Source organism: Callionymus lyra, chromosome 4 (genome assembly GCF_982586985.1).
Source record: "Callionymus lyra chromosome 4, fCalLyr1.hap1.1, whole genome shotgun sequence".
NCBI lineage: Eukaryota > Metazoa > Chordata > Actinopteri > Syngnathiformes > Callionymidae > Callionymus > Callionymus lyra.
The window spans coordinates 21,964,875-22,221,598 of NC_141821.1; the positions used below are offsets into that span (position 1 = coordinate 21,964,875).

Sequence of the window (256,724 nt, forward strand, 5' to 3'; positions counted from 1 at the left end):
AGATCTTTAATGTATGTTGGTGCTAGACCATGTAAAGCTTGATAGGTTAAGAGAAGAATTTTAAATTGTATCTAAATTTTACCGGAAGCCAATGTAAAGAGGACAACACAGGGGAAATGTGTTCGTGCCTCTTAGTCTTAGTCAGGACACGAGCTGCAGAGTTCTGAATAAACTGAAGAGTTCTGAGAGACTTTTTAGAACATCCTGACAGAAGAGAGTTACAATAGTCCAGCCTGGAGGTTACAAAAGCATGGATGAGCTTCTCAGCAGCATCTAAAGGAAGGAAGTGCCTGATTTTTGAAACGTTACAAAGGTGGAAATAGGCAGTCCGTGAGATTTGTTTTATGTGTAAGTTAAATGATAAGTCCACGTCAAAGCAGACACCCAGATTCTTTACAGTGGTGCTAGTAGCAGGAGCAAGTCCATTTTGTAAAGCTAGATCATTAGTTAAAGATTGTCTGAGATGTTGTGGGCCAACGAATGAACCTTAGTTTTGTCTGAGTTCAGTAAAAGGAAGTTTTTGGTCATCCAGGACTTGATATCTGTAATACAGGACTGTAGTTGTGTTAGCTGATTTCATCTGGCTTCATTGACAAGGAGAGTTAAGTGTCATCAGCACAACAGTAAAGGTTTATAGAGTGTCTTCTGATCGAGTCCCTTAGTGGGTGCATATAGGTTGTGAATAGTATTGGACCAAGAACCGAACCTTGTTGGACACCATAGTTGACCTTAGTGTGTGTCGATGAGAGGTGGTTGACATTTACATAGTGCTTTCCATCAGGTAGGATTTAAACCAGTTTAGAGAAGTTCCACATATGCCTTTAGGGTTTTCTAATCTAAGGATTTGGTGGAACAGTGTTAAAATGCAGCACTGAGATCTAGAAGAACAAGAACTGAAACACAGCCGTGGTCAGGGTCCATCAGCAGGTTGTTACTAACTTTTACCAGGGCGCTCTCTGTGCTGTGGTGTCACCTCGCTCAGTTTCACTAGATTTCTCCTTTGTATTTTAACTCTAGTTTTAACATAATTCAAAATGCCATTCAATTTTAGATATTAATATCTATTAATGGTTGGTCATTTTAAACAAAATTAAAATCTATTTTTGTCACTTTTTAATTCATTATTTCTTTTCTTTTGCCGTCTATCATGTCCTCCTCACATTTAAGTCATGTGTCTGGTATTTTATTAAGGTAGTTTTGAATCTTTATTATTTAAGAGTAATGTAATTCACATTATATGCCCTAAACGCAAACAAGATACTATTTCTATTAAAAGAAAAATGAATAATAAAAGTTTATTTATTGCTTGTATTAATAATGAACATATTTTATTTTATTAACATCTATTATAAGTATTTGGACAATATTTAAAGTGAAACACTAGCTTTTTGACCCCTTTCCCCATTTTAATGAAATTAAAGTGTTTCATAAAATATTTGTCCAGTTGTATATAATTAGGTGTTAAAATAAGCAAAACACTGGAAATTATTCAGTTATTTATAGATTAAGATTCATTGATCTGCATGTTTATTATTTTTTCAGAAGTGCTTTGTCGCCATATTTGATGTATTATGTGTTTTTTCTTTTGGTTGATAAAAATTGCTGAATAACATCTACTTTAAAAAAAAAATACAATTTGCCAACGAACATGTTGATTCAAACTGTATTAATCATATTTAGTTTAATAGAATGTGTTAAAAATTTGATAAAATTGACTGATATTTGTTTGTTTTTTAAGGTATTTTGGGGCAGAACAAATGTGTCATTTCCAGTTTAACTTAAAGGTGAAGACGAAGTTCAACGTCTCCACTTATCTGTCTCTGCAGGTCACTCCGGCGACTCTATTGATCCAGATTCTTGCGAGGCACAATGCTGCTGATCACACACGCTATTGATCGGAATCGGTTGCACCAGAGCGACACGCCGTCCCTCTGGAGGGGCATCTGAGTTTCTTTCCTTCGCGCCGCACAAAGCCAAAGGCCACACATGAAAGCCGAGGAATCAATTCACACTCTGATTGTCGTTTACAAAGACTCCAGTGTTGAGCAGATCTTGAGTCATCTTCCCTTTTCCTTATGAAAGTGGAAGACCCGTGGTGTGGTGAGCGACCTGAGACTCCACTGGTGGAGAGGTCAAACGCGGGTCACGCTCAGATGAATAGTGTTTATCTGTAGCAGGAAAACAATAATGGTGTTAAACATAATACTGGAGTGTGCGACTCGAAATGAGAAAGAAGTGTCGTCAGTGTTTATCTAATTGGGTGACCTTGGCAAAGAAGTGTTGGTATTGTTGTGAAACTGACCATTCTAAACTTTATTTTTAGTCTTGGAGTTTAATCTGAATGTGAAGCTGAGATTAGTGAGAAAACTATATGCAATAAAATTCAGACTCAGTTCAGCGTTAAAGCAATTATTTATAGACAGTTATAGACAATATAGAAAAAATGAATGGTTCAGCAGTTCTATATAAGACTTTATCATCATTATTTGTTTATGGACATCCTAGTACACCAAGCCTATGATGGACCTGCAAGTTCACTAAGTACGGGAAGTTCATCCTAGTTCACCAAGTTGATGATGGAAATCATAGTACACAAAGTCTATTATGGACATCCTAGTACAACAAGTCTATTACGGATATCCTACTAAACTAAGTCTATTATGGATATTCTTGTACAAAACATCTATTATGGACATCCTAGTACACCAAGTCTTCGATGGACCTGCAAGTTCACGAAGTACCGGAAGGACATCCTAGTACACCACGTTGATGATGGAAACGGTAGTACACCAAGTTGATGATGGACATCCTAGTACACCAAGTCTGTAATAGAAATCCTAGTACAAAAAGTATTTTACGGATATTCTACTAAACTAAGTCTATTATGGATATTGTTGTACAAAAAGTATATTATGGACATCCTAGAACACCAAGTCTATTATAGATATCCTACTAAACCAACTCTATTATGGACATTCTAGTACAAAAAGTCTATTATCGATATTCTAGTACAAAAGTGTTTTATAATAAATGCGTCTGTCGTTTTAATCAAAATAAATATGTTTAAATGAGTAACTATGTGTGCAAGCATGTTTTAATAGCATAATGCTGCAATAGCTTGCAGTACTAGGTACTAGGTTTAGATTTAGTTTTAACTTGAGAAAACGTAATAGTTAAAGGCAGAACTATGTTCTGTATCTCAACACTGAGCTCCACACAGCGTTTGTTGTTCAAGATCTGTATAGTGTCATAAATTAAATTTAAAACGTACTATTAACTTAGTATCTCATATGTTTATGTCCATGTTTGTGTTTCATGAGAGTATTTCAGGAAGGTCGTGTGTGAAGGACAAATCTCTTTAAAAAAAAGTGAAACCTGAAAATAGATGCGTCTTATCAGTTTGGGAATGGTCATTGCAGCAGTGAAAACAATGGCGCGGCGAGATGGGAGTTGAGCTTGACCCTAATAATGCGACTGCTCTGTCAAGGAACCTGCAGAACAGGAAGCGTGCCGTACCTCTGTCCTCCTGGATAAAGTCATAAAAATGATAAACACGGCTCTCAATTAGCCTCAGTCGGGACAATGTGCCGATGGATGGGGGTGGGGCGGGTTCTGGACCGGTGAAAGAGACCAGATGAAAGAGTCCAGTGGCGCTGACCTCGCTGTTCATTCCAGTGAGGAAACCTGGGTTTTCCCTTTCGCCTGCTTACTAATGGAGACTCATCAGTCAGTGAAGGAGAACTATTAATAGACCTCGGGTCGGCTCGATAAGAGATGAGAAAATCCAGCAAAGTATGTGAAGAGCAGATTCTCATTCTTTGAGTTTGATGTTTGAAACACTATCTATTTTAAACTGATCAAAGTGTGTAATCCTGATGAACACCTTGATGCTGTAAAGAAAGACTCATTGGTGGTGCATTTGTTTTGTGGCTCAATTTTCATGCTGCTCGACACCATGAGCATCATTTAGCTTAACATCCAACTTTAGCACACAGAGTTCAAAATTGGACTTTTGAGTTGAACCTTCAACTCTCTGTGTGTCACAGTCTGCCTGTAATTATTTAAATTGAGTACAATATTATGATTGTATTGTATTACTATTTAATTTCGTTTTAAAATAATAAATATATTAAATTCATATTTGTATATGCACTTTCATTTTCTCTTATATCTTTTCATTTTCCTTTTCTATTTAATTTCATAAAGGACACAAATTGTATTATGGATTTTCCACAATATTAACCATTTGATGTCAATTTTCTGCTAATATTTAAAATCATGTGGTAAAATCAAAACGTATATAAGTATCAGTGCCGTCAGAATATTGAATGGCCAAACATGACATTTTAAAAGTATTTAATACTTTTTTTTAAATAATGGTATTAAACTATTTCTATATATCATTTCTCAAATAATGGTAAGTGAAGCGATGCTTGAGGGAGGCAAAGGACACCTACAGGAGGAGGTTGGAGGAGAAGCTGAAGGGTCAACAAATAAGAGAGGTCTGGGATGGTGTTAAAACCATCACTGGACATAAGATCAAGTCCGCTCTGACTGCAGTGGACACAGTGGAGGAGGCGAACGGTCTAAACAACTTTTTCAACAGGTTTGAGCAGGAACTCACTGCAACCTGCTTCAGAACCTGCCCCACATTCCTCTGCCTCACTCAGCTTCACACAACCTCTTCCCAGCATCACCTCACTCCAGGTCTGGGATGTACTTCGGAGGATTCGTCCAGGGAAGGCTGCTGTTCCTGACAAGGTGTCTGCTCGACTGCTAAACACCTGCGCTGCTGATGTAAGTAAGTAAGTAAGTAAATTATATTTGTAGAGCCCTTTTCTAGACCAGGGTCACAAAGCGTTTAAACAATCAAAACAATACTCAATAAAATATATACTTAAAGATCAAGATAACACCGAGAACAACACAGAGTCTCAGAAAATCCGGGAAAAGTCTGCACAAATAAAAATGTGTTAAGATGTTTCTTTAAGGAGTCAGTAGATCATCAAACACAGAGGGAGAGGAAGATCGTTCCAAAGCTTAGGAGCAACAGTCTGGAAGGATTTCTCTCCTCTGGTCCAGAACCGTGTCCGAGGAACCATCAGTAGATTCTGATCCACAGACCTCAGAGCCCGAGCTGGGGTGTAAGGCTGGATCAGATCACTGATGTAAGGAGGAGCCTGACCATGAATAGATCTGAAAGTAAGAACCAGAATTTTAGAGTTGATCCTGAAAGAAACTGGAAGCCAGTGAAGACATTTAAGGATCAGAGATATGTGAGTTCTTCTACTAGAGCAGGTCAGAATTCTCGCAAAGTTCTGTATCTATCAATCCTTTTGCCTTCCGTCCGTCTATCTTTCAACATTTTAACAAAATAGATTAAAAGTATCAACATTTTAACTGTTAGTTCATACTTCCATAAAAAAAATCCTCAATTGACCTCTGTGTTTGTTGATCATAATAAGTCAGAGTTTAGTTTGTTTTATTCTTCAAGTAGCTTCAAGTTCTTTTTTACAATTATATTAATTAACGTTTCAATTGTCAACTGCATGTCCACGATCCAGACTCCAGCACCACAGGAAAGACACTGATTATTTGACTCTGGTGCTTCCGCTGGACCCTCGGCTCACTCTTGGCAGCGTGCGAACTCCCGGGTCACCAAACATCCTCATGTTAGCATGACTTAAGTCCTATTTTACAGTTTTCTTGGAGCCAGACTGAAGTGTGAGTGGAGGAGATAAGACTGACCCAAACAAACAAGGGTTTTTATCGAGGGTGCATCTTCGGCGGGGAGTGATAACGCGGGGGTCGAGCAGGTTGAAGATGCCGGGACCTCCTCCTCAGTCTTCTGCTCGTGGAATGTCGCGCTCAATAAACACAAGGGGGACAAGAAGATTCCCACCTGATTCCCTGACAGATTAACGCCTCCAGAACAATGACAAGAGACTGTGTCAACTCAGCCGACGAGGCCGGTGAGGGACGGACTGTTTCATTTGCCGTCCATGAGCTAAAAAGTGTAGTGTGAGGAGGGGGCCTCACATCTTCATCCACCTTACATCAACATGTGACCTCAGCTTCATCTGTCACCAAAGACTCAATAATGATTCTTTGACAGCCTGACACATCTTGTTAGAACCTCTGGGGAAAGAAAGGTGTGAAATCTATAAAGAGAATTCTGTTTAAAAAACACTTGTGTGACCTCCCCCTCTAAACCCCCTCATCCAGCAGGTGTTGGAGACACAGGTTAATTAAATAAAGGTTTGTGACGATGAAGATGAAAGTGACAGTTTTAGATACATTTTCTTTTGTCGCTTTTCAGTTGGCAACCGAGGATTAAAGCAGTGTTATTTCAATCTCCACCGGGAAGGGATTGAGGCTGAAAAACAAGCAGACATTCTTGTTTCCAGACAAATTCCCTCTTACCGTACCTTACGCACTATAAGGCGCACTTAAAAGCCTTTAAATTTCTCAAAAAACGACAGTGCGCCTTATAATCCGGAGCGCCTTATATATGAACATTACCTGGTGGGTGACTTGTTTACAAACAATTTCCTGACTCTGCGCCGACTGAGCCGATACGCTGCGAGCGGGATTACGTCATTGCATCATCACGGGTCGGGATTGACGACGCACGTCACATCATGGCGGATGTTTCTGTGGAGTGATATTACTGCCACCAGTTTGAGAGAGTGTGTCTTGGTTGTTGTACACTCAAATACACTCTGCTGCGCGTTCAACCAGTCATACACGTGCGTTCAACATGTCATACACGCGCTCTAGCCGTCATAAATGGGCTCAACTTCACTGCTGCTCGCTCAACATTTGTTTGCTCACAACCCCAGTCTCACGAGCTGCTGTTTGAAGCCTTTTAAACATCATTTGAACATCGTTACGATTGGAGTGAAAGGAGTTGTCAGAACACTTAATAAAGTTTGACTTTATCTGACTGTTTTGTCGACATTCCCTTTAGCACAGCTTTATCTAGTGGATGCATAACGAAACCTCAGTCAAGCGTTTGACTGTATTTTTTATAATCTGGTGCACCCTATTAATGATAACTGTTCTAAAATAGGCCATTTATTGAAGGTGCGCCTTATAATCCGGTGCGCCTAATAGTGCGGAAAATACGATCATTTGTTTGTTCGACACTGAGTTTTGGAATCACAGTTACTGCTGAAAGTTTTAAATCATAGTTTAATGATAATTTAGATATCATTATAATTTTTTATTATTCTAACTGAAATATGAAGTGCTTTATTTTGATGCATTTCTTTCTTTTAATGGAAGACCTTCTATACATGTTTTCTACAATTAAAAAAAAATAAATACTAGATTTTTAATTGTATCTTTTTACTTTTGTTTCTACACACATACTGTACCTGTATATGTGTATAAAGGGAGACATTAAATATTATGGAAATGACAATAAAAGACAGGAACTGGCATAACCGTTTAAACAAATACAACATTACATTATAAAGAAGTAGTTGTAACAAGTAGTGCTAGTTATGTTTGTTTAATGTAGATTGTTTACCATTTAATTTCTGCTCCCAAAGATTCATCGATGGAAAAAAATCCTGTCTCCAAGTGCATGTTGCAGACTGATGTTTATTTGAAACTGAAATGACCTTCACTAAAATTCAAGCTGCTTGACGGGGGGGTTCGATAATTGGCTGTTTTTTGTGTTCTTTTTTAATTGGTGTTATGAAGTTTAATAATAAACTTTTTCCCGTAATTTACATAAATCATTAAGTAATAGTTATTTGTAAAGCACCTTTCTAGACCAGGGTAACAAAGTGCTTTAACAATCGAAAACAATACAGAGTTAAAATATATACTTAAAAGGCCAAGACACATAAGACAAACACTGGAGTCCCAGAAAATCAGGGAAAAGCCTGAACAAATAAAAATGTCTTGAGATGTTTCTTGAAGGAGTCAGTAGATCATCAAACACAGAGGGAGATGAAGATCGTTCCAAAGCTTAGGAGCAACAGCCTGGAAGGATTTCTCTCCTCTGGTCCAGAAGCGTGTTCAGGAACCATCAGTAGATTCTGATCCACAGACCTCAGAGCCCGAGCTGGGGTGTAAGGCTGGATCAGATCAGTGATGTAAGGAGGAGCCTGACCATGAATAGATCTGAAAGTAAGAACCAGAATTTTAAAGTTGATCCTGAAAGAAACTGGCAGCCAGTGAAGAGTTTTAAGGATCAGAGAAATGTGAGTTCTCCTACTAGACTTGCCAGCTTAGCGAGTCACTAGCAGAGCTAGCTTCTCAGATTGAGGGGACATGTACCAGGCCTTAACACTTTTTATTTTTATTTAATTTGACTTTTGGAATCAAAATTCTGTAAAACCACGATTTAGATCAGGGGTCCCCAACCATTTCTGTACTGTGGTCCAGGTGAAGTGTTATATTCACATACCGACGTTCAGATAGAAAAAAGTAAGAATACAATAGCATGACCTGCAAAAAAACTACAATTAATTGCATGATCAGCAAGAGCTCTGGGCTGGTTACGACAGGATGTTTGTGTATTTGCATACATGGTATGTTTGATTGTATGTGGATGATGGTGCTCTGTATGTATGGGTCTGCTAGTCTTTAGAGGTCTTGTGTTAATGTGTGATCATGTTTCTATATGCAGTATATGGAATGAAGACTCTAAATCAGAAGTTTTGTCTCCACAGTTTATGTTTAACTCTTTTCACTGGTTAAACATGAATGTTATTTTAGAGAAGTAATGTTTTCTTTTACTAAATGAAACACCTTTTAGGAAACAATTTTTTTTTTTCCTGTGCGGCCCAGTAACAAATGTTTCAAACCCAGGATTGAGGACCACTGATTTGTATAAAGCTTTGACTTGACAGAATGACAGAAAAAACATTGAAATAAATTGAAATAAATAAATTCATTATTTGTCCTTCTTGCATATATGTTATTATTATTATTATATTGAGGGATTTGTAATTAAGGTGGGAATATATCTTGTGTATATATGTTGTAAGCATTGAATTCAACTTCCAGTCCGGGACAAACTATTGTTAGAACTATTGGTTGAGAGCTTTTAAACTCCTCATTAGCAGGCGAGCTCGACTGTCTTTGTAGAGCAGCGAGCGTCTCGAGGCGGTCCAGGGGGATCGACCCGTACACACCTTCCGTCCCTGTGATTTAAACCAACACCAGCGCCTCGCATGGCGGCACAAAGGAGCCGGCAAACACATTGTCCAATTCCCAAGAAAGCCACCCACAGACATTTACACAGCGAGCCGGGCGGCCCGCCGCTTCGCTCCGCTCTCGCTGCTTTCGGGAGGCGGACAGTTTTGTGCTGCAGCGCCAAGGACAGGAAGTGCTTGCGGAGGGACAGGAAGTGCTCACCGCTGCAGTAGCTGAGGCTGGAACTGAGATAATGCCATTGTGTAAGCAAGCCCAGTGACCTCTCCCTCAGCGCCGAAGTCCAGAGGCCTGGCGTCGGGAGCCCTGACCCCCGCCCAGCTCCAGACTCCCAAGACACGGGGTGGGGGACTCGAAAGATGGAGGGGGGAGGCGGGTGAGGCATGTCACTTGTCCCCCCCTCATCCCACCCGCCAGCAGCACATCCCCTCCTCTGGGTCGACGCTGAGCCTCACCTTGTGGAGGAAATGTGGCTGCGACTCCAGACTTTATGACTTCTCCCTTCAAACGACAGGATTTCACTCCCATCCACACACACACACGCACATGCACACACACACACACACACACACACACACACACACACACACACCCACACTTCTCACTCATTCTCTATCATCACCAGGTCATCGGTTGTAAAATAGATGATGACAGCATTACAGTTCAGATCCCGGCCCCCCCAGGCTGGACCGCCATCCCAACAGCCCCCCCGAGGGTCAGCAGTCCCCTCAGACAAAAAGTTGCATAATCATCGCTCATATTTCTGTCAACCCTCTTTGACGTGCCGGAGGAAAAAAAATAAGCCCACGCTCTATAATCGGACCAGAGACCAGAACACGATGCCGATTGTCCCAGAAAAAGACGGAGCTGACAGGTTGGGTGTCTGCGGGGGCCAGATAAGGAGCAGCCGGTGGGGCCGTGTTTGGATTTCTGACCCGCGGGGCCTGAGCTGAGTCAACAGGGGAGTTCGGTGGCTGCAGGTGGCTCTGACCTTTGACCCCGGTTTTCAGCAGAGGTCAAAGCCCAGGTCCAGAAGTCTCCAACATTCGTGTCGTTGAGTCGTGAACCGAGAACTCTGGTGAAGTTTGTTTATTTCACTGTTTATTTCCCTTCTTTTGATGGTTTCTCCTTCAAAGAGGCGCGAACGAGCCGCTCGTTGACTTCAAAACCTTGAGCGATTGAAACACCGAAGCCTAATACACACTCCAGTCTCTGGTTCAACTCACGGTTTCTACTGCTCAGAACGACTTCATGAAGAGTCATCATATCTTTTGATGTAGAGTCATTCAATCCGCTGCTGTCGAGAGGAATTGAATCAAACCTGAATATGATGAGAAACGTCTTTTTATAAAGAACAGTTTTAGGGATCAAAGGGATTGAAGCCAAAAAATATGTTTTTGAGGAAAAAAACGTATATCCTACGCAGAAAATAAATACAGTCCAGTTGCAAGAAGAATAAATAAAAACGTTATTTATCTTCCTTAATATTCAAAATATAATAGAAGTATATATAGTTAATGTTTTTTTCAACATGAATATTTAAATAGATTATTTAAAACGTATCAGTGTTATCAATAATATTCATATTTAAAAAACAAATAAGCGTTTTTTTATTTTTTAACTTATAAAAGTACCTCAAAATAATGTAATTAAATACATTCCAGTCGACAGAAGAATAAATGAATGTATGAGAGTCAAAATATATTAAAAGAAACACATTAAATATTGTTTATTTTCCTTCAAAATTAATATTTGTATTAATTATTTCAAAAATATTTCCCAATTGTATTCATTATTGTCTGAATTTGGGGAAATATAATAAAGCATCATTGTAGATTTCCGTTGATGTTAAAAAGAAAATGTCCAAAAATAAATAAGATGAACAAAAAAGACAAAACACATCTTGACTAAAGAGTCAATGTGTGTTAATGTTAGTGTGAAGTAAGATTCCAGACATTAATAATAGTTTGAAACCCTGTGTGACCTCACCTGAAGTCCACCTTTGACTGGTCATTCAGAAACAAAGTGAGATGAATTTCAGCGTCTAGTAAACTCTGAAGATGCTTCTGAACTTTACTTCATTCAACTTTGAGTCTTCTAACTTGTATGAACTAAACATCCTGAGACACGACTGTCCGCTAACTCACTATTTTCACCTGTTCCACCCTTACCTCACTCTCTTCTTCACCTGCTCTTTCACTGTCCATCACTCGTTTCACTGTTGGATTGTTGATCTTCATCCTCTTCACTCTCATTTACACACATGTATTCTGACCCACATCTCTTCCTCTTCTCCCCAACAGAACAACAACAAGAACTGTATGACTTCAGTTACTATCCATTAAACTCCAACGTATGAATCTTCAAGGATATGAGCAAACAATAAGATTCAAGCCACATGCGTCTGGGATTATATGACCTTGTTTTTCTTTCTCTCAATGTTCTTTTTATTGAGTTTCTGTTCATTAGAAAATTAAAACTGTCACCAATGACAAAATAAAACCAACAAAAAACTAAAGAACAATATATAAGATGAATCAAATAAAAGAAGAATAAAACAGAAGCCTGGTTAACATAAGATAATTTAAAATAAAATAATAATAAGATGAGCGTGAATACCAATTAATATAAAGAAGCATCATAACCTTGATTAACACATTCTTAACTTGTCACTTACTATCGCTGTTGGTTAAAGTTAAGAAAGATTCACCACATTAAACACAGTATTAAATGAAAATATATGCTGACGGTGACACAAGACTATAAAAGTCTAAAATGTGAGTTTTATATTTTAAAATAAAGTTTCCTCCGACTTTTTAGGTGATTTAAACCCTGTGACGTCATCCAACTGAACCGTTTTATCAATATTTAAAGTTGTGTTTAACTTCTGGTTCCTTCTCTCAGCGGGTTACTCTGCAGGTTTGCAGTCTCTCCCCGGGGGTCACCCAAACAAGGGCGTCAGTAGGGGGGGGTGACCCGGGCTCTCTTTCACACCTTTGTGGCTGTGGCCACGCCCCCTCCTCGCGCCGATTGGCTGCCGCTGCGTTTATAGAGCGCGCGCGACATCTCTCTCCGCTGACCAGTCGTTCGAACTCGTGGACGCGATCGTTCCAGAAGAACTTTTTTTGTCAAAAGTGTCGACTCGGTTCTCTGGAGAGTTGGAACTGTTTGTGACTCTTGCCTGGCGGTTCCGAAGCGACCCGAGATGAGCAGTCCGGATGCGGGTTACGCCAGCGACGATCAGAACCAGGCAAGGTGCGCGATGTCAGTCATGATGCCTGGAGTGGGTCACTGTCAGTGGGCCGAACCCCTCAGTCCGCTCGGGGACCCCAAAGTCAAGAGCGAACCTGCGAGCTCGTCGTCCGGCGGACAGAACCGAGGCAAGAGCGAGCCCAGGATCCGCAGGCCCATGAACGCGTTCATGGTCTGGGCCAAAGATGAGCGCAAGAGGCTCGCGCAGCAGAACCCGGACCTGCACAACGCCGAGCTCAGCAAGATGTTGGGTGAGTTCCGAGTCCAGCTTCACTTGTGGACCGCTTTTAAAACCTCTAGACTACTGTTTTATACCTTTTATTTTCGTTCTAAATATAGTTTTTAATTCCAATAAAACACAAATTTCGTTCATTCTAAAAAAATAATTCTGAAATGATTCAAGTTAAAGACGCGGAATTAAATTCGTAATGACTTTATGAAAAACAAAATGAGTTTAATACTGGTTTAAAACAAACCTTTATTTAATTTTGTAATAAACAAATTACAGACAGTAAAACACACAGTTGTGTTTATAACTTGAGAAAGTATACAGTTAAATACGTAGAAGAAATACGTTTATTTTCAGAAGAAGAACATCAGCATTCAAATAATATCTAAAGTGAAACAAATTTATATTTAATAAAGTTAAATCTAAAATAATATACGATTATGTATGAGTCATATTTTAAAATAAAAATAACAGTTTGATAAAAGTACAAATTATATTTCTCATTCTAAAACGTTTGTATTTATATGAAGATATTAAACTATAAAGTAAAACAACAACAACTGGGATTCGCCCTCGAGGGACAAATAAAGTGTCTTTTCTTGTCCTAAAATTGTAAAAACATAAACACAAGCAAAATAAAATAATGATAAAATTAATGATTTTAAATATTTTGACAAATTTAACTTTAGTTTGTTTGTGTTAAATGCAGATTAAACCTGAAAAATAAAATATATCTGATGCATTATTAATAATCTTGACGGTCTTCGGATCAGAACTATGTTCAACCATGAAATAGTTTCGTGACCTTTTGACCCTCAACCCGCGCCCCTGGTCGTTAACGCTCGCCCCCCTCTTGACCCGCAGGGAAGTCGTGGAAGAGTCTTCCGGTGGTGGAGAAGCAGCCGTTCGTGGAGGAGGCCGAGCGCCTGAGGGTCCAGCACATGCAGGACCACCCCAACTACAAGTACCGGCCGCGCCGGCGGAAGCAGGTGAAGAGGATTAAGAGGCTGGACCCGGGCTTCCTGGTCCACGGGGACCACCAGGGGGGCTCCATGTCCGGAGACGGGCGGGTGTGCGTGGACGGTCTCGGTCTGGGGTACCACGACTACCAGCTGCCCCCGCATCATCATCATCAGCAGCAGCAGCAGCCGCTGGGCCACTACCGGGACGGTCTGGGCGGACCCTCGTACGAGGCCTACAGCCTGCCCACCCCCGACACGTCCCCCCTGGACGCCGTGGAGTCCGACTCCATGTTCTTCCCGCCTCACTCTCAGGACGACGCGTGTCAGATGATGCCCGGGTACTTGTACCACCCGGCCGAGTACCAGGACCTCCACCCGGGCCTGCACCGGCACCCGGCCTCGGACCCTCCTCCGCCCGCCTACATGGGATGCCCCAACCCTTTGTCCATGTACTACGCTCAACACTGCGGTCACCCGAAGCGACACCCGGGGGGGGCGGGTCAGCTCTCCCCTCCGCCGGACTCCCACCCGGCAGACGGCGTGGATCACATGCACCCGTCCGAGCTGCTGAGCGAGGTGGACCGCAGCGAGTTCGAGCAGTATTTAACTTCCTCGTCGGCACGTGCCGACGTGTACCCGCCACACGACGCTGGCATGCAAGGACCCGAGAGCCTCATATCATCGGTTCTGTCAGACGCCAGCACAGCTGTGTATTACCACGGCTACAACAACTCCTAAACCCCCCTCAAGGACAGCGGACCTCGCCCCTGTTGCTAAATCTGAACAAAAGTCTTTCTACTTTCTTAAAGCCACTGCTGTATTTGTTGAAGATTCTTTTCAGAGACGATTTTTATTTAGCATTTCCTCTGTCCCTCTATGCAAGTGAGTGTCTTCACTTGAGAACAAAATCAGCCTTACTGGTCGACATCATTTGAGGCTAAAACACAGTTTCTAAAGCAAGATTTCTATCTTTGAAACATCTTTTTTGACTTATTGTAAATGTTTATTTAAAGAGCAATCATGGACGACACCGAAGCATTTTTATGTTTTTTACCAACTGTAGCTCAAGTTCTGAATCTTTTGAGAAAACATTTTCTGTTGTCAATTAGTGACCGACAGGAGTGTCCCCTGCTTCTCACCCCGAGTAGCTAGGACAGAAAATCCCTCAGAAAATTGTAATTTAATTCTGGGTTTTTTCTTTATTAACCAAATGAAATTCAAACAATTAAACAAGTACATTTTAATAATAATCTCGACATGAAGATTCTTTTTTCCCTGAAAAATTATAGATATTTTCAAATCTGCCAAAAGATATAAATACATATTGTTTTGTCGGAATTAGCAAACACTATTATCTCATTCTTCAGCATGTTTAAAATGGAAAGAGAAACTGATTATATATAAATATAATCAATTGTTATTGTAATTTGCTTTTTGCAAATTTCTTCATCTGTTGGAATATTTATTTATAAATCCACCTGCAAACCTTCATAAATTATGAACAAAATATATATTTTAAGTACAATCTTTATCTTCTTGGTTGAAAAAAAATCCAACTTGATAAAAAAAAGAATTGAAAATTACCACATCTAGCAAAAAGTTGTTTGACTTTGGGCAGAAGTTTTGATCTGCTGGACTCTTACCTTAGATTTAACAAAGCGATCTTTTCAGCTGATGTTTGATCTCAAGTGAACACAACAAAACCATGAGTTAATTTTCTTTTAGTCAATATTGTACAGTCGGCATTTTGTACAAATGAAGTGTTTTTTTTTTTACTTTTGCACTTTTGAAAAATAAATTCTTCCAAAAATTAATGTTGTCATTCCGTGTTTCATTCAATTACAACTTTGCTTTTCTTTGTCATGTAATCCTGCGGTAGTTACGGATTAAAGTTACAATACGTGAGTACTTTTCCTACGTTGCTAACTAAACACAAATAAATGATGAAAAAGTTTGAAATTAAATTTGCAATACTAGGTGTTGACGTATGGTTTGTTTTTGTTGTAGATTTGCACAATACAAACTTTATTTATTTTTAAACTATCAAGATATTGGTAGAAGGAAGAAAAACATTTTATTAATTTCAACTGTAGGATTTTTATAGTTTATTTCAGTTGGGTTAACACTTATCTCAGGGTCAAGGTGACCCGCTGCCAACACAAGGGTTAAATAAATATAGCTTTATTTTAAAGCATATTACACACATTAAGCACCAACTCTCAACATTTGACTCATTAATTTACTTCAACTAAATAAAGTTTTATTTTGTTCTGAAAAAAGTAAATTAAAAAAAAGTTAAATCTTAATTTAATTGTATGTAATTACATATAAGCAACATTGAATACATTTATTTCATCTGAATAAGTATAAAACATATATATTAAAACTTATTGTACACATTAAAAGTGTTTAGGTTATTAAAATGTTTAAATTATAAATATTTTCCATGTTGAACTTTCATACACTGTATGTGTACTTTATTTACACAAAAAATAGTCTCCTGAATGATGTTTAACCAGCATGCACTGCTGCAGCAAGAGCACCTGGAAGCCGGGTCCGACCCTTGACCCCCTCATCCTGGCTCCTCGACACTCAAAGCGGCGTCTCGCTCGACAGTGACGTTCCTGCGACTTCCTTCTGCCGAACGTTCTTGTCGACCTGCGAGCGCTTCGTGGCGTCAACAGGCAGCTGCTCCAAACACGATGACATCAGCGTTTATTCTGGGCTCGCTCAACCGCTCCGTCGGCTAATTCTCTCCATTGTTTTCCGATGTATTTAATTGATCAGGTAACTGCTCACACGCCGACACGCTATAAATAAGCGCTCCTTCTATTTCGGGAGATCGAGGGTCTTCCCTGGACGAGGTCAATCACCTTGACCCCGGGCGGCCATTTTTAGCTGGATGAGGAAACACTGTTTGTTCTTCGCTTCGTTGAAATTAATGTGAGTGGATACGGACGACTGTTCCCACAGATACCGTCTCTTACGCTTGGACTCCAGACGTTCTCTAGCAGAAGAGTCTGTTTATATCGCAGAATGATGTTTTTTTCATTAAAAAACTATTAATAGTACTTTTCTGCACAAGTTTTTCACACAAAAAAAACGATTTTAGCATCACTTTTTGAACTGTTCTCACCGAGGGACAAATAAATGTCACTTAAGTTGTATCTTGAAAAGCAGGCCTTTGTGCTGTGGGGTCTAAAGTGAGTGGAAAGTCAAAATGGCGGATCGGAAGGACAGATTTGTGTGAAAAACACAAGAAGCAAATATTTTAAAGACAAAAAAACAGGGAGTTTAAAATCTCTGTTGTCCACCAGCGACACATAGCCACATTCCCGCCTCTGACTATTATCTTCATCAACATCTTTTAATTTTCCAGTTTAATTGTTGATATTTATAATCCTCACTTGGTAGCATCGTAGAAAAAATGCTGTCCCTGTGTTCATAATACCAGCATTTAGTGAAGGTTATCTAGTTAAATCAAAAGGTTTTATCATTTTGAGTCTCCTCAGAGGGTTCTGCAGGCCGAGAACTTAAAGGTAAATTATTGAATATATTTAATCATAGTTTGACGTCATCATCAGTGTTCAAGAACTTAAAGGTAAATTATTGAATATATTTAATCATAGTTTGACGTCATCATCAGTGTTCAAGAACTTAAAGGTAAATTATTGAATATATTTAATCATAGTTTGACGCCATCATAAGTGTTCAAGAACTTAAAGATAAATTATTGAATATGTAGTAAAAACACCAAACGCTCGCCAAGAAAGTTAAAAAAAAAAATTCATGTTATGTTGAACTGTGTTGATTTATTTCTAATTTAATTATTTGCCACGGATTGTTTCCTTTAGTCACGACATCAACCGAGTCTTGCCTCTGGCAAAATATCCCACCCCATGCTGTGAACCCGACCACCGCCTCAGGAACCCCCTGAAGCTCCACCCATAACAAGTTTTTTTTACTGTATTGATGATTCTCCTTGTGCTCGATCAGGTTTACTCTCGGCACTATGATTTCACATTTTCTGAAGGTGTGTTGGCCTCTCTCGGGGGAGACTCCATTTTGAATCCAGAGAAGAAGTCGCGCAGGAACAGAACCTCAGTAAGAAATGGCAACAACGCAGCTGTCTTTTAAGAATGGATTGTGATCATAATTGAAGATCCTGCCAGAGCTCCCCTCCTCTTCCTCCTCCTCTTCTTCCTCCTCTTCTTCCTCCTCCTCCTCTTCATCAGTCAGCAGATGTTTTCTCCTCCAGGGCGTGGAAGAATCCGCCTAATTGGAGTGAGTGTGTGTCTGAGTGTGTGTGTGTGTCTGAGTGTGTGTGTGTGTGTGAGTGGCGGCTTTATCCCCGATGCTGCTGCTAATAGGTGCATAACAACAGGCTCAGACCCTGAGCCCCCCCACAGGCTACAGCCAGGTGGGGGGCGGGGAGGGGTCACCTGTGCAGACCTGTGGTCCGGCAGACCCCCCATGTGAGCCGCGATGATATCTCCTCATCAACTGATCCGAGCTAATTGAGGAGGAAGGAGACGACGGCGAGAGAGAGACACACCTGCAGATCCAGGTCCTCATGGAGCGTCAAAGTAGAATCTGAAATAAGTTCAGTCTCAACATCTATATATAGAATTAAAAGAGAGAAGATAAAATCATATCTTTTGGTATTTCTAATAGTAATTTCAATTAAATATCAATAAAAAACTAAAACAATTTATGTTGGTTACATGTTGCTTAAATTATAATTAACTACAAGTCTTTTATCAAATAAAAAACATTAAATATAAATACATCAAATATAAGTGATTAAATTAGTGGAGTATTAAAACAATTATAATAAATAGTTTAAACATGTTAAGAATAGAATCTACAAAGTATCTTTAATGTATCAAGATAACTGAAATATACACATAATGGCCACAATAAATTAGGCTCAATATAGTCGACGGTTATTTATCAACGATTTAAATACATTTCATGAAGTCAAATAAAATAGACATTTTTATAAAAAAACATTTATGAGAATGAAAGATAATTGTGAGTATAATGAGAAAAACCAAATGACTTGTTAACGATTGATTACCGTTTGAAATAAAATGAACAAATCTCAACCGTCAAAATTATGTTTGACATTTTCAAATGATAGATTTTTTATAACTTGTTAACTATTTTAAATTTTAAATGATTAATCGTCACTGCAGGTCAATATTTAACCGGTGACATGTTCATTGAGATTCTGGAGTTTGAAAGAGGATTGAGTCCCGACAGTGAACTTCAAGAGCTTCCACTGGAGATCCTCAAAGTTCTATTTCCAGTCAGACACTGACCACTGTGGGAAAATGTTACAAAAACTACCAGAAAGTCGTAGGAATCCAATAGAGCAGGAAGGTGGTCATAATGTTTAGTGATTGTGTTGGAAATATTGAGTAACTCTGTGTGTGTGTGTGTGTGTGTGTGTGTGTGTGTGTGTGTGTGTGTGTGTGTGTGTGTGTGTGTGTGTGTGTGTGGGGGTGTGTGTGTGTGTGTGTGTGTGTGTGTGTGTGTGTGCGTGTGTGTGTGTGTGTACGTGTGTGTGTGTGTGTGTGTGTGTGTACGTGTGTGTGTGTGTGTGTGTGTGTGTGTGTGTGTGTGTGTGTGTGTGTGTGTGCGTGCGTGCGTGCGTGCGTGCGTGCGTGCGTGCGTGCGTGCGTGCGTGCGTGCGTGCGTGCGTGCGTGTGTGTGTGTGTGTGTGTGTGTGTGTGTGTGTGTGTGTGTGTGTGTGTGTGTTTGTGTTCCGGGCCCGGGCGGCTGCAGATTACAGCAGGTCGACTACGTTAACGCAGCATCTGTTAATCTGTGGTTTAATCTGATCTCAGGTGTCTGCCTTCTACAAACATCTTCCTCCAGGAACCTCCTGAGTACACTCTGGTCCGACTCCCTCGTGGGATCATCGTCCATCAATTGTTCCATGAACTTCTCCAGAAAATGTTTAAAAAATGTAATAATATAGACCAGTTCCTTAAAACTCAGTTACATGTGTGGCATCAAACTGGTCAGTGAGTTAATAATGTTTTGGCAGAAAAAAAATCTGTATATCTCTATTATTATTATGTATGTAATTATAATAAAAGTAGAAAAAGTTAGTAAAAAATAAAGGCAATCTTCTAAAATGATTGAAAAAAGTTGACATTTAAAAAATAAGAGGTTAAAAATAAAATAAAGTATCAAGTGAATAAAAGAAGAAAATAAATTAAAGAAAGTTAACAGTGAAAAGTAAGATAGATTTAAATGTTTGGAAATAAATATAAATATCTACATATTGAAGAATAACAAATACAAAAAACGTGACAGTGAAAAAGTTTAAATATACAAGTAAGAATAATTTGAACGATTTAAAATTGGAAATAGTAAAGAAAAAACACTAAATGAAATTGATAATTGAAAAAAATAAACTGTATGAAGTTGAAAAAAACAATCAAGCAAAAACAAATAAATAAACTGGAAGTGAAAAAAGAAAAACACAAACAAATAGTTGATCAAGAATCAAAAATACTCAAAGAAATGAAGCCCAAATAAAAGTGATAATGATGGATTGAGAGGAGAAGCTTGTGGACTTCAACGGTGAACGTTCTCTTGAGCAACACATCGTAGTGTTTCGTCTATTTACAGTCGCAATACAGGAGAAACCATTAGGCACCTGTCGGCCCGTGCTTCTGTGGTATTCCTGTCTCTGCTGGACTCCCCTTCATTCAAAGGTCAGGTGAGGTCGGACCTGGTGTCAACCCCTGCTCTCCTGAGAGGCCTGCAGAACCGGTTGGGTCCGGTTTGGGCCGAAGAGTCGGCGCGGAGACAGCGAGGCTGCGAGGGCGCTGGTGAAGTGCAGGATGGGAGATGGCGGGGCAGCATGCGGGACAGCTGCAGGAGCGGGTGTGGCGCTCCACTCCGGCGTAATCCCAGGCATATGCTGTCCCGCTCCGGCCCGACGGCTTTTATGGTCCAAGCCTGGAGCGTCCAGTTGTGCTGCAACTATTTATAGTTTGACAGTTTCCAGTCGTTCTCCGGCGATGTTTGTCACGACCGAGCGTCACGTGACTTCGTCAAGGCGCCATCGTTCTGGTCCCTGAAGTCTGAGAGAGTTTCTGGAGAGATGTTTGATGGTTTCTCTTCTCTAGCTTCCATCACCAGTGCAGCCACTCGGCACATTCCAGCGTCCATCAGCGTAATCCTGCTGCAGGAGCCAAACATTTGTCCGGCACAAACACTGCTGTCAGCGCTAAAAACAGGCCACCTTAGATCCACGCAGCTCCGGGCTGCGGCTCGCATGAGAGGTACGACTCCTCCTGTTGCATTCTGGGTACATGCTCGTCCATGTTCGTCCTCCAGACGTCATGTTGCTGTGATGGACGCGAGAGCAGGAACAAGAAGTCACTCAGAGAAGAACTGACGCTGAAAATGAGGACAGAACTTGATGATTAGAATCAAAAGATCCAGAGAAAAATAAAAAGAATAACAATGATGAGGGGAAAATATTGTTGACAACAAAAAAGGAGAGATTGATGAAAAAAAGATACACGTACATTCAACAAGATTTTTATAATTACATGACAGAAGTAAAATGGTGAGAGTAGTAGTAAAATTGAATGAGAAAAGGAGAAAATACGACAATGGACAAAGACTGTGGACGAAAAGGGAAATAGTGGATAAAGAAAAAATAACAGTAGAAAAAAGGTGACATTGAATAAAGAAAGAAATAGCAGCTAAAAAAAAGATGAGATTAGATAAGGAAAAAAATGACAGTGAAAAGAAGATGGCAGTAGATAAATAAAAAAATGACAGTGGAACAAAAGAAGACAGTAGATAAAGAAAACAGGACAGTGGGAAAAAAAATAGAAGACAGTAGATACAAAAAAAATGACAGTGGACAAAAAGACTACAGTAGATACAAAAAAAATGACAGTGGACAAAAAGACTACAGTAGATACAAAACAAAATCACAGTGGACAAAAAGACTACAGTAGATACAAAAAAAAATTACAGTGGACAAAAAGACTACAGTAGATACAAAAAAAAATGACAGTGGACAAAAAGACTACAGTAGATACAAAACAAAATCACAGTGGACAAAAAGACTACAGTAGATACAAAAAAAAATTACAGTGGACAAAAAGACTACAGTAGATACAAAAAAAAATTACAGTGGACAAAAAGACTACAGTAGATACAAAAAAAAATTACAGTGGACAAAAAGACTACAGTAGATACAAAAAAAAATTACAGTGGACAAAAAGACTACAGTAGATACAAAAAAAAATTACAGTGGACAAAAGACTACAGTAGATACAAAAAAAAATTACAGTGGACAAAAAGACTACAGTAGATACAAAAAAAAATGACAGTGGACAAAAAGACTACAGTAGATACAAAACAAAATCACAGTGGACAAAAAGACTACAGTAGATACAAAAAAAAATTACAGTGGACAAAAAGACTACAGTAGATACAAAAAAAAATTACAGTGGACAAAAAGACTACAGTAGATACAAAAAAAAATTACAGTGGACAAAAAGACTACAGTAGATACAAAAAAAAATTACAGTGGACAAAAAGACTACAGTAGATACAAAAAAAAATCACAGTGGACAAAAAGACTACAGTAGATACAAAAAAAATTACAGTGGACAAAAAGACTACAGTAGATACAAAAAAAAATACAGTGGACAAAAAGACTACAGTAGATACAAAAAAAAATCACAGTGGACAAAAAGACTACAGTAGATACAAAAAAAAATTACAGTGGACAAAAAGACTACAGTAGATACAAAAAAAATTACAGTGGACAAAAGACTACAGTAGATACAAAAAAAAAATTACAGTGGACAAAAAGACTACAGTAGATACAAAAAAAAATCACAGTGGACAAAAAGACTACAGTAGATACAAAAAAAAATTACAGTGGACAAAAAGACTACAGTAGATACAAAAAAAATTACAGTGGACAAAAAGACTACAGTAGATTCAAAAAAAAATACAGTGGACAAAAAGACTACAGTAGATACAAAAAAAAATCACTGTGGACAAAAAGACTACAGTAGATACAAAAAAAAATCACAGTGGACAAAAAGACTACAGTAGATACAAAAAAAATTACAGTGGACAAAAAGACTACAGTAGATACAAAAAAAATCACAGTGGACAAAAAGACTACAGTAGATACAAAAAAAAATTACAGTGGACAAAAGACTACAGTAGATACAAAAAAAAATTACAGTGGACAAAAAGACTACAGTAGATACAAAAAAAAATCACAGTGGACAAAAAGACTACAGTAGATACAAAAAAAAAATACAGTGGACAAAAAGACTACAGTAGATACAAAAAAATTACAGTGGACAAAAAGACTACAGTAGATACACAAAAAATACAGTGGACAAAAAGACTACAGTAGATACAAAAAAAAATCACAGTGGACAAAAAGACTACAGTAGATACAAAAAAAAATCACAGTGAACAAAAAGACTACAGTAGATACAAAAAAAAATTACAGTGGACAAAAAGACTACAGTAGATACAAAAAAAAATTACAGTGGACAAAAAGACTACAGTAGATACAAAAAAAATTACAGTGGACAAAAAGAAGACAGTAGATAAAAAAAGAAAATTACAGTGGACAAAAAGAAGACAGTAGATAAAAAAAGAAAATTACAGTGGACAAAAAGAAGACAGTAGATAAAAAAAGAAAATTACAGTGGACAAAAAGAAGACAGTAGATAAAAAAAGAAAATTACAGTGGACAAAAATAAGACAGTAGATAAAAAAAGAAAATGACAGTGGACAAAAAGACTACAGTAGATTAAAAAAAAAATTACAGTGGACAAAAAGAAGACAGTAGATAAAAAAAGAAAATTACAGTGGACAAAAAGAAGACAGTAGATAAAAAAAGAAAATTACAGTGGACAAAAAGAAGACAGTAGATAAAAAAAGAAAATTACAGTGGACAAAAAGAAGACAGTAGATAAAAAAAGAAAATTACAGTGGACAAAAATAAGACAGTAGATAAAAAAAGAAAATGACAGTGGACAAAAAGACTACAGTAGATTAAAAAAAAAATTACAGTGGACAAAAAGAAGACAGTAGATAAAAAAAGAAAATGACAGTGGAAAAAAAGACTACAGTAGATACACAAAAAAAATTACAGTGGACAAAAAGACTACAGTAGATACAAAAAAAAATTACAGTGGACAAAAAGACTACAGTAGATACAAAAAAAATTTACAGTGGACAAAAAGACTACAGTAGATACAAAAAAAAAATCACAGTGGACAAAAAGACTACAGTAGATACAAAAAAAATTACAGTGGACAAAAAGACTACAGTAGATACAAAAAAAATTACAGTGGACAAAAAGAAGACAGTAGATAAAAAAAGAAAATTACAGTGGACAAAAAGAAGACAGTAGATAAAAAAAGAAAATTACAGTGGACAAAAAGAAGACAGTAGATAAAAAAAGAAAATTACAGTGGACAAAAAGAAGACAGTAGATAAAAAAAGAAAATGACAGTGGACAAAAATAAGACAGTAGATAAAAAAAGAAAATGACAGTGGACAAAAAGACTACAGTAGATTAAAAAAAAATTTACAGTGGACAAAAAGAAGACAGTAGATAAAAAAAGAAAATTACAGTGGACAAAAAGACTACAGTAGATTAAAAAAAAAATTACAGTGGACAAAAAGAAGACAGTAGATTAAAAAAAAGACAGTGGACAAAAAGACTACAGTAGATTAAAAATAAATGACAGTGGACAAAAAGAAGACAGTCGATAAAAAAAAAATTACAGTGGAAAAAAAGACAGCAGTAGATAAAGAAAAAAATTACAGTGGAAAAAAAGACGGCAGTAGATAAAGAAAAAAATTATAGTGGAAAAAAAGACTACAGTAGATTAAAAAAAAAGACAGTGGACAAAAAGACTACAGTAGATACAGAAAAATAACAGTGGACAAAAAGACTACAGTAGATTAAAAAATGTTTTACAGTGGACAAAAAGAAGACAGTAGATAAAAAAAAAATAACAGTGGAAAAAAAGACGGCAGTAGATAAAGAAAAAAATTATAGTGGAAAAAATGAAGACAGTAGATAAAGAAAATAAATGACAGTGGAACAAAAGAAGACAGTAGATAAAGAAAACAGGACAGTGGGAAAAAAATAGAAGACAGTAGATAAAGAAAAAAAATGACAGCGGACAAAAAGACTACAGTAGATAAAAAAAATAATGACAGTGGACAAAAAGAAGAGAGTATATACAAAAAAAATGACAGCGGACAAAAAGAAGAGAGTAGATTAAACAAAAATAACAGTGGACAAAAAGAAGAGAGTAGATTAAAAAAATAACAGTGGACAAATAGAAGAGAGTATATACAAAAAAAAAGACAGTGGACAAAAAGAAGAGAGAATATACAAAAAAAATGACAGTGGACAAAAAGAAGAGAGTATATACAAAAAAAATGACAGTGGACAAAAAGAAGAGAGTATATACAAAAAAAATGACAGCAGACAAAAAGAAGAGAATAGATTAAACAAAAATAACAGTGGACACAAAGAAGAGAGTAGATTAAAAAAATAACAGTGGACAAAAAGAAGAGAGTATATACAAAAAAAATGACAGTGGACAAAAAGAAGAGAGTATATACAAGAAAAATGACAGCAGACAAAAAGAAGAGAGTAGATTAAACAAAAATAACAGTGGACAAAAAGAAAAGAGTAGATTAAAAAAATAACAGTGGACAAAAAGAAGAGAGTATATACAAAAAAATGACAGCAGACAAAAAGAAGAGAGTAGATTAAACAAAAATAACAGTGGACAAAAAGAACACAGTAGATTAAAAAAAATAACAGTGGACAAAAAGAAGAGAGTAGATTAAACAAAAATAACAGTGGACAAAAAGAACACAGTAGATTAAAAAAAATAACAGTGGACAAAAAGAAGAGAGTAGATTAAAAAAATAACAGTGGACAAAAAGAACACAGTAGATTAAAAAAAAATGACAGTGGACAAAAAGAACACAGTAGATTAAAAAAAATAACAGTGGACAAAAAGAAGAGAGTAGATTAAAAAAATAACAGTGGACAAAAAGAAGACAGTAGATTAAAAAAAAATGACAGTGGACAAAAAGAACACAGTAGATTAAAAAAAATAACAGTGGACAAAAAGAAGAGAGTAGATTAAACAAAAATAACAGTGGACAAAAAGAACACAGTAGATTAAAAAAAATAACAGTGGACAAAAAGAAGAGAGTAGATTAAAAAAATAACAGTGGACAAAAAGAAGAGAGTATATACAAAAAAATGACAGCAGACAAAAAGAAGAGAGTAGATTAAACAAAAATAACAGTGGACAAAAAGAACACAGTAGATTAAAAAAAATAACAGTGGACAAAAAGAAGAGAGTAGATTAAAAAAATAACAGTGGACAAAAAGAAGAGAGTATATACAAAAAAAATGACAGTGGACAAAAAGAAGAGAGTATATACAAAAAAAATGACAGTGGACAAAAAGAAGAGAGTAGATTAAACAAAAATAACAGTGGACAAAAAGAAGAGAGTAGATTAAAAAAATAGCAGTGGACAAAAAGAAGAGAGTATATACAAAAAAAATGACAGTGGACAAAAAGAAGAGAGTATATACAAAAAAAATGACAGTGGACAAAAAGAAGAGAGTAGATTAAACAAAAATAACAGTGGACAAAAAGAAAAGAGTAGATTAAAAAAATAACAGTGGACAAAAAGAAGAGAGTAGATTAAAAAAATAACAGTGGACAAAAAGAAGAGAGTATATACAAAAAAAATGACAGTGGACAAAAAGAAGAGAGTAGATTAAACAAAAATAACAGTGGAAAAAAAGAAAAGAGTAGATTAAAAAAATAACAGTGGACAAAAAGAAGAGAGTATATACAAAAAAAAGACAGTGGACAAAAAGAAGAGAGTATATACAAAAAAAAAATGACAGTGGACAAAAAGAAGAGAGTATATACAAAAAAGATGACAGTGGACAAAAAGAAGAGAGTATATACAAAAAAAATGACAGTGGACAAAAAGAAGAGAGTAGATTAAAAAAATAACAGTGGACAAAAAGAAGAGAGTATATACAAAAAAAAAGACAGTGGACAAAAAGAAAAGAGTAGATTAAAAAAATAACAGTGGACAAAAAGAAGAGAGTATATACAAAAAAAAAGACAGTGGACAAAAAGAAGAGAGTATATACAAAAAAAAATGACAGTGGACAAAAAGAAGAGAGTATATACAAAAAAGATGACAGTGGACAAAAAGAAGAGAGTATATACAAAAAAAATGACAGCAGACAAAAAGAAGAAAGTAGATTAAACAAAAATAACAGTGGACAAAAAGAAGAGAGTAGATTAAAAAAAGAATGACAGTGGACAAAAAGAAGACAGTAGATTAAAAGAAGAATTACAGTGGACAAAAAGACGACAGTAGTTAACTCAGTGAGCTCTGATAAAGCTCACTGAGTTAAAAAAAGAAAAAATGTCGAAATTTTATTTAAATGTTTCATAGCGTTTTTTCAATGATGCATGAACAACGAGCAAACCTCTTCTTCCGTTTACTTTTTATTCAATAAAAACTGTTACAGAAAGACGTATCTTCGCTGATATAAGAACAACATCTTTCTTCACGATCATCAGAACTCTGACTCCTCGCTCACCTGTCTCACTCTTAAAGGAACAGTGACACGCAAAACAATCGTATTATCGTTATCGTTTTAATTGTTCAAAAATGTAATTTCAAATTTGTTCAGACCTGAAAAAACGTGGTTTATTATAATTTCTTTCTGCCTACATAGAAAATATTAAATATTTTTCAGCAAGTCAATCAGTTACAAAGGTGTACGTTACTTTAAAATAGGTTTAGTTTGATATCAAATAGTTTCGTTTTCAATGTCCATTTATTTTGTATTCTGCATTGTTGAAATGATAGTAGTAATAATGATATAATAATGATGGTAAAATTATTATGATATATATAATAGTATATTAATAGTATATTAATGTATATAAAACCCTCTAGAGTCACATATTGCTCTACATAAGAAAAGAAAACAACAACCATGACTCAGTTAAACAACTGCAGTAAATATACAAAACATTGTTATGATAATTATCAACGCTTAAAGTGATTAAATTCAATTTTCACCCTCATGTCAACTGAGAGTTGGGATTATTTTCAGAGTAATCTGTTCTTTTTAAGAGTTATAGTTTTTATTTTTATGTAGCGACTGGAGCTCATCTTCGTCTTCATCTTCGTCCAAAAAGACACCTAACAACATCCAAGTACCTCCATACTGCTCGACTGCCTGACTGACAACCTAGTATCATCCACTCAAAACAAGCCTAAAATATAGACTTGCTTAAGTATTATTCTGAAGAATTCCTCATGTCGAGGCTTCAATACAAGATACATTACAGACGAGCACGATGGAGGTATTTGGATGTTCTTAAGTGTATTTTAGGATGAAGACTAGGACGAAGCTTCAGTTGCCACATTAAAATGAACAAAAATGTTTGCCTATTACTCAAAAAGGGTGCAGATTACTCTGAAAATAGTGAAGTTTGAATTTTGAGATCACTAACTAACGTTTTGTATAAAGTTTATTTATATATAGCATAAAGGCAATAAGAGAAAGTGAACATTACATGGAATTATATTCAATTTTAAAATCAAAAGGGTTTTGCGGCTCCCAGGGTTTTTTTCCTCGTCAGAACGGGTCCAAATGGCTCTTTGAGTGGTAAAGGTTGCCGAACCCTGCAGTGGATAAAGAAAAAAATGACAGTGGACAAAAAGAAGACAGTAGGTAAAGAAAAAAGTGACAGTGAAAAAAAAGAAGACAGTAGATAAAAAAAAAAGAAAATGGAAAAAAAAGAAGAAAGCAGATAAAGAAAATAAAAGACAGTGAACAAAAAGAAGACAGTAGGTAAAGAAAAAAGTGACAGTGAAAAAAGACGACAGTAGATAAAGAAAAATGACAGTGGCCAAAAAGACGACAGTAGATACAGAAAAAAATGACATTAGAAAAAAAGAAGATAGTAGATTTTAAAAAAAAATGACAGTGGAAAAAAGACGACCGTAGATAAAGAAAAAAAAGATATTGGATAAAAAGACGAGAGTAGATAAAGAAAAAAATTACAGTGAAAAAAAACGACAGTGCACGAAGAAAAAAAAAAGCCTGAAAAAAGACGACAGTAGATAAAGAAAAAAATGACAGTGAAAAAGGACAACAGTGCAAGAAGAAAAAAAAAAGCCTGAAAAAAGACGACAGTAGATAAAGAAAAAAATGACATTAGAAAAATAGAAGATAGTAGATTTTTTTTTTAAATGACAGTGGAAAAAAGACGACCGTAGATAAAGAAAAAAATTACAGTGAAAAAGGACGACAGTGCAAGAAGAAAAAAAAAAGCCTGAAAAAAAGACGACAGTAGATAAAGAAAATAATTACAGTGAAAAAGGACGACAGTGCAAGAAGAAAAAAAAAAGCCTGAAGAAAGACGACAGTAGATAAAGAAAAAAATGACAGTGGACAAAAAGACGACAGTAGATACAGAAAAAATATATATTGGGAAAAAAGAAGAGAGTAGATAAAGAAAAAAAAGGTATTGGAAAAAAAGAAGAGAGGAGATAAAGAAAAAAAATGACAGTGAAAAAAGACGACAGTAGATACAGAAAAAATATATATTGGGAAAAAAGAAGAGAGTAGATAAAGAAAAAAAAAGGTATTGGAAAAAAAGAAGAGAGGAGATAAAGAAAAAAATGACAGTGGACAAAAAGACGACAGTAGATAGAGAAAAAATATATATTGGGAAAAAAGAAGAGAGTAGATAAAGAAAAAAAAAGGTATTGGAAAAAAAGAAGAGAGGAGATAAAGAAAAAAATGACAGTGAAAAAAGACGACAGTAGATAAAAAGAAAAGAAATGAAAGTTGAAAAAAGACGACAGTAGATAAAGAAAAGAAATGAAAGTTGAAAAAAATCTCTCTGAATATAAATGAATGACAGTGTTCAAGTGTTGACTGTGGTAAACGGGGAAACAAAGACTTGAAAACCAAAGTTGACTGATCCAGGGAGTCCCCGCCTCTGACCCGAGTGACCTCGATGTTAAACTGACTCACATGTGTGACTTGAAGTTGAATCATTTCCCTGGAAGTCTGAGAGACGTCGACTCAGAGTCAGAGATGACTGTTCATCGGTCGCACGTCAGAGTCGAGGAAACCTCAAAAGTTGAGGCGTCAAACCTCTTCATTGTTCTAGATTGACCGTCAAAATTCTTCACCTGATCCAGGATCACCTGACACTTCACTGCAGCTCCGCTCTGAGTCTCTCACGGGTGGCTCCTCTTTGACTTATTAGACCCACCATCTAAGATCTGATCCGTTAAACACAACAGGTGTTCTGGAGAGAGTGTAGTTAAAAAAATAATTTTAAATGAAGGGACGATCAGAAGAGGACAGTGAAGAAGAAGAATCTTCTCCACGTCACAGCTGGACGACAAATCTGGACTATTGTTTTTCCTTCTTTCCTTTCTTCTTCCGTGGATCTTTGAGTCCGGGGGGCGCACCTGCCGCCACTTCCTGGTTCCGACGACTCCTGTTTGCTCCATGAGAGATTATCTGGGAACATCCTCTGTGGGCCGGAAACTGGGCTCTGTGAAATTCACACTGTCGGGATCAGCAACAGGACTTCCTAAGAACCACATAAAAAAAATCGTCTCTAAATAAAGCAGCAGGGGTCGGAGTGTCACGACCTGGGCCTCTTTGTTGTCGTACCGACGTGTGTGTGTGTGTGTGCGTCGCTTTTGTGTTGTTTAGAACAAGTACAAAGAAAATGTTACTTAATGAAAGAAAAGTTGATTTTTGACTTTCATCCCTGGAATAAGACGTCCACCACAGGACACACACACAGCGCCAATCCACCTCAGACTACTTGTTGTTGTTTGTGTTCTCATGGTCATGTGGACAGCAGTTCAAGGCCCAGACTTTCTTCTGAGGTGTCCAAGCAAGAGACATAGTCCTGGGTCTGTCCCAAGGTCTCCTCCGAGTAGGACATGCCAGGAACACCTCCAGTGGGCGCTGTTTTCCCGACTGAAATGAGTGGTTTGTCATACAGATTTATTTGTATATTCTCCAATTTTTATTTTAACCTCTATTCATAAATAGTAAGGAAGTCAGTAATTAGTAATTATAGAGCGCTTTACAAGACCAGGGTCACAAAGCGCTTAAACAATCAAAGAATTAGTACCAAGATGCAAAGTGTTACGGGATGGTAAGTGTCTGACTTCAGTTAGCAACGTTAGCTATGTTTCAACTTTGTAGTCTGTGCTACAGGGTGGTATGTTTCTAACTAGAGCTAGCAAAGTTAGCCACATTTTTACTTTGTAGTCTGTGTTACAGGGTGGTACGTTTCTAACTAGAGCTAGCAAAGTTAGCCACATTTTTACTTTGTAGTCTGTGTTACAGGGTGGTACGTTTCTAACTAGAGCTAGCAAAGTTAGCCACATTTTTACTTTGTAGTCTGTGTTACAGGGTGGTACGTTTCTAACTAGAGCTAGCAAAGTTAGCCACATTTTTACTTTGTAGTCTGTGTTACGGGGTGGTAAGTTTCTAACTAAAGCTAGCAAAGCTAGCCACATTTTTACTTTCTAGTCTGTGTTACGGGGTGTTAAGTTTCTGACCACACCTAGCTAAGCCACTTTTTTATTTTGTAGCCTGTGCTATGGTGTGGTAAGTTTCCTACTGCAGTTAGCAATGTTAGTCATATTTCAACTTTCTAGTCTGTGTTTTAGGGTGGTAGGTTTATAACCACAGCTAGTAAAGTTAGCCACCTTTTTATTTTCTAGTCCCTGTTACGGGGTGGTAAGTTTCTATGTACATTTAGCAAAGTTAGTCACAGTTTTACTTTCTAGTCTGTGTTTACGGGGTGGTAAGTTTCTAACTAAGGCTAACACAGTTAGCCACAATTTTAATTTTTAGTCTGTGTTACGGGGTGGTAAGTTTAGGTTAACAATTATCTAGCTACTAAATGGCTGCTGGAGACCTTGGCTCCTTCAAGACTTATTTAATTTACTGTACACAAAACAGTGTCTTTGTAACAGCAAGAAAATGCAGGTGTCACAGGGTGGTAAAACATGAAACATTCCTGAAGAAGTTAAACTTTTTTTCTTTTTTTTTAATGTAAAGTTTAGTAAGACATAACATGGGAAACTTCCGGACATGATCCTCTTCTTGGTCTTTGTGACAAGAAGTTGTCTCTGTTTTTCAATGATTGATTTGTTATTAGTTTGTGTTTGTTTGTAGTGTGGAGCGAGAAGGTTTGTGTTTGAGGGTGAGGAGGAGGATCAGCACCTCTGAAAGTGTTGAATATAAAGTTGATAAAGTACGAGGACACGACTCCTCCAAACACTGAACAATGTCTAGACTCTTCTACAAGCAGGATTGTCGGGGGTCTGGCTCCACAGGAAGACCTGTCCTTACAAAACAACTTCAAATACCTTCAAACACGTTTTTGCTAAAACAGCAAACAAATGATTTCCAGTTCCCTGAGATGGAGCTTCCTCTGCGTCCTGGTCCGGCCAGCAACGATCATGGCAGCACTGGAGAGGAAAACTGGGAACACTTGTGAGGAATTTTACTTAGCATGGTAATGGATGGTGGCAGTTCTCAATGTGGCCGCCAGGGGTCAGCTGTGCACAGAGACAAGCAGACATATACCCACTGGTTTACTCCAATTTTCAGTTTAACAATTGAAATATTGTTTTAAAGCATATAAGAAATGTACTAGCATGTACCCTGTACTTTTGTCAGTGTAATAATAAAAATGTAATTGGTTAAACTATTTAAAAAGTATTAATATTAGTAATAGATGTTGCAATAAGAAGCAAATCCAAAGTAGTCCTGACATATATAATGAGGAGGACTAGAGCAAGCAAATAATAATAATAAGGCAGAGATTTAACAGATAACTATAAAAAAAAAATAGCAACAATAAAACCTTATGCTACTTTTAATACAGAATATACATTTTAATTTTTTTTAAAAGTTAAGTTTCTGTATTAACAGGTACATTTTATATTAAACAATGTTTCTAATGGCCAAAAACAAAACTAAATAAATCACTTTACAAATAAAGCTCACTTACTAACTTCCTCAAGGTGGTGACAGAGTATTTATAGAATGTAAAAATAAAGGAAGGACATGTGATTTTTTTTCCGAGTACCACAGATCCAGGTGAGGTGGTGTGACCCGTTAATCCTCGCTCAGAGTCCTGCTGTGATCACGCAGCGTCTTAATCTCTGGACTGGCTGCTAAGAACATGTGATAAGCAGAGGAAGCAGCAGATTCTCTTTGTGTTCGAAATGTTTGGAAAGATTTGTTGACCAGGTTCACTGCATAGACTCCAGAGTCCAACACGGGCTTGAGACGCTTCAGTTTTCAGTACATTTGCAGTTAAAGGAGGGAGCAGGAAACTACGATGTTCAATCTTCCGTAGTGCTGCTTTACGCTCCGAAATATTTGAGTTTTAATATTCAGATAAAGGTGGTGCCAAAAATATTAAATTCAACTTTATTGAAAGTGACAATTAAAACAGAGTTATCTTAAGACACATTAAAGTTAAGATAACTATAAAAGAGAAGAGAAAAACAGGTCTTAGTGGATCACAATAAACCTTAGTGTTGAAGGAAAACCTTTCAACAGGTAGAAACTTGGAGCAGAACCAGACTCACACACGTAAATGATCTTTTGTGTAATGTTTTTTTTTATTACTGTATTCTGTGTTGTTCTATGAAGTGCAACAATCTACAAGGTTTGTTTCAAAGCTTCTTTAGATCATCTTTGTCGCTCTTGTGTTTTTCAACAAATTATTTAATGCAAACCTTTAAACTGTTGTTTTGATGTGAATCTACTTGTGTCTAAAGGGGGTCTAGAGTTAGTGGAAAGTCAAAATGGTGGATCAGATTTTTAAAATTGGTTCTAATGTGTGAAGTGTAAAAAATATATATAATAAGATGCGTGTGTGAACTCCTCTGAGTTTATTTATCAGCTCAGTGAGTTTCATTCTGTTGCTGACGTCCTGCGTTTGATGCTACAGATGTTGACTGAGACATGTCGTAGCAAAGCATTGAACCTCAGTCACATGACCCGCTCCAATTATGGAACTCAGCGGTTTGTTAAACAAAATAGGGCTTCTTTTAATTACATAATTAATATGTCAAATGTATATAGTTGTAATAGTAAGTGTAAAAGTATAAAGTCATATTAAATAAATATCAAGTAATACTGAAAATGAAGGGATATCTAAAAAATCATTTTCATTTAAAATATGAAAAAGTTTGTCTTTAAAGAAGATTCAGTGGAAAAAATATCCCGTAGATCAGATACATTTTTGAAAGTTTAAATGATTTAAAACATGTAAATAATAAATGGATTTTAAATTTGAACTGATGAACCTTTTAATTTTGTAGCTTTTAATTATGTATTTGAATATTTAATTTCAATAATATTATTTTTGGCTATAAAGGTGTTGTTGTTGTTTTTTTCAAATAATTAAACAAAAAATAAAATCGGATTATTTGTAAAATGTTTTTTTTTTTTTCTAAATCAAATAGTTAGATATTTAAATTCCAATAAATAAATTGTTCTAATTTCAATATTTTTTAAAGTCGTAGCCTTTTAAATACGATATAAAAGTCTTAGTATAATGTAACCAGGTGAGCACATAGTCACATGCACTTCGCACTCTTTTAGATTTTAATATTGAATTTGAAAGGCTACAAATAAAAAACAAACAATTTAGAATATTTGTTTATGAATTATTTCAATAAGAATACTCTATGTTTTAGATTAAATTCATTCATGGTGACTGAATTCTATTTCTAATTATTGTATTCATGTATTTAAATAACAAAAACCTTCAACCATTCAGTATTCTGTCGACACTGATCTACCTCCATAGTTTACGCACACAAAACCAACACGAGCTCCATCAGTGAAGGGAAGTCACCCGCTAGTGAACCCTGCTGCCAGGAACTGTGATCATGAATGAGGCGAAAAAGACGAGTCGAACCGTCGGCGACTCAGATTCACTGCATCCTTTACCCGCCGGGTCAACAGCGAGTCAAGGCCAAGTCAATAACTCTCGTGTGTGTGTGTGTGTGTGTGTGTGTGGTTCAGAGCGAGAGGACACATTCCTGCACACATATATGTGTTTCACGGCGTGGAAAGTCTGGATCAGGATGCCAGCGTCACCCTCGCCCAGGCCGCCTGTCTCGCCTCCCGCTCACTCGCTGACCCTTCATCGGAGGAAGGTTGTCTGATACGAGCACAGACGGATAAATCACTCCTCACCCCCCACTGCTATCTGGGCACTGGTAGCCAGGTTGTCCCGTCAGAGGACTGGCCCGCTGCCCGGACTCTCCGAGGTTGAGAGCCATGTGGTGAGAGCGGGTCCGGTGAGGAGGAGCGTGGCCCCTCTGGAGAATAATAGCAGGCATTCTGGGCATATCGGTACTTATATTAACCCGGGTCGACCCGTTTGATGAGGCAGCCTCGCGTTCCGCAGACTTCCCAACAACTTTCCCTGTAACGATTTATCTCACAGTGACGGATTCACGGGGTTACGTCACCGTTTGGTATTTCTGCCGAGATTCTAATCTGACATCAATGGCAAACGAAGGTTGATACAGTAAAGCAAAGCTACACAAAATATTTACTGTGTAACTTCAACAGGGTCCCCAACTTCCTTAGCATCTTGGACCAGTTCGATGTCGTTTAATTATATTCAGGACCGACCTTGAAAATAAAAAAGTAAGAACAGATCATCTAGAGATCATGTCTTGACATGTCAACAATCACAGGTTGATGTTACTTCAGAGGAAATACCAACGTTTGTCAAAACAGAACATCTTTAAATAATTAATTCCCTTATTTTCCCAATAGATTTATTCAATTCCATCCATCCATGCATTCACTGATTCATCTGTCCATCCATCCATCCATCACACAAATGCCTCACGGACCATGAGTTTGAGACTCACTGTACAAAACAATGACTCTGTGACCACCACGCTACTCTATAGCAATAGCTCACAATTGGCAATTGCATTCATTTCCATAACCTTGAATTAGTGAGAGGACTTTTAAAAGATAACGGAATTTCTTTATTTTTTATTCTCAATTTGTGAAACACATATGCAGACAGTCGGGACTGGAGACACTTCAGTTTTCCAAACAGTTGCAATGACTGTACAACAATGATGTTGTCGTGCTGCTTTAACATGATTGACCATCAACCCGAACACTGAGGTTCGGTTTATCTTTTCAATCTTTTCCTTTGCTGTTTAATTCCTTATGGCGGTTGCGGGGGGCCGGAGCATATCCCAGCTTCATCGTGTCGCAGGGCACAGAAAGACAAGTTCCTCAAGTTCTCAATCAACCTCTGTATGTTTTCAGACTGTGGGAGGAAACCAGAGTGCCCGGAGTAAACCCCAACACAGGGAGAACATACCAACTCCGCACAGAAAGGTCACACGTTCGCTCCATTCCCACCAGGAGGTGAACCGGCAACCTTTTTTCTGTGAGGCGATCCCGCTCCCCACTGCACCCCTGTGTGCCTTATGTGTATTTATTTGGTTAAGAAAACCAGGTTAAGCCAATATGAGATAGTTTTGTCTTGCTAATGGCTACGTTCAAGAAACAAGAATCGTCAACATACTCTTCTTGTTCTTCTTTTCTTTTTTTGCATTTCCCATCAGGAGTTGCAACAAAATGTCATTTTTATCCTGATCATCCTTCCTTATAAACTGTGTGGCACTTGTACTAATGTTTATTGTTGTTGTTACATCTATTATTATGTTATGTATTCTTGTTTTTGATGTTATTTTATCATGTATACTGAATGATTAATCTGTATGTTTCATCTTTTTTGTGATTTTTTAAGCTGTGCCAAATCATATTTCCCCACTCTGGGAAGAATAAAGATGTATCTTAACTCAAAAACACACATATTCACTATTAACCTCAAACCCAAGTTATTTTTATCACAGAGGAACAAGCTAACGCTAAAGTTAGCATAACAACACACAGTAAACATGAAATTGACTCGGATGTTTTTTCATTCGTTCCTAACAGTACAAGTTCTTCTCACTTTTGCTGTTTTCTCTGCCACTGCAATAAAACACATGATCCACGGACCACCGAAGACCGATTTAGACGAATAAAAAGTTTGTGTCGCGATCAGAATAAACATTAAGCAGAGTGAGAAGTGGCCTACAGCAAAGTGTTTGGTGTGTGTTCGCCTGCGACATAATTGAATATTAGCAGTATCAGTGAAGGAGAGCGAGAGCGCGGAGAGATTTACCGAGCAGAGGAGCGTGCAGGAAACACTGGGATGTCACCGGGCAGATTAAAAGCTTGGCACAGCTGATGCAGAGCTCTCAAAATGGACGGGGTGGGGAGCTCTGGCTGCCGTGTTGTTCCTTTCTCCGTTAACAAAAAAGAAGGAGGGAGGAGGGAGAGAACGGTTGTAGCGTGACCTTACGAGTCCTGTCGGGCAGGAATTCATTTCGGGAACGAAAGGAATTCTGAAGAGCCAGCAGATTGTAGAGAAGTTTGAGTGATGGAAGGGATGAAAAAGTGACCTTCATGATCTGAGTTGATGGACAGCTGAGCGAGGAACATGTTTCTTCTCTCACATCAGCTGCTGAGTTTGTAATTAATTGGACTCTCTAGGCTGCATGTTGAGCTTAAACAGCTGCCGGAGTTTGGAATCCCGATTAGAGAGATATCAAACAGTTTGACACAAAAAGTCATGTCTGCGTGGAGGACGTGACGTGGAGCATCAGGCAGACGGAGGCGAGATGGGAACACTGGGGGTCTGGAGGAGCAGCTGCGAGGGGCCAAATATAGAACGGGGGGACGAGGGCCAAAACATATCACACATTTTTTCCCATTAACAGCATAGGTTTGAATCTAACTCGGCGCCAATTAGTTGCCGTATAGGACTTAAAAATAGCCTGGCAGCAGTCTTGGCAGTGCAGCAGGAACGCATATCTGCGCGACTTCACGTGTGATCATGTGAGGGAAAAATAACAGCCTCAGAATCACCATCTGGTTGGTCGTGACGTGGAAGTGACAAAAGCTGGCGCTGTTATCTCACATTAGAACGGCAGGATATTTCTGATCGAGCTGATCGAGGAGTCTAGCAGCTTTTTCTTTTCTTTTTTTTTTCCACTCTCTTATCTCAGTAGCAGAGGGTGGGACGAGGGGCACGCAGGCCCCGGGGCCTACCTGTTTACTTTGAGGGCTTCCTCCATTGTTCCCTGCTACTTCCTTTTGAGGATTTTTCACATTTTTGCGCACTCTCTTGTTTTGGGAAATGTTTAGCGAGTCTCTTGAGACATTCCAAACTGACATCAGCAGGAATTCTTTCCTACAACACCTCAGTGCATCGTCGGGTCCATTTTTACGATATTTTTCTTTCTGTTGTGATGCTAACAATGCTAACAATGCTAACTGGTAGTAACTGGATCGACTCAATCAGGAGAAGTTGAATCTCTGTCCAGAGAATGTAAAATATATTGGAATTTAGCTTTACTTTCTTTTTACGGTTTTAAAGCTTTCAGTCAAAGAGAAAATCTGATCAATGACAAGAGATATCGTTAGTTATTAAGTTTTTTATCGATTATTCTGTCATGGTTGATAAACTTAACCATCTTAACTTAGCATTGCACTATTATTACTGTAGTTACGGTAGCCCCCAGCACCCTTGCAGGAAACAGACCAGATTAAACCTTGCTCGTGGGTCAAGAGTCCCACGGGCTTCTGGGTAAAAAGGCTCCTGGAAGATCAATTTAAAAAAGCAAAACGATATGCATGTCTACAGAAAATGTAAAATTCTCAACATACTCAACCTCAATACTGAGTTCATCCAGGGGGAGTGAGAGTTGTTTTTTTTTACAGTATTTTCTAAAGAAGGTCATATTTTTTAGTTGAAAGACCATTGACACTGTGTCACTCTCCATTTAGGAATTCTTATCACCTAACAACTATAATTTAAATTGTTATTACAGTCAGATTTCATTTATTCATTTTCTACTGCTTTATCCCTTGTGGGGGTCGCAGGGAGACTGGAGCCTATCCCAGTTTCATTGGGCTGGAGGCAGGGGACACCCTGGACAGGACGCCAGTCTGTCGCAGGGCACACACCAAGACAGACAACCATTCACTCAATCAAACTCTGTATGGTTCTGGACTTTGGGAGGAAACCGGAGTGCCCGGAGTAAACCCACGCAACACAGGGAGAACATACAAACTCCACACAGAAAGGTCACAAGTTGGCTTGGCCTGAAAGCGAACCAGCAACCTTCTTACCGTGAGGCGACCACGCGAACCACTGCGCCCCAGTCAGAATTCACCATGTTGTAAAAGCCACAAATATTGAAAAATAAATTAAATCAAAATAAACTCATCTGTATTATTTTAAAAGTAATAATCATAACTTGGACTCCGTTTATTCTATCTCCTCAAACGGTTGTTTCTTTCCAAAACACTACCCTCTAATATCAAACCATGGATGTGGTGGTGATAACTATTTTAGGAATGTCAAATTTGAACAGAAGAAAAGTTTTTTTTAAATCTGGTGTCAACAACATGTTCACCCCATTTATAACAAAAACAAAAAAAACGAAATATGTTTTGACATTACTACCATCACCTGTGACAGAGAGAAAGTTTGTTGCTGAACAAATGTGACCACTTTTTATGAACTAAACTTCAAACTATATCTGGACATTTTAGGAATTACTCTCATTGGTAATTGTTCCAAAAAAAAACCCTATATTTTAAACATTTTTAGCGGAAGATCTCATTCCATTCAATCTTGCAATTTGTTTCAGTGAAGATAAACTTGTAGCTGCGGCTGAGAAACTGGGACCTTCTGCTGAAAATATAGAACTTTTTGACAAAGATGAAGACAAGTGAGCATTAGTCACTACATTCTAATAAACATACACTTTTGCGTATAATTCTAAAAAGAACAAATTACTCAAAATAATCCCAACCCTTAGTTGACATAGGCTGAGCAGAAAATGAGTGAATATTGGGTGAACTATCACTTGTTTGGTGAAATCTCTCTTCTGAATGCGTCCGTATGTCTTTTCGTGGACTTCTGACCTGTCCAGCGTTTCCCACCTCCAGCCTGGTAAAGCTGGGATTGGCTCCAACACGACCCCTCGCTGCTGGGATAAGCGGAAAATGATTGAGTGAGGCGTGTGTCAGAAGATCAAGGTGCTGCCACGGTGAGAATCTGTGAACTTCCTCAGACCAGCACGTAGTTTCTCTTTTTAATATGTTTTTATTCTGGCAACTCTGGTTTCCTCCCACAATCTGATGTTACTCCTAATCTTTTGTCTTTATGTGCCTTGTCCAGGGTGTCGTACTGCCTCCCCCCCTATGTAGCTGGGACAGTAGCCACACCCACTTCTAAGCAGAAGAGTCGCTGACCGACTGCTTTAAAGTCACCTTGTCCAAGAGGAAGCTAATTTTCCTAGTGTGGCATCAGAACCCCATGACTTCTGAAAGTGTCCAGAAATAGAGTTTCAGTTTTGGTAGTTGTTATGCAACGTGTGATAGTCGAGTGGTGAAGCGTATGGATGGCTCACTAATCCTGCGTAATTGGACTACACCTTAGCCCAATCTACTACACTCCACTGCCCCTATGGACTTAATAGTCTTCCAGGGACACAAATGTATAAATGTAGTCAAAATCATTCAGGATTGATGGGAATTTGTCACCAGGAACACAAACTGGATTAAAACAGATCTAAATGATCAGACCATCAGTGAAGTCTAAAGAGTTGAATCAAGATCATCACTCTTTTCACAGGAGTCTCTCCACCACAGTGGGGGAGGGGAAATACTTCCAGGAGGGTCCTGCGAGTGAGGAGACCCTTAATCCTTTTAATCCGAAGAAACCCTCAATGAGATTACAGGCACACACACAAACTCAACGTTAAATGAACAAATCACTTTTACTCATTTTACTTTTAACACCAATGAATTCAAATTATTTCAACATCAATTACTGTATATAGTGAAGGACTTCACGAATACATGCATCACCTTCACCTGCAACATTTTAGCTGCTGCTTCTTAATGGAGAGGATGGATTATACACTGTTTGTTGCAGTAATCTGGATTAAAGGTGTGTCCGAACAACAGGTTTAATGTTCATGCTTCCATTAAACCGAATTTTACCAACTTTTTGGTTTACTGTTATTGTAATAGCAAAAGAAAGATTAACAAGAGAGGGTAGAAACCTTGAGAGCCGGACTTGGTGGAACACTGTACTGGTCAATTAAAACATTACGAATTCCTTTCATTATACAAAAGTGTTTCCCTTAACATAGCGGTTCCAAGACGATATATGTTGTATCAGCATCAGTGAAGAGACGTAGACTGTCTCCTCCATCTCTGCTCTTTCCACTTGTATGTTCTGTCCCTGGACCTCCTCCCTCTTTGATATGCCCGTTATAAGTAAGTAAGTAAGTAATTTTTATTTATATAGCGCTTTTCTCTTATCCATTCCTTAGTACTGCTTTTTAGGATCACGACTTACATGCAAATAAAAAAAAAATCGTACCCAACTTTTTATTCCATTTTTTGGCTATTCACCAAATTCCTTGGGGTTGGAGACGGTGCTCGAATTTATTACTATAATACAAATACTGAAATACCTTTTGAAAAGTATAGTAGGAGAAAACAGGAAATGGACCAAACAAGTACATTTTTCTAGTTTGGATGAACAAATGCACCTACAGTCAGATGGAGTTTTCAAGAGCGTTGTAATGATACTGGACTAAAACTTGGACGTTCAATTTTCTTTATAATTGACACTTTGAATTCAGTTCGTTTAAGACAACTTTCACCTTTAGAGGTTACAATATTCTGTATTTATTAAAGAGCGTATGAAGGTTTGACTGACTGATCTTAATGTCTTGTTGTTATTGTCAAAATGATCACCTCTCTTTACTTAGCTTTCGTTTACTTAGTCAACAGAGATAAAGTGGCTACTTTGAAGAAACTAGAATATAAGTTTTCTGTTATAATTCTGCGTGTGTTCATTCATAGTTCTGATGCCTTCAGTGATAAACTATAATGTTATTCATGAGAACAAAGAAAAATAATTGACTGAGAAGGTGTATGAAAACTTTTGGCCTGTATTTTATATATAACGTAGGCCTGGCAATATTGGTTATTACCAGTTTATTTCACTAAGACATAGACATAATTGGTCGACTTTTAAATACCAGTTCCAATTTCAGAATTGAATTACACTTTTCATGTAGTTGTGTTGCCATAGTTCCACAGTGCTCAGGCCGATCACTAAAGTGTACAAAAAAATATTTTAGTGAACCTTATTCATCCAACTTACATAAAGCTTTCTGCCTTGTCTTACAAAAAGTAAATATGAGCTGCTCTATTATCACTAGGGTTGAACGATTAATCGCATTTGCGATATAATCGGGTTATTCAAAAATACGTTTATAATATCGCAGAGGTTGCGATTTTATTTAATGTTCATTTAATTTTCGAATCGTCAAAATGACTTGCGAGCGACGCTGAGCGCAGCAAGAGGAGAGAGAAGCTTTAACCTGTTGATCAGTGACGTCTAGAGAAGATGAAGCAGCATAAGAAACAAACTACAATTGTTTTCAACAACTTTACATCCTGACATCGGTTTCGCACATTTGAATCGAGACGTGCGTCTGCAGACATGTCTGTCTGTGTGCGCGCGCTGCTCTCGTCTCTACCTGTGCGCGTGCGTGTGCTCGTCAAAGTTACCTTATGCAATCACACAATTCAAATTGTGTAAATGATAATAGATTATTGTGTATGAAAGAAAATGCACTTAAACACACGAGAAACTGTGCAAAAATATGCAGGAAGAAAATGAAAGAGACTGACGTGTTTTCACTTTTCTTTACTCTGCACTTAAGTTTGTATGATTTATTATTGACTCATAAATATAAATGTGTACTTTTTTGGCACGTTTTTACAGTTATTTGCAGTGAATGTGTTATGATTGTTTACAAGTGTAACTAGAGTAACTAAATAAACCTTCTCCCTTTATTATAAGGTATGCTTAATTTGACTTTATCATTAAAATAAGTTAATAACTTTAACTTGAGAATTAAAGAGAAATACATTTTAATGTAAAGTTAATCATAAATTGTATTTGATTAAAAAAATGCATAAAAAAGATAAAATAATCGCATAAATAATCGCAATCACAATATATTTCGGAAAATAATGGCAATTATATTTTCTTTCAGCCCTATTATTAACTCAGTTCAATAGTGACAATTTCAGACTTATAACTTTATTTATTTCATTTTAAAAATTCGACAATTTCAACCAAACAAACTCTTAGAACAATGAATATATGTTCTGTTGTGTTATCAGTTTTATCTTGATCTTTAAAGTATATACTTTATTGAATATTGTTTTGATTGTTTAAGCGCTTTGTGACCCTGGTCTGGAAAAGCACTATACAAATAAAAATGACTTACTTACTTACTTACTATTATAATTATTATATTACATACATTACAATACTATAAAAATGTGTTTTCACTTCATCAGAACATTTATTGTTAAAACTCACAAAACATAATTACAATTATTAATTTTATCATAATAATAATAATAATAAAAAAGAAAAGTAACATAGATAAATTACATTGAAAGTTGAACTACCACTATACTATATTATAGCATCATAATACTGTCAAAGGGCCGCATGTTGCTCGTGGGTCATGCTTTGCCAAGGCTCGACCCAAAGCGTTATTTCCTGCCAAAGAAAAAATATTCTGAGGCGATGAACAGTTTATAATTTAGTAATATAGATCGTCAAACTGGTTCTCCAGCAGCTCTCCTTGCTGAGAAGGATTTCAGAGCGCCACAGTTGCTGCGCAGATTAACTCTCAGTAAAGATTAAGCAAATTGACTGGGATGGAGTCTCTAGAAATAAACTCCTGCCGAGTTGCTTCCTCAGTAGCTGGCAGGATGTAGAGCAGAGAATATCGCTTTATGTGCTTCTCACAAAACAAGTCGTGATCTGTACAAGAGGTGAGTGTGTTTTCAATTCTGGTATTTGATGATGAAGGATTTGTGGGGCTGATCCGCATCGAGGGCTGTCACTTTTTAATCGTTGTACGCTAGTTTTAATTATTATTTTAAAGTTATTTTATTGACAGAAGCAGGAGAGAGAGAATTAAAATATATTTGTTGAGAGAGAATATAAAAGTTCAAATGCAGTGAAAATGATTTTATAGAAAAAAAAAAGTACTGGTTGCAGTGTTGGAAACTTGACGTGAAGGTTATCGCAAACTTTCTTTCTGGCTAAACTGGGCTACGCTAGCATGGTTCAGCTATTCCCATTCTTATATTTAATTCAACATTTTTATATTTAATTCAACACAAAACTCTTTGTTAATGGAGCTAGAATACAAACAGTGCCGTGTGTAGTAGCGTAGAGCTGAGCTGTCTTTAATCAGGCTAAGAAACGAACCGATGGCTGATTTCCCAGAACTTGGATCTTCCTTCAATTTGGCTCGAAAGAACATTTGTGTGACACGGCATTTAGCTACTGGCACTTCCTAAATGACCAGATGTGAGTGATGAGCGTGTGTTGAAGGATAAACAGAGGATAAGTGTCGCATTTGTTTAAGGGTAACCTAGAAAGGTACTTAGAGAACACAGACCTCGGACACTTTTCTAACAGTTATTTAATCTATTTGATGCTCAAGCATTACAAAATATTCCCAACTGCTATGAGCTCAACAGGTCAGTAGGTGGGAGTAACATTCCCAAGCGTCCAGGAGGAACAATTCTTTCTCCACACAAAGTAAATAATCCTTCAAAAATGTGTGGATCTACGAATAAAAAGAAAGTACTTTCCGTGAAACCAGAGAATTAATAGTGATTTATTCACTTTCAGCTTTCAGCAACAATGCATGGGTCGGGCCAACGTCGGACTAACCCTGACCAAATGTCAGGGAGCCTGAACACTATTGGGACCACTCGCCACTCAAGCATCACCAACCCCATCCTCTCAAAGAGAGTCTGCTTCTACAAAAATGGGGACCCTCAGTTCGGTGGACTCCGCATGGTCATCAACAACCGAACCTTTAAAACGTTTGATGCTCTCCTGGACAGCCTGTCTAAAAAGGTTCCCCTTCCGTTTGGGGTAAGGAACATCACCACGCCTCGAGGTGTTCATGGGATCTCTACTCTGGAGGAGCTGGAGGATGGAAAATCCTATATCTGTTCGGACAGACAGAGGGTAAAACCCATGAATCTGGCACTTGCAAGAAAAAAGCCAAAACCTTGGTACCACGCCAGACCAGCAAGCTCACGGCGACACACTGTGCAGCAGGCAAGAGTGTTTCCTGGACAAAGTGCCCACAGGAAGGAGCCAGTCGCGGTCCGGACACCAAAAAGGTTACTGGTTTTTCGTAATGGTGACCCCTCAGTCAAACACACAGTGGTGCTTCAAAGAAGGACGACACCAACGTTTCAATCTATTCTGGAATATATATCCGAGCTACTGCAGAGCCCCGTGATAAAGCTGTACACATCTGACGGAAGACGTGTAAGTAAACTCTTACTGAAGATGTTTTCTAGGAGTTTTCAGTGTTGAATATACCTGATGTCACAAGCATAATACCCAGTCAGGACTGATAAAGACCTTGGATGACACCTAAGAGGTGAAAGTGTTAATCTTCTTCAGCTACTCATACTAATCCCACCTAAAGCACAGCAAATGCTTCAAACCCAAGTTGGGTCAAACTCATATATATATGGTTTTAAATCTAAATTATTAGACATTTTAAGTTCTCCTAAGACTAGAAAGATTCTATTGCATGGTAATCAAAGAGAGACTTCATACACGACAATAAACTTGTAACCAATGTAGACAAAAAGGAGTTTGAAAGATGGGAAAGCAAATGTAGGTTTTAAACCAGAATAGCTGAGTGAGATAAGTTACAAGGTGGGGTTCATAGATACAAAGTACAATGTCTCAAAGGTGCATGTTATTGCTCTGGGTTTTTTATTGTATTTCACATCAATGTTCAGATGCTAGATTACTACAAGTTGCATTCTAAATAAACTTGTTGTTTCTGCAGGTTGACGGTCTCTCAAGCTTGGTTTTATGCTCCGGGATCGTGATAGCAGCTGGAAGGGAAGCATTTTGGCCAGCAAACTACACTGAGCAAAAACCCACCCCACCAAAGAAGAAGCCTACTAATAGAGTGACCATCAGACGACTGAAGGCTCTAAACCGTGAGTGAACACCATTGCTACAGTGTTAGAGCTACATAAGATGATTCAGAGGAGCCTCGGGCACAGACAGTAATCCATACCCAGCTCCACTGGGATAAAGGCTGAGAAAGTGCTGATGCGATAATATCATTCGTAACACCATAGATGACCTACATACTCTGTCTCACCTGTTTTGGCTTTGCGACAGTCCTAACTTGTTCTTCATCTCTTTCTTTTGTGCAAAGGCAAAAAGAAGTCTCTGCCGTTTGCATCAGAATCCAGAAACTTCTCCCCCTCATCACAAAAGTACATCGTGAACCAGATTCATCAGACCATGGGAAAGAGATCCAGTGACAATACGAGCTACCAAACCAACTCGAGGGATCTGGAGTCCAGTCACTTGCTGTCCGTTGCAGAGATGGAAAGTTTGAACCACGAAAGTGAGGAGATAAATGGCCTGGTTCCCTCTGAGGAAGACATTGAAAAGTCCTTCAGAGTGAACCAGGATGGCAGCATGACGGTGGAAATGAAGGTGCGGCTAACCATTAAGGAAGAGGAAACCCTTCATTGGACGACCACTGTGAGCCGCTCCACTTTGACGAACCAGCTAAATGTGGATTCTCTACCTGATATTGAGCTGGAGAAGCAGGTAAACATCCCAGCCTCAGACTCAGACTACTCAGTGGATCCCACAAATCCATATAAAACAAAAGATGACTTCGATGATGACCCTCCGCCACTGGCAAACAGAGTTGTCACCCAAAATGATTATGAAGAGGAGAGCATTAAGATGCAAATGAGTCCGGAACCCTCAATGAGAACAGCAAGCCCAGGTCTCAGGCATGTCAGAAAAAAGCAGGCTTCTATTGAAAGTATCCGGTCGATGACGGCAGATGGGATTTATGAGGACACAGTGGGCTCCTACTCTTACTCAGAACAGACAGAAGACGGAAACAGGACAGAGCAGTACTGTATGGTCAGGCAGAGTAGCACCAGGCCGGTTCCCAAACCCAGAAGAATTGACTCTTTTGACGCCCACAGTGCGAACAGAGCGTTTAAATCAGGGGAGATGATACAAACTGATTCCAGCAGGGAGGATGTGACTGAAACAGTTTTACAAATCTACGAGCAACGGCCCTGTCAGGATAACTTCCTAGCAAACATTTGTAAAGACGATGGGTCCATGTCTGGCATGTCTTATTGTCGAACTTCCACCTCAGACACAGGGAAGCTTTCCTCAACAGACTATGAAACTACTAGTACATGGAAGAATGATAACTTATCGCTCGCGTCTGAATTCACCATTCCGACACTCCAGAATGGCGCAGTGGTAGTAGTTTCAAAAAAGCACAAGGCCTCTAAGAACAGTCCGGTAAGCGAAGAAAAGTCTAGAAAGAAAGCCCTCAAAAACAATAGGATACCTCCCAAACCTAAAAAGGTCAAGAAACAAATAAGACGTCTTAGATCGCCAATGCTGAGACAGAAAGGGAATCCGATAAAAACATTCTCCAGTGCTGGGTTCATCAGGGGGATTTATGGGAATAAAGCTAAACCGAAACGCAAGAAGAAGAAAGCAACACAAAATCAAAATAGTAACATGGAAAACAAATCACAGAACGGCACAAAGCAAGTCAAAAACCTCCATGAGCATTTGTTGGAAGAAGAAACCAAGATGGAGATATCTGAAACTAGTCAGCCAAGAACAACTCTGAAACGACAAACATCACTACATCGGGACACGGCACAGAAAACGATGATTGATATTAATCAGAAAATGCCTGTGCAGGATTGTACTTCATCTAACAACGTCAGTGACGAGTATGTTAAAAACTGGATCAACAATGTTGAACTTGGCTCCAACGACATGGAGATAACAGAAAGTGGAAAGTTAGGGTATAGTGAGAACTTGTTAAATGTTTCTCAAGGAGTGAAGTGTTTAGAGGAGAATATCAAGTCCAACAATTCTTTCAAAGTTTCCCTTCCACCCCAGAATCTTACAGAAACTTCAGTCAAACAAAGAATCAAGTCTTTTGAGTACAAGTTAACTCCTGTAAATCAGAGCGCAGCAGTTAAACCGTGTTTGAATGGCATGTCAAAAACAAATGACACAGAAAATGACGAAGAGTTTCCTCCACCACCTGCTGAAACTCTTTTTGAGGAAAAAATGACAGACTCACTTGGAGAAAACTGCCACTTGTCGCACACTTTATCAGTCGCTCCAAACTCTGATGTGACTTTGACTCCCAATGTTCAAAACTCAGAATTGAAAAAAGAGAAGTGTGACACTGAACCTGCACTATCAAGATCAACGTCAATTAAACGAGTCCCACTGGTCAGTAATCAGTCACTTGAAAGAAAAATGTCACTTAGAAAAGCCTGTTTAGATAAAGGGTTAGATGGTGACGTTCAGTTAGAAGTTGCTACCACTCATTCTGAACCAACAGAAAGTAATGTTATGGTTAATGGTATCTCAAGAGAGGAAGAAAAAATGAAAGCCGACAGCAGAGAGTCGTCATCCTCAGATCAAACTAGCAGCCGGTCCTGCACTTCTATGTCTCCCTCAAGTCAAATATCTGATGACTGTGCATCTTCAGTAAGCTTAGTATCAAGTGAGCCTTCCATTTTTAAAAACACTCCCAAGAAAATATTATCACCCAAAAAAAGCAGACCTGAAAAAAGTCCCTCTTCAGAGAGGAAACTTAAAAATGATTCCTCAAATGTTACTGAATTCACACTTCCTAAAAGTCTTGTATCGCATAAATCCCCAAATCCAAGCCCATCAACAAAGAAAAAGAAGACGCTTTCAAAATCCAAACAACCATCACCTTATTCTCAGTCTCTGGACATGACATCGCCTCCTGCCAGAAAGAATCCAGGACTTTCCAGAACTCTCTCTTCAGGTGGTTCATCTGATCACTCGAAGGAGGAGCAGGGCAAAACAAAGTCCACAGAAGGCTCAGAAACAACAAATGTAGGAACAAAGATTACTGTGGATGAAGAGCATCCAAAGAACCAAGTCACAAAACCTGTTCTTGACAGAATATGCCGCTCTATCAACGCAGTTCAACAGGGCTATCAGTCATGTGGTCCATCTGATTTCTCTTCCCATGTGGAGACCACTTTTGGTTCTTCATCTCAAGTCCTCCTGACATTTCTCTCCATTATGACTCTAAAAGACAGCCTGACCAAAAAACATGTTGAAGAACTCAACACAAGAAATGTCAGTTCTACAGAGGCTTTCAAGATGATCTGCTCTCTAGGCCAAATGTCAGCCATCGAAGACTCAAGTCAATTAAAAGAAAACATGCTTGAGCTCCAAATGGGTGCATCCGGGCAGTTAATGGAAAACTGGAAGGAATTCTGCAGCAAAAATAGAGGTGAGATTATTACCCAGCTCGATTTACCCGAGTCTCTAATGGAGGAACTGGCTTCTCTTGACAGTAAAGTAAACAATAACTACCCAAATAAGTCAGTCGATATCAGGTATGATTCTCAACAAGTACCTGGCGCAGAAAATAAGCAGCTTGAAATAAAGGGAGATGATTTGAAAAGTGTATCCAACAGATTGGTAGGAGGAGGAGAGGAAGGCCTTTATCGGCAGAGTAGTGACTCAAACCTTCCTCCAATCATGCCTAATGCTGAGAGGAGTTCTAAAGAAAGAGAAGAGGCCAAAGGTCCCAAACAGTTATGTAGGAAGGAAGTTAATGACAGCAGTGAAGGAGCAGAAACACAACCTGAATTGAAAAGTGACCTCATATCCAATACATCAGATTTTGTGTTCAAAGGACGGATGAATCATGGTAGACGTGGTTCAGGAGAAATTCTCAAGGGCATGTACGATGAGGATAGTAGTTCAGATTCTACCTATGACAAATCAGGGTCAGAGGATGGCGGGCGTTTGATCAAATCAGAGCATGAAACAAGTTGTATGGGAAGAGAGGATGTGGAGAGAACAGAAGTTGAGTGTGGGGAGGCAGAACAGAATGACATAGAGGGAAACGTTTCATGTCCTGTAAGTCCCTCTGAGGAGGAAGAGCATGATTACCTCAGGCTGAATGCCAACAGGAAAGAAAGCGTCAGGGATAAAGAACATCATTTGTTAGTGGGGCCACAAAACATAGAAAACAGACGGATAAATGAATGTATAAATGAAGTTGAACTAGAGCTGGCAATGACTTCATGTAATAAACTCAATGTAATAATCGAGGAAACCTTGTGTGGAAAAGAAGAAGAGCAGGATCAGAATGAAATCCTCCATCAGTATTGCAAAAAAGACAATGTTGCAGAAGAAGTTGACAAAGAAAAGAACCCTCAGGAGATGAGTCGGTTGGAAAACCAGGATCAAGACAGTTTTTCTCAAAGTGGTTCTGACGCTGAAGACAGTGGCAATGACCACAGAAGCGGCGAAGAACAAATAGTGAACCACCACGTTGAAGCAGAGCACATAAGAAGCTCACCTGAAGAAGAAACTAGCGCTTATGGGGAAGAGTGCAGGTCAGATGAAGAAGCAGTCGTCTTAGAAATCCACAAAGACATAACAAAACCAGAGGAGAAACCAAAAGAAACTGAAGACATCATCACCCAAACTGTTGCAGAGAGGGTCAACATTCTGGAGAAGCAGGTTGCCGAAGCCAAGAGGAAGTTAAGTACGACTGAAAGTTTTCGATCTTATGCACAAAGGAATGGCAATCTTGTGTCCGACACCCGTTCCATTCCTCCATCTTCTTTGTCCTTTAGCTATGACTCAAGTGGAGTCATCACTACAGAGCCAGAGAGCAACAAGGTCAGGTCAATCCGTGAAATGTTTCTTGCCAGGACTTCCAATGAAATTGCGGAGATACATAAGAAATCTGCAAACACAATGACTATGTCTGACTTCAGAACGGATACGTCCGCTAGTGCCGGATATCAGTCCCAAACATCAAGCGAGTTATCCAGTGGAGAGGAAGAAGTGGCCACAAAGTCAATCTCTAAAGGGTTTGTACGCAGAACGATTGAAAGGCTTTATGGTAGAACAAATACTCACCATGATGATGACGAAAAGGACAGACCTAAATCAGCAACCAAACAGAAAACGGACCATTCCAGCACTTTTTCACCTTTCCACGCAGCTCGAACTATGCCTGAAATGTCTTATTTTAATTCTACTAATGTACTGAACACCTTAACTGAGGCAACAGGGTGCTTTGCTTTCAACGTTCAAGTGGAGCCGGCACATCATATAGATGCAGACGGATGGCTGGCCCGAGAGAACAGTCTCATTAGGAAGTCGGTTTCGGACCCGATCGGCATCAGCAAGAACGTCGCGAACAGAAGCGAGACATCTCAGAATCTAGAGGAGACGCCGCATTCTAACTCCGAGCCAGAGGACAATCAGCAGTCGCAGTATAGAAAGTGCACCTACTTTTCTTTGCCTCACATGAGTGACTCGGACACTGTTCAGGACGAGGCGAGCGGGAGCAAAAGAACCATGAATGGTGACGTCGTTTCAGAGGCGAAGCCAAAAACTCAAGTGTGTCCAGAGAAGAAAGCCGCTCACGCTGGTGACTTCAAGAAGAAGGACAACAAAGTGCACCCGCTTGTCGAAGCGCACGGTGAGGTTGTTGTGAAACAGCCAGTAAAAGAGCAAACTGTAGCCAACAGGCACATTCATGACCCTGATATGTTGGATTTTATATACAACTTTTGTGGTGAAAATTGTCCCATCCTATAGGTACTTGCCATGTAACACTCAGGGAACTCAATTGTCTATGTTAAGACTAAAAGGCTACCCTTATTTCTGTGTTTGGTGCCTATTTTATATGTTGTACTGTACATTAACCTGTACATTATCTTGTCCAAAAACGGCTGTTGATGCTTATGACAATCTCTCCCAACATATCTGCCATGCACACTTCAAAGCAGCTTTTTCTTTTGATAGGTTGCCTGTCAACGGCGCACAAGAGTATTACCTTAATCTTGTTTCTAAAACCTCTTAGAAAAGATCAAGTCACAGCAGATGTCAGGCAACAAGGCCAATCCCTTCTGCTCACAGCGGGCAGGTCAATTTATGGACACGGCTCAAATGAGGTGACGCTCGAACAAAGTAGATCCGAGTTGTTGACAGTCACTGTCACGCACACCTTGTGTCAGTAGCTCCTGTTTTAAGTGTAAATACGTTTTATTTTTAAGATAGTTTGTAGCTTAACTTATCTAGTCTGACTGGTTTTCAATATGGCAGCTGTAAAAACTTTTCAAGATTGTGTTAAATAAATGAGTTTATGGATAAAGTGAACTTGTGTCTTATGTTTTGTTTGTTTACTTGTGTGTCTTTTGGATTGATTTTCCAGGAAACTAACGTGTTCGTTTAAGTGTCTCCTAAATTAATCTATTCTAGCCCCACCCATCGAAAACACTTTTTCTGGAGGTGAAATCCTGTTCACCATAACCACACCCACTCTGCTGTGATTGTGAAAGCATCAGGGTTTGTCACTGCGCGTCATCTATCCCAGACGTCTCCACCTCCAAGGGATTCGTTTTATAAATAAAGCGTGCGTGATTAAAGCTTGCGGGAGGAGAAGTGAATCCATATTACACCATAATGGACTCTGCTCTCGTAACCTCTCGTTCGCCCAGATTTCAGACGGGGGAGAACTTTATAAAGTAATAACTTTAAAACATGGTTAAGATGAGGAACTTACTGCATCTTGGAGAGGAAGACTAACATTTGAAACATGTGAGTGAGTCAGGAGACTTGGTTTGTTACATTAGTTGCCATTTAGGGGGTAAATGTTGCCGGGGGTACAATATTCTTTAAAATGTTAGGAGCATTTTATATTTAAAAGTCCACAGAAATGTTTCAATTTATTTAATTGACTACACTATGAACGGTGTTTTAAGCAGTATAGTAAATCCAGGTTAAACCTGTAAATTAAAGTCATACGGTTGCTAGAATGATTCGCAGCCGGATGAGAATGAGCTGCTCTGAATTCAAGACCCTGGACACAGATGTTTTGTCAAGGCTGGAGATGAGATTAATTCCCAGTCTCAGGAGTTCAAGTTTCCTGGTTAAAGGAAGCATATAATTAATATATGGATTGGTGCAGCGTGTTCAGACTTTTTCGGTGAGGAATGGTGAATAAATATCTGATTGAAGTCTTTCGTTTACTACTCTCAAGGTCTATGTAGTCATTAAATGAGCAAGAGAAGTTTTTGATTTTCTAGGACCTGATATTTGTAGTACAGGACTCAACTTGGGCTTAAAATTAATTCATTACACAATAGTTTATTACCAACATATGATTTCACAAGCAGATTTTGTTTGACTTTACTTCTGAAATGATTTAAAAAAAAAAAAAAAAAAACCCTCTTATTTGGTGAAATATTTTGCAAAAATCCAAAGACACGCCCAAATTGAAAAATGAATCTTTTTCTCTATCTCTTTATATTTATACACAGTCCAGATCAATTTTTTTTTATTGGAAACAGCCTTTCATTCAATGTGCTATCTTTATTTTAATCAAAATTATGAATGAACCCAAGTTGAATTATGTTCTCAACAATAATATAATTATTTCTTAAAATGTAGTTTCTTCAAAATAGCCACTTTTTTCAAATTAGTTATTTGAAGATGTTAGCTTTCTCTTGATGATGATGACGGGTTTGTCATGTCTGGGAAAAGTTTGCAAAAACTTTGAATGGACCCGTTTAGTGTGCCCAAACTTTTGGCCTGTACTGTACAAATTCCAAGTGTTACATACAGTAATTAAATATAACTGTATATTAGCGCAACATGCTGTGCCATGACAATGAAGACTCTTGAACCCTGAGTTGGCAGTAATGTCTCAGAACATTTCCAACTTGCATCTGTAGAACCAAGCCAAAGGACTAATACATCATCCTAATTTAGTGGAGACAAGGCACTGGTGAGTGTTGATGGAAAAGCCAAGGGGCAGGGTAGAGAAGAGGACATTCATTTGTTGTGTTGTCTGTTGTGCCCTTAACGTCTCTTCTCCTAGTCGAACAAGCCTATGTGATTGGTCTGAGGATCAATTTGGTTTTGTCTTGGTCCCCTTTAGTTTTTAATATTACTGCATATTTGGACTTTCAAATGATTGAATAAAAGTTCAACTCTCTGGAACTCTATCCCCCCGGCCAACATTCGTAATGCTGACTCACTACCACCTTTCAAAAATCACCCTTAAAACCTCATTTTTTCAAAATCACTTTCAACCCCTGATAACACATTCATCAGGTATTCTCATAATCTTAATTTTTTTTGGTTTATGAAAAGTGTCTGTGAACTTTGAAAAGTGCTATAGAAAATATTGTTATTGAAAATTTCTTATTTTTTTTAAAAATCCCAGATTATTTGTATTCATCTGCTGCCTTTATAAATGTGCTCCCAAATGTATTCTCACCAACCACTTATGACCACCCACCAAAGGATTGTTGACATCTAAACCGTTAAACTTTCAATCTGCCAGATATTTATTTCAGGTCGGGATCTAAATATACCAAAGGTGTATTTTTAACACCTAACGCAGCTTTTCTGTCAGCGGCCTGTTTAGTAATCTGTGTCGAGTGTTGCGCTAAAGATACCTCAGCAGGCTCAGCTCCGTTGTTTACTGCCGCTGATCGGTATCGGCCCTCTGAGGTGAGGCGGAGACTCCTGTTTTCTCACTCTCGGCTTGAGGAAGTATCCCTGTTTTTCTAAGCTTGTTTTGTTTCTCAGACGTTGCCACTGAGCAGGTCCGTGTTGTGACAGGAGCGTCGAGGAATGCACGGCGGGTGTTTACATCTGCAACTACAAACAGAACAAGTCAAAGAGGCAACAGTTAACCTTTACATCAGTAAAAATAAATAAGAGTTTGCCATGAAAAGGAAAAGTTACATTTTCCCAGGCGAGCTGGGATCCAGAAAAAAAAAAAAAAGATTTAAATGTTTATTATTTAAATAAATATTTACATTACAGTTTTGTATAAATCATTTTTAGACAACACATTTGTCTGAAAGCAATCGTTAAAATGAAAAATATTGTGAGGACTGCAGGGAATATAGAAATAGGTGACACAAATCAAAGTGAGATTATAGTTAACGAAACAAAAAATGTTAAGGTAATAAAAAGCGGTGTGCAAGAATCTACATGACAAGATATACAAGTACTGTGGTGTCACTAACAAGGTTAAAAAACAGAAAAAAAGCTTTACACAACATATGGCCATCAAATAATTTCGCGTCACACATTGATTCAGGCACGAACGAAGAAGACAGCTATGGTGAGAAATAACAGTACATGCTCTGATAACCAGGATATGGTTCAGGGAGAAAATAAAGCACATGATTAATGCCCACGCTACGAAGCTAACCCACATTTCTTCAGTCGGGCAAATGTTACAATAAAATGATGACAGAAGATAAGTTTTTAAATGTTTGTTGCTTCAACACAACAACGACAGGTTCAATGTCATGGTTTATATAAAGAGGGTAAGTGGGGTGATTTTAAAATCAATACAAAATAATACAGACACAATAATAAAGGATAAGTAAATCAGAAAGGCTGCATCAGCTGAACAACAACATTTTGTTGTTTTCATCCTGAGATTTGAACCAATTTGTAGACATATGTTTATTCTAATTTAAGTGTAGGCCATTCTTAGTCCGTGGAGCTTCATCATCATCATCATCTCTGGAGGACTGTCATACTGAAGCTGTTTTTGGTGCGGGGGACTTGGTTCCGCTCACAAAGTTATACACCAAAAATTGAGAAGTTCCAAAGTATTGTGTGGCGAACAATTTCCCGTCTGGCGTGGGATCGGAGAAGGCGACCTCATCCTTGCTCAGGTAGGAACCGTAAATGAAGTTGTTCCTGCGGATCAGAACAAAGGATTTGTGCTCAGTCTTTATTTCACCTGGTTGAGAAAAGATGAACCTTGCACACTGACCTGAGACACTCCAGTAAGCGCGAGGCGATGCCCTTACGCCTCATAACGCTGACCACCCAGATGCGGCTGATGCCACAGATCGCTGGCTCGGGTTTGACGGAGCAGCACCAGGCTCGCTGGCGTTCGAACATCACCTTCTCTCTCTCAGAGCCCTCTGGTGCAGGATCCTCTATCACCCTGTGACCCTGAGGGCACATGGAAGACTTTTCTAGCCAATATGTAATAGTCAAATAAAAACAAAGACCAATAGGTCGTTATGGCCCACCAAAGACTTTTGATACAATCCTAGACCTTTTTGGGATAATCTTCATGCCCAATGTTTCTGTCAGCATTGTGATCCATGAACTTTACAGTACTTTACTGTCCATACCTTTTAACCAAAATGAAATGATTCGTTCTGGAACTACAAACTTGTCATTATTTATCGCTCATATAACAAAAGAGATTTAGTTTGGCTTTTGATTTTGTTGAAAGGCTACGACTCAGTTGCTTTGTATACTATAATTTATTTTTCAATGAAAGCATATTTAATAACATTTTGGACCTTTTAAATTTCAAGGTATTTAAGATATTGGATGAGATTTTAAAGTCCTTTGAATGTCATTTCTAAAGACGTTTCTTTACTTTTAATATTAGGGTTCCTACAGTTTAAGATACAGTAAGTTCATGACTTATTTTTTAACCATTTTTAATAATTTCTTTATACCATTTAAAAATTATACACAAGACCAACTTGACAATCAGACAAAATAAAAAATAAAAACCCTAAATCTAATTCCCATCGAAATACACTTCTCATGTTGCTTGAAGCAAAAGTCTCTATGAACCAGATTTATGAAAGAAACTAAAATCTGACTTATAATGTGTGACATTGTTTAGATTTTGGAAAATCTTATTAAGGCCTTTTTTAAATTTTAGATTCATGAATTTTATTCTTATGGATCCAGGAACCCTGAATATGCATTTTTAAATAATTTGAAGCAAACTAAAAACTCAAAGCATTGTGGGTCATGCAGAGTTCAAGGGAAGATTTTAAATTATTAAACTTTACCAACAATAAATCTGGAAATGCCCCCAAAAAATGAGAAATTGATGCAGAAAGTCTGTGTGTTCAGGTGGAAGTGCTACAGTGTTATAAGGTGCTCGATGATTTATGCTAGTCATGGTCTGATGAGGCTTCATGAAGCAGTGTCATGTTGTTTAGACGTCAGTAGGTGGCGCCATCAGTTTGAAAATGATTTGATGGCTCATTAGAACAGTTGTACAAAACAAAGATAAATAGTGCAGAGACCGCCATCAAGTGGTGACACATACAGGTGAAATAAGTGACACTGTTTCATGAAGCTTCATCAGACCATCACTACTTTATGCTTTAATTAGCTCCCAATAATGTAGCAGAGACCAAATCTGTCTAAACAAATCTTCTTAAACTAGTGCAAGGTGTGAACTTCTTAGTTCTGCTTACGCTGATATCGTATGTTGTCTTATTTCTTCTATTTGATAATGTCACCACAAAAAAATCTTTAAAACACTGGCAATTAAAGTTTCTGATTCTAAATTAAGCACAGGCACAATAACCACCATAGACTCACAGCAGTAGTTATAGTGTATGTACAAACATTTTCATAAATGTTTCTAAGCCCATTGTGAAGTTCTGGTCAATCCTATATTAGTCAGAAAGTTGATTTAAAAAAATGTGAAATAATTGTACTGTGAACTTTTATGCTTTTTCCAACACAAAAATAGTTAAAAAAGCAACATATAAAAATTTCTGAGAAGAAGTTAGAGCGAATGGAGTGACTCACCTCTTGAATATGCTCTGCTATTAGACAGCCGGCCACTTTCTTGTCATTAGAGATGAAGAGGAAGGTTTTGGTCTTAGAGGGGCACTTGGTCTCCACCTGCTGGAAACCGAGGTCATTGTCCACCATCTCTCGGATCTCTTCAACCTATCAATCAAAGAGTTCATGGCGTTATTTGTGTCCAATGAATGGACACTCTGACCACACAGAAATCAAAAGGCAATCGTTTTTCTCATTTGACAAAAAGAGAACTTGGTGTACCTTCTTCAAGGCATACTTAGGATCATCTGGCAGCACAAGAATGATTTTCCCATCAGGAAACTCATTCAGTATTCTTTCTTTTTTCCACCCCTAAAAACAAAATTCACATTAGAACTATTCATGTCTACCATCTGGATCTGCAAAGAGAAATTCACTTTTCTTACAATGTATTTTACGGCGCTGACGAACTGGTTGTGAAATAGCAAATGTTGAGATTCATCTTCAGGGTTTGCGGCCGAGTAGAGCATCCCACATACATTGCAGGCCACAGCGCCGAAGTGCTTCTGTCCAGCATCCTGAGACCAGAAATACAAATTAATCCTGTAGCATAATCATCTGGTTGAATGACGCGTTAAGTTAACGTCTAATTCCGACATCTGTTTTTTGTTCAACATCTAATCCATCATTTCAATTAAGGTCAGAGTAACTCATCCACTTACGATAATTGTTTGGGAGCTGTCTTTATCGGCTTCTTTTAATTTCCTGACTTCCTTTTGTAGTGCAGCGTCCGAGATGGGAGTCTCTGCATCTTGTGTTTTTGTTGTTGCACTTTTACTGAACACAAACATATGATATTGAACACTGGAGAGTTTGAATAGTCATTTTAGGTTATGGTAGTGGCGAGTCTTACAGTTCATCAGAGGTGTCAGATGTCTTCTCTGGTTTCTGGTGTGTTTCCGCTGGTGACGCAGCATCAGAGGCTGTAAGAAAAGTCCATTTCAAAAGTCATACTGGCAAAAACAAACTAAATAATATTACACGTTTCCCCCCCCCGACAGTTTATATTGTAATCAGAGATTTAAAGTGACAACACATTTTCTTATGAATATACATTTTAAAGCATCAAACTGAGTCAAATGCACCAATAAGTAAAAAACAAAGAGTCTGTAGAAATCATCTGCTAAGAAAATTTTTCAGGGGTTTTAAGCATCATGAGCATGATAAAGGTTGACATGCTTGAGTATTTACTTTCTCTATTGTTGTCAAATTTGTTTGGTATTTCCTTTTTCACATTCACATCAACCATTTAATGTGAATGTTTGCTTGCATAAGAAAAAAACATTCACATCAAGATTGTTCAGTTTGTTTACGCAGAAAAAAGTGTACATTTGAATGTAAATCACAGATATTTGCTAATTGATGAAAACCAAGACTAGATTGAAATCAATCCATCAATTTAATAAATAAGTATTTATCAAAATAATGGTCCTAAAAAACACAAATGTAAAGTATTGGTTTAGAACCATTTATGAGCATGCATGGTGGCGGCAAACATCTGTGTAAAGAAAGCAGCTGCATCATTATATTTACAAAAGAAAACGAGATGAAAGGTTGTTGTATATAATTATAGCGTTAAACAAATGATGGTGTAAATGCCCTTTGAAAAGGTTTTTACATTCTACTAATACTAATAATCTTATAATATAATAATAATAACTGCCGGATATAAAAATGTAATTTATCTTGGAAAAAAGGAAAAAAAAAAAAAAGCTCATTGCACATTTTCTGACAAATTCACTGCCATACTATATCAATTAAACTACCTGCATAAGAAAAATATATAAATGTTAATTCTAATGAATAACAAACCTCACCTGTTAAGACACCTTCTTGTTTTAGGGTATTTTCAGGTAACTCTGAGACGTCTGTTGAGGTCAGGGGCAATGGAGGACCTGAAGCATGTGGTTTATCCTAAACAAAACAACAAAAGGATGATTTATTGTGATGACTCTTTAATTTAGTGGATAATAAAATGAAAGAGTATTTGAGCTTGTGAGTACCTTGTTTCCACCAGCCTCTGACGACAGGGGTGTTTCTTGTGGAGTTGAAGCAACGCTGGACTCAGCAGCAGTTGGTTTCTGCTCAGACGCAGATTGCTTAGCCGTCTTTTCAGATGTTGCCGGGGTTGTTCTGGAAGAAGCACTCAACTGTGTTGAAGCAGGAGCTGGGTTCTTAGTGGGAGCAGGACTCGCAGTAGGCTTTATCTGATCAGGTGACCTTAGCGGAGGCAAAGCAGTTGTTGCCATGACAGCCGGAGCTGCTACATTAGAGGTTCTGTTCGGGATTGTTGAGGCAACTGGCTTTGTCTGGACAGTGGCTGCCGTCGTCTTCGCTTTGATTTGTCCAGCATGACCCGTCTGAGGCACAACCTTGGACAGATTTTGCGTGGTCGATGGAGAGAACGTCGGAGGCCGAGTCGTTGCGGTCAACTGGGTTCTTTGTGGTGTTGATGTGGACACACGAGTGGGCTTCACAGGTAGAGGGTCATCATCCAGTTCAAAATCATCAAATGAGTACTTGGGTCGAGGCCTGTACGGTTTGTATTCTATTGGTCCAGTTTTCTTAGCGTTTACTCCATTAGGCATGGGAGGAGGAACTGCAGGAAGTGTTCTTTTACCTGACCCTCGGGTAACTTTCGGGGCAGGCTTTGAAGGAGCCGGTTTAGGTGGAGACGAAGAAGGAGGAGTGCTCTTTGCAGTTTGTGATCTTGTACTTTGTCTTGTCGTTCTTGTGGTTTGGGCAACTGGTGATGCAGCTTCAGTTTTGTCTGGCTCTACTTTCAAAGGATCGGTTTTAGGAGGTGGTTCTTTGGAGCTTTCAGGGGCAGCAGGTGCAGATTGAGGGACTACAGTTTGAGGCGTTTCTATTTTAGCAGGCTCTGAGGTCTCAGGCTCTTCCTGCTTCTGAACTGCAGGCTTGCTGTTAGTGGGAGGTGGTAAAGTTGGTGGCAGACTTGTCGTTGATTTCACGGTATTGGCCGTGAAGGGAGAGGGTACAGTAAGGGGCAACTGCCAGTCCATATCAGCAAACATCTGATTGGCTTGGTCTGATTTTAGCTTCTTCATGCGTGCCCATGACATCTTCTCTCTCTGAAGTTCGACCTGCCTAAGCCGCTGGTATCTTGTCAGTTTTTTTTTCTCGTGCACCTTCAGCGGCACAGAGACCTGGCTGATGAAGAAACGTCTTTTCGGGGTGTCTGCGGCAGGCTTAGGTTCGGCCAAGTCAGCGGTCGAGGGTTGTACGACGGGAGCCTCTTCAGCGGGAGGTTGAACCACCTGGCTGGTTTCTGGAGAAGCAGTGGGTAAAACACTGACGCTGGCTAGTTCCTGTGTGATAACAGGTTCCGCTTTCTTGATGCCTTCAGTCTTGCCTGCAGCCCTCTTCTCCTCCTCTATTTTCTTCAACAGCATGCTGTCCGTTGCAATGTCCTCGGCGATCTCCTCACAAAGAGCCAGGAGGTTCAGTTGCTGGCGGCTGGTAGTTTTCTTTGAGGCAGCAGCCTTCTGCTCGGCTAGAGCTGCCAGGCGAGCTTTTGTTTTGGCTTGCGTGTTCATTTCTTGTTTTTTGGGTTTTATCGCTACAGGTGCCTTTTTCTCAACTTCAGTGACTGAACTGTGTTCTGATTTCGGACAAACAGCTTCACCCTTTGTGTCTATGATCTTTTCTTCAGGCTTTTCTGCAGGTATGGCATCAGGTGCTGGCTCAGGTCGTTTTTCTATCACCATTATGTCACCGTCTTCCTGTTGGTCTTCCTCTGCAACTACAATCTCACGACCGATCTCGATGTCCTCCATCATCTGCACCTCTTCTTGTTGCACCTCTACATTCATTGTTTGGCCATTGTCGGCAATAGCAGAGGCAGAAATTGTGATTGGTGCCTCTTCACTCTGAGGACCTGTCGTCTCCTCAGCATCACCTGTGGCTTGATGTTGCTGACCTTCACACTCTTGGACAAACGTTTGTTGTAACTCGTCCATAGCCACGACAGACTCACTCTCAGCATTTAACTCATCAGACAGACCGGACTCAGCTGCAGCTTGAGTGATGATGTCAAAGTGGATTTCACTGGTCAGAACTGGTTCCAATACAACATACTGCTCAGAGGTGGCGTTGGGTAATATTTGTGTTGTTTCGCTATGGTCCTGAAGTTGTTCGGAAACATCAGGAGGGTAAATATACTGACACAAATCACTCTTTCCTAACAGATCAGTTGATTCAACCAACTTGTTTGGACTGTTTAGTGTAACTTCTCCAACTTCTAGAGGTGCAGAAGTTGTCCCCATCTGTGCAAGTGATTGACTCTCTGGAAGGGTGGTGGACTCAATCTCCACAAGTTCTTGGGATTTCCTCTCTGCATGGTCTATCATGATACCCTGCTTGTCTTCGGTTATCAGGCCCTTTTCCATTTGCTGCAACTGAGTTGTCGTTTCTTGTTTGGGCTCAAGAGCTGTGAAATCCAAGTTGAGCGCCTCCTTTTGGTCCAATGATTCATGCTCTATCACATGCATCTCTCTTGATGTTTCTTGGTTAAACTGCTGGCCCTCAATAGATACATCTCCATTTAGTATATCCGTTGAAGAATCTTCAGTTCTCTGATGCAACTCCACTGTGGAGCTCTGGGTCATTAGCTCCAGTGCCAAATCTCCAGTGTTTAATTCCCCATCCATGTTTGGTAAAGGGGATACATCTGATATCTGCAGCACATCAGTTGCTGGATCACTGTTTACTTGCTGCATATCAGGTGTGAGGTGAGTTGCATTCTGCTGCATCTCATAAGTTGAATTTTCATTCATGCCCTGCAGCTGATTTGTCAGATCCTCACCGCCCTCAGCTGCGTGGTACGAGTTGACTGGCAGCAAATCATTCGTTAGTTCTTGGTTTGTTTGGTGCATCTCAGTTATTGACTCCATCGTCTCCTGTACGCTGGCTTGAGCACCTAATGATAGCTGTGTCCCAGTTGTTGATACATCATTTACCAGCTGTAGCTGTGAATATACCTCACTCGTAGGACCTTCGGTCATCTGCTGCAGCTCACTCGTAGGACCTTCGATCATCTGCTGCACCTCACTCGTAGTGCCTTCAATCATTTGTTGCACCTCACTCGTAGGACCTTCGGTCAACTGCTGCATCTCACTCGTAGGACCTTCGGTCAACTGCTGCATCTCACTCGTAGGACCTTCGGTCAACTGCTGCATCTCACTCGTAGGACCTTCGGTCATCTGCTGCACCTCACTCGTAGGACCTTCGATCATCTGCTGCACCTCACTCATAGGACCTTCGATCATCTGCTGCACCTCACTCGTAGGACCTTCGATCATCTGCTGCACCTCTCTCGTAGGACCTTCGGTCATCTGCTGCACCTCACTCGTAGGACCTTCGGTCATCTGCTGCACCTCACTCGTAGGAGCTTCGATCATCTGCTGCACCTCACTCGTAGGACCATCGATCATCTGTTGCACCTCACTCGTAGGACCTTCGATCATGTGTTGCATCTCACTCGTAGGACCTTCGATCATGTGTTGCATCTCACTCGTAGGACCTTCGATCATCTGCTGCACCTCACTCGTAGGACCTTCGATCCCCTGTTGCACCTCACTCGTAGGACCTTCGATCATCTGCTGCATCTCACTTGTAGGACCTTCGATCATCCGTTGCACTTCACTCGTAGGAGCTTCGATCACCTGCTGCACCTCACTCGTAGGACCTTCGATCATCCGTTGCACTTCACTCGTAGGACCTTCGATCATCTGTTGCACTTCACTCGTAGGACCTTCGGTCATCTGTTGCACTTGACTCGTAGGACCTTCGATCATCCGTTGCACTTCACTCGTAGGACCTTCGATCATCTGCTGCATCTCACTTGTAGGACCTTCGGTCATCTGTTGCACTTCACTCGTAGTGCCTTCGATCATTTGCTGTACCTCACTCGTAGGACCTTCAATCATCTGTTGCACCTCACTCGTAGGACCTTCGATCATCTGTTGCACCTCACTCGTAGTGCCTTCGATCATTTGCTGTACCTCACTCGTCGGACCTTTAATCATCTGCTGTATCTCACTCGTAGTGCCTTCCATCATCTGCTGCACCTCACAAGTAGGACCTTCAATCAACTGTTGAACCTCAGCTGGACACTTTTCAATCATACTTTCCACCTCAGTAGCCGGACCTTTGCTGATCTGCTGTACCTCAGTTGTAGACCCTTCAAACTCTTGCACTTCAGTTGTAGGACCTTCAATCATATTTTGCACTTCATTTATAGGAGTTAAAATAATCTGCTGTACCTTACTCGTTGTCCCTTTAATAAACAGTGGCCCTTTGGGAGTGGGACTTTCGATCATCTGTTGCACTTCAGTCGTAGGACTTGGAATGATCTGCTGTACCTCACTTCTAATCCCTTCATTTATCTGATGCACGTCAGCTGTAGTACCTTCAATTGTCCTCTCCACCTCATACTCTGGACCGTCAATCATTTGTTGCACCTCAGTTGTAGGACCTTCAATTGTCCTCTCCACCTCAGTCTCTGGACCTTCAATCATTTGTTGCACCTCAGTTGTAGGACCTTCAATTGTGCTCTCCACGTCAGTCTCTGGACCTTTGATTATTTGTTGCACCTCAGTTGTAGACCCTTCGATCATCTGTTGCACCTCAGTTGTAGAGCCTTCGATCATCTGTTGCACCTCAGTTGTAGAGCCTTCGATCATCTGTTGCACCCCAATTGTAGAGCCTTCGATCATCTGTTGCACCGCAGTTGTAGAGCCTTCGGTCATCTGGTGAACCTCAGTTGTAGAGCCTTCGATCATCTGGTGCACCTCAGTTGTAAGCCCTTCAATCATCTGTTGCAATTCACTTGTAGACCCTTCAATCATCTTTAGCACTTCAGTCTTTGGACTTGGAATTATCTGCTGTACCTCACTTGTAGTCCCTTCATCCATCTGATGCACAGCAGTTGTAGGACCATCAATTGTCCTCTCCACCCCAGTCTCTAGACCTTCGATCATCTGTTGCACACGAGTTGTAGGACCTTCAATTTTCCTCTCCACCTCAGTCTCTGGACCTTCGATCATCTGCTGCACCTCAGTTGTAGACCCTTCAGTCCTCTGTTGCACCTCAGTTGAAGAACTTTCTGTGATCTGCTGCATTTCAGGTGTTAATTCTTTATTAACCTGCTGCTCACTGCTGATCAGCTGTTTTTCAACTCTGGAATCATTAGTACCCTTCTGTACGTCAACAGCTGAATCAAACGCTACATGCTCTGCCTCAGCTGTTGAATGCTGGAATATTGGTTCCATTGCAAAGACCACATTTTGAATTCCACAAATTGGCTTTTGTGTTTGTATCTCTGTTGATAATGCTTTGATCATCGCGTGGGTCTTAGTAGAGTCGTACAATGTATGCTGCATCTCATTTGTTGAATCTTGGTTCATCAGTGGAATCTCAGTTGTGGAGTGTTGGTTTAACTGCTCAGCCTCTTCTCGCGTTTCCTGTTGAGACTCCTGCATCCGACTTGTTGAGTCAGAGTTTCTCTCTTGCACATTATACACTGAATCTTGATACATTTTCTGCAGTTCTCCAGTTAAATCCTGTTGCTTTTGCTCCATGCCACTTGTTGAATTTTGATTGTTCTCACCTTCATGCATCTTCTGAAGACTTGTACTCTGAATGTCCAGAAAAGACACATTAAGATGCCTATTAATATATGTTGGACCATCGTCGTCTTTATCGCATTCTGGACTACTTATAGGCTCGTAGACCATTTGGTGCTCAAGGGTATCAAACGTAGATTGATTATGGATCTTTCTTTCCTCCTCTAGAAGTTGAGATTGTTTTTGACTGACAAATGCTTCTTTTGTAGTTCCTTCACCTTGTTTCACTTGTTCTTTGATATTTTCATTATGCACTTCTTTATAGGTGACGGAAGTATCTTTGTTTTCATGCATGGCTGAACAAGCATCACTTCTACCAACTTCCATGGGTGAAGGTGCAACAGCTGAATCGTTATCAGCTATGGTAACTTTCTCACAGACATCTGGCATCACAAGTTCTTTGTCAACAGAAAAAATCTCAAAGGGTACTGAAGAAATATCTTCATTATCTCTCAAGGCCTCACATTTCACATCTGTGCTTCCCAGACTGCTTGAGTGTTCCAGTAGAGCTCTAGTCTTGGGCTGGCAAACAATATCCACCTTAGTGCTTTCTTGACTACAAGATGAGACAACTTCTGGTAGAGCAGCAGGCCCCATATTTTTTTCATCCTGAAGAGCTTGCTCACTGAATCTTTCAAGGCTTTTTGTACTCGTCTGATCATTTTCAGGCCCTCGGTCTGAGGCAATCTCAGTTAAAACTTTAATATCATCAATTTTCTGTCCTGGGGAGCAATTTACATCCTGGTTGACAGCCAGTTCTATATATACTCCATCAACATTTTCAATGACGTCACTCTCAGAAATCCTGGTGGACACTTGTACAGTTTCAACATCCTGGGTGGGTTCTATGGCACCCTTAAGTGTTTTCCGTCCATCTGAATAAGATGCAATCTCCAGAGTCCGTCTCACATGTTTGGTGTCTTCAATATCTCCACTGGCTGAACTAGATGACACGAGTTCCATATCACAACTCATTGTATTTCCATGGATCTGATGGATTTCTTTTTGACAGGAAGGTGCGGCTAGAGTGTCATCCAAGCATGTTTTTTCCTGTTCACTTTCAACTTCAACACTAGAAGTGACTTCCTCAATTTGATTTTCTGTGTCTGCAGTCATTTTGTTGTCACTCTTAGAATGATGCGCCTCATTTGGGGTAGTTTCCAATTGAACATGAAGCGCATGATCAACGACAAGTAGACAAACTTCATCCAACCGATTTACGGGACTCATGATCACTTGATCAATTTTTGCAGTTACAACCATGTTTTCTTCCTCTGTGCTGGGAACTTCATTAGAACTTGGCAGCTTCTCCATGTTTCCTTGAGCCTCACGTTCAACATCACTGTAGATATTTGCGGAGTCCGGTTCAACTGTGTCATTCTGTAATACAGCACAACTAGATTGTTCAGTCATCTCCTGTATTGGTATATCAACGGAAGGATTCTCATTTAAAACTGCCTTCGTCACAGGAATAACCTCCATCTCTACGTAGGAAACGGCCATCTCTGTGATGACCTGCTCCCTGATTTTTAAGTCTCCACTCACAACGCTGTTTTTTTGGTTTTCCTCATAAGTCATTGAATCCAAAGACACTCTTGTAGTTTGGAAACCAATTTCTGGTTCGTTCAGAGGTGCATCCAAATGATCCTGACAGTCACTGGTGGCACTTTTATGAGATTCAACACCTGATGTATTTGATGAAGGATCCGGCTGTAGCAGATTTCCTTGTGATTCAGCGGAAGATGTGATTGTCGACCACTCTGATGTTGACTGCAGAGAATATTCCTTGTCATCTTCATTAAGAGAAGAATTTTCTTTTTGTTTTATTGCATGATCAACTTCCACTGAATTTCTGGCAACACACATTTCCCGATGTTGATTTTCTGATGAGAAATGAGAAGAGAGTGTTGTTGAATTCCCACTTTCGGATTTGGGGTTGATTAGATCATTTTGTGTGGCTGTTCGTTCATGGCCAGATCCAGTAATTTCAACCAATGTGTCTCGGTCTTTCTGGCCTTTCAAAAGCTCTTTGCAGTCACCTTCTTCTGTAACTGTTGTTGATATGCTGGTGCCAACTTGGTGGCTGTGAGATAACTGACATGACGTCTCACTTCCAGTTGGGGTAACGGTGACAAAGCTTTCATTCGCTTTAATGAATTGATCCTTAAACTCTTCACCGCCCTCATCATGTGGATTCAATGTTGCTTTCATTTCTTTTCCATCCTGAGGAGCAGCGTCACATGCCGTCACAATCCGATTTTCTTTTGCATCGACCTGCTCTTCATCAGTTATGTTCAAACAGCGTTTGTTTACAACTTGACTTTCCTTAACCTGCACATTCAAAGCTCTAACTTGGTCGTTTTCTGTTGGAATCATCCTGAGAATTTCATCTTTAGTTTCGCTCTCTGGTTCACAGGCATGTTCAGAGTGTCCTTTTACAACTTTTACACCATCGATATGCCCTGTGGGTTTGTCCATAGAATTTCCAATTACCATGTGGGTTTGTATCTCAAGTGAGTTATGAAGAGACAATACTTTTTCACCATTAGAAGAAATGGCTTCTTCTAATGTCTTAGTGTCCTCTGAAGTTTTTGGAAACTCAAACCCAACATCTGTGTCTTTATGCGTTACTTTTGTGGCGTCGGTTAGATTGGACTCGTCCCCTGTGTTTACATGAATTGTTGGTAAATTTTCATCAGCACACATTTGTTTTTGACTTATCGCCTCATTACGTCCTTCCACATTCTCAAAGTTATCAATTTTACTACTTGTAGCTTTCCAAAGCGTACTCTCATTTAGACCCTCTGGTTGTCTTTCAAAGTCTTTTGTTGTTACGTGAGCCACAGAACTTACTGAGGACTTGAACTGTAAAGAGAGCAGATTTTCATTCATCTGCTTATCTTTCGTCACATCATTTGCAACGTTCTCCAGGGCCCCGTATGCAAAATCTTTTGTGTCCGTAACAGAATCCAACATTGCCCTGTCTTTGGGGTTTTTAGTTGACTTCAATGCTGCATTTTCCTCACTGTGATTTTCTGGGTTGCAGCTTCCCTCCACCACATCAACATCATTCCGACATACCAATACTCCCTCACTCTCTAGACATTCTTCTGTTTTGGTATCCTGATCACAAGGCGTTTCATTTTGCTGAGTCATTCCATTTTCTGGTCCGTTGATGTCAAAATGTCTGTCTTTCGTTCTTTCACTTTCAGGTCTCGGACAATTTGTTTCCCCTGACGATGAATAAATCTCACCTTTGACATCTTCCGTATATCGTTCTTTTGATAACGCTTCATTGGAATTGGACACCATTTGACCTGCTTTCTTAGACTTCTCATCCGTTGATGCGTCAGTGTTCATAGTTTCAGACACAACATTTGATTCCGTTCTGTTATTACAGCTGACTTGTCTCTGTGCTTCAGGCTGAGGTCCTTCTTTTATTTCACTCCGATTCCATGTGTCACCTGAAGGAGCAGCTGACAAATCGCCACTCTCCACTTGCACATCCAACTCTTCGGCTTTACGTTTGATTTGAACCTGGCTTGAATAGATACAATGATCAACATCATCCTTCACAGTGACAGGGCTAACTCCACCATCAACCCTTATTAACTTATCTTCAGATGCTGAGAAGGTGTTTGCTTGAGCTTCACCATGAGAGGCACTTGCGGCTTTAAGGAGCTTGGCTTTTTTGTGAGGCGGATACGAAATGGATTTGCTGGAATCATTGGTAGGGAGAGGCTGATTTGATGAATTGGCAGGTTCACTTAATTCTTCTGACAGTTTTTTCTTGACACGAGGAACTGCAGTCATATCTTGCATACTGGCTTCATTGAGAGACTCACTGATGGCGGCTGGTGCTGTGTTAGATTGTAGAACATCCCCATCGTCTTCCAACCTTGGAATCTTGGGCTGAGAATCCAGTGGAGATGATGGTCTCTTTGGGGCTGGCATTCTGTATGTGAAGGAAGACAGTGGGTTTATGTAAAAAGCCATGGCATTACACCTTTTAAACACATAAAGCTGCATCTTCACTTCATCATGAGTCACTATACATCTTTAACATGCACACAAACGTCTGTAGCACATATCTTTACCTCTCTGGCAAATATAAAAATATACCCAAATGATCAAAACATTACATACAAATTAAATAATTTATTTATACCACAACTTTTCATTAAATTGACCTCTTAAAATGTCTTGATTATACCAAGAGTGATAAGATAAGGTGGGAAAGTTTTGAATTTATGTTTACACATTACACATGGATGAACTTCACTAACTATTTATTGCCAACTTTTTTTTTTTTACCAAATAAAGTCAATGCAAAAGAGCTATTTGATATATTTTTTATAAATACCACACTAAGCAGAAGGCCATCTAAAAAAATGTAACTTCCATAAAACTGATATATATTGCACATGCTAACTTTCAAGAATATTGGTTGGTCATTCTATAGTTTAAATCATAAAGCAATTTATTATTGATAGTTGAAATCTCAGAAATGTGGGAAAAAATTCACAACACAAACAACAAATTTATGCCACAAATCATTTTAAAGAAGATCGTCGTTTTCACTTAAAACAAAAGTTTTACTATACATTAGTTTTATCTTCATAGATTTCCTACAGAGGACCTGAGATATGTGCAAGTTTCCTCTTGCCTAAAGAAGATGAAAATTACCAATACCAAGAATATAAGAAGGAATGGATGATTGGTTCAAACATAGTTATTATTTATTTACAGTTATACACCCGTTAACAGTTTAAAAAAAGCAGGCAGTCAATAAAAGTGAGGAAAAACTATTTGCAGCTAAGAAATCTGGGTCGATCATAATAAAAGCTAATTTAGGCAAAGTGACTACTATAGCAAATGTTGATCCAAAAACACATATAACGAACTAAATAGGTTATTCGTTGTTCAGATAACGGCAATACACTAAAAATAACGATTCCCTAAATATTGTTATTGACGAAATGCATTTGGCGAATGAACTTGTGACTCTGATTTCTCAGTTCAAGAGCATCTTGTAAAAAAGCTAGTTTGAAGCAACAAAAAGCTAGCAAAAAAATCAAAGAGAACGCTTTAAGAGGAAGTTTGGTTCCGAACGAACGAGTGGAACTACGCAAGAAAGGCACGATACGACTTTAAAATCGATCCCAGTCGTCAGGCGTCATCGGTGCTGCTCGCTTGTTGACACTAGTTGTGGATGTTCGGAGGAGAGTAGCAGCTAACGTTAGCAGCACCAACTCGGACGACATACGCCGCTGAAGCGAGCTCCAAACGCATTCAAACGGGAGCCGCAGACAGAGGCTACAGCCACGATAGATGCAGATGACTCGAAATAACTCTACGTGCGTGAATTATACTCACTTTGACGTTTTCTTTTTCCCAACAACAGCTGTTTTCTCTTCTTGTTCCTGTGAATAAAAATGAACTGTACTTCCGGAGAACGGCACCGGACGTGACGTAGAGGCGCTAAAGGTAGCGAAAAGTAAATGTGTTATTATTTATTATAGTTTATGAGTTACATTCTAACATTTTTTATTATTATTAAGGATTATTTAACTTGTATCTGATCGCACTCCAATCCCGCTGAATTCGTCGTCGTTTATTTATTTTTATATTAACTAAGCTATATTTTTGTGGTAAGTAATCTTTGTCTAACTTTCTTTGGTACAATAAATATACTATAATTACACACAACACAGTCATGAACAACATAATGTAGCTTAATATCATTCATTGTTTTTAAGGGCTATCAAGGCTATCTTTAGAAACATTTTACATCAGATTATTTTCTACATGCAAAATTGGTCAGAATATGCTGTAAAAACATCAAATAAATACTAAATAAAATAAATAATAGTAATCATTGTACTTAGATAAAAGTGATATCAAACACGTCTATTTTTATATTACATTAAAAATAATACTTCCATTACTTCCGTTTTCAAAATAGAAAAGTGATGATTGTCAAAACAGTTGTGAAATATTAACTTCAAAAAAAAAAAGTTTAAAAAAAATATGAAATCATCAACCTATCTTGAACTTTAACACAAAACAAAATACTGCTTATAAGAGTGTAGCATCAACTGGAGTATATATAAAAAAGACTTGAGATATAATACTCTATTTTATGCCTTTTGAGAGAACATAAAGACACAACCAAGTTGTGGAGACGTTTGGAAAAAAATTTAGTAGCTTAAAATGTCAAATAGTTATTTTACTGACACCTATTCCCTTATTGGGGTTCTGGAGCCTATCCCGGCTCCTGGGGGCGGGAAGTGGGGCTCATCACGTTCAAGTTACATACATCAGGCCACACAGAGACACAAAAACATCCCACCTTAAGACAATTTAGACTCATCAACCTCTGTATGATTTTGAACTGTGGGAGAAAACCGGGCCGAACATACTCCACATATAAAAGACACCAATGTTGGAAAAAATATTATGAAGACAACTTTAAAGAAAAACCACCAAAGTAAATTTTAAGACATTTTATTTATTTCTCAGCATTAGCTGAACGCAGCCTCGTGGCAAAATACAATAGATGTACAAAGAAAAATCCAGTTTTGTCCTTCAAAGTAAAAGTATTTAACGTGTTGTGAACATCATGTTAGGCAAAGCAGTTGATCCTGATAATTAGTAATAATACAATATACATGATCAGAGCTTATTTGAAGCATAAGTAATGTTTTAGCACATTAAAGGCGAAACATTGAACAAACGAAGCTAAAGTCCATTTTACTTTTTCATCTCCAGGATACCACATCCTGGTCCTCTCTTCTTTGCACTGCAGATGTTGCAAAACTGCAAGCTGGGAATCTAAAAGAGAAGAACAGGTTTTCTAAACACAACATGGACATAAGAGGCATCTTAGCTCTGCAGCTTCAGAGCATGATGGTCATCACCACGCATATGAAAAAAATACATTTTAAATGTAACTATACTAATATTTCTGGAACATTTACAGATTTATTTATTTTATCTTCATCCATCACCCCCCCTACCCTTGATGTAAAGCCCCCTCATCATCGCCAGGTATTCAGATGAACATATCATACATCTCATATAAAAACAGACTTGACTGGATTATTTGCTGATTTTTTTCATTTTCTAAACATCTTCATGCAAAAATATGAACTCATCAATCTTCTCACGTTCTTGATATAACTACTGTTATACAGTTGACTTCACTAAACGTTGATTAAGTGCAGCACTTGCAACACGTGATGGTCTGATGAAGCTTCATGAGTTTCATTATTGTCAGAGTCCACTAGATGGCGGTCTCTGCACTATTTTCCTTTATTTTGAGCAACTGTTCTAATGAAACGTCACATCATTTTAAAACTAATGGCGCCACCTACTGACCTCTAAACATCATGACACTGCTTCGTGAAGCTCCATCAGCCCAGCACTACTTGCAACTTGTTTAACTAAGTTCCTGCTTAGTGGAATCTGAGAAAAGTATCTAATAAAATGGTCTTACTGTTCCTGCGGATGCTAGACACTCCTTGTGGAACATGTGTCTGCAGTGGAACACCACCACACTGAAGGGCTTCGCCATGTCTAGAGCACAAGGCAGACACACACAAAAAGTCTGTCAGAACTTTACCCAAAAGCAGCCAGATCCACGGCAGACAGAGGAGAGGGTGTCTAAGGTATGATGAAATGCCACAAAAATCTCTCACTTCAATCAAAATTTCAAATTGACACCCACCTGTCGGTAAGATCGCTGCATGGCAGGATTCACAAATGTTCTCCTCTGAAAGTTAAAAACAAGTTTGTATTGGAGTTAGATTCCTATAAGATAATACTGACTGTTTAGAAAAACATGAGAAACGCTGACAAACCGTCGACTCTGACTCCCTTCATCTGTGTCCGGTGCATCTTCTGCAGCAGAGACAGCGAGTCGGCCACCAGGATCTTCTTGCAGCCTTCTCTTAGCAGAATCTTCAAATACAGGTAACAGATAAATAACTTTCTGATAGATACTGATTGATTTTTGTAGTGAACACCAATCAATGCAGTAAATATTTATTCATTTTCGCTTCTGCAGTGGCCACTGTATTGAACTATATCAGGATATTAAATGCTTGTTATAAGCGTTTCAAATGTTGAAACTTTTTTTTTTGGAATTGAATTATACTTTGGAATTAATGAATTGTAGATTTTTTATAGTGAAAGGTTTTATTTTTTCCTTCTTTTTGATCGAGTATTTATTTATTTATTCATTTTTTACTATTTTTAGGTACAGGTGTTTATATTATATTAATGTTTGTCTAACCTTTGAAAATTTAAATGGAAGGTATTTAAATAAAAGATGTTTCACCAAAAATAAATAAAACACAATCAATTCCAATTAAGGCTTAATTAAATTAATAATATCCTTTTGTTTATACATATATAGTAAGTAAGTAAGCAATTAATATTTGTATAGTGCTTTTCTAGATCAGGGTCACAAAGCGCTTAAACAATCAATACAATTATATTATATAATGTTTCCATCCAAGGCTATTTTTCCTTCACTGTTTTTTTTGTTTATAATGTTTTTTTAAACTGAAATATGTCCAAAAATCATCACCATTTAAAGTAAAGTTATTTTACTTCATGTGAAAATTACACCAACTGCCTCTAAATGTAAATTAAAAAGATACAATTTATTTTCTACAAACCTGCAGATTGTAGTCCTGAAGGATCTTCACCAAAGAGTCTCTCAGATTGGGGATCTCCATTCCCTCTTTGATACGATGAATGAGCAGAATTGGATCGACATGCGTTCCAATGTTGTTGAGAAGCCCGGTGATGAAGGCTGAAGACGTGAAACATTAAGACGTTAAAAAAAAAAAAGGTGGTTTGTAAATGTAAAAGGATGGAGTGAATTCATACGTGGCTTATCTATGGAGTAAGAGATGAGATCTTCCCAGAGTTCTGCATCGTCCTGCTCTTTAGCAAAGTCTATGGCCTTGTCCACATCCCCAAGCTCCTCCATGATCATCTGCAGCGCCCGTCTGCAGTTCCCCATCCTGCCTGCAGATGTCAGGCTTGGTTAGTTTTTACCTATAAACACTCGAGTGCAGCCTTGTACTCACTCAGTAAGAAGACGGTCTCTTCAACAAAGTTCCTCTGTTGACAAATCTCCAGTGCCTGAGAGAAGAGACTGTGACTAAAGCGTCTTCTTGACACGCTTATCTGAGAAGAAGAGTCAATCATGTCGTACCTTCTCCAGCGGGCAGTGAGTGCTGTCTCTCAGGAAAGGCAGAAGATTTGGACGGTCGTACTCGGCGTAGAGGCCGATCTGCCGCTCGTGGTATCTCTGCCCCTTGTGGTGGTCCCGCTTGAACAGCTTATGCAGATACTGAAGTTGGACAAGGAGAAGATAGTTCGTAAGGAAACACGCTTCTTTTTAATAACATCTCTCTCAGAAAGAACAGTCGACCGAGTAAAGAGTAACAAGAATAAAAGTTGAAAAAATGTTTTCATCATCCAAGCAGTTTCAACTTCTAATGAAAGATGGAAGAATGATGAGACTGAAAGTCTGAGGCTTTATTTATGAGGAAGATAAATATATAACTGTACATTATGTAAAAACACGGATGCAGATTATACTGTAGAAACAGAGACGTGTCACTGTTGTTGTTGATAAGGTAAGGTAAGGTAAGGTAAGGTAAAACTTTATTGATCCCTCAGGAGGTCTCCTTTGGGAAATTGTTTTTTACCAATAGCCAGCAATTTTTCATAAACAATAAAAAATAATACATAAAAAATAAAATAAGAAGAACATAAAGAGGAAGAACAAGATGACACAATCTAAGTCTAAAGACAAAGACAAAGGACATAGGTCAAGGAAAGAAAAACAACAAAGACAAAGATACAAAGACTAACATGGAACAGAACATCCAGATACTTTCACTCCACTCCTGCCCCCGAACTCAGAATTGTACAATTTAATAGCCCGAGGGATGAATGAGTCCCTGAGTCTATTTGTTTTGCACCTGGGTAGGAGCATTCGTGCACTCATTCTGCTTCTCTGCTCACTGATGACAGTGTTCAGAGGATGACTGTCATCATCCATGATGGACAGTAGTTTGTTCAATGATCTCCTCTCAGCAACTGTCACCAGTGAGTCCAGCTTCATTCCAACCACAGAACCAGCCCTCCTGATCAACCTGTCCAACCTGTTGACACTCCTCTTGGACACATTTCCACCCCAACACACCACAGCATAGAACAGGACACTGGCCACCACAGACTGGTAGAACATGCAGAGGAGCTTCTTGCAGATGTTAAATGATCGAAGCCTCCTCAGAAAGTACAGTCTACTCTGCACCTTCTTATACACATGGTCTGTGTTGCAGGACCAGTCCAGTTTACTGTCCATCCACACACCTAGGTACTTATAGTTGTCCACTATCTCCACCTCGTCGCCTCTGATGGACACTGGACGTGGCTTTGTCCTGGACCTCCCGAAATCCAAGACCAGCTCCTTGGTTTTTGAGGTGTTCAGCTGCAAGTGGTTCCTATCACTCCAGTCCACAAAGTCACGTATCAGACTCCTGTACTCGTCTTCGCTGTTGTCCCTGATGCATCCAACAATGGCAGTGTCGTCAGCATACTTCTGGACGAGACTCAGCTCTGAGTTGTAGCAGAAGTCTGAAGTGTAGATGGTGAAGAGGAGAGGGGCCAGTACTGTCCCCTGAGGTGCTCCTGTACTGCACACCATAGTGTCAGACTTGATGTCCTTCAGCCTGACATACTGTGGTCGATCAGTAAGGTAGTCCGTAATCCAGGAGACCAGACCAGGGTCCACATGCATCTTAGTCAGTTTGTCCTGCAGCAGAGTGGGTTGGATAGTGTTGAAGGCACTAGAAAAGTCCAGGAACAGGATCCTCACTGAACCGCTTCCTTTATCCAAGTGGGAGTAGGTCCGATGCAGGAGGTGAAGGATGGCATCTTCCACACCAACTGCTGGCTGGTAGGCAAACTGCAGGGGGTCTTGCGCGTGCTGGACTTGTGGCGTGAGATGTTTGAGGACCAGCCGCTCCAGTGTCTTCATCATCATACAGGAAGTCTTCCACAGAGTTGGTACTTTCCCCAGCCGTAGACTGAGGTTGAAGACATGCTGGAGTGGCTCAGCTAGTTCAGCAGCGCAGGTCTTTAGCAGTCGAGCAGACACCTTATCAGGACCAGCAGCCTTCCCTGGACGAATCCTCCGAAGTACATCCTGTACCTGGAGTGAGGTGAAGCTGGGAAGTGGTTCTGTGGAGCTGGGGGGGGGCACAAGAAGGTGGGGCAGGTCCTGAGGCGGGCAGCAGTGAGGGTGAGGTGACCTGCTCAAACCTGTTGAAAAAGTTGTTCAGTCCATTTGCCTCATCCACCGTGTCCACTGCAGTCAGAGAGGCCTTGGTCTTGTGTCCAGTGATGGTTTTAACACCATCCCAGACCTCTCTTATTTCTTCTCGGCTCAGCTTCTCCTCCAACCTCCTCCTGTAGGTGTCCTTTGCCTCCTTCAAGCATCGCTTCACCTCCTGCTGAGCTGACCTCATGGCGTCCCTGTCTCTGCTCCTGAATGCCACTTTCTTCCTGTTAAGGACATCCTTGACCTCCTTTGTTACCCACGGTTTATTATTAGGGTAACAGCGGACAGTCTTAGTAGGGGCGACCACGTCCAAGCAGAAATTTAAATAATCTGTTAGACAGTGTGTCTGTCCCTCGATGTCCTCACCATGAGACCTCAGCAGCACATCCCAGTCTGTTGTTTCAAAGCAGTCTCTGATGGCGTCCTCCACAGCTGGTGTCCACTTTCTGATTGTCTTAGTGGTCACAGTCTGTCTCTGCACCAGAGGAGTGTACTGTGACTGAAGGTGGACCAGGTTGTGATCGGACCTTCCAAGTGGAGGAAGAGGTTTGGCTCTGTAGGCGTCCTTCAAGTTGGAATAAAGAAGGTCAATTGTCCTGTTATTCCTGGTGGGACAATCCACGGCCTGATATTACTGATCGTACTATTACTAATAGTATCAGCAGTATCATTCATTTGTTATCACTGTGATTTACAAACCTTTCACAACTCTTTGACAGAAAAGCCTTAAAATAGCAAGTTGACTTAATCTTTTTAAATATCCTACAACTTGCATTTCTACGATTTTAAACCTGCCACAACATGTGGATCCTCATCCACAGCTGAGACACTGCTTGGCTGCATCCCCACTCATTCTCCTTGCTTCCAGGGTCAAATTCCAGAAATGTTCTTCAAGCCCAAATGTTTTGATTTCGACATAAAGCCTGGGACCTTTTTCACCAACGACAAGAACATTTTTTATTTGTTGAACTAAAGTGACTTCAATTGTCAGTTGTTGGGAGAACACAAGCAAAGACTTAAGTGCACGTTCAAGTAAATACAATATAAGTCAGGGGACATTTTTTGTGAGTGTCTTCATCTACTGTAAAACATATAAATGTTCTCTGTAGTTTCTTTATTTGTGTGTATTTTTTAATATAAATCATGTATTTTTGTCAGCTTTAAACAAAATCAAAGAAGATACATATGGCAGATACTGAGCATGTATTGGCTTTTTGGTCTTAGTTGTTTAAATGATTAGTTTGAAAATTTAGGGATACTCAACGAGAAACCTGTTTATGTATTTGCCCACAGAAATGATTTTGGAAAGAAGGCCGGAATCATTCATTTTCAAGTTGCCCCCCCACTTGATTCATTGTTGAAAGTTATCAACAGTTGTCTAAATTATTGAAGTCATCTTCAGTTGCAGCATTAGTCCATATTTATCCAGGACGACGTGTTGACTCACCACATGAAGAAGTTCAGGTCTCTCTGTCAGTTCCTCCACCACCCTGTCTGTCTGTTATTCAACGATATATACATATTATAACATATGTACATAACATTAAAACTAAACATCAGGCGTGCACTCACAGATATCTTGTCTTCGTTGTCAAGGAGCATATCCACAGCTTTCTGCAAGTAACAAAAGTAAATGGCTGATGACTCTACACAAAAATGTCAAAAGTAACTACGTCTTTAGATCTACAGTGTAGCAAAGTACACGTTGTCACACAAACACAGATACAAATAAAGAAACTTCCACAGAAACATTATTGCTTTAGATTAAATCCATCTATTAAAGAGTAATCTAGGAATAAACACAACACTAAGCAATGCATTATCTGAATAAGCAAGATGGAAATGTCCTGACGATACTATACATTATTAAATACTATATATTGAAATAAATATGAAAACTATTTTCTAAAAAGCCTCTCCATCAATCCATCATCCTCCATCAATGATTATAATAATGACAAATTGTGAAACATTCCTTTTTTCAAACGGTGTTTTTTTAAATAAACAATCTAAATAAATTAAATCCCTTCATATTATTTTTACTCAATAGGGTATTTATTACGCCTACCTCGACATTGTATCAATGTAGCTGAGGACACCAGAAACAAAACTAAAACAAAGATTTCCAGAGGCAGAATAAAGTCATTTTTCCCACCTCTTTATCAAAGTCCATGAGCAGAACGATCTTGTCCTCGATGGAAGAGAACAAGTTGTGTTTGTGGATGAGCTGGTAAACATCTTTGTGCCTCAGTCGCAGGTAGATCTCTAAGGCTCGGTCGTATCGCTGGTCGTACGTGTATCTGGAACAAGACACAAGAGGAACTCACACATTGATCTAAGATGCTGTGTTCGGACAGTGATTCTTCTGGAAATGATATCTCTCACAGTTCAGCTAGCGTGGTGAGAAGCGTGCTGTTAGTGGGGTCTCTCTTCAGGTGATCGTTGACGGCCTGGACGATGGCCATGTTGTTGTACAGCTCTCCAGGCCATTCTCGGATCAGCATGGCGAAACCCTTTCAGTCAAATCAGAAGAAAACCATGAGGTGACATGAGTTGGACACAGAACGTCGTGTCGGCGAAAATACCTCAAAATCAGTCTTGAGGAATTCGTGAAGAATCATTTCGTAGATGGCCGGTCGAAGTCGCAGATCTCCTCTGGGTAAATACTGACTTATGGCCTGAAGAAGACACGGTGTGACAAAATGAAGCCATCCTTGAGAGCTTGAATAGAGTCCTCACCTTCAACTGTCCAATTGTCTTGAACCGGTAAACCTCGTTTTCCCAAAGTTCCATGTTCTTGCCGAGCACCTTTTGACACTTACTGTTGTGCAAAGAAAACACAATATACTGGAGGATTGTGATAAGAGTTGACTTGAAAAGCTAGAGAGAGTCGGCCATGACTTGCTGAACAGCAGCAGGTATCAGTGGAGAAAATGACTGAAAACAACTCACTACAGACTCAGACATTTTTTCAGTTTTTGGAAGTTTGTAATATTTTCTTTCCATTAAACAGGTAAAACTTTAAATCAGTGTGTATTTTTTGTATTATAAAGCTCTTGTGGGCCACACAAAACTAGTCGACGGGCCGAATTTGCCCCCTGGGTTTTGAGTTTGAGACATGTGATCTAAACCTTTAAGTTAAATGTTGACTGTATTTTACAACAATAGGCCTGCCTACATTTTTGGCTCTAATGGAATCATTAAGCTTGTTCAGTTTCACCTCTTATTTCCTAATTTAATTTTAGATTACTATTTATTTCTTAATTTAAATTGCTTAAAGTAATTGTTTTCTAAATTGTAAGGTTGTTTTCAACAGATTTTTACTATTTCACTTATTAAGAAGAATGAAGGCTAATGATAAAGACTAAATGGTCCCTTTTTTTTAAACGTAAAAGGTTTCATTCAAATCCCATTTTTCAGGGTTTTTCACGTGCTTGTACAAGCTGAACAAAAGATCTTACCTCATAAATACGATGCAACATTGTCATATAACGGCGAGTGTTCTTCATATCCATGTGATATAACAACATGTGATCTTTATTCAATCATGTTGGGATGTTATAAGGAGCTATTCTCATAACAGCAGAGCATTGATAACGCTACGCAAAGGCAGACCTTGCAGCGTTGTTGTACTCTCCATTCTCCACCAGGTGATTGATGTACGCCATCCCAATCTTCTGAACATCGTGTCTTTTGATGTTTTTGAAGCTGATCTCGGCGGCCATCAGAGCTTCCTGTCGCAGTTCAATCAGATCACAGCATTAAAACCCGAGTACCGGCAGCCTGTGACCTTTTCCCGTGACCACAAACCTCATATTTCTTCTTTTCCAACAGCCAATCAATATGGTCGTCTTGGTCTCGCTCTTTAGCCACGACGATGTCTTTTGGACTGATGATGTAGAACAAGGACTCCCCTTCAGAATGCTCTGTTAATGAAAATGCATTCATGCCTCCATGTTTCGTGCATTTACGCTGACATTTGATAGCAGAGGTTTGATCGAATCAGAGAAGGCCCGCGTGACATTTATGCTCTCACCAAGACGGTAATCTCTGCACTCGTTCCCCTGGTAGTTGCGGACGGTCAGAGCGTCCGAGGAAATCTCCTCACAGCCCTCTGGCAGCGGCTGGATGATGTCCAGTCTCGGTCGAGCCAGAAAATCTTCATCCTAGAAGAACAAATTTGACTTCAAACCAATATCTTGGACAAATGTAAATTTATGGACTTATTTCCACATCAACTGTGTATTATTATTTTTCAGTCAATATTCCTACAGTAGTATTTGATGAAATTTTTATAAAACAAGTACCATTTGATCAGCGTTCTCCTTCACAAAGAATAACGTGACCAGTTGATCAGCCAGAGGAGCCAAGCCGCTGATGAAAAACTCGGCCTCGAATGCAGAAACTGTTGGAAAAAAAAGAAAAAGGAAATGAGAATTCTATTCTGTTAGATGAACAAGGAATTCACCAGTTGGTGGCTGCATTCCTTAGAAACGCAAGTTTCTCCACAGAGGCTAAAAGTATGGCCGTAGATTTCCTTTTGCTGATCCTTGTGATAACCTCACTGTGAATCTTACAAGAGCAGACTCTAAGGTATGGCCTCATGATGTCACAGATATCAAACTGATCATCAATTTCAGAGTTTTTTTTATTTTATTTTAAACTTATTTTCAGTATTAATGAGCAGTAAATTGTAAAATATTACAAACTCCTATCCTTTTTTGGAGAAAGAGAATATGGAGGAGAGAAAAAAATAAGAAAAAAGAGGAAGCAGGGGAGGAGATAGATAAAGAGACAAAGGAGAAGTAAGAGGAGAAGAGGTAGAAGACCGAAAAGAAGCATAGGGAAAAGAATTAGACAGTGACGCATGAGGTGAAGAAAGAGAAGGCAAATAAGGAAATGAAAAGTAGGAAAAAGGAAGGGAAGGAAGAGAGGCAGAGTAGGAAAAGCAGGAGGTGAATAAAGAAAGAGGGAAGAAGGTGAAAACCGAAAAGATGGGAAGCAGATGAGGAGAAGGAAAATGAAAAGGAGGGGTAGGAGGAGAATCAGTGAGAAAAGAAGAAGCAGGTGAAAGAAAAAGGAAGATGAGAAGAAGGATAAAGATTAGAAGTAGGTGAGGCAAAATAAGAAAAATGAATGGGATGAGAAGGGAAAAGAGGAAGCAGAAGAGGGAGAAGTACAAGATATATATTAAGAAAAGGGAGAAGCAGATGCAGGAATGAGGAGTGAAAAAGGAGAGATAGAGGATTAGAAGGAGAAAAAACAGAAAATAGTGATTATAAATATCAGAACACAGTGTTTGCAAGGTAACGTAACACATATGAACCAATAATATGAATTAAATCCGTAAACAACACAAAGTAAATCAGGAGCACTCGTCTCACCTATCTCCACGTAGCGACTGGGCAGGTCTCTCATCTCAGTGAGGTTTCTCTCCTTCACAACACAAATCTGAAGAGCGAAAAAACAGCGACACCAGAGTCAGAAGTGAGAGATCCTGTTGACGCAGGTGCGACCCACCTTGATAGAAGTCCCCCAGCCCACTATGAGAGTGGCGTCGTCTTTCCAGCAGAGGCTGCACGGATACATGTCGGGCCTCAGACTGACGTTGTCTCTCAGCACATTGGTGATGCGCTGCTTTGTGCTGATGTCGTAGATTTTCACTCCCTGGCAGAAGAATAAACCACGATCAATATTCAGCCCAGCAACCAGGATCGTACAGCTATTTCAGAACAATGACATTAGTGACATTCCTAAAGTTTCCATCTCTATATTCTGGAAAAATAGTGAAGATTGAAATGATGTCCCTAAATAGGTTGTTTTAAGTACTTTAAGGTAGAGCAGTACAGTTTTTCCTGAATAACTTGTTTCTTTTAAAAGTATTGGGTGCAGCTGCAACATTTTAAACATCACCCGCCCACCTTTAAAGTTTGTTGCCACACTTATTTTTGCGTCTCTTTGGTAGAGATCTGATTCAAACGCATATTATACCTAGTTTACTTTGGAAGTGCTTTAGAGAACAGAAAGTTATCCATCACCATCTTTAACTCCTCTTTTGTGGAAACTATCTCCAAGTACTAGTTCAAGAATACATTTTTTTTGTATTGTCATTCCATTCCATTCCTATTCAAGAATGGAAAAGAATGAGTGTATTGAACAATACAAAACGCGTAAACAATAATTACTACAATGACATAATAATAATCCACGGCCCAGTATTTTGCAGGATGAAGACATTTCTTATTACCACATTGTTGGCCCAGGCGATGAGGTTTGCTCGCCACTGGACATTGGTGATGGTTCCCTCGCCTTCGTGCAGAACTGCCGTCTTCCAGCGGTTCAGCCAGTTCTTGTCATACAGAAGAAGCTGCAAGAGACAAATCTTTGAAGACTCACAACTCAAGTGCAGATGCGCTGCAGCGCCAACAGAGGGAAGCAGATGAACAGTTGTCAAATAAGCTTTTTCTTTTTCGTTCGTCCTGAAAAGAGAATTTAAGGATCGAGACCAACCTCTACAGCGTTAAGACAAGAACTTTCATTAGACAATCGATGAAAAGATTCACATTAAATGAGGATTTGGGAAATTTTTACTACAGATAAATGTAGGGTTTCACTTAAACATGTACATATTGAAGATAATTCAAAGATAAACTGAGCATGTTTAAGATGTTTGTACAACCTACCGATAGTAATGAACAGTTAAGAGTTGTTCAGACTGCATGATTGAAACAACCTTTGCCTCTTATTTTAACTTTACCATCCTAATAAAACCATTTATAAATACACAAGAGTCCAATATGAACTGCAAAAGTAGGGATGACTAGACAAGTGCTTCTGAAGATAATTCCTCATTTATTTAGAAATGCAACAAAATACAATCGTATTTCTGTTTAACATAATGAAATCTAATGTATGTTGCACTTTAAAATCATCCAGACATGGTAAAGGGGTGGCTTTGACTGTAGTAAAGTCAAAGTAAAACCACTATAACAAAGAAATGTTTCTGATATCTAATGACTTTAGATTTCCCTTTTTTGCACTAAATAGATTTTACATGATAATTAAATCCTTTAAAAAAAAATCAACTAGAGTCCACAATGATTTAATCAAAATATACAACAACATTCCAAACCACATTAAAAATATATATTTTTTAAGTTTTCCCATTGTAATTTCATAGTTATTTTCTTCATTCCCTTAATCTTTCAAGACTGGATGGCCCCTCACAATAGTCACGGCCCCTAGTGACGTTTAACTGTAGAACAGTGTTCCCCAACCTTTTTTTGTATCCTCAGATTCACCCACAAATATGTACTCATGTTTATCAAATGGTAATGTTAACAATATTACCTTTTCTATTAGAACTAATATTGAAATATATTCTTGTATTTACCTTATGACATTTGCTTTTATTATTCACAAACTAAGGTTGAACCATATTACTTTTAACATCATGTATTCAAATGTGTGATCAGTGTGTGTATTGAAAGTGTGTGAACTCTGTGACCCCGAATGTTTTTCTGTTCTAACATTCTCAACAACTTGAGCCAAGGAGGGACCATCTGCGTGGGTTCTGCTATTCAGTGTTAGTCGTAAAAGATATAGGATGAAAACAGGTTTGTTTGAAGATTTGAGATTTACTGAGTGAAGGGGCAACTGCTTAGAAAAGTATGTCACATCTTAGATTGTTAAGATTATCTCCGCTTGTTAAAATGTTAAAAACCCAGAAGATAATGCATTTCTCTGGTAATCATCACTGGTTAAAGTGACAAACACAAGATAAGGCTAAGGTTGAAGACGGACTAATCAGATAATTTATAGTCGTATCAGTAAGGGTTGACAAGAAGAGAAAACAGACAAAACATGTAAAGAGGAAATAACAGCTTTGTTGTATTTAGAGACGGAACTAGAAAGGAAAATATACCTTCTCTTACCCAGCTACAGCGTGATGGTCATAAATCACCTGAAGAAAATGGGCTATAGAGGTGTATGTAAGAAAAGCAAATTCAAAATTTCGGGGCCACTCTCTGATAGAATCTAGTGGATTCACTCAAACTTCCGGTATTTTTGAATATGCTGCAATTTTGTTAACTTTGGGTCTTGATTTTTGTAATAGTGCCTAAGGTCTTGATTGGCCTATTTTTATAATTATTTTAATCTTCATAAATTCACCGTTTTAATTCTAAATTTCACTTTTTCTTGGATCAAACAAATGCGCTGGGCTCGATAGAGAAATAGAGTTCTTCAATACACCATAGATGGGTTAAATCTATCGTCAAATTACAATTCTAGGACTGACCTTCAGATAAAAACAGTAAAAATGAATCATATAGTAGGTTTTTCTACATGTTTTCACTAGTTAACAGGTTTATTTTTGGAGTAAACTTAACCCAACGAGCGTCTTGTCGATCACAGGCTAATGTTACTGCAGTGAAAATGCAATTTACTTTCAAACCAAAACACCTTTCATAATAATCAATAGAACAGAAATGATATCAATCCTTTTTTCTGTCTGTCTGACCAGGTAACAAAGGTCTCGTGGACCAGTACCAGGGGATGGGAATCCCTGCTGGAGGCCAAAAGTGCAAGTTTGATGAATCACATCTACTTTTTTGACCGGATCATGTAGCGACATCAGGAACAGCGTAACTTACCAGTGAGTAGGAGAATTTACTCCTGAATAATTGGAATGACTGCATGTATATTGATACATTAGACCGGACCGATGGACTTCATCGATTCATGTCCGTCTCCCACATGCATGTAAACACCGAGATTACGAGATGCTTAAAAACAAACCACCCACATGCACGAGCGTCTTACACAATATCGTATGAGTGAATTAATGTGGGCATGTGTGGAGGCCTGCGGAGACAAAAAAAAAGCCACCAAGGCTCCCACAGCATTCATCTGCAGCTGAATGTCAGCTGAAGGACTTGGCTTGACCTTCGTATTCTTTTGCCATAAACAAAGCATTCTGCTCCCGCGAAAAGTCTCTTTAATTCAACAGTTGTTAATAAACACTAAAAAGGAATAATATGACAAAAGAACAGTGAGCGCAAAATTGAATTTCCTTTGACGGAGCACAGGCCCCGTCGAAGCTCATTGATTTTCCAGGCATGTGGAGGCCTTCACGACTTTTGACTTGAATCAGTGGCGACTGAAGGAAGCAACATGACAATGGAGCCTGATGAAGATAATAGAAATAAGCTCCAACATTGTCATCTGACCATCAAATAGTTTCGTCAGGGTCTCTACACGTTCCAATAAGTCAAAACTTCAGACATCCGTTGTAAATATTTTACAAACAAAAAAGACATGACGGAAACTCTTAGACCTGAAATTACTTGCAACAAGTCTATAGATTAATAAAAAAACAACTCAAAAATAACCTTTAGTAAATACCACCGCTTTTATTGTGGGTATGGAACTGAACACTATCGAGGGATCAATTTTTCAAAGTTGGACTGAAGTTGACAAATTTGATTTTTTATAAAAGTAGCATTAGGTGTGTTTTTTTCAGAACGCTCTATTGATATTCAACAGAAAAACTTTTTTTTATATTGCTTCAAATCCTATTTAACGGTTTAACATTGTTATTTAAACGATGACCGTTCATTTAGGTGTGTTTAAAATGAAATCATTTGATATTAAAACTAATGTGTGGATTAAAGTGTGTTGATCTTGAACCTCTATTGTATCATCAATATGTATCTGCCAGATACCATCGTATCGTATCGCCAGATACTTGCCAATACACACTCCTAAGTAGCATTTATACATGTTAAACCATCAAAAATATACATTTGCTGAGAGGGATTAAGATAATCTGAGTCTTGCTATAAAGCGGTAAAGTTAGAAAAAAAGATTCAAGCACAGATCTTGAAAACTCTGAGAACTTCTATTCTCAATAATAACATCTATTTTTGCTGTTGTCGAGCAGCAATGCTTTTCTAACAGCACTTGTGGAAATGGGCATCTTCTCTTTCTCGCCGCAAAAGACACAGAGAAGCTTTTACGTCAAACAAAAGTCGTAGTTAGTCATCACAAAGTGAAGAGGTTCGCAATACGTTGAGCGGGAAACAATCATGGTGAATTATCGGGGCAGCAGAGAGCTTTGAATTGGGTAAAACTGTAAGTAATGTCTCCGCTATTCAATCGTACCTTGTTGCCTCCTGTGACAAACTGTTTGTAGTTAGACCTGGAGAACTGCGGGTGCAACGCCACCACCTAAATAACACACAGAGCAGAGTAGACCATTACTGTCGGCATCATTCGGAAAAGTGAAATTTTGATGTGTGACAACACTTGCAAACACGAGCTAACAAATGAAAAAATAACCGATTCCATAAGCCAAACGACAGAGCCAGTCATCTTGTGTGTTTCTAGAGACGTTTCTCTTGTGTGTGTGAGTCTTTGTGTGTCCATGTTATGTGTCCTAAAAGATTGTTCTCTGAGTATTGTTTGGTCCTGAATTGATCTTTTTCTTTTTGTCCCTTTTGTGTAGATTGAAGTGTCCTTGTTTGTGTGTGCGCTCATATCTGTGTGTATATCCATGTACACGAAGATATTCACTTTTATTTAATTTGTATATGCTTCTGATTTCGACTAAGAAATAGATCTTGAAGTTTGTGTATGTTTGTAATACATTTGTACACATTATTATGGACTAGATAAGATAGATAAAACTGTACTGATCCCTCCTGCAAGATCAACCTCAGCTCTGGATAGGATCGTGTTCTTGTGTCCCAATCTAGATTGCACGTCACGGTGAACTGGCACGCTGGGCCGCAGCCTACTCCCATCAGAATGTGATTGTGTGTGTGTGTGCATGGGACGAAATAATTTCTGTATGTAGCTTTGGCGAAGGTAAATGTAAATGTAACCTTTCAGACAGTGATAACAGACACAACACAATGTGCAGAAACATTCATGCTTAACGCATCCAGTACATTTCTTTTTGATGCCAGTTAAAGAAACAGTGTCTATGTAATAGTGAGTGTAACTATCTGTTGTGCTGTAGTATTTAAAACTGCAACCCTTGAGTTCTATTGACAAAATGATACTCTTAAAAAACTTGAATTAACAGTTTTGAAACTTTAAAATGCTGTTTAACACATTTTTATACGGTTAAAACTGGACAGGCATCCATAGCGGAACATTTTCCAAATTTAAAACAAGTGCAAAACGTAGAAAAGGCAGCCTCACTTTGACGGGACAGTCGAAGCTTTCATGGAAGCCCTCTCTTGTATACAGACCGAACACTTGAACCTGCAACAAAGGAGAGAAAAAAGAAGGTAAATATCTCAATGTTTCTACTTTAATTGCTGCCTCTGAAACTATCGCCGGCCAGCCGGGGGACATTGTGGTCCGGAAAGACTTTGATTGGCTGCCTGCGTCTCCGCTGGGTCGCCAATTAGTGGTCACCTTGATTCTTCCAACCCTACAGGGTTTAAAAGTCCTAATCTTGGACCCGAGCACCACCTCGGCCAATTTCTGTACCATTGGAGAAACACTCAGCTGCCATTAGAGTGACACTCCTTTATCTGGGCAGACAAGTTTGGGAATAACAGGAGACTCTGATGCCATCTCGGCTTTCTTAAACTGCTTGGGTTATAAGGGATTAGATCAGGCAGGATTAGCATCCAGCGGACTCGGTTGATTGTAGCTGATTTTGATTGTGTGCTTCACTGTTTGTAGACAAGATCTGATGCTTAATCACCTAAATATGAGCCTAGGTGTGTGTGTGTGTGTGTGTATCTGTCAACTTATCTCAACTGTGAAATCAGAGAAGGATCTTGGTAATGACGTTAGAAACCCAGATAAGAGTATAAGCATGTAAAGAGATGCTTTTATGACTACAATTACACACACGTGACATGGATTTAGGTAGATTTTATGGGCCTGAAATGATACATGTAAAAAACTGCTTAAAAGTTAAATCAGACAATTTAGAATTTAAGTTTTACGACAGTTATTCTTAATATGAGCCATTGGAGAATATTTTTGTTTCTTTTCCAAAGGTAAATTACATTTTTTAATATTATTTATTAAACATCACATAGATATTGTCCACTTCATAACATGGGAAGAACTCTAAAATTACAATAACAAGCTAAATTACATCACAAAAATAAACTATTTGAGATACTACTGGACAATTCATGTCTTTTGCCAATGTCTAGGAGTTTTTAGCTAGTGTGGTAGGACTTGAAACATTTCCCGAACATAAACAAACGTTATTTTGAGTGTAAAAAAAAAGTGAAACTTTCTAACTAAATCAAAAACGATTTCTGACTCAGTTTTCTAAATGCCGAATCAGCCATTTTGCACGATGAAAATAAAGGTTTTGATGGAGGTTTTTGAGGTTCTTTCGATAGGGATTATTCTATTTCCGGTTGTTCCACAAAGACTGTTTTGTTGAGTCAGCCCTGACACTTGTTGTAGGTTTGTTTGATCAAACTTTAAAATGATTTGTGTTTATCTTCAAGTCTCAATTATTTAAAATGATTAATTCGTTGATAGTAGAATTGTTTTTTTGGGGGGTTTTGCTACTTGTTAATGTTTGTCAGCATTGATCTAAAAATACATTTTATAAATTAAATTTTGAGAGTTTGTAATTCGAGTCATGTAAGTCAGTAGAAATGATTTTGAATAAATGATCTCCTTATCAGCGCCCAGGGTTGCAGCAAGAACACAGATCCATTATTCAAGAATGAACAATCCAACTTCCCACGGCTCACCTTCCCGTCCTCGGAGCAGATGCCCACGAACTCTCCACTCTCGTCCAAACTGATCTGGTTGATCTTCACGGAACTCTGAGAAGGAGACACGTGAAAACATTTTCTCGTGACGGAGTCACTGAAAGTTCCTGCTCTTGTCAATGATGTTTCAGATGCTAATACAGGTAGGATGAATGTAGAGAAACAATGATGGGGGTCTTAGCAGCCCAGTGGAAGTGTATAAAAATGTTAAACAAATTTGCTGCAAATTTGCTGCAAGGTAGAAGATGCAAAGCAGTTGGAGGACATGGAAAGACCTCTCCACTTGATGTCGGGCCCTTACGTTTAACAGGTTTGTCTTTTGTCTCCAGTCATTTGGGTATTATGGGGTAAGACGATGGCCATTAGCCTGACCCATGGAATAAAGGAAGTTAGCTGGCTGACAGTTAAAGACAGAGGAACTTTGAATTCCAGGGACATTTTTGAAGACTTGTTCACAGAGAAATTAGCATAGCTGAATGTTTTTAGAATGTTAGTAAATATTGAATTATCAATGAACAACCACAGGCTCCTCTCCATGCACTGCAGAACGGAACGCTTTAAGACGTCCTTTGTTCCTTCTGCCATAAGGTGATACAATAGATCTCTCTCATGCTTGATATGAACCATTTACTTTTAGTTGGCAACTTTTGAATTGTTTATGCATGTTATTTAATATTTTTTGTACGCATTTATTGCATTGCATTGTATTTATTTATTTGATTGTTTTTTTTCTATATATGGATGTTTGTTTGGATGGATTTGTTATTGCTGCTGGACAAAAAAAATAGTCAATAATCAATATGTTTCTATGGATCCATCTATGAATTTTTAAAAGCATTTGTGCCTCTGCTTTATCATATTAGAATCATTTTTAAATGTAAAAAGAAAAGTTTGGAATCTATCCAGATAAAAGAGATGTAAGGCAATAATATTGGTGTGAAAAGACTATAAGCACTGATCACTCTTTTCAGTTAAATCTGTCATCTTGATGATACAAGTGTTAATATAAAAATCATATTAACTTTTTAGAAACTTAACATGCAAACCACAAACCAACCCAAAAAATGTATTTTAAGCATTTAGTGATTTAACCTTTTTTTCCCCTTAATATACTCACTATCTCAAACTTCTGCGTGACATTCCCCTGGACATCCAACAGGAAGACTTTGCCGAAATGTGTTCCAAGGGCAAGGAACTGGAAAGGAAACGCACAAAAAAATTAATGAAATAAAACACAAATATTCTAATGTGACTTCACAATAATCTCACAGGCAGCTAAAAATGTATTTGAGGAATCTCCTGAGCGACGTGGGCAGAGAGGGATTGGGTGGGCTTCGAGGCAAAGCTGTGAAATTGCCAGTTTTTGGGGGGGTGAAAAAAAAAAGTCCTATTTATTAAGGCAGACAGTGTGAAATAGCATTTTTTTCTCCACAAATTAAAATGCTTAAGCATAATAAATGCAGGGTACAGCTGACTTCAATCACCCGCTGCCCGGCTGAACTCTGAACACAGCTATTATTTCCACTGAGCAGCAACTGGTTTGTGCCTCAGCAGAAACATGTGTGTATGAGTGTGTACGAGCCTTAGTGTGTGCGTTTAACGTGTGTGATCAAGAATGCATAGTTTACTTGTCTGCAATGAAATAACTTCTATGCGGTAAATTAAACAATATAAATATATAAAATTACATATAAATATCTTTAATTGTCATCCTAGAAAATAAAAAATAATGCATTAAAAAGCCTTGGGAAAACCCAACAGTGGTTTTCATATAAATAATGTTTTGGGTTTCTTGATGAAGTGGTGAACAATCCGGTCTGACCCAGGTCTCCCACCCTTTAATGAGCTCCAGCCTTCACGCAATCCCATTAAAAGTGCAAGATAATGATGTATTTAAAACACAAAAATAGGGGAAAGTTATGAAAAATTACTATAAATGACAAAATGTGTAACAATTGCACTCATTTTGTTTCGGTCGAGTGTGCGCATTAACGGTGTGTTAATGTGCGTCTTCACCGTGTGATAAAATAGAGGAAATGGGTGCTTTCAGCATTAGATTAAGTGTCTGTTCTTCCTCCCCGGCCTCAGCTTCTAATCCCCCTCCCCTCTCGACCAGCCTGTGGAAGTGCGGCGGGCCCACCATGCTTCACTGCGGCCCATAATGAAATGCTTATATTTACAGGCACAGCTGAGCGTGTCAGACAGAGCCCTCTGCAATCTCCCCCAAATAAAATAAGCAGAAATAAATAAATAAAGGGTTCAACCTTGTGAGGCGGAGCGACTCTTAAAGGGATTTATCGGGATGGAATTGTTCAAATGAAATTCCGATTCAAACACTTAAAATATGAGGCGACATACGGTGGGGAGACGTGCCGTCGCCCGGCCCCTGTTGGTCGTGTGAATTTGACACGGCGGCGTGAGCCGGTGTGACCGGTAGATGTGGGAGATAGAAGGAAGTCAGATTAAAAATAGAGGGTTTTGGTGTGACGATTTTGAGCCGCCAACAAAAAAAAAAAAAGAAAAAGAAAGGAAAAGTCACAAAGAAAAATGGAAGGGAGGTCGGAAAATATTGTGAGGTCTTTCCAACCGAAGGAAGAAAGTTTAAGAAAAGAGACTCAATATGTTGGAAAAAAGGTTTTTCATTATGATTAATTATTTAATTATGACATACTATTATGAACAATATTTATCTAAATAAAATATTTTCTTTACTTGTTCTTATTTTATGAATAATTGCTGTATTGCTGTGTCTAATTGGCAAAACAATTTCATCCTCAATAAATTTCTACCTAACCTAAATAAAATAAAACAGCACTTGACACCATGTATCTACATCTTTCCAATTTACTTTTATTTTAAGGGACAAGATGAAATACAAGTCTAACATAATGAAAAATAAATATTATGTATAACTATAGAACGTAGAGAAATACTGGATAAACATTAAATAGGGGAAAAGGGCACTTCAAAATATAGCAACAGGATGAAAAACATTACAAAAAGTAATAATTGTGAAAAATGAAAGGGAGGTCTGAAAATTTAAATATCAAAACAAAAAAATTAGATAATAAATTAAACAGAAATGTTTTTTAACCCTCTATAGCCGGTGATATTCACACTTGTACACACTTGACTTCAGCCTCACTTTTATGAAAGTTTTTCAAGATGAGGAAATTACTTTTCAAATGCGATGAGGAGACGCAGACAAGGTCTCAAAATGCAGATATAAATGTGCTGATTCACAGTGAATCAACACGAGTCAACATGAAATTGATTACGGCGTCTTCGGGGCTTCAGTGCTCAGCAGCAGGAGGAACGTTGATTTATGGTCTCATGTACAGATCTGGGTACATTTAATGTGCAAGTCTGGGCACAACACACAACAGGAAAAAATCCCGCTGCTGAGGCGCCAAAAATAAAGATAAAAAACACACATATTGTTGCCAAATAATAAAATATTCTAAAACAAATTACACACTTCAGTCACTTTTGGAACACTTTGTCTTTTTTCCGAGTCAAGGTGACCCGAAAGGCCTGAAACAAATGTGTTTGTTGTAACCCTTGTGTTGTCTCTAAATCAAAGTGACCTAAAGGAACAAAAACAAATGTGTTTGTGGTATCCCTTGTGTTGTCTCTGAGTCAAGGTGACCCAAAGGACTGGAAACAAATGTGTTTGTGGTATCCCTTGTGTTGTCTTTGAGTCAAGGTGACCCGAAGGCCCGAAAACAAATATGTTTGAGGTATCCCTTGTGTTTTCTCTGTGTCTAAGGTGAACAACCTCACTTGATTCCATAAATACATGTGCAGTGGTGGAGGTCATTCACCTTGACCTAGAGACAACACAAAGGATACCTCAAACATATTTGTTTTTTGCAGGGATGTGCTGATGAAGCGTCATGAAGCAGTGTCATTATTTTCAGAGTCCACTAGATGGCGGTCTCTGCACTATTTTCCGTTGTTTTGAACAACTGTTCTAATGAAACATCACATCATTTTTAAACTGATGGTGCCACCTACTGACCTCTAAACATCAACATGTTTTTTTCCAAGAGGGGATCTGGAACAGCTTTTTTAAGGAGGGCCAGGTTCCGAGCTCCTACCTTGTCATGGACGGTCATACAGCTCGCGGCATCGTTCTGCAGGATCTCCGTCACACCGTTAGAAAGTCTTTCATACTTCAGCTTGGGCTCCTCCTCGCTGTCATCCTCCTTGTGGGAAAGAAGACTCGTCAATGGAGCCCTAATTATCGTGAGAAGTCAGGTTAAAAGACAAATTGGTAGTGGTTGGTTTGTGGCCGAAGAAGTTGAGGGGTTCAATCACAGCTCAATGAGATTGTGGCGTTGTGTCCCTGAGCAAGACACTTCACCGTGATTGCCTCTTCAGCTGGCATGCTGCGTCACAGCCTACTCCCATCACTGTGTGATTGTTTGTGCCAATGGGTTAATGTGTAACTTAGCGTAAACGCTTTGGGTTCATAGAAAAGCACTGTATAATAAAGAAACATTTACTATTTAAAATCCAGCTCGATAAAGCTTTTGCTTTAGGATATTTAAACCAATAGTACAGGGAGTCAAACTCATTCATGCAATTGGACTAATTATTTAAACTCAGTCCAAGTTGCTGCCAAACAACACACACACACGTACTGTTTATAAGAATAATATAATAACTAGTAAGTCTCTACTTTAATGTAGAACACATTGTCTATGTTCTTTATTAAATCAAATACAAAGAGACAAACTTTTTTTTCCTCTTTAAATACCCTTTCCAAACATTCTCATGCTGAGATATTCCCGGGCCAGAGTTGAGTTTTAATATCTCCACTTGAGAGAGTAAAAGTGTAGCAAGGAGGCTGGTTTAAAGTATTCATTCTGGCTACTAAGTAAAGGAGAATCACCATCTTCTACGGAAGTACAGTCTATCAGTGCCATCAGATTATTGAATCTTTGAAAAATAATTTTATATGTTTGTTTTATCTTTTTATTGAAATGTTTTTCTTTATTAGGCATTTTATTTTATTTTAAATAAGGTAAGGTAAGGTAAGGTAAAACTTTATTGATCCCTCAGGAGGTGTCCTTCGGGAAATAGTTTTTTTCCAATAGCCAATACATACAGCAATTGTTTTATAAAAAATAAATCAAAATAAAATAAGAACAAGAGAATTAAAGAGAAAGAGAAGAGAGAGAATTCAAATTGAATTCAATAATTTGTATATTGAAAGGTTGAATTTGTTTTATCTTCAAAAAACGTTCAATTTTTTTTTTTTAATTCAAAGCCTTACGAATGAAAAATAAAAAAGTTGGTACATTAGTGTAACCATGATTGGCTGAAAAGTTGATTAGTACTTTTTTAGTGTTTTCTGGTGGCACTCTTTTTTTCATTGAATTTGAAAGGGTTAATACATATTTTTGTTGGGTCTAAATATATCCCATGTATTGTTGGGAGTTAAAATATAAATAATGAATTTTTAAGTTCAAATATTAAAAAAAATAAAAATAAAAGCTTTAATATATATATTCAATAATTAATTTAAACAAAAAAAAAAAACTTTCAATACAAAAATTATTGAATTCAATTATTATAAAAATGTAATGCACATATTAAATAATAATGATAAAGGTTTCAACATTCCTAAATGTTAAATTCAACCATCCCTATATAATATTCTAATATATTTCCTTACTCTGCTCCGAGTCCCTTTGTAAGGTCTAAGCACTTACTTTTAAGTGCACCCCTCGTGTTCGACACATCCCAGGCAGAGCCACCATCCGCGGCCAGAATACGACTCCTAATTCAGTTTATAACCGATGCGGCACAGTCTGTGACTGCCCAGAAGGCGCATCAACTCAAAACATTGTCTGCCATTATGTGCTGGTGGCTTGGAAGTGGAGGGACACAGCGTGGAGAAAATGTTATTTTCAAAAACAATCCTTATCCACTCAACAGCAACACATCCAAGCCATTTCCTGTGTATTCTGCTTGTGAGATTTCTCATACGAGGGCATTTGTCACGCCGTTCAAACGGGCGTATCAAACAACAAACTTCCTTCTCTGCAGAGAGGAACATTGTTTAAAGTTTTCTATCGTGTGTTGTATCGGCTTTTCAGTAGGTCGTCAGTGGTGTCGCTGCAGATATTGCTTTAAAAAAATAAGCCAATGATGTATGAGTATCAAGCAGTTGAGAAGAATGTGGAGCTTCAGACACTTTGTTAATGTATAGAAAAACAAGAAAGGCTATAGTGCCATGCAATCATCTGGATCGGCTCGGTACATCAAAAATAGTGCAAGGTCGAGTTGTATTCCTGCTTCCTGAAATAAAACTTCTCTGTAAGATGAAATCCCCCCAAAAATTGTCACATAACAAGAAACAAAATTATTAGATTTGGTTTTCAAAAAGTTCATTAACTGCGTGACCCTGTAAACATGTGATGAAAATGTTTTTTAGTTTTTTTTATTAAATTTAAAAATACATTTTAGTTATAGATTTTTAAAATAAATCTTGAATTTGTAAATGTTTTTAAACTGACTTAAGGAAAACATAATTATATTGTATTTATTTTTTATAATTTTGAGTGTGAATAATCATTAACCCTTGTGTTGTCTCAGGGTCCGGGTGACCCAAAGGTCTGAAAACAAATGTGTTTGTGGTATCCCTTGTGTTGTCTCTGGGTCAAGGTGAATGACCTTCCTGGCCTCCACAAAAACGTATGCAATGCATTTGACCCAGAGACAACACTAGGGTCAATAAAACCTTTTTTATACAATTTGACTAGACAATTGCAAATTGCTGCCTGCAAAGCAAAATATAAACTTAAAAACATGAATAACAAAAGGAAAAAGATTTAAAAACTCTAAAATGATGACATGGGCAGGCTATCTTTTGAAATTGAGATAAAAATGTACCTTTAAAAAGGTAATTTTAGGTACGGCTATGCTCTCAGAAATAATGATCTCATCTTGATTCTTAATCCATAAAAACATAAAAACAAATGTCGACACAAGATGAAACACCGGGTGTAGCACAATCTTGTCATCAGCCGCTTCGTTGTTTTGTTTGTTTGAGAACAACTTAAAACTGATGGAAGTATTTGAAGATTGGCTTGACATTAATTTATGAATGATTCGATTTTGGGAGCCTCCTGTAGTGTAATCTAGATTAAGGAAAGTCTCAAGGTTTTGTGAGTCATTTGTATGGCTCTAAAGTGCTGTTGCATGTGTAGTTGGCGTCAGCAAGTATTGCATAATCCCGAAAACGAAACACAAATCAAACACTAAAATAATTAAACTTTCATGTGACAATAGTTACAAACTGTGCAATTATTGTTTATTTCACATATAATGACTCTGAATTACAGCAGAGATGAAACATACTTTGAAAAGTTCAACACATTTATTGTAAGTGTATTTCATTGTATTCTTTCTTATCCAGGGACCAGTTTAATGTGGGCATTATATTCATGGGAGGACCTTCATATAAAATTGTTCTACTTGTTTAGAGATTTATTATTTTTGAGTAAACTTGACTGAAATGAGTGTGACTACTTCAGAGAAAATACATTCAAAACAAAACACCTTTAAGACAGTTATAATCAATAAAACATCAATTTGTTTTTCTTTCTTTTCTGTAACAATTGCCTCACGGACGGGCACTGGCCCCCGGACCGGGGCTTAGGGACCACTGCTCTATTCGATTAAAGTCATTAAATGAGCTTCTTATGCACTAGTTTCATGTGTTACTTATTTAGATTTTTTGAATTTGTTCTCTGCTTTTTGGTTCTACAAATCAATCCATTTGTGTGAAAATAAAGTTTACAAATGACTAGTATATAAAAGAGAAAAATATTGCTCCGATGCCTTTAATGCCAGAAACACAATCAGCAGTGTTTCTTCTAAATAACACAAACCATACGATGCTCTTTTCCTCAAATATAACATCTCACTTAATCACAATTACCAGAACCTATATTCTTACAGACCCACTAGTGCTTAATGGAAGTTTGGATCTACTGCTGTTTGATGCATCTGCCTTTTTGATGGTGGGCCATATGCTATTCATGAGAACTTGACACCTATCAGAACCTGAGAAGAACCTTCGGGGGGGAGAAGAAGTATTATAGTCCCAAGTGTCAGCAGCAAGATCCACATGAGTAGAAGAACATCATCAGAATGACAGAAGCCTGGACACCCTGACATCTACTGTATGCAGCAACGGATTGACATGCTGGTGCAACAACGTGACATTATTTGCTTCTTATACACACATTGACAACATTTCGCTGCTCGTGATGGACATATTCAGAAGAAGTTCTGGTTGAATATTCTTACCTCTGACTCGTCTGTGAACTCCTCACTCGATTTTCTCTCCTATAAAACAACAACAAACATTCAAATGCCTTAAACGGAATTTGTTGAAACTAAATAAACGATTAAAAAAACACAATTAAAGTATTGGCAATATTCATTTGTGTAGTAACTCTAGTACGCTTTATTTAATGTATTTATACGCCATTATAGTGACATTTACATAGGGTTAGCATGCTAGTACACACCTTCTCCTCCACTTCCGCCATTGTTATCCCTGTAGTCCGCTCGGGATGTTTCTCATTCGAATATATTCTTATAATCTGAGTAAAAATACATAAACTTAGACTCGCTTTTTGGTTAAAAAGCGACCACAAACCGGCCAGCTGATGTTTGTTGTCGATGTCTGGCCGGTTGAGTGAGATCACATGACCGAAGCACGCGCTGTGGCATCATGGGTATTGTAGTCTTCTTTTAACCTGAAGCATGCGTATTTCAAACGTCCATGTTTTGAATGAGAGATGACGAAACTAGACTGATTTTAAATGAATAAATGCAACTTTAAAACTCTTTTGACGAGTTAACATCACGCATGATTCGTCGTTGGAATATATTACGACCCAAATGAACCAAATGTGCGAGTTATTTTTAAGGTAAGTTATGTTTTGAATTTCGTATATAAACTCGTATCCTTTTTTTTTAGGTCATCCAAAAGTATTACCATTTTTTTCTACAAGTGTCATTTTGTCCACTTAACTAACATTCATTTTTGTATTGTTATTGATATTTCCTTTGCATCATATTTTCATTTATAGTTTGTGTGTGTAGGTGCGTGTCAAGTTCACACCAATTCTTCATTTAAATATATTTTCAATATATGTGTTGTATTTCCAAGGTTATCGTTGTATAATCTTTTATTAGCCTTTTCTTATTCAAAATGTGTATATGTTTTGTGATCAAAACATTAGATAGAATGTTTAGAACAATTTCTTTGTATATTGCTGGCCCGAAACACTAAAAGTTGTGATATTGACAACATGTATAATTCCAGGTTGACTTATATAATTCACCCTTGGGAAGAAATATCTTTCTGTTAGAACAACACCAAAATGAGAATAAATATATTTGTAATACATTTATAAATAATGTATTTTTTTATGGAAATTGCATTTTTTAATATTCTGAAATTATATCCTATCACAGTATCTCATAGGAGGTTCTTCAGACTTCCATGATCATAGTGAACATTCCTGTCAAGTCACCGGGCTGACAGCTGCTGGTCCGAGTCCAGATGAATGGCAAAGGTATGATTTGCCTGTTCTTTATTGAGAATGTCTCCCCCTCCCTCCTCCCCTTACCCGTCCTCCGGAGAATCCTAATGCACTGATACCAAGGGGAATATTCCTCTTTTTTTTCTTTACAATCTACTTAGCAATGATTTATTGATTGTGGCTTCCACCCTCACAGAGAATTACCGATCCTTTTTGGGAAATCAGATTTTCACACCTTTCATGAGTGTGTATGTGCTGCTGGTCTCTGGGGATGATGTGTGAGGGGAAACTGACTTTGAGAAGCAGCCGTGTGTGAATCTCTGCAGTGTCAATCCTCGCCTGCCACAGTGGACGACCCCGGGATTCACGCTCTGCTCCCAATATTTTGAGACAAAAATCCATCGATAAGAAGTGTGTTTAGGCTTTAACAATAAAATGTTATATTATACAAGAGTTAATAGAGTGAAATAATATTTTTGTTCAAGATGTCTTACATCTGCCAAGGAGGTAATGTGATTTTCTTTGTTTATCTTTTTGTAAAAGTAAAATAACTTAATTTTAGTGGTTCAAATTGACCACATGGATCCAAGAAACATTGAAGTCTCTCCCTGCCACACAAAGTTTTGTTTGTATTTCAAATGCCAAGAAATGTAGATATTAAATAGATATAAAAATGTAGTGCGAGGGTTTTTGGGGGGATTTAAAAAAAACACAACATGATTCTCCAGGGGCAGCTTGTGTGTGCCTTTCTCGTGAGGTGTTTTATATATTAGTTTTTTCCTTATTAAGATATTTTTAAAATATATTTAAAATCATGCTTGAAGACAGTCATGAAAAGGTTCTCGTCAATTATCTGGCATAACTGAAGCTTTTTACAATTTAGATGTTTAATTGAAAATTTATATTTTTGAGGGTCTTCGCAAATCCAAATAAAAACAATTTAGTATGACAAATGTTTGTGATATTTTAGATATTATATGAAATGAAATCAATTCATATAACATGTATTTTAGCTTAATTCATCTTGATGAAGATGTTTTTTGTTTAAAAACATGTTCAATATGTAAATTAAATGATAAATATATAAAAGTGCTTGCTGATAAAACAAAAAAACAAATGTATTGATGGACAGGAAATGAGGCTTGTCTTGATGTGGTGTTAAAGTAGAATCCAGGCAGCCAAAAATATACACGTGTTAAGAAAACATTTCTACTCACCTGGCAGAGCCTCTCAATCTGTCAGCTATGCACACAGTTTAAAATAATACTGACAGAACCTTACACAGACAAGATCCCCGTTTCCCACATTTGTTAGGCAGCTTTCTAGTGAACATCTTCTCTGAAAGAAGAGGTGTTACTAGAGTCGCTCTTAGCTTAAGCAGATCTTACACAAAGAAGGAAATGGAAGATTGAACTGACCCATGTTTAAGCTTTGTCAGGTAAAAGTATATCCTCAACTTTTCAAAATAATAGTGCGCTGATAAAGTTGCCAAAGTCCACGTGTGTGCTGTCAGTCACTTATGTGATGATAAAGAGGTGGGTGATTGATTTGCCTGGCATCGATTGATTCAGTTTCAGCACCACCCAGATGGACAGCTCCCTATAAGAGCCTTTGGTTGATCTTAATGTTCTCCAAAGAAGGCACTTACAATGCTTCTCGGAAACACCCGTATCATAGTACTCCTTAGCCAAACTCTTCTTAAGAGCCTTCTTAAGACCTTCAAGGTCATCTAATGTGTTGATTTAAGTGTGTTTTAAATAAGTAAGTATATCTTGGAGCTCTGTTGTCTCATCAGTACGTGTCTGTTTGTGCGAAACTCTCTTTCAATTGAAATATTTAAAATCTGCTTAAGCCCCGCCCACTGAAAATGCTTTATTTTTCTGGAGATTAAATCTGTTTTACCTTGACCACACCCACTCTGCTGTGGTTGGTCAAGCATCAAGGTTTGTCAATGCCAGCATCAATCCCAGAAGTCTCAACCTCCAAGGGAGTCGTTGTTTAAACAAAGTGGGCGTGATTACGCCTGGCTGGAGGAGGAGTGAAGCCATTAGTACGTCGTAATGGACTTGGCTCTCGTAACCTCTTGTTCGCTGAGATTTCATTGTCGGGGGACAACTTTATAAAATAATAACTTCAAAACATGGTCATGATGAGACAAAAACAAAAAATCTTGGATAGAAATAAATTGAAAGGTGAGTCAGGAGAGTTGGGTTTTCACATTAGTTGCACTTTAAGAACGATCAAATCTGAAAACTTGGCCAATGTCTGTAACAGCCAAAATCGATCAAAATAAGTTAAAGTTTGAACATTTAATGTAATAGTTGTATTGTTTTGAAAGAAAAGTTGTTTCTTTCCTTTTTTAGCACTATTCAAACAACCTTAGTGTTTTCAAACTCTTACACAATTAAAAAAATATAGAATTCTACGTTGGGGGCCAAAAACAAACCCAACTGATAAATCTGATATTATCTTTCTATTCTTAGAGGTTCAATCTCTCTCTGTATTTGCCATCCAATGCCTTTCCTTCGACACCAGTTCTTTATAGTTTCTTCATCAATTTTTGATTTTTTTTCTATCATTTCATATATTTTGTCAGTCTTTCTTGCACAGCTTTGCCACTTTAAGTGGAAACGTGTGGCTGCCCCTCTGAGCCAGGAAGAAAGCGAAACTAATAAAAACAACCCCTGCCCTCATAGGAGGAGTCAGATTAGTGCACTGAAAGCTTTGATGCTCCAGAATGTCAGCTCTGTGGATCGATCCAGCAAAAACACACACACACACACCTGACCAATCAGAGGCGTCTCTCTTTTCTAGACCTGCTGGGCACTGTGGTTTACAAGCTTCAAAGAGCTCCTTTTAATACTGCGCTTTGATAGCCCTCAGCCTTCACTGACCCACCGCCCGTCCACCGGGGAGCGATTTAGCAAAGGAGAGCGAGGGAGCTTGTGATCATATTAATGATTTGAAAAAAAACCCTGAATGCTGCCTGATGACAACACGACACTGAGGTTTGATAATTACAATGATATTCCAATATTACGAATATTCAACAGAACAGACAATGAGAAGTCAATGGGCGACACATTCTGTTAACGGTTGGCATCTCTGCCTGTTTGAACAAGATTCCTGATCTACTTGTTGCTAGCAGAAGAACATATATCTGTCATTGGTCTGTGATAAAGTCAACAGGGAGATGGGATCACGGATGACGAGGGGTAGAAGTGGATCTTGATCATGAGTCACATACGTTAGCGGTCTTCAGTTAATAGCATGGACTAGTTGGGGGGAGATGTTAAGGGAGCGGGAGTAGTGTCTGTCAATAAAGTTTTTGTTGGTGCAGGAGTCCAATAAGACACCAACAGAAGTGGAAGTCTGGGCACAGGCCAGAGTTGCCGTCAGCATAATTCTATGGGAAGAGTTGGTGAGTGTGGGTTATTTAGTGCAGGTGTTGTTCACTGTTTTTTTCGGCCAAGGTGCGTTAGAATACTCCAAAGACTTGACCCTGCTTGTTCTTACTAGCTTTTCTTTCTGTTGAATTTAATTGAAAGAATGATTTAGAGTCCTATAATAGACACAGCATTCTGTTTGAAACAGTGGTTGAGACTAGTCAAAGGCTGGTCCAAAACCCATATTCATCTCAACACCGACAGGAGGATTTCAGTGAGGCAGGAGGATGAGGAAGAGAACAGAAGAGAAGTTATTTTTCCTGTTTCTGTAACCTTTTCCTGTGGCCTCACATATAAGCAGCAAATAAGTTAGAGATCTTTAGGACATCTGATCACGTTCAGTACGATTGGATTGGGCGGATTATTGGTTTTAATTCACCTCCCGTAGTGTTCTTTTACACTTGCCCATCGTTTACATGATTCCAACAGGATCCCATTGAATTTAACTTTCACTGGCCCAGAGCTGAATAACCTCTTGTCTGTTGCTTGTCCACTGAGGACATTTTAAATGTCCCCTGAAAAAACACACTAAAATCAAATCAGCAAAACAAGTTGTTTCAACTAAATCTCCCAAAAGAAAAGATTATTATTAAATCATGATTATAATAACATTAAATCAGTTTATGATAGCCGTAGCATATTACTGGGAAATATACCAGATTGTGCTTGAAGTTGCCCAATAATTACTATTTTATTTCAACTGGAATTGCGATTTTGACACATCACTGATAATTCTGGGGATTGAAAACTAAACTAAAATTCCATTTCTAAGTGGCTCCTAGTAGAGTTTTAGACCGAAGACTTAAGCTTTTTCTTATGGCTTCAGCCTAATTTCTGTTCTTTGGGGTCAAAAACTCGAGGCCTGGGCGCCGATTTCGGACCACAAACTCATTCTGTGCTGAATTTAAATGAATATAGTTTGTTAAAATTAATTTCATAAATAACAATTCATTGAAACTAGATGACATTTTGATAATGTGTTTTCTTATTAGTCCACAATAAATGTGGACAGTGTTTCTTCTGATGTGACTTGTCATGTGTGTGTTAATGCTTAATTTAGCTCGGAATAATTATAATAAAGAGATTGATATCACACTCCAAGGCTGTTTAGTAACATTTTGTACTTAAGCGTGTGTCATCATCAGTGAGTCACATGAGTAATTTGCAGCACCGCAACTTGTCTGGCACAAAATGTTTCCCCAAAATGATATTGACAGAACATAACCAAAATGTTCCTTTAACAGAAATTTTTCATTGTAGGCCACGCACCATTTAAACACCATTTCGAAAAGTACCAGTCCTACACCAGTCTCCAATAATGCCTCAATAATTCACATCACTATTTTCACTATAGTCCACTTTGTAATCAAGTTAAACAGAAGAAAATAAACTTCAAACATTAAGATGTAATTTGTTGAAAACCAACAAATGCTTCTGGTGTTTAGTAATTCAAGGGAAAAGACAAATTTAGGTTACGATAACCAAGTACAGTTGATGAGTAAAAATCTCAAAATTTCATTCTGATCGGATTATATAAAGATCAAAGCTCAAGATAAGTGAATTCATTAACTATTTATGTTTCCATTTTTGGTTTGAACAATATCATTTTCTTCTCTATTGAATCACTTCTGCAGAACATTATCCGAAAACACAAATAATTTTGTACAGAATAATAGATTTATCATTAAAACATGGACCACGAGAAGATACTACAGCAGCAACACGAGCACAGATTGACTCAAACTGGGAAGGAAAGGAATGTTGGCTCCTAGAATTCCAGGCGTAAATCTCACATCCATGTGACTCATTTGATGAAATGATTGCAAATAGTGGGATCTCCCTCCGTTTTGTGATGAATTAATTAACGGGCCGGTCTGATGGTGAGAGATGTGTCGCACCCTCAGCCCGGAGCCTCGGAGGCCAGAAGAAGATTAGAGCTCTGATCTCATTCCCGGCACTTGTTTGGAGTCTGTCAGGAAGAGAAATGCCAGCATTAGAGAGGTAGCGCCAAACTCCTGATATGATGAAATAAGGAGAAAAGGGGAAAGGAAAAAAAAAAAGATGGAGGGATGGACAGAAAGGACCCCTGCCCTTCTCTGAAGTGTCACTAGCTTGTTTATTCTATTTTTCATCATAGCTGCTGGGGCAACGATTCTCTTCTTTATCCTTTTCCACCTTCTAACAAAAAACTATCGCTCTGCTTTGTGTGTGTGTGTGTGTGTGTGTAAACTCACATGCCCCGGTGAAAATTACATTGTGAAAACGATAGAAATTTCAGAGCTCTGTCGTCCTTTTCTGAGCCTTCAAGCAGTCAACAGACCGTGAAGAATAAATAATAAAAAACTATTGATTATTTTGATGACTGCAAGATTCAATTAGGTATTAATTTTGCCCTCCAGTGGACCTATCAAGCGTCTCAAAGGCGAGGAGGTGGGAGGTGCGGAGGGGGTTAACCCCGGCGCATGCAGAGTGCGTCCGGGCTCAGACAGAGGGGGAAATGTGTTTACCTCCGCGGGCGAAGAGGTGCATCGATGCGCAGTGTCCCACTTTTAAGTGCTCCACAAATGAAGCGACAACGACTAGTGACTTTGTTGAGTATTGACCAGTCGGCCTTTTTTCGGGGGTTTTAGCGACAGCTTAAACTATTTCTATTGATTAACATTTTCATAGATTATCACGTGTCATATCAAAACAGGCTGATTCCCAGGGAAGAGCACATTAAAAAAAAAATCCCCCCGTGGGCAGGAACGCATTGACCACCCTGATAGTGGCCGGTGAAGGGTGTGTGTGTGTGTGTGTGTGTGAGGGGGGGGGGGGGGGGTGTTGACTTGGCTCAAGATTAAACTCCCCTTTTTTTTTTTTTCTTCCTGTGCATATATGTAGTGGTCATCTGTCATCCCCTCAGACATATTTAGGTTCATAAATAAGGAAAGGGGGCTGTAGTCCCGCTGCCTTGTGTCTGTGTGGTAGAGCCCGAGGTGGAGGACGACTGTCTGAGGAGCTCTCCAGTCAGGAGACACAAGGGGGAAGAGACAGAGTGAGGAGGAGGTGGGAGGGAGTGTGCGAGGAAGAGAGAGAAAGAGAGGGACGAGGGTGACATCTCCAGTGTTTTGTCTGAGGAGGCAAAACCTTAAACCTGCGCCGGTCATTCTCCGAAGGTTCAAGAGGCTTTGTTGCGAGCCAACATGTTGTAGCCGCTCCTGTTGCCGCTTCCTTGGACTTTGTCAAACAATCCACTTTTTTTTCTCCACGGATATTTCATTTGGTAAGTGACTTTTTGAGCAACACCTTTGAAAGTTTGATGTGAGCGCTGTTGATGTCACTCTCAACTGAGGGAGCAGAAAGTCTATGTAAAATGTGTGTGTGTTTTATTTTGAGTGATGATTTTATTATTATATCGTTCTTTACTTTCTGTTACTTAGTGTTCACAGTTCTGTCTGTGATCACTGTGTACTTAAATATACTCACATGTATTTAATCACCTTTTGAAATTATTTATTTAAAAATATACATTATTTTTAAAATTTTTGTTCATGAGGTTTTCTGTTTGAAAATACATGGTAGATTTTAAGCAAACTTTACTTTTTTATAATAACAGTTATTATTATTATAATTACTGTAATATTATTTTAAACAACAATTTAAAATGCCTGAGAGAAGTTGAAACTTCAGCAAAATGTCTAAGAAGTTAGTTCTTTGGTTTTTAAAGCATAATAGTTAAAAACAAACCCTAAATCATTTCCAGGAATTTTTTTTTTTTATTAAGTTCACATGTAAAATGAAAATTTAAAACGGGCTGTACTTGATATTTAGTGTGGAAGTTGTGCAAAGTTTTATCCTTTTATACTATAACTAGCGAGGACCATCAAACTATTAGCTTTCTGTTAGCAAAACTGTGTAGCATTTTACTGTTTAAATTGATCTACTCACCTTTTCAAAAGTACACCAAGCGTTCCAAATAACTATTTTAGATAACCTTCTTAACTTACGCATATTGTTTATGTTAAAGAGAAGAACTTCTTTTAATTTCTTATTCTGTTAGCATTCGTGTTTTAGCCTTCAGTGTATCTGTCAACGTTTCCACTTCACCGTAACCTGGGATTCAAAGTTGTTGTTTTTTAAATCAGAGAAATACAAAGTTGGTGTTTTGATAAGATACGTATATAATATAAACTAACAAAAAAGGCTAAAGTGAAATATAACTTGAAAGGATTTTGTAGTAAAATCAGTGGATTAATTGTTAAAACTAGTCATTACCAATTGTTTTTATTCAACAATTTGTTTTAAACCTTATATAATTGTTGAATTAAGAAAGAAAAACAGTGGAAAATATTCAACATGAAAAATCTATGATTATATATTGAAAGTGATTTGAAAAATACATTCACACTCTTATTTTAGCTCTTATATAAATATTTATTAATATATTATTGTGTTAATGACATTATAATGTTTTTAAATGTTTGAGTAACAGTTTTATATTAAGGCAAGTGCACATTACTGTTTTGTTTTGGTCACACACTACATAGTATTTGATGTTTTTATGTACTATATCACTTTTCAATTCACATTTGGCAATTCAAAATTGAACGTTGTGTTATTCTCAGTGTAGAATTTCAATGGCAAATGCGTAACATTTTCCTTTTGGGTAAAAAAAGTATCATTTATTTTTATTGATGTTGGCAAATGTATTTAATAAAAAGAAGTTAGTGACGTAGAGTTTGTTGAGTAACATCACACAAGAGTGAACGTTGAATAAAAATCAATGTCCAGGAGATTCAGGGATTGAGCAAATATAAATAATTGGAGAAAAAAAAATTTTGGAAAGCGCCAGAAGCTGTATAAGTACGTCCAGGTCTGCGACGTGTCACCATTGATCTGTTTCCACGTCCCCAACATACACCCAAATCGGTGTAATCGCTGGTGCGCATCACATCACCTCAATTTGACGTGTGGAATTAAATTTATTGAATTTATCGGTTCGCCCTCGCAGAAGACGTCAGGTCCTAATGAGCCCTCAGAGATGGTGCGACGGTGAAGCCACGCGCTCTCTAACACGGCCAGTATCAGCGGGAAGCACCAGCTCTGGATAAAAGAGGGAGCAGGAGGGAGAGAGAGGGAGGAGGAGGAGGAGAGAGAGAGGGAGAGTGATGAGTGAGCGATAGAAAGGGGAGAGGGGAGAGAGTGAGACATCGAGACGGTTAGGGTGAGAGACGAACGCACATCTAACCAGAGGTTTTTTTTTTTCCCCCTGCTCGGCTCCTCGTCTCCCACCCGGGGTCCAGCTCCTTCCAGGATCCGATGATTACAGGGCAGCTCAGCAAGCCGCTGCTCTCCCTGCGCAGCGACATGAGCGCGGCAGAACTCCGGGCGGACGACAAAGTGGCCTCACCGGACAGCGATCTGAACGACGAGCACCTGCTCCTGCCCTCCGACGCCGCCTCCGACCGAGAGGGGACTCCAGCCAAGCTGTACGGTGAGTCAACCCCACTTTTCTCCCACACCACCACCACCCCGACCCCCCCGGGCCCTGCAGGGAGGAGGACTCCTCTGCCGGGACAGGTGTCAAAAAAGTTACTTCAACTGCTGAGCACAACTTTATCTGCAGGTACAGACAACTTTGCTCTACTTTAAAAGGCCATTTCTACACCTCAGAAATGAACTTCTTGACTGCTTTGAAAGACACTTTTCATCTTCACAGAGCTGCGCAGAATAGTTTTTAATTCAAAAGCATCATTTGATAATTTGCTTCTCAGAGAACTAGTTGCTAATTCTGTTTCTTCATGAAGCAGATTTGGGATAAATACATGTTTTTATCAATGAGAATATTCTCACAGTGCTTCTTAAATATATTCAAATAATATCTTGAACTCAACAGATTTATTTATATTATATTATTTCATGTCTGTGTTATAAAAATAGTGAATTCCTCCTTGATAACAAGCAGCTGTACTGTATTTATTTAATTTAAATTCAAGTTCACTTCTGATTATTTATTTTAATGTTTTACTCGCTCACACTCTTTTTATTTATTAAAAAAACAACAAATACAACAATGATACAACAAATCCGTATATATAAAAGTAAAATGTATGAAATCACCTTTTTATACATATTAAATTGATCTTTTTTAACTCTTCAATTTAAATCATTTATCGTTAATAAGAATCAGAAACCTTTACTGCCAGTTTTGTAAACACAACAACGTGATTATTTTGTGGTGGCATTAAAGAATAAAACAATTAAATGATATGAATACAGTAAAAAGAGGTTTATAAAATATTTGTCTTACATATTGTCCACGATTATCAATTTAATTCTCTTTAATTCAATTTTCAAATGTATTTTAAATCCACACACTGATAAACATCGCAGCCAAACGTGTGTTACTTCTAACGACTCTGCGTTATCCTAAATCTTTAATGCCGAGCATTGGTAGGGTTTGATGTGAGGTCCAGTGTGAGGAGGAGAAAATAAGAATTCAGAGGAGGGTGAACCAAATCTTACTTTCAGACCTAATCAGTGCGATTTCTTCAGACGTTTGAGTCCTGACCTCAGAAATAACCAGCAGCTTGTGGAGCATCCAAGTCAGGATTACGTCTTGAAACTGAGGTAGAATTTGGATTAATAAGCATCAAGTCTTATTGTTTTGAAAATTTAAAATGTATTTATTACAGATGCAAACAGATGATGAACTAGCAGTGACAGTTAAGCTTCGTTAGAAATGTGTTTCGTATGGTGTGTGTATCCTAGTTATAGTCATTGTATTTTGAATTGAAAGCAGAAATAAACGACAAAAACATAAACAAAATCTTAAATACGGATTTCTAACTAGAGACTTGTATCTTGCTTCACAATTTAAAATATTCAAGACGCTATGTAGTAATAATGTTTTCACACATTTAGAAAAAAAGATAAAAATGTTGGATCTGAACTTGAAATGTGAGAGAAAAAAACTCTATAATATTCGAAGTATACATATTTAAGAATTGCTTGAATTATCATATTTCTCATAAAGTAAAATGTTTTACAATATCTCTTTTTTTATTTGATCAGATGTTTTCATTCATATTCTAAATAAAAAGAAAATGGTAATTTTTTTTGAGCATCGAACTATATTTTTTAACATCAGTGAATAAAGAAGTGTCACATGTAAGGAGACCTTAAGGGCCCTTTCGTCACACATGACCTACAACATGCTCCTCAGTGTAGCTGCCCTTTAGAAAATCAAAGAATTCTGAATTGTACAGTGTTTTTTTTTAGGTGCCTCACTAAATGTAACCTAATGCTAGTAATAACCTGAATTATATTGTTTTAACTAATTTAACTTATAGCTTAAATTAGTAGTTTAATGATATTAACAAAGATATATTCTCAGTGGAAACGTCTGTTTTTTTTCTTCACACAAAACACGACATCTAAAGCTGAAAACAAGGCGATGATGTTCCTCTTTCACACCGCTCTGGTCAGTCGCCATGTGGATTGTAGGTCTCTGGCCGGTGGCGCAGCCAGCAGCGTCGCTGGCGGCAGGTTTAGTTCAGGCCGCTGGCTGCGCCAGGAGCTCTTGGTCCTGTCTGAAGCTCCGTCTGAAGCTCCGTCTGAAGCTCCGTCTGAAGCTCCGTCTGAAGCTCCGTCTGAACACGACACACAGCAGTTACCTCCGGCAGGGCCGTGGTCGCAGAGAAACGCCTCCTCTCTCCATGTTTAATGCAGGATATCCTTGAGATTTCCATGTTTTCGTTGATTGTTTCATTTGCCACTCATTGGAGTCGTATCGATCTATCAAGTGCTTAATGTGCTCAGCTCAACAACGCGGTTCTCTTAAACTGCAGAGATCAGCCGAGGCTTCACGCTCGAGTAAATAGGTTATAGTTTGAAAACAGTGTTACCCATTATAGCTGCTGACAGACAAAATCAGTTTAAATGCGAGCGAGAAAAGTCACTTAAAAAGGCCTCTGCTCGGTGTTTGATTCCACTCCGGTGAGCCTCCCGCTGCGCTGAAGCAACAGATGAAGGTGAAAGTCAAGTTCAGATCCTCGGCTGTTAAAGCGATAACTTGGCGGGTTTTATGTCTCTTAGTTTTGCATAATTTCTCTAATAAGGCGCCCCAATTTTTGTGATTGACAGCAGGTTCTCAGGAAAAGAATGAAGGCACCATTAGTTATCCTGGAAGACGAATTGAACTGGAGTCTTTCTTTACTTTCCTTAATGCTAGAAAAGGGTTTCTAAAATTGGCAATGATCAGAACTCCTTACCCATCTGCCACTTGGCCGTCAGGGAATACATCATGAAGGAAGTAGGTTGATATTAAAGAGAGATGCATATTTTATAAAAGTTTATAAATTACCTATCAACTTAAAACTTCTGGTGAGTTCATGTTACAACTATATATTGTCTTAAAGTCCGTAAATCAACTTTCCTTTGTAACCCAAGTCAGCTCAAACTGAGTTGTTTTCTCTTGAGAATCGATAAAGTGATTCTAATTCTAAAATTCAGGGAAAGTCTTGAATTTTCAAATATAATCTCCAGGCCTTCCAAATGTTTTGGTGAAGATACTGTTGAGACTAAGATCACAATAGACGAATATGTTTGGAATAGAACAATTAGGATCAAATACTATAATTAGGGATACGATGAATACAATAGGCTGAAAATATATACCTTTGATAATTTTTTATTTTGTTAGATTTATTTCTTATTTTCTTTTTAACTATGGGCAGAAAATGTTCATTGTTTATATTAAAAATGTATTTGTCATTTTATTTTGTGAGAAGAAGGATAGGGAATGAAATATAATAATAAAAAATGAAAAATAATCATTACAGTTGATAATGTTTAAATGTCTAGAACAACTCAATTTCTCAAATTGCCTGCTTTTAAATTCTTCATCTGTTTTTCGAGTTTTCTTGATATTCTGAAATTAAAAAAAAGAAAAGATTTACTGACACGGTGGTGGAGAAGTCACAAGCTCAGCATTTGGGACTCAGAGTAGAGCTTCTGTTCTAGTTAATGCAGCATCACTATGAAGAGTCGTCGCTAGCTTTGGTTTCTCAGATGTATTTGTACTTGCTTTAACTGGTGACCAAAAAAAGATTTGACTGAGAACACACTTCATTTAGCAACCATCAGTGGATTCTTGACCATTATCATTCAACCTATACACCACTGCTTATCAAGACGTAAAATAATAATTTTAGCTGCTTTGAATCTTGCTGAGAATATACTGGAATGGTAAAATGCTATTGGTATAAACTAGATTAGTAGTTCTTCTTTCAGTCACAAATTGTTTAAGGATTTAAAGAACTTTTTCCTTAAAGTCAACTTTGACACTTTGTAGGCCACTAAATTCAAAACCCTTTAGGATGATTCAGGTCACAGTAGTGTTTGATCAGACAAGAAAAAAGATGTTTAACCAGAGACATGGTCTAAGAGGCGTAGACTTGTTCATGCATTAGTTGAAACGATACAAAACTTGGTGAAAGTTAGAATTCAGTGACTAAACTGTTCAAACTATCGTGACACATAAAAGTCTCGTCCACCATGTGATGTGAAAGCTTCACCAGACGAAGGCTGGTCTGAACAGTTAGTGTGGGTTTGCTGTGATCCAAACAGCATGGATCAACCAGCAGGCTGTTCAACCTCAATAGAAAGGTCAGCTCATGATGACCACATCCACCAGTGAAAGGCACATTATATAAGTGACCAGATCATTTTTCATGGTCACGTTTACCTATATAATGTATTATTTCATTATTAAATTGATGGCCCTGATCAAACACTATATTAAAATAAATGTCTTTCTCAAATAAAAACTGTTTATGAAGGTAAGGTTTTCATATATTTAAGGATCTGTGAAGTTTAACCTAATCCCCCCCATAACACATATAAGATTGGCAGTTGCTAGCTTAAATAGATGATAAAATTGCTAGATTTGATTATCATTCTTTCTATCACTTTGAATCTAAATTCTAACCGTTAAAATATTAATTATTTCTAATTGTAAATTCTGGATTTTATTTATGAAAGGAAAACATTGAATGTTTGAAGGAAAGTGGATGTGTTATGTTTAAGTTTGATCTGTTATGGTAACGATAAATTCATCTTCTTCTATCAGTAGAAGTTGAAATGTGTGTAAAAATCATCATTCTTGGAGGAAATATGAGTTTATATAACACGGTTATGGGTTGCACTGGAACAGGGCCACAGGTCGAACCAAATTCTTTTCATTCTTAAATGTATATTTATTATTTTTGTGTTACTTCTCCTTCAATAAACAAGATTATTTCCTTCAATATCAATGTTACCCTAATGGTTGACCTCCATCTATGTCCCTTATCTTATCACTATATCTTTATAGGTCACTAACATGAATCTACTTTGATTTGAGAAAAAGTCTATACATCTCTGTGTATCTATATATATATATATATATATATAAATATATATATATATATATATATATATATATATATATGTATATGTATATATGTATATATATATATACAGTATATATAGATATATAGATATATAACTATATATATATACATTCTATCCAAACAAGTTGTTGCGTCTCATTGTGTGTTGATAGGACTTTGTGTCAATATTAGAAGTAAGTGGGCGGCGATGACAGTTGTGGTCATGTTTGTCCACAGTAAATTGTCCACCTGCTACACCCACCGCGCGTCGAGCGCAACATGGAAAAGGGTCGTTCTCGTCCTAAAAGCTCGTCTGTGCAAATAGTCTTCCACTTCAGCTAACAGGGGCTATGAGGCACCACAAACATCCTGCTGCCATGTGTTTATTCCAAGTAGAAGTGCACATGAGGTGGGAAAGCTGTGGTTAGTAGGGCAAGCAATTTCTCCTCATCCAGAGGACAAGATGGTGTTGGCTGCGTACAGTTTCTGTCTTCTCTCCTCCAGTAAATCTCCCCCTTTCAGACATCAACAGACAAGATAATAAGACACTCAGAGCACAATTCCGTATTATATTCGGCAACCAAAGGCTCATCTCTTGTCAGTTTGCATTTACTCTCCCAAGGATGTGACGCTTCTATCATCATGCTGTCAAAGAGAGCCCGGCCGGAACGACAGGAGCACTCATTTCACACACTTACTGTCTTCACCAAATGGTCTGCACTTATACAGATTCTGCCAAAATGGTGGAACATTTTCACAAAGGTCACCTACAGAACCCCCCCCACCCCCCCATCCCTCCACCCCCGACCCAAAAGTGCAAAATGAATCTTTCATTGATTCCTGGCGTTGGAGGTCACGGAGAAAATAAGACCATACGTTTGATGGTGAGTCCGAATGTGGATTCTTTTGTTTTTGTTTTCCTTTTCGCGTTTTCTTGAAGAGTACAGAATATATTTCTGCCCAAAATTCTAGTTTGGATTGGAATATAGAATATATGTTGATGATTTTATGAAGCCTAAAAATTATACCGGAAAAGATTTGATATGGATACGCAAAGTTGACAAAATGAATAAAGTAAAAAACAAAAAATCGAATTCGGACAGGTGAACAGTAAGTATTGTTACTTTCTATTGTAATGTTGTATTTTACATTAGTATTGTATTTTAATTTTCTTAAATATTACAAAACTATGTAATTGTTTTCCCAATCGTCCAGAACTTTAATAATTAGTTGCTATTATTTAATTTACAATTTGAATCATCTTTCAACACCTTCTTTATTGACTAAATTATATTCTAATAATTCAGTCTGATTGTTTTGAGATACCTTTTTTTTAATCTTTTTTTCTCAAAATACTACAATATGTTTGTATGGTTGTATGTTTATATATATGAATTGTGTGTGTGTGAAAATGAATTATTTTCTCTATCTATATTCATAGTATTTTAATAAACATAGATAAAAAAAATTTAAATCTAAGAAAATCCCTGATTTCAAATAAATAACTGTTTAAACAAGACTTTGAAATAAATCATATCATGTGAGATTTATAAGTTTAATAATCAATCTAAACTTATTTTCAAAAGTTAATCTTATAATTCATCATAAATGGTATGTTTATCTAAATATACTCATAAACCCAGAGTTGGAAATATTTATTTTAACACGTTACATCTCTGGTATTCCTTTCTGAACATTTCTTTATTTTTACGTCTTTCCCTGTAATCCTCCATCGCCATGAGCTTTTTGTTTTTGTTTTTCGGCCGAAAACATTTGCCCCGTCAGTTTTTATTGACACTCTCCAGACCTAGAATTGTGTTTTGTGTGCACAAACAAGTGAAGTGCATTAATTTTACATGCACACCCACTAATGTTCTCTCATAATGTACACGAAGTACAAAACATGTTCTCCTTCCATTTCCCCTCACAAATGCACGTGGACACACAAAGACACGTTTATGCACACACCGCTGGAGGCAGGAGTTCTTATTATTTTTGTGTAATCTGCTTAGTGAGCAGGAAGTATGGCGGGGCGGGCTGCTTGCTGATGCAAAGAGCCTCGTAATGTTGTGTGGCGAGGTTAAGTAATAAAGTGGCACGAACCTTGTGTTGAATGGGCTGAGTAAATAAGATGAGCATAAAGGAGCGCGAGGGGGAACAAGGTTCTTCCCTGGAGGAGGATCTCATTACGGAGGATTTCAGTGATCTGCGTAAACTTGACAAGGAGCCTGACATACGCCTGTAAAGCAGGTGTCGTACATTAGTAACATAACCTCAGTGTCGACGCGACATTAGGCAGCAGATGAAAGTGTACGTGCTGAAGCGAAGGGGAGGAGGAAGTTGTTATTTCCATTTACAACATTCATGTCAAATGCAGCTTGCTCACGACGTTTTAAGGAGCATCTATTCCACCTCTTGGGAAGTTGTATTGTGTTGCTTTTTATTTGCACATTTTGACACATGGCTGTTATTATATTTCGTGATTATCTTGTGATTATATTTGAAGAATGTAAAAATTAGACCAGGATCAGATGATTATATTATGGTGGTGTTCTCGGTACCATCTGGATCCAAGGATTTTTTCACTCTCTGTGGTGTGTAGCTGCTCCCACAAATGCGACAAATCCGACAACGTGTTAGATGTGTAGTTCAATTCTGTAATGGCACTGCCCGCTCGTGCTCTTTGATATCAAAAATATTACAGCTATTATATAATGGTTAAAGTAAATAAACTTTGAAGCTATAAAGTAAACAGTAAACTCAAATTTTGGGTGGGCTTCAGCAAACTTGGCACTTGTCTTCACTCTGCTTAATTTAATGTATGTTTTATATTCCACTCAAGTTCTGATCATCCAGCTTTATTTTAGGATATTCCGAAAACAAAGAAAGATTCTAAAATGTTGCTAAGGGTGATGTTTGCTAACTGGCCACTATCGACTTGAAGAAGGTCATAGCGTAAGATGGGTTAATGATAATATGGTGCTTCATCAAACGTTTATTTGTCCTACAGTATTCAATCTGTCGCTCAAAACTGACCATCAACTCACATGCCTTTTTTAGGTTTTATTTAATGCTTGTCGTCTACATTAACCTCTTGAGACGTCGTGTTCTCATGTGACCTTTGGTTTTAAGTACCATGATTTTCTTTTTTTCTCCATGGTCTTTTTACTTTGCCCCGCTATACTTAGCAACACTCTCCACCTCTATTTGTAAAAAAAATAAATGTTTAAACATACATTTTGTTAATTAAGTTACACAAATAATAGTAATTATGAAAACACCACATGTCAATCATCTGTTGGAGCACATGTGTCAAATTCAAGGCCAGCCCAATTTAAATTATATTCATGTTCATATTGAATCGCAACTTTTGTATTTACGAGATGATCTTTTGATCTGATAAAAGAGTATATCTTTCATCTAGACGGATACCTGGATTGTTCCCAATCAGGAAACACATCCTGTTCCTTTCTATCTTGGATTAATTCAGGGGCAAAACAGCATGTTTATAACAATGTCCTTCCTTATGTATGTGAAGCCATCTTGACGACGGAAGATCTCAAGCTAGCGTCCGGGTCATCGGGCCTCCTGGATTTTTGAAGGTGTCGATATGACCAGATGTGATTATTTCCCTCAAAGAAAAGTCAAGATCTGTGGGAGAAAAAACACATTTATTTTAGCAGTACACTTTATTTAAGTTGGGAAGTCATTAGAAAAAAGCCCATGCAGAAAACCAATATCAATAAACCTTTCATGTCAAGCTAACAAAGAGACATGGCATCCTCTGACTGCTGCTGCCGAGGCGTAATTGAAGCTGCAAGGGTCACATTTTTCGGAATCGAAATTACAGTCTTGTCTTTGACTTGTGTGGCATGAACCAGAGATGCATCCCACAGCCCTGGTGTCCTTCACAAGCCTTTATTATTTATAACACTCACTCTTTGAGCAATGACCAGTACTAATGCATAACCTTCTGTCCTACTGGCTGATTCGCCTCCTTTGAAACCAAAGATTGAGGCAGGAGAAGTGGGTGTAAGGCAGGGGTGTGGGCGGGAGATGGGGGACGGGGGGGACGGGGCGGGGGGTGTAGGGCATCTTAGAACCAGGCTTTCCAGAAGTTATTATGTTCTTCCCTTTATATCTGAGGATGTGAAATAACACTGTGATGCTTCTTCTCCCACAGAATAGAGTTGCAGGCTTCAAAGCAGCACTATTCCCCGGCATACCTCCTCCCCTCGCTGTTGATCCGCTCCGCCGAATAATGCGCTTCTTTCCCCGCGTGATTATTTACCTACTCAGTTGTGTAAATAAGGAGGAAATGTAGTGGCGGCGCTGAGGTCGGAGCACATCTCGGTGTGAAGTCAGCGGAGCTAATATTGGCGCTGGTGCTGGAGTTATCAGACGATGTTATCTCGCGGAGATTGATGCAGGAGCGCTGGTGTGATCTATTGTCATTATAAGTCAATGACAGACAATAGGATGGAGGGGGTTTGGGGGTGAAAAAGTGGGACATAAGCAGTATTAGGGTTTGAGCGCCTCAGGGGTTCAGGCTGATGTGCCAAAGATGACATGTGAGTGTCTAACCCACCACGTCCAGCCCGACACACACACACACACACACACCGAACACACACACACACAGCTCCTTAAAAACAGGGACGATAAAGCCAACTGTTTTTATAAAATAAAACCATGTCTGGACAAGGTTGAGCTGCAAATACATTGATATGACATGAAAGCATGTCGGGCCTGAAACAAGTCTTTTATATTCACAAACAAAATATTTAGTTGTGAAGTATGGAACTCGAAAATATTTAATAATTATTATTAAGTTATTTTTTTAGATTTGGTTTCCTTATTTCATTGGCACTTTAAATGGAAGATTGTTGGATTTGTAAACTGCTTTTCATACCTTCTTTATCCACTTAACATAAAAAAACATCCTTTTTTCTAATCATGATATAAAACAATGTTTTCTATAATGAAATAAGCATTGTGTCTAAACAGTTTTCTACCAATTGATATAACCAAATGTTCTTGAACCCTCGTAAAACACAGTGGTTTACAATTTTACTTTTAAAAGTTTTATTATAGTATCTATTCCAGCATACCATTAAAACAAAATCAGTTCCCAACATAACTTTTATACGGTCTTTTATGTAAGCATAAAACGCCGACAAAACAAAGTTGAACCTGTTCTTATTAGGTTAAATGATCCAGCAGTTTTTTTTTAACCAAAATGTTTTTAATGTGGTCATATGTTGTCTTCTGAGTAAAACAGCAAACATTTTTTTATCCTTATTGAATAATTTTATTTCCTCATTGTGGAAATAAAAATGTAAATTTAATATTTTATATTATTCATTTAATATTTAATTTAAAAAAACATAAAAACATTGATAAACATTTTTAACATTTATTTAATTTAAAGTATTTTCCTTCCCTGTTAAAGTTTTTCTCATTTTTTAATAGAAAAAAAATATCGGAAAACAACAAATATATATTTTCTCTCTTTGTTTCTTAAATGAGTTGTGTTCATTTTCTCGAAATTAATTTCATACATAGTTTGCAGGAACAAACTCTTTAAAAGCCACACAGTGCACCTGCTAGATGCTCAAGTCTGCCAAAGTCTAAGTAACAAACCAGGGCTCAGGTTTTTTGACAACAGCATCTGTTTAACTGGTTTCATTTGATCATTTTTGATCAAATCTCCAGGATTAATACACTTAGAGTAAAGCTGATTCATGGAGTGCGAGGCCTTTGGTCAGCAAGAGACCTGCTGGCTGGACGCTGCAAAATCCTATTTAGAGGAAATTTGGTTTAAGTATTTTCAGGAGGAGGAGCCGCCGTGTCCTAAAAGGCTTAGAGCTCTTTTAAAGGCATCTTCACGTCACGTGCCGCCGTAAAAGGATGAAGAACTTTGGATTGTTATTTGCCTCTTTTAACCCTGAGCTAATCAGGTTGACATTGCTTGTGGAATGAGGAGGACACGCCCTGGCAGATGTGCAAAGTCTCCCCCCCAACACCACCACCACCACCACAACAGCCCACTTCTCCAGCCCCATCATCCCCTCTGCGCCGGCCTCTTCATCACACTCTCCTTCTTGACCTTTGGAACGGCCTTTCGCCTCTTCTCGCCAATTTACCTCCCTCCGGTCCCTCTTGTTCTGCTCGCCGTCTGCACTCAGGCGCCGGGGGAGAGACAGGTAAGAGCAGCAGCCTCTCGTGTGTGATGGCGAGGACCTGTGGCCACCAGAGAGAGCGTAAGTGCCGCTGCCCCGGTCGCTCTCAGCGTCGTTTACATGCAGATTCCACATCCAGTCTTGGTTCACCCGGACAGCAAGTGTACTATTTTGCCCGCTGTTCACATTTAAAGACCGACCAGTGCAGACATCTATTACCACATGTGTCTCCTCTTGGCCCGTCCTCTCCTCCCTCTGTCCTCTGGACCTGACCTCTTCTTGCTGCGTGATATTAGGGAACCTTTTATAGCTGATAACATGCTTGGGAAAGTATCTCCTGCTTGATCGCCGATGTTGACTATAAGTAACCAGAGGAGTCTATGTTGTCTCTGGTTGCTTCTGTAGATAAATAACTTTCTTGTAAATGTCTGGTACCGTACCTCGGACACTGGGATCAATATGTTCTTCCTGGGTCGCTTAGTTTTGTAGAAGGAGCCGACTTCATTCAGGGTCTTCTCTGGTAGCTTTTGAAAGGAACCTCTGCTGAGGATTTGGTTTGTTTTGTTTGTTACTTATCAAAGTTCAGAGCCGGTTTCGATTCAACTTTTAGAAAATGTTGACAATAGTACAATGATCATTATTGTATGTTGCTGGTGATGGATTACCATCTGGATCCACAAATATTTCAAGGTTTTATCACTTGTTGCAGTGAGCTGCATTTCAAGAACTAAACACTTGTATTAACCAATTATAATTGTGAAATATTTTTAAAATACAAAATAACATGATTGTGTAGTGATACTACTTTTTTTTTAAGAAAGCGATTCCAAAGTTAAAAAGTTGTGTCTGATGAGTTTATCACACATAAGGTCTTTGAAAAACCGCTAACCCACACAAATACTTATTTGTACACGTCAACTAGATTCTTCAAATAAGTAAAGTATGGCCACCCACATTTCTTTGAAAACCATTTGTTAAAAGAGTTTAAAATTTAATTTTTTCATCTTTACCTTTTTCTTCCCACACACAATTTTATTATAGAACGTCGATGAGGAGGTACGGTATTTTCTGTCTCTTTCTGGATTCATATACTTCATCTAAATTCACAAACAGAAGCAGAAAAGAAGGGACAATTTAAGAGGTTATTATGTTAGAGTGAATTTATTTAATCACATGAAATCAGACTCGTGTCTCAACTCATTTGTTTGTTTTTTTGCTTTTTCTCGGGTTGAGTCTGTTTTTTCCGTGTTAATAATGAGAAATCGCTCTGTTTGGTGTAACATCCTCTCAGTACCACGTCCTCCATGATTCCTTTACTCTTCATCTAATCTAATAGATGAAGAATTTCTCCTCGGCCCTCGTACACTCGAGGAAGGATTTAATGTCCAAGGCTCGGGGAGATGGCCTCGCGTCCCTCGTGTCCCGCCGACGCTCTTAATTAGGTAAATGACTCTCCTCTCAGCAGCGCCAACAGTCGCCGTAATGTGGCTAATAGTGTTACAAACAGCTGCTGGGAAGTCCATCTGTGGACATTTTCTTCTCCCAGAAACACTATTGACCCACAGCTTCTCCGCCCCAGACTCCACGCAGGAGTATTTCCCCCCCGTGCTCCGGTGGGAGCCATCTCACTAAGAGCACCTGGAGTTATTGGCAGCAGATTATTCTCTCAGTTATTGTTAAGGGCTTTGGAGGTAGAAATGAAACTCTCAGTTAAATTAGCCACGAGTTTGGGCCACCTCCATTCAACATGGGATATAAATCGCTATAAAACTTGGGAAGCATATTAAAGGAAGTGAACTAATGGAGAAACGGTTTCTCGTGTTGTAAATTAAAATAATGCTGATGAAAACCATCTTCAATTTTTTCAGCTGCATATATTTGTATTAGGCTAGATTTCTGATGAATTTCTCATCAAGAGCAGACTTTAACAAACTGGTCTGGGGGCCATGTTGGTCTGCATTAATGTGGCCCTCATGAGGTCAGAGTAGAACTTTAAAACTGTTCGTTAAAAATGTTTCTTAAAGTTTATATTGTTCTAATAATGTTCAATATCAATTGAGTCTAAGTTTAAATTAAATTAAATGATTTAGACTTGTTGTTTTTCTTTCCCTTTAAATGAATAAATATACAAATATTAAATATATTTCAATATTTCGTCACACTTATTATATCCAGGATATTTTTTCTTGGTCCCTTCTTTCTAACAACTTGATGGCGCCTCACTACAGTATCAATATAAAATATTATTCTTATAAGAATAATAAACTTTTTATTATTCTTATTCTTTTCTTTTCTCTTCTATTCGTTTGTTAATTGGTCAGTCAGGCAGAAAGTTTTTTTTTTTTTTGTCTCATAGTTTAATAATTATGTTATACTGTGTTTTTATTTAATTTCATAATATGTTATGTTTTATATTATATGATATATTTAACAAACTGTATCAGGAAATATGAGTCTGATTGTGATTTTCTCTTAATTCTTGGAGGCTCGATATTAGTAATTACCCCTTCTTTTGTCCTCTCAACACTCTTATCATAATTCTTTCTCTTCAACATCAGTTTTATTTTTTATTTGTATTACTGGATGTCCCTGTATCCTCTTTGTGAGCTTAAAGATCTGTACAGGAGGGTAGTGATACACAAATCTCATGATAAGATACGATATATTCAGCTCATCATACGATGGAATACAATATAATCAGCTCATTATACGATTCGATAAGATATACTCAGCTGATATTCAACTCATGATACGATATATTCAGCTCATTGTACGATAAAATACAATATTTTCAGCTCAACGTATGATTCGATATGATACATTCAGATCATGACACAACTTGATGCGATTTAATTTGAAACAAATTGCATAATTTTAGGTACAATCTTAGGAGATACCTTGTGATCGTTGAATATAAATACAGTAACATACAGTAAAATAATCTATATATATATATCGGTGTATTGATTTTTTTTCTCACACCCTAACTGTATGTTACAATATCAACATGAACATGAATCTACTTTAAACCAAAAGTCCAGTGGGCTACCTTAAATTTGATGGTCCGGCCTTGATTCTGGCACAATTGTCTTTATCTTCGGACTGCTGTGAACTCTGACCCCGGTCACCCGCCACCTCCTGTTGTGAGGCAGACCACTTTACTCCACCGCCCCGCCGCACTAATGCAACTTAAACTTTCCGTGGCACTGTGAACCGAATCAATCCAGAAACAATCTGGGACAATTGGTGGTGTATCGATGGAATCAACCGTCGTGTGTATCCTTTATGCTCCAGCAGATGTCCATAAACAAATCACTACAGCGCAGATCAATCTGACAAAAGCCTGCACTTAATACATTTTCTTTACCGCGAGTCCATTTATTAGAGCAAAATATTCCCCTACTTTTGTGGCATGGATTATATTTCAGTGTTAAAATGATTGACACCATCTTAATAGCCAAAAGAATGCACTCAGCCAGACGTGTTTCAAAGGAGCCATTATAAAAAAAATAGGTTCGGCTGTTTCGCTGTGAATAGACTGAATCGTTACCAGGCCGCCGTCGTACATTTGACAACTTACATAATGCATTTGCACTAAAATAGCTTAAGTGTTGCGGGCTTCTGTTATGGGCAAAAATTGATTCATAAATGCAGCGATGCGAACGCTAACACGAGCACAAAGCCTTCAATAACACCCATTTTATTTCAGACTGTCAATGTATGAAGCGCTTGCATTAGACGAGGTGCCATGCTGATTGCTTTATGAAATCCAGGCTAATTGTTTTGTGGTGAAAGTCCTTGGGGCACCTTGCATTAAGACGGCCTGGATGAAGTCAAATGAATAAAAGCCCCCCCGGCACCCCTCCCTCGTCCCCTCGGCCTCTAACCACCAGCTCTCGCGCACAGACGGGCCGAGCTTTGAAAGTCTCACAGCAGTGGCCACTTTGGAGATCGATGACACAGAATTTATATAATAGTGGATCTCGGATATATTCTACTTTACACAAGTCGTGATAAGTTATAATCTGACTTCTCAATCAAATTAAAACTATTGGAATTCCACCCGTGATCTCCGGAAGAGAATGTGTGCGTTTCCGTGACTCGACAATTAAAGGTCATATATTTTCATTTTAAAAAACATTAGTTATCTCAATATTTGCAGCACACACTTGGCACTTAGGAGTTTTCCAGCTCAATGATGTTATCTTCTGCATACTTTTTTCAAATGTGGAAAGTGATGATGTACTACAACAAGAATAACAAGTAGTGCCAATCGAAACACTCAACACACAATTAAGGAAGGAGGAACGAATCCTTGTTGTTGTCAATTGTCTGTGAAAATGATGCCACACGGACACACACTGGTCACAGGTATTATGTGTCGAGCGAAGATTCAACAAATCTTTATAATCACCTCATGTATGAGTCATTTGTTACGCAATACTTGTAGGTTTTAACGTTTAATTATTTCACATGTTTCTGCTTGTCTGTTATCTTTGCTTTTTTATTGTTAATCTTAATGAGAGATATTTATGGTTAATTAAAGATTAAATTAATATAATAAATAAACAACATGAGCGACATTTTTTTTTATCATTTTTCATTGAGAATAAAAAGTGTAATTTATTTAATTAAATAAAAACCCTTTTTATTAAGTATTCATGTATTGATGAAGACGCATACGGTTATTATTCTTCATTTATTCAATCATTTCTGTCTCAAGTTATGATGTAACAATGCAGCAAATAACAAAAAATGTGAAAACATTGGATAAATTGGTGAAACTATAGTAGTATTATAGCACTGAGAAAGTACATACCTCCACCAAGGACAACATGTTACAAAACTTCATAATTTACATGGAATCAATTATCTTAATTGTGTTGGCAAAACTATTTTTGTTTCCTGATCTGGAATTAAACCTTACGTGAAAGCACGGCATCTTCACTACACTCAAGTCATGTCACAAGTACATCAGATAATATCCCACTTTGTATCCATAGTCACTGTCAAGACGATTTTTTTTATTGTTAGCCGAGTTGTATAAAATCTTGTTTTCCTGTTTCTACTGGTTATTAACCTCCTACCTGTAAATCTAGATACAGTTGTGTTATGTTATGAAGCTTATTGAGTTTTCTTCTTCTTTACAAATAAACCGCAGCAAGAAAATAAAAAACTTTGAGGAAAAAAGCAGTGTCGCCCATAGCTTAGGTCACAGATAATAATAATAATTAATAATAATAATGATAATAGCAAACAGAATAATAATCTTCTATTCATCGTCCATCTTTGGGTTAATACTGAGCCTAATCGCTTAAATGACATCACATATTTTGAGATATAATATAACATTTGAGAGAACTCTGGCAGGCATGACCATCATATGAATGGCGAGCTAACATGTTTGCCTGTTGGCCGTTCTCTTTCATCTCTCAATACATCCACTCCTTCCATTTGATCCCTGATGTGACCTGCATTTAATCCACACATCAAAGCATTTTGTTGGTTTTTATACAGCATTATTCTCAGTCTCCCAATATGTGGTTTTAATAATTCATTAAGGACAGTCTAATGGCTGGAGGTTGACAACCGACGGTGTGAGAAATGCATAGATCTATTTCGACACCAACACGTTGGGTGAGAAATCCCATAAAAGGGTCTGAAAACATGAAAAGAGATTCAGGTAATAACTGGTAATTGAAGATTGACTCACTGGATATCTCCCCTGTCATCTGTTTGATTCAGTTTAAGAGATCACTCAGATCCTTCTGGGGATTAGATGTGAATTTGTATTTATTTAGGATCGATTCTCACGCCGCCATAAACATGTTACAAATATCGTCGAGGGGCTGAAGTTATTGTGAAGTGATGGAATAAAGGGTATGGAGGAGAAATGGAATTGAGTTGGTCGCCCCCACTGTTTATCAGAAGGAATGTATTATTCACAACCGATATATTAACCGTGATCATCATCTGCGCTGAATCGATCCTGTTATGAAGTCCTTCATTATGAGTTTATCTTCATTTTAATAATAGACTCTGTAATTGTCTGCACATTATTAGATTCTGCTGCAACACAGCCAGCAAATGTGTTTGTTAATGGCTACTAATGTGGAGGAATTGATCCGTGAAGATGTGAAAACAGACGCGCAATTACATCACGATATGAAAACTCTTTTATTCCTTTGCTTTAACTGGCTTACTGGGAATTTAAACAATATAAATGCTTCCAATTCGGAACTATTGCAAAGTCAATTTTCAGAAAGATCTTCCCCTTTTCTTAAACTTGTTTACTGATTTCAATGTGACGGTGTGTTAAGTACCGGACTGATGACTGAGTTGATTCCTGATGAGTTCAGAGGACTTTGAGACAGAAACAGAAGTTTGTGTTTTGTTCTTTCACAGACAAGTCGGGAAAATAGCATATGAGTCTGATTGACATGTCACCATCTAATCATTTCAAATTAGCCACTAAAATGTTTTTTTATGTATTGTATCTTTCACAAGTGACTAAATTGTTTAGTTATAGGTTAAAACAATGTTTAAAAATGGTGTACCCTACTTTAAATCACAGCCTCCTTATTCATATCATACCTGGAAACACATATTGCAAAGTGTTAACGCTGTACTTTTGCTCTTCTTTCAATTTTGAAATGTTTAAAAAACGAATTCAGGGAATCAGAAAACCTTTTCTTAGCAATATATTGATCACTAATGAGGATTTCCAGTGTCTTTAGAAACCGAACAGTATTTGCTGCACAAAGCTTTATTTATTAAAGAGTTCAATTGTCACTTATTTTACATGAAATATAATTTAAACCAGAAATAAAAGAATCTATGTTTCCAACAGTCTTTCATCAAATTATACTGGAGGTTTCTTGATGAACTGTTGACATTTGCAATCTTAACTTCACTAATATTGGTCATGATATAGATGTTTATTGGATCTCAGTAATCTATGTTTAAGTACACTTGGATTTAGTTCTACAAACACTTAATATATAGTAACTTAGCAGGTCAAATGTAATGATGATGGTCTGGTTTAGGCCCAGGTACTTGACACGTTTACACTTTATTTTCAGGATTTATTATGTGGTTAGTTAAAGAATATGTTAAGACGTTCCTAAGAGAAGGAATTTTGTTTTTTATTATTTCTGCTGTGAGTAAATAACCAAAACGGAGACATGTAGGCTATGAAACTGAATTACACATTGTGAAGTCCTCTTTCATCTTTCTATTGATCCTTATTCAAGATACTGAGCACAGAGGTGGGGGCCGTGCACAATAATGGCTGAAATAATTGGCAAAAAGAGACTGACCTGTCAAAATATCTAGAGTGTAGTGATGTTGATAAGCGAGAGGATGTAGATCTTTCGTGGAAGAAGTAGGCCCAGTCAGCGTGAGGTAGAAACCAGCTAGGAAAGCAGGCTTCCCCCTCGAGCTTTCACATCAACTGTCAAACGCTTGAGGTTCATTTGTTAGGTCATGCCATTCACCAATTATTTGGATTTTATGTAAAGATGAAATGATGTTGTTTGGCGGCCGGTGGTTTAAGATGTAATGCATGAATATACTTGACAGGCAATGAGATCACGCGGGAGGAGCTTTTCTATGGTACTTTCTTAGAAAAAAGACTGACAGGAACATTAGTACTTTTATTTTCAAGAGGATTCAAAAGGATGTATCACTTTGAACAGAACCTTTCAGTGCTTTCCATTCATGAACCTATATTTAGAATGTGCTCACTATAGGCTGTATAGGCTATAGGCCTTCAGAGGTTGATATCAGGAACATCAACATAAAACTAACCCTTCACACGACAAATCAAAAAGACCTAAAACAGGTAAATGTTTTTGTCTTTTTGGGCCGCCTGACAACAAAAACCTTACAGATTGATTCAGTTAACATTAGGCCCATGTATCTGAAACACAAGTACTACTATCTATATGTAGTATTGCCTAAGTACTTGACTCTGGTGTTGCTGAATTTACAGACCATGTGACTCCTGAAAAAGTTGTTACTGCTTTCATTTGTTTTGGAACCAAAATAAATGAAAATAAAGCAGCTGGAGTCAACGGTATCCTCTTGTCCTCAGTCTACGCCTGGATCTCACAGGATCTCAATGTTCCTTAAGTTTATTTGCAACCCAAAAATAATCGCAAATATTTGTATTTTAATTGTAAAAACATTTTTTAAACTGCATTATTTTATTTAACATGCACTTAAAAAAACATAGAAGCACTATGTTAATGCACATAATATGATTTGCCAAAATAAAAATAAAAATCAATACAGTGCTGTCAAATATAGATAAAGTATGTTGTAAAAAAAATATGGCAATATATAGCCATATTGATATTCTCTGACATTTCTACTGCTGTAGCTGCTTTGTATAAAAAAGCTGTCCTGATATCAACACTAGGAGACAGTTAGAATTAATTTACTAAACAACCAGATCAACAGCTTTCTGATAACCAGGACTTAACTATTCTTCCTGCTTTCCTTTCTGAAGGTCAAGCACCAATCCTGCTTCTACTGATTCTATTTCCCACTTTATCTTTAGATCTTCAAGACAATCCACCTTAAAAGTCTGCCTTGAATAACCTTTTATCAGCATAACCTGTGACATCATCATGTTCTCATTACAATTCAGGCCAAAGCTTGAGGGTCTTTACCGCCCCCATCACTGTTGTCCACACCGTCCCCCCTGCAGGGAGATCACACGAGATACAATATTCAGTCATCAGTCTCTATATTTCCCCCGCAGCCATCAGCGAGCTTATTATCGTGTCCCTGTCTGCTGCCCTCGCAGCAAACAGGTCTAATTGTGTCTCATCGCTGAGGGGCGAGGGGGGCGAGTGGGTTTAGATGAGTGATACTCACTGATGTAAATGGCTGAATAATATGGCCCCGGCGTTTGTGGCCGAGCTCCATTTCTCAGCAGTAATCTAGGCCATCAGGGACCCGCCAGTATGCATCACCCCCCCCCCCCATGAGTCTCCGCAGGTCGGTAATTTATTCAGCGCTACAGCTGTTATTGATAAAGTCAGACTTAAATACTCATCTCCCCTCCGCCCCACGGCCCTCAGCGCTTCCTTTGTATGTCATTATCTGCTGTATGTTTATGGACCTTTGTTCAACTTACTGCATTTGTCTTACAGGGACACGCGACGGCTCGGTCCAGTCCGACATCAGCAGCAGTCCTTCCGAGCAGAGTCAGCTGGGTCAGTCTCACCCAGGATACCCCATGGGCCCCCAGGTAAGAAGAACGAAAACTAGCTGTCGGGGTAAGGTTATGGTAACGATTAGGGATAAGGTTGCATTAGGGTTAGGGTTAGGGTTAGGGTTAGGGTTAGGGTTAAGGTTAAGGTTAGGGTTAAGGTTAGGGTGAGGGTTAAGCCTGGGTAAAGCAATAGAGTTGGAGTCAAGGTTAGGATTAGGGTTATGGTTTTGGGTCGGGGTTGAGGTCAGGGGTTAGAGTAAGGGTCAAGGTTAGGTTATACTCGAGGATCAGGGATTGGATTAGGGTTTTCTCAATTCCCCTTTTCCTGATATATTTTAAGATTTCTTCAGAGTGGTGTTGGAATAAGTTTTTTAAAAATACTTTTAAAGAGATGTTGAGTTAATAAGCAAGTAGGGAGCGGGTTTTATTTGACTTAGAAGCATAGAAAGGAAGTTATTTCACATTTTCGTGCAGGCTTTTCCTTGATTTTCTGAGACTCCTTTGTTTGTCTCGGTGTTGTCTTGACCTTTTAAGTATATCTTTTATTGAGTATTGTTTTGATTGTTTAAGCACTTTGTGACCCTGGTCTACATTTTAATTAGCTTACTGTGCTAGCTTGGTTGGAATTTACTAGGCTACTGCCACTGGCATTAGGGGGCGCTGTGGCTTTATTCTGCCTTCTTGGCATTAATTTGGTTGAAGGTTGACTCCTTTCGTCACCCAGTGTCAGCACTTTCATTTGATGACACAAAAAACGGCAAAATTAGGCAATTAGTGTCTTTTCCGGTTCTTTGAATTTTTGTAAACATTTTTAATAAGTCACTCCATGTGAGTCCAAACTAATTTTGAAGTCAAATGTTGTAAATTGAGTTGTTTACTTTAATTAACAGGAGGAATATTACTCAGATAGTCTTGTTCCGTGTAGAAAACCACAACACAATTACACACTAAGCGTCTGCAAGAGTGTTGACGGCTCAATCGTACGCTCTGATTGATTTCTTGGCTCATTAGCAACGGCGATGTTAAATTAACCTTTATCTCATTTTGCCATTTAGCCAAAATTCAATGACTGTCTACCTTCATCATGATGAACATGAGAGGATGATGGCCGTTTAGTTAGTAACGTGAGAAATCCCCCAGTGAGGAAGTCAATCAGCAGCTGGCGCGAATAACAAACCATCTTTAATGAACGTCTAGGAGATTACACGCTCATAGATAAACAGACAAACACCGCCGGAGAGCCTCAGCAGGCTCCTCTCAGCAGTCGCCGTCTAATATATTAATGCTGTCAGAACAGTCACCGTGAAGCTCACACTTCACCCAAAACAAAGGCGGCTCGGCATGCCATACCCAATGCTCTCGTTCCAGGATCAATATGTTTTGATAGATTCTCGCTCCAGAGCCGGATATTGTTCCAACAACCATTATCCGATGGTAGTTTACCCAACATGAATCCACCTTCATTCTGTTTCCACTCGCAGTTAGGATGACAAAAGTCTGCTATCCGGGTGATTACTGGCAATTGCTCAGTGCCAGAGCTGCCAGGAAAGAGAAGCAGCCCGCTGGCCCCTGATGGGCAGCCATGCTAGGTACCACGGCCAGTCCGGAGTGGGTCCACTTACCCTTCCATGGTCCAGCTCAGTGGCCCTATAGGAGTCCACTTGATATCAGTCGGGTCTATAAAGAACCTGCAGGTGATAAAACTGAACCTTCCTGGTGTTCAAAATAATTATTTTAGGTCTACCTTGTCAATCGAGTCAATATAAGACGATTCAGGTGGTTTGAAGAGTTGACGGGGATAAGTTTTCTGTTAATCTGACGTCAATAAGCTTTGGATATGGCAACCGACCAAATATTGGAAAACATATAATCCAATGGAGAGAGAAGAAACGGATGAGATCGTATCCTTAGTTTAGTAAATTAGCTCCATGAGAAACCTGCACTGTAAGAGGAATTTTAATCTGGGTTGCAAAATGGAATTTAAAATTGGAATGATTGATTTTTTACAGGGTCCTGCCGTAGTTATTTGGTTTAGAAGTATACACTAACTATTTTGTGTGTGTGTGTTGAATAAACATTAACTTTGCTTGCTAATATTCACTCTGCATTTTAAGCCTTATTTAACATACTGTACAATTAGATTGTTTGCCTATAAACCTGGAAAGTTACGTAGTAAAGAACATTAAAAATATTGTTTTTTAACTATGTTAATGTTAAAATCACAGCAACAAATATGTTTCTATGCACTGTGATGTCACTCCACGAAAACGTCTTTTTAAACACTGGCCACGTTTTCTGTAAATGTTGTTTGGACTCAGGTTTACCAGGTCAAGTCCTTATTTGCAGAAGAACATGGAAAGAAATGATGAAACACATGTTTATTGTATTAAATCAAGATTTATTTTTCAAGGATATTTTATTGACAGTTTATATTATATACTGAAATTTTACTCCCAAAATTCATGTTATTTGCCTTAAAACTTTTTTTTTATTTAAATCAGTTGAGTGAGATTTCCTTATTCAATGGAAATGTAGTGCTTTTTAACTTAATATTAATATAACTATTGTTAAATATACTACTTATATACCATTTACACGCACACGCTGGGCAAGTTTATGGGTCAAACTGGGTCTTTTCATTCATGATGTGGTTATAAGTAACATATGAGAGACGTGTGGACTCATGAGGGAACAGTCTTAATCACCACGTCTGCTGCAAACAAACCTAAAGATTGAAAGAGCTCGCCATCTTGAAAAAAACATGCACGAGTCTGATCTTCTGTGCAGCAGCAGCAGCCCGAGCCTCTCAAGCTGCCTGTAATGATAAATAAATCAGGCCTACATCTGATAATTGTGGGATTGTCTTTTAATGCTATTCCCTTCCATGTGCGTCCGTCTCCGCTGTCAAGCTCGGAATTCTCATTTTGTTTGACTCGGAGATGAGATGTTCAAAGAGCGTCTTTGATTATATGCCGCTTCGATTCCAGATTACATTTAGTTTTAGAAACGCAGAGATTAAACACATGTCACCAGCCGCTAACAAACGGCTCGCCTTTGTTTCCCTCCTCCGAGGGTTGTCGAAGCTCTCCAATTATTAATTGGTTTTTAATGGCAAACGCCTTCAGGGAGCGTCGGAGTATCAAAGCAAATGTTGAGAAAGAATCATAGATGTGTGTGTTTTTTTACGTCTAACACACGTCAACACAAACACACAAACAAAGGTGTGCGCACGTGTTTCCAGCAGATACTGCTCTCCGTGCTTCAAACCCATGTGACCTCAGATTTTTTTGTATTTTCTTCCTTGGAAATGATGGCATGTACGTCGGAGCGAGCTCGGGCTTTCCGCACCTCACCGGGTTATCACAGTGACGGGCCTGTCAGCTACATGCAGCAGGCTCCGGAGCACGCCGGGGTCTTCGCACCAGTCAGTGCGAGCCGCGGACGCACCATGTGCAAGTGAAGCAGAAAGCTGACAATTGGAGTTAAAGGCTGGTGAACTTTGGTCACATTGGTGGAGTCAAGTCGGTGCCGTGGAGGAGAGTCGACTGCACGAGAGGAGACCTGTGGAGGTTTATATCACCTTAAGATGAGGTTCCATTCTCCTTCATCAGCACTTCATATATTTATCTTTATCGTGGGTGAAACTGCTGCATTTAAGAGATCTGAATAAATATACAGGCTGAGCCATGCAAGGCTTACGTCTGAGGTGCTTTTTCAACCAATCAAAACATTTGCCCTGAACATACAACACGCAAATTGTCTTTTGATTATGAAGTGTTGGATTGTACCTGAACACACTACCTGTGACCTCTGAGTCAACCTGGCTGTTTGCATTGTTATAGTAGTTAGTTTTCTTCACACAGGAAAAACATCAAAAGGATTAGGCCAACAGTCCTGCCATGATAGATTCTGCTGCAAAAAAAATAAAAATAAAATAATTAAAAATGATGAACCTTCATCAAGTATGGATTTAGAGTCAAAAAGAAAAAATAGCTCTGATTGCCTGAAGTGTTGAGCAAATAATACATATTAAAAAGTGAAAAAAAGGACGGAAATAAACAATAAATAATAATAATAATATAATAATAATCCCAGGCCATGGCCTAATGGAGTTTGGGAACCCCTATTTTAGAGCAGTGGACCCAACTCTCCTGACTCACTCACATGTTTCAAATGTTGAAGTCATCCTCTCCAAGTTCCTCATCATAACCATGTTTTGAATTTATTATTTCTTAAGTTCTCCCCCGTCTGAAATCTTAGCGAACGAAAGGTTAGAAAAACCGAGTCCATTATGACGTAATAATGGCTTCACTTCCCCTGCAGCAGCTGTAATCACGCTTTGTTTATACAACGAGTCCTTTGGAGGTGGAGACTTCTGGGATTGTTGAGACATGTTGACAAATATTGATGTTTGACCAATTGCAGCAGAGTGGGCGTGGTTTTGGTAAACATGATTTAATCTTCAGAAAAACAGTCTTTTCTGTGGGCAGGGCTTAAGTACATTTTGTAATATAATTATTTCAATGAAAAGAGAGTTTTGTACAAACAGACACATACTGATGAGTACAATAGGTCCAATATATATTTAAGACACACTTAAATCAACACATAAAAAAAGATTTTATTTATTGATTATTCATGTCAAATATTTGTCAGTAAACTAGTGAAAAGAAGTCGAATTTAAACTCAGTTTTACCAGCCATTGAGATTTTATATGTTTTCAACATTTTCTTTATTTGCCCGACATGATGTTTTATTTTGGCTGTTTTTATCTGAAGGTCGCTCTGTCAATATAACGAAATAGAACCCTGCTTTAGAAAAACAAAACATATCTTAATACATTAATAGGTTATTAACATGTTTTGTAGTCAAACATAAGAAGGTCAGGAACCCTCCAGTACATAGATTAGAACAAAGATCCTCTAGATGACACTGATTGAAGACTGTCTTCCATTGCTTTGGTCTGAAAATATTCGTTCTTCAAGCATGAGATATTTGTGCCTCATTGGTTGATTCTGCAGCCAGAGTGAAGACAATGAACTAGTATTCTTTCTATTCAAGCTCTAATTCACTGTCCTGCGCAGCAAATCCTCCTTGACACTGTTTTAAAACTGAGTGGATCGTGTTAAATCAGATTCAAGATGACATTCTGGGCTAACTCGTAGGTTTCCTTCCCGCCTCGAACTGGAAGCTCTTCCGTGAGAATAGCTTTGCTAAACTTCCGAAGCCACTTGCTGACAAAAAAAATAACACATTTGAAAACATCTCAGAGCAACTATACTTCTGATAACATATCTTTTCCTCCGCGGGGATGACGGCGCCGATTCCACTTTAACAAATATGAATGAAGGGCTCCATGAAGCAGTCGAGAGTGATGCGTTCTATTCCTCATCAAAAGAGCAAAGTAGCGCTCTGTCTTCTTCGCCTCGCCGTGTGTTTCAGGCACATTTCCACGCTGCCGGGACTCGTTCAAGGGAAAGAAACATAAGTCGTCTCTGTGAAAGTAAAGATTTGATGTTTGTTAGTGTGTTTCCACTGACAGAGCACACATTTCCTCCATCGCTACTTATTGATCAGTGATGTCGTTGAATTGACCTACTGTCGATTGATCCAGTCGATTAACAAACACTGGATATTCAACGACAATTAGGTCCAACTTCACTTTTCACTTTGGTCCATCTTATAGTGTGAAAACATGGTAAATGAAGCATAAAGAAATAATACAAATTACAGTAAAATATTAAATTTTAGTTGGGGATTTCATTTTTTAATTATTTAGATATGAATATTTTTGTTATAAATGTTTTATCCAGTGTCTCATAAATATGTTTGAATGTATTAAAACTTCAGTTTCTTTATTTCAAATAGTCCTTTTGAAAATGTACTTTCTCTAAATTCTCTTGAAAATGTTTCCAAATCAATTCATTTATATATATACATTTCTGTAAGTTTAGCTAATAAAATCATACATTTAAATACATTTATACATTATTTTAAATACATAACTTTTAAGTCAGCAGGTGATCTTAAAATGTTTATTTGTATTGACATAAAACATGTATTTATCAAAGATTATGAATTTAAATAATAGATAATGAAAAATATGATACACAATATAACATTTCTGAACAAAATCTGTGAAGAACTACAAAAATGATATATTTTAGATTTTGCACTAAAGTCAGTCTCGTCTGAATCTTGCTCCACAGTCTCTCCTGGTGGCTCAGCAGTTGGCCAACGCTGTGGGTGGAGTGATGTCTGGAGCAGCGTCCGGTATGAACCAGCCCATCCTGATCCCCTTCAACGCTGGGGGTCACCTGGGGGGTCAGCAGGGTCTGGTCCTCTCCCTGCCCACGACCAACCTCCAGAGCCTGGTGGCGGCTGCTGCTGCGGGGGGCATCATGACCCTCCCCCTTCAGAACCTGCAAGGTAAGACACACCCCTGACATCCGTGAGAGTCGCTGTGTAGTTGTGGCTGGTTTGGAGTTTCAAACATGATCCATCAAATTTGTCAATTCTATTCTTGCCTTCCCTCCAGTTGTCAATTAAACACATCATGTGTGCAAACTCACAATTTAATTTTTCTGGTATTTTCAACTGGTATTGTGAACAAATTGTGTGGTTTGGATTTTTTAATCATACAAATATGGAGTAGTTTTAAGTTAGAGGTGGCTTTAATGTCATTAAACCATTTTCTAAAATATATTTTTTTAACAGTATTGCAACATATATATGCCAAATTCACAATTTATATTTAGATAAACAGTTTTCTACATATCTTCAGAGAGTAATTCATGTTTTTATTGCATTAATCTTAACTTTTTTTAGTGTCGCTTGAGTTGTTGTGGTGAAAACAATGGTCAGTCACATCCAGTATATATTAATTTGGGGAATAGTATAATATTTGCTTTTGTATGTGTTAACTTAACAGCACTTTTAATTACTTTTTTTTATCTAATGAGTAATACAAGTCTGTTCACGACAATACATTGCTTTATGCTTTGTAGCTGAGGACTTTTCTAAGCTTTTTTTAGGCAAGATTGATATAACTTTAATATCTTTACAGCACTAATACATTTTTGATAAATATTGTAATGTATTTTTCAATGAATTTATGGAGATCTTATATTGATATAAGCCCATCATGTAATAATTCATATTTCCATATCTTAATACTTCACAGTAAGGATATGAATGTCAGGATAGAGAGTGTTACATTTATTTATATTAGTTTCACTGTTCAATGCTTTACACTCATCAAAATGTGCAAAAAACTAAATATAACAATACAAAACTAGGAATAAGTACTGAGTTATGATGACGTGGACATTAGTGACCAGAATAAACACGGTTTTATATGATTTATTTTGGTTACAGTTTTATTTCCTGAATACAAAAATTAATTTCACATACTGGTTTTGCTATCACTTTTGACAATTCTGTGTTTTTTTAAATTCCATAATCACCTTAAATGATTTGACATCTTGCATGATTCAGGTCACATGACCAGTTCACGTGTGACTCATATCACTAGCATGTAGCAGGTTGATCTATCTTTCTACAAGTTGAGATTACAAAAAAACGCGTTTAACGGGAACATATTTGTGATATTTTGTGTATTCGTTCAACGAGAGTGTATGGAAGGAAGAGTGTATAACATGTCACGCCACATGTTGTTTTTCTTGTCTGAAAGATGCTCTACAAAGCTTCTAAGCAGGTAAGAATCCTCCTGGGCTTCGCAGCCCATAAAGCTGCAATCCTGAACCCGCCTCTAGGAAGAGCCGTATTTATTACAGGTCAACGTTTTGCCGCGCAAAAGCACTTTATCCCTCTTTCCTCCGCATAAAAGTGCGCAAGAGCTTCACTTTTTCTTTTTTTTTTCCAGCTCATCTGTCCATCCACGAGCCGTGCTTATCCGGGCCTCTTTAAACTTTAATGCCCGAGTGTTCTCTTCTGATCATAGTTGTAAATGGTTTTCATTTTAATGTTTAAAACATTGTCTCTTTTATACCATTAGATGGAAAGATGGATGGGGGGGGACCGTCAGTCATGAATCTTGGATGAGCGAGCGGCACTAATGTAAAAAGATGCCAGGCGTCATGTAAAGCAGTGTGTTTTTCGGATGGCGATTACAATAATGCCGGAGCAGCACAAAGTGCAGGGGAGGAGGAAGGAGATGGACGGATGCCCTGAGTGAGGAAATGTGGACGAGGGAGGCTAATGGACACAAACATGCATAAATAACAGCAGCTGTTGCTTTGGGCAGAGCTTTTAATAAACCTGCGTCTCTCCAGCCGGAGCGGCCCTTCAATGTCTGCGTCAGAGCCGGACGATAATGGGCCCAGCAGGCCCGTCTGACTCACACTTCGACAGATCTTCTTCTGCGGTTCACGCCGGGGCGACCCAGGGGCCCGTGTGATTGGGCCGACTGATGGACCAACACATTGTCAGGGTGTCAAAACAAACACCTCTCAGTCATCCCTATTGTCCGCCAAACAAATCAAGCGTCTGGAATTTTCGGACGTGCCGTTAAAAACTCGTCGGACGGAGCAAAAAAACCCGAAGTGAAGAAATGCCTCAGTGGCAGATCTTTTTTTAAAGTGTTCCGACTGACAGACTGCCTGTTCGCACATCCTCCCCTCTGAAGAGGGGGGGGGGGGTTGAAGGGACCTCCGTGGAGAGAAAGTGACACAAGTCACGAGTGAAGCTAAATGTCTTGACTGTGTCCAGACCCCTCTGGCCACGTGGCGCTCCTCCACTCCGCGCTGTCGGACTTCATCACGGCCCGGCTGAATGAGGCCTGCTGGCACAGCACCTCTGTCAGACAACTGCAGCTCTGCCCTCTGCCCCGACACCCCCTCTCTCCTCGCCTCTCCTCCCCGGCCTTCGGGGGGCCCCCAGCCTGATTAATCGCACACATAATATAACGTCGCTGTCGCCGCCGAGCTGCCGGCTCACTTGGCCAGCGCTGTGTTTTACAACACTCACGCTGCTAAGTCATTAGCATCAGATCAGACAAGTGCGAGCCGTAATGAGACTCTGGAGCGGTCAGTGTTTAAAGCTAATGATGCGGCTAATGACCCTCTAATAAGGCTGTGCTGGAGGGAGGAGGGGTTGTTGAGATAATACCAGCCAGTGTTTGTCGGCCTCGGGCTGAAACCCTGTTATTATTACATGACTTAATTTCAATTACTAAAGCAAATCAGTACATACAGTAATGCTCTCCTTCTTTTTACGCTCAATTGTAGATTAAAGGTGGGGTAGATGTTCTTCAAAACGTTGTGATCAAGCTGTATGAAAAGGGGCATCTAAAGACAGCAGTCGGATTAATGTCAACATTTTTGAACGGACCAATTAAAATGATTGGTTCTTAATTAGAGGCGAAAAGATTTGGAAGGGGGGGGTCAAATCAAGGCTTTTCTTTGACCAATGTTTCTTTTTTTTTGTAATGGTATACAAGTTATTGTATAAGTAAGTAAGTAAGTCATTTTTATTTGTATAGCGTTTTTCCAGACCAGGGTCACAAAGCGCTTAAACAATCAAAACAATATTCAATAAAGTATATACTTTAAAGGGCAACAACAAGAGTTCCAGAAAATCAAGGAAAAGCCTGAACAAATAAAAACGTCTTAAGATGTTTCTTAAAGGAGTCAGTAGATCATCAAACTCAAAGAGAGAGGAAGATTGTTCCAAAGCTTAGGACAGGCAATAGCATCGACATAGAACTCATTTCCCGTCGGCCAGTTCTGCATCACATGATATGAGATGAATTGATCGCTGCATAAATTTGTTTCATTTCACTAAATAACTTTTTTTGACTCCGAAATAAAAACCTTAAATAACACAGCGCTGCACAACACACCTGGAATGGACAACGTGTAACAAATCGTTATAAATTTAAGACAATTTAGAGAAAACTAATCTGAATACAAATCAAATACTCGTCTCGGTCCGCTTTTGTTTCTGCAGCCGCCTACTGTGAAGTCTGTTTAAATGTTTCTGCTTTTCTATGTGAATCGAAAAAAAATCCTTAACTGGTCTTAATTGTATCAAACCGTATGTACCAAGGTTTGCTAACATGTTTTATTTGTTACAACACAAAACATTTATACAGGTGTAAAGTTTGAGAAAAAAACAATGTAACTTGGAAAAGAACAAAACAACGCAATAGTTCTGATTCCATCTTCACACTGTTGGATGACATAGAGACGCATTTAAAGTCATATGACCTTATTTTAATCAATAATAACTGATTTAGGCTACATGTCGTTATCATCATATCATGATTGTTTAAAATCATCACTTCCTGTCCAGGATTGTAGGGGGTGCGCGTCAACTTGATCAGGTCAAGGGTAAGGAAAGCATAGTGGCTGGCTAGAGTGAAAACTCAAATAGGCCCATTTTCATTTAAATTTAAACCACACATCTAATACATAAGAAACATTCCCAGAATTTCATCTTCATTTCTTAATTGTAAAGTAGTTTTTTTTCTGGTCTCATTTCATCTTTTGTTATTAGGGTTATTTGGTTTTCAAGTGTATTTTATATATTCCAGGGCATGGCGGTGTATTTCAGCGAGTATAAATATACAAATGCATTTTTTGGACTCCTTGACATGCCAGTGTCACCAAGCTTGTAGAGGTTTAATAAAGGTCCCTAAAAGGTTCCCCAAACCCATGATTCCCAGACTGGTGCATCACAATGGAAATACGCCCCTAATTTTGGCCAACGCCAGCATTAGAGGAGATCAAGTGAGAAGGTCTTGGCGAGGTTGGGGTCATCACACCACAGTGTTGATGGTAGAAGAAGAAAGTTCATCAGTAGAAACTCTTCAGTTCTTGAGCAGCTCCAGCCCTGCGACCGTGATGAATAACTATCATGTAATGGGCTTGTTCTATAATGTGGGGGCCGCTTGCTTAAATAGAAGAGAGCAGCTTTTTTCGTGGAGGATTCTGTAAACACCGGCACCAGCGTAACTGGTTATTTGTCAGAATGATTTATGCCGGCAAAACGCGCCGTAAAAACAAATTCCCAATGAAACTAAACAAGGGAGAAAGTTATCTCTTCTGACAGAGCGAGCACGATTCCCGCTGACTTCACAGAGGGAAATCTAGGTTGGGTCATGCTTGAGTCTTTACATTTGACAGTCGGTGTATGGGAAAGCGGAGAAATTAAGCGTGTACTCTCGACTGCTTTTTCAGACACGATGTTACTTTTTGGTGTTTCTATAACAAGCCTGATTAGCGGTAAAAGCAGCCGTATCAAAAGGCGTAATGCTCGGCGGATGCTCTCTTGTCTCCGTGACGCTCTCAAAGGTAATACAAGACGCAAGTTTACTGGAGCCCTTTCATATTAATAAGCACATCCCCATCTTATTTGCTCTCAGCAGAAAAGCAGGCACGCCGCACATCAGAGAGCCGAGTTTTTAATGGTGAGGCGAGAGCATTGTTCCTCTGTACTCGTCCACAGGAAGCACAAAACAGCACTCAAGCTTCCCGATAAAGGTCGGCAGCCCACTCACCTGCGGTAACGAGACCCGGTGTCAGCGCCAATCAAAGCCGCGGCTGGCGTTTTGATGAAAACTCTCGGCGGTGTCGTCCTGAGGTTGCCCGTGTTTGGAGTGATACAAATTAGGGAAATCACTGTGCTCATTACAGGCACCAAAGGGCGGGATCCTGAGGGAAGAGGCGGATGTTTCCGCACTAGTTAGACGTGTCAGACTTGATCTGCGCCGCCAGCTCTGACTGCAGCTGTTCCTTTAAGAGGTGAGAGCGCCAGGCAGCCTGCGATTTAACCTCTTTACGCCGAGGAGGCTCTACCTGTTGTGGGAGACCAGGCAGGATGGGATTTAGGGAGGGTGTCTGGTCCTGCATGGCACAGTAGATTAGGTTGAGATGTCACAGTGAGAGGCCTCAAGATTCATCCTGTTCATCAGAAATCACCTCCTGCAATCTGCTGAATAAAAATGTTAATTTAAAATAAATGTTTTCCAGACAATTGTTCAGGGTTTAAAATTGGAATCACAGTTCCATGATATGACTTATATTGGTTTTTAATTGGTTTAATTTAATTTTACGACCATGAAGTTGAATACAAAATTGATTAACCGTCAGGATGTTCTATTTAATGAATCTGATGGTCCCGTAAGCTAGGTAGATCCCAGCTACATAGGGTGAAAGGCAAGGGGAAACCAGGACAGAACTCTGGTCCATCACTGGACAAATGTTAAAAGACAAGCAATTCAAGGCAAAGAAAATTCAAGAGGCGTCAATGAACTTTTAGACTGTGTGAGGAAACTAGAGAATAATCAAGGAGTATTTAAGTAAGTAAATAAATGTATGATTGATATGTATTGAAATTAATTAAATAATCAGTTAATTTTTTTTAACCTTTATTTGAATAACTCGGCTCAAGATTGCTTAATTTAAGAAAGTTGATATAATTACAATTAAATAGAATTTAAACACATTTTTAGTATAAACTTTGAAATAAAATATTAATATAAAATATAAACTAAATATGAATAAACATGGCAAAATTAAATCAAGTAAAATGTTATAAACATTTACATTAAACATATAAATAAATACAAAAATATATACATACCATTTAAATTAGAAATGAAATTAATCATGTATATACTGTATATATATATATTTTCGTGCACTTGTTTGAATGGGCAGACAAAAATTACACATATTACATTCTTTGCATAACAGCAGCGTACGTTTGCAACAAATGTTCACTTTTGACAATTGTGATATCTGCACCTCAGGAACCATTTTAAGTTCCTAGGATGCTTCTCTAAGACTTGCTAAAACCATCCCAAAAAAAAAACACAACACCGTCTAGAGCCGGGACTTTTTCTTCGCCGTCCTTGTTGTTGCGCCGCTTTAATGTTTGAACCGTGCGGCTAGGACGCTGGGAGAGAGGCGCAGCGCTAAATAAATAACAGTGATAAAATGTAGCCCCTCATACATTTCAAAGCTAATGCAAGCGGCGGTGCAACAGCAGCAGCTGCACACAGTCCTCCAGCGGTAATTTGATTGATTTGTTGTGACAGCGGGCGAATAATTGAGAGTGAGAGGTGCTGGCGGAGATGAGGCGCGAACAGAAGCGGGTTTTTTTCGCTCGGCAGTCCCGACAGCGTTCTCATCCCTGCCATTGATATCTGCCTGTAGTTCATTGTTTGTCTTGAATAAGCAGCATCGGTGACGCTCTGCAGGAGTAAAAAAAAACAAAACAATCACCAATCAGGAAGTACAGAGGAGCATCGAGGGGGCTGGAATCAAACAGCTATTTACACTCGTGCACCAGATTACTGTACAAGCACACATGAGCTGGGAGACCTGCCCCCCTAGAGACGCCGCGATTTATACTCTGATGTCTGTTTTGAAGCTCCGGCGTACGTAAATTTTACCCCCGGTGTTTCCACTTGTTGCAGACGTGTTAATGATTTGTTACAGAGTCACATAAGCGTGGAGCGTAAACAGGGAGCAGCCTGTTCATGTGATATTGAATGATATGTTTCCTTTCTTTTTCGTCTCTGAAGACGTCTAGCCTCTCTTGTAAATACTAAGAAAGTGTTGTTTTTTTCTTCATCTCTTAGAGCTGTAAATAAAGAGTGATCTCCTCAGAATGTCCTCGGTGTCCACAATGGGAAAAAACCTTTTTGGAGATTTTGCTTAAGTTTAATTTTTGATCGAGGCTGGAGAAGCTACATTTGCAATCGGATCGGTTGTTTAAAAGCTAACACGGGATGCTTCAGTGTGGGAACACATTGGGTGGTGCAGAAGAACGGTTCCAGAACCACTGGTTCAGTGGGTAATGCCTCACAAGATTCAGATCCAACTCTGATTTAGGGTCCTCTTCGTGTAGGGTTTGCATATTCTCCTTGTCCCTACATAGGTTTTCTCCAGCTGCTCCATTTTCCTCCCAAAAGGCCAAAAAGATAAAGGGGGGAGGTAACTACTGGACCTATCAGTCCATGACACATAATTGTCATAAAAAAAGTACTTGCAAAAAAAAAAAAAGGCCGGGGCTCCCACGGATTCATCGTCGTATGATACCTATAATCAACCGGTCAAAAAAGGTTGGGGGCCGCTGCTCTCAAGTGTCCGAAGATGTGAGTGGGGGGTATTTTTCTGCACTGTTCCCAGTGTCTCCGGACTCAAACACTTTTTAGCTAAGAGCCAGAAGTTCGGAATTGGAAAGATCTGTGAAGGAAAGGTAGGAAAAAAAAAGGGAAGATTTATAGGACATTTGTAAAAAAGAAAGAACTTCCATTTTGTACAGTAGCTCTTACAAACAGACAAGAAGCCAAGTTAGAAGAGCCCAAGTTTAAAAGGGGAGTTCTACCATAGAGTCTCACCAAAGATTGTCTGAAATACTTTGCCGCCTGGCAAATGAAAATGATGCTCGTCCATCAGATGACAACTTGGATTTGTTTCTTTTTTATCGTCATCATGTCACGGCGGAGACGTCGATAGAATCATTCAGGCAAGAAATTAGTGATTAAAGTAAAACTTGCCTGGTGAATTTTCCAAACAAAAGATTACTTGCAGAGGTTCATTTCATTTGAATTCATACTGTTTCTTCGTATCTTTTGCAGTGAACCAACACTTTCATGAGGATGGTTTAGCTTCAAATCCAATCAGCTGGATCGTCACAAACATTGCTTACATGACGTGTCACTAACGGTGAAAATGTACTTATATTAACAAGATAGAATACCAAATATAAAGATCAAATAATGACATTTCTATTTTTAGTGAAACCATGACGCGTTTAGCCTCATCACTCTGTACAGAAAATAGATTTTAGTGCGAGTCTCCACAATGCGGATTCTGTCCAGAGATTTATTTAAGTGTGTCAATGTTCTCGCAAAATTGTTCACACGGTTCCACACAGGATCGTTGAAGCCACAGCGCTCTTGGTGTGACCACATCGAGCTCTGTGAGTCCGGGGTTAGATGGAGTGAGGAAGGCTCAGATGGTTTTGAGAAGAGACGATGTGTTGAATGAGGACATAAGGAGGATAGTTGGGATAAGGGAGGTAATTTAGATTAATTTGGAAAAGACTGATTTGTTGTAGCGACCTCTGATGGGAGTTGAAGGCAAAGAAAAAGTGACTAATAATAATATTTTATCAAAGTATGACCCAAAAAAAGTTAATTTCCCATCTGTCTCTTCCTCGTCCTCATGTACCATATCCATTAATGTGATTGGTTCTTCTTTCTTTATCTCCAACATTCTTTATTCAACACTGTCTCTGCCAGTTGCTGGTGAAATATCAAGATAGTCAACGGTGAATGCACGACATACACAGAGTCAGAGGTCTCAACAATCCTGCTGTGCTTTTCTAGCCTTAATGCGAGTCATATATGAAAGCTTAGGCAGTAGATTCGGATTAACGTCATCTTCATATTACAGTGGGCGGTCACTTCATGCGTGGGTTTTACTCAACAGTGGATTTAAGTACCATCTGAATAATTTTTGGGGAAAAAAGAAGTCGATATTTCTAACAGCTTCAGGAGAAAAACATAACTAAACAAGATCGATTAAATTTGCGTTAATGTTGACTTCTTATTTTCCCATTACTGGTCCTGTGGATTACAAGTCCGAATAAATGAGGAAGTATTGAATCTTATTAATAAAGAAAATAATGAAGAAAAAAAGAACGAGCCGGGAGAGGCTGTATTGCCACGCTGTTGTTTTCCCAATACAATTGCCTCCAGTAAATGCCTTGACCAATTGGCCCCGAGTTGTTTCAACAAAATTACATCCTTTTTTTTTTCCGACTGTTTCCGTAAGATTCTCCGACAGTCTTCCACGTGGCTGCAGCTCCGGACCTTTCAGCAGCAATCTGTAGTGGAGCATTCTAAATGAAAATTGATTTGTGATTTACATGGCAAGTGAGGGGAAAATGAACTTATGAAATGTTGTAAATGAAATATTAGACAAGGTGCAGTGGGACCGAGCAGACAGAGATGCTAATCTTGTGGAACTGGAATTCCCGCCTGGCAGAACTGGCTGACATTTTACATTTATCTATGTTCCGCCTGAGCTGTAATGTTAATGGTAATTTTATGGGACTGAACTGGAAAGAAAGTGGTCTTATCTTACCTGGCTGTAAGTGAAGGAATTTGTAAAATAGCACAACTGCATCTTTTATTACTCGTTCTCAACTAATGTGAGCGATTTCTCTGCTGTTCTTGCTGAGGGTTGTACTCCGGTAGATTTTTCATTTACATTAATGATGGGAGGTCTTTTTTGGTTGCACATTTGGAGAGGGATGAGGCGAATTAGTAAAGCACTGAGGCGACCCATACATCCGCCAAGGAAGTTATTGGAAATTACTTTTTAAGTAGCAACACACTTGTGTCCTAGCACTTTCGATTCTGCACCACAAAGAGTCATCTTTAACTGATGGATCCAGATGTTAATTTGGACCAACATTGAATCACATGTTTCTTGTCCTCGAACAATGATGTCCAACTGTATTTCATCTATTAGCAGTCGAGGTTAAAGGCTGAACAAAATGTATATTTACCAAACTCTCATTGGCTCGATATCTATTAATGATCTCTGTGCCTTTACTTAATACATTGTTTTACTCTTACGAGAAATTGCGGTGAGATTCTTGACATTCATAATCTATGACCCTTATCTTAGCTTAAACACTGACATCTTTAGGTCACAATATCAACATGAACATTAATCTGCTTTGTTTTCTGGTCACATAAAATGACTTGAGTTTGACACGTGTCCCTGTATCATCATTACCTGCAAATTTTCGCTATGAAAAAATACACTGACAAACAGATTACCTTTATAATAAAGCTAAGATAGGCAATACACTGACTTACATACTGAAGGTATATAGATTTCCTGCCACTTTTTAAACATCTCTATGCACGACTAATGCAAACTAGCATGTTATTAATGTGTATCTATTATGGGCTTGATAAAACAGGCAAATCAATGTGGCATTATGGTCAAATCAATAGTCTTTACACTCGCCGCTGATGTTCTAATTTTGATCAATAGTCTGTGCAGCGAATGTTTCCCACTGCTGCCTTGTGTAGCGCTGTATGGATTTTTGTGGCGCTCGCTCGAAAAAGAAGAAGAAAAAAATACATTTTCAAAAGAACAAACAGCAGAAAGGTTTCTGGGAGTCATTCGGGATCACACAGAGGTCATTTTTAAAAGTGCCTCTCCGGTTCCCAGTTGGTGAAACCAAAGAGCCCACCGTGACTTTTGTCAGCAGATGCGAGGGAACCGAACTCCTCATGGGCGGCGACGTCTGAGCCGCGGCTAAAAGCTATCTGTGGTTACTAATTGCCGGCCGCGGCCTCATTACCTTAATTAATGGCCACTGTATCTGGGGGCCAGATTTGCGGGGGCTTTTATCAGTATCAGTGCCGCTTAAAAGGTCCCGCGGGACGTCTAAGGAGCGTGTTGGTCCCACGGGTGCTATTTCAGGACTAACTGCAGACACATCACAGATGGATCCTGTGGCAGGATTACAGAGGACCTTGTTTAGGAGGAGACATCTGACTGATATATCACAGGAGTTTACAGAGAAAGTTTAATGGGATTTTTAACATACATTCCTGGCAATGAAGAACAAAGGTCTTTATTATCTTTCTTTGTTTCTTTTTCTTTCTGTAACTTAAAATTAATTAATTCAAAAATTAATCTTTTCTGTGTGGATTTGGGGTTTTTCATCTTATGGTGCTTCAAGGTCATGAAGGTTTTCCTGGTACTCCTTGACTTGTCTACTCCAAATATTCTAAAAAAAAAAGGGTTCAGATTGAAGAAGGAAGGAAGGGAAGGAAAGAAAGAAAGAAGGTTGGAGAAAAGAAGGATGGTTGGTTGGATGTAATGGATGAATAAAATCAATAAAAATGGATAAATCTTCCTTGAAGAAAAACTTTTTATGTGATGTTCTATAGATCGTATTTAATAAGACACTGTGTTGTCACTTAAGAGGAGCAGGTTTGATTCCCGGTCCAGCAGCTTTTATCGTGAGCCAACACAATTCTTCAAATATAGAAGTTGTTGATTTGATCACATCGTTGGGTTTTAGAAAGCCACGTTAAAATAGGTTCCTAAGCAGAGGTCTTTTTTTTTTTGGCCATCGGAAAGAACAGTTCACCTCTGCAATAAAACTAAAACAAATGTGTTTATATTATTTATAACTCCCAAAACATATATCTATGCCCTGTTTGCCAACTGAAATCTTTATTTAATACATCTTTTATGTGCCGACTGAAATGCTCCAGTAGAACCAAAGTAGTATCAAACTATACTATATTGTTTTTCGGTGCCAAGTTGTGGTACCTGTGCAGGTAATTGGCTGTAAGGTACAAGTTATTGCCTTATGCATGTGAAATAAGTGGTTACTGGAGTTGTTGTTGTGATATTTATCACAATGTTGCCGCGATGTTTTTCTACCCACCTGTAACGGGGGCGAAAGATGTCATTTTAGTAACTTAGTTCCACTTTAAGTCTTGTTCACCTAAAATAAAACTCAAATTAATTGGTCACTTGTTTAAGTCTGTTCTTTTGCACTGGGAATTATTTGTTATTTATTTTTTATATAGGAAGAAAAGCTAGGGGTGGGAAAGTGAGACTCGTGATTTTGACTATGTGCAATTACATTTAGAATTGATCTCATAAAATACTGTATGTATTTTAAAAAGTATCCTTCAGGAACTGGTATCAAAGTGAAGTTATAGACTAGTGATGGTCTGATGAAGCTTCATGAAGCAGTGTCATTATTTAAAGAGTCCACTAGATGGTAGTCTCTGCACTATTTTCCTTTGTTTTTAACAACTGTTCTAACGAAACATCACATTTTTTAAGCTGACGGCGCCACCTACTGACCACTAAAAAGCTTTATGAAGCTATATCATCCCATCACTAGTATAGACCCAAACAGTTTTTGTAATGTGTGTTTGTTATTAAAAGGAATACAAATGGTTTATTTGAATGTGATGCATGAATTATGATGCATCGCAAAAAAAGCCCTTCAAAACTAGCATCAGTCTTCGTTCACTGCTAACTTCTGTGTCAAGCAACCTCTTCTTATCAAACACAACATCCACTGTGTTCTTTTTTTTACTGCAGTACCGACTGGACTTTGCATTTCAGCACGACAACTGTAAATAAAAGGGAGGATAGGACTCCTTACAAAGACAAAGTCAGCCCCCCACACCCTCTCTGAAGACGGTGGTTCGGTGGGCTGTCACTGTGAAATTAGCTCCGGCGCTCTCATTTTCCGGCTGCAGTGAAATGGTTAAAAGACACAGATCAGCCAGTATGAAAATAGAACTGATTCGACAAAATAACTGCATCCCCCCCTCGCCTCCCTCTGCGTCCCCCCTCGCATCCTCAGCCCTCCTCTGCTCCGTCAGGCACCTTGTCCTCTTCTCAAGCCGCCGTGTAAGTTTCGCGGTGCATACATTTCTTTTGATGATATATTGTCCCGCCGCGGAATTTCATTTACTGCCGCTGCCCTTTGCTGAACCTGTTGCTAGTCAGCGAGCACGATAAGCGTATAAGTAGCAATGCTACTTCATTCATCATACATCGTCCGGGGCCTTCTCCGATACTCATATACGATTCAGGAAGAAACCACTAAAGCGGCAAAAAAAGGATCCCACCAGGATCAAGCCAGGCTCCGTTAAACAACGGCGAACAACACTTGTTATCAAATTTCTCTTAGCGTCTCTGCAACATTAGCAGTTGCCAGAATGTGTAGGACATAATTCCATTTGCATTGTGTTTGGAACGCTGGCTGTTCCTCCATCTGTTTTCCCTCCTCGATCACAGTGGCGCCTCTGTGTTGTATTAAAGAGCATTAATAATCACAAGAGGCTCAGTGTCACTCAGAAGCCTCCACATCAGTGAGGCAGACAGTGTTGTGCTGCCGGGCATGTTGTGCTGCGTGAAAGTGCTTACACGCTCCCTCAGACAAGCAAAGGGAATAATTAAAGACAGAAGATGGAGGCAGAAGAATGGAAAGCAAATCCCATTGTTTGGGCTTATTTCATCCCACTGAATTTCTTTTTTCACTTTCTTCTCCCATTCCTGCCCAAATGCACTCTGGGTATGTGGCGCTCTATCAAACGCATATGTACGGCAAAGCAGAACAAAAGCCCTGTGATGTCCTCCTCATTCTCGCGCTCGCTTTTGATTATTTTACAATTATTTCACGGCGGCGGCGGGTCGCTATAATGGAGGCAGGCGACGCTGGAACTTCCAAAATACAAATATTTGGCATCATCGTACACTGGTTCTGGTTCAAGTGGTTATGATGGAGTGTAGGTCTGTTGTCACCAACAAAAATCTTCTAGATGTCCTTGAAACACTTTTCATGCTACAAAACTTAAACGATGAATTAATCGTTCATGAATTTCTCATTGTTTAGAACATAAGTTTCAAAAGAGTTTGATGAGTTGATGGACAAACACAGAGAAAGAATTCAAACTCTATTTTGTAATCAGACTCATCCTTCCTCTTGGTGAATATATCCATTTTGTTCGGACCACTACAAGAGTTTTGGCCCCTTGTGTGATTCTTTAGAATTATGGGAATATAACATATTTTGGTGATGGATCCATTTAATTGATAATTAAAATAGATTTGTATTATTTTTATATTCACCAATAGAACTTGATAGCAGCAAGAAATAGTGTTTGTTTGCAAAAAATGCATGAAACCATTTTTTTTGGCAACCAGCAGTTAAGCTGGCACAATTAAATGTATGTCAGCACATGAAGCCGGGGCCCGTCACTATCCTTGGGAGCGCCCCCTATAATCTGCAGAAAAAAGGATCCACACTTACTAGTACTTTCTATTTTATACATTCAGCTAGTAGTTTTATTTTTAATCTGTAAAAAAAAAGAGTTATTTAGGAAATGTGATATATATTATGTATAATTTAAGTAATTTTAATCTTTTTTTAATCCCCAATATTTAGAAATGTTTAATGTTTTTAAATGAATTTGTATGAGAATGCGTGTGTGTGTTGTGTGTGTATATATATATAAAAAATATAAGCAGGGTTCTCACCAGGATTTTTTGACAGCGTAGGGGGACCCCTGCACGGTGCGAGTACTGTATGGGGGTCCAGGGTCATCCCCCCCCTGGGAAATTTAGACACTCACACTATTTATTGCATTTTGAAGGCCACTTTTTCTGAAATAAAGTCAGGTAGGATTAGGACACGATTCATAAAATGGAAAACAAAAGAAAATCCCCCCTACTCTGCTTCAGTCACAGCGTCGGGACCCAATTCACACCGTAGGGGATGAAAATCACAGCGTAGGGGCCCCTATGCTGAATGGTGCTGCTGAGAACACTGTTAAGTTACTTTTTAGTCACACTTGATTTCTATTAAGTTTTCTTTCACCTTTATTTTTCTTCTTTTTACGTATTACTATTTATTCATGTATTGATTTATTTTAAAACTGATGATTTCGGATTTTTTGTCTTACTTGTAAACTAGAAAACACATATCAATACAAATAAATGAAGTCACAGACGTGGAATGCGTTAAAATGCTCTCACTAAAGCACCTGAAGAAGAGCTTTCAAAGTTTCTGTCGTGTCATCTTAATATAAAGGTTAATACATGTAATAATTGTTTGTCTAGAGGCCAGGCTTAACATTTAACTTCTTTTTTCTTTCTAAGAAGATCCTGAGCTTTTATGTAATACTGCTGATCCCTGAAGGGTCACTCGCTCTGTCCTTCCTCGTCTAGAAGGTGGAGGGTTTCCTCCTCCCCGGACCTGCCTGGCCCGGCACTGAGGGGGTGGGGGTTATTACAGCTTGTTCTCGGGCCCATCATGTGTCGCCGGAGCTAAGCTAAGGCCCGGAGTAAAAGCCTCATGCAAAATTTATGTTCATGCGGCTGCTTCAGTGGGAGGAAAATCAATATCGGGGGGGGGGTGCGGGGGGGCGGTGTTCAGAGATGACTGAGTGCTCTGTGACTGACAGTAAAAGCTGGAAGAGAATGAGGGGCTACATTTACTGCTGGAGGAACGCAGTGGAGGAGAGTCGGCGTAATCGTCAGCTTGGACTCAAATTTGAATGTTATCTGGGATTAGGTTTGGCAGGAAATGGATCAAAAAGTCAATCCAGAAGTTCAGTGTTACCATGAGGTGCTTTTTTTTTTTTGATTTTTGTTCCTGATTCCTCTTTTTAGCCACTGCCTTTTCACCTTTAAACTTCTTTAATTCGAACCACTAGGTGAGAGAATTTTTTTTAACTAAGTGAGAAAAAGCTAGCCGTCGACAGAAACTTGAGCTGATGTGGCAGAGAAGGAATCGTTGACAAAACCAGTGAATAAAAGCGTTTGACAGAAGCACAGTGGGATTGATCAGAGTTCAGAAACATATATATTTATATATATATACACATACATATAAAAGCGTCAAAGCCTCGGGATTTTCTTTGGACTAAACCACGTCGCCGGAGGGATCTGGTGATAATGCTTTTCACTTTGTGATGCAAGGCAACATCAAGCTGCGTGGTACAATTCTCACTCTGGGGGAAGCATTTCAAAGAATCCAATCCTCTCCATGGAGATGTAACACACACAAGAAAAATCCCTCAGCATTCGGTAATGTTGCCCTTTTGGTGTTGCCTATGCTCGGCTATCGATCGACAAAGTGTGGTCCGAGGTCCGCCGGGGCTCTTTAGAAATATTCCGGGGGGTCAGCTGTGAAAGAAGAGCGCAATTAATGCCAGAACATTTTGTTTTGAGGGGATATTTGTTTGGTTAAATAATGTTTTTTTTCCCTGAAACACATTCTTTTCTTTATAGTTTTTCATTGAAATGTATCACCCACTACTGAGATCATTGAATCTTTTGTATGTTACACAGAATTTTTTTTATATGATCACAAAGTGTTTTCTTAACCCTTACATTATCTCTGGGTCATTGTGACCCGTCGCCCCAAAGACCAAGAGGCATTACAAGGGATACCACAAACATATTTGTTTTCAGGTCAACTTGACCCTGAGATAACACAATCCTGAATTATGACATGGCAAGCTCCTTTCCTGTCCTTATGACTGGCTTGTCCAGTTCCTCTAGCCCTTTCAAGTCATTTGGTTCTGGTTTCTTTAAGGTACTCTAGTTTCCTCCCACAGTCAACAGACATACAGGCGATTATTATTTACGCCAAATTGTGTGTTATGTACACTATGGTGGACTGGTAAATTGTTTGGGGTCTTACTTACCCTGTGTTTCTGGGATGGACTCTGATCCCATCAAGAAAGTGAAAGAATAAAATCAAGTCATTGGTGATAATGACCTCATTTTGCCCAAATCTGTCCAAACTGCTGGGTCTATATTGGATTAAAAAAAACAATAATGCTTCACGCATCAAGAACAAAACTTTTAAGTTCATGAAGTGCGATCATCAGTCCCAATGAGGATTAAATATTACATACATACATTTTAATATAAACTAATAGAGTAAGTAAGTAATAAAAGTAGAAATCTGCAAAGTAAATGAAGGTTTTTCTATTGTGCTAAACTCTCCAAGAGTTTCCAAATCCGCTACCTTTTTCCCCCGGCAGAGCAGAAGTGACCTTGTCCTCGCCACCTCCATAATGACCAGATCTCTGGGAGTCTAAATCTCTTTACCTCCAGTGCAGTAATTATCCGCGTGACTCACTGAAAAGGCAATTGAGACGGTGGTTTATGGACTTCAGCTCGGGAACGTGAGGCGGAGCGATAATTCGCCGCTTGTTTGTCTTCACTCACCTCTCTCTCCGCTGGCAGCTGTGTTTGGACACGAGCGGTTCCTAAAATACCGACCCGGGTCGCGCCGGACAATTTCATTAACTGCCAGCGAGGTTCCCGCGCCGCCGATGATTAGCTCTTAATTTACCGCGCGACCAAATGACGCCAGACACATTCTGCCAGTCGTTATTATTTAAACCTCGCCCTTAGTGTTACGACGAACACGTTTCATCATCCAACATCTTGAGGTTGGTTACGACAGAAAAGTGATTTAATTTTAATAGAGCTTCCTGTTCAGTTGAGTCTAACTAACACCGTGAGGCTCTTCACACATTCTTCAGAACACAATGTAATTCCGCCAGAGGAGTTCTGGTGTCCTGGGGTCTTATTTGAGTCGGAAAGATTGATCATTGAGTAAGAACATGTCGAACTGATGACCTATTAAGCATTGATTTTTCCGAGGTGGATAAGCAGGGTATTCTCTGGACCTGTGCAAGCATCTTATCAGAGGGGACATAAAGTGATAGTTCCCCCCGAATTCAACCTTCACTCATTTTCTACTCACCCTCATATTAAATAAGGGTTGGGATTATTTTCAAAGTAATCGGTTTCTTTTTAGTGTTATAGGGTCAGTTGTCTTCAATACAATTTCTCAAACTCCTGTTGTGTTCTCAGTATTATCTTGATCTTTAAAGTATGTACTTTTTTGAGTATTGTTTTGATTGTTTAAGCGCTTTGTGACCCTGGTCTCGAAAAGCGCTATATAAATAAATATTACTTACTTACTTACTTACAAGAACAAAGTTACAACTGTATGGAGGTATTTGGATGTTTTTAAGTGTGTCTTTTTGGACAACTGAGCTCCAGTTGCTACGTTAAAATGAACAAACATTTGTGACTATAATTCTAAAAAGAAACAGATTACTCAGAAAATAATCCCCACCCATAGTCGACATGAGGCATTGTTAATTGAACTCACTATCACTTTAACAGGAAGAGCTGATGTGTGGCTCCACAATGGTGGTTGAGCTTCTCCGATCAACATTCCGTTCACACTCACCCTTGGTCATGACCCCCGGGGTCATTTAAAAGACATTCAAAAAGAAAGTCACAACTCGCTGATGTGCCAGATTGTCTTGACTAATGGCCTGGTCGGATTACACAATATCAGCCTGACTTTGCCCCCAAAATTTGTCTTAAATGACAAATTTACGGCATCGTATCTGATTTCAAACCGACACTGTCGGAGAGATCGTCTTACAATGTGAGACCTTTTAGCACATCCCGGACAAAGGTTTCGGTCTGACAAATTGTGCAGTTGAGGTCACGAACAACTTCCCAGGGAACCACTCGCTGCTGCTGCCCGGACCAGACCATTACCGTAGGAAGGAGTCCAAGAGTGATGGAAAGGTGAAGCCAGTATTCATTGTACTGTGGCACCAGAACTTGATTGATACTTTCGCCACGACAACGTGACCCGAGCAAGACACAACTTTCATTGTTAAGTGTCGGATTCACATTCAACGGCAGACGTCCCAGAAGTCTGACAAACCTAAAGTAACATTTTAAAAAAAATACCTGATGTTTCTTTATGTCAAAGTTGGGTCACATTGAAGGAATCAGATCTGGTTTAAAGACACACATGTACTGCAGTTGTTCATGCTCTTTCAGATCAGAAGGTCGTGACATATTTGAGGTTAAGAGCTAAGCCTAAACCTAAATCATTTAGTTACAGGACTAAATCTAATTTGCTCAGCAATGAGGCGATGAAGTCGACCATTGCCACTGAAAGACACGGAAGTTCTATCCACGTTCAGCTGATTATAGTCAAGTATATAATGTCATTCTGTCTCATTTAAAAGCGACATGTGTTAGTTTACTTTAGCATTGCATCATCAGTGTCGACATGTCCCTGCCTTGCAAACAACGCTTAAAATAAGCATGTAATTAAGACTTGACATGTTTTATTGTTCAGTAAGTTATGCATGATCCAAACTTGATAATGTGTAGAATTTTTGAAAAGAAAACTGACAAAGGAAGTGAACATAAGCTTGATTTGTCACTTGTTAGAAAGTGTTCTTTTGTCCTGGAAATAATTTCTTATTTATCTTTTGCTGAAAGAAAATCGTGTGGAGTAAGAAATGTACCAAAGATGAAAATTAACCTCATAATTTATAATTGATCTTATGATATTGGTATCGAAACAACAACATCGTTCAGAAACGGATATCGAAGGAATGGTATTGATCAACTCCCAGCCCTCCATGTAATACTGATTTACCTATTTTTATTTATTGGAAATAATGTCTTATTTGGATAGTAATGCTTACCATGGTTGATCAATGTAAAGTTAGTAGACAAATGCAAACTTATGATGGATAAAAACTATCATTGAACATCTTATTGTTTGTTCCTGTTTTTTTGATCTCTAGCTTTTTTGTATTTTGGTAGTTCACTATGTACCATAGCTTAATATCTAAAACTGTTTTCTATTCAAGATAACAAATGTGAATTAAACTTTAGTTTTATTCCGATTTTTAAGAATCTAAGACCATCAATTGTTGGAGTACAGTCTGTGACTTGAGGATGACTTTTTTTTTTACAAAACTGTACCATTATATTGATAAAATACATTGTTTCATGGGTTATTTCATTCATGGGTCATGTTTATTTTCATAACAAGGGGCTGGATTTGTGTCTCAGTATCTCAGTTGTCTGAGGTAGATAATTTGTTCATATATACTTAAGAATGTAGATTTTGAGTTAAAATGTTTGCCAGTACTTTAAATGTGCATGTTATGGATTAAATTGTAATAAAGAAAAACATCACTGCAAAATCTAATCTCTGTTGTTAATGATATGTAGATAATCTAGTCAATTCTGGAAGTACGCTCTTATAAAAGATTCCTACGCATTCTTTATCCAGCGAAAAGTGCTTCAAAATGCAATAAAAAAAAGAGAGAGAGTTAATTCATTGATGCAAACAGATGTTTAAAATTGAAAACACAGGAGTGTTCATCAAGTGTTCAGGTTAACAGCGACTGGACCGGTAATGAGAGACAGTGTCTCCTCTAACACAGGGGAAACAAAAATAGCATTTTGTCTGATGAATGGCCGAGCTTTGACCTACCCTCCAGACCTCTGACAATCAGTCTTGTGTCGTCCTCCAGTACTTCACGAGACGGGTCGGGACAGTCAAGATAAGGCTTGATTTTTTTTTTTCACCGAACCTATGCTTCTAAGAGCTCTGAGACTTCTATTCGCAGTCGTGTCTAAAAAGAGCGATAACTGTCCAGCTAAACGTCTTTTCTCTCGGACAAAACTCACTTAAAAGAGAACAGCTTTCATCCATCTTAAATAGTGTGTATTTGTCCACCTGCTAATTAGATATTAAATAAATTAACTTTAGTGATGGGACTTGGTGGAGGTTTTCGCTGCACTGATACTTTTTTATGGTATCAAGGTCCATCATCTTTGCTTTATGGTGTAAAACATTTCTTTAAGTATACATATTTGACCTTTAAAGGGGGTCAGATGTTGTGGTCTGAATCGTGGCTATGATGTTTGACTAGTTAGAGTACGGTGAAACTTGAGAATGGACACTGTCTGTTGAGATATATATCATTCATCCCAGACCTCATTGACTCGCGTCACACTATGTCTTAAAGCAGAAAATCAAATCAAGAATGACTTTTTAGATGTTTTAAAACACAAGACTAATATAATCAGGAAGTAAAACAACATGTTGAAAGTAGAAAGACGTGTCATAAATATGATTGGTAAAGACAATAAATACCATCAACTCTTTACACGAAAATATATATATATATATCTATCTCTATATATATACAGTATATATATATATATATCTATATATATAGATATATATAACAGTTGTCAATAACCCAACCTAACTGATGAAAATGTGGTGAGAATTGACCTTGACCCTTCCCATATTTTCAGTTTACGCCTAAAATAATCACATTTTGGAAGAAATTACTTTGAGACATCTTTACTTGAAACTACATAAATGGATGAAAATCACTTCTGGACTTCAACAGATGGAATTGCTCAGGCACAGAATAAGAACTGCTGCGAGACAAGACTAATGGTTGACTGAATGACTATTTAAACTCTGTCTGACTGTGTTAAAAAAAAACGTCTGTAGGAAACAAGAATCCAACCCTTTATCTATATTTTGTTATAAATAACAAATACATTTATTTTTATTTTTAGAGATCGCTTCAGATGGTTAATATATTTTACGATGGAAAGAAAGTTGCCATCAGTTTGAAGTTGTTTTTTTATTTATTTATGTGACTCTACAGTATAGGTAGAAGGTTTACCAGAGGACTGGTGAGTAATTTCGAACCCAGTCATTATCGTCGACGGGTGAGTTAAGAGGCACTCGTTTCTTGACCTCTCGGTAAGTCGGCAGACGCTCCGCGGCAGTTGCAGTGCGAGTGAATATGAAGCACAACAAAGAGACAGTGGGAGATATAATGAGCTCTACAGAAGCGCAGCACTCTCCCAGCCTCACTCCATCAAGCTCTCATCTTCGGCCCCGTGTCTGCTGGAGAAAAGAGCGCAAACAATTAGTCGAGACAAGCTGTTAGGATTATGTGTTCAACCAAAGCCGCGCTTTAAAGAATGGCTTGAAAACGGCAGTTGGCCAGTTAGAGATGAAGGGAGGGTCAGTGGTCCTGACAGCCTTAACAAGATGACAGAATTTATAAAGCACTGCTGTTAAAGCATATAGTTACCTGCGGTGTAGCCCTTATAATAAGGCCACATGGGGCTTCTTCCATATTCCCTCTGTATTTGTTTTCTTTTGCCTCATATTCTTTTGTTGTTCCTCTTGTTCCTCGGCGTAATGCGGGCGCTGGAGGAAATTCTCCGATCCTCTTTGATCTCGGGCCTGTTTCGATAATTTCTTTGACAAAAAAAATCTCGTCGAGGACGCCTTTTGTTTTGTTTTTTTTGTTTGTTTCTTCCCTATTATGAAGCGCCGCTTTTTGTCGTGGAGAAGTTGGAGAGTTCCGTCAGAGGCGCCAGGACTCCGTTGCCGCTTCACGATTTATAATTCATGGCTGCACTGTGAGATAGGTGTCAACGTGTCAGGAGGCAGAAGGAATCTAAGTGTGCTGTTTACTGGTCCAGAGATGCTGGCGCTTCCTTCGCCGAGCTTCAGCGGGGGTGAGGGGAAAAAAAAAAAGAGAGACGGGTCTTCATCAAATGTGCATCTGCCGCCCGGTCCTGAAGTCCTAGTGGCCGCAGTAATCAAAGACTCGTCTGGGCTGATGTTTTATTCATATTTTATGAGACAACTGGACTTAAATTATTTAGTGGCATCGATTCTGAATGTAAACACGCTTGTCTATGCCTGTGATCACAAGTGCTGGAACTGCACCATCAATAATTGCTCACAAAAGCGCCCACTATTGTTTGGTAAAGTGTTGAAATCCAATGTAAGGGCAACAGGATTCAGGGTATTGTTCTATGTAGGTCAACAAAGCCATCAGATTTGACTCAAATGCTTCACTTTAAGTGCTTAAGAGTGTTTTGCGTTTCTTTATCGACTCCATCCTTGTACGTCACATGTTTCAAACCCATGGTCCAGAGGCCGGATCCATCCCGCCAACTCATTTTATATGGTCGACTGAATGGTCGGCTCAAAATCCACGTAGATTCATGTTCACAGTGATATGGTGACATTGTGACCCTGGTCTGGAAAAGCGCTATATAAATAAATATTACTTACTTACTTACTTACTTACATATGAATATGTCAGTGTTTAAGATAAGGGACAGAGATTATGGATGGTAACAATACTGGAATGTGTTTGGTAACGAAGGGCAAACGAAATATAGATAAGACAGAGATAATTAAGATAAATTAAGTCTCAATGAATGGAAATACAATAGTACTATTTTAGACTCCTGTTAGGTAAATATACATTTTTGGTAGTCCAGTGACTAGATTTTGTCCCCTTGAGTGATTGAGTTTAACACATGTTCTACACCATTATTACAGTAATGCTCAAACACCACGGACTGTAACAGGTATGAACTTCTGTGACGTCACACGTCTTTTTAGTGAAACACAATTTTGAAGCCAATCTTCTGTTGCAGCGATCTTCTATTTTAGCCAAACTCTAGAACAGAGATTTCTGGCAGATTGGGTTAAGTAACCACACCCATTAGGTTAAACCTAGTGTAATCTCAGGGTCAAGTTGACCCAAAGGCACGAAAACAAACGTAATTGTTTTACTGCTTGTGTTGCCTGAGGGTCAAAGGTGACCTCCACCTCCACCTCCACCGCTGCATATGTTTTTATGGAAGCCAGGGAGGTCGTTCACCTTGACTCCAGAGGCAACAAAAGGGATACCGCAAACACATTTGTTTTCAGGGCTTTGGGTCACCTTGACCCTGATATGACACTAGGGTTAAGGCTATTTGGCCAAACGTGTGGGACAGTAGCCAGAGCACACATTCATGTTTCACCATTTTTTGGTGAAAACAAGATGACATAATGTCAGCAAAAGACTTCTATAGCAGCAGCCAGAAGTTTAGTTTAACCATCGAGCCTGATAAGTAATGAACAAATAAGTAAGCCTATGGTCAATAAGCAAGGACGTTCCTTTTTTTCTTTCCCAAAAATACTATTTTAAAAACACAAAGTTGAATTATAATATATATAAATCTTCAATATTCCAGACAGCAAAAAGAAATGAAAATAAATAGAGCAAAATGTATCCCAAGAGTTTATTTTTCTCTCTTGTTCTGACAGAATTGTGTAAGAACTCTGATCGATAGATGTCTGTGACATGCCACAAGGACATGCTGTGAGGGATTCATCTGCTTAATTTATCATATAAAAGTTCTTTGTCGGTGTAGCTCGAGCCTAAGTGCTCGCTTCTTCTTCTTTCATTTTTTTTAAACAGCATAAAAATGTAGCACCATTTAAATGTTGAAATGAGCTTCTAATGGCGAGCCGTTATTGGATTCAATTAGTTAATGGGTTTATTTCAGAAGTCATTCACAGAAGATGGATGTCTCCATCCTGTGAGGATTTAAGCCATTAAACCAAATATTCTGACGTTGTCTTGAGCGAGAAAGGAAGACTTTTGGCACCGGGGAGAACAATTATATCAGTTCGGTTTGATAGCTTTGTCCTCCAAATTAAATCCTCCATCAGCGAAGAACCCGCAGGACCTTGTTGTGACACCACGCAATTCACTGTCTCTCACCAATCATCCTCCACATCTGCGTGTGTGCATGTTCCTCACAGTCCTGTGTGTGATCATCAGAAGGTGTTGTGTGGTTTTTCGTGGTGGAATAATAAAAAAGCTCACGGTTGTGGTCTGACCTGCAGCTACCTCGTCGCTGAACTCCCAGCTCCAGCACCTGCAGCAGCTCCAGCAGATGCAGCAGCATCACCACCACCAGCAGCAGCAGCAGCAGCAGCAGCAGAACCAGCTGTCGTCGCAGCATCACATGACTTCACCCAGCCAGCAGCACTCCTCGGTGCCGTCGCCGGGGTCAGCCTGCTCCTCCACCTCCGGACCCCCGCATCAGTCGCCGCCTCACCGGCCCAACCAGTCCCCGGCCCGGAGCCTCCCCTCGCCCGTCACACCGCCCATGACCATGTCGGTGAGTCAAAACCTTCATGTTTCAACCAGAAATGTTATATTTACATAGTAAAAACATTGTATTTTCTTTCTTTTTTTAAGAAAATTCAAACTTTTGGCTTCTACCCAAAACCAAAAGCAGATCTGTTCCCTGAATTTGTTTGTTTAAAAGAGATTGTATGCAGTTAGACAGAGCACTTTGCTCTTTTATGGTTTGCTCATTAGAAAATAACCATTTTTTAAACTTTTTTGAACACAGAAAAATATTAAAGCAACCCAAAAATAAAACGTTCAGAGAGTTAGTGTCAGAGACAACCTGCAATTCATGCAGGTGGTTCTGTCTTCAGGATTCTATATTTGTGCCACTGCTAGTTTGATTCCTGTTACCATGTTTTCCTTTTTGCCGAACCCGAACTTTGTTTTGTCGGACCGAAGTTTGTTGTAACGATTTTCTGAAATGTTTATGTTAGTTATGAAACACAACATTGTCCTCATTCATCACAGACTCACAAGTGACAACTTGAATGTCAAATGAAGTGAAAAATATCTATCAAATTCGGACTTCAAACATTGCCATTAAAGTAACATTATGTAACACTGGACATATTTTGTCCCCCCCAGTGTAACAACAGTGTAATAGCAGGTTTGTGGCTTAGATTTATTGATGTTTTTGTAGTAAGTTATGAAACCTAATATTGTCTTCGGTCATCACTTGTTCAGAGGTCAGTAGGTGGCAAGAGGGCAGGAAATAAGTGAAAGAGGACTCTGTATCATGAAACCTCAACAAGCAATCACTGCTTGCTAGTATTTAAGAACATAAAACATGGGTGTTGAACGTTCAATGTGGTGCTTGTGTAAAGAAAAGCATGTTTTATTTATTTTAAATTATATTAGTTACTTAGGTTATGAAGTAAAAATCCACACTCTTTTCTTGATCTTGGACCTGAATCCTGAAGGTTATTTTCTTCCTGGTCAACCTTCCTTTTCAGTCACCTGCCGTGTCCATCCATCTCGGGCCCCTCCGTCCGTCCGTCTGTCACAGTGTAACGATAATAACCTATTTTATATCCCTGTGGTTTCATTTCGAGTGGATTCTTGCTGGGGTCGCCTCACCGTCCCCGGTCACATTCATCAGCGTCAGGACCTTATTGGGTTGTGGTGCAACCTTCTTTATGGCTAAGATGAGTCGGGCTATTTGTTTCCCCCTCCCCGCCCGCATCCTCTTCGCGCTCTGTCATGGACCAGCGAGACTCAGCAGGAAAAAACATCTTCTGGATTTAATGGGCTGCAAAAGCTGCTGTGGCTCATTGTCCAGAGCTGCCGACTAACAATTGTCCCTCATCGTTTACTTGTGGAATCTTTTTACACCATTAATATATGTTGTTAATTTGATGCATATATTGACATGAATCACAGTTAAACAAGGAGTCCTCCCTCAGTCTGTGATTGACCAGAGTCCTGTCCAGGGTGTCCCATGTCTCCCACTCCAACTAGCTGAAAAGGGCCCAGCGACCCTTTGATCTCCAATAAATAAACTATGATTATTAGTTCTTTACCTTAACATCTTAAGACATTTCTATTTGTTCAGGCTTTTCCTTGATTTTCTGGAACTCCTGTGTTGTTCTCAGTATTATCTTGATCTTTAAAGTATATACTTTTTTGAGTATTGTTTTGATTGTTAAAGCGCTTTGTGACCCTGGTCTGGAAAAGCACTATATAAATATTACTTACTTACTTACCTTACATGCACTGTATGTAGCCATTAGCACACCTATGTTTTCAGGGTGTTGTTGTATATCTAGAGTTCTAAGAGATGTAATAGAATATAAAATAATAATATATCTATATTTTGTTTTTATTGAGCGACAACGAGTTCTAAGAGAGGTAATAGAATATAAAATAATACTATATCTATATATTTTTTTCATTGACCAACAACAAATGGAAATAAAAAAAACATTTCTACATGATTTACAGTTTAACTGTGAAGTCTTGGTGGGTCCAGTGATTACAGGTAAAGGGCTGCGAAGGTAAGACGAAGCTAACACATGGTTTAATGGACGGGCTCTTTTCATCAGGATACTTTGAAATGAAAAAGGTCAAAGTCAATATAGTCAGAATCTTTCAAAAGGAATTCAGAGGCTTCTCTGAGGAGAAGTCTTGGGTCAAAATGGAGACATCATCCGAACATTTAAACCTAAAAAACCGCGATAGCAAATGTTCTGAAAGCGTTCTAAAGACCCTCCTTACGGCCACTTTGATACCATTAAAGTCGCACACGCCAGGGAGAGGATTATTCCTGCGCTGACCTTTTCTTACAACGCGTGTTTGTGTAGAAAAGTGCCTCCTTTAGCCAAACTGATTATGTCGGGCCGAGGGCGGGGGCCTCCGCCGAGGGGCCGAGCAAAAGAGGCCCCATCAGGTGTCATTAGGATATTGGCTCATCAAATAGGATTATGAGACGTGTGGTGGACGTAAGGGGTTTACTTTCCCTCCTCGTCCCAAGGACAGGCCTCGCAACGGGATGAGAGGCTAGCGTTAGCTTCTCACGGCTCAGATCAATGATTGGATTTTACGTCTGTGACAAACAAAAGAGCATTTGTGTCCCGTCGTCGTGGTCCCCGGTCCCCCTTCATTATCACCATAATGCAATTAAGTAGATCTCGCCCTCGGACTTAACCGGCCGCGACTCGGCCCGAAATTAAAGCTAGCAACAGATACTCATTACGTTCCAAGTCATAGTCTTAATTCAGTCCTCCAGAGAGCGTTTTTGTAAACGGTGCAAATCCTCTGTAATAATGATGTCCCTGGTGTTTCTAGCCTCCACACAAAGTTCATTATTCAGCCCGTTATCGTCAGAATGCAAACCCACAGAGTCATGGAGCCTCAACAAGAAAACATTCTAATGAAGAGTTCAAGTTAAGGATGTCGCCGGGTCGTGAGAGCAGGAATCACTGATGACGATTCCAGCTTGAGTTTGTATTCCTTCCTTCGCCAACCTGTTTGCTTTTAAATTGAATTATCGCCCAGAAGAGTGATTGTGATTGTATTTTTCCAAGGTAGCTGGGATTGGCGCGGGGAAGTAAATACATTGAAAAATTAAATTAGGAATTTTCCAAATTAATATAAGAATTACAAACATATAATAAAAAACCTGTGGTTTGTTAAAACTATCATTTATATATAATTTAAAATAATATAATATAAAATCTATATGTAATTTATAATGAGGCACCAGAAAACCATTCACACCGAGTCTGGTTCTGCTTGAGGTTTCTGCCCATTTTAAAAGAAGTTCTTTGTCTTATCTTATGAGATTTTTAACATGAGATTTCATTGTTTTGATTTGATATTTTAAAAATGTAACTGAATTGAATAGTATACAGTTGGGACATCTTGGGAGAAAATGAAAACACAAAGTAAAGATATAAATATCAGAATTCACCTTTTTACTGAGCGGCTGCAGCAGAGACTAATATTGGTTGGTTGTCACTCATCGTTAACAACTCCTCATCAATAAGTAAATGATGATAAATGTTTTACATATTACAGGGAATCCCTAGTGGAGTAAATAAAGTACTATTTGTTGAACATATTCTGTAACATTTCTACAAATACAGAACTTTGTTTTTATTTTAATATTAAGTTATTTTTGTGTTGATCCCAAATTTAATTTCTACTTGTAATTCTATATTTATGTACAACACAAACATGGAGAAGATTTAAAAACTCTTGTTATGGAACTATAAATGAAAAGTAATTTTTTGGGAAATAATCCACTTATTTTCTTCCCTCTTTGGTTCCATCAAGATCCAGGAAAGTCATTAATAATTCCTCATTCGTGTGTATGGCCATAAGACTCTGTTTAGAACAAAACAAAAAACCTACCCTTACCCTGACCAGTCTGGGTAGGTCTTGGGTATATTCAAGTAGTTACCAATATTAAGGTGTTTCCACCTCCAAATTCCCATTAATTAACTGATCCAGTGTTAACATGATACACCAAAATATCGTTTCTGAAAATGATCATTAAAAACCAACATCTGTTTTTAAAGATTTTTTCTATCACAGGAAATAAGCTCCTTGGCAGAGGTATGTCCTCCCAGAGTGCTTTTCTAGTGAGCTAGTGCTTCCCTGCAATACTAACTAAGATTTATAAAAGCAATAATCTTTTTAAAAAAAGAGGTTTTAAATAGATTAAATGTCAGTAGGTATGTACATGCATTACTCATTTCATATTGACTAATACTCATTTCTGTAATCCGGGCTCTTGAGCGCCCTCTCCAGACCGGTGTGTGCCGGTGGCAGTGACTAATACAGTGAGAGGCCTGGACGCGCCACCACTGCGATGACAAATAGACTGGCAGAGATTATGAAATTTGCTTAAGTGTGTTAATGTGCTGATTGTGGACGCTCGCCGCTTTTTTGCCGGGAGTTGATTGATTAGAGCCGCGGGTTTTCTCCACGCCGGGAGAGCTCGGGGATTTGACGGGGGTGGGTGGTGGTGGTGGGGGGGTGCGAAGGCGCTCGCCAAGACTGTTACACCGGAATTGATCTTAATTAGATCTGAAAGACCTGCCACAGCAGAATGGTCGCGGCGATTAAAATGAAAAACAGGAGAAATTACTGATCAAATTAATCATAATGTCGGGCTACAGCTGTAGGTCTGGTGTAATTTGCCACTCCAGTGAGTTACATCAGCCGCGGCTCCGGGGAGGAGAGTCGCTACATACTGATCCGTGGCAGCGGGAAGCTTAGGCCAGACTATCAGCCTCTTATTCCGGTTTATACGCCGGCAGCCTCCTGACCCGCCGCGCCACCCACAGCTGCGCAATTAGACGCTTCTTTTTTGCCTTCCTGATCTGTTTATCTGAGCCTCAAACAGCTGGCAAGGGTGACATTATGAACCCAATCCTGAAGTGCTGAGTAAGACCTCACGCCTGATGATGCCTCTGTTTTCATTAACAACTTCCAACCCCTTTTTATTGAAGCCTTTTCTACTACTGTACCTTATTGACGCATTTTCTTGTTGGTATTTTTAAGTGGTTAGGGTTAGATATAAACAGAAGTCACCAGACCATAAGGTCATATTTCAGTGCTTTATATTGGGTATTATTTTTTTTCCCTAAATAATGTCTAATAGTCTATGTATCTATATAAATAAATAATATGTGTATATATATATAGAGAGAGAGAGAGAGAGAGAGAGAGAGAGAGAGAGAGAGAGAGAGAGATACACTAAAATGAGAGAGACACTAAAATGTGTCCCAATGAATTACATTTAAAGCTGTACTTTGTCTTTTTTTTTTTTTTTAAAGAAAATAAGTTTATTTTGCAAAACTTCTTCCATAGAACCTCTAATAAAAGTATATTGACCCCTTAAAAACATGAAATCTTGAAATATTGTTGAACAAATGACTCAAAAAATGGAAGTTGAATCAACTTCTTAAATTCAGATTTATTTTCCGATCATTATGACAATAGGTTATGTCGTTTTTATTGTCCAGATATGTTGTGTTTGTATACTTTACAAGCACAGAATGGAGAAAATTAAAACACTACCAATCATACACTTTTACCTACTGTACCCCATTCTCTGTGTGACCACTTGACTTTTATTTTTGAAATCAGGAATACAGTTAAAATTAAATTAAAATAAAATATAGAAGAAGGAAATAAAGTTATTTTAGTTCTTGTGTTTCAATATTGATCCAAGTTGTTTTGTACTGATGTTCTTGCATCATAATTAATGCGATTAATGTGGAAAATTAACATTTTGATTATAATTGTTTCAATTAATCAGTTGATTAACATGTTAACTGACGCGTCACGTCGAGTATTCAAGCCTCCAAAGGTGCAGAGCAGTCTCTGCCCAAGTTTAACTTCTATCCAGTCATTACAATAAGCTGTGACTTCCGCTCCTGGATCATGTACTGTAAGGGTTTTTTTTTTTACTTCTTAAAACTCATTCCTGTCTCTGTGTTCGTCTTCCCATCTCTCTGGCTGTTGGAGAAGACAAATGGTTGTTGGTACTAGATTTTAATTTGGTGTTATACCGAAAGGTCATGTGTCCCGAGACATTTATGGATTTTTTTACTTACGATTTTCTTTAGAATGTGGGGGGGGGGTTTACTTAGTAAAACGCCTTTAAATTGTAGAATCTTGTCAAATTCGTCCCAAAAATGGAAAGAAAGATTTGAGTTCCATTTACTGCTTTCAAAAAAAGAATGTGGAATGTGTAAGAACTGATATTGTATCCACACATACTTACAAATCTATTCATACGTCAAACCAATTTAGGGATGTATTTTGACATTTAGAACATTCTGGATGAATTTTGAGAAGCCAAAAAAAAGATCCGCCAGTTGAGGTGACATCGACAAGAAATTGGACTTTAAAGAAGAAGCAGACCAGAGTGTGATCTCCGGCTCCTCCTCTCAGATCATGTGACGCCTTCGGGGGAAAACAGGGAGCTCAGGGATTGAAACCCTCGTTTATCTACTGATCCGAGTTGTCGACTAATTGAGGAAGACAATCGTTTTCAGCGTCTTCTGCCACGACCGTCCTGTCGTCGGTGTGCTCTATCGCCCTCTGACCTCGCGAGGAGATGTCCCGTCTCCCTGCTCCGTCACCTCCTGTCTGTCTGCGTGTCCGTCTCAACTCCCCTTTTTGCAGTCGGAGCGAGGCCCTCTCTCCACTCTCCGTCCACTCTCGTGAGGGTAATCACAGCCTCCGGGGCGAGCCTTCCCCCCCCCAACAATTTACTGTCCGCGGACATCTCTCTCCTCCTCCGACTGAACCCCAACATCCCAACAAGTGCTGCAATTACCTCAACCGTCGGCTTCACCTTCCTGCCTTCACTCTCGCTCACCATTCCTCAGCAATCGGCTTTCATTAGAAGCCTCAAGGTCAGCGGGTGTAAACCACGCCGGCCTTTAGAGGGACCCTCACCCGCTCCCTCACCCGCTCCCTCACCCGCTCCCTCACCCCCTTCCAGCCGAGGCCTCTTCACACATCGGTGTCACCGTTTTCCGCCGCAGTGCACTCTCGTCGACGTCACCCGCCCCGAAAAAAAAAAAATCCACTCCCCGCCATTCTATTAAGACGGCTATTAAAGGAGCCGCGAGCGTGGATTAATTGATTTTCCAGATCAGCTACACTTATGTCTACTTTAGAGGAACAGCCGTCATCGCCGACGTTCAATCACGGTCACTCTGATGTGGCCCGAGGAGAAAGGATTGTTGTCTTTCACTGTCCTCTATGGTCTTTTAATAAAGATCACTTAAATCAAGTACATTGATTAAAAAAATGACATATATTGTCGTTTTTTTTTTTCATCTAAAGTAGTCAATAACATGAGACATTCCTGTCAAAACTCTGACAAACCAAGATGCATTTTACTTATTATTAATGTAAATAAAATCATATTGATTTCTGTTTTTGTAGAGAAGTTTTTATTTGTTCAGGAAGTTATTCAGTAAATAATTTATAGTACGTGGAGTTTTTTCTTCATGATTAGATGTTTTCCAAAAAGTATTTAGTTATTTAAATATTTTCAATATAAAACAAAAAAGTTTAATCATTTAAGTCTTTTTTTTAAAAGATTGGGTCCAAGAAACTCACAAATGAAGACATTGGAATAAAAGTTTTTAAGTGTAGCGTAAATCGAACCATCACTTAAAAGCTAATATTTATTTTAAGATTATTAACATAATTTTATAAAATATATATATATATATATTTTTTAAATCAATAAAAGGAATTTGAAAGAGTTTTAAATATTTGATATGTAACTTAAATCACAAAGAGTTGCGATTTTGATTAAATATATTTCTTTAGTAATTAAGTGACACTTTTTCCTTTTTCGTTGTGGCAACAACACACTTTAAAAAAAACACAAGTACACAGCTTTAAAAAAAAAAAATTAGCAAGAGAGAAAACTGTGATAATAGAAGTCATGTAGGTTATTATGCCCCGATATTCATCTAATGAATACATTGGGATGAAGTTCTCAAAGTTCCAGCTACAGTTGAATATTTCTGACTTTAGATTTTCCCTGTATTTAAAAACAAAAATAGTCCCACAACTGCTGTGTTGGGTTGGTTCTAATGATTAGATTCTCTGAAGTCAAGCACCTGCTCTGAAACATCCCAGCATAATTGCTGCGTGTGAGCAGTTTGTCTGGTCGACTGCTGGTCCTAAAGCTCCTGCAGGCCTCGGGCTCAGCCTCTCATTAATGTGCAGGAGATCGGGCTCTTAAGAAGGCAGAAAATTGCCTTACATAACAAGCTCTGCACAATTTAGAAATACAAATGTGCACTGTTGACTGAAGCAGAAAATAAGACTGTTGCCCATCAACAGCAGCACATTTCATATGAATAATTGTAACGCTGGAGAGCAGAATGAGGAAAACAACCTGACCATGACAGCTCTACCACTTTTATTTACTCCAAATGAGGGATTAGGCAGAAGGGAAATCTACAGACTTAAGGACCAACGATGAGCCATGAATATATAATCAGGCGAGCGACTTCAATTCACCTCATGTCAGAGTAATCATTTGGAAAATTGTCTTTAAAGAGAAACATACGGATGTGGAAGCTATTTTTCTATTTAAATACGTCACCTGTCATGTCACCAATGTCACACTCACTCTGTGACACCTTCGTGAGATTATTCATAGAGTCCAGATGATGTGAAATGTGGCGGAATTAAGACGTCATTTGAAGGTCAAATTGTATTGTAAAGTAGAAAGTAGGCCTGGCATGTGCACTGCATCTCCTAATGTTTAGACTTAATAGTAATTACTATCAACGACATGACCTAAAACTTACCACTAAAGCGTTTGTCTGCTTGTTTTGTTAAGAAAACGACTAAAAACGATTCCAATAACACTTTCAGGAGATGATAATGAGATGTAGATTTGGAGTTCCCTCTGGATTTTGATCTGTATATCTATCTATCTTTCTATACGTTTATCCACCTCTCTATCCTTTGCATCCATTCATTTTCTATACATACATCTATCACCTTATCTATACAACTATTCCGCCCACCATTCATCCATTTCTCAATTTGTAGGTTTTTGTCCATCCATCCATCTTGCATTTCATAGATCCATTCGTTCCTTCATCCATCCATCCATCCATCCATCCATCCATCCATCCATCCATCCATCCATCCATCCATCCATCCATCCATCCATCCATCCATCCATCCATCAATCCATCAATTCACCCATCCATTTATCCATCTATACATCTATTTACATACTAATCCATCCATCTGTCTGTTTGTCCATCCTTCCATCTGTTCACCAATCCCCCTATCTATCAACCTATCCATCCATTCATCCATCCATCTAACTACATATCCATCCATCACTGTCCGTCCGTCAATCAATCTATCTGTCTACCCACCCATTCACCCATCCATCAGTCAATCTATCAATCCATATATATACCTATTATCCATCCATTCATCCATACATCTATACATCTATTTACATACTAATCCATCCATCTGTCTGTTTGTCCATCCTTCCATCTGTTCACCAATCCCCCTATCTATCAACCTATCCATCCATTCATCCATCCATCTAACTACATATCCATCCATCACTGTCCGTCCATCAATCAATCTATCCGTCTACCTACCCATTCATCCATTCATCAGTTAATCTATCAATCCATATATATACCTATTATCCATCCATTCATCCATCCATCCATCCAACATCCATCTATCTACCTATCCATCCTTCCATTCGTCAATCCATCTATCCTTCCGTCTATTCATCCATTTGTATATTCATTCATCTTTAAATCCTTAATTTGTCCATGCATACATCCGTCCATCCATCCATCCTGTCTTTCTGTCTATTTTTCTATCCTCCATCCGTCCGTCTACCCATCCACCTATCTGTTTTTCCACTTGTCAGATTGTCTGTCGGTCTATACATCTATACATCTATTCATCTATACATCTATACATCTATACATCAATGAGATCACCTATTTCTTGAAGTGAAAATATATATTTTTTAAAAGGTTCCTGGCCTTAACTAGTGAAAAGATGTATTTTTTTTTTCATTTAGAATATCACCCACAACACGTTTGACTCTTTTGGTCCGACTCGGTTTCGAGACGCTCCCGCATTGATTCTTCCTTTTCATCCGGAGGTATGATCTCCTCCTCGACCAGGCCGGGTTATTCTCCAGGCAGGCAGCAGAAAGACTGCCCACGTGACCACGCTCGGGCCAGCGTGCATTAGTCGCCCACACCGGAGCCCTGAGACGGCTCGCCAAACGAGGGCTCGACTATCAGTGGATAAGGAATAGGGTTTCTTTAATTATGAGTCAGGGTTGTGACATTGAGTTCCCCCCTTCCTCCTCCGGCAGCCTCCCAGACACCGTCTAAGTGCTCCGCTCCGCTGAGGAGGCCAGTCCCCCCGCGGGGCGCGATTCCACTGCCTGTAATTTTCTGATGGCCATTAGTGACCGCAAACAGAGCACTGGTCTCACACAAGGAACACAACCGTGCAGAGCTGCCACGCTGGAAAAGAAAGATCCTTTTAATGCAATGTTATTGCATTATGCCCTCCTCATAGACCCAGTCAAAAGTCCCTGCAGAATATCAGCGGAAAAAAAATTCCTCTTCGGCCCTTTCAGTCGTGTCGAGAAAAGACACGACCCTTTTGTAATGAATGGAGCCTGTTTAGACGGCTCTGCCTCGCCGCTCTGTGAGGAACGTTTTGCATGACTGTGATACGGCCAAAGTGATGGTTTAAAGGACACATGAAGAGACTTTTTTTTGGCCACCATCGGGAGTCCAAACTTGCCGGATCAATCGAACATATTGCCGTGAATGACATCGATTCATCAGTCCGCTTATGCTGATCTGGCTTGTGCCAAGCAGTGTATATTTTTAAAGCAAGAAGGAGACAGTGAAGCAGAGAGACAAGGGAGGGAGGGCGGGAGGGAAGAGGGAGGGTTTATCGATCAAGGGTGACCACATCGTAGCCACAGAGCCCCTCTCGTCGTGATTAATCTTCAGGCCCACAGTTGGCCAATGACACATGACAGGCCTCCCCCTCAAACTCCTCCATTTCTCTTCATTACTGACCATATTTTTGGACACCACGGTGAAGAGTAATCATTTACCTTTATTGTGTTTATAAAGCTGCGGCAAAGGATGACCCTTCCTATATTGAATTGAGGACATCAAAAGATCACTGGACATTGATTAGAAGGATATTAAAGTCATTCAAATCCTGTTTTTATATGTCAAACAACAGCACCGTGAAAAGAGATGCCATTTCCTCCCAAATGAAAACTAATGGTTGGAGTGGACCCCGACTGATGATTAAGTTCTGCAAGCAAGACATTTGTTTTTTGTTTTACCGGGTTTAGCGTTTGACAGCAGGGAGCTCAAGATAACACTGAAGATCTGAAGTGGACAAGTACATCTTCATAAGGGCTTCTTTCAAAAGTTACTTTAGTTATTACTTTTTTTTTACTTGTTACTTTAAAAGTACAGAAACTCTAGTCCTGAGTTAAGCAGTAAGTAATGAGTAACAAACCATTTTTAAATTGAAGTAATGATAAACTACAGTATACAAAAAAATGGTAAGCAGATGCCAGGGATGAGGATCAGAACCCCCTGATTCTGTGACAGAGAGTCAACCGAAAAAAGAATAGACCCCATCCTAGGGTGAGGGACTAGGGACTGAGCTTGAAGTAGTATGGTACATTGAAAATGTAACTGCAACAAAACAGTCCTAACTAGCTATCAGTTAATAAACTAGCTCAAACTGTTTTTACTTCCATGACTCTGGATGAAACTTTGCACATGAAGCTTGATTCAATCCTTTTTCTCTGTCGGCATTCTGTCGGTACTCTTTGGACCCACAAATGAGGTTGGTGACCTTAGACGTGTGTCACACAAAGGTCCACATTTTAGCTGTCGCGAGCCAAACAAAATGTATATTTACCAATCTGTTCGAAAAAGTAATGACAAGCCTGGAAGAATTTTTTGAATACTCAATATATCTTATTTATGTTTGTATTCGTCCTCCTCTATGGAATACTCACCAAAAAATATTTCCTTTCAACATAGATAAGCTACTGTATGTTATGAGCTTATATTATACACTGTCATTATATCAACATGAACATTAAATAAAAAGAGCCAACCATTCAGAGAGCCACATAAAATGACTTGGTCCCCAGGCTACCAGTTCAACTGTTAACGGGCCTTAGATGAATATGTGGCCCCTCTCTTACTGTACGTTCACATGCAAAGCGAATTTCCACGCTATGTCGTGCTGCAATCTCCCCAGTAAATGCTTGGATATTGACCTCACACCAGCATCACGCTTCATAGCGTAGGATAGCTAAGTAAGTAAGTAACAATTATTTGTAAAGCCCCTTTCCTAGACCAGGGTCACAAAGTGCTTAAACAATCAAAAACAATACACAGTTAAAATATATACTTTCAAAAGGACAAGACACATAAGACGAACACAGCAGTCACAAGAAAGTTAAGAAAAAGCCTGCAAAAATAAGAATGTCTTAAGATGTTTCTTGAAGGAGTCAGTAGATCATCAAACACAGAGAGAGAGGAAGATCGTTCCAAAGCTTAAGAGCAACAGTCTGGAAAGATTTCTCTCCTCTGGTCCTGAACTGTGTTCAGGAACCATCAGTAGATTCTGATCCACAGACCTCAGAGCCCGAGCTGGGGTGTAAGGCTGGATCAGATCACTGATGTAAGGAAGAGTCTGACCATGAATAGCTCTGAAAGTAAGAACCAGAATTTTAAAATGGATCTTGAAAGAAACTGGCAGCCAGTGAAGAGTTTTAAGGATCGGGGAAATGTAAGTTCTTCTACTAGAGAAGGTCAGAATTCTCGCTGCTCAGTTTTGTATTAACTGCAGGCGAGACAGCTCCTTCTTGTTAAGACATAAAAATAAACTGTTACAATAGTCCAAACGAGAAGAAACAAATGCATGGATTACAAGCTCCAGATCGGGTGCTAATAGCAGGATGATATTTGCACCAGGCAGGATGTTTTCTGTTGAAGTAACATTACGGGTTATATAACAAGGGGAATTGATAGGTTAAAAGTCTGAAAATCTTTATTATGTCCATATTTATTTTTATCTAAGCTTTAGATGTCGGAGTTGTTGCATTTCCCTGTAATGCTGCTGTTTCCCACGTCTGTGAACGTACCCCAGAGACTGTCGGGCTGGTGTGTCGGACTTGATCCGCCAAGCGGCCAAACTCTTTGAACAGTTTGAGTGATTGCAAACAAATCTTTGAGGCTTAATCTTATTTATCTTTCCTTCAACATCAGTTTTATTAATAAAAATAACTGTATAATTGTAGACATCCACAACCTCTGGTCCTTACTTTATCTTTAACACTGTAATCTGTATAGTTAACCATATTTACATGAATATTAATTTTCTATCTAATAATCAATCCAGCGGGGCCACATATAATGACTTGGTGGGCCCCGAGTTTGATCTTTTCGGGCCCTGATCTTTTCGTCTAAACATTTGCGTTAAACCATGGCTTTAGATGAACACACTCTCTCTTCATAATTCCTCGTGGCCTTGACTTTGTGGCTCCTGAGGTTTTATTTCAAATCTCCTCACGGGACCAAAGTGCGAGGCGACTCGTGGAGTCCTGAAAAGCATCCGTAGATTTACTGCGACTCATCGTTCACTGGTACAGAAATAACTGCACCAGATGTGTCAGATCACGAGCCGGAGCGGTCAGCACTTTCCTCCGGACACTTAATCACCCTGCGCTTTCACATTTAATACAACGGGAAACAGCTAAATATTATACATCATTCTGGGGGGAAGAAAAAAAAATCCTGAGAGGAATGTCATATAACTTTTTACTCGCGTGTCCCGAGGAAATATAGTGCGGTGATGGATGACAAAGAACCCCCTCTGAACCTCCCCGACTCACAATTATCAACAAATGGGTTGAAGCAGATTTTATGTAATGATTAAAGCTGCTGTTAATTCCACATGAAGGTAATGAGCGGGGAGATTGACGGCCACTGTCCGGCACTCCATCATCCCTTTATAGTTAGTTTCAACGTTTTCACGACTCTTTTCCTCCTTCATTTGCATTTCGCCTCATTAGATATAGGCCATTCCTGCGACATCCATTTCCTGGACTTAATGCATTTCATTTGATCAGCCAAACCTCCTCCGTTTAACCAGCTGTCATTCTGGCATTTCACATGACATCACTCCATTAGCGCTCACGTCGCTCCGGACACCTTCGCCGCCGCCTTTAAGCAATTACGTTGACCGACCCTCAGCGGACGTGAACGTTATTGTGTTTCGTGGGGTCTTATCTTCCCTAGTCGTTCTGTCTGTTGTTCACTTCCCGATACTTTTCTTTTTATTTCTCAAATGCCACTGTTTCTAGTCTTTGTCTGCACCGGAGCAGAGGCCCAGTGGTGAGAAATCATCGGAGCCCGACGGGCTCAGAGTGCACGACCATGAACCAGGCCCCCGCCAACCAAGGGACCGGAGGTGTTTTTGAGGGCCTAATGGCATTTTGATGTTCATAAGCACAGTGGGCGTGAGTTAGGGGAGGCAGGGAGGTGGACAGGAGGCCGATTTCGGGGGGGGGAGGAGAGTCAGCGGAGGACTGTCGGGGAAAGAAGCCTGACAGATACACAATGTGTTTTCTCATGTCACAGCTGATTACATTCAGTCCAGCGTGGCAAAGGAGCAGGACGACACGGAGGTGTGAGGTCACAGCAGACACCAGAGACTTCTAATAGAAAGGACTTTAAGCAGTAGAATCTGTAAACTTCTCAGGGTTCCATTCATTGTCCACAGACTTTTAGAGCCAGTGAGAGGAACAGAAAAATCCACTTTGTGTATATTTTAGCGGACGACATGTATGAGACAAAATTCCAATAAAACAAACAAAAGTAATGTAATTAATTATTATGTATTTTTATATTGATGAAGTCTTGAATAAAATATCTTAGAAACACTTTTTTTTTTTTTAAACAATACACAATTCAAAAATGTTTTCCTTCCTGTAAACCCAGACAAACAATAAACAAAGAAAAATATGATTAAATTAAATCAGATCTACATTATTAAATCGAATTTATTTGAAGTTTAAAATCATCGCACTCGTCCCAAGACACCAGCGATTCACATTGAGTCACAGAAACCTTGAGCACAACCTGACTCTGTGTTAATGGTATTCTTTTTTACCTGCTGGGAGGGAGAGAAGAGAGACATGGGGATGGAGGGAGAGGGGGAAGAGTGGCAGGAAGAGAAGTAAGAACACTTAGAAAGAGATCAGGGTCTTCCAGATACATTTTTTTAATATATAGCATCGCAAAAATCCTTAAAAAGGTTTCTATATCTGAGGCATCTCAGATTTTATTTGTACTGGTATAATTGCTGAAAGAGATTAAATTGGTTCCTTAACTTATCTTAAACATTGGTGTCTTTAAAGGTAACTATATCAACATTAACCTCAACTTTTACAACTAAAACAGTAAGGTGTAAGGTACATTAAATGTCTCCAGGGGCCAGATGTGTCCCTTGTGCATTGTGTTAAAATGGGGGTTGAGGGTTTGAATCCGGTTTGATGCCACCTCAGGTCTACCCTTCAAAGACTCCAAACAGTTGTGCATATATGTGTATGTGAGTGTTCTGACTATATGTGACCTGTCAAGAAAATGATAATATTTAAGACCCAGAACCAGTTTTGGACAGAGCAACTCCCCACTATCTTAGGACCCCTCAAACACCTCAGTAAAGTACTTTAGAATGTAGAAGAAGCTCTGCTGTATAATGTGTCGCTCGATAGTGTTTCATCAGTTGAGTCGCCGGTATATTCGCTGTCGTTATTCTCACACTTCCATGTTCAACCTTAGAGAAAAATAACTCGAAGACCCGACTGAAGCGACTAATCTCCAGACCTCCGATGTCGTCGCTTTGACCGCTCATCTTTGCTCTTGTTGTGAGAACCTCCGAGGGGGCAGAGAGGCGACTCTGCTTTTAACAGCCACATGGAAAGAAAAAAAATAAACTGCTTCGTTTGAGTCGAGACATTTTTAAGGTTGGCACAGCAGCTCAGTTCATCCACTCAATTCTAGAAATTACACGGGTCGGCGCTTCAGGTGATCTTGGGGGTCAAACCGGCGACAGAGTTTTTATTCTGCAGCGTTGATATTCTAAGCAGAGGGAAATCAGGTTAAACCATTTTAGCGGCCTGGTCATAAACATTTATTTCTTCTTAAGGTCGCTGGCCTGGATGATGTGCAGTTAATGGAAAGAAGAGTTGTTTTTTTTAAATGATGTCCCGAGTTTTATCCGCAAACTGTGTAACTTATGTGATGCGATCAGTATCACAGTGTATCGTTATATCTCTTTAAGTTAAGAGGATACCATAAAAAAAAGTATTGAATATTTAGGGTTCTATTATGATGTTATTCTTTTTTAAAGAAAGCAATAACACAAAATGTTTACAGAGAAGAAAGAAGATAAACTTAGTTGAATATTTTCCGAGCAGAAAGAGAAGAAGAAGAATTGCTAATGCACTGAAATAGTTGTTCACAATCACAATTATATAAAAACAATGGTTACACTTTGTATGGATGTCTTATCTAATGCATTAGAAGCCTATTCATTTTACATTATAAAGAAATTATAGGGTCTTATAGAAGAGTATAAGACCCTTTATAATCATGTATGGTAACTTAAACCAAAGGTTTGTTCCCTATTTCATGTGGTGGATTTAAGGAGCTTTAGGTAAAAGGGAAACATGTTTGTATGTTATTTTAAATACATTTATTCTGAATAGATGTTTCAATTGTGAATTGACTCAATACAGTGTTGATACTTTATACTGTTGCACTGTGAAACATAATTTTTTAAACCCTTTCTGCGATATCGGACTGTTAAAATTTAGAACAATTTTATAGCAGTCCGATATTGCTGTTAACATGATAAAGGTGGACCACTGGACGAGAACTTCTTGAGACCATACCATCATTTGTTTTGTTTTTTATTCTGCTTAAAATACACTTAAAATCCAATGACATCAAAACCAAAAAAGCACTGAGACAAGACATACCCCCTCCAACGTCCTTATTTCACATGTACTTGACAGCAAAAATCATCAAACAAATAAATTAAAATTGTTTTGGCTAAAAGTAGAAATTGTGAATTACACTATTTGGAATTCAGCCAAAAACCAAAAGGGGTTCGACACAACTTTTGTTCACCACATTATAAACCATCTTATAGAAACCCTAAAACGATTTGGTTTGTCAATGATGCATTTTGCCACTGCAGTCACATGGAAGCTGTTTTTTTACACTGATTTGAACGTTTTAAATTAGAACTACAAAGCTACAATTTTCAGGGTTTTTGACAAGTGAATAGTTCGCCTGGATCCAGAGAAATGCAGACCACCACTGAAATTACATTATCTCATTTTTACCCCATGATCAATATCTTGAGAAATACTTAAGGTGCTTTGTTAACCAACCAACAAAAACATGTAACTAATGGTAATAAAGCTTCATTAAAGAAAAGCTTGATGCCGACAAAGACATGTCATAAAAGAGAGAAGTGTTGCAGCGGTTCGATTGAATGCAGCAAATTGGTTCGATAGCTTAAATGGTCTGCTTGTCGGGGTTGTTTGTGAGGCGTTTGCTCTCCCTTTTCTCTCAGAGATTGAAAAGAAGCCAACACAATGGCTAACATGCGCCCTCTGCAAACTCGAAGATCACTGTTTATCTCCTCCAACACATGCAATCAGTACAAATGCTCGGCCAGCTCTGTCATTTCGTGCCTCCTGCCGCGGCCTTGAAGAGGAGTCACCGTGGCGGAAAATCACCTGTTTAGGTGTCGAACACAGCCTCGCTTCTCTTTAGTCCTGGCTCTCCGTCCAACTGGGCGCCGCATTACCCCGCGGCCGAGAGATTCAGCCCTCTTTTTTTTTTCTCCGGGAGATTTGTCGGGAATAACACGGCATCTGGAAGGTCTGTCATCGAACGGAGCACAATGATAATCTTTCAAATACATCTAAAAGCTTCTCTAACCGTCTATCAGGCACAAAATGACCTCGCCGAGTGGATCACATTATCGGTCTTGATCTATAGCCTCAGTTTTACTCGCCTCCAGTCCCAAAGTACTATTTCCACATGAATGGATAGATAGAAACAAAAGTTTAGACTGAGATGAGGAGTGCGCAGACGTCAACCCTTTCATCCACTGTGTTCACCACACTGCTTGGTGCAAAAATAACATTTAAAGTCAAAAGCAAGACAGAGGAAATTAGATGCAACACAACAATTCTATTCCTCATTTGTAAGAGACCTTTGACTTAAAAATAAATATTGAACTATCCAATATTTGTCCAATTTCTTCACAGTTTTCTTGACCCATTGTGCTCTCCACGAAGTATCTAAAACTTAGAGGGTTAAGCTAATGTCTAATGTGTGTCAAGACATTTTAAAAATCAGTTTCAAGCGCAAAAGACATGTAGTTATGATGCTATATCTTCTTTTTTTTGGCTCTTTCTATTATCAGGAATTACCACAACAAGTTTGCCTTCTCCACCATTTGCTATCTTCTTGGTCCTATATCTTTTTGACATGGTCTTCATTCAATGATACAGGCAGTCTTTCTAAATCCATTAAATTGCATTAGACCATTGTGGTTGTAACCCAGTGAGAAAATCAGCTGCCAAAATATCTCTACTTACCACAATCCATGGATTAGCATTCTCTGTTAGACAAGTGGTGGTTCATTTTTGTCTTGACTCCACATTTGTTCTCATAATCAGGGCGCACAAATTTATTTGCCATACTTTGTTGTCGACCATCTTTTCTCATACGTCATACACAGAGAAATGATGAAAATGGGGTGGCAGCCAAGCAGTGTCTAAGCACGGCAAAAGACACAACATGACACGTATGAAATGGTCAAAATATTACATGACTGTCTTCAAAGAACATATTTTAAGAATTTTCAACAAAGTATGGAATTTATCTTGAATTAATTTAGTTAAAGATGTTTATTCTATGACAGATAATATCTCCCATTCACACACATAGCGACAGCTATTTACAATTACCAATTACCCTCTGCATGTTTTGTGGGGGGGAACGATCGGAGGGAAAACCCCCCCAAAGAGCTGAGAGTTGCTTCAATATGAACTTTGCTGCTGTGAGACTCCAGCACTAACCACAACCCCGGTGCTGCTTGTTTAGACTCTAATCTAATCCTGAAGCCCTTATTGACTCAGATTTTGTTACATTCTAACCTCAAATGTTAAACTTCATCCAGGTTTGGAGACCTTAAGATCTCCTGAAGGACGAGCGATGGACATATAAAAGACAATTCTGCGATTATCGAAGAAAAAACTGGATGACTTTCAGACGTCGGGAGGCAATATCAATCACGGCCAATTTGAGGCCACCAACATGAAATATGATTTCATAAGACAAATGCAGTGTCATTCTTAATGTGCTTAACCTTTACTGTCAATGAAAAAGTATTGATCGCACGGTGGCATTTTTTCATCATTTGATTTTAGAAAGTGTAATAATATATGGTGGTGCGGTAAAAGATAAAAGACGAATGGCAGCTGAGTGATCTCGCCTGAAGAATTCCCCGCAGAGAGCCCGGGAAAAGTTTACTTTTTCTGCTGGTTTTAACAGGTTTTTTTTGCACTTTTATTTTGACTTTAAATGTGGTGTTTAAGTAGCAGTATAAGCAGCACAGAACAGGAGGTCAGCTTTGTGTGTCTGAGTCCTTCAGTCTGTTGAGTAATTGGGAAGATTCATCTCTTCTCCGTCTTTTATCTACTCACTCAACCTAATAAGACTTTGCTCTGCTGCAGTACAACCAAATCAGCAGTGCATTTTCGGAGCCCTAATAAGAGGTTCGCTTGATTTATTTGTGTAATCTCAGCAATGTGGCAGAGCTCCACATCCACTCACAACCACAGGCCAGACCAGACGAGCGCATTAATGCCGCGGTAGAGACGCGATCCTAACCTCCCTCGACTTGTGTGCGGTATCAGTGTTCCCGCGGAGTGTGAGGCCGGAGGATCACGTAGGTATGGCGTATTAAAGCGGTTGATGATACAGTGATGCATGGCCACATTTCTGAGGCCCATTGTGAGAGCTGATGCTGTACGTCCACTTTTGCCGGTAGAAAGACTTTGCCCGGGGAGCCACCGGGGACCCCAGGAAGCACTTACAGTGGTAAAATGGCCACTTATTCACAGCGCTCGGTTCTCGCCGCTTTTCCCTTCCCGGGCTTGCCACTGGGTTTCCGAAACGCAGACCTTTGGGATGTCTATGATGGACTGCACAGACCGCACTGCAGATAGCCAAAGAAGGAACACATACCCAGCTGCCAAGATCAACAGGAGCCCTTCAAAATAAAGTTGGTACGGATTTGAAGTTTCGCTTAAAAATAAATTTCAACCAAATATTTTCAAATGAGAAAATCGAACAAGTCAATCTACCATTGGCTGGTACAGTATTTAAAATAAGAAGCCGTTGAATGGAATCAACTGGATTTTTAGAATCTAAATGCTGAAGAAATATCACAAATTATACGTCACAAGGTGTAACATACATGACCAGAGCCGTACGACAACTTGGCACGCCTAGATTTGATAGAAGAGACTTTTCTTTTTCACATGAAAATATTTCTGCCATTTTAGACTGTAAACAACAAGGTTTTGAGGTCCCATGTTTTGAGTGAGTTTCAGAGGTATTATGGTGGTGCCGAGAACGACCTTTCAAACCTTTCTCTATCTAACATCATGGCTTTTCAAGACGTCTGTATATCAGAGAGAATTAACCCTTTAAAATATAATGTGATTTTTTTTTACCTTATACAAAAAAGCTGAATAAAATATAGGTCATTTCAAAAAGAAAGAAAGGGTCCAGACAGAATCACAACCCAAAGACAATCAAATGTTTACCCCAATAAAAGGTCAAGAAAAGCCTGAAAAGTGGTGATACGATCAACCAAAGAAACACTCGTGAAGGATTTTTAACTCCATCACTGTTGTGTTTTGGACACCAGGTGTCGAAGCTGAAAAGTGACGTCTGTGAAAATGTTGTCTTAACTCTTAACTCTAAGGTTTAGTGATCTCATGAATGGTTGTTTTTGTTGTTGTACAGATGAATCCTCTGGCCAGTCAGGCGGCAGCAGCAGCAGCAGCGATGGGTTCCATCGCCAGCTCCCAAGTGTTTAGCAACACCTTGTCCAACCTGCAGGGGGCGACTGGACAACTGGTCACCAACGCACAGGGCCAGGTGAGTCTCAGACCAACAGCATGCTTAAGAAAAAAAGTCAGGACTGTTGAATGTCGTGGAATAGAAGCGTTGCACAATAATGGGAGATCAATACTTTAGTACAGCATTTATTACATATTACATACTAGTACTTTTCACCTCAAAATTACAACCAAACTCTGTTAGCAACTAGCTATGCTTATGCACAGTTGGGAAAAAAACTTTCTCTAGCTATCATATGTCACGTGATGGTCAAGTTAAGCTAAACCGACTACATCTTACCCTTTCAAAAATCTTTAAATTGCTTGAGACCTCGGCTCCTGCTAGTGATATCAGTGTCACGTAGATCTAAAATATGTAATTGTCATGGTGTTAGATGTTAAACAGAAAAATATTATTATTTTTACTTAACAAATGTGACTGTTATGTTATATATATTAGTATGTAGTACATTAAGCATCAAGGTCACAATTGTAATAATGAAATATTACAGATATTAATTTTTATGCAAAACTTTGTTCATATTCTTGGTGAATATTCTTGAATTACCATTCTGATCCTGATGTTCTCAGTGCTGCTGGTCGGTCTGTTAACAGTGGGTTCATCAGAGCTTTTGAGGCGGAGTTGATGGTTTGCTTGAAACCGAGTGGCCGCTCCAACATATATTAAGCTTGTGGGGGAATAAACAAAAAGCCCTTCTCCGTCTTATCCACATGTGCCTGTCGCTGCAAAAACGCTGACCTTGTCATATTTACTGGGTGGCTGCAGAATTGTTCCATCAGTAGCCAAAGGCTTGAACGATGACGCTTGTCATTGTGGGTCGCTATCTAATGAATCATCTCATTGAAGCATTCACACTGCAACATATTAGAGAGAAGCCCACCGAGCCCTAGTACTCCCTCCCTCTACTTACTTACAGTATGTCCTTCTCACTGTTAAAATACTGCGTTAAAGTCTGAGTTACAGCACAAGTATTATTGTAGAAAAAATAGATTAAAAACTAATGTCAATGAACACATTTTATGTTGAGTTATAGGTATTTTCTATGTAGCATTTACATATCCAAATTCACTTTTTCAATTTATTATTTTTTCTTATTTTACTTTTAATAGCCTCGTCTTGTCTTCTGTCTTTTATCCGGGGTCGGGTCGCAGGGGCAGCAACGTTAGCAGAGAAGCCCAACAGATTGACTCATGCTTCTCACTCGACCTCCAGGAGAGTCCAGCTAGCCTGTGGAGAAAGCTAATGTCCGCCCACTTGTACCTGCGATCTTGTTATTTCAGTAACTACCTGTTCACTGTTTGTGGCCATTTGCGTTGCCTCTTGGCTTAGCTCTCTTTTTACCACCACCGATCGGGGGGAGCGTCTGCTGTATTCTTCCCTCACTAGTGATACTTGATCTCCTCCAGTCAAATCTTATCTCAAACATAAATAGGGCACCTCAACTTATTCCCACTGAAAACCCTGAAAAAGATAAAAAATGACCAAAAATATTATTTGGAAAAAAAAACAGGTTTATTAACATATTGTAAATGTGTTTCGTCCATAGTAGTTTTCTATAAGCAATGCATCAGATGCCATGGAATAATTGTCCCAAAGCATTTGATTTTATTATTGTATTTTTCCCTGTAACTAGTAGGGAACGTGGCTCCCCCAGGAAATGTATCCACTGTGATGTTTAAGTCAAATGTTTCATGTTTTGCCACAAAAGCGGGCGTATGTGACACTACATTAAATCAGTTCTTTAATAGATTAAATGACAATGTAGTGCCTTATCAAGTACACAATAACTACATTGCGGCACATTCACCCCTTAAAGACGTACAGTACCAGTCCATCTATGCACCAGTAAATTAGACGTCCTGCTCCTGGGATAACACCCACGAGGTTCCACCACCAGTGTGAGTCGGTTCCACTGGTTTGATGCTAAACGCGGCTAATGAGACAGTATGGACGTTCCTGGCTCAAAAGGTGCCTGCAGCGTTGGGGACAGATCACTGTGGATGTGGTCTTGATGGGATGCTCTGTGCTTTTGTTGTGTCTTGGCGGCTGACACTCCCTGACATAATCAGGTCACGGAGACGGTCAAAGCCCAGGGCTACATCCTTTGCTCCCCGCCTCATTATTCCACAGCATTATTCAGACTCAGGGTTCTGAAACATGCACTACCCTATCAGTAGGTCTGCCCCCCCCCCCCCCCCCAACCACTTCTTTTTACCCAAACACATTGAGATCACACCGCCTTACCATCTCCGACTGGATCTCAAGGAAGAAGGTCCAACGAATGGACAGAAATCTCCTTCACTCGCTGTCCTTTCTGTCTCTTGTTCAGGCGACGGTCTCACTCACGACTCACGTCTCCTTCAGATTTAAAACATGGCTCGCTGTCGTACGACCTTTCTAATTTCCTGACAATTCTGTCAAAAGACCTTTTTTTTTATGAAGTGATCTGCAGGGACCTTGAAAAGTGGCAGGCTTGATGGATGTTTGGAGTCCAATATGTTTTTAAAGCTTAATTATATCGGCCGGAGCCTCTTTAGTCTCCAAGGAGAATCAATGAGATTCTTTTATCTTGGCCTCGTCTGCCGCGGTAATTAAAACGCTGGATAAAAGCCAGAATGTTGTTAAGGTATAGATTTTTCTCAAAACACTTCATATTCGGTATTAAATCTGGCTTTTATTTGAGGCGCTAACGTGGGCTATGAAATGCAATACTCTTTTGTGGTGTGGAAAAAATCCACACTCCAGTCCGCCCACAGCACCCACACCCAACCCCCATCACACCTTTTCACTGCCATTAGCCCCCGGTTGTGGGCTCGATACCCTTAGGACGCTGCTAGTGCGGGCCAACAAGTGAAGACCCATAGGAGCGCTGCAAGTTCAATACAAGCCCCACTAAAGAGGTACAACTGGGGTTCTTATCTTTGGTATTGTAAATGTATTACTTTTTCAGGATTGTACTTAATAGGAATTTTGGTCAACAGTCGCTACAGCATTCGTCTATGATCGTCTTTGGATGTCCACTGTCTCTCCTTCCTACACCACTGTGAGCCTGACTTAGTCTGAAGCTCAATTCACTTCACTCAATACAATACAATACTGAGTCGTTCCCCCCCGCCTACACTCTCTTCTCTACCTCTTTATCCATGAATTACTGACCAAATACTACAACTATTCGTCTATTCTGTCCTGATTCTACTTGCTTCTCTGCATCCTTCATACTACCAAACTTCTCCTGAAGACATGATGAAGTGTTAATATGCTGCTAGATGTAAACGATCACACCAACAGTTATCTCATACAGAAGATCACAATATAAAGTGTCTATATTTTTAACCAGTTCAACACAAAACTGATAACTTTGTCACAGACTTTTCAGTATTTAGGAAATTTCATTTACTTCTTCACTTTGTGCTGTTTTCAATTGACTCATGGGATCTTTTCGTAGAAGCCTTGTGTGATATTAAAAAGGTTATAATGGAGATCAAAGATTGTTTTATGAAAATACCCTAAGTCCATCTTCTGGCCTGTCTTGGCTTATAGAAAAAACGTTAACATGATGTTTGTTGTAAAGTATTATGTTAAAGGTTCTTGATAGACGGAGCAACGCAATAAACCCGTACTTCAGTCCAAATCTTCTGTATTTTAGTGTTCAAATAGAAAAAAGAGTTTTGTTTTTGTGTGTCTCAAATCGCCGTGTAAGAGGGAGAAGGCACTGTTGGCAGAGGTGTTTGGCGGCTACCGTGGCTAAAGACACGGATTTGCCCCGGCTGGAGGGATGAGATGACTTCTCGCTGGAAACAAGAGCAGCATAATCTTAATGAGTTCTGCTGGGGCGAGAACGCAGAGGGCAGTTCGACTCCGGAGCTTTTAGCGGCGGCGGGAAACACAGACTTTGTTGCTGTTTGTAGAAAAAAAATACAAGGTTGAAAACAAATCACCAGAGGAAAGTTTAAACACTGTAACCTATTTCCAAAACACTGAAAACACTTTTCATTGTAAGAATTGGTCATTGTAAAAATGTATCGATTCTTCTTCTTCTTTTCCAATTCAACGAGTTTTCATTTTTATATCCTCTTCTGTCTTTTTTAATTGCAAATTAAAGTTATTTTCCGTTTTAAAAACAGGAGTTCAGTTCAGGAGTGAGGCTTTGAAAATGGCTCAGTTCAGTGTTGGTTGTGGTGAAAGAAAAAGCTAAAAGGAAAATAATCCCAATTTTGGGACCAACTTAGAGTTGTTCCTGAAAGAAGAAGAGTTTCTCCACCAGGGCAGGACACATAGAGGGACTTTGTCTCTTGTTGGTCCAGAAGAGCTAGAAGAGGTTTCTGAGGGGAGTAAAGAATGGGCAGAGAGTTAAAATTCATAAAAACTTATAAAATATTACCATTGAACTTCTGGTTGTGAAGGAAAAATCTGCTTGAGGGTCTAAAGTTAGTGGAAGGTCAAATAGCAGAGGCAGAAATGGACCTAATGGAAATGGTTGTCTAATGTCGAAGAATATTTTTTTTAAAAATGGATAGACGGATGGGTAAATGAATAATACATTGTATTAAAATATATTTACAGATGGCAGAGTTTAACCAACAACTCCCCATCAAGTCTTGCACACTCTGTCCTCCCTGTCATGAGAAGTCTGCTGTCTTAAAATATCCACCCTAAGTGAGTTTTGTAGTCCCGCCGCAGAAAACCTAGATGGCTCCCTTAGATCAGGATTATTTGGTTGAACCGAAGGCGATCCTGACGTCTCCTCGGCGAGCGACTCTTGGCTCCGTGGAGACGAGGACCAGAGCGAAGCTGTCACACTCCTGCTCCTCTATTATGCTTATAGAACAACCACTTAGTGCGATGATGATGAATAATTGAGCGGAACAAGTTCCCCCGCCGTGGTGGCATGCAAAGCAGGATCAGTGGGACTCTGGAGACTCGGGCGTCAGGCCGGGCAATAAAATATGCTAAGTGGCAGCAGAACATTACAGGCGCCGAGAGAGAGATAAATTATCTCTTCCCTAATGCGAGGCAAGGTAAGCAAATGAGCCGTGGCAGGGATGAATTACAGATTGCCGGCGAACCTTTCTGTCGCTGATCGTTCCCTATTATGTCAAAGAGACAAGGGAGGGGATGTAGGGGGGGGGGGTGTAATACCCTCAGCAGAGACCAGGGAGTCGAGTAATGCTGCGCTTATTTGTTGATGGCTGCCGTGACCACTTAGCTATTTAATATACTGTATTTCACTCGCGCACTCTCCCGGTGGCCTGAAATATGAGATGAATTATTCTGCCAGTAGTTTATGCGGAGCTTTAAGATGTCAGACAAAAGGTCCAGCGGCCTCGAGAGAATTAAACACATATCGCTAGGTAAGAAATTATGAATACTTTTGAACTTTTGAAGAAGATTGGATGTTAATTCAATGAAAGATGGGGAAGCATATGTGTGGTGAGATGAACTTGGTGTTAAAACCACAGCGATGCTTAATCAATAACTCAATAATAGACTTATATAACATCCTGTTAACAATTCCTGTTCAAAAAGGGCCATTTAAAAGCATTTAATTATTGTGAACGGCTCTTCTTCGGGTGCATAAATGAAATTATCTTCTACTTCTTCTGCTGTTCTTCTACAGTTATTTTATTTATATATATATACCAAATATCTTATCTATGTATTACTTATTTGGTTAACTGTACCCAAAAATGTAATATTTAAATTTCCTGTTAAGGTTTTAAAACAGTTACAATATAGTTATAATAAGATATCACTCCAAAAGACTATAGCATTTTGCATTTCGCTTTTTTTTTGTCCAAAAATGTTTGCAATTGAAAATCTTAATATCACATACTTGAAAATTTAACATTTGCTCAGTGATTGAAAGTACCTGACAGGAGAAAACACAGATACTTTTTGTTACAAAAGATCACAAAAGAAGGACAATTATAGTTTTTTATCTTTTTTTTAATTGCCTTAGAAAAATGTGTGGCCCTGTTTAAGTACCAGGACCGTATCTAAAAACCTTGGTCCTAATGTGTGATGGTACCAAAACAATACCCACTGCTAACCAGGATGGACAGTGTTGCGCTGCTTCGTGACCTTAAATGACCAGTTGTATTAAGAAGAATAAATACATTTTAAGTCTACAGTTCTAGTGGAGAACAAGAAACACATCCCCTGTCTATTTCACAGCACTCTTTGGCTCCCAGAATTCCTCCGTTTGTACCCAAACAAAAACATCTGAACTGCGATTGCAACAGAACGACACATGGTTACAACAACATGTACATTATGTCCATTTCCCACCGTCCTACAGTCTTGTCTCGATACTGAAGTTGAAAAATATTTATATCAAAGACGAAATTTGGAGGCCGAGCAAGAGAATTTGCAATGACGGGTGTTGAGTTCTCTCTGGTGTAATGAGGCTCGGTGGAGGACCAGTGTCAGCGGGGGGGTCGGTCGGTGGCGGGGGGGGCGACTCAGGATGACATTAACCTTCATCATGGTGAAGAGGCGCTAAGTCCCCCCTAAAGCTGCACTCGTGGCAGCTCTGAGAGCTAAAACGCTGCAGTGACACTCCGCCGCCACCTTTGATCTGCCTTTCCTGATTACAGCCACTGAGGAGGAGAGAGTCGGCCGACGGAGGGGAGCCTTTAAGTACCCCTGGGACCCTGAGAGTCGAATCTGAAGCTCCTGTCTCTCATGCTCTTCCTTCTCATTGTTTTCTTCTGCGTCCACTTCCTCCCACACGTGTGTGTGCGTGCATGTGTGTGTGTGTGTGTGTGTGTGTGTGTGTGTGTGTGTGTGTGTGTGTGTGTGTGTGTGTGTGTGTGTGTGTGTGTGTGTGTGTGTGTGTGTGTGTGTGTGTGTGTGAGAAAGCGGGTGAAATCAGGGTCTCCCAGCACTCTGTGAGCGTCTCAGCAGAGACAAACAAAGACACTTAAGCACACACCGCACACTTGAGCGGAGACACACTCTCGTCCCGGTCCTGGCCCTGCTGATGGATAATACAGTCAGTGGTGTGCACCATCACACACACAGGTATTGGGCGCTGACCTTTGCCGGGTGCTCGCAGCGGTCTGCCGGGGCTTCACCGGGTTCAGCCTGAATGATGATCACTGCAAACTACTGCGTACAAAGCACTCTTAATAACATATTTAATTTGACTCCCGGTGATGTTTTTATATTTACATCTCTCACTGCAGTCAGACACCAAACATTTGGATGTGAAGGAGTTTTATTTGTAGGTTTTTTTAATTAATCTGGATGAAAAAACTATTATTTTAAATAGATTATTAGAATATTTGTTCAGAGCTGCTGTCTCTTATGTAACACTCTCATTTAAAATTGAATTTAAAGTTAATTTAAGAGTGTTTATTTATTGTGTTAAATGAATAATTGAAATCAGAAATTATTGTTTAAAAAAATAAATGACATGAATCCTTATATCTTATTTGGGTTCATTGAGATATACTAAGCAACCTAAAGAGTTCCCCTAGAATGAAACTACTTTTAAAAATGTGGTCAAATTAACTGTCTCGCATCGTTTGTTTGTGGTGAGTGTGTCTTTTGTCTTACAAACTGATGCTAATACAGAAACACATCCACATGAATATGGTCATTAGATCCCATTTATTGTCCCAAAGGTTTTAATATGAGTCTCGTGATATTGCCTTTTTATTTTGAAGACACAATCTATCTTAATGATCTCCATGTTTGTCCCCCGACAAAAATCTTATTCTTTCCATCAGTTTTAGTGTCAATATCTTATTTTAAACACCGGTATTTTTCTAGGTCTCGATAACCAATAAACATCATTGATTTTGAGTCAACCATTGGTGCCAGATGTACTAACTAGATGTAGATCTTCACCGTTCATCCTGGGTAGAGTTTTACCTTTCTTATTTAAAGGTGGCAACTTATGTATTTATTTAAGTTTATCTTAAATAGATGTTGGACATTAGACATTAGAAAATATGCTTAAGTTCCGCCCACTGAAAACTCTTTTTTTTTCTAAAGCTAAAATTGTGTTTACCATAACCACGCCCACTCTGCTGTGATTGGTAAAGTAAGTAAGTAAGTAAGTAATATTTATTTATATAGCGCTTTTCGAGACCAGGGTCACAAAGCAAGCATCTGTTTATCATGCAGCGTCTTGAATCCAAGGAGTCTCCTAGGGATATGTATTGAGAAAGAAGCAGCGGGGGGCCAAGCCCATTATTACATCATAATTTACTCTGCTCTCGAAACCACTCATTCGCTGAGATTTAAGACGGTGGAGAACTTTACAAAGTAATAAGTTCAAAACATGGTCATGATGAGAGAATTACTGTATTTTGGAGAAGAAGACTTCAACAAAAAAATTCAAACATGAGAGTGAGTCAGGAGAGTTGGGTTTTCACATTAGTTGCTCTTTTTAGAAATAAAAATGACTTACTTTTGCTTTTTGTGTCTGATTTTTTTTTTTCACAATGAAGATTTATTCAAATTTTCTAAATTTCTTTCTAAAACTAAAGTTGTTTAAGTTGTTTTGCTGAAATGTATATAAATTGACTTTGACTTGAAAAATCTGTTATAATCGAGCCGCGCAATATTGATAGAAGAGTTACGGTAATTTTTTCCATCACACATTGTAATATATGACATACTAAGTTATGTATTTAGTTTTGATGGAAAAATACATTTAGACTATTACCTTTTTTATTAGCTCTAAATTTCTTTTAGACTTTGTTTTTAAACACAATGTCCAATAAAGTCACTATTTCACGTGAAGCATTCATTTAAAGACTTTTTACTTCAATTTCAGTTCTGGTTTCCATTCACCAGGTCCTTTTCTTTCCTGTGTTATTTCAAAAAACAACCTTTTCAATCACAAATCTGAAATGTATCATGTTGTATTATACTGTAATAAATGATTTCTGGTCCTTGAGATATCTGCAGGTAACTGTCTAAACTGTGTTTTTTCTTGTATCGTATTCCCTCCCACGAGCAGGTCATTCAGACACAGAGGTTCAGATCATTAAAACAGACAGCTTCTGCATTTAGCCTCACGGCTCCTTCTTCTCTTCTTCTCTTTTTTTTCCCCGTCTGATTTCATCTTCTTTCCGCCCCCCTTTGTAGATAATTGGAACGATCCCACTGATGCCCAACTCTGCAGGGCCCTCCAACCAATCAGGGGGTGGTAACCCGGCACTACAGGTACAGCCAATTACACCTCAGCTTCTGACCAACGCTCAAGGCCAGATCATCGCCACGGTGATCGGCAATCAGATCCTGCCCGTCATCAACACCCAGGGAATCACGCTGTCGCCAATCAAGCCCGGACAGCAGGTACGAAACGCACGAGAAGACGCCGAAAATGAACTCTGTCCAAACAAAAAAACTTCTGATATGAATCATCGAGCAACTTTTTTTTTGTTGGATGGTTTTTGTGGATGTTAACGGGACACTCTTCATCAAGTGTTTGGCCCCTGCTGAGGGGAAACACTCCCCAAAAATCACTTCATCACCACACTTCAAAAACCGAGACACTTAAGACTTTTTGTCCTCCTAAATTTTCCTTCCATCTCCAATCAAAGACTCTCTTCAGCTTCACCGATCCAGCGACAGCAGTCATTTCTTTAGGCTTCAGGAGAGAGAAGAGTCTACATTTGAGATGGTTGGGCATGAAGGAGGAGGACGGTTGGAGGGGTTTTCTTTTGTTTAGCTTGATTTCTGACCCTTCTTGACTGACTAGGACATCGACCAGAGACACTCTGGAAGTTAGTGTTTGGACGGCACCGCTCTTGTTGTCACAAAGTTTCATTTTAGCAGCATCAGAGTGAAGTTAAACTTCACTCATATTTCAATATAAAAAACATTGATCTTATATCTTCTAGTCAGGTGTTGAAGTAAGTACACCACCTCCAACTAAACCCTTATTTTAAAAATGCTGTCGACAATATTTGACATCCTAATTTCACTGAAAATGTAAAAGGTTTATCCTAAATCAAGCAACAACGAAATTCAAACTCCACAGATGATGAACCTGTGATGCACTCATACAAGGGTCATTACGGTAACGGCTGTGACCCATATGGACTGGATTCACCTGCTCAGTAAACCAGACTTTTTTAGGGAGATTAAAAAAAAGGCACACCTGATCAGCGATGGGTTCACTGAGAGGGAGTGAGAAGAGGTTTGGAAAGAAAAGTTTGTATTGTTTTTTGAGCCTGAAAATTATCTCATTCAAAAGTCAAAACCATATCCACGCATAAAACAATATTCAGTGAGAAAAAATGGATATATATTGAGAAACAAAAATCAATTATCAATTAATTCAACAAAGAAAAGAAAATAAAAAAGATGCGAAAAACTGCAGGAAAAAACGAAATCCTGAGAGATCCCGATAATGACTGAGGACGAGAGGATACAGTAGACTCCAGCAGCTGACTATTGGACATACTTTGTCTTTCAGTTCCAATAATTCAACCAGGAGAGTGGAACAATCACAAGATGTCTCTAAAATTCAGTGTCCTACTAAAATCATTCCAAAAGAATGCAAATGTATGGAAATATATCGCATCGTAAGCTGAATATATCGGATCGAATCGTATCGTGAGCTACCTCTCTCTTTGCGCTTGATGGATCTACTGACTCCTTTAAGAAACATCTTAAGACGTTTCTATTTGTTCAGGCTTTTCCTTGATTTTCTGGAACTCCTGTGTTGTTCTCAGTATTATCTTGATCTTTAAAGTATGTACTTTTTTGAGTATTGTTTTGATTGTTTAAGCGCTTTGTGACCCTGGTCTGGAAAAGCGCTATATAAATAAATATTACTTACTTACTTACTTATTTACCGATTTATCACATCGTAAGCTGAGTTTATCATATGGTGAGATTAGTGTATCGCTACAGCCCGTCCAACCCATGAATGTAGTCATTTTAGTGAGCTCCTAATACCTGTCACGTGTAGAAGACGCTACTAAGAAATACAACTATTCAGCCGAAAAGCTTCGTGACTCCACATCATCTGTAGTAACTGTTATATTTAGCATTTTTTTGAGTTGTATCACAAGAAACAATTCTTCGAGGTTCTCAGTCGTTCATTACAGACTTGGATCAGAACCTCTATTGCTTCCTCTCATAGGAAGAAGGCAGTTCAATCGGTTGTTAAGTCCACTCTTGTCCAGAGAACTGAGAGAAGTTCAAATGGTCCACTCTGGTTAAGGAACACGCCTGGATACGATAGTCGTCAGCACCTCCATCGCTCTTTAACGATGACATCACCATCACCGAGTCCCAGACTCCTGTGGACGAGTGAACTCGGACTGATCTTCTTCTTCTTCTCCTCCCCACGAATGATCACATTTGCAAATAGTGTTTACGGTGCCGTCTCCGAGCGAACACATTGTCCCCGGCATAATTTACGGTTGTCAGGAGTCTACAGTCTGGAACATTTCCAGTGAAGCCAGATAATTCTCCGAGCCTGTCAACGGTCCTGACGGAGCGCTCGGCGCCGGTGACACCCTCCGCCATCCAAAACAAACACATGCCACGGAGAAAATAATTAATAGCAGAGAAGGAGCCGTCCACGCTCACGGGGACGCCCCTGCAGCTCAGCCATCTTGATCGTGTAAACGCAAATCAAATGTGCATAAAACATGAAAATACATTGTTCCGTGGCGTCGGAGCGCGAGTGTGTGTGCAGTGTTTGATGTGCAGAGACTGCTGGGTCCACACTTTTATTTACTCTCCGCTGATTAGTCTGCTCGCCCGTCTGTGGAGGGGAGAGAGAGTCGTCTAATTGTCGTGAGCTGTTCTCTTCACACTCGTCCACCTGAGTTTCCTGCGTCGATTCTCGCGATCGAAAGCTACTTCCTGCTGCAGCCGCCTGCTCTCTTTTTAGGGAAGCAGTTTTCGGTGAATTGTCTAAATGTTTGTCACTCTAATCGTCAACATACAGTTAGAGTTCAACACATACATGAGATTATTATTTATTTATAATCATCCATATTGTTATTCTTTGTCAAATACTTTTTTTTTCTCTATCAATTTATTGATTTGTTTATTATTGTTAAGAATATTGTTATATATTTATGTATATGTTGTGCTTGCTTCACATTTTTCACACATTTTCTTCTCCCTCACATTTATTTACTTTTGTTAAAATGATTGATACATATGTAAAATTGTAGCATCTATTCAGATTTTTCCTCTTCCTGAAAATCATTGTTTTTCCTTCTTGAAAAATCTTGTTTTATTTTAATTTAATTAAATGACTTCAGATTGTTATTGGTATTTATTATTAACTTTGTGCTATCTTTAATTTCAGTTAAATACAATTTTAAGTATTTTTTATTTATTTTGTTTTTATCTTGTTTATTATTATCTTATTATTATTATTTTAATTTGATTAACTCTCAATTAAATCTCAATTTTTTTTTTTGTTATTTGTTCTCACATGTATATTTTTATTCTAAGTTAAATACAATTTAAGTAGTTTTTATTCCTTTATTAATATTATCATTATTTAAATATGATTCAATAACTTTTGATCACTTTTCTCATTATTTTTGTTCTTTCTTGTCAGTTAAATACAATTGTAAGTAGTTTTTATTATTTTTTTCAATCTTGTAAATTATTATTTAAATACATTTCAATAACTTTTGGAACTTTTTTTTTTACTAAAAACGTTATTGTTCTTTTGTTGTTTTTGATTTTAAATGAACAGTCATTAAATCCAACATAATAATCATTTTTAAACACATTGTATGTATTTCTTCATACAGTCACATGACACTCATTATTAGTCAATTGAACCTCAAATGTTTGTATTTCTGACCATGAGCTCGACGATTCATCTCCAGTGCAGCAGGGATGACGGGTGCTAGTGTTTGATCGACGTCCCTGTGCTTGTGTGCAGCTGCCTCCAGCCCAGCAGGGTCAGACGGGTCCGACCTCCGCTCAACCAAACCTGCTCCACATGCCTCACAGACAGAGTCCTCTCCACCAGGCCTCGTCCTCGTCCTCCACCTCCTCCTCGTCCTCGGCGCTCAGCGTGGGGCAGCTGGTCAGCAGTAAGTCATGACGTCTTTTACCGTCTCTTCCTCAATCTGTTCAGATGTTTCTACCCTAATGTGAAGAATAAATCATTAACATTACACAAAAAGACGCAACTAAAAAAAAGAGTGATATCTCAAAACTAGTATTAAACTTGTAATATTAAAAAAAACATAAAAGTATTTTTTCATAATTGTAAATGTTGAAAATTAAACGGAAAAAAATCTAAATATATATTCAATATACAATGATTATTTTAAAAATTATTATTTTATATTTAAGTGTCTTAACTTCCTGTAAAAGTTACTCATAAGCCGTGTTAGCAATGTTAGCTTTGTTAGCTATTTTAGCGGTTTATCAGTAATCTTAATTTTTATCTTAAAGTGAGCGACATTGCTTGTCTAAGGTTTTAAAATATATACAATTATTTGTAATTCCATCAAAAGTAGTAAAGTTTCAACTACATCAGTGGTTATTCTGGATCTAAGTCACACTAGCATACTTGCTAATGCTAGTGTTTTTCTTTGGCTAAATATGAGTCTGAATTTTACTCCAGATAACAATGTGGAGAAATGTATTCATATTAATGTTGGAAAAAAAACACACATACTGTAGGTACTGTACCTATACCTCAGAGGGAAGTAAAACCTTTATCTGTCTGTGAGAAAAATTTATGAAGGGATCCTGTAAATTTCTGAGGTATTGTCGATAAAAAGAAAAATATTGTATTGTTTTAAATCACCATCTGGATTCTTCACTGTCTGTCAACTGTGTAGTGCTAGCATGTTCCATAGGCTTCTGTCATATTAAGCTCTTTGTTTAATAACATTTCAAATGCTAAAAAATTTGACAAATGACAAATTTTGGACAATTTTAGTGGATAAAACAATGACAATAGTAGCTGCTTGGAGGAGTTCTGCGCTCTCTCATGGCCTATATATGGATTTCTTTCAGTATAAAATGAAATAAAATTATTTGAGGTTTATTAATTCACTTAACTTGACCTATAAGAACAACAAACTACGTATGTTTATTATTAAATCATTGTGATAATTCCATGAAGTTCGTATGGACACAGCAACAGAGACGTTCCAGGAAGAGTCCGGAGAAAAGCTCTTCCTGGATGAAGCATTTATATTTATTTATATTCCAAATCTTGGGAGCAGTTGAGGTGAAGAAGTGGTTTACCGTAACATGACAGCCTCCAGTACCGACGTGTGGACAGTGCCTGACTGATACGCCTCCTGCAATTGTTTTATTCTGTCACATCGCTGCTTTATTCGACGATTCAAAGTGGCGTCCGCTGCGTATAATAAACATAAATTCCGCTCACGAGCCCGCGGAGGAGCCGTATAAATCACCGGGTCACGGCCTGTCAACGTGCAGCTATAGCCTTTAAAAACTCTCAAATAAATTTCATTTGTCAGAGCCAATTCACCGAAACGCCATGTAAACGTATTTCCAAAGCAGCCACAAAAAGCAGCCGAATTTAATCATAAAGCTCAGTCGCTATTGATCAGCCGATGGTAAACATGGTGTTTATGTACGAGCGCTCGCCTGGGAAAGATCTCGCCGAACCGCTCGGAGAACTGCACCGAATCAAGAGGGCAAATGGAATTAATGCTTTATGCTGAGTACGGAACGCATCACTTCCTCTCAGTGTCACTTACAGAGGAAATAGAGGGAAAACACTCCTGACAGAGTCGGTCGTCCGCCAGAGAGAGATGATGGAATGTCACAACTGGACACAAACAGAGGAAACTGATTAAAAAAAGCAGTGAGTCTCTGAAAGCGTCATCGTATTATGAGACGCTCAGTTGTCCATCAAAGTAAAAAACAAAAACGTTTAAAAAAAAAAAAATCAATTTCTGAGGTGTAAATATATCCATGACCCACATTATTGTGTAGTTATCTATTTTCTAGGGGTGTGTATTGTCAAGATGTTGGCTATACGATACATATCATGATACAGGGACAAAGATACAATATATCCTGATACTGTAGGAACAAGGATATATTCGTAGTATTGTCGAGTACTTGATCTCTGGTGTTGCAGAATTTTCAAACCATATGAATCATGACAAAGTCGTAACTGCTTTAATTTATTTGAAACCTAAATATGTCCAAACGTCAGCTTTAAAAGTTGCTGGAGTCGACTGTATCCTCTCATCCTCAGTCATTGCTAGGATTTTCTTGTTGCTTTATCTGCGGACGACATAATGACTGCTGCCATCTATCGGCCGGAAATTTAATTGAACAACAGAAGAAAAACATAAAAACAAACACTAAAAAAATGGAATTAATTTAATTTAAACACTTTTTTGAACTGTAAACCATTACAGAACTATCGTGGAAAATAAAAAGCCTAAATAAAATAATCGACAGTACTAATATCAATACAGTGTCGTGAAAAATATATTATTATTATTACTATTATTATTATTAGCATTAGTATTATTATTATTGTTATTATTATTATTATATCACCATATAGATTTTTAATAACACCACTAATATTTTTCTAATATAATACTTAAATGTAGGTAGGTAGGTAGAACTTTATTGATCCCTCAGGAGGCCTCTTTTGGGAATTTTTTTTCCGATTATCCACAACAAATACAGCAATTTTTAATTAAAAATAGCAAAATAAAATAAGAACAAGAACAAAGAGAAATAAAGAGAAAGAACAAGATGATACAAACTAAGTCTAAAGATAAAGAATATAGATCAAAGAAAAACAACAAAGACAAAGGATACAAAGACTAACATAGAACAGAACATCATGATACTTTTACTCCACTCCTTTTGTGGTTTCAAACTAGCTCAAGATTTTCATTTGAAAAAGATTATTTCAGAAATATTTCAATTTGTTAAAACTGCCTCCATATCTAAAAGCTTCTTTAGGTCTGAATGGATTTTTTTTTTTAAAGATTAAAAGAAAACTCTGAGGAACAAGCAGTGTCTTACATACCTTTGTAGAGATACACCAAATATTCCTGTGTCTAATAATCAAAATAAGTATTTTCTTCACGTAAACATTAAAATGTAAGAACTTGATAAGGTTATTATTATCAAGTTCTTACATTTCACTAATTTCATCAAGTCAATTTGACAGTCATGTTGTATTCGTATTATAAATCACTCAGAAAAGGTCATGTTATAGTGCATTTATTTGATATAGGACGTTTAATCGAACCCTAACAATACTGGAGACTAATATTGAAGACATGTGGTCTTGATCAACTTAACCAGACTTTAGAGTTGATCAACTTAACCAGACTTGCTACTAAACTCATCTCAGCTTCTTATCGTGTTAATGCAGTTTAGGACGCGACATATTCCAGGAGTATAAACATCTAACGTGACCTGCGAGAGTCCAGGAACACAAATGGACGAGGAGTCCGAGCCAGAGGAGAAGCATTAGCGCGAGTCCGCGGGGACTGATGCAGAGATGCTCAGAGATGCTCAGAGATGCTCAGAGATGCTCAGAGATGCTCATCAATGTGGAGATGATGGGAGCTGAAGCCCAGAGTGCTCATCCCTCCCATTTAGTCGCTCCTGACTCTCCACTCTCTCATCTTGCGAGTGTTCACACGTCGGGAACACGCCGCATACGCTACACGTCACTCATGATGCACGAGGAGATGGCAGCCCATAGATTTTTGCTTAAATACGCTTGGAGGATTCCTTTAATAATTCATTGATAATGACCAGGATGAATAATTCAGAGGCACAAACTTTGCTTTGGTAAGCAGGATGCCGGAGCACCTGACATTGATGTACAACGTGAAATCACTTTTTATTAGCCGCCAAATTCTTCAAAATGATTCACTGATGTTTCTTCCTTTCATTTGCTCAAATGCAGAGTTTCTTTCTACAAAGACTTTCTTCTTCTTCTTTGCAACAACTCAGCGTTTGTTTGTTTGTTTGTTTGTTTGTTTGTTTTTGTACAGTTGTGGTCAAAGGTTTACACGTCATCTTGTGATGACTTTCTAATTATTATGATATTTCCTATGAGACGCTTTTTTAAAGGTATTTTCCCACAACTTGCCCATCTTTTTAATTGATTTATATATCTTTCAGGGTATTTTACTCATTATGTTTTAGATTGTCATGTTTATTTGTTTTTGGCACATATTTATTTAACTTGTGTTATTACTAAAATGTGTATTTTATCAAAGTAATAGATATATTTCATCAAATGTTTGTGGTAGTGGATTAATACATTTGACCAAATCCTTCTTGTTTTTTTTAACATCTTCATATTTGAATTAAATGTGATTCCCCTTTTATTTTTTATTTTTTTCATTCTCTTAATAGTAATCTTTAGAGGAGATAAATGTTTTCATTCATTTTAAGTCGTTCCCACCCTCACTTTATTTTAAATAATACATTTATTTAATTGGGGTTAGGACCCAGAAGTGGTTCTCATTCTCAGTCAGTCACAGGCCTGTCCTGGGGTTATTTGCTCTTATTGTGAAAGGAATGGACTTTAACACACAGTAATCGGGGTTTTAAGAAAATTATATTACTTTTAATGGCTGGTATGACAATTATCCTAAACCTTCTCCAGAAGGTAAGGTAAGGTAAGGTAAAACTTTATTGATCCCTCAGGAGGTCTCCTTTGGGAAATTGTCAGAAGTGAGTTATATTTTATCATATCTCACTTATATAAAAACTGCTTGTTTTCTCTTTTCTACCTTATAACGCATCATAGATTCATTCATCGGACAAAATAATTGGCATTTGATTATGTTTTAACATGGTTTATAATTAGGTTTATCAAGTATTACAAATGGAAGTAATTCATTTTATTCAAAATAATTTACATTATCATAATATCCAAATTAAAACGTTGATCTAGTTGCAAGACTCGAACAATTGTTCAGACATTATTCATTCTTAGTTTCTTAAATCAAATAATGTGAGTATAGGATACATTTAACTTGCAACATTGTTTTGTGTCATAAAAAATATTTTTTTCAGTTTATTTACAATTGCAAAACATTTATTTTAAATGTTTTTTGATGAAGGTATTATGTTATGATAATCACTGGTAGATAAAAGCACATTTAAAGGACCATCTATTTAGTGTTGAATAAGTCCAACATGTGCTGAGAGGGAAGGAAAAGGTCATGGGTTTTAAGAGGCGTAGATAAGTCTGAAATCTCTTTAATGTTGAGGTGATCTGGATTAATGGGAGGAGACCTGGGTCGGACCAAGGATATTGTGGAGAGATCTTCTATTAGTTTCATGCAGTTTTTTGAAAGATGGAATCTGGGCTTCTTGACTTAAACTGCTGCACCTGCGATACAACCGATCGGATGTCTTCTAGAAATATAGAAACAGTGACTGAAGTTGTTCACTCTGAGCCAGAGACAACACAGGGGATACCACAAGCACTGTTTACAGGCCTTTGGGCCCTGAGATAACACAAGGGTTTAATAAAACTTATAATACTACATTCTGGTAAAGACTTTTCCTCCTGAAGCTTTAATTATCGGTTATTTTTTTGGTCATCTGGGATATATGGGATATATTTCACCAAAAATTCAAATTCATTTTCTACTCCCGCTCATGTCGACTAAGAGTTGGGATTATTTTTTTTAGAGTAATCTGTTCCTTTTTAGAGTTTTAGAGAAAAATGTTTGTTCATTTTAATGTAGTGACTGGAGTTCAGTTGTCTTTGTCTTCGTCCAAAAATACACTTAAAAACATCCAAATACCTCCATACTGCTCGCCTGTAACGTCCCTCTTGTATTGAAGCCTTGACATGAGGAATTGTTCAGAAAAAAGTATTAATTCTGTATATTTTCGGTTAGTTTTTAGCAGAAGCTGCTCGGCCATCAGCGTAAATCTTGAGTATGCAAACATACAGTATGTTTAAATGAGGATGAACTTGTAGCAGGAACTGAGAGAGAAATAACTTCCACTAAATAAACGTCTGCGTCTTTGTCTTTTTGGACGTAGATGAAGACCAAAACCACTGAGCTCCAGTCGCTACATTAAAATGAACATACATTTTTACCTATAACTCTAAAAAAAGAACAGATTACTCTAAAAAAAAATCCAACATTTAGTCGACATTAGGGTGAGTAGAAAATGAAGTTTGAATTTCCGATGAACCATCACTTTAAGTCACAAAATATTGTCTAAAATCTCCTGCTGAATGAATATGACCGTGTTGTCTCGTGATCCAGACCCGCAGACGGCCCAGAGCGAGGTGGACGGAGTCAACCTGGAGGAGATCCGAGAGTTCGCCAAAGCGTTCAAGATCCGCCGCCTGTCGCTGGGCCTGACCCAGACGCAGGTGGGCCAGGCGCTCAGCGCGGCCGAGGGTCCGGCCTACAGCCAGTCCGCCATCTGCAGGTAAGATGCAGCCGATGGCGTCTCCCCCCCTTCCGGGCGGGCGTGTCCCAGTTCTGTCACATCCGCCTCGTCGTCTGGTGCCCGTCATGTATTTTTCATCCTCTCACATTATAGAGACATTAAAATACATAATTGACTATTACAAACGAAGCATGTCTGCGCTCTGTCCCGGCGCTCGCCGACATGACAGCGCCGGCGTCTCTTATGCCAAATACATGCAGCAGGATTACAGGCAGCACTTAAAGCACTTAATTATTACTAAGGTCTCTTCGTCTCGGATGAGCGGCGAGCAACATGACGGTGATGATCCGGTAATGAGATTGGCGTGTTTAGTGCTCGGCGCGAGGACCGTTTAGACGTAAACGCCGCATCATATATTCATGAGATGATCAGACGGTTTAAGTCGGTCCCGGAGGTCTTTGAACGTTCACCTGTTTCTCATCCACGCCCTCATGACGTCCACTCTTTGTTAACTCAAGTCAACACTTTCGTTCGTTATGTTATGTTAGTCGTATTTTAACTTTGTGTCGATAGAAACTGCATTATTATATTATTATTTTAATCTTTAATAATCACACTCGTGCTTATTATGTTGTTGAATAATACATGTATTTCTTATTTATATATATTTATTCACCAACAAATGCAGCAAAAACACAGTTCTTATCAAAATAGGACAATTATATTAATGAAATGATGAAGAATTAAACTATAAAATATGTTTATGTATCTCGTGAACATTCATTTTAGAACATTAACAAATGTAAGAATGCTGACCGCTTCCTAAATGTATTTAATGATGATTAAAGTCAAATAATTTTGATTAATCTAATCTTAATCTATTTATATGATTAACATTCATTTCATTATTTTAATGGATTTTTATTTTTGTTCGCTATTTGTTGGTGTTTTTTTGTATATTTTATTGTAAAATATTGACTTTTATTCATTTGTTTAACTCATTTTATTTATTTATTTTATACAATCAAATCACCTTTTAATATTCTTAAAAAAGAAAAAGGCCTAAATCATATTTGAACCCAACAATCCAACGTTACGTGTATTATAATTATATTGTTTTGTATTGTTAATACTTGCCTAAGAACACGACGTATTTCCACCAACTTTTAATATCTGCTGTACTTGTCACAGAATTCCACCCGAGACTTTTTAAATTTTCATCCCATCAACATCAAACAGCCGATAAAATGTGAAGCGGTTCCGAGTCGGGTTCTTATGCGGCCCGGCTCGACTAATGTTGCAAAGTCTTCAAATCCCACATCAAAAATGCACAGCCTGCATAATTGAAATATTTATACCATACATTAAAATCCATTAGCGTCAAAAATAAACACGCAAGAGCCGCTGACATGACACGCTGATGTTTTAAGTAGCGGCGCAACTTCACGCGCTTGAGTTAAGTTAGCATCACGGCAGACGTGAAGTTGGAGGATGTCGCCGCAGCTCTGGGGGCGCCGGTGCTGAAGCTGGACGCTCAACACGCACTGACAGATGCCTCCATCTTGTCTCCTCGCATTGCTCAGCGGCTCAGACGCTTCATTAGCTCCGACAAACTCCTGCTAGTTTGGCTGCGTTTACCAACAAAACTGCAGCTGCTTTGTTAACATCTGAGGGTCAGCGTCCAACAAACTAGCTGCAACTACTGTCAGCAACAGAGTCTGAAATAGAACAGAGTATATTTATATTTATATACTGTATATTATATGGAGAAATAATATAATATATTATAAGCTTTTGTGACCAAATAAATTTTACAAAAATCATCTTAAATGTTGAGTAAAAAATGTGTTATTTCACTCAAAGTCAGTCAAATTCATTTCTTTAAATGAATGTATTGCAATAGTTAGAAGAAAAAAAAGTTGTGTTTGTCAAAAGCCAAATTATGTGGAGTGTGATTGATTTACAGAAGTAGTAAAATGATAAAACTAGGCAAAAATGCTATTTTTTCAGACAAAAAAGCAGATCTTGTCACTTAAAATAGTTCATCATCACACTGGTCTAAATGAGCCACATTTGTAACATCATTTTTATTAAATTTATTGCATTTTTTTTGTTTGATTTTGTTATTCATGTTTTTCTGTGTCCATGTGAAAGTGCACATCCTGACTTTATAGTAGTGACATGGAACAAATTTCAATTCAAATGCACAATGTTCAGCTTCAACATTGTATACATGAATGGTCAAAAAAGTTGTTTTCTCGTTGAAGAAAATGATAAATATTTATTTATTTATTCAACTGTGTTTATAAAGCAAAGTTTACATCAGTAATAAATGTATTGACTCTAAAATAGACTTTATGGACAGTTTATTTCTTTTTACTAGTCTTTGAGTGTCATTTATTTTCCTCTAAAAGCTTTTTTAAATATTTGAGTTATTCTCCTTGAAGTGTAGCAGAGCAGGTGATGCGTTCAGGGCCTCTGGGGTTCCAGCAAAGGAGCTATCGTTCCCTTTTTTCATGTCTCAGCTCCTCGACTTCATATCTGGCCACAGTACCTGTGGATCGATGATGTGACCGGACGTCTGGCCCGAGGGTCCGGCTCCCCCCCCCCCCGGCTCACCGCTGTCCTTCCATCACACCTATGGCGGCCGTGGTCGCGTCGCACTAAAAGCTACTGATCATGTCAAGCTAGTGTTTGTCTCGCCAGAGCAGCTCCTGACCCTTTTAACCTCCCGTCGTTCTCTTCTTATTCAAAGTTCCCGGGGGGCGGTTTTCCCGTCGCATTCATCCTCATACTTGCATTTGTAATCAATCAACAAAACTTGCACCAGGTGGCGACGTTGAGTAAAAAAAAGAAATTATCGTTAACAAACATTAGCATCTAATGCTGAATAAGTGCGTTTGAGAATTTATTAAATGTACATTTGCTGAATAATTCAAGATGTGAATAAAAAGATGACGTAGTATTTAACTGCATGCATTAGTACAATTCTGTTTTAACTAAATATTTGGGAGATACTTTGTTTTTTGGGTGGTATTCGCGTGCTTGAGTGACTGGAGTTATAAATATTCTCTCCTTGCTCTGCGATTGCCAGGTCGGGCTGAAAGTCCAAGTGAAAAAGTAGTTACTCTCGGACTCGTCCACACTACTACGATGTCGTGTGAATATGAAATACACATTTTTCTAGTTTGGGTCCATTTGTTCTCCCACTGCTGCTGAAATGAGGGTCAAAGATCGCAGCTGACATTTAAAAAAAACATTTTTGAACATTTTTGAATGTTTTTTTAGAAATAACTTAGCGACGTCATTTACCAGATATTCAGAGTAGAGCAGCTGCTTGTACACAGCGGTCGATCGAGGCGTGAGAAAGCCATGCATAGGTTATAAATTAAACTAATTCTCTTTAGTTTTTATGTGTTTATGTCTTGTCATCATTATTTATTATTCATCTAAATTGAATTTATGTCAAATGATGTCTATTTGTCATGTTTGTTTTCACTGTGGTTCATTAGCGTTTATTTTCCTTTGTTAATTCCCTTTTTTGTGAGGAAATAAAATTATTCTTCTATTGTCTTTTAACACTGTGTCCATTGTCCTTAGAATTAAGGCTTTTTGTATTTTTAGTAATTAAAAAATAACAATTTCAACTTAACAATTTTATTTATAAGTCATATTTTAAGATACAGTTTTAATGTAACTTTTTTCAGTCTTTGGTTTTATTTGTATTTAATTTTGTTTTTATATAATAAATAGAGTAAAGGTCAAACTGATATTTACATTATTTAAAACACCAGGATAAGACGCAACATGAAGAGATTTGATGCCACTGACCGCTGCAGTTGGTCATAATGTTTCAGCGGAGTCATGTCAGTGGTAAAACGAAGAGGGGTAACTTGTCGGGGGGGTTGCGTCAGTGCAGGGAGTCGGGGGGGGTCGTAGTAGTGTGGAAGAGTCTCAGAGCCCGTGGCATTCTGGGTGAGGAGACTAGAATCAGGTTATGGTTGTTCTGGCAGCGACACCAAAGTAAGATTCTTTTTTCTCAATTCTCCCCAGACACACCATCCTGAGAAGCCACTTTTTCCTACCACAGGAAGCCCAAGAGAACTCTGTAGGTAGCAGTCTGACTGGCAAACTGAACCCTGGCCTTTTATATCCTGCCAGGTTTGAGAAGTTGGACATCACCCCTAAAAGCGCCCAGAAGATTAAGCCCGTTCTGGAGCGCTGGATGGCCGAGGCGGAAGCCCGCCACCGGTCCGGCATGCAGAACCTGACTGAGTTTATCGGCAGCGAGCCTTCCAAAAAACGCAAGCGGAGGACCTCGTTCACCCCACAGGCGCTGGAGATCCTCAACAGCCACTTTGAGAAGAACACGCACCCGTCCGGACAGGAAATGACGGAGATAGCCGAGAAACTCAACTACGACAGGGAGGTGGTCCGGGTCTGGTTCTGCAACAAGAGGCAGGCCTTGAAAAACACCATCAAGCGTTTGAAACAGCCCGAAATGGGCGGCGGCCTCGGCATGGACCCTCTCACCGACCCCCTGGAGGACATCCCCAAATAAACCCCCCCCTCCCACACACACACCCCCGGAGGAGGAACCGCCTCCATCAGCCTGTGTTGTCAGTGTGATTCTGTAAATGACCTCGATGAAACCAAAAAAAAAAAAAAAAACTAAAAAAAAAGAGAGTAATATCAGAGAATTATGTACAAAAGACTTTAAAATTGAGTTTTACATTCTTCAACGAGCAGATTCATCCAAAATTCCGGCGGAAGGGATTTAGTCGAGAAACCAAATGGAAACACTATCTACCAAAGTCTGTTGCATCGCAGAATAATTTTCTAATGTAAATGTGCTCTAAATTTTTACATTTGTACGAGCAAATCTACGTGTGAGTCCACGTTCTCTCGCTTTTCATTTCACCCTTTTGTCTGTAAATATATTTAAAAAAAGGAAGAAACGCGGTTTGAAGTCAGAGCGCTCGGGCGATCCATCCCATCACCTCTGGACAGAAGAAGCTGTGAAACAACTTGAGTTGTGTCGTTGTGTTTGTTTTTCTCCCGCCACGGTGTGACCAGTGATGTTGATGATGATGATGATGATGATGAAGATGATGGTGGTTGTGAGTCTGTGATCGCAGCTTTGTTTTTTGGTTTCTCTCGCTCATTCTGTTGCCAAAGCCTGATAGCCAAAGAACACATACACGTCCGCTCAAGGATTCGACAAGACTTTTCATTTTTGACACATTTTTCTAACGTATTTTAATCAACTTTAACAGATAAGAAAACAACGAAAAAAAATCATGTCAAACAAAAATGTCATCATGGATTTCAAAGATATGCTTTGTATATTTCAGCTTTTCCAAAAAAAAAAGGTTCAAAAATTGCTTTAATTATGATTTTATTTTTCCAACAAGCAGACCTTTAATTATAATGTACAAAGATAAAACATTTGTTTGAGGCTTTATGTGTTTGTTTTACTTGTGATTTGACTTCGTCGACACACACGTGGCTCTTTGGCGAACTGAGGTCATCGAGGTCATGAAACTCAAGACTTGAACCTGAAGCTTTTCTGACATAAAACAGCTTTATCTGAGTGTAACATGTGATATGTTTCTGTGTTTGTGATAAATTATTCAATAATACGACGAATTTTATCCAAAAGTGAGACCCTATTAAAAAAAACGTTTTTTTTAAGGCCTGTGAAGATTTCTTTTGTATATTTACATTATGCTAACAGTTAGCGACAACTATTAAGTTCCTTAATGCAAAGCAACATTGCATTTTTTTTTTGATAATGTAGAAAAATATTTTCCTCATCAAAAACTATAAGACTGTGTCAAACACACAAAAACATTATGAGTTGAAAGTTTAGTTGAAAGAGGACGAGTCAGGTCAAAATAAACCAAAGAGAAGCTAAATGCTAATGTTAGCTTCTCACAATTAAAGCAAAGATGGATTTAAAGTGCAAGTCAAGGACATTAAATACAAACTGCTTTGGCCTGTGTTTACAACTGTAACAAATAAAAACTTACTTGAACGACAAATTACACAAAACTGAATAAAATCAATATTATAAAACAAATAAGTTTGTCAGTTGCAGGGTAAAATAACTGTTCGAAACTGAACATCACAATTTGTTTTTTGTTTTTTTTAATCATCATTTTAAAAACAAGTCTTTAAACAAAAACAAAAAAAGTTGAGAAAAACACATTTGTTTATTGAATTATGAAAAAATTACAAAATAATATAATTTTTTTTAAAGCTTTACAAGGCCCGGACACAGATTTTCCCAAATGAACATGAAATTGTTTATTACAAAAGGCAGAAATGTGTAATACATGTTGCTTTCAGGGTATTTATAACATCAAGTGTATTATTTATGATGCTAACAGATTCTTAATGTGATGGTTGCAATAAAAAAAAAAAACTTGTCTGAACTGAACATTTTGTAAACCAAATTGTTATTTATTTATTTACTTTCCATTTAAGTTTATTTATTCCTGAATATTTACTTTGTGTTTATGTGATTGTAAGAACTGAAATGTGGGTTTATCATTAAAAAAGCCAACACTCCGTGTCTGCCTGCAAGAGAACGTTGGGAATTCATGGTGGAACATCAATAATCCAGCGCTCGGCGCCTCGTCCGAACCCCCCAAGAGCAAAAACAAAAACGAGGTGACTGCTGAGAAGGAGTGTCACATGTCAGAACGAGTCAACTGAAATTGACACGAGGTGAAATGTGATGCAATTTATTCTGAGTCATGTGTCTGTTTTATTTCCGTGTCCGCGCGTCACGTCACTCGTCTTCAGACGTTCTCTCTGTAAATCGATAGAAAAAAAAGGACTTTATAAGAAAATAATGTTGATCTCTTTTGATGTGAGTCATGATGTCACCGTGAGTTAAGACGAGTCTTTTTTCGAGACACTGTTTTATTTCTCATGTTAAACTTGTTCCAACATCGTTGCAGCCATTTTATTATGTCTTCTGTGTTGGGCCAGTCAGAGGCGATAATGGTTTCATATATTGAAAGTAGCATCTGGAAATATGTTTTCCTGACCTCCCTTCAATTAATTAATTTCCTATCAGCTTGGTTAATAAAACTATCAAACCAGTTTAACTGCCAGCAAACTTATAACCCACCTCTCTCCTGCGTCTCTTTAGCAGAATAGCCACTAGGAATTCTTTAAAAATGTTGTAATAGATTACGCGAATTAAGGGAAGACTTCGAGAGATTGAACATATTTGTTTTGGGCTCCCCTTACTGTTAGAACTGTGTAATTGCAACTGTGAAAACTGAAAGGTCTCCAGTCCTGCCTCAAGAGTCTGTCTAGATTCTGTTGCGTCACTTTCCCATTTTTTTTCTGCCTGAAAACTTCAAAAGTACTTGCAGTACCACAGCCATGATAAACATAAAGAGACCCACTGCCACCGGTTCGTGTGGCGAAACGTTACGCAGTGAAAAGCATTTGTTAAAATAACTAAAGTAGATGAATGAATAACATTTTAATATTAATACACATAGAAGTGCAACCACTTGACTCATTCCAAAACTTGGGAATTCTCCCGACTGCTTGCACCGAACCGTAGAAACACTTCTACGATTCTGTAGTAGCATCAAATTGGACGAAATATGTGGAGAAATATCTAACAAAGCAGTTGCGAAATACGGTGGTTCAGACTATAGAAAATGTCAACATCTACTTTCCTTATTTTGAGAGACTTTGTAAGCACTGCTTATCCTCGCTCTACAGTTTTAACTCACAATCCACCTCCGCCCCAGATTCTACTTCACAATCATTCGTGGCTAAGATGCCACGAATGGCGAGAAGTTGCCGATTACTTTTGTCGCCCAGATGGCTTGAGTGTCTGATTCAGATTGGCCAATACAAACCCACCTCCTTGTCGCCTCATTACTTTTATTTATTTTTGTGTAGTATAGAATTTAAAAAATCCAGCACAGGCAGGAGTGTTTTTAGCGTCTGTTTTGTAGCATCCGCACACACGTGAACGACCACAGCTTCTCTCTGTTGTTTTGTTTTACAGACGAAAAAAAAAACTATCTGGACCAACCACTTTTCAAGCCTCAGAGCTGAATCTGAAACTCTACGAACCAAAAATGTTGGGGCGACGACAGCCTTCCTTGGCTCGCCCCGTCAAAGCTGGACCAAAGCTCTATAGATATGCACATTGTACAGAAGACTAGATCATCGATGTTGACAATCCTGAGACTCATCACATGTACAGTCATTCAGAGAAACCTCACTTCCAACCGACAAGAAGAACCTGTGTCTTTTCTTTTTTTTTTAAACTGTGTGACACACGATTGTTTTGTCTCCTTCATTCATATTATTTCCTCACAGAGTCCTGTATAGAATCATGTTGGGAGAAGATGTTTGCTCTTTACTAGTAGACCATTATTGCCGAGTCATCAAATTTTACTAACAACTTGGTTGTTTTTTTTTCCTTAAAAACACGAAACCAAAGTCGAGGTTTTTTTGTTTTTTGGACTGAAACTGTAAAATTTAGAGCAATATCTGTTTGGTCAGTGGAGCAGCACTTTGTGTATTTCTTAAAAACAAGAGAAAATAAACTTCAAGTCTTTCACATTGATTTGTGCCATGATTAGTAATAAACAATTGTTTGACATGAACTGTTCCGCGTCGGTTGTTTATGACACACACACACACACACACACACACACACATACACTCTCACACACACGCACACACACACACACACACACACACTCACACACACACACAAAAGCTCTTTTTTGTGGGGGTCTGGTGAGGTTAGAAAGGAGCCACCGTGGATGATTATGTTTGCAGATGATGTAGTGATGTGTAGTGATGATAAAATGCAATGAAAACATCAATTAAAACTGTATTAAAATTTTATAGTTCTTTTAAAATATTTTTTTGACATTGATCACACTGTTGTAAAGGAGTTCAGACAAGTGTAAATGTTTATATTTGACATACATTAACGCAAATACTTTATTAAAAGAGACGATCTTTTTTGAAACCTCTTGAGAGGAAGTTTAACAAAATCACCTTCAAACCTACTTGAACGTTGACATGTGTATCTACTCACGTTCTCATAGATCACGAGGCTCTGAGGTTCGAACCTGAGACTTTTAAAGACAATACATTTTTTCACAGAACAAACGTTATAAAGAGAGTCAGTCTCACCAGATATGAGCTCATTCTAAAACATGACATCGCACGACAAAAGTTCTAGAGTAGGTTTTAAACCCGCGACTCCAAAAGATAAGATCTCACATTAACTCACTCAGTTAAATAAATAAATAAAATATTGAATTTAAAATGCTTCGTATTTTTTAATATTGAATTTAAAATGCTTTGTATTTTTTAATATTGAATTTTAAATGCTTCAAAACTAATTATATTGCATGTAAAACACTATGAATTAAAAATATTGAATAATTTAAATTATAATGTAACAAATATTGAATAATTGATATTAAAATATAACAAATATTAAATAGTTGATATTAAAATATAACAAATATTGAATAATTTAAATTAATTCAACCTGATGTTTACCGACACAGCAGAACTTGACTTTGGAGAGAATAAACAACATTAGCAAAAAAAAAGGTAAATATGTTACAAATACACATTAAAGAACCACTTTGGTCTCCTTATCAACCGTCGGCAGGCACTGGATTCTCTGGAACAACCTCTTTGTCTCTCTCTCACCTCATGTTACCAAGCGGGCATTTCTGGTCGTAAATGTAACCTTTTCTGCCTTTTGACACTCACGCGGAAAGGAACAAGTTCAACTTCCGGTTAAAGGTTTTCAAAATAACAGAAAACGTAACAAAATAAAAGCATTCAAAATCCTTGCATTTACAAGTGTAGAAATTCTTTTTGGCTTTTGCTCAGAAAGACATTTAGAAACATCCACTGTGTTCTCTTGTCAAATACATCATTATTGAATTGAAGCAGTTGGTGATGTGATCAGAATGGAGATTAAAAAGGAGATTATTGACCACCTTGTGTTCTGGAGAAAATATTTGAAAAAAGACATGAAGAGACATCATTCAGAAACATGTAGAGAACCAGACTGAGGAGCAGAAAGAAGGACAACAGGAAGAAAAAAGGCAGAATAATATCTGACGTACACTTGAGTCGTTGACTTCATCTCTACAGACAGGAAACTGGAGTCTTTTATTCAAGGTCAATGGTTAAACTTTATTAACACCAAAGAGGAAACAAGAGTCACAATGATTACAAACAAACAGTGATGTCAAAGAAAAGCAGATTCATCCAAACACAAGTGGATCATGTTGAAGCCTCAGAGAGTCTCTGGCTGAACATCTGCTGGAGACAGATCAAACATCTCCACTTCCTCCACAGGTACTGGGAGCTGCTCTCCACTCCTGCTCCTCAGGACCACAACAACAACAACAACAATACACATCATGAAGATCACAACACTGAGCATCACAGACCGTACTAGATGGTGATCAACCTCTGGCTCTCCGAACATTACAAGGGTCTTAGATGTGAACACACAACGTTTGTCTTTCATTTTCACACACCAGAACTCTCCACTGTCTTCCAGAGAGATGTTAGTGATCACCAGGCTCGTGTCGGAGAGAAAGATTATGTAGTTTTGTCTTAGATATAATACAAGTGATGGTCTTCCTTCAGTTCTGTTTGTCTTCATGAACCAGATAATCTCATCAGAATCTTTCCAGTCGCCACATTGTAGAGTCACGTTTTCTCCTCCAGTGAAGAACACATCGGCAGGCGGGTCGGACTCGGGACACACAAACAGGTAGTGATAATCCTCCTGATCACTGCGAGCACAGATGTATCTACCTGTGTGGTTCAAGGTCACTGATGGAAACATCAGAGTGTAGTTTTGACTCTCTTCATCTTTCGTCACTGATTCAATCCTCCACACGTGTGGTTTGTTTCCACTGATGCCAGAGCAGTTCAGCTCCAGACTCTCTCCCACCCAGCTGTGAATGTAATTTGGCTGAATAGAACCATAAAACCCTTTCAGTACTTCACAGCTCTGATGGTTCTTCTCCAGACAGTAATAATAGAAGTTACCAGAACCTACGTCAAATGTTACTAGAAGAGATGTTTTGTTCTTCACTTGCTGTAGTTTGTACATTGAAAATCTTTCATCATCGATTAAAGCTAATTCAACATTTCCTGTTTTGTGGTCATCATGACCGAAAGCCCACTGGACACTCTGGTTTGGTCCTGCACCGTCACAATCCAGCTCCAGCGTCTGTCCAACATAAGGGTTCAAGTAGTGACGTCTTTTCTTTTTTCCGTCACAAACCAGGAGAGTGGAGTTCCTCTCGTGCGTCACGTTGTTCTGGGTCCAGCACTGTTCTTGGTACAGACCCGAGTCTGAAACCTCCAGGGGGGATATTTCATAAGAATCTTCCGTCTGCAGACCGGAGTCGTGATGCTGTGAAGAGTTCCACAGAAGTTTCTTCTCCTCACCGATCCATCTTGAGATCAAGCAGACGTCATCAGCTGATTTGTTCAGGATGAAGCGATGAGAGTCTCCATCCATCTTGAGGATTTCAGCGTGGATGTTGTTGGCGAAGAACGCCACCAGCAGCAGGATCTGTGCAGCCATGTCTTCGTCTGTGACTGTGAGTCAACTCTGCTGCGACTTCATGATGTCAATCTCTTCACCATCAGCAGCTTCTCGCCTACGATTGGTGGACGATATCATCAGCAGGATGCTGTGCATGCTACTTCCTGTTTATCAGGTGTGAAGGGTCAACAGAAACTGTTGTGAACTCATATGATTCACACTATTTTAATGCAGTTCAGCTAAAAACATAATTATTGCTTCATTTAATTTACTTTTTCACTTTTTATCAGTTAATTTTCTCGCAAAACCTGGCATATTAACATCACATTGGCATAGTTTAAAGGCATATAATAGCAGAAAAGTCCTCCGAGGTTTTTTAACTTATTTTAAAAATGATCGGCAAGTCGTCTCCGAAACAAACCAAAGTGAATCAAGAGGAGTGAGGGATAAAAAGAAAAAGATCAAATATCAATTTCACAAAAGTGACCTCACTATTAGCTGGTGTTTTGCTCAGCAATCTATTCGGTCCAAGCTAAAGTGGAGTCTGGCGGAAACTACATTAACTTTTCATTACTTTTGAATTAAAGAGGCTTCTCATTTTTTAATATTGTATTTAAAATGCTTCAAAGAAAATGTATATTGAATTTTATATAGAATTTAAAAGGCTACGAAATAAAATAAAAAAATCATAATAAATGAATAATTTAAATTAAAATATAACAAATACTTTCAATATTTGAAAAAAATAATACTGATCTACTTCCGTACCAACGCCTCTGGTTTAATCAGATCCTTCAGTGGAATTACCAGTTCATTGCATTACATTCCAGTTCTTTAACTCTCTGTATTCATCAAAGTAAGATCTGGACTCTCATTGGTTCTCTGACACGGAGACTCTGACACAGCAACTGTCACTCGAAACATATTGAATTTGCAACCTTTGAGACCAGAACACTCCATTATTGTAACGTTTGTCTCTTAAAATAACACTTCTACATTGACTATAATTAAATCAGTCTGTCTTGTCAAAAGTATTGATACTCAAAAAAAGTATTGATACTACGATTTTGTATCTGGATACGATACGTATTTTCAAAAGTATCGACTCTTCTGTGTTTGACCAACCGCGGAAATATGATACCAAGTACCCAGGAACTATGACAATTAAAACCTTTAAATCTAAACTTGTTTAAACTAACCCTAACATATGCTCTTCCCTCAATTTTCTTATTGTTTACTTTATTTTATTTTTTTTCACCAAAAATAATTTAGATGTCTTTTTTTTATACGGTATTGGTAAATCAGGTAAAACATGTTAATATCGTGATTACTACTTATTCAAATTTCAAGCACCTGCCTCATATACTCACTTCACTTTACATACTTAATAATCCATTAAACCTTGTGTTGTCTCTGGGTCAAGGTGACCCAAAGGCATGAAAACAAATGTGTTTGTGGTACCCCTTGTGTTGTCTCTGGGTCAAGGAGAACGACTTATCTAGCTTTCATTAACACATATGTAATAAACACATTTGTTTTTGAGCCTTTGGGTCACCTTGACCCTGATATAGCGCATGAATTAAATAACCGATACCTGGCAACTTACCTCGTCTACCTATCCATCCATCATGCATCTGGAGCCCCTGACGCCTGTTGTGAAATCCTTTCAGAAAAATGGGAAAGATCAAAAATAGTGATAATCTTGATTAAAAGAAATGGTTTAGTTTTTAACAAGAAGGTCTTCTTGTCCTCGGGAGGTTCGTAGATACATATTTCTGGTTTCCAGACATGTTCAAATGTGCTGATACGGCAATAAACCCTCAGCTTCACTTCCTGTGTCCTTCTGACACGTTTCCTGTCCGAACCTCAAGTCTGGATTTACACCAGAACCCGATTTTCAAGGTCATTTTAATGAGTGATGAGGCCCCTGAAGTCGCCGCGGAGAGAACTTATTTATGTTTCCTCCGGGGTCAGCGCAGAAGAATACACGTCAAGTTTGCTTCTCATCAAAGCGTCATCTGTTTGCTTCTCCAAAATAACAAGTCGACAAGTGTTAAGACGCAGAAATATATAAATAAAATCCATCTGAGAAGAAGCCTTTTGAAACTGAACTCAAAAGTTTGATGCAGCTTCCCTGTCCACGGTGCCTTTGAAAAAGCAGCCTCAGAAGAGAAAGTAGTAAATAAATAAATAATAATAATAAAAAGCACAGAGAAGATAAATTATTAACATTAGACTGAGAACTGATGCTTTTTTCCTCTCAGCTCTTCCTCTCGCAGAGCTGGATGTATTTTTGATGGCTGAGGTATTTGATATTCTTTTGTTTCGTCTTCCTGTCGCTGCCATCTACATCCTCGCCGCCATTAACGGCGTAATTGCAGCTTCTGACCCACATCTGTTCCCCCAACTGTTTGTTTGCTGATAAAAGTTGAAGCCGCTGAATAAAGAATGTCGACGCAGGCGGCGGCTTTTTTTTATGAAGAATGTCGTTCTTGGAGAGCGTATCAATCATCCTCACCGCGATAACAAAGGAAGAGGAAGAAAAGTTTTTACTCCTGTTCACGTCAAAGATGCTGCTGAGTAAAAGTAAATATTGGAAAGTGTCTCCTAATGATGGTTTGGACCTTCAAACAGAAGTAGAACTGCATCCATGAACCTTTTCTCTTGTTTCTTAATTCTGACGGAAAATCATTGAATTTTTGGTGATTATTTTTATTTTACTGTGTTTTTATAGTGCATTTTATAGTATTATTTTCAGTGTATGGTACATTATTTATGGATTGATAGTTTGCTATATTCAAAAATAAATGCTTATTATCTTGTTGTCAGTTTTGAGATTGTCAATAATTGAATTTGTTACTTGTCTGTTTTTGTGACTTTCTTCACTCTATTATATTTTCAAACTAATGATTTATTATGGATCTAGTTTCCAACACGTTAAATATATCCATCAATTCCTGGTTTATTTTGCAGTAAATGGTCCAGACATTTTATTATATACATTTAACAAACTTTAATTTAATTCAAAGCAGATGTGTTTTTGTTTTGTGTTGAATTAGCTTCAGAGTTAGTGTTATCTTCCAATATGATTAGTGGTTAGAATTATAGGTTATTGTTGGGTTACCAGGGTTAAGACAGAGTTATGTTACAGCTTCAAAAACAAAAAAAACAACTAAAAAATAAATAAATATAATTTAAAAAAAATCTCTGAATCAAACAAAAGATGAACTCTTGTGTTATCTCAGGGTCAAGTTGACCCGAAGTCCCTAAAACCATCGTAATTGTTTTATCCCTTGTGTTTCTTTTGGGTCAAGGTCAACGACCTGATGCAACACAAGGGTTAAGAACAGGTAAATTAACCTAAATAATAAATAAGAAAAGGGTCTAAAATCAATCAATCACTCAGATCAGCACTTAAAAATTGTATCAAATAAATAAAAGGGGGTAAAATGTGTTTTTTTTAAAATAGAAACTGAATCTACCGGAACAGCAATCCATTGAATGTTAAAAAAAAAAAGAATAAGATAAATATAAAAGAAAGTAAAAAGAAAGTATTACTGAATAATTATACAATAAATATTTGTACAAGTTTAGAATGAAAACACAAAAATTAAACCCAAATGAAGCAATTACATTTTCAAAAAATTATTTCTGGAGAAAAACAGGTAAAAGACTCGTCACACAGTGTTTATTGTACAAAAACAACTTAACAAAGTGTAGAATGAAAACATTTTAATCCAAAAACTGTGAGGAAAACTGCTTCTCGAAGATTCATCACATTTTGAAGAGTTGCTGAGATTATTCAATAAACAACTTTCCTGCGTTTAGAATCAACATTTATTTTAGAAAATATCTAAAGAGCAAATTGTAAATAGAAAAATGCGTCTTTTGGGAAAAACTCTATCAACTACTTCACAAAGTCTAAAGTCAACTTTAAAAAGGCGTAAATGCCAGATTTCCCAGGACAAAAAAAGGAAGGCCTTGAGCAACAAAAGCGACTCCGAAAGGCTCCTCGTACGTTAAAACCTCACGTCTCTCTCCGTATCCTGTGTCGGCTGGATTTTTGTACATTAGAAAACAAATCACAGCTCACCTGCTTGACTTGTTGATGCCGAACACTCACAAGCTTTCACCTGAAATTGTCCTGAACGCGGCGAGAGAGATATGATGACACGTCGACGGCCCAAATGGATTATGTTTCAATATCAGTCAGCATGCAGCGGTGCGGGGGGGTGGGGGGGGGGGGCGGCACGTGTTGGATGTAGATGCCTTTAAATTGCTGCCTTTGTTTTCCATCAGCCATGAAACATCCACTTCCCTTATCTCTCAGCCGCCCGATGTTCCGGGGTAAACGAACTGTCGGTACATCGCTCAGCCTCTCCCTCGTCTCCTCCTCACTTCCTCCTCAAGGTTGACGCCGGAGCTGCTCGGGCGTCGCACACTTTGATGCTTCGCACACTCAGATGCTCCTCGTCGTGCAATTACCGATCCTGGCGTGCCATCTGCGCCGCTCATGCATATGATCCTCGTTGTTCGGCTTTTTTTTTTTTTTGTTCCCCGCCGCATTATTAGCGGTGACACGGCGTGAGGTGTTAGCAGGTGGAGGAGCTAATGGCCCGGCTGGCGGCGCCGACACCTGTCCGGCTCGTGTCGGCTCAATTTAACTTTTACCGACGCTGTCGTCCGCCAACGTCTTTGTTTCTTCTGCCCGTACATCGTCTCTCCGCACAATCCTCTTCAATCGATAGAAGTACACACTTCATCCCAAAAGGTCAAAGGTTAGGAGACCCTCATTCCGGAACACAGATGATATTCAGCCACACAGGAAGTTTAGCAAACATTTCTTATAATTATTAGACACAATTTTGTCTTTAAATTGATGTAAAAAATGAAATTAAAGATTGTAATAATTATCTCACGTTCAAGATTCTCGAACTGGTGGGTCAGAACCCCAAAAGGTGAAGCTATTGAAAACAGTGTCTTTGTAATAGCCCTCACATGTAGGTGTCGCTGGGTGAAATGTTCAACTGCAAGAAGGTCAGAATATATTAAATATATAAAGAAAAATCCTCATTTTTATCTTTTAAATGTGTAATTCATGGACATCGTTTGGATAATGAAAATGTATTTAAACAATCAATTAAAAAATGTATTTAAAAGTGAAGCTCAATAGCTCAAACCTGACCTTTTGTCATTCTTAACTCTTTATTTAACAGTTTTTGATCCGTTCATGTACGATCTAACATATTTTGGAAAAGACCAAACTAACTTTGACCCAATTGGGCTTTGAACCTGCTTCCATTAAAGGTTGTTTGAATCTCATCCCGGGAGACTCGGGCAGCAGGAACACTCAAAATCTTGTTTACTAATACATCAGTCTACAGCATGAACTAGATACCAGTTTGTCTGTTTTCAAACTCAACACTGAGTCATCGAGATGTTTACCATGGAAATGTTCATGAACTATTTAGTTGAAATATCATGTAGAACTGTTGACCCGTGTCCACATATAAGCCTCATTAACTGTGATTTAGGGTGATTTCACCCTAATATGTGACGTGTCTTTGAACGCATCACCAGTGTCTAGACCTCGTTTATAAAACTGCTTTTATCAACATCTTAAGGATTTCTATCCTGATCAATGTGGTACAGTAAACAGAAAATTAACTCTTTCTGTGCAAAAACTAAAATGGTTTCTTTTTCAGTGACCTTTGCGCTAAAGAAAGCCAAACTGTAGCTCTCAAGCTAGCAATAGCCTCAGAGGTTGAATCTAGTAGTAGTTTGTGAAGGAATCAATCGCATAATAATAGTTGAGAAACTATTAAAATGTTTAGTCTCTCATTCAAGTGCTTCACAACATAGGAATAAATCAAAACGATCGCTTTACATGAGAAAAACTTGATCAATCATAAAGATAAAAATTGTGCAAAGTCATTGTCCAATTTAAGGCAAAAAAGAAAACAGAAACAGAAAATGAGTGAAGAGATGGAATGATACATAGTTATCTCCCGCAACGTTTTACACACATCACAAAATAATTCATGAACACAATAAAATATATTATAATATATTATTATCGAAAATAATAACGGGGGCAGTGTTCTTTATCAACGATCTTGTATTTGATCAAATATTGTACGATAAAATAAATGTCTGTGTTAATAGTTTGACGATAATACATGATAATAACATGTTAACTTGCCTAGAACTAAATAATAAAGATAATTACTTATGGAAATAAACCTACATTTCAATCAAATCTAGCCACTCCCAAATGTGACTTATCTTGTCAACTAGTCAACCAAACGTTAGCATCTGATCTGCTAACTGGAATTAGCTTCCTGGCCCACAGAACTCCACAACAGTAACACTGTTGAGATGTTGAAAAAATGATTTAGGTTTCTTCAAGGTTACCAAACATTTGTGCACCCGAAAAAAACAGTGGATGAACTTGACTGATGAGGATGAAATTAAAAATAAATGTGATTTAACAATTAGGTGTGTGATAATATATTTTATTTATATTTTAGTACTTTTATCGGTTATATTTTTACATTTCAATAAAAATGTATATAAGATAAAATAATTAGATTTGTCTTATTATTATTATTATTATTATTAATACTATTATTTTCAATTAACATGCAAATATTCACGGCGTTTGTTCATTTTTCTGTTGCAATTAAACTTCAGGCCCGTAGATGGCAGCAGTCATTACGTCTTCCGGAGCTAAATAAACAATGAAATCCTGCGAGATCCCAGCGATGACTGAGGACGAGAGGATACAGTCGACTCGAGCTGCTTTTAAAGCTGATCTTTTGACATATTTTAGTCTCAAAACAAAAGAAAACAGTTACGACTTCATCAAGAGTCATGTGGTCTGTAAACACCAAAGTCAAGTACTCGACAATACTACAAATATATCTTGTTCCTACAGTATCACGATATATCACAAATTATTGTGTTACATATTAGCATCTCTCTATGTAACTAAGTCATGTAGCTGACACGAGAAAAAAGGTTGGAGATCCCTGGAGTTCATATAAAAAGGCAACTTAACTGAAACACCCTCAACTTTTAACCTCCGACAACCCCTTGTTGTGTTCGTCTCCTGCTGATTTCAAAAGTTCCTGAGTTGATTGTAGCAAACATCTCCAAACTGTGAAGAAGGGAGTGATGGACGCCGAACGATCTTCCACGGAAATTGAAACTCTTTGACTTCACGTCTGTGTTTTTTAAAAGCAGCGGTTCGGGTGGAAGCGCTGGCCCTCGGGGGGCCGAGAGCCGCTCTCCTTCAGACGGGTCATTGTAGCTTTAAGAGCTGGAGAGAAAACACACAGCCTTTTCCCTCCATCATCCTCTCATCCCGCTGACCTCGGCGTACAGTAGCTCGCCGGCGCCAGAGAATGATTGCATATCTGAAGGCGTCACAAGAGCAGATATGGATGAGAGGCGAGTGACACGCTCGGACACGTCTTTGCTTTCTTATTAGCCGGGGCCAGCACTTTGGGCCTCTTTTTTTTTTTTTTTATGGGGTGCCATGATGAAACCCCCTCACCGAGCGTCTGCGGAAAATGGCCGCGGGAAATCAGAGCTGAGAATCACTCAAAGACAGGGAGATGTCAACAGGCCCATAATGATAGCTGATGGCTCCAGAACACTCTCCGAATCACCTGGTCCCCCCCAAACATAATTAGGGGTAAAAACTCAACGTTGGGTGCTTTCTATAAGCAATGTTCTTTTGTTTAATACATCAGGGAGTCCTTTTTCCTTCCTCCCAATCTATCTTTCCGTGCACAAAGAGGAGGAGGAGAGCTCCCCTCTGTGACATGCCAAGGTGCTCCCGGTCCATTGTGCTGCTGGCTGTCAGGTTAAATTAGGGAGTACAGGCTCTGTGAGTGTAAAAAAATCAATACTTGATGGAAGATTGCTCCCCGGAAAATCTGTTTTGATTCCAGGATTAATTCTTGACCAAAGCCTTTGCGAAATGACATGCCATTAGGCCCGGGAATGAACACATTCTGGGGTGGAAATTGGATGAAAATGTGCCAGGTGATTGCACGCGTTTGGGGGGGCGGCCCGGGCCGGGAGGCCCCTCTCGGGGGCCGTTCCAGATGCACTCCAGCTCGGAGCGATGTCGCACCGTCTCTCCGGTGACCTCGGAGAGTGAGAAACCCCCCCCTGAAAACGAGGGGATTCTCGTCCCCCTCGACGAGGGCGGCTGCATTATTGATGAGCGAATAATGTGTTTGTCAACACGGGCGGCATTTTCCTCTTTGAAAAGTTAAACAGGAAGCTGCTGCGGCGGCTCACCGGACGCTGATGTGAAAGGTCCGAGCGTTCAGGCGGCACTAAACGTTTGTTTCATGGGAGCGAAATCACACTGGAGTCGAGCTCTCACCAGATTTTTTATGTTTATTTTATGATTTACATATCAAATTATTAAAGTACTTTGTGGTGACCTGACATCAGAACATGAAAGATACACAGAAATGACACTGATGTCAAATCAAATTATTGTTGATCATAAGGTTACATTTCTGCTTGAGTGGTTGACCAGTCGTACTTTAAAGAGGTTTATTGTTTTAAGTCTTAAATGTATGTTTAAATATATTTTTTAATTCTATATTTTTATCATCTGTTTTTAAATTTTTTGTATAACTTTTTTGTATGTTTCTTCAGTCTGTATTTTTTATCTGCTTGTCTTTTCATGTCTTTGCAGCAAACTTATTTTCTACGATGAGTAAATTTGCTTATTTTCTGTTATATTGCTTTATATTAACAGTTGAAGAAGCTCATTTTGTTAGAAACTGATAGAAAACATCAAAGAGAATATATATATATATATATATATATATATATATCACCTAAGACAACTCTTTAAAACATGTTTTCATTATCAAATATTTGTGTTTAATTAAATCAACGAGTCATTATCAATTGGGAATCTTGATAGTTTAAAAATTGAGTTTATATTATGTATAACAAGGCTGTCGATTTTTAAATATACCGGAATAATGAGTCAAATTATTATCCTTTCAAACGATGAGTTATGTTTTGTGTTTTGGCGCCCTCTATAGACTGAACTGAACAACAACAGGGATTTCAACTACTGTTACTAAAATAATACTTGGAACAATAAATGAAAAATACAATATCATTGTTTTTGTATCGTACAGCCTAAAATAGCCACAAATAGATGTGTATAAATGTGTTTAAATATAAACATGTCATGTTTTTTGTAAGATAAGTGCAGGGGGCCTCAAATTCAGCTATTCAGTTAATTCACTTTGTATCATATCGTATAGTATGACGTAATAACCTGTAATGTCCTCGTTTATTATTACTTTTGTTATATTAAATGTTTATGGGCATTTTCAAGCGCACACCCAACTACATAAATCAAAACTCACATGCTCTTTTACAACAACCCAGCCTTGGACAGACAAGGGAAACAACAGTTAATTTATAATAATAAAAAAGAAAAACGTAAATAATTCGTATTTTAACCATCTTTGTCTTGACTGTCATTTCAAGACTTTATAATTAAATCGAGTAATGTTTAATACTAATTTATAAATGTATTTATAACTAATAATATCCAATCTCTACAAGTAAATTCACAATTATTTTAACATCGAATGTGCTTTATTTTGAAATCAGACCTAGAGCGGAAGTGAGTTTTTACTGAAGCGCCGCGTCACTCCAGCAGGTGGCAGTGTCTGAGCTCATCATTCAACGAAGAAGAATAACTTCCGTCATGTGGATGTCGTCCACACATCACCGACACAGATCCAGTCCAACATGTCGTGGGTTCAGTCGGTTCCCGGCAGCGGGGACGACGTGTTCGACGAGAATGGAGACGAAATGCATCTGTTGAGTAAAGAATGGACGTCCAGCATGAAGAGACGCACCAGGGTGAGCAGCTGTCCGTCTTCTTGACGTGTCTTTAAAAGTCCAAGTTAACTCTGCTGGTTCTTCGTGGAAGGACGGGTTCGTGGATGGTGCTGACCTGGGGGAGGAGGCCTCGCTGCAGGTGGGCTTCAACCAGGGTTTCCAGGACGGAGCGGCTCGGACTGTTGCGGTGGGTCAACTGAAAGGCATCGTCAGGTAACAAACTATTCTTTTAAATGAATAAGATGTTTCAGTTTGTCGTTCAATCATTTGAGACTTTTTAATTCATTTTCTATAAATACCTAATTCCTGATCTTGGAAACACAATTCTGATTTAATTAAAAATATTTATTTTAAAATGTTTTTTCTTGGTCATATCTTGCCCTGGACTGATCTTTAATCTGATACAATTTTATTTTTATGACTTAATATTTATAGTAATAATACAAATGTTGTTTTTTTTATGTTATTCTATTTATCTAATCTCAAGGGGCTACACAAAAAAAAGAAGGAAATACTGCAGTTAAATATATATATATATACGTATACATGTACCTGTATCAAAAGAGTATATGGGTAAATAAAAACTATATATCATGTTATTAAATATAACATGAAAACAAGCTTTTTAAGAAAGGATAATTTAAAGTATAGATTCTCCTATATTTCATCTTGAAGGTTTTGACAAAGTCTATGGATTTTTCTAATAATTAGAATGAAAATGACATGAAAATAAACCCTTCTCCTCATTGGCCACATCAATGGAATCAAATCAAGTTGAGAAACTCGACACCTTCATGAACACATGCGAGAAAATAATGACTTGCAAACACTTTAGAAATTTCACACCACCGGGAAAAGTAACACATTTTTTTTGCAAAACTAGACCTGGTGCATGCTCTTGTATAAGTTGTTTTTCTTTAGGTAAGTCAATGAAAGCATCTATCCCTCATAGTATTTATTTATATACTTATTCCTGTTTATTATTATTTTTAACTTCTATTAACATTTTAACCAAAACTATTCATTTCTTCCAAACTGCTTCTACTGGCAGTAAGAATTTATTCATATTATGTTCATAATGATGTGTAAACAGTAATGCAGGTTTTTTAAACATACAGCAGATTTCTAAAGTATTTTCTGTAACAGAAATCTACAAACTCATAGTCACTGTTGTCCCCTTCTAATGCCCCTCAGCGCCCTCTGCTGCTGGATCCAGATGCAGCATCCAGGAAGCCCCGTCCCTGCCTCTGTAGCCGAGCTCCTGCAGCAGATTTCCAAGCATGAAGAACAAATCAGGGACAACATCAAGAAGGCTCTGGAGAATCCTGCTCCCAGTGTGAGCGAGGTGTCGGACATCATGGAGGTGCTGGAAGTGGACCAGAAGGACCCGGGTTGTTGTGCGGGGGAAGGATGTGCAGAGGAAAGTTGTTGTCAAAGTAGGAACTCCAAGAGTCCAGAATCCCAGACTTGGACTTCAGGATCTAAGGACTGGTCGGCCGGTTTAAAAGAAAGCTTTGAGGTTCTTCTAAATCGATGCTTGGACCTGGTATCAGAACTTGGTGTTCCACAGGAGTTGGTGACCCACATAGAGAAGCTGCGAGACACACCAGTCTAACTCTGATCGGAAATGGATTTTAACACATCCTCTGTAAATAATGTAAAATATCATTTTACAATTGTGTATATCATGAAACCCGTATAATGCCTCATCATTGCTGCAAACGTATGTAAATTGTGCTATTTATTTGACCATCATTAACGAATAATAATTAAATTGTCTTGTCTAATCAAACAATCCACTTCATAAAATGTGTTGCTCAATTATGTTGTTATACTATGTTGTTTGCATTTATATATAATGTGTGAAACATAGTATAACATATGTTGATGTTTCTTTCTTTATTGAGAGTACAGATGTGTTTTTTCAAATGTAAAATGTGTTCATTTTATAATAAAATAGTTGATGTCAATCTATGTTGTCATTGTTAAGTATATAGTAGCTGTAATATATATATATATATATATATATATATATATATATAGTACGTCCTTTCTTACATCAATACTGTCAATATGTCCGTTTACCTCAGTTTCTTCTATAAATAATATTTATGCTCTTGAGAATTATTAAAATAAAGTTGTTTTTGTATACTTTTTGACAATCCAGATACATATTTTATAATTCTCTAGAAATAATTTTATTTGTTATATTGCATCACAAGTTACACATTTAATAGCATTCAGATTAATTTAATAAAAATGAAATACTAATTTACTGCGTAGTAGTTGTCAAGTAGAATATTCACGTTTTTCGGGACGAATTAAATGAATGTTATATTAATACGATTAAAATAACATGAACTTTAATTTAATATGGATATTCAATGGCATTTTTTAAAGGAAATATAAGTTATTAAATAAATACTTATGTTTTTAATTAAATTAATTTTATATACAGTGAACCATCTACGTGAGGCGAATCACTTTTAATTCCCGAGTCGTACTTGAACGCAGCACAACAAATCTCATCGTACACGACGATGACGTCATGCGCGCAGACCGAGCCATGACCCTGCTGCTCTCGGTAAGCTAGAGGTTCTTCGCTCCAACAGATGTTCCGCTTCAGTTCCTCACACTATCCGCACATTATGACACGTTTTTTTACTTAAAACCGGAGCATAGACGTCTTTTCAAGTCCGTCGGTGCGTCAGCGGGACGACAGGAAGCGCATGTTTCCGTTTGAAGTTTACACTGCTAGCATGCTAAGCTAGCTCACTAAAGCCCATTTTCAGGTGATGACAAACAGGTTTTACCTTCTCGCAGGTACACGAGTGAACACTTTGAGTCCCTGGAAGGTCAGCCGAGGTGTGTGAAGCTCATGTCACGGTTTCTTTATGTTTAACTGTAACTCGACTTCCTTGTGTGTCACTGTAAGCAGGTGCATAAATACAACGACAATTCAGAAAAATAACAGTATTATTGGTCAAATATTCACTTTGCACTCACAACATTGTCCTTTTAAAAAAAATCTGTAGATATTAATATTTGTTTTATATAAATAAAAAATGTAATTAATAATATTTAAATAGAAGTTATATGTAACTTACTAACAGCACTCAGTTTAAATGGTAATAACTTAAACTTGTCATGATTTTTGTTTATTCACTCCAGGTCCGAACCTTCAGCGCCGTAACTTCTCGCCATCATGGAGTCGTGAAGGCTCATATTTTCAGCGACTCATCACGTCGCTCGAATTTACTTTGGACCCCCAGGTCACCGTTTGGCCTTCATCCCAGGAGTGCGACTCCCTGAAGCCCATGGGGAACTGTTGTCGCCCTGCGAGTCCCTGTGGCAGCGCGGAGGAGACCAGTGTTCTGCTGAAGGACGACTCCAAAAGCCAGGTCACCTCAGGCGGGGCGGTGGGAACTTGTGGTCCCGAAGGAGACGAGAAGTAAGTGTTGTCGTTGTGTGATACTCGATCATGTTTTGTTTTGTTTGTCTCCTCACGGGACGGGCTTCACTCAAATTTCCCCAATTTCGGAATAAAGGTATCGTCGTCATTATTAACCTGAGATCTCGTCATTTGCACCAAACAATTAGAATCAAAGATTCAAAGTCCGTCCTTGACTTGGCAAGATTATTTATTAGCGACTGTACCACTATTTTGCAAGTCCTAATGAATCGTGTGAAACTGATCCTGATTTTATTAATTGTCTCTTTATTACTCAAGTCAAGGGATTTTTTTAGGGTTGGTAGTAGATCAGTGGTGTCCAAAGTGTTTCACAAAGGGCCGCAGGTTTTTGTTTTAACCAATCAAAAGGAAACATTTTGACCAATCGGGAGTCTTAGGAGTGTAATCAGTGGTCTGTCAGTCTGGTGTTGCTTGTTTCAGCTGAAACCTCATTGGTTAAACTGTACATGCTGGATCGATTGGTACAAAAACCTGCATCCACTGCGGCCCTTGAGGACCGGTTTGTAGACCCCTGTAGTAGAGCTCAGTCAAAATTCTAAAATGTAAAATTTCCAAATAATGACCATTGTTCAAGATGAGACAAACCTTTATTCGTCCCTCATTGGGGGAAATGGTTCATTATCAGCAGCACAGATGACACGTTACATAAAAAAAGAGCCCATATTTAGTGAGGTGCTTATTTCACAATGCATCACAGTTAATAAAAAAAATATATCATAACAACCAAAAATAATAATCATATATATATATATATATATATATATATATATATATATACTACAACAATATACAGAAGTATGCACAAGAAAATGCACAGAACCAAGTATGCACTGGAGAAGGGAGTGGAAACACAAATTCCTTCATAAGAAGTGCAGAGGTTCAATAACCAGTGAGTCATGGTACTTATTTTTATCCTGTGACCTGCCCACAGTGGGCATGAAGCAGTCAATGGGTCTGCTATGGAAGATCATGCCCACTTCCTCCACTGTGTCACGTTGCAATGAGTTAAAATTACTGCAGAAACTATTAGTTATTTAATACTAAACTTCTACACTACCTGGAGCTTCGAAGATTCCTTTTAAAAGCACAAAAATCAGGTGGAAATCTCTGCAGAGGGAGAGGATTGTGTCGGCATGAAAAGGTCTCACTCTAATCTGGCACGAGCAAGTTCACGGGAAAACAAGCTGGGACTCAACATGTCAAGTGTGAAGTCACAAGTTGAAATGACTGACGAGTATTGAATGCAAGTGAAAGAATGTTCTATGAGTCAACATGTCTGGTGTTGGAGAGCGATTCACAAATCTCTTTATAGAAGTACGCCTACGTGTTGAACTGTCTCAGAAAAAAACATGATCACGTATTTGTTGTTTAATTGCAAAACAATTAAAGCTTAAAAATAGTATGTATGTTGATCAATCTTGAGGAGACGCTGCTATTGAAATCTCAGAGAAAAGGTTTCCATGTCAGATCCATAGATTAAATATTTGAACCTTATGAAACTTGAGCTTCTGTCGGGTGTTTTATTCTCTACTCTCTGGATAAGAAGTACTTGATAGATGTACTAATATTATTATATATTAGAATATTATAATAGTATTTTAGTTACTATTGTGTTTTCACACAAATCGAACTCAGAAAGTTCATACAGTATAGTTATAGATCAGACTAACTTTAGATTCTTTGTTTTTAATGTTAAGATTATTAACTCTTATTGTATTTGAGTAGTAACATGAGTAGTACGAAAGTAAAAAGACCACACAAGCTAAAAAGTTATTGGTCTCGCTGTAGAATCATAGTTATACTTTGAGTCATCGGGCGTGTGTTTATGTGTCAGGAGTCTGACTAACAGCTTTATATAATCAAGTTTCCACAATGTTTTTCACATGCACAAGATGAAAATAACAAAAGTGCACTTTTATATTTAAGAAAGGGTGGATTTTTATGTATATTTGAATGGATTCATTTCAGATTCAGATTGAAATGGAATGTCTTATGAGCAAATGAAATGAATGCAACTCTTGAGTGTATTAAGTGTTCACATGTTTTGTATTTGTGCAGGCAAATAGTCGGCGACAAGAAGGAAGCTTTAAAGACAGAAGAAACGTTGGAGTGCATGCAGCCAAAACCAAGTCCTATAAAAGCAGAGACCAACACAGCTCAGGAAAATGGACATTTGCAAAAGAAAGAAACGAGTACTGATGCGGTTTCTCCCTGTCATGAGCCTCCGCTGGACGGTATAACCTGTGGAGCAAAAGAGGACGATGAGAAACCAGACAATGATGGGGAGAAGGATCTTCTGCAGTGCAACTCTCCAGATAAACCTAAGCCTGCAGCTGATTTAGAAGTTTTGACCTCGATAAAAGCAGAAGAGATACCAGCGTCAGTGCCAAACTTCAAAGTCTCAGAAATCATCTTGACATCGGACGGCGACAAAAGCAGCCATCGGGAAGATTCGTCCACGATATCAGATCCTCGTCATGAAGGAGAGAAAGAACCGTGTCCTGATGTCGCACACATGCCTGTGAAGTGGGAGGAATCTGTGCCAAACATCACAGCTGTCGTCGCTCAGGAAGTGAAGTCTAGCAAGTAAGACTCGCCTCTTTTACTCGCTTTGATTTAATGTTTATGTCACTATGGTGTCTGACGAGAGGCAGAAACATATCTATGCATTAAAATGCACTTGTGTGTAATATAAGAGTTGAGGTCAACACTTTTGAAAAGTAATAAAATACTTCTTATAATGGGTTTAAATTACCTGCGACCACAAAACTTTACACATGCTTGTCCAAGAATATTATATATTTACTTACTTTAAGAGTTTTACACAAGAGTTGAACAACCAGATGGACGGGTCTCTCTTGTTGTATCACTGGGTAGAATTCATCATACAATCAAATTAGCTTTAGATGCATGATGGTTTCTCGACTTTTTGTCTTGGTGAGCATACTGGATGTGTTTGCTGTCTCGATAACACAACATTTACTAGAAAATAATCCTGGATCTAAGAGTTTTAATGAATTTTATGGTTTTGTTTTACTTTCGAATTGACAGTCACTTATACCACATTAGATCTTTCAAACTCCCATTTATTTCTTATCTTTAACTTGGTAGATAAACATGAATGTAGTGTGGAGATAAGTGATTTTATTGACCAATAAATAAGATATCTGGTGACTCTTGACACTACTGGCTGTTTAGCTTATTACCTTGGCTTCTTTGGTTTTTATTTGTTATTCCTAATGTTCACTCCTGCCACACCTACAGCTACGAGTTCATACTTTATGTTCATTAAAACTTACATTTTTTCCCTTAGAACACTTTAAATGTCATACAAAGCTTTATTGATGGAAAATAAATGCTCTTTTCACATGATTTTATTAAAACATTCATTCGATCAGATAAGTAAAATGACTTCCATTGCATTGGATCTAAGCAACGTCGTTCAGTCTGACTTAAGTCTCTTAAAACGCCATTTAGTGACTCACCACAGTCACACATTTATTTATTCAGTCATTTGTTTCTAAGCTTTGTTTTTATGATTTACTGCTTATAATGTTAAGATGTTAACATGTATCGTCCGAGGCCACTTGAGGCATTTCTGATGAAGAAAGATAATCTCTTTTTTTCTTTTCCATTTAAATTACAACATGTCATCATTGTTTATATTTAGCAACTGGGTTTCAAAGACCGTCATGTCCACTGTAATTGTTGGTGGTGAAGTCTTGAGGAGTGAGCAATATTTACTGCCACAGATTTTTCCATTTCTTTACTATAATGTTGGAGATTTTCTGTATAAGAGATGAGTGCAATAATTGTGTTTAGTGGAGACTTTTGTTAAATGAAAAGATGATTGTAGTAGCTGTGTGTGTGTGTGTGTGTGTGTGTGTGTGTGTGTGTGTGAGGGAGAGAGTTTAAAACGAATGTTTGCCTGTTTGAGCATAGATAAGAAAACAGTTCACAAAAGAAGTAAAAAAAAAAAAAAAAACTGCAATAAAAGGTCACACAGGGATCCAGTTATTGTCCACATTCAATAACTCAACAAATGTTCAGACTGGACTCTTTAATTAATATTAATGACTACTAACTATCTAGTGTTTTTGTTTCAATTTAAATTTCTCTTATGTTTTTGCCCATTTGTTAAATTCGTATTTACAACTTCAAAACAGAAGGACAATATATTTTGAATCATACTGCTAATTATAAAAGTATCAAACCTAACCCATACATTTTCTTATTTCTTTGTTATCTAACAACAACCTATAATGGTCAACAACACAACTTCAAACAACTTAAAAAGATGTTTTTTTTTTAATGCTTTAAAATATCTCCAACAACTATGTTTACATTGAGAAATACAATGTTTTCCTGTAAACTAAAAATTGCAAACTATAAACCAGATTATTTATTGGTGGATTCATTTATATTTGAATATAATGAGATGATTTACATCTGTTTTTTCAATCTCCTCCTGCTTTTTTTAGTGTGTCGGCTGTATCCTGGGAAAAGGGCGACGCTTCCGTGTGTGAGGAGGAGAATCTTAAAACCGGCAGGGATGACATCATCCAAGAATTTCCTGCATCTGAGGCTGATGAATTCACAGATGAAGGAACCTCCAGCTTCGCTGACGATTCGTTGACCGAAACTCCTCCTGACACAGAGCAGAGGTCAGCAGTTCTCAAAGCTAGTGCAGGCTTGTTTACTTCCAGAACCGACCGCATGGGGGCGTCAGGCACTTTTATTTAGAGATTAACTCTTTGTTTGTCTCATTGTTTCTCTTCTTTAATTCACCGTCTTCAGCCCGAAACGCACTCAGGATGACGAAGCTGCTCCTGCCTGTTCACACAGCACCACACAAGTGGCCACTTCCTCAGATGAAGCCAGACAGGATGTTTCAGATCCAGAGCAAACCACATGGGAGGAGCAGGATAATGATGGCGAGGATCCAAAATCTTTGGAATGCGAGGGGATTGAGGAGGAGGAGGAAGAGACTGGGCTCCAGAATGAGGAGGAGATTAAAGAAAATTTTAAGGAGGTGCAGTTGGTCGAAGATGCTGCAGAGATGAAAGATGAAGTTAGTTTGGAAAACAGGTTTGTGTGATTATTCCTGCACATTATCTCTTCTGCATTCATGTCTGCTCAGTGTTGAAACATAGAGGCCACATTTTAACAGAAAGAAATATAACATGGATATTATTGTTGGCAGCCAACTGTGTCGATTATTTTGACTACATAAAACCCATTTATTTGTTTATTGTAGTTTAAGTATCAACTGCCTCCTGACACGAGGAATTTAATGTGTCAACAGTGAAGAAGACCTGTACAGAGGTGCAGACGAGCTGTCAACATCACAAAGCTCTGGACCTCCATCACTGATCGATTCGTCTGGTGAGTTTGCATTCATTTCACCTATAAACTCTGACAAATTAAAATTAATTCATAACTTAATGTTCTTTCGCAAACTTCACTTAAAATAATGTAAAGGCCTGTTACTGACTTATTGAAGAGTAGAACAATATTCTTTACCCGCATTGCCGTTAAGCTCGTTCGTTTTATCTTCTCACAAACATTTACTGGACATAATGCTGAATAAAAATTAAATAATGTTAAAGAGTTATTTTGGTCACAGTATTATTGTACCATCAAGAAATAAGTTTTATTGCAACAGAAGTTGCTGCACGAGAGGCTCAGGTGCCGGCGGCTCCAGACATATTCTGTTTTTTAGCCACTCCTTAATCATCATCTGTTACATTAAATAACTGCTGGATCTGAGGCTCCCGGAAGTCTACTGCTCAGTTCATATTAGTTTCCTGCGTCGATAACAATGTTTCCACTGATCAGATTCTTACACCAGACAAGATGGTTGCATCTAAAATGATTGTATCATTGGAGAGTAAAGGCTTTGGTTATTTTAATTGTATTGATTCAGGAGTTATTTTTCTGAGAATTCGAAAGGATCATTAAAAGTATTCATCATGAGCATCCTTTTAATGTATGTATTTACTTGTAAAACAGATTGCAGATGCACAGAAATACACATACACGTGTACAGGAACACCAACAAAACATAACACATTTGCACACCTGATATTGTATCAGAGGTGAGTTATAAAGAAACGTGGATAAATCTAGAAGGCGAGAGACACTCGATCATTCATTAAAATGGAAAAAAGGTGCGAAGATGACCTGAAACACGTACACAGATGTGTTCAAACACTCGATCGTCATGATCTCTGTGCTCCTCATCCACAGTTCTGAAGTCGGAGAGCCGATGCAGTCTGGCTCCAGCAGTGGACATTCTGTCTTACAGCGAGCAGGAGTGGAAAGGCAACACGGCCAAGAGTGCTCTGATAAGGAAGGTGAGTGTTAGGACCTCCAGAGAGCCACTGAAGAGTTCATTAACTCACTTTCTGTCTCTGCTGCAGGGTTACAAACTCATGTCCGACAGCTTCAGCGGCCTGAGGAGAGTGAGAGGAGACAATTACTGTGCCCTGAGGGCCACACTGTTCCAGGCTCTGTCCCACAGCAGCCAGCTGCCTTCCTGGCTTCAGGATGACATCAGCCTGGTGAGTTCTTCCTGAGTCATGCTGCGGAGACAAGAATCACTGTGAAGCAATAATCCAACATGATGATGTTTAGTCTTCTCACTCAGTGTCGAACTCTTGGTGACCTTTTATAGAATTAATAATTTAATACAAGGATGAGAACTTTAGTTAAGAATTGGTTTTAAATGATTTAGTAAAAACCTGCAAGTTATTTTAATACAACTGAAGAACTAAAAGTGCTATGGTCAGATAGAAATCCTTTTGGTTGTGAAAAAAATATAGTTTTCTACACATCTGAGTGATTGTTATCATGTTTATTTTCATCAACAAGGGGGCGTAATAACAAACAATGACGTTTCTGATGGAGTTTCCTGATGCTGGGGAAACACGGCAGTAAAACGGCAACAAGGAAGCAAGATTGTGGAAGGATGTTTATAAGTAAAGGCTGAAGCTCTTCAGCAAACTATTAGTGGTTAACTTATTTGCATGGGCTGCGGTGGATAAGAGTTACGCAACTTTGGGTTCTTATTCAAGCAATCATTTTAAACGAAACATCTGGCAGCACCTGAATGCATCATGAGTTTTGAGAAGGTGTGGAAGATGGATTTTGCAACAAAGAGTTTCGTCAAAATACACAGTGTTTTTAAAGGACCATCATTTTTTGCAGCTGCCGGAGGAACTGGAGGAGCAGGAAGGTCTGATCAGCCAGTGGAGATTTCCTGGAGATTGTCTTCGGGGAGATGGGACGAGGGAAGTCGTGCAGCAGCTTAAAGGCTACATGAAGCTCCTACAAGATAAGGTAAACCTCAAAATATAATTTCAAATTAGATTTGAAAAGGTCCGGACAGAACACCTGTGTTGCCATCAGTAGCTGCGGTTTGATCACATTTGGAATCTAAATATAAAAGGTGCAATTCAATAACTAGTCCCCAAAAAAAACACCAAAACACCTGAACTCGGCTGATAAAACCCCTTGCAGACATAATCACACACACTTTTACCACTAAACAATACTGAGCTTAAATGCTGAACTAATCAAGGCTGTTAACACATTTACTGTGTATTTAATTAAGTATGTAGAATTTCCCTCTTATGAACAAATATATGACTGTAATTGTAGACATGTCAAATTTCTTTTCACTGTACATATCGTCCACCAGAGGGTGCTGTCGCGTGCAAAACAACTTATCAACTTTCATGTTGTAAACGCAGACAAGTGGTTCATTATAAGTCATGAAATGTTCTGAGGAGCCAAGAACAGTCCGATACTTGTCTTGAATTTATCTTCAGTGTTATTCATTCCATCACAAACACATTGGATGCATGATCTAGAATCCCTTCTAATACATTCACAGCCATTGATATTTCTATGGCAACCAGCCTTCATCTGATGAACTGTAATGTTTATCTTCTCCTCGTTTGGTCATTTCTTCCTTCAGATTGCACCGCAAATCAGCTTCTCTTCCAACTCGATCATCCTCGTCCAAAAAATCATTTGAGCCGACATTTCCCATCACCCTGTCCACCCTGCCTGCACTCTCTTCTTACTTCTTGAACCATTGACACTCTTATTCCCTGACCTGCAAACAGAGGGTCTTAATTATTATGATAATCGATGCAAAAACAAATTGATGAAATTGATTATTAACTAATGGTAATGTAATCATTATTGAACGGGTGTGTCTCGTGCCTCTAAAGCCAGTAACTAATGCCTCTTTCAAACTGAAAACACTGAAATGACTCTTTTCATCGCTCTTTAAAAGATCTAAATGGATCTAAATTATAATTTGTTTAAACCATTTTAACTCTGGGAGGGATTTATGATGAGAACAGACCCGCAGAAGTGACCGTGTCCAAGAAAATCCCGGGTAGATCCATTGATGACTTTAATTATGACGTGTCTCCAAACAACATTAGAGATAATCACATTTGTTTCGTCCTCGCTCTCTCTTTCCTCCGTGAACCTTTCCACTCCAGACGCATCAATCCTAATCTGATGCATTGATTAGTCTTCGATGGCTCATGATGTCCAGACTGCCAGTTAAGTCTCTCGTTCATCGTGTGGTCGTACTGTATGTTCAAGGCCCCTCGGGTCTATTTAAGTGTGGACACTGCAAGTATTAATATTCTCCCGCTGAGATCACTTCCACATGTGGAAGGACGCCTGCCTGCTCTCACTGTCATTAAGTCTGGGGGGGGGATCTGAACCCCCAGTTTTAAAGGAACGGCTCGAGCAGTTAAAAGCTAACCCTGACGGCTAGAGGCTCCTTGACACATTTTTATAGTCGCTGGCTGCCATCGTCAGCTCCGCCAGGAATTCTGGTGTTTACTGCACACGTGTGTTTTCAAAAGAAAGTCGCCAGACTTTACGAGAACACGCTGGACGAGGGTTTCTCATGCTCCGGAGGGGCTGGATTCAAACTAACGTCAGGGGAGCTTGTTGAGTAAATATGAATGTATTTTGTTGTAGTCCTGTAATATAAGAGGTCTGAGATCAGATGTTTTAGTTTCATAACTGTCTGTAAAGATCAGAGCGAACATTCGAACACATTGTTACTTGTGAAGGATCTTCCAGTTGCTCCTTTAAAGCAGGATCAACAAAGATGATTATTTTTCACCTCAATAAATAAGGTTTAACTCTCAGAGACTAACTGGGTCAGAAGTCCCAGAAACTGAAATGAGGAATTGGATCAGAAACTTCTGCTTTTATTGAGTGTGTGATGTCGAGTCAGATTTGTGGTCTGATGAGTCAAGTCTCCTCACGACACGCATCAGTGCGGCTGTGATTGTGCGGTTGTGTATCTGAACACGATCAAAGTGGAACGTTTGTGTTTAACAAGATCAGCAGGAAGTGAATCATCAAGGTTTAATTGAAGTTTTCTTGGAAAGAGTTTGTTGGCGTCACAAAGAAAACATGACGAGTTTGTAGAGTTCAACAATTTTAATGCTACCAACAATCTACCTTTATGCAAATTCATTTCAATCTAATCCAAAGGTTTTAGCTTCTGTTTTAGGACAAGAACCTAATATCGCTTCATATATGGCACATGTGTCAATCTCAAGGTCAATGTCCCTTATCCATGGTTGGCTCAAAATCAAAGTAGACTAATGTTCGTCTTCACTTTGGAACATCCCTCTATCTATAAATCTCACTCCCTCCCAGTGAACTCATCGCTGCAGCTGTTTGATATGAAGTAATAATACATGCAGTCGTCTTTTTAAATCTTGGTTCATGTTAGTTTAAATATTTACAATTTATGCAATTTTCTTCTTTGATCCTTCAAGATTATAGATCAAAGTAAGGAGCGAGTGAAGCACATTCTTGCTCTTTGTTCTCACTATTCTGTTCAACTTTCTTGTTTTAATTGTCTTTACAAAGCTTGTGCGTTGTTTTCAGGACCTGTTCAAACACTTTGTAAATCCTTTCAAACAAATGTTTGGGTTATTGTGCTGACAGTGTGCAGGGGCCTCATGTACTAAGAAGTTCGTAGAGCTTCTACTAAATATGTCCGGAAACTGAAATCCAGAAGATGAAGAGATGATGACGCAGCACAAAAATATTCAGAATGAATCTGTGCGTGACATGAATTTAGGCGCTTGTCCTTCGTACCTTCCGATCAACGTAGAATTAATCGCAGAATCGACTTGTTCAGCCCTTTCCACGCCCTCATTTACATATTTGAAATAATATTTAAATGAAGCAAAGTCTGTTTATATTTTATATACACAGTTATTAACGCAAATACTTTATTACCAGACAATCAGGGGCTTATTTGAAATGTTTAAAATTCACTTTAACAAGAATAAAAGTGTAAATCAGTAACTTAAAGTGCTGAGTGCTTGATGATGACGATGAATAAGATGATCTGATAGTTTCATATAAATTAGTTCTTATTACATTTACAAAATAAAAACAAATGACAAATGAACAAATCATGTGACAGTGTATTTATATAGGTGTGTTTTTCAAAGAGATGTGTTTTCAGCTGCTTTCATTCTGCAGCTTCACTTTGATCAAACGTTGTTTCACAAAAATCTTCGTGACTTTTGTTGACTTGAAGCATCAGACGCAAATCATTTTCTTTGTTATATTATAAAAACAAGCTCATAATTCCTTAATTAATTTTTTTCACATTTAGTCTGTGAATAATTTAATATCCACTCGTGTGACTACAACTACTGTGTGTTAATTTATGATCAATATTGATCGTTAATGTAACTCTGATGTAAACATCTCTACTAGTAAGTAAGTAAGTAAGTAATATTTATTTATATAGCGCTTTTCGAGACCAGGGTCACAAAGCGCTTAAACAATAAAAACACTACTCAAAAAAGTACATACTTTAAAGATCAAGATAATACTGAGAACAACACAGGAGTTCCAGAAATTCTAGTGAGGCTGACATGCATATGAGCAGCTGATCCGGTCGTACTCGACCTACAGAGCGTGCAGGAATTATGAACGTTGTACCTCTCTTTTCAGTATTGATACATATGGACTTTGACGTGAAAAGGTTGCTAAGCATGTTTTTTGTGCGTAAAACCCCTTAGTACCTGAGGCCCCTGGTGATTATGGTCTGTGTTTGGGCAGTCTGGTGGAAGAAGTTCTCGGGGCTTCTGAGAAGAGTTTATATTTTCTATAAATTATGCCAAATAAATGTTGTGGCGTCAGAAGTCGAATGTGAACGTTCAATATGATGCTGAGCATAATATCGTGCATAAAGGTTTTAAGAATTAGTTAGTTATGAGGAAACTAGTTCATCAGATGTACTTAATTTCCCGAAGGAGATCTTGACCGGGATTAATAAAGTCAGGTTAATCCAACCTATCAAAAGAAAACCCGGAGTAGAGCTGCTGCCTCAGCTTGGTTGGACCCTGGTGGTTGGTTCAAATCATGTCCTGCAAGGGTCTAGTCCAGGTCTCACGCACGTGTCTTGTCCGCAGTGGCGAGCGGCAGCCGACTGCCCGTCAGCCGCCGAGCGCCAGCGCCTCTGCGAGGACGTGTTCCGGGGCGGCGAGGACGAGCTGGGCCTGCTGGAGGCCGTGAAGCTGCTGATGCTGAGCCGAGCGGTGGAGCTGCACCGACGCATGCGCGCCGAGGAGGACGTGCCGCTGTTCTGCTGGCTGCTGTTCGCACGCGACTCGTCCGACTGCCCGCGGTCCTTCCTGTACAACCACCTGAGTCACGTGGGCGTCAGCGCCGGACTGGAGCAGGTGAGAGTCTTCGACGAGGCTAGATGTTTGCGTGTCGGTTGTAACAAGCTGCAGCCTGTGTTGATCGTCATCACTTCAGCGAACCTCGTAATAACAAAGAGTAATTGATGTTTCTGAGGCTGTAATTGAAGCTCCTGCACAGGCGTCACCGTGGAGGAATGTTCCACGTGGGTTCACGGTGTAATGCCGCTCTCCTCCTGCAGGTGGAGATGTTTCTTCTGGGCTACACGCTGCAGCTGACGCTCCGGGTTCACCGACTGTACAAAGTGGACACGGAGGAGTTCGTGACCTTCTACCCGGACGACCACAAGGACGACTGGCCGCTGCTGAGCCTGGTCACTGAAGACGACCGTCACTACAACGTGCCGCTTCTCAGGGCGGAGGAGGAGGAGGAAAAGGAGGAGGATAAGGAGGTAGAGGAGGAGGAGGAGGAGCCCAGATGGAGCTGATGGTTCGAGCTCCCGCCATCCTCGCCCCTGCTCAGGTCCACCCGGGTTTACCCTCCACTGCTGACTCGGAGCAGGATCGTGGCACATGCTGTTCTGACCTCACCTCCCTGGTTCCGGATCGTCTCGTCTTCGAATCCGAGCGCAGCTGCCAGATGCACAAACGCAGCGTCTCCTTCAGCACGCTTCAGCAAAAGGTCGCAGAGACGATCAGGTGGAAGTGAGACGGCTTCAGGAATTTTTTGTAACGGTGTCTTGATGTGTATCATGTTGCCTTTAAAAAAAAAAAAAAAAACTGGTTCGACAAGAGCCGACGCGGGCACACATGCCAGAAAAATGTCAACGAGTGCCAGTCCTTCGGTGCTAAGCACGAGTCCTCTGAAGTCACATCGCCGTGACCGCCATCGACCTGACGGTGCTTCGAGAGGATTACAAAAACGACACAAGGCTGTGAATCTTTGGCCCCTCGATCACTTGGCACAGAAGCAACGGGCCCTTCATCACCACCAGTGTCGTGCAGGGCCCTCGATCCCCACTCAGGCTTTGGTCGTTTGATGGGCAGAGAATCTTTAAAGCGTTTCTCGACTGAAATGATATTTGTGTTATTGAAGCACAAGGTCTCTTGTTTCGGAACTTATTCACTCGATCGTCCCTGATGTTGTCAGTGACGGTTGTTGGATCGACATTATCTCGACATTATCTCGACATTAGCTCGACATTATCTCAACATTATCTCGACATTAGCTCGACATTATCTCGACTTTATCTCGACTTTATCTCGACATGATCTCGACTTTATCTTGACATTATCTCGACTTTATCTCGACTTTATCTCGACATTATGTCGACATTATCTCGACATTATCTCGACATTATCTCGACATTATCTCGACATTATCTCGACTTTATCTCGACATTATTTCGCCATTATCTCGACTTTATCTCGACTTTATCTCGACATTATCTCGACATTATCTCGACATTATCTCGCCATTATCTCGACTTCATCTCGACATTATCTCGACATTCCTTCCATCGGAGGCGAGGCTCACTCGTGTTTAGCGCCGAAGCTCCGGCTCTTCCTGCGAAGAAGGAAGGAAGCGACTGACCTTCTCTCCTCAGAAGCAACAGCCCTCGTCTTGTTCTCGCGACTTAACAAAAAAAAAAAAAAAAGAGTGACCGACGGCCCCCCGGAGTGACGCTGCCGAGGCTGCTCCGCTCACCTTCTCCGCGCCGACGTCCTCCATCCACTCGCCATGATGCCTTAGAAATCAATGCACAATAAGAATGAATGTCGACGCTGGCGATGCTTCCTCCAGAGCAAGAACGAGATGCTTTTTTTTTCTTTCTACTTTCCTCTTTTCGGACGAAAGGGAAGTTGTTGCACTCAGAATTTAAAATGTAATTTAAATAAAATAAAAAGGTGAATTCCAAAGTTGGTCTTTTTGTCGTTTAGGAATCTTGATGTTGCGACACGAGGTTTAATCACGAAACTATTCCCGAACCGTCAACTTCCTCTTAGAGACGAGACGTTTCCTTCTGCTTTTATTGTGTTGTGACACCAAGAGATTTGAGGTCATGTCAGGAGCCGAGACCAGGACCTGGTTTGAACTCAAACTTCTGAGCTAATGTCCAAACGACAGATAACAACAGAGTCGTTACAAAGTTAAAATGTACTCAAATATATCATGGGTCTTGGGTTTTCCAACTGCATTTGAAAGCACCGCGGCTGGTTCCAAACACCACAGAGACAAAGAGAGTTTCGTAATAAAGCAATTTATTTGCCAAATAAGAATGTCTATACAGTATGTACAAAGACGGGGGACAGTCTGAAAACTAGAAGGTCAAAGTTGGCAAACGAAGTGGTCAGACTGAGAATATGAAGGACTGCGACTCCTCGTCGACACTCATGATAATATATAATCGAGGGGTTCCCGACCCCTCCGCTCTTAAATATACACGGTTCTCAGCGCTAGAAAAGAAAAATAACAACAGTCTGTACACTTGTGATGTAAAATACAATTGCACAACCCAACACGTCCCACAACAGTTCTATATGAGTTCAAGCAAGCCCGGCCCAGTCCAGATCAAAACATCAAGTCCACTTCCGCTCTGCCGCCCAGTCTCCTTTTTTTTTTTCACCCGGTGGTCCCGGCGGAGACGAGGGGACAGAGCGGTCTGTACACGGACGACGGAGGTGCATGGCTTTCTTTACAGTGTGCGTTGTAACAGGGTGGGCAGGGGGGCGGGGGGTTGGGGGGTCCAGGTCGCGCTACACTCCTAGTCCTCGTCCTCCTGGAGCTCCTCGATGGAGTCCATCTGAGACCTGGAGCAGACCTCGCTCATGGGTGCCGCGTCGTCGCCCTCGGCAACCAGCTCGCTGGACATCTCGTTGTTCTTCTGGAATAACAAAGTGACGCTTCGTGAAACAGTTCTAATGAAACCTCACATCTTTTTGACAACTGACAGCGCCACCTAGTGTTGAAAATCATGGAGTCAAGGTCACAGTCTAAAGTGTAATTTGTCCACAATGTGAGACTCCACTGGCTCTCTACTTGGTAATCCTTCTCATCATTTTCAGTGTTCAGTAGGTGGCGCTCTCACACTGAAAATGATGATACTATCATCAAACTTTACTAACTTATCATTAGTTAAAAGTTTGTGTAGTCAGTTCTCGTACAAAATGCGTTTTTGTTACTCGCAACTGCCATCACCCAACATCTTAAAACGGTATGTAAATCTGCAAGGGGTCTAAATTAAGTGGAATATCAAAATGGTGGAACAGTGAGGCAAAATCGCAGCTATTTATATATTTAATTAAAAAATATTTGGGAGCTTCTGTCTCACACGTTTCCTACTGGTTGAGCTCAGTGAGAAAACAGACCCGGGATCAGCTGACCTCACCTGTTGTCTGTAAACGTAGCACGCCGCTATGGCGACCATGGTGGACTCCCCGATGAAGCCGGCCAGCAGCGAGCCCACCCCGAGCGTGGCCCCGTGGACCCTGAAACACACCATCGGTGTGACTTTTCCAGCAGGTGATTAAAAAATAGAGGATCGAACGAGACCAGGTGTCGACTCACCCCATGTAGGGCAGGACCACCAGGCTGGTGATGAGCACGATGATGCGCAGCACGGAGCTGGGGGCCAGAACGAAGGTCTTCTTCAGGGTCATGAGCCAGCCGGTCAGATGGGCGCGAACGGTCACTGAGCAACGAAAGACGGTGGATGTGAGAGTGATAGATAAAGAAGATCGTGGGTGAGGTCTTACCTGGCAGCGGGAAGAAGGAGAAGATCCGCAGCGGGACCACACACAGCTGAGCGAACGCAAAGTCCACCCCGATGATGTCCACCAGGATCTTCTCCGACACGTGCGGCGACCAGAACACTATGAAGCACAGCTGCGCACACACAACACGTGCGCTGGTTAGATTCCCTCAGTGACCACAGAAGTTAAGATTACACAAAACTGTTCTTCTGGTCCTGCTTCACATCCAAGACTACATGTCCCATAATGCACTGCACCATATTGTGTGTGTGAGAGCTACAGTGAGCACTGGAGACGCACAGCAGAAAAATGAATGTGTGTGTTTGAAGAGTGTTTACGCTCGGGGATTAAAAATGATGACGGAGACAAGATGTCAGACTTGTTTGTGGGAACAAGGTCAAGGTCAGAGCAGCTCTCAGAGGAAAATGAATCAGTTTTCGTTTCACTCGGAACTTCATCTCGAGACACGTTTACACAACAAACATCTGAGGCAGACGCTGTGTGTGGGTTTTTTTTGGTGGCTATTCTAGGACAGAGAGAAAGTTTCCTCGACCAGCTCAGCTCACATGAATACTTTGAGTCTCTCACTCCAGCTTCTACTGCACTAACACCTGAGCCTCGTGAACATCAGGGGGTCAGTTAAGTGTCCTCAGGGGCCACATTATACGTAAAAATATCGACAAGAAAAAATCAAAACAAACCAATAAAATATTGATAAACCTCCCATTTTAAAACTATATAAAATAACTATTATTATCTATGCCCCGGTCGCCCTCTGCCCATGTCTGATGTTAAAAGTCATTAAAAACTTTTGTCTGCTAAGCCTAAGATTACACAGTCGAACTTTAATGAAGTTCCAAAGCACTTATGTAAGTTAAGTGGGTCTCAGACATGCAGGAGCCGAAGAGATGCGGGTTCACAGACTCCTGTCTTCAGGAAAACCTTCTTCTTCACGGGTTCGACTGAGAACTATATTTCTTCTCTTTCTCGAAGCCGCCATTTTGACTCTCCACTGAATGAAGACCCCCGAGCTAATTGACCTTCCTTTTTTTTTTCAAACGTGACTCGAGAGACAAAGGGACGACGTCAATTCATGTTCAGTGCGAACAAACTTAACCCTTGTGTTATCTCAGGGTGAAGGTGACCCGGCGGTCGGAAAACAAATGTGTTTGTGGTATCCCTTGTGTTGTAAAGGTGAACGACCTCCGCGATTGCGTATGTATTTCTGGAAGAAAAACAGGTTAACTTGACCCTGAGATAACACAAGGGTTAAGGACGAGTGATGCACCTCGGTCGTCCAGGAGAGACTCAAAGTTAAACATCTGAATCTATAGAAGCAGGTTAAGTTCAGGCTTAGTGTCTCCAGGATAAGGTTGGGTGTGGGGGGCCCGGGAGAGACCCAGGATATGAAACACTGACTCCTGATTGACTAAAGATACATTTTCATAGCTTTTTAAATTCAATATGAAAATCTTGGTAGAATAGATAATAAGAATAAAAATAACAAGATCAAACTCTTAAGTGTAAAAAATGTTTTGTAACTAAAATGTCGCCAGAACCATAATGTCCCCGAACTTGAGTCGACAAGTCGGAGCACGAGCGCCGACGTTTGTGTTGTCGTGACACACCCTCTCGCGCTCTCACAGCCGCTGTCCACGACTTCCTGTTGTTCTCATCGTCTGACTGGGGCTTGTTGCGACTCGGCCGAGATTCTGTTAGTCGTCGCCGACTCGCCAATGAAAAGCGAGAGGCGAAGGTGAAGTTGCTTCATTACTTGAACACAAACACACACACCTGCCAGGAGGGTGGAGGAATGTGCGATGTTTGTTAAAGCACTTTTACTGGCACAGAAGGTCCTCTAACACCTCAGCAACTCCAGCTCAGTGTGCGTGTGCAACTGTGAGAAGTGTGTGTCTCATCAGGAGACGCACATCTACACGCAAGAAACCAACAACACAACTCAACATCAAAGGCAGGAAAACAATCATTCAGGGAGGAAACCTGAGCTCACAGTCACTGCTCGCTTTGTTCTTTAACACTTTTACTTTTTACACAATTGGAAAAATGTTTCTGTTTTTAAAAACTCCTGCCAAAGTGGAGACGCCAGAAGAAATAACTCTGTCAACACAGAAAGAATTCTTGTACTTCATCCACAAAGATTTTCAAGATCTGCACGACAGTTTCGAGGCCAAACGTAACGTAGACCCGCCCGACGGAATTAAAAACTAAACCCATCGTGCAAGAAACGTAACAATGAGACCCTTGAACTCAATGAAGTATGGCTCGGGGGCCTCATGGGGCCCTTGGACTGTACTTAAGGGGCCCTTATAAAACTGTTAAACTGATCAAATATTTCTGACAGCTCTTGATGTATGTTGATGACATTAAAGCAAAATGAATCACAAATATTCAAAGTATATCAGTGGAATAAGACGATTGAATGTTTTTTTCAAAAAGGTCATAAACAATGAATGAATTTAATTCAATAGCTTCTTGAATTTGTTTTTATTGAAAAATTAATCTAAACAATTTCTTTCTTGAAATGTTGAATTTGTTTATTAATATTTTAATCATTTCTATGTTTCATAGCATTAAATTATTCAATAACCTTTCAAGGAGATTATTTAAAAAATAATTTAATGCTTAAAAAGACAATATTTCCATAAAAAAATGTAAAATTTTCAGCGTGAGAAATGTTAAATTGAATCACTCAATATTCTGATGGCACTGATTTCCTTCCATAGTGTTTCTTCATGAGTTCTTTTGTTGGAGCGTGAACGCCCCTCAGTCAGTCGCACGTATAATGTGTCGCTTGAGGAAATTGAACCTCCAACCCTTGTGAAGCTGAATTGAAAAGAAGGTCGATCGCTGTCGCACTTTGAGGAAACAGGTTCATGTAATGATGGAATATCATCGTAAGGAAACGACGTCTTTGTTCTAAAAGCTCTATTCTTGATAGCACTGGTCCAGCAGGAAAGACGACCCCTGCTGTGCGTCGGCCCCTCGACGCGCGGAACATGTAACTTTAAACTGGGTAACTGAAGATGCTTGACATTATTGGAGCGCTCGTCATATTTGGAGCGGCTGAGGTTCACTCACCGTGAGAGACAAGGCCAGGCAGCAGGAGGTGAACTTCTTGATGTGGCTCTTGTTGATGGGGGAGGTGGAGGTGAGCTTGTTGCTGGGGTTGTTCTGCGGGTCGGGACGACATGGATTAGACTAAACCACACACACACACACACCGAGGACGGAGTCAGTACCTTGTCGAAGGCTGGGTACACGGCCCGCAGCTCCGTCAGCCAGCCGTACGGCATGTGACCCACCGGGTATGTTGCCGTGAGAACGGCCACCGCCTGCACGGAACCAAAGACTCGTCAGTCGCTGCCGTGCGTCGCGTTAATTCAATAAACTAAAAATAACACATGAAGGCCGCACGCCACATTCTTGGAGCGTTGTGTGCGAGATATTTTTGACGGGAACACCGTGGTGCTCATGAGCACACACAGGATATATGTGCCTGAGACAGCGTCAGTGTTTGGAATCCACACCTGCATTGTATCATTTAATAAATGTGACCCCTACATTGTAAACAGTAACCCAAAAATGACTTCCTGTTTACCTTTATTTTGGATCCTGTCACCACTTATAGGATTTTTTAAATGACCTTTAAATATTTAAACTTAAATCAATGACAGTCAATTACACAAAACCATTGAGTAATAATCGTAATTGAATAAACGTTTATTTTACATGTCTTTTTGTTTTGTAAAATATAATAAAGATCTGCTCTTATATATTTTGTGTTTTTGTCACAAGGACTTGATTAATTGATGGGATTTTCAGTAGAATGTAATTTTATCCGTTTACGTTCATACACCAGAAAGATATTTACCTTTTTTGGTGTATGAACGCTTGTTTGAACATGTTTGAGTTCACAGAGAGGGAGTGAGAAAGAGAGTGTAGTGTTGGAAAAAAAGTTTAGGGAAAGTGGTTTTAGAGTTTGAATGTGAGTCGGAACGTTTGTTTTAGTTAAAAGGCTATTAAATGAAATAACGATAAAGATCAAAATTAAACTGTTTTAATATATCACTTTTCATTATTGTTATTCTATTATTTTTGTTATGTTTTATTAGTGTTGTTTTTTAATGATTATGTTTTAAAAAATTATGTTATTTAATGATTATTTTTTTGTTATTGTTGTTATTTATCTCATAAGTTTCATCACTTTTGTTATTCAATTAATTTGCTTTATTACTGTTATTATATAATTATTATGTTTTATTGTTATTGTTATATTTTATGTATGTTTAATCTTAATCTCTACTGTAAACTACTTACTTCAAATTTCCTAAATGCATGAGTTATCTTATCTTAAAGCTAGATTTACTTCACCATGTTATAAAGTTATAAAGAATCTGGTTGTGGGTTTAACTACATAACAAAACCGTAAAACAGGAACCAACCCTGAAAGTGTTACATAAAAGGGTCAAGAGGTTCAAGAACTACAAACACAACTATACTGATCTGTTAATATGTATCGTAATATCTTCCGATCACAGCGCTGGTGACAAAGACACACACGGACCTCAGCGAGGTGTAGTGAGTGATCAGCTGACCCTCCGACGGCAACAACAGCAGCTTTGCATAACAAACAGAGCCGCCATGTGGGAAGTTTTTTTTTTTTCTCAGCGTCATCGTGTTCCGGGTTCACGCGGTGAATCACCCAAACCAGTGGCAGCATGTGTTGTCAATGATTTCCAGTCAGTTCTGGGCAACAGATGGTATTGTCTCCGGTCCTTCAGTGTTTTTGCACCCGGAACGCTCCAGAGGCAGAGGTGCTGGCATCTGGCACAATCACTTGAAGGGATGAATGTGTGCTGGAAAATGTGGCTCGTATCTTCACCCCCCCGTCCACCCGCTAGGTGGACCTGAGCGGAGGTCAACTCATGCTACTCGACCCCCAACACATATCGTCACCAGCAACCAACCTCTGTGGCGTCCGAGGTGCCCTTGAGGTCCCGGGACACGAACAGGTTGACGATGGGTCGGCTGATGCGCTGCGTGGCCAGGATGAGGGCCAGGGGCCACCAGAAGCTCAGCATCTTCTTAATCGTGGCGTCGCCCTGTGAGACAACAAAATAACTTTCTTTTTTTCATCTGTTCTTTGATCCATTTTTTAAGTCAAATGCAGGCTCTGGAAGGAACCCTGTCCTTGATCCCCATCCCTCCACCTTATATTCGCCATCTAGCACTTAATGTGCGTCAGAGACATGACATTTATACTTCCACACGTGGATGCCATGACGGTATGACCAGCTGCCTCATATGTCTACAAAGGTCCATACATATTTCCATCTGTTTCAGCTAATTCAAGGTCAGGCCGCGGCACCAAAACATTTATTCTGGGAGAATACAAAGGCGTTTAAGGATCAATCGTAACAGCTGTAACTAGTGAATCAGAACTAGTTCTGTTCTGAGAACCTTCTTGGTTTCTATCCAACAAGTGCATGTTCGTACGAGTTTAAGCTGAACTGAGAAGTTTGGGCGCAATATAGTAAAGCTAGTTCCACAACTTCCTGCTCATTTTTCAACAGAGAATATAAAACGCCATATTTCGGAACCAGAAATGTGAACAACTTCATAGTCCCAATGTGGTCTGGGTCTGCCTCAGGGTCTACACTCAGCTAATCTCGACCCAAACATCTCCCGAAGCAGGAGTCCAGGAAGAATTCTAAAACGGAGACCAAACCACCTGAACTCTCGATGATTGGCTGAACTCTCATGTCTGAAGGAATATCCAGACACTCATTCATACAGACTTCCCATTGAACATGAACAATATTGTTTCTCACGAGGTGATCCACAGAACGTCTCAAATTGTTAAATGGGCTTGAACTGAGTCGAACCTAAGATCTGTTTCCATATTTACTTCACGATGAATGTTATGTTTAGATATTCAATACGTCTCATTGGACCACAGGAATGTTCCCTATTTATCCATCAACAGTGAAATAGGAAGACAGACACTTACACCGACGTCCAGCCCGCTGGAGTCCGGGATGGCATCGTGAATGTTACAGTAGTAACCCAAACCCACGATGCTGAACCGGACCAGGGCGCCCATGTAGAGGGAGAGGATGGGGATGAGCAGCGGCTCCACACATTCCAGATTACTGTGCAGGAGGATGGCCACGAAGACGATCTGCGGAACCAGACTCGGAATCACATTGTTTTCTCTAGAACGGTTTTTACTTCATCCGAGCGCTCGTGTCACCTGTGCCACGACGTCAGAGATGGAGGCAGAGCCCACTATGACGCTGTACTTGTGCTTGAGAAGAATCCCGGCGTGAATCCAGGCCTGAAAACCACAACAGCGGATTAAAGGTCTCACCCAGAACGAGCGGAACTGTGCTAAAGATCGTTGGCACAGAGGACGTTTGAGTCCAGCGGCGGAGCTCAGAGCTGTGCTGTGGAACACTCACCATGGCGTCCAACAAAGGAAACGCAGCCAAGTATAGGAACGCTTTTCTGGTCTTCTGTCCCACGGAGTCGTCCACATGGTGGAGCTTGTTTATGATGTAGTAACCTAGGTCTGTGTACGCTGCAGACAAAAACAAACAAGAATTCAAATAGTATCACGTGTTATGACAAGCAAACTCCAAACATTGAATATAAATGTCCAGGTCACGCTTGAAGGGCCCGTGCTTTGCTTCATCTTCATCCAACCTTCAGAGGAGAATTAGACTCCAGGAAGTAGTTGTTTAGATGAATGTGGAAAAGTTCCCCTTTCTAACCAAACTTACTGCTTATTCATTGAAAATGTTTCTATTATGCATGAGTTTTGTGGAAAACACATTCATTAAAGCGGATCATTTGAGAATTAGACAATCCAAGAGGTTCTCTTATGGTTAGCCCAATACATTTATCATGTAACTTCAGCATTCTAAATTGAGGTTAGTAGAAAAGATCTGAGGGGCCCCTGAATAAGACGATTACATGAACCTCAAGCCAACTATGAACAGCCAAGTTATTGTATTGGGGCCAGATGTTTGGCTCTTGGTGTGGTAGAATAATGTTCATGTTGAGCTAAATAAATACAATGTATTATTAATATTATATATTATTATAAACCCAGAGATAACTAAGATGAATTAAGCCTCAAAGATTCATACAAAGAAAATACAATATCAAGATCAGATGTATAGTTTCTAGGTAATTATACATATTGTTCAGCTGAGACTGCTAATGGATTTGTCCTCCTGTGTGATAGTTTGACGCTCATGGACTAAAGGCATAAAAACTTCTCAGTTTGGCTCTGACTCTGTGCCAGAGCGAGTGAAGAAGGATCTCAAGGATTTTAAATACACTTTGTTTTATGTGCCAAATTGAAACTTCACTTATAAACGTATGAATGCAGATTTCTGACTCGATTGGAGGAAGGAACTTTGAAGTGACGCGAAGTTTCACCACTAAAGGACCGAATTGTCTTCTTGTGGATCTCAGAATCACTATTAGTGGTTTTTATAAAGCTCATGGTTTATGAGTCCAGACTATTTGTCTGTGAGCTTGTTCTCTTAATTGTTCCCAGGAGAAGAACAGAAATATACACGGAAGCCTCTTTCAGCTATTATGGACCACATGTGACCAGACGTCTGCAGATGTGACCAGACGTCTGCAGGAGGATGTTTTGACTCAAGACTCATCATTTAAGTCTTAAGACTTTAACATTGATTTGGCTTTTATATTTACTAACCCCACTATTTAGTTATGGTACTTATTTTTATGCTGGAACATTTTGTATTTAAATGTGTTGTTTCTTGTGAACTAGATAAACATTTATTCTTTCATTATTTTCCTGCATTTCTTCCTCTTTATTATCACTATTTTTTACAAGCTGTGGTCCTGGTTGGGTCACGCTCTGGTGGGTGTGCCTCAAGTTTAACTTGCACACTAAAGCCCCAGATCTCGCCCTTTTTTCTGCCTTCAGTGTCTCTTCCTTGTCTCGACTGAGTCGCTCTATTCTACAAGTATTTTGCTAGTATTCGAGGACGCATCATTGTAGCGTATCATGAGACAAACACAATACCAACACAAGCCCACACACCTATCAGGATGTGCAGGACGAAGGCGATGATACCGGCCGCCACCATACAGAGCACGGCCTTCCTCCGGTCCCGTCTGCTGTTGACGAACACCAAGCCCACGTTCTTGAAGTCGCTCATGGGTCCCGTGAAGAACTTCATCAGGGAGTAGGCCAGACCGTAGCTGGCCAGCATTTCGACGGCATCTTCTTTGACGGTGGCTATGCCCCTGTTGAGAGCCTGGAGGACGGAGAGACGGTTCGGTTAAACCTCTGGTCATCTTTAACAAGAAGAAAGAATCATCAAAATAACGATTTCTTTCTCTTCCTAAGCTTAAAGAGATGAACTCAAAACACGCCGGAGAGATCCAGAATGTCTATGTCTGGTCTGTCAGGGCCAGGGAAGGAAAAGATAGATGAAACTGTTGCCGTAGCAACACAGTAACTTGAAAGACGTTTGGAAAAAATAAATAAATGATTTCAAACTGAGACTGCAGTATATTTAAAGACTGTAAATAACAAGCCAGGATGTTTATCTAAACAAGTGTGCATTGACACACAATACATGACTCAGGACTGCGACTGAAAGACTTGAAAAGAAATCCTTTAATCCTGGACATGATATTTTAATCTATGAATGTAGAGAAGAGCGTATGAGCCTCTAACACTGTGTGTGGCGTTGATAGAATTGAAATTATTATCAGAATTTGCACTAGTATGAATTTCAGTGGAAAATCAACAGCATAAACACATTGTTTTATGGTTATATTTACATTTAAATGTATGTTTTATTTGTTTTGGCTCTTGATAAACGCAATGGTTTTATGTACTTGTTGAAATTGTAGGCCAAATAATAGTAATAAATATATTTCATATTAAATGTAGTTAAAAAAGACACAAGGTCATTTATTTACGTTGTCACAGATAAAAGAAAAGTAAATTAGAAAACTGATTCAAACTTCGTAAATAATATTTATTAACAGATAATAAGATTTATTCTCTTACTGAAACTGGAATAAAAACCTTGACTCAACTTGAACTTTGCCCTAAACTTCCTGGTTGACATCAAAAATGTAAAAACAAACGCACATCAGAACATCATGAACAGACAGTCTTTCACCACGCAATCCAAAGTTGCTTGAACAGCATTTTTTCGAGATGACTTGATAACTTCAACAATGGTGTAAATTGTTCGACACATACACAAGAACCGTTTTCAACTAAAGTGTGGATGTTTCAGTGAAGACATTACAAAATGTGTGCAAAACAATCTCAACAAAAAGTGTCATCGGCAGTGGCAGAATTTTGAAATATCACTCTTTATCTCTCATAAGTGACATCACAAGAGTGACTTAACTGACTGGAATTGATTTGAGACACAAACACGGTGTAAATATGAAGTTACTTCCTGCTTATCATGGACGCCTACCTTCGCATTCCCATGAGAGAAAGATGAAATGAGTTATTCATGTCGCCTCTTGATTCCGTACCAATTATCTAACACTCAATCAAAACCAGTTGAAAGTTACGCGGCACTTCTTTCATCCTGTAACTGGAACACTGTTTCCTGCTGTGACACCCGACCATGAAGTTTGATTTATTTAAACTTTTCAAAGAGTTTCACGCTCATAAACAAAAACTTTGAAATAAACATTTCTTGTATTTTCATCTAACTTCTACTTTTCTGCTTAATACATCTGCATATATTCCACTTCCCTACAGAAGGTGCTTAAAAACTAAAAAACATGATAGACTGTTACCCAAAAGGAGGGAAACCAAAAGCCGCAATAAGCACTGGTAGGTATTCCTGCGGTTTGAGATTTTGCACAATCATTTCTCTTCAAACACAGACGGCACTGTAAATACAATCCGTGCATGTGCTTTACAGTGTCAATAAAAACAGACCTTTGCCTGCAGCTCAGCAGCGGGGAAACACCCACAATCCTAAAAAACCTTCCACTCGCTGCCACCTTGACAACGTTTACACCAGCTGCTCTTTACCTTGCGGGTCTGTGAGCTATTAATACCGTCCAACCCAACCATTACATAAGCTTAATCCCACTTCTGCCTGCCTCGCTCGTGTTTGTGTTTGTGCTCTCACACTATCTGCTCGCCGTCCCTTGAGTCCGGGCAGACAGTTCCAAGACCGGAAATCTCCAGGCAGGAAATCCAACAATACAGACGTTTCAGTCCACTGTAGAAATGTGACATGGAAGCTTGAAGTAAATGAGCCTAACAAGCTGAGAGAGAAATGTCTTTGGTCGAGTAACTAGTCAAACGCAGCAGCAGGGATTGTTTCCTTCGTGACACAGCAAAAGGCTGAGGATGAATAGAAAATCTTGGAGGAGTTTATGCGGAGAAGCAGCTGCGAAGGAAGTCGTTTTGCAGAAAGAAAAACAAACGTCTCAGTTTCTAATCACTTCATAGACTCTTTTCTTTTGTTATTTTTGGATAAATGTGGGTCAGAAATGTAACATTCAGATGGAAAGCATTCCAAAATCTGTGTTATTTGTTTGTTTATCAAATCATTTTCATCATTCCTGCAGCTTGAGCTCAATTCAAGACTTTTTAAATACTTTTTAGAACCATTTAAAATTAAATTTAAAACCAACCCGGCAATCAACCAAAATTTTGAAAAAAAACAATAAACAACCACATTAATTTCGTAGGTTTAGAGGTGATTTTACCCAAATAAATAGTGGACTTTAAGTCCATTTAAAAAACGTTCCATGATCCTCAACTTGCTACTCAAGAAATGTGTTGGTTGTGGATTCAATTCTTAATTTCCATCTCATCATGTTGTCCAAAGCGAGTGGCAACACAAACCGCATTAAAGTTAAAAAAAAAAGTTACCACATATTTTGATATTTCAAACATACATCAAATCTTTATCACGTGTTCACGTCTTTTAGACTTTAACAAATAATTGAATACACTGTAATGCCAATGAAATATATTTTACATGAAAGACTATAAAAGGATTCTAACCTTGTTCATTATATGTTATTACAACATTTCAATCATTTTTTCTGAACCCACATTGACCTGGACACAGGGATGTGTTTTTGCAGACTTCATAAAACCAGTTACAATGTTAACTTGTGAATCTGGGATGTCCCTCTGAGAAACAAGGAAGTGAAACTGATGATATTGAAGACAATGAGACAGAAGAACCACTGCTATATGCAGAAAGGAGAATTGGAACAAAGTTGTAATCCCATTTGTGGGTCATGATCATGCACTAAACGCTTTACGATCATCAGGTCCCATGTATTCCATCAATCATTGACCGCTTCTGCTTAGTCATATCAACCTGCACCAAACCCTGCTGTCACTGGGCCAGAGGCGAGAGAAAAACCAAGTTCCCGGCACACAACAATACAGGCAACAACCTACACACACACACACACACACACACACACACACACACACACCATTCACACCCTTCCAAAATTATTTATCAATACCAACCATTGGAGACAAATTCCTCACTGAAAAAAACAGCTTCGCTTTAGGAGTGAAATTGACCATTCTATCAACCATTAGTTACTTATTGAGCATTAAATAGTAGTTATTGATAATCAATACACACATTTAGTTAGTATAATTATTACAAATATCACATTATGATCATCACTGATGGATTAAGAAAATCGTGTCTATTTTACCCAAAGAATTATATTTGGTCATACAGTATTGAATTATAACACTATTACAACAGATCTTACGTATAATGTGAATGTATATAGTGTTATAATTGGATAATACACACACATACTTGCATTTTTATACTACCTAGCAATATGTATATTGACTGAAGCTAGGCATATATATATATATATATATATATATATATATATATATATATATATATATATATATATATATATCTTCAGTCAATATATATATATCCATAGCTTCAGTAAATATATATATATATATATATACAAAGGTAAAATATATACATATATATATATATAGTCAAACAAAAATGTAAGTTTACTTGTAACAAAAAAGATAAAGCACATTCTTAACAATGAATGCTTATTCTAGAAAATAAAGCTCAACAATGCCAAGCTAACTGTGGTTAAAGCACAATATTCAATTTACTCAATTTACTATATAACTTTTCAAATGATAGCACTCTTAATTTTTTTTTTAATATTGAGTGCCTTTTTTTGATCATGTTTAATATAATTAAAACAATTTTGCTAAATAAATATCTTCCGAGCTAACAGAAAGCTTAAGACATTATGGCTAAAATATCTTGTTTATTTAAAAATAAATTCAAAATACAAAAGGTAGTTTATTGGCGCAAGATGGTTCAATAATAGTACTTACATAAGGATAAACATCGTTTTAAACCTAAAACTAAAACGTAAATGTGTAAAAAAAAAAAAAAATGCTAAGCTAACTGTAGCACGGATGACAGCAGCGGGTGTTTCATCCTAATCTGGACCGAGGTTTCCCGGGCGAACGAGAGCCGAGAGCGGCGACGGTGGCGGTTCCGACCCCCCTTCCCCTCCCCCCTCTGGTACCGGTGCCGGTGTCGGTGTTACCTGCTCGCCGAGGTCGATGGCAACGTTGGTGATCGCAAGAGGCACCAGGAAGCGGATGAGAGGCCAGTACGGGCTGAGGGATGGGAACTCCACCATAGTAGAAGCCGCTCCGGCAGAGCGAGGCGCATCTGCTCCCGGTCCGGATGGGTTCGGAAGGGAACAAAAAAAAAAAAGAACAACCAGACTCGACGTGTGACGATCCGAGCACCTGCGGGTTCCGGAGACAAGAAGGAGCTGGAGGAGAAGCGGGGGCGGCGGCGTCACTCGGCGCGGGGGTCAGACCGGCGCATCTTCCTCGCGAGGCAGCGTCGAGAGAAAAGGGGGGAGGAGGGCGAGGAGGGAGGAGAGGAACGACATGCGTGTGTGCGCAGAGAGAGGACTGGTGTCACTGCTGCTGGTCCTGGTGCTGGTTCGGTTCCGTGGCAGCTGCGCAGTACGACTGGAACCCGCTGATCTCTGGGCCTTACGTCCCTGGTCCGAGTGTGACGTCACGGGGAAGTCTAACGCTGGCTGTTATATATGTATGGTCTCACACACACACACACACACACACATCATGACGCACACAAACACACGCGTCAACACACGTGTAAAACACTGGTGTTATTCGCTCATATATTTTCCGATGACGTCATGTAACATGAGTCGTGATAAGTGACTGTTAATGGAATTGTGTGTGACAATTAAGTTGTGTTATGACGTCATGACGCAAAAAACAGCTGCGACTACAGTTACCTTTGTTGCCTCATTTAGGAACATATACACACCAGTCCAGTTGTGTTGTGATGAGACACAACAACACATGTTTAGTGTGTTAAATACTTTGCTGCAGGTCCAGAAATATCTGTGTGAATGTGTTTCCTTGTCTTTCATCAAAACTATGTGAAATAATATTGTCATTGTGAATTTAAACCCCTATAACTTGTGATTCAGGCCCATCCTGCAGTTTTTTTCATTAAAATGTACAGGTACTGACTCTTGCGAAGACACTGTATCTTTAATTGATACCACAGGTTAACACTTAACAAAGTGTCAGAGAGAAGAACAGTTTCTACTTTGAATTACTTTCTACAAACAAGAAAACAATCATTCAGGTTTTTTGATACTCAACTTTATGTTTGATGTTGTTTATGATATGAAAACTGAATATGTTTTTATTGAGTTTAAGTTGTTAACAAACATTGTTCTGTTGATTTGTTTGATCGTTATTGTCAGTTTTGACTCTTTGTGTGCGTTTAACATTTAGTTTCAGCTCTTACAGTAACACTGTGATTAATACATAATATATTATATATAATCTATTATTTCTTAACTACTCATATCGACTGATGAACGACGAGGATTGTCTTACAGCTCAGCTCTTTCTTCAGCACCTGCAACCATATGTGAGTACCGTCACTCGAGAACAAGATCAAACTGGATCCAATGAGACGAGTGTATCTGCTCTCAAAGGCCTCCATGTGTGAAGAATAAAGTTATTATTAACATCATCAACGGTCCTCAGGTCTGTTTTTGAGACACAAACCATAAAGTATCGAGACACAAAACCTAAAAAGAAACCTTAGTTACAAACACAGACCTCACTTTCTGGTGTGTTTCTTATTTCTTGAATTTGACTTGTTTATCTGTCACTCACAGCTTTTGTTTCTGGTCTTATCAGGTCCACTGACCAACTCCCTCTTGTTGCTGCATATGAAGGTGTTCCGCTCTAGAATGAGCTTATTTGTCATTTATAATAATCTTTGGAACGATCTTCCTCTGTCTTTGTGTTTGATGATCTACTGACTCCTTCAAGAAACATCTTAATACATTTTTATTTGTTCAGGCTTTTCCTTGATTTTCTGGAACTCCTGTGTTTGTCTCTGTGTTATCTTGATCTTTAAAGAATATATTTCATTGAGTATTGTTTTGATTGTTTAAGTGCTTTGTAACCCTGGTCTGGAAAAGCGCTCTATAAATATAAAATACTTACTTACTTACTTATTATTATCATAAGTAGAACATTAGATCATTTTTGTTGCAACATGATGTGTGCACCAAACACCTATTACAATGTTTTATTTTCAGTTATGCCATCTAATAGGAATTGAGACAATTGTTAAAAATACATTATATCATAAAAAAAATATCAAATCGTAAATTGTGTTTTGTTGTAAACGCATTTTTGTGGTGGAATTACAGAATAAAAGAATGAAATAAGATAAAACACAAAATTATTGTAGATAATAGAAACAATACATTTACACATGGATTTTTATTTAATGAACCAAATATAATATATGTATTTTTTAAATATATATTTACAGTGAATATTCTGAAACATTTAAAAAGGGTCAAGATGAACGACCTCCCTGTTCACCTTGACCCAGAGACAACACAAGGGATACCTCAAAACACGTTTGTTTCCGTGATGACGCAAGGGTTAAAAGAGCTCAATTTTGCCATAAGATCATAAAACGATATTAATGAAATCAGCTTTTTGATTGTTAATTTAAATATCTTGTATAATGTGTAATAAATAATCAATTAAATTCAATATAATTCATAAAAAGATACAGTAAATAAAATAATCAAATATTAAAAAGAAAAAACCTTAAAAAAAAGTTATATTTGGATTTTCCTTGAGGGACACAAATAACTATATATTTTTTATCATTTTAGTTGAACTTTTAGCAAATAATACAAAATAAACACAAATAAAATGTTTTTTTCTATTTTATATAGGGCCACATGAAAATATGAAAAGGGCTGCATGTGGCCCCCAGACCACTCCTTGACAAGGTATCATGTATACGTTGTGATAAACTGGCAAACTCTCCAGGGGGACCCACTTGAACCCTAACTAACTGGGACTGGATCCAGCCTTAATGGGAGTTAATAAAACTGACCTCATGAGCAACAAGTCTTCCATGTTTGCTTGTTTTTGTGTAAAATCTCAAACTCAATTTTGTTTTGTTTTCAGGACACAAAAGAAACATGACATCACTTCTTGCTCTACACTTATTTCCTGGAGCAAACACAAACATCTTTAAACAGCATGAATCAAGGAGCTAATAATACCACCAGTGGAGAAACAAGAGATAAATACTAATGATGATTGTCTAACACATGCTTGGTTTAATCCACTCAGACACAAGATCAGTGATAAAACTCAATGTCTTTCTGTTACAGAAAGACAATCACACAAAAGTGAGGAGAGGCGAAGAAGAGAATGCAGTCAGGGTGGATCACTTC

The 256,724-nt window shown here is 38.8% G+C and overlaps 8 protein-coding genes across 12 annotated transcripts; 5 read left to right on the plus strand and 3 right to left on the minus strand.

Annotated features, from left to right (window-relative positions):
* The first annotated feature begins 12,262 nt into the window (after positions 1-12,262).
* On the plus strand, positions 12,263-15,428 carry sox17 (SRY-box transcription factor 17). The gene is made up of 2 exons (XM_087789196.1): positions 12,263-12,674; positions 13,517-15,428. Exons 1-2 carry the CDS (start codon positions 12,377-12,379, stop codon positions 14,350-14,352), a joined length of 1,134 nt encoding a protein of 377 aa, XP_087645322.1. The 5' UTR covers positions 12,263-12,376; the 3' UTR covers positions 14,353-15,428.
* Positions 15,429-44,654: 29,226 nt separating this feature from the next.
* LOC148082096 (uncharacterized) lies at positions 44,655-51,680 on the plus strand. Its single transcript, XM_087788120.1, has 3 exons — positions 44,655-45,296; positions 45,832-45,988; positions 46,213-51,680. Exons 1-3 carry the CDS (start codon positions 44,655-44,657, stop codon positions 51,678-51,680), a joined length of 6,267 nt encoding a protein of 2,088 aa, XP_087644246.1.
* A 3,197-nt stretch (positions 51,681-54,877) lies between these two features.
* Positions 54,878-70,829, minus strand: LOC148082097 (uncharacterized). The gene is made up of 10 exons (XM_087789197.1): positions 70,754-70,829; positions 59,735-69,332; positions 59,549-59,645; positions 58,585-58,654; positions 58,394-58,508; positions 58,118-58,249; positions 57,954-58,043; positions 57,696-57,839; positions 55,891-56,075; positions 54,878-55,814 (listed from the first exon to the last, which is right to left on the minus strand). Exons 2-10 carry the CDS (start codon positions 69,329-69,331, stop codon positions 55,646-55,648), a joined length of 10,599 nt encoding a protein of 3,532 aa, XP_087645323.1. The 5' UTR covers position 69,332; positions 70,754-70,829; the 3' UTR covers positions 54,878-55,645.
* A 1,039-nt stretch (positions 70,830-71,868) lies between these two features.
* Positions 71,869-98,234, minus strand: vps41 (VPS41 subunit of HOPS complex). The gene is made up of 28 exons (XM_087789198.1): positions 98,059-98,234; positions 97,835-97,873; positions 93,610-93,717; positions 90,627-90,704; positions 89,489-89,563; positions 87,954-88,016; positions 86,910-86,975; positions 82,993-83,112; positions 82,266-82,412; positions 82,130-82,196; positions 81,053-81,150; positions 80,782-80,911; positions 80,556-80,671; positions 80,361-80,479; positions 79,485-79,566; positions 79,331-79,423; positions 79,131-79,258; positions 78,901-79,045; positions 78,318-78,359; positions 78,193-78,243; positions 74,607-74,744; positions 74,479-74,533; positions 74,276-74,416; positions 74,062-74,198; positions 73,240-73,339; positions 73,107-73,151; positions 72,876-72,955; positions 71,869-72,211 (listed from the first exon to the last, which is right to left on the minus strand). Exons 1-28 carry the CDS (start codon positions 98,077-98,079, stop codon positions 72,131-72,133), a joined length of 2,565 nt encoding a protein of 854 aa, XP_087645324.1. The 5' UTR covers positions 98,080-98,234; the 3' UTR covers positions 71,869-72,130.
* Positions 98,235-107,677: 9,443 nt separating this feature from the next.
* On the plus strand, positions 107,678-205,720 carry pou6f2 (POU class 6 homeobox 2). Of its 2 annotated transcripts, none has more exons than XM_087789199.1 (9): positions 107,678-108,003; positions 128,286-128,383; positions 134,557-134,776; positions 159,485-159,762; positions 180,950-181,084; positions 190,169-190,378; positions 193,953-194,106; positions 200,290-200,458; positions 204,473-205,720. In XM_087789199.1, exons 1-9 carry the CDS (start codon positions 107,829-107,831, stop codon positions 204,978-204,980), a joined length of 1,947 nt encoding a protein of 648 aa, XP_087645325.1. In that variant the 5' UTR covers positions 107,678-107,828; the 3' UTR covers positions 204,981-205,720. The 2 variants fall into 2 exon arrangements, with proteins under 2 accessions (XP_087645325.1, XP_087645326.1); XM_087789200.1 differs by having other exon boundaries at positions 204,581-205,720.
* A 16,072-nt stretch (positions 205,721-221,792) lies between these two features.
* On the plus strand, positions 221,793-223,879 carry otulina (OTU deubiquitinase with linear linkage specificity a). Its single transcript, XM_087789201.1, has 3 exons — positions 221,793-221,930; positions 222,001-222,122; positions 223,104-223,879. The coding sequence occupies exons 1-3, from the start codon at positions 221,817-221,819 to the stop codon at positions 223,522-223,524; spliced, it is 657 nt and encodes a 218-aa protein (XP_087645327.1). The 5' UTR covers positions 221,793-221,816; the 3' UTR covers positions 223,525-223,879.
* Positions 223,880-224,446: 567 nt separating this feature from the next.
* On the plus strand, positions 224,447-239,018 carry LOC148082101 (uncharacterized). 3 transcript variants are annotated; one of them, XM_087789203.1, is made up of 11 exons: positions 224,447-224,774; positions 225,081-225,360; positions 227,440-227,967; positions 229,863-230,045; positions 230,179-230,469; positions 230,687-230,766; positions 231,631-231,737; positions 231,804-231,944; positions 232,591-232,722; positions 236,868-237,137; positions 237,341-239,018. In XM_087789203.1, exons 1-11 carry the CDS (start codon positions 224,705-224,707, stop codon positions 237,584-237,586), a joined length of 2,328 nt encoding a protein of 775 aa, XP_087645329.1. In that variant the 5' UTR covers positions 224,447-224,704; the 3' UTR covers positions 237,587-239,018. The 3 variants fall into 3 exon arrangements, with proteins under 3 accessions (XP_087645329.1, XP_087645330.1, XP_087645331.1); XM_087789204.1 differs by having other exon boundaries at positions 224,447-224,701; XM_087789205.1 differs by having other exon boundaries at positions 224,460-224,493.
* Positions 239,019-239,343: 325 nt separating this feature from the next.
* ankha (ANKH inorganic pyrophosphate transport regulator a) lies at positions 239,344-253,996 on the minus strand. Of its 2 annotated transcripts, XM_087789206.1 has the most exons (12): positions 253,491-253,960; positions 248,956-249,172; positions 247,334-247,452; positions 247,126-247,209; positions 246,883-247,053; positions 245,840-245,974; positions 244,112-244,204; positions 243,951-244,043; positions 240,855-240,984; positions 240,667-240,790; positions 240,488-240,587; positions 239,344-239,983 (listed from the first exon to the last, which is right to left on the minus strand). In XM_087789206.1, the coding sequence occupies exons 1-12, from the start codon at positions 253,584-253,586 to the stop codon at positions 239,864-239,866; spliced, it is 1,482 nt and encodes a 493-aa protein (XP_087645332.1). In that variant the 5' UTR covers positions 253,587-253,960; the 3' UTR covers positions 239,344-239,863. The 2 variants fall into 2 exon arrangements, with proteins under 2 accessions (XP_087645332.1, XP_087645333.1); XM_087789207.1 differs by lacking the exons at positions 239,344-239,983; positions 240,488-240,587 and having other exon boundaries at positions 240,663-240,790; positions 253,491-253,996.
* Positions 253,997-256,724: the final 2,728 nt, after the last annotated feature.

Coding starts and splice junctions, on each gene's coding strand:
- vps41 (XM_087789198.1), bottom strand. CDS start 98,079: ATGGCGGAAGTGGAGGAGAAG. Junction 93,718..97,834: donor AGTTCACAGACGAGTCAGAG/GTAAGAATATTC, acceptor CTTTCCCACAAG/GAGGATGACAGCGAGGAGGA. Junction 79,259..79,330: donor TCCTCAAGACTGATTTTGAG/GTATTTTCGCCG, acceptor TTTGACTGAAAG/GGTTTCGCCATGCTGATCCG.
- pou6f2 (XM_087789199.1), top strand. CDS start 107,829: ATGATTACAGGGCAGCTCAGCAAGCCGCTGCTCTCCCTGCGCAGCGAC. Junction 128,384..134,556: donor GATACCCCATGGGCCCCCAG/GTAAGAAGAACG, acceptor CTTGCTCCACAG/TCTCTCCTGGTGGCTCAGCA. Junction 194,107..200,289: donor CGTGGGGCAGCTGGTCAGCA/GTAAGTCATGAC, acceptor CTCGTGATCCAG/ACCCGCAGACGGCCCAGAGC.
- ankha (XM_087789206.1), bottom strand. CDS start 253,586: ATGGTGGAGTTCCCATCCCTCAGCCCGTACTGGCCTCTCATCCGCTTC. Junction 245,975..246,882: donor CCAGCGGGCTGGACGTCGGT/GTAAGTGTCTGT, acceptor GTTGTCTCACAG/GGCGACGCCACGATTAAGAA. Junction 240,985..243,950: donor GCCTGGCCTTGTCTCTCACG/GTGAGTGAACCT, acceptor GTGTGTGCGCAG/CTGTGCTTCATAGTGTTCTG.
- LOC148082096 (XM_087788120.1), top strand. CDS start 44,655: ATGCATGGGTCGGGCCAACGTCGGACTAACCCTGACCAAATGTCAGGG. Junction 45,297..45,831: donor ACACATCTGACGGAAGACGT/GTAAGTAAACTC, acceptor TTGTTTCTGCAG/GTTGACGGTCTCTCAAGCTT. Junction 45,989..46,212: donor ACGACTGAAGGCTCTAAACC/GTGAGTGAACAC, acceptor TTTTGTGCAAAG/GCAAAAAGAAGTCTCTGCCG.
- otulina (XM_087789201.1), top strand. CDS start 221,817: ATGTCGTGGGTTCAGTCGGTTCCCGGCAGCGGGGACGACGTGTTCGAC. Junction 221,931..222,000: donor GCATGAAGAGACGCACCAGG/GTGAGCAGCTGT, acceptor TCTTCGTGGAAG/GACGGGTTCGTGGATGGTGC. Junction 222,123..223,103: donor CAACTGAAAGGCATCGTCAG/GTAACAAACTAT, acceptor AATGCCCCTCAG/CGCCCTCTGCTGCTGGATCC.
- sox17 (XM_087789196.1), top strand. CDS start 12,377: ATGAGCAGTCCGGATGCGGGTTACGCCAGCGACGATCAGAACCAGGCA. Junction 12,675..13,516: donor CGAGCTCAGCAAGATGTTGG/GTGAGTTCCGAG, acceptor CTTGACCCGCAG/GGAAGTCGTGGAAGAGTCTT.
- LOC148082101 (XM_087789203.1), top strand. CDS start 224,705: ATGACAAACAGGTTTTACCTTCTCGCAGGTACACGAGTGAACACTTTG. Junction 232,723..236,867: donor TGAAGCTCCTACAAGATAAG/GTAAACCTCAAA, acceptor TCTTGTCCGCAG/TGGCGAGCGGCAGCCGACTG. Junction 237,138..237,340: donor TCAGCGCCGGACTGGAGCAG/GTGAGAGTCTTC, acceptor CTCCTCCTGCAG/GTGGAGATGTTTCTTCTGGG.
- LOC148082097 (XM_087789197.1), bottom strand. CDS start 69,331: ATGCCAGCCCCAAAGAGACCATCATCTCCACTGGATTCTCAGCCCAAG. Junction 58,509..58,584: donor TCTGACACCTCTGATGAACT/GTAAGACTCGCC, acceptor GTTTGTGTTCAG/TAAAAGTGCAACAACAAAAA. Junction 56,076..57,695: donor TAGCAGAGCATATTCAAGAG/GTGAGTCACTCC, acceptor ATGTGCCCTCAG/GGTCACAGGGTGATAGAGGA.